General features: G+C 42.2%; 2 protein-coding genes across 4 annotated transcripts; one reads left to right on the plus strand and one right to left on the minus strand.

Annotated features, from left to right (window-relative positions):
- Positions 1 to 3,026: 3,026 nt before the first annotated feature.
- On the minus strand, positions 3,027 to 46,925 carry PIGC (phosphatidylinositol glycan anchor biosynthesis class C). Of its 2 annotated transcripts, none has more exons than XM_089668877.1 (2): positions 46,781 to 46,925; positions 3,027 to 4,146 (listed from the first exon to the last, which is right to left on the minus strand). In XM_089668877.1, the coding sequence occupies exon 2, from the start codon at positions 4,089 to 4,091 to the stop codon at positions 3,138 to 3,140; it is 954 nt and encodes a 317-aa protein (XP_089525003.1). In that variant the 5' UTR covers positions 4,092 to 4,146; positions 46,781 to 46,925; the 3' UTR covers positions 3,027 to 3,137. The 2 variants fall into 2 exon arrangements, with proteins under 2 accessions (XP_089525003.1, XP_089525002.1); XM_089668876.1 differs by having other exon boundaries at positions 46,777 to 46,893.
- A 20,803-nt stretch (positions 46,926 to 67,728) lies between these two features.
- On the plus strand, positions 67,729 to 207,632 carry SUCO (SUN domain containing ossification factor). 2 transcript variants are annotated; one of them, XM_089668878.1, is made up of 24 exons: positions 67,729 to 67,960; positions 113,432 to 113,537; positions 119,533 to 119,634; positions 124,060 to 124,205; positions 138,707 to 138,844; positions 139,735 to 139,885; positions 140,380 to 140,503; positions 146,425 to 146,546; positions 149,401 to 149,468; positions 150,691 to 150,798; positions 151,623 to 151,728; positions 156,945 to 156,965; positions 157,165 to 157,220; positions 158,266 to 158,357; positions 166,020 to 166,085; positions 168,870 to 168,950; positions 170,639 to 170,732; positions 177,304 to 178,422; positions 180,276 to 180,363; positions 188,477 to 188,581; positions 195,820 to 195,974; positions 199,370 to 199,461; positions 204,181 to 204,236; positions 206,626 to 207,632. In XM_089668878.1, the coding sequence occupies exons 1-24, from the start codon at positions 67,908 to 67,910 to the stop codon at positions 207,067 to 207,069; spliced, it is 3,693 nt and encodes a 1,230-aa protein (XP_089525004.1). In that variant the 5' UTR covers positions 67,729 to 67,907; the 3' UTR covers positions 207,070 to 207,632. The 2 variants fall into 2 exon arrangements, with proteins under 2 accessions (XP_089525004.1, XP_089525005.1); XM_089668879.1 differs by lacking the exon at positions 156,945 to 156,965.
- The last annotated feature ends 80,726 nt before the right edge of the window (positions 207,633 to 288,358 follow it).

Raw genomic sequence — 288,358 nt, forward strand, 5'->3', positions numbered from 1 at the left:
TAATAAAGTCTGCAGGACAGTGTGCCCATATTGATATGCTGCTGAAAACCCGTATGAACGTCAGCATTGGGTGGCTGCTTCAAGAAAAGGACTTATAAACGCACCCTCTGAAAACATTGAGACAGTATTTACAGGCATAGAGGCAAAGGCTTATTTACCACAAGGCACCTGCCTAGGGCGGCATTTTTCAGGGGGGCAGCACCTCCCCCACAGAAGAAGGGATGAAAGAAGAGACACACGTGCCATGGGAACTAGGTAGGATCGGAGAGAGGCTGCAGGCTGCTTGATGGTGTATGTAGAGCCTTACTCTTGTTCCAGGGGATGTCCGGAGCTGTGAAGATGAGTATCTTTTTCTCTATCGTCGGGGGAGGTGGAAGGCTCTCCCGGGTGGGGGGCAGGGGTGTTGTTGGTGAATGTCAGCAATGTCAGGTTCTCTCTGCGGGGGGGGGGGGGGTGATAATCGCTGTCTGTGGGGGCAGATGATTTTTGTGTTGCCTAGGTCAGCACAACACCTAAATACACTACTGCATACAGGTGTACTAAACCCTCTTTTTTATTTCAGAAGAGAATCATTTCAAAAAATTATTTCCTCCTGTAGCCGGGGGTCCTATGTTTTTGGTCCCTGGCTCTCCGTTTGTGCATGTCTCCTTACCTAGCCATATGCTAAGGAGACACCCATGCATGCTCCCTCTCTGTGCCGAGCTATGTGTGTCCATAAACACACACAGCGGCGGTAAGCCACGTCCATGTTCTCTGCTCTCACCAGTTTGACTGGTGGCAGCAGGGGCCAATTGTTTTGCTGCCCTCAGTGCCTGTTGAGGAACCAGGAAGTTCTGGGAATGGTGCTGATGGATCCTGGACCTGGTGGCTGTGACAAGGACAGTAGGTAGGTGTTTGAAAGTAGTGGGAGGGGGGTTAATAAAAGTAGAGGAACTTTTTTTTACCTTAATTCTGTGAATGCATTAAGGTAAAAAAGTGTATCCTTTAGAACTGCTTTGATGTCCAGCCAAAACTGCTGTCTCGAGCTTCATTAGAGAGATTTCTCCTCATTTAGTGTCCCTGGGACAACAGTTTCATCAGACAGGACGTGAGGGAAAACTGCAACAATTCCTGGGAAAACCATTGTCACCGAGACAGTAAGGCTGGCTATACACTAGTAGAATTTTGTTAAAAAAATGATTGTTTTTGAAAAATGTGTTTAATTTTTTAACAGGTAGTGGGGTCAAATCAACTTTTTTCATTTTTGAGTGTAGTGAAGAGAAAGCTTGAAATTAGTTTCTCAAAACACCAAAATTCTAACTGTGAATGTGGTTTTTGTTTGAGAAAAATTGTACATATTGTAATACACTTTATTGGCACAAAAGATACCAGTTTAATACATCTAGAATTCAGTTACCGTATTTTTCGCCGTATAAGACGCACTTTTTCTTCCCCAAAACTGGGGGGGAAATGTCAGTGCGTCTTATGGAGTGAATATGGAGCGGCCGGTCCGGTATTTCCACCGCGGCCGTGTCAGAATACCGGGCCGGCCGCTCAGCTCTGCAGCGGGACCTTACCTGTTCCTCTATCCAGCGGCGTGCTGTCTTCCCGACTTCTGTAGTGTGGGCACTGGGCATGACAGCCGGGTGCCAAGTGCGCATGCACAAGAAGCGGTGCTTTTTGTGAATGGTAAGGCGGTACCTGGGACACATGACAGATCCCAGAAGCCGCCGGACCAATCACAAAGCGCAAGTGCTTCTTGCTCATGCGCACTGGGCACCCGGCTGTCATGCCGAGCGCCATTACAGAAGCCGGGAAGACAGCGAGCGGCTGGATCGAGGAACAGGTAAGATCAAACAAAAACTCAGCGGAAGTAAGAGCGGGTACCTGTCAAATTCAGGTACCCGCTCCCCACCTCCCCAAAGGTCAGCAGTCATCTGTACTGTCCGCAGTCTCTGGTCATCCCTGTGCTGTCCGCAGTCTCTGGTCATCCCTGTGCTGTCCGCAGTCTCTGGTCATCCCTGTGCTGTCCGCAGTCTCTGGTCATCCCTGTGCTGTCCGCAGTCTCTGGTCATCTCCTGTACTGTGTCTGCAGTCCACTAGTTCAGAATTTTTTTTTCCTGTTTTCTGCCTCTAAAACCTAGGTGCGTCTTATGGTCAGGTGTGTCTTATTCGGCAAAAAATACGGTAGGTTGGCCATACAATATGCAATTTTCTTTCCTTCAACCACAGGTTGAAAATAGCTTGATTCAGTCAGTGTTGATGGGGGAATCCTTCCCGTTGTGCTATCGTATTCCGACAGTGGGAGGTTTCCCTGCTTTCAGAATACAATGGTCGCTGCTGCAGACTACAGCCAGCGGCAGCGATCGCACGAAAGAAAAAACTTTACAGGATGGTTATACTGAAGTCATTCCATAGATTAACTTCAGTACAACTAGCCTGCCCATAGATGGATCGAAATTATTTCAATCCATCTATGGCTGGCTTTAGTATCAGGTCTGATCAAAGGCTTTTGAACAAAATAAGTTGACCTGCCCCATTAGTTCGCAGCAATCTCTCCAATGGAGCCCTAAATAGCAGGGCATTAAATCCTTCCCTGCTCTTTTCAAAACTAAAACAAAAAAAAGTTTTGACTGGACATGTACTTGAAATACATTCACTTACAAATAGACTAAATTAACTTGGAGAACAAATCCTGCTGTGATTGTAATCTGGTAAGAAAATCCAATTAAATTCTCAGGAAATCAAATTGCGGCAGTTTGTCTTCTAAGGAGGCAAAATAAGTAAAACAAAAAAACTGGAAAAAAACTTAAAAAGTAGCAAAGTTTTACTTTTAAATCCCTTAATAAAAGTTAATAAGGGATGCTTTGTTCACTATAATGTATTAAAACTAAATGTGTGCACTCTGTGCAGGAAATAGTATCCAACTGACTACAAAACTTCCATTAATTTATCTTCTTCATTGGTGTGAATAAAATACAGAATGAAGTGTGGAGCTGGTTCCCTCTAGTGGGGACATTTAGGTACTGAATGTCAGCAGCAGGTAATAAAGAACAATGAGATTTTATTACTCTTCTGATATGGTACAGTCACATTTGTTGCTTTAAAACATAATTTAATATTAACATAAAAAAATAAAAGTTGCACATTAAAAGATTTTAGTCAAGGAAGCGGGAAAGGTCTTCCTTGATTTCTGCTTCATCCCAAGGTCCGTGGATGTTATCTTTGAACAGCTGTAGTCGAATGAGGATGTAGGGGCACAGAAATGTCACAAATGCAAGCAGCAGGAAGAAAAGCAGGGCTCCCACACTAGATATACTTAACATCCCTGCCAGAGAGGACAAAGCGAACAGAAATGTGACACACGTGTAAGTCCGTGGAGTGTAAGCTCTTAGCTTTCTCTGCAGGCTTGGCCAAAGGGCAAAGATCTGAATGGCAAAAGTCACCATAGTAAATGCATGCAGGGAACGAGGAAGGCGTGAGGCCAAACACACGGAAGCAAAGATGGCCATATTAATGGATAATGTGTTAGAGACAACTGCTGCATTGGCTCCATAATCAAAGAAGACAAGATGTCCTATGAGCATGAGCACAGACATGGCATAGATAGTATCTGTGCTGATGGACTCTGTCAATGTTTTCAGCACCGGAGAGAAACCATAAGTGAAAGCTACAAACACCAAGGAACTCTTTAGATCATCCCAGCGAGTCCGTCCACTGTCCTTCCGGCCAGCTCCTCTGTCTACTGCATCAAATATAAGGTAGCCAAGGAGTGTGGAGGCCAACCCAACCCCACATAGCTTCTGAGGAGACAATAAGTCCTGGTCCATATACCACCAAATCACTGAAAAAGAACAGACACTGCATAATTGATGGATTACAACTACAGATTCAAATACCACAGCCCAGTAGCTGTAGCGGCGGACATAGATATTCTTCCTTAGCTCTTCCAAGAAACTTTTATCGACGTAATTGTCAGGAAATGGCTGTCTTTCATAGAGAACCTTCCTCCAAAGAGAGTGGACATCTACCGGTTCTAGTGAAGAAGCGTCCCCTCTCCATGTTACATCTGTATAGGCACCAGAATTAGAGCTTTGCAGAACTGGGCTCATATCCTCCTACTTGCTTGTCAGATTAGATCCCAAAAGTAAATCCAAATGTCATTGCCTGTAACAAGAACACAATACAATGTAAAGAACTCAGTGTTGGTGGAAGAATTGTTACAGTTGTAAAAAAAATAACATTTGTTATTAAAAAGAACAAAATACACTGAAGGTACTTGTAGATATAGGTCACATTTTAGCCATTTACTATCCATTGTTTTCTATGCGTTAAAGTGATATTAAAGCTTCGTTTTTAGGGGTTTTTTAATTACAAACATGTCATACTTACCTGCTTTGTGTAATGGTTTTTCACAGAGCAGCCCCGATTTTTCTCTTAGTTTCCGCACTGGCACTGGCCCCTCCCCTTTGACCAGTCACTTGCTATGCGGCTACTGGTGTGTGCTAGCTCCCGAGCCCCGCTCTATGCATGCATAACCACTTCACCTCTCACACCTGTTCATCCCTTATGGACCAGAGCAATTTTTACACTTCTGATATGGACATGTTTATTTAGCGATAACATACTTTAAGGACAAACAAGGCTTTCTTTTCATGAATATTGTCTTGCAACAATGATTTTTTTTTTACTAATCCTTAGACAACAGAACTAAACAAAACTCACTTTTTCTTTTTTGCGCAGTGTTAGTTTAAAAATTGTGTAACTGCACATAAAAAGTGTGCATTTTATTGTGTATATTTGCCGTGTGGGCAGAGCCCCACACAGCCACGCTGTTTTCAAATCTGACTGATAGTACGGGGAAACGTCTCCCCATACTATCTGTCAGAGAGGGGGGGGGGGGCGCGGCAGGCGCAACTGCAGCTATGGCAACATGTTACATGTTCCGTTCTAAAAATGGGTGGAACATGTAACATGTTCCCAAAGGTGATCCTTTAAAGTAGAACTATAGGCAAAACTTTTATTTTCATTTTGGATACAGCAAGGGAGGGTTATAACCAGTCAGATTTTTTTTTCCACCATTTGAATCCCATAGCGCAGATTTCTCTTCACTTCCTGTCCCATAACCAAACAGGAAGTGAGAGAAAATTCCTGCAAATTAAGGGAATTCCTCCAGATCACCAGAACTAGTGTCCCCGTTGAAAGATTTCCCCTCCTTTACTTTTTGGGAACAACTCAAAATGTGGGATTTTCTTTAACTTTCATTTTCAATGATAACAGTAAACAGGACAAATAGAGAGGGTGACTCTCCCTACCAGGGTCCCAGACAGCAATAAAAACCGAGAGGTGTCCTAATTCTTCCATACTCTATCCAAAACTAAAAAATGTTCTGCCTTTAGTTACACTGTTTTTAAATCTGACAGATAGTACGGGGAACCTTGGGGGGGGAGGCGCAGCTGCGGCTATGGGAGCATGTTACATGTTCCACCCTAAAAACAGGTGGAACGTGTAACATGTTCCCAAAGGTTAACTTATCCTTTGAAGTAGATCTATAGGCAAAACTTTTATTTTCATTTTGGATCAAGCAATGGAGGGTTATAACCCGTCAGATTTTTTTTCACCATCTGAATCCCATAGCGCAGATTTCCCTTCACTTCCTGTTCCAAAGCCAAACAGGAAGTGAGAGAAAATCCCTGCAAATTAAGCGAATTCATTGGGGACCTCCAGGTCACCAGAACTAGTGTACCCATTGGAAGATTTCCCCTCTTTTACTTTTCTGGAAGCAACCAAAAATGTGGGATTTTCTTTTACTTTCACTTTCAATGATAACGGTAAACAGGACAAATAGAGAGAGTGAATCTCCCTAATGAGCACAGACAGCAATAAAAACAGAGGTGATCTAATCCTTCTACACTCTATCCAAAACTAAAAAAGTTCTGCCTTTAGTTACACTTTGACATCATCTACATATCAAAGTTCATCCCTTTGATATGTAGATGAATAAACAGAATAGATACAAATGTAACAATATTTTACTTTTTTATCTTTCTGTATTTGGCTGAGTAATGTTCTTAATAAACATTGTCAGACTTTTTTTTTTGTACACAGCTCCAGTTGTAAAACATAGAGAACAGATACAAAACGCCAAATGATTTAATCTCTCCGAGTCTGGGTTCACACATGCGGTGCGGTATATCACATGTGAATTGCACAGGAACCGCACCGCATTCCTGTGCAAATAACGTGAATTGTGTGCGGTGTAACTGGAGCCATACATTTTGTATGGCTCCAATTGCACTGCATCCGCACCAAAAAGTTGCAGATTTTTTTGGTCCGTACTAGAATCGGATTGCATGGGTATTCACACAAATGCAATGCGATTCTGCACATCAGCATTTTGCGGACCGATTTCGGGGTGTTGTAACATACACACCCGCAGCGATCCACATGAACGGGGTGCGATTGTGATGCGGGGCGGAATTTGCACAGAAAACACTGAAAATTCCACACCGCATCAGTGTGAATCCAGGCTAAAGATAGAGAAGAGAGGGATAGACAGAAAATGTGGAAACATCTAGCAGTGGAAACTAATGAAAAGTTGATACAGAGAAAGTCATAAAATTGGATGTTCCTATCTCAACCAAGGATCCCATATAGTACTGAAGGCTTCTAATCCGTTCTCTACCCAGGACTACAACATCTTCAATGAGCACATTGTATGCAGCTTTGAGCCAAAAAAAGATATTCTCTGGATCTTGTAATTATTTGAGGAACATCAGTTGACTATGTACAAGCATCATGTTAATGATCTAAACTTGAAATGACAAGCCAGAGAGAATGTATATAACCTATTTATCTTCCATCTAGGTATCAGTACTAAACATTGACAGGGTACCCAGAGCGGATGTGTTTTATCCGCACGCAAGATGCAACACAGTGCCCATCACTGTACAGTGCAAGAAGAGGTGAGTTTATTCAGCTCAGTGGTTCTTATTTTAAAACGGAATGTGCAGTAACCCACAGACACCAATAAAGCACATCTTTTAGGCTTCATCCACACCACACTTGAACTTTAAGAGTTCCTTTATGTTAAAAAAAGTAGTGATGCACCGATATATCAGCCGAAAATAGTGTTATCGGCATTTTGCCAATAATGATAATTGACTGCAAATTGCGTCCCACTGCCTTCAATGCAAAAATGCCCCCTATTGACGTCAATGCAAAATTGCGTAGCATTGACTTCAATGCAAAAAGACACCTATTGACTTCAATGTAAAATCGTGTTCCATTGACTTCAATTTAAAATTGTGTCCCATGGACTTCAATGCAAAACGCCCCTTACTGACTTCAATGCAAAATCGCATCCCGTTGACTTCAATGCAAAATCGCCTTTAAGTTTTTCTTATTTCATATATATTTCATTTTATCTTCTGTCCAATTTTTGTGTGTTATTTTCAATAAAAATGATTTTACATTACTGGATTGTATTGTTAATATTCATATTCATTTAAATTCATGATATTAACCCCTTCGCACCAACGTCACACAAATATATGGCCTCACAGAACTGGGCTTTTTTCCGTGGGGCCGCATATTTGCGTACCTGTCTTTGTGCTGGGTGTCACTGAGAGCCTCGGGTCCCGTTCTAACGATTGGGACCCAGGACTCCCGATTCTGGGTCACATGATCGCTGTGATAGCCTCTCATTGGCTGTCACAGTGATCAGTTACTGTACAGCCTGGCCCCCTTGTTTTCTTTTCTCTCTCTCTATGAATGGAGGAGAGAGATACATTGTATCTCTTTAACTACTGGCATAGATTGGGGGGGAGATAAATATTAAAAAATAAAATAAAATAAAGAAAAAGAACCTAGATCAAGGCTTGATCTAGTTCAGTGCCAGGTTTTTTTTTATTTAATTGGTATCAGTGTCAGTTAATGTCAGAGTGTTTTAGGTAAAAAAACAAAAAAACCCAAAATGCGCACTATTGTTTCTGGGCTGTACTACGGGTACAAACAACAAACATACACATATATGGTATTGCTGCGATCGTCAAGAGCTGGCAAATTTATTTTGGGTTGTTCTTAGGTGGTAGGTTATGGTAGCAACATGAAACACACAGCTAAATTTAAAAAAAATATTTTATTTTTACTATTTTGGGCCAGTTTTCCTTTGATTATAAAAAAAAATCAGGAGATATCCATTACCATTTACCACCAAATGAAAGCCCAATTTGTCCTGAAAAAAATGCGGTATAATTCACCTGGATGTACAAAGTAGTTGTGATGATATGTACGGTTTTACTAAGACATGTCAACGTTGCAAAATTGTGCCTAAGCTTTAAGATTTGTTTTACCCTTAGGCGTGAAGGGGTTAATTAAAAAGTCGAATATAATACAATTATTTGTAAAAAATATATATATTTTTTAAAACTGTCCATTTTGGTTTTCAGCATTGAATTTTAATTTCGGTGCACCACTAGAAAAAAAAGAAATGAGTTGAAAAAGGTCGCTGTAAAGGAATGACCTTTCTTTCTTATATATACAGGATATTGTACACGCCAAAACTGTAACACTATTATAAATACATCGCTTTATATCATAACTGGATGGATTAAATAATAAACAGCCAAGTACAGATTTTTGTATTGCAATAAAATGTTACAGTCAGAACCTGACACTTGTGTAATTGACACGAATACTAAACTAGCATTAACAATAATAATGATGTGCTTGTATATCGGAAGCGCTCCAAGATTACGCCGGCCACTCCAAGACTTGGCTCACAGTGATCAGCTCTCGGGAAGCCTGCAATCCAACTCCCAGTATGAGCTCAGTTTCTTAGTGACGTGTCCATTCAACCACAGCCAAGCAGAACAGGTATGCAGGGTAGATGCGGGGCAAGAATTCTTAATGCTACTACTACTACTACTACTACAGTTGCAAGAAAAAGTATGTGAACCCCTTGGGATTACGTGGAGTTTTGCATGAATTGGGCATAAAATGTGCTCTGAACGTCATCTAAGTCACAACAATAGAACACAGTCTGCTGAACATAATACTACACAAACATTAGATGTTGCCATGGTTTAATTGCACATAACATGTAAACATTCACAGTGCAGGGAGGAAAAAGTATGTGAAGTCCTAGCTTAATGACTTCTCCCAGAGCTAATTGGAGCCAGGAGTGAGCCAACCTTGACTCCAATCAGTGTGATGATATTGGATGTGTTGCTGACAGCTGTCCTGCCCTTAAAAAGCACACACCTATTTTGGGTTTACTGGTTTCAAGAAGCACTGTCAGATGTGAACCATGCCTCGCAGAAAAGAGCTCTCAAAAGACCTACGATCAAGAATTGTTGACTTGCATGAAGCTGGAAAGGGTTACAAAAGTATCTCCAAAAGCCTTGATGTTCGTGTGTCCACGGTAAGACAGACTGTCTACAAATGGAGAAAGTTTAGCACTGTTGCTACTCTCCCTAGGCGTGGTCATCCTGTAAAAATGACTGCAAGAGTACAGCGTAGAATGCTGCATGAGGTAAAGAAGAATCCCAGAGTGTCAGCTAAAGACCTACAGAAATCTCTGGCACATGCTAACATTTTTGTTGACACATCTACAATAAGGAAAACATTAAACAAGAATGGAGTACATGGGAGGACACCACGGAGGAAGCCATTGCTGTCCAAAAAGAATATTGCAGCACGTTTGAAGTTTGCAAAAGAGCACCTGGATGTTCCACAGCACTACTGGCAAAATATACTGTGGACAGATGAAACCAAGATTGAGTTGTTTGGGAAGAACACACAACACTATGTGTGGAGAAAAAAAGGCACAGCACACCAACATCAAAACCTCATCCCCACTGTAAAACATGGCGGAGGGAGCATCATGGTTTGGGGCTGCTTTGCTGCCTCAGGGCCTGGACGGATTGTTGTCATTGATGGGAAAATGAATTCCAGAGTTTATCAAGACATTTTGCAGGAAAACATACGACCATCTGTCCGCCAACTGAAGCTCCGCAGAGGATAGGTGATGCAACAGGACAATGACCCAAAGCATGCAAGTAATTCAACAAAACAATGGCTGCAACAGCACAGAATACGCCTTCTGGAGTGGCCCAGTCAGAGTCCTGACCTCAACCTGATTGAAATGCTGTGGCATGACCTTAAGAGAGCGATTCACACCAGACATCACAAGAATATTGCTACACTGAAACAGTTTTGTGAAGAGGAGTGGTCCACAATTACTCCAGATCGTTGTGCAGGTCTGATCTGCAACTACAGGAAACGTTTGGTTGAGGTTATTGCTGCCAAAGGAGGGTCAACCAGTTATTAAGTCCAAAGGTTCACATACTTTGTCCTCCCTGCACTGTGAATGTTTACATGTTATGTGCAATTAAACCATGGCAACATCTAATGTTTGTGTAGTATTATGTTCAGCAGACTGTGTTCTTCTATTGTTGTGACTTAGATGACGTTCAGAGCACATTTTATGCCCAATTCATGCAAAACTCCACGTAATCCCAAGGGGTTCACACTTTTTCTTGCAACTGTACATTAAAATGTGATATACTAGCGGAAACCTGGAGGAAATTGCAGAGAACAACGGAGACAAGGTAGAAATCATTGTATATTTTTAAACGCCCCTCTCCTGAATGCAGAAGAATTGTGCTCAGGAGAGGAGTGTTTTGGCTGAAAAATGCAAAACGCTGCAAAAAAAGGTGTGTAAATGCGACTAAACTCACATTAGCGCTAGGAGTGTTCAGTGCTTGGCGTATTTTCTTTTCAGTGGCAAGGATACGTTATTATTTTGGCCAATAAAACAAATAAATGCCCAAGTGATTAGTGTCCAGGGTGCATGTATCCTTAAAGTGACTTTTTACCAATTTTTGCATCCCCCCCCCATACACTTTTCACATAAGCACTGAATTTTTTTTACAGATAGTAAATACCGTATTTTCTGGTGCACCCTCCACTTCTTTATTCTACATCTAGGTCAGGATGCCATAACCCTCAGCTGTCAATGCACACTAATTACATCTGTAGACTGTTTTTAAGCCTCCTGGGATGCATAACGTGTATATCCCAGAAGGCCTCAGAATAGTCTTCTGATCTTACACATGCTCAGCTACACGTGCGCAGAAGTCTGGCTGTAAAAATCAGCAAGTTACAGCCAGCTTCCAAATCAAGATGGTGGCTTATTACCATCCTACATTGACAATATTTGGAGCAGCTGTATTTAGTTTGGATGGGTAGGTAGGTAGGTGGAAGGTCCTCTTTTAAAGGAGAAGTATAGCCAACATTATTTTGGCTATGCTCCTCCTGGGGATCACAGGAGTTCAGTTTGTTGGGCACTCCTGTGACCCGTTTTCAGTGGGCTAAAGCATATGGTTGGGATCCACCCACAAGCCTGGACCGGCACCTGGCTGAGAGTCTGAGCCAGACCCTCCTGCCCCCACCACAGTCCAGTGCTCCATGACAGAACAAAGAGCTGGGGACTGACAGTCACCACACTCTGCACACAGCGGAGGGGAGAACTCAGCAATCAGCGGTCTTTGATTGCTCAGTTCTCAGTGCAGAGCCAGCCGGGGACAAATGCAGCATCAGACTGATGGGTACCCAGATACTAAACAATTGACAGCCAGGGGCGGACTGACAACTCATGGGGCCCCTGGGCAACAGGGGATCATGGGGCCCCTGTGTCCTCGCCCACACCCAAAAAAGCCTATGAAAAAGCCAATGAAAGGTACCAGGAGCATCTCATGGGGCCCCCTACTGATCCTAGGCCCTCGGGCAGTGCCCGAGTGCTTGAATGGTCAGTCCGCCCCTGTTGATAGCTAAGCTACACAAAAAAGTCCAATGCTGCTGGGTAGCGAGAGGGCAAGCTCTGAAGCCTGCAAAGGAAAAAACAAAGAGAATGCCGCACAAAGGCGTACAGTGTAGTATAAAAGCAAGACAGGGCGTACTCTCTTCGTGCATTAACGTAGTAAACCAAGAATTTATTAAGAAGCATAAAAAGGCATACTCACAAACCAAAGGTGGATAAAAACAGACAAGAAGAGTCCATAATGACAGTCCAAAGTGACGGTAGACCCTTAGTGAGGTAGGCGTTTCAGGAGACGAACGCCCTTCATCAGAGCCTGAAGGAAGTTTTTCTCCTGAAACGCGTTAGCCTACCTCACTAAGGGTCTACCGTCACTTTGGACTGTCATTATGGACTTTACTTGTCTGTTTTTATCCCCCTTTGGTTTGTGAGTATGCCTTTTTATGCTTCTTAATAAATTCTTGGTTTACTACGGTAATGAACGAAGAGCGTGCGCCCTGTTTTGCTTTTGTTCACCGGTATCAAGATTTCTCGATCTTTAAGGGCTGCACCTCTACGAAAGACAGTTTCAGTTATCCTAGTCTGCATGAAGATTTGAGCGCTGGTTTCGTTTGTTCATTATAATAGTGTAGTATGTTTATTATAAAAAAAAATAATATGCACTCACAAATACAGTCGTGAGTCATGGCACATAACCACCTCGTGCAGCTTGACAGCCTCAGCTCTTGTAGAGTGTCCATCCTGCTCCATCCCTGGGTGGTTTCCCGATTTCCGGTATCTGTAACACATGTGTGGTCCATTCTGCCCTAGTGCTTATGTGCCCTGCCTCTTGACTGTATTTGTGAGTATTTGTGAATACATATTATTGGTTTTCTAGAATAAACACCTGATTTTTACATACTGCAATGTTAGCCTTTGCGCTGGTTTGTTTCTGTTTATCATATCTTGAAAGCTAGTGAGAAACTCTGAGGGTTCCATTATCTTGGTGCCCTAAGCACATATTTATTTTGCTTAATGGTTAGTCCAGTCCTGGTCACGCCATGTGCATTAGGCCATGTATGGACACTTTCTATACAAACATACTATGATTCACAAAGAATAAAAACAGAAATAGCTGACGCCTTCTAAGTATGTGATAAATTTAGCAGATCTGATGTTTATTTTAAAACACACTGCCTAACAATAATTATAGGATAAGACTTCTAATGAACCTGCCCTATGATTGTGCTTTCTTTTAGATACTTGTTCAGGTCTGCCAAAAGACAGAATTGCTTTGTCAGCGCAATGCACATAACCGGTCAGCAGGTGGAGACAGTGTATCTGCGCTTATACAGAATCATGCACACATGGATTTAGCAGATACACTGGAACTTTCAAATAACTTGGTTATATTTTTCATTAAATACACTCTTACTTTGCAGGAATATGTAATAAGAACTGAACAGTCTGAAGACCCCCGAGATGTGATGCATCACCGGCAGGGGCATCTGCTCAAGGCTCGGTAGGTTTAACTGCGCATTACATACGGCAGTTTTGTCATATAAAAAAAAAAGAAATAGCTCAAAACACCATCAAAGTAACTAAACTAATTTCTGAAATTAAAAAAGCCTATAATATTAGATCCTGGATTTAGCAAAAAGTTGAAGTATAAAATAACTTTCAGGTTACTTTAAATTAACTCAAAAACTAAAAACACTCCATAACTAAAAATGGAAATCAGCGAAGCAGGGTGAGTATGCCAGATCTTTTGTTTGAACCAGTCAGGAAATGTAGGTGAGCCAGTCAGGAAAGGTAGGTAAGGCAGTCAGGAAAGGTAGGTGAGGCAGTCAGGAAATGTAGGTGAGGCAGTCAGGAAATGTAGGTGAGCCAGTCAGGAAATGTAGGTGAGCCAGTCAGGAAATGTAGGTGAGCCAGTCAGGAAAGGTAGGTAAGGCAGTCAGGAAAGGTAGTTGAGCCAGTCAGGAAAGGTAGGTGAGCCAGTCAGGAAAGGTAGGTGAGCCAGTCAGGATTCAGGAGAGAGAGGAGGCGCTTCTAAGTGTAGTAAGTAAGATACTTTATTCTGACACAAGGATAAAACACACTTACAAAAGCGTGGTGGAGCCAGGGGCGTATTTACCACAAGGCAAACAAGGCATTTGCCTAGGGCGGCATTTTTCAAGGGGGCAGCACTGCATCTTGGAAGAAGGGATGGAAGAAGGGACACAAGCGGCATGGGGACCTGGTGGGTTCCGAGAGATGCTGTGGGTTTCATGACAGTGTATGCACAGCAGGACTCTCTTTCTTGAGGATGTCTGGAGCTGTGAAGGTGTCTTTCTCTCTCTTGCCATTGGGGATGGTGGACAGTGATAGTGGAAGACTCAGTTGGAGGGCAGGGGTGTTCTTGGTCAATGTCAGACTCTGTCGGCAGGGGGGGGCTCCAATTTTTGTGTTGCCCAGGGCAGCACAAAACCTAAATACACCACTGGGTAGAGCAGCATGGTGGCTACTAGGGTCGTTGGTTTGAATCCCAACCACGGCACCACCTGTCTGGAGTTTGCATGTTCTCCCTGTGCCTGCGTGGGTTTCCTCCGGGTACTCCGGTTTCCTCCCACACTCCAAAGACATGCTGGTAGGTTAATTGGATCCTGTCTAAATTGTCCCTAGTATGTGTATGTATGAATGTGAGTTAGGGACCTTAGATTGTACGCTCCTTGAGGGTTAGGGACTGGTGTGAATGTACAATATATATGTAAAGTGCTGCGTAAATTGACGGCGCTATATAAGTGCCTATAATAAATAAATAAAACGCTTTTGTAAGTGTGTTTTATCTTTGTGTCAGAATAAAGTATCTTTACTTACTGCACTTAGAAGCGCCTCCTCTCTGTCCTGTCTTCTATCACAGCTTTGGCTTCTCTCTGATGGAAAGCTGTTGTAAGCGCATAACCGACACCTTTACTTCCCTTCACATGGATGCCTAGTCATTGGTATACTACCCATTGGATGTGGATGGTTCCCTACACCAGAGCGCCCTAAACATTTTCTCCATCGAGCCAGTCAGAATTCACCTACCTTCCAGGACTCTCTACACAAGCCTACTTAATACAGAGAAGAAAGCAAATGAGTCAAGTAAGCAAAAATCTGCATGGAGGACATGCAAAAGCACACGTTATGAACAGACGTAGGAGCAATGGCTCACAGGGCTGGATTCATTCCTTCTTTTAGTCTAGGTTCACACCTATGCTTTTTCCGCTGCGATTTGCAGAAATGCACAGCAGTCCATTTAACATGATTTCCTATGGGATAGTTTCACATCTCCGCGTTTACACCCGGTGTGTTTTTTGGAAAGGGACAGGAACTATTTTAAATGCAAAACGTTGCATTTTTGGTTCTACAGACTTCAATGGAGATGCTGCAGAAAAGCATGTAGTGTGTTTTTGATGCATTTTGCATTTTATTCTGCCCAGCAACAAGTTGAAAAAAAAAGGCAAAACGTATCAAAAACGCTGCAAAAACACATGTACAAAAAGCAACGCAGAAACGGATCAAACGCAAACTGCATAGGTGTGAACCTAGCCTTAGACCCGTTCTCTGGTGCAACCACAAAACACCTACCCCAGTGTTTCTGGATCAGTGGGAGAGTGGTGGTGGTAATGTTTAAAATAAGCCCTCACCTTGTCAAACAAACCATTTAGTTTAAAATAGAAATGAAAGGTAAAAATTTGTGTACAGATATAAAAAAGCATTATAAATACCTTTTCCCCCTTTTATTTTTTTTAGAAGTGATCACATACCCTTCGTTCAGCAGGAGCAGGGGGAGGAGAAAAAGCAGCTCACGGATCTTCCCAGGGAAAGACTTTGCTGAAGGGGCATGTCAGTAGAAGTCAAATTGTTGGAAGAGAGCAGGCACAGCTAGAGAACTGACTCTTCTGTGTTTCCATGCCTAGTGTGGTCAGTTTTTAATAGGAAAGCAGACGGACTGGCAGGAACATGAGGAATGTCCATATGAGCCACACATCTCTGCTAACTCCAGGTAAGAAAATGTAACGGCTCCAACCAGGCTACAACCTCCATGATTAAACTCTGGGGGCGGGGTGAAATGAGTTGGGGGCGTGGCCTGGCTGGCGCCCGGGCTAGGGCTGTTACATTTTCTTACCTGGGGTTTGCAGAGATGTGCGGTTCATATGGCCATTTTATTTCCTGTACATCGATGTTCCAAAGGTGAACTTATCCTTTAAGCCCAGGCTGCATGTGAGGCACCAATTTACATTCAGGTTGCAATTAGCCTTTTGATTGCTGTGTGGAGCCGGGACAAGCTCTATCCTAGCCTACACTCACAGTAGTTGGTTTTATTGATTGGGATCCCTACAGTCTGAGCGCCGTCCACAATTTCGCTTTGCGGTCACCTTTGGAACATGCTACATGTTCTACCCATATTTAGGGTGAAACATGTAACATATTTCAGCTCCTGCTTCCTCTCCACCCTATCCCCCCCCCCCTGTGACAGTGGGCAGGGGATCCTCTCCCAGCATCTGCTGTCAGAATTTAAAAACAGCACAGTTGTGCATTGCTCCACCCACACAGACGCGTCATTTAATCACAGAGTTCTGTGAATGAATGAACTACAAGTACCGTCAGCCATGGCTTGTAGTTCTCTATGAACTGCAAGGTTGCTGGTGAGCGCTCTGGTAGTTCATTGATTCTTCCTGCAATTTGGGAGGTAGGGGCAGACAGCTGTACTAAATGTCTGCAGGATCCTGGCATTGCGCCTGTGATCTGCTGATTGCGGGGGCAATACTTTACAGGCTCCAGCGTAAACAAATAATACATGCATATTTTTTAATTGGAAAGGTTTTCAAAAGAAGTGAACTTAGGAGTTGATTTACTAAAGGCAAACATACTGTGCACTTTGCAAAGTGCAGTTACGTCAGAGCTTAGTAAATAAGGTAAAGCTTCACTTTGCAAAGAATACCCAATCAAGTTCAAGGAAAATTAAAAAAACAGCATGTTTGCTTGCACATGATTGGATGATGGCAGTCAGTAGAGTTTCTAATCATTTACTAAGCTCTAGAGTACCTGCACTTGCAAAGTGCATAGTCTATTTGTCTTCAGTAAATAAACCCCTAAGGGCTCATGTACACTGCAGCTGATAAACGCACGTTTAGGAGCTGTTCAGCATTTTTTCAGCAGCCCCTGAACTCACCCTAATGTTTTCCTATGTGTCCATGTACACATCTTCGTTTATAGGCATTTGAGTTTACAGTCGTTTTTTTGAACGCAGAAAACTTGTGTTGAGCGGTCGATTTTATCAGCGTTTCAAACACAAAATGCTTGTAACTGCGGCAAATCGCGTTTATAAGCGTTTGCGTCTGAAATTTTTTTAAACTCTTCCAGTTCCCGATGCTGTCTAGAGCCTTTTTTCATCATGAAAAATGCATGAAAGCGTTTTCAAGGTACTCTTATGGACAAAATTCTGAAAACAGGGTGTTCCTACCAAGCTTGTCACACATTGTAATGACCAATTCACACCTCCGACCTCTCCCATCCTTGGAAACAAAAGATATGTTACTGACCATTCACACCTCAAAATCCTCAAGAAGACCTCCTGCCAGGTGGACTTAATGACTCACTCCACCAGACACCTTCCCACCCTTGGAAACAAAAGAAATGTTAATGAGCAACTCATTTCAACACATACTGCTGTCTCTGCTTCTACTCTCTGTATTTCTCTGAAACAGTCTGAAATAGTGAATAATTTACCAATTTTCAGTGCATTCTGGGCATTTGGGAGGTTCTCCTGTGCTTATCTTTAAAAAACGCTTCTAAAATGCAAACGCACATAAACGCGCATAAACATGTTATGCAAACCCAGCTAAACGGATGTTTTTTAACCTACGTTTTCCAGCAGTCAGTTTCCATCGTTCAGAAGTGCCCCGTGTACATGGGGCCTTAGTCTTTAAGCCACAAGTATCTTGAATTTCAGCCAGTTTCTGCTGAATCAGACAAAATGCAAGCTGCGAGTGGCCTTGAAGGCACTACCTGGCTCAACAAAAGTCAATTTAAAAATTGACTGAGCAGTGTTGAAAATTATCAGCCGAACAGAGACTACACCCTATCAGATGCAGTCACAGTTTGGGAATTCAGGCTGCTGCTCTAAAACAATAGCTGGCAAGGAAGTTTTCGCCATCCATGCTGTGGATGGCTACATTTAAGATCCAATGGAGCTCCACAGGAACTGATCTGAAGACAAACATATGAACTTGTAGACACTACAGGGACTAGCAGACTGAAAATGGTGATAGGCAAACGATAGGTAGGATCAGGTCTCTGAAACATGTAGATTGGCAGGGATTGGGGATCAGAGTGATCTTTCCCTGGCAGTCAAACCTACCGCCATTCATCAAAAGTGAGGTGAACATCTACTAATAAAAGGAAACCCGTTCACAGGTACGCCCCATTTGTGCGTAGAAAATAATAGGTTGAACTTTCTATAGTTTCAGTGTACTGTTGCTGTAAGGGCGTGTGTAGATTGATCAATGGATATACATTGTCAGGCATCACACTAAATACTTTCCAACCTGACATAGGAAAATAAACTCTAATTAATGGAAAAGCAAACAAATGATTACAGTAAGCTTGACAGGCACATGAGTGGAAACAAATATACTCAATCCCCGCCACGTCATTCTTTTCTATAACCTACCGCAGCAGCAAAGCTAATGTGGGTAGAATACATTGCAAGACATGTTCCGTCTACACAAAAATCAGTTTTACTGTCTCTTACATAGTTACATAGTTAGTCTGGCTGAAAAAAGACAAAAGTCCATCCAGTTCAACCATAGGAAAAAAAAAGTTATAATCCTATACCCACAGTTGATCCAGAGGAAGGCAAAAAAACTCAGCAAAGCATGATCCAATATGCTCCTGCAGGGAAATAAAATTCCTTCCTGATCCCCCGAGAGGCAATCGGATATTCCCTGGATCAACTTTACCTACAAATGTTAGTATCCAGTTATATTCTGTGTATCTAGGAAAGAATCCAGGCCTTTTTTGAAGCAATCCACTGAGCTGGCCAGAACCAACTTTTGAGGGAGAGTATTCCACATTTTCACAGCTCTCACTGTGAAGAAACCTTTCCATGTCTGGAGATTAAATTTATTTTCCCCCAGACGTAAAGAGTGCCCCCTATATTAGCCATTTTCAAGTTGTGTTACACAAATTCACAAAAGTAATACAGCAGCTGATCAATAGGTTTACTCAATAAAGGAATACTGAGAGCACTGATGTAGAAAGTGAAGGAATCGCTCATATAACCAACTCCATCCTCGGTTCTAACCCTTCTCCCCCATTCAACTTCAACTGATGCTGGATCCGTGAAAGATGAATTCTTATATAAGGATACAGGCTACTATACTTTCATTAACCCCTTCACGCCTAAGGGTAAAACAAATCTTAACAACCAAGCACAATTTTGCAACTTTGACATGTGTTAGTAAAACCGTACATATCATCACAACTACTTTGTACATCCAGGGGAATTATACCTTGTTTTTTTCAGGACAAATTGGACTTTCATTTGGTGGTAAATGATAATGGATATCTCCTGATTTTTTTTTTATTATCAAAGGAAAACTGGCCCAAAATAGTAAAAAACAAAAATAATTTTTTTTAAATATACCATAACCTACCACCAAAGAATAACCCAAAATAAATTTTCCAGCTCTTGACGATTGCAGCAATAGCATATATGTGTATGTTATTTGTTGTTTGTACCCGTAATACAGCCCAGAAACAATAGTGCACATTTGTTTTTTGGGTTTTTTTTTGTTTACCTGACACTGACACTGATACCAATTTAAAATAAATAAATAAATAAATAAAATTCCTGACCTTGACCCAAACACTATCCCTGGCACTGAACTAGATCAAACCTTGATCTAGGTATTTTTTTCTTTATTTTTTCATTTATTTTTCAATATTTATTTATTTAATCTTTTTTTTTTACAAACAGTTGTTTTGTTTTTTTTTCTCTAGTCAAGGAGAGAGAGAGATACAATGTACCTCTCCTCCATTCAGAGAGAAAAAAACACAAGGGGAGCAGGCTTCACAGTGACTGATTACTGTGATAGCCAATTAGAGGCTATCACAGCGATCATGTGACCCGGAATTGGGAGTCCTGGGTCCAGATCTTTAGGACGGGACCCAGGTCTCTCACTGATACCCAGGTCTCTCACTGATACCCCGGTCTCAAAGACAGGTATGCAAATATGTGGCCCCGTTGGAAAAGAGCCCAGTTCTGTGAGGCCGCATATTTGTGTGACATCAGAATCAAGGAGTTAAAGTGATATTAAATCTTCTGTTCTTTCTGCAATTTCACCAGCTAATTTAATCACTTACCGAGTAAAAGCCTATGTTACAGTTTAAAGCGGAGCTCCACCCAAAAGGGGAAGTTCTGCTTTAAGGACTGGTCCCCCACTGTCCATTAAGAATTGGCACCTTTGGGGAACGGGTACCCAAAATTGACAGGTACCTGCTCTCACTTCCGCTGCGATCTTCTAGGCGATCGGAAATGGAAGTTGCCAATCACTTCTGAAAAGTGTTCTGAATACAGGTCGCATTTCAGAGGTGCAAACATTTAGTTGCGTGCCTAAACCTAGACTTAGCTCTATCCTGTGAAGACTGGAAATCCAGGGAAGCAGCACTGAGAGAGTAGGAGCAAGTAGCACTGAAAATTGTAAACTTGGCTAAGAATTTTATCAAACACTTTACAGGGGAATGTTTTTTTTTTGTGCTCCATATGTTAAACTCAAAAATGCTAAGCATTTCATACTACTTTAATGCTTTGCCTTCCACTAGAGAAGACTGACAAGCTGTAATCAATCAAATCTTGGAAACCTGAAATGGAAAAATATGGTTTATAGATTTCTGTACTCATTATGATTGCTACATAATGGTTGTACAAATTCCTGTAATAAAGTGGTAGTAAACTCTAAGTTATAACTTGTACCTACAGGCAAGCTTACCATCAGGCTTATCAAAAATCAGGGAAAAGGGAAATGTTGGGGAATCCACACACAATATCTGAGAGTGGGGTGCCACCAGGATATCTGGAAGGGTGCTACCTAATCAACTATCAAAAAAACAAAAGAAAAAAGAGAAAAAAGGCTGCACACCTAATTGGCTAACCTCATAGGAATTTTAATATGCACCATAAACAATAATTAACCATTGGAGGTGCAACAAACAATCCTACATACTAGAGGACACCACCCACCCCCAGGGAAATCAAGAGGGGGGAGCCCTCATAAAAAGACCAAGGATAGAAAAATGTCCACTGGGACTAACCTACCCCGATGAGTCCCAGTGGAGGGTTATCATCGGAGTAGGTTAGTCCCAGTGGAGGGTTATCATCGGAGTAGGTTAGTCCCAGTGGACATTTTTCTATCCTTGGTCTGTTTTTTAGGGCTTCCCCCTCTTGATTTCCCCGGAGGGGTGGTGTCCTCTGGTATGTAGGATTGTTTGTCATACCTCCGATGGTTAATTATTGTTTATGGTGCATAATAAAATTCATATGAGGTTAGCCAATTAGGTGTGCATCCTTTTTTCTCTTTTTTCTTTAGTTTTTTTACCATCAGACTTGCCTGTAGGTATGATGAGTATCTCCTAAACGTGAACCATTTAAGAGGTACTTACATAAGCAATAGGCGGAGACCTCACCCGTGAATGTGCAGTGACGCTCTGCATTCAGGACATACAGTGTGCTGTGAAATGCAGAGCGTCAAGCCGTGGCTTTCACGCGCATGCGTGGGAATGACCTTATCGCGGCCCTGGCCATTCATACAGCTGCACCCCGCGAACTCAGAACGAAGACCGGTTGAAGATGGAAGCGCTGGGGAGCCATGACAGCGCTGTGCATGTATAGATAACTATATCATAATGTGTAGTATGCGATGCATACTAGTACATTATAACTTAAACATGCAGGGGCCCGATTTTATTTTTTGGATCAGCAGAATCAGGTAGTATATCCCCCTCCATCCTCCACAGTCACAAACATGCATGCTCAACCAAACGAAACATGCGTGTTTATGGAAGGATCTACTGTACAGTACAAAAGAGTATGACAGTTAGCTTGTGCTACATTATTAATTGGAAATTACAGCACAGTATTGCATCAAGGTCTAATACAGTTTTCTCTCTTGTAAAGGATGAAGCCTCTGTGGCCAGTTCATATCAGTGGTCCCACTGCAGCAGTATGTCAGGGCATGGTACCTGGTAAGTTATAGAAGACATCCTTAATCCAAAATCCATGCAAACTGTAATTTATGGTAAGAAAAGTTGATTAAATCTGAAGATCATCTGTTCTGTATTGTACTAACGTGGAAGAAAAATATAACGCCATCTGTTCTGTTCCCCCAACTCCTACCTATCCAACCTAACCTGTATTAAAAATAGTGTATACTTACCTATTTTTAACCGCTTCATGTCCAGACACTTTCACCCCTTTCCTGCCCAGGCCAATTTTCAGCTTTCAGTGCTATCGCACTTTGAATGACAATTGCGCAGTCATGCAACACTGTACCCATATGAATTTTTTAGCATTTTTTTCAGAAAGATAAAACTTTATTTTGGTGGTATTTATTCACCACTGGGATTTGTATTTGTTTGCTATCTAAATGAAAAAGTCCAAACATTTTGAAAAAAAGTGTTTTGCAAAATTTTGGAAATAAATAATCTTTCTTCATAAATCTTGGCCAAAATGTATTCATCTATCTTTTTAGTCCAAAAAAAAAAATAACCCAAATTAGTTTATAACCAAAAATTGTAATTTAACAAAAAAAAATGTTTTACTTTTTTATTTTATATTATTATTTATGGGTTTTTTTTTTAACATATTGTCACCCTAGCAGTACAGTGTCACCATAGTGACCCTGTACTACTTGTGGGGGGTGATGAAGATTTTTTTTTTTTACACTGATTGCTTTTACACCCATAAAGGCTGTAAAAGCAATAATTTCTCCTTTCTGGCTGCCTTCTTGCAGCCATTGAGAAATACTGTGAGAGCTGTGATTGGTCACAGCTTGTCATATGGTACAAGGCTGTTGTGAATAGCCTTGTACCATGTGACCTCTGTGATCATTCACAGATTTCACTAGTAGTAAGCAATGAGGTCAGAAGTGACATCTTGCTTACTACTATTCATGTGATCACTGATTGGCCAATCAGTGATCACATGATCGGGACCTCACACAGAGGTCCTGTACAGCGATCAGTGTTCGTATCGTGGTGCCACGCGCTCCCAGGGAGCGCGCACAGGCCGCGAGCGGCCCACCGACTCCTGCAATGCTCCTGTCCAGCCATTTATACACATGGGAAGTGGTTAATCTATTCTGGTCCAGTCATGTGATCCCGTAGCTCCCCTGTGTCAGTGAGCGGCTGCTGCAGGGGAAAGGAAGGAGCACTGACGACGGCTGGGCTATGGAAGCCTATGGGTGATGTCACAACTCTCGGAATTCCAATCCATTGTCGAACACCCCCTAAGCTGTAGCTGCAGGATCATGTGACCAGACCAAATTGAAGAAAGGCAAGTATACAGATTTTTTTAAATCGGGGTATGCAATATAAGTAGGGGAGGGAACATTTTTAAGAATTTTTAGATTTTTCTTCCATATATACACACACACACACACACACCAGGAAAGCAGTGTAGTATTTCTAGAAACACACTGGGGAAATAAAATTCTTGGGATGACAACTGTCAAATTGGCTTGAGGCTAACATGAGCAGTCAATGTCAAGCTTTTTGTCATGTACGCTGGAGGATTTTACTGACACATTATAGGAGTGTCCCGAAATACTTGCAGGTCTAGATATATTTGCAGGTCTCAACTATTATATAGTTAAAAAAACTGTAATCTAAGTGGATGCAATAACTGCCCAAAAGCTGCTTAAAGTTGTTATTCACTCTGGAAAAAGAGTCAGCAGCTACAAATCTTGTAGCTGCTAACTTTTAATGAAGGAACACTTACCTGTCCAAGGATCCAGAGCCATCCTCACCCAAACTGGTTCTTTGCTGGTCTTCTTTGCTGGTGACAGCTTGCAGATTCACAGCTAGCTTCCTACTGTGCATGCAGGAGCCGCGCTGCGCTTTGTGAATGGTCCCACAGCCCTCTGCGACCCATGACGTGTCCCAGGAAGATGTGGGGGAAGGTGGGGGGCTGAATTCCACTCAGAGTGGAAGTAGATCTGGGTACCTGTGAAAACTAGGTACAAGCTCCCCCCCCCCCCCACAAAAGAAATAATATGCCAAATGTAGAGGAGGGGGGGGAGGACTTAAAGTGATTCTAAAGGAATCTAAAAAAAAGCAACCATGTCTATACTTACCTGCTGTGTGCAGTGGTTTTGCACTGCACACAGCAAACCGGATCCTCCTCTTCTTGGGTCCCCCGCCAGCACTCCTGGACCCTCCCTCCTGTCAGGTGCCCCCACAGAAAGCAGCTTGCTATGGGGCTCCGTGTGTCCATTCACGGCCCACCCCCTCGCTTCTCATTGGCTCACTCACTGTGATTGACAGCAGTGGGAGCCAATGGCGCCTGCTTCTGTCTCAGCCAATAAGAAGAGGAAGTCCCAGGATAGCCGAAACTCCAGTGCACATCGCTGGAACCAGAGGGGGCTTAGGGGAGTATTAGGGGGCTGGGGGGAATACTGCACAGAGAGGGTTTTTTAACTTTATGCATAGAATGCACTTTAATGTGGAAATCCTCCTTTTGGGTGAAGTTCCGCATTAAATATTCAGCGTATCCTTAATTAATGTTACATATGCCATAAGGCAACCTGTATTTGTATACTGTAGCATCAGGATCGATCAATATAATATTTGCAACTAGTTTAGGGCCCATTCACACTGCTGCAGTCTTGTGTACTGCATTGACGCTCATTATATTGTACGGTATTGAGCACTGCATTAAGGCAATGAGGTGAGGTGTCAGGGAAGTGTTTAGGGGGGTGGGGGGCAGAAAAAGTATTGTGAGGTTTTTTTACATTAAAGCAAGGAATTAAGGTATAAAAAAATGTTTTGTCCTTATAACCAGTTTAAAACCAGCTGTGAAAAAGTTCCCAACAAGCTCCTGTCCCCTGCTGAACCGAGAAACATCCACAATCTGTGAATGGAGGAGAGAATCCTGTGACTCATCAGACTCTCCCCCATTCACAGATCGTATTACAGACAGTGAAAGCAATGTGGAGAACTTTTCCCAATGGAGGAAGAAAGAGGAGGGGGTGGGTCCTCATCAGGAACTTTTTCACAGCAGCTTCACAGAAGACCAGAAGCTGTTAAAGTGATTGTAAAAGATTATATTTTATTTAAATAACATGGTAAACTTCCCTGCTCCGTGCAATGGTTTTGCACAAACCAGCTCTGATTCACCTCTTTTTAGGGACCCCCGCTGACACTCCTGGCTCCTCCACCTGCTGAATGCCCACTACAGCAATCTGCTTGCTATGGGTGCACTCGTGCAAGCTCACTCCTGAGCCAGCTCTGTGTTCATTGACACACAGAGCGCAGCTCGGATCCACCCCCTCCTGTGACTGACAGCAGCGGGAGCCAATGTCTCAGAGCCAATGAGGGGGGAGAGATGTCTTCTGCACAACGCTGGATCGAGATTGGGCTCAGGTAAATGTACGGGGGGGGCTTTATAACTTAATGCATAGAATAAAATATGGTATAAAAAACCCCACAAAACATTTCTGCCTTTAGAAGCCCCCCAAGGCAGGTGGTTTAGAGACAAGAAGAGGACAGGGCATCCCTGCAGTTAAGATTTCTCCAGGACCTGGTTGGGAAAATGTTCATCAGTACCTCCTATGACTTGATGAATATCATTCAAATTTGTTTTAAAAACATTTTCTTTTAACATTCAGTTTTGGAGTGAATGAACATTCCTAAACATTTTCTGTTAGAAATTCGATGTTTCAAATTTTGTAGTCACTAAGGTCGAAAACATATGTTAATTTGACCACACTGTGATTAGAAAATTGAACAATCATTTTTAAAACAAACATTTTTAAATGAAATTCTATAGTATATGGACAGGTTAACTTGTAGTGATGCACCGATATATCGTCCACTGAAATCTATCAGCCAAAAACAGGGTTATTGGCATTTTGCCTATAGAACAAAAAGGTGCTGATAATGTCATTGACTTCAATGCAAAATTGCGTCCCATTGACTCCGATGTAAAAATGCCCCCTATTGACTTCAATGCAAAATTGCGTCCCATTGACTCCAATGTAAAAATGCCCCCTATTGACTTCAGTGCAAAATCACGTCCTATTGACTCCAACGCAAAATTGTGTCTCATTGACTCCAATTAAAAAATGCCCCCGTATTGACTTCAATGCAAAATCGTATCCCATCAACTCGAAAACAAAATCGCATCCCATTGACTCCAATGAAAAATTGCCCCCTATTGACTTCAATGGAAAAAAGCCTATATTTAAGTTGTTTAATTTTATATATATATATATATATATAATTTTATTTTCTGTCCAATTTTTGTGTGTTACTTTCAATAAGTTATTTAACGTTACTGGATAGTATTTTTAAATTCACATTAATTTAAAATCAGGATATTAATTAAAAAGTTGAATATAATACAATTATATATAAAAAATATTGTTTTAAAAATTGCCCATTTTGGTTTTGGTTTTCGGCCAAGTGCATCTTGAATTTTTGGTTTCGGTCCAGAATTTTCATTTCGGTGCACCACTATTAAATATATAACTATTGTTACAAAAATGTTCAGCTATAATTGTAGGAAATGTAGTAGTATTGCAATCTTCTAAACACTACAGGCCCTCTATATCAAGATGCAGTCTTCAGCTCTATACCCTCGTTTAACCCTGACGCAGAGCATCAAGAATGTGTGTTGGGTATCCGCATTTTAACCACTTGAGCCCCAGAGGATTTACCCCCCTTAATGACCAGGCCTTTTTTTGCTGTTTGGCGCTGCACTAATTCAAATGATAATTGCGCGGTCATGCAATGCTGTACCCAAACGAAATTTACGTCCTTTTTTTCACACAAATAGAGCTTTCTTTTGGTGGTATTTTATCACCTGTGCGCTTTTTATTTTTTGCGCTATAAACAAAAAAAACACAAAACTTTTGAAAAAAAACAATATTTTCTACTTTCAGCTATAAAAAATATATCGTAAACTCAAAGTTAGTCATAAATTTAAGCCAAAATGTATTCTGCTACATGTTTTTGGTAAAAAAAATCCCGTGCATTAGCGGGCAAACTGGCGCTATCTAGGAGGGGCGCTAACACTATCGGAAGTCACCAGTGACACTAATACAGTGATCAGTAAAAATCTGTTCACTGTAATCAATGACACTGGTGACAGGGCAGTGAAGGGGTTAACTGGGGGGGGCGGCGATCAAGGGGTTAAATGGGATTTCTGGTGCACTAGCACGCAAACTGGCGCTATCTGGGAGGGGCGCTAACACTATCGGAAGTCGCCAGCGACACTGATACAGTGATCAGTAAAAATCTGTTCACTGATCAATGACACTGGTGACAGGGCAGTGAAGGGGTCAACTCGGGATGGGGGGGGGGGCGATCAAGGGGTTAGACGGGATTATTGGTGTATTAGCGGGCAATCTGGCGCTATCTGGGAGGGGCGCTAACACTATCGGAAGTCGCCAGCGACACTGATACAGTGATCAGTAAAAATCGGTTCACTGATCAGTGACACTGGTGACAGGGCAGTGAAGGGGTTAACTGGGGGGGGGGATTAAGGGGTTAAATGGGATTACTGGTGTACTAGCGGGCAATCTGGCGCTATCTGGGAGGGGCGCTAACACTATCAGAAGTCGCCAGCGACACTGATACAGTGATCAGTAAACATTGGTTCACTGATCAGTGACACTGGTGACAGGGCAGTGAAGGGGTTAACTGGGGGGGGGCGATCAAGGGGTTAAACGGGATTACTGGTGTACTGGCGGGCAATCTGGCGCTATCTGGGAGGGGCGCTAACACTATCGGAAGTCGCTAGCGACACTGATCAGTAAAAATCGCTTCACTGATCAGTGACACTGGTGACAGGGCAGTGAAGGGGTTAACTGGGAGGGGGGGGGCGATCAGGGGGTTAAATGTGTCCTAGTGTGTTCTAACTGTAGTGTAGTGCTTGTGGACTCACTTTTTGGATGTCTTCTTCTCTGTCTGGAACGGAATGTGTCCAGGCAGAGAAGAATGACATCATATCCTGCCCTGTGTAAATATCAACACAGGACAGGATAGGACAGGGACCGATCATGTGATTTCAGCCAGAAATCACTGGCTGAAATCTAATGATCGATCCCTCCTGGATCGAATCGTATCACCCGCGGGTCGGCGGGAGTGCACGCGCGCGCCCCCTACCCGCGAATGTGTCGGGAGCGCGGAACACGTTTTAAAACGTGCTTTTGCGCTCCACTGCCGCCCTGCACACGTATATACACAGTGGCAGGGCGGCAAGCGGTTAAACATTTGTGTATGGGCTCTTCCCTCCCAGAGCACAAGCGATTATAGCTGGTGTATTTCTCGCCAGCATGGAGCTCTGGTGAGTGGATTCAATCTATTTGGTGATGGATTTTCACTTGGGTTAACATCATACAAGATAAAGAATTTTGAAGATTGGAGCACCTCACCATTGTTTTACTGATTGTTTCACTATTGTCTCACCTATTGTCTCACCTTTTTATTGACCTTTTTATTTTGGACACCTTCTCACTTTCGTTTATGGTTTCATGTCAATCATTTTAAGATATGAGTATGTCATGTTTTTAAACAGTTTTCCACACATTTCAGTTTTGGACACTTTCCCACACTTTTTTATTACAAGTTTTTAATATTTGTTTTTTAGCACTTTTGCATCATTGGAGATATTTTTTGGGTAGAGTGCTATATAGTGCCTTGGTTGTTTGCCATGGTTGGGTTTAAAACATTTCTCTCCATCGGTTTTACGTTTGGTTCACGAATTGTATCACAAATGTATTGATTTATTTTTCTTTTGAACACTTTCACACAGCTTAGTTATTAATATTTTTTTGATATTTTTGTTGATGTTAATCACTTCAAGATATATTGATTATTAACCTCCCTGGCGGTATTCCCGAGTGTAGCTCGGGGTGAACTTTCAGTACCAAAATCTGTAACCCCGAGCTACACTCGGGAATACCCTGCAGCGTTGCTCTGGAATTCCCTGTTTAACTTACCTTGTCATGCGCTCCCGCGATGTCCCCCCTGCAGCGTCCCCGGCCATGTCCTCTGGCCGATGCCGGCATCCGTCTTCTGGGTTCCGGTCCCTGCGAGCGCCGGGACGCACAGGACGTACGGGGGACGAAACCGGCGGGAAATTTAAAAATGTTAAAAAGTGACATTAACTAAATACACTAAAATCACATAGTAAAACATTACTGTATCAAACATTTCACATACATTTTGTCCCGAGTGCTTTGTCCTGTGCCCTGCCTGCATTTTTACTGTTCTTTCTGCCTGGAAACTGAGAAATGTTCATGGCGTCCAAAAAGAGTCCCTTAGACCAGCTAGAAAACAGCAATAGTAAATTAGAACCACTTGCAGAATTGAGTGATAATGATTCGTGGGGAAATTCGTCATCAGACACTGAAAACGATTTTGCGACTAAGCTCAGTGATGTGCGAACTTGGTGCTCTATTTCAAATTTCAGTGTTTTTGGTTTGATTATATTATTAAAGTAAATTTATTATTCTTATTAAATTATTATTTTTTATGATTATTTATTATATTATAATTTCGGGTTTCAAATTTTATCATACCCGGGATGTTTACTAGATTCTTGTTTGGACAGATTTCAGTGAGTTATTCCTAAAAATTACAGGCCTACAATAAAAAAAAGGACATATTTATATGCAAAAAAAGGTACCGCTTTGAGCACAGACATATTGACATAATCAGACCGCTCGGGAGGTTAATATGCTATGTTTTTGAATAGTTTTCCACACTTTTTTATTATAAGTTTTTTATAGTTGTTTTTCAGCACTTTTGTATTATAAGAGATATTTTGGGAAGAGCACTGTCTTGATATGCTTTGCTTTGGTGGATATCTGAATCTAATCTTTAGTAACAAATACAGTAAGATCTGCCAGTATTGACAAATAGATAGACATGATCATAAACAAACAATTGACTGTAAAACTGGGCTTGCAATATAAGGCTTTTCTTCTCATTGAAGAATGACGACTCCCCATTGTTCCACAGAATGACAAGTAGGTGTATTCTAGATATTGAAGATCAGCTACGCCTATATTGTCCTGGGGGGGAGATAGTGAGTGAGGCTTATTTGTGGGAATTTGTGGGAATTTCAGAAAACAATGTTAATCAATTAGAATAATCTAGGAACACAAACAGGCAAACTACACTATGTACAGTATATATTTACATAAGATTAACATTGTGTACTTCTGTGCTTTGTAGAAAGGATGCAATGGAGCCCAACCCAGCCAGGTCTAATGAGATTTCAACATGAGCTATTCGGGAAGACAACTCTTCAGCTCCAAAAGTCTTCTGATTCAATTCATTACACATCCCTCGCCTCTCTGACTGGGCCAAGAGCCAAGTAAAGACATGTCACAAAAATGCTATCAGTCTGGATCCGGTTCACTAGAATGGGAGGAATCATTCCCTACAGTAAGTGTAATGACACAGCTGTGCACAACAAACACCGGCAGTCTGATGGACATAATTCAAGATCTGGATCTAGGGAACTACAAGGACCTAAATTGAACAAAAGGACACATTACTAAATCATTTTTCTTCCATTAGTAATTCAACACAAAAGGCAGGCACGTCATTAGGGCCTGTTGAAAAGAAAGAAAAAGTTCAACACTAAAAATAAAATCTATCACTATATTGCCATAAATCGATGAAAAAAGAGGAATGTAGTTTAGGGTGACATTAACAAGAGCTTAACTGCACCTGCATTTCCTTAATGTTTGGTCTGACAGCTAACGACGTGCTAATATGGGGAGTCCTACGTGACAGACTCTTCAGAGGCCCTACATAAGTGCAAAAAGCAGATACAGGCAACGTGTTCTGGATATATATTCAATGCAGCACAGTGGCTAAATGGTTAGCACCTCCGCCTGGCAGTACTAGGGTCATTGGTTCAAATCCCAACCACGGCACCACCTGCCTGGAGTTTGCATGTTCTCCCTGTGCCTGCGTGGGTTTCCTCCGGGTACTCCAGTTTCCTCCTACACTCCAAAGACATGCTGGTAGGTGAATTGGATTCTGTCTAAATTATCCCTAGTATTTGTATGTATGAATGTGAGTTAGGGACCTTAGATTGTACACCCCTTGAGGGTTAGGGACTGATGTGAATGTACAATGTATATATGTAAAGCGCTGTGTAAATTGACGGCGCTATATAAGTACCTGAAATAAATAAATAAAAATGCTTCCCAAACTCCAGGGCGGGAGGGTGTGATGAACTGCATGGATCAGGATAGTTTGCTGTGCATGCAGAGGACAAACGTTTTCAGCATCCAACTGGCAGTGACTTTTTCATTTTAAAGGCTATCATGCTACTCAGAAGTGCAGCGTCAGCTTGTCTGCCTAGGGAATGTCAAATTGATGGACAATGAGTGCACTGTAACCTAGTCCTTAACACAGATGGACACTGCATCAGGGGCGTGGAAATGTAAAAAAAGCTACTTGTCCAAGGGACTAAATCCGGGTCCTAATCTACTTGTCTCTCATGACAATCTACTTGTCCTGATAAAAAAAAAAAAATGTAACCAAAACCGTATTTAAAGCGTAGTTCCACTCAAAGGTGGAAGCTCCGCTTTCCTGCCGCCCCCCCCCCCCCTCTGCTGCCACATTTGGCCTTTTGGGGGGGGGGGGGGAGAAGCGGGTACCTGGTTGACAGCTACTCGCTCTTACTTTCGGCTCAGCTCGCCACGGTTAACTGAGCCAGAAGTTCGGCACCGCCCGCAGGGTCCCAGAGGACTATGACCCATTCACAAAGCACAGCGCGCTGCATGCATGTGCAGTAGGAAACTGGCGGTGAAGCCACATTGCTTGAATGCTGGTCAAGATGGCGGCTCGAGCACCCGACATCCGAGAGCAGTGCAGGAGCGGGTTGCCGCTCATAAATGGTGCCCGCATTTTTAAGCTGTGCTCGCTCCCTGGGAGCACGCAGCACCGCGATCAGGTGCCCACTGTGTCATCCGGACACACCGGAACACCGATCGCTGTACGGGACCATCTTGGCCAATCAGTGATCACATGAATAGTAGTAAGCAAGATGTCACTTCTGACCTCATTGCTTACTACATGTGAAATCTGTGAATGATCATAGAGGTCACATGGTACAAGGATATTCACAACAGCCTTGTACCATGTGATAAGCTGTGACCAATCACAGCTCTCACAGTATTTCTCAATGGCTGCAAGAATGCAGCCAGAGAGGAGAAATGATTGGCCCTCCTTTCCCTCTTGTATTGAACTGTATTGTTGCTGTATTGTCTCCCGTTATATTGTAAAGCGCTGAGAAAATTGTTGGCGCTATATAAATCCTTTATAATAATAATTGCCTTTATGGGTGTAAAAGCAATCAGTGTAAAAAAAAATCTTCATCACCCCACACAAGTAGTACAGTGTCACTATGGTGACACTGTACTGCTAGGGTGACAGTATGGTAAAAAAATAAAAAAAACATTAATAATAATATAAAAAATAAACAAATATTTTGAAAAATTATAATTTTTGGTTATAAACTAATTTGGGATTTTTTTTTTTAATAAAAAGATAACTGAATAAATTTTGACCAAGATTTATGAAAAAAGATTATTTATTTGCAAAATGTTATAAGAACACTTTTTTTCAAAATGTTTGAACTTTTTTATTTATATAACAAAAAAAATAAAATCCCAGTGGAGAATAAATACCACCAAAATAACGTTTTATCTGTCTCAAAAAAATGCTAAAAAATTCATATGGGTACAGTGTTGCATGACCGCGCAATGGTCATTCAGAGTGTGATAGCACTGAAAGCTGAAAATTGGCCTGGACAGGAAGGGGGTAAAAGTGTCCGAACATGAAGTGGTTAAGAGGTCAGAATTGCAATGGCAGGTGCTGGAAACTGTGCATAGTTGCATTATTATTATTATTATTATTATACAGTATTTATAAAGCGCCAATAGTTCACTCAGCGCTGTACATTACAAAGGGGGACAGAACATGTGACAGAACAATACCAATACAATGCAAAACATGAGGGGATCGAGGGCCCTGCTCTTTCGAGCTTACAATCTAGAAGGGATGGGGCAGTGGTACAGGAGGAGATAGCTGTGGGGGATGGAGTGGTAGGAAGAGTGGAGGAGGTCAGCAAGTTAGCAGGGGATGAGGTAGGCTTCCCTGAAGAGATGGGTTTTCAGGGTGCGCCTAAAGGAGAGGAGAGTAGGTGATAATCTGATGGGTTGGGGCAGGGAGTTCCAGAGGATGGGTGACACCCTGGAGAAGTCCTGGAGGCGGGCATGGGAGGAGGAGACCAGGGAACTAGAGAGAAGGAGGTCTTGTGAGGAGCGGAGTGTGCGTGTTGGGCGGTACTTGGATATTAGGTCAGTGATGTAGTTCGGGGCAGTATGGTGGACAGCTTTGTACGTCAGTGTTAGGATTTTAAATTTGATCCGTTGCGCAATCGGAAGCCAGTGGAGGGATTGGCAGAGGGGGGTGGCGGAAATGGAGCGGTTGGAAAGGTGAATGAGTCTGGCAGCCGTATTCAGGATCGACTGAAGCGGGGATAGCCAGCGGCGAGGCAGGCCAGTGAGGAGGGAGTTGCAGTAGTCGAGTCGTGATATGATGAGGGAGTGGATGAGCTGTTTAGTGGTTTCTGGGGTTAGGAACGTGCGGATTTTGGCGATGTTGCGGAGGTGGAGTCTGCACGAGTTTGTTAAAGATTGGACTTGTGGCTGGAAGGATAGGTTGGAGTCCAGAATGACACCAAGTACTCTGGCCTGCAGAGCGGGTTTGATATTGGCATTACAACACATGGTGGCGGCTACTGTGTGTTTGTAAAGGATTACACAGCAAGTGCACAAGTGACATATACTCTCAATCTGAGGCTGCTTAGATAATTGTTCCAGAGCAGGAAAATTTCTGCAGAGTGGGATCCGAGAATGCAATCATCACAGGAGGGGGTGGGGAATGCGAACAACCTTCTCCAGCAAGTACTTCGGCTGGCCATACAATATGCAATTTTCTTTATGCCTCGTATACACTATAAGAAAAGCGTACGAAAATTTTTCGGTAATCGGATCGTCAGCACACAGCTTTCGAGAGCCGATCACGACAATTCGTACGACAATATCCGAAGGGACAAGCGCAAAAATTTTTCTCAGACGACACCAGATTGCACGATTTTCATTTAATCAGTACAGTAGTCGTCTGAAAATACAATACAACGCAATACATGACATCACTTTCGAATTTCTTTTCTTTCAAAGGAGAATTTTCGTATCTTTAGTAACCTTTTCCCTTTCAATGTGAGACTAGCAGGCGAAAAAAAACGGCCGATTGTTCGTCCGATATTCTCATCGTGTGTACAGGGCACTTTAACCATGGGTTGAAGGAAAAAAAAAAATCGCTTGATACCCCCATCAACACAGTCAGTGTGGATGGCGTATTCCCTCCTGCTGCGCTATTGTATTCTGGCAGCTGGAAGTTTCCCCGCTGTCAGAATACATAGATCACTTCTGCTGGCTTTAGCCAGCGTAAATAATCATACAAAAAAACCCTGACAGGGTTTATAGATCTCTGACAGACTCTATAGATCGACTTCAGTCAAACCAGCCTGCCTATAGATTGATCGAAATTCAGCTGCTTCCTGCTGAACTATCCGAATTTTGATCCATCTTTCCAGCTTTACTCCTACTTTCTCTTTCCTGCCTAAGTGAAGATGACTTCCCCCTGAACTGCTCCCCTCCCCAACCTGCGCCTTTAACCTCCTGGGTTACACCTCAAATATCTCAGGAAGGTACAGGACCAGTCCTCCTGTAGGCCGCGTCTTATGCATACGCAGAAGAATGGCTGTGAGTCCTCAGGAAGGTGGCGGCATAGGATCCTAATGAGTTGTAAAGACTTTGAGTTCTTTGACAACAGGGCTGGACTTTTTCACCCGGTAAGTATGCTTTTTTTTTTTCTTTCTTTAACCGCTTCCCCGCACCCTACCCGCAGCGCCATTCGCGGCCGCAGATGTCAATCCCCTGGTCCCGGCCAGTGACTACCAGCCGGCACCTGTTGATTACAGACAATCACCGACGGGGAGGAAGACTGTTTTCTTTACTAACAGTCTTCCTCCCTGTCAGCTTTGGCACACTGCTTAGGATGGCTGTGCACAGCACAGCCATCCCAATCAGTGTGCTTACAGTGAAGCACACACCCCTCGCCCCCTAGAAAAACACTCCCAGCACACAGTTGATCGCCTCTCACATTAACTCTTTCCTGCCTAGTACAATTAGTACAGTGTCAGTGCTGTTTTTTAGCAATGATCACTGTATTGGTGTCACTGGGTGTGTCAGTGACACCAAGTTAGTTCCCCTCCAGTGTCAGAATGTCCATCGCAGTCCCGCTATAAGTTGCTGATCGCCACCATTACTAGTAGGGAAAAAAAAAATCCCTGTATCTATACCGCCATTTGTAAACGCTATAACTTTCACATAAACCAATTAATTTACACATATTGGTATTTTCTTTAGCAAAGACATGTAGCAGAATACATTTTGGCCTAAATTTATGACAAAATTTGATTTTTTTGATTTTTTTTACTGGACATGTTAAAAAGTCAAAAATATTGTTTTTTTCTCAAAATTGTTGGTCTTTTTTTTTATAGCGCAAAAAATAAAAAATGCACACATGCGATCAAATACCACCGAAAGAAACTCAATTCATGGGGAAAAAAAGGACGTAAATTTAATTTGGGTGCGGCATTGCATGACCGCGCAATTGTCAGTTAAAGTAACGCAGCGCCGTAACGCAAAAAATGGCCTGGTCAGGAAGGGGGGTAAATCCTCTGGAGGGCGAGTGGTTAAATCACTAGCTACAGTACTCGTAGCAGATACTTTTTTTCAAAGCAGGTGAAATTCCTTTTTAAAACCCCTGCACTATCCCTTCCCTGCTCTAGTCAGTAAAAATAAAAAAAATTGGTGGGGTTCAGCCCCGTACACAAGACAAGAATATCGGACGAATGATCGTCCTTTTTGCTGCAAAAATGAAGAGGTTACTAAAAAAACTGAAAATCCTCGTACTATAGAATAAAAATTCGGAAGTGATGCATTATATTGTATTTTCAGACGAATACGGTACTGATTAAACAAAAATCATACAATCTTTTATCGTACCAGAACATTTTTGTGCTTGTCCCTTCGAATAATTTCTGACAAATGACTAATAATCAGATTATCATACGATTGCTTCGAAAGCAGTATTTTTCATCCGATTTTCTGATCCTGTAAACTAGGCTTTAAATGTTAAAGGATAATGATTATCTGATAGCCAGGGAAGAACAAACAGCTTAGATTGGCTCCAATCTCTTCTCTACTGATAAGGAAACACTGCTTAGTATTTGTTTTTACTGAGACTTGCAAATTGTGCAGCCCCTGATTCATTTTCTTATCACAAGTGGACTTGCTCTCTACGTGGCCAGGGCATGAAACCAGACATGTTTAATATGAAGGTGCTAAATCTCTGATCAAAGGTTACTCATACAAAATGACATCATCGCCATGTCCTGGACCAAGAGCAAGTAGCAGTCAGAGTATTGGATTACATATCTTTCACTGTAAGATATAATTAGATGATTTAATAGGCTGCCACGCTGCACTGAGCCTCCAGCGTCTTAAATCTCCTTAAGTTACAGGCATTTTTGTTACCCAGGAACACACATTTGATCGTGTTACTCACACTAACACTTAGAGGTGGCTTTAATATTTATGACAGTCAAAAAATTATATATATATATATATATATATATATATATAAAAATGTTATCTATTCATTCGTTCATTCTTTTAGGTTACCCATCTGATTACTAAACTGATCTTCTACATCATGGTCAGCAAATTGATTGTGATAAATATATAAAATATATTAAGATATACAATAGTTTAAAATGCCTATTACTTTCTATATAATGTACTACTTATTAAGATTTCCAACTGTGTTAACAGCTAGCAATGTTTACCAAATCAAATATGTATATGTTACTCTGCCTGCTGGTATATTAACAGACAGCTAAGGTTGAACTCTGGGAATGTGAAAAAAATATCATGCATCCCCCAACCTCGCAATGCAAGGGTTAAACACTCATTTAGTCTAGGGGTGCACAAGTAAGGAGAAATTGCTGCTGGAGCCAGAAGGTTCCCTTGATCTGTGCAACCAGAGGACTGCAGTCTCCTCTTTAAGATGCTTTGGGTTGGGGTCGCATACTTGCCCCCTGCATTTTACATAATGATGCTGAGATTGGCCAAAGACTGGAGCTTCATGGAGAGAAGGAGAATGCCAGAGCTGTCTAGAGTGGGGGTAAGGTGAGCAACATAGCCTGTTCAGCTCCCTCTAATATAAATAAGCATGTAACCCTTGCATCATTGGGGTGGGGGTTACTGCAAAGGATGCTTTTGTCACATTCCTGGAGTTAGACTTTAAGGTGTAGGTAGATATAAAATATAATGCCCCACTTAAATCCATTCATATTAAAGTGTATGTGCAGCACAGTGGCTAAATGGTTAGCACTCCCGCCTGGCAGTACTAGGGTCGTTGGTTTGAATCCCAACCACGGCACCACCTGCCTGGAGTTTGCATGTTCTCCCTGTGCCTGTGTGGGTTTCCTCCGGGTGCTCCGGTTTCCTGCTACACTCCAAAGACATGCTGGTAGGTTAATTGGCTTCTGTCTAAATTGGCCCTAGCATGTGTATGTATACAGTTGTGTTCAAAATAATAGCAGTCAGACATCACTAACCTGATCAATCACTGTTTTTGGTAGAAATGATATTTCTACATGGCAAATAATTTACTAGCAGGTGTAGTAGAGTAATAGAAATCCAACAGACCCAACAGTCATGACATGCATGCTGCTGATTCTGTGTAATTGAATCACTGATTGAAAGGGGCATGTTCAAAATAATAGCAGTGTGGAGTTCTATTAGTGAGGTCATTCATTCTTTGAAAAACAGGTGGCAATTATTGCCCTTATTTAAGGAAGGAAGGCAGCAAATGTTGTACATGCTGGTTACAGTGCATTTCTCTCTGAAATTCTGAGGGAAATGGGTCGTTCCAGATATTGTTCAGAAGAACAGCATACCTTGATCAAAAAGTTGATTGGAGAGGGGAAAACATATAAAGAAGTGCAGAAAATGATAGGCTGCTCAGCTAAAATGATCGTAAATGCTTTAAAATGGCAACCAAAACCTGAAAGACGTGGAAGAAAGCGAAAAACTACCATTCAAATGGATAGAAGAATAGCCAAAATGGCAAGGACTCAGCCAACAATAAGCTCCAGGAAGATCAAAGAAGGTGTAAAGTTACCTGTGAATACTGTTACAATTAGAAGACGCCTATGTGAAGCCAAGCTATCTGCAAGAAGCCCCCGCAAAGTCCCACTGTTGAAAAAAAGACATGCTGAAGAGGTTACAATCTGCCAAATAGCACATTGACTGGCCTAAAGAGAAATGGCGCAACATTTTGTGGACTGATGAAAGTAAGATTGTTCTTTTTGGGTCTAGTGACCGGAGATAGTTTGTCAGACGACCCCCAAACACTGAATTCAAGCCACAGTACACTGTGAAGACAGTGAAGCATGGTCGCGCAAGCATCATGATATGGGGATGTTTCTCATACTACGGTGTTGGGCCTATTTATTGCATACCAGGGATCATGGATCAGTTTGAATACATCAGAATACTTGAAGAGATCATGCTGCCTTATGCTGAAGAGGAAATGCCCTTGAAATGGGTGTTCCAACAAGACAACGACCCCAAACACACCACTAAACGTGCAACATCTTGGTTCCAGACCAACAAGATTGACGTTATGGAGTGGCCAGCCCAATCCCCGGATCTTAATCCAATAGAAAACTTGTGGGGTGACATCAAAAATGCAGTTTCTGAGGCAAAGCCAAGAAATAGAGAAGAACAGTGGAATGTAGTCCAATCATCCTGGGCTGGAATACCTGTTCACAGGTGCCAGAAGTTGGTTGACTCCATGCAACACAGATGTACAGCAGTTCTCAGAAACAGTGCTTATACAACTAAATATTAATTAAGTGATTCAAAGGAAAGCAAATCTTTTTCAGTTTATATAGTGAATGTTTGAGTTTGTAAAGAAGAATACAAACACTGCTATTTTTTTGAACAGTCTAATATTCACTTTTCTTCAATTTTTTTAGAGGAACAACACAAATGTGATATATTTTTCTTCATGTTTTGATTTGGAATAGAATGTGTAGTGTTCCCAGTGCATTTGTGTGTATGGAAAGAAAAGCTTTTAGAAGGATTTTGAACTTTATTCACTTTTTTCAACACACTGCTATTATTTTGAACACAACTGTAAATGTGAGTTAGGGAGCTTAGACTGTACGCCCCTTGAGGGTTAGGGACTGATGTGAATGTACAATATATATGTAAAGCACTGTGTAAATTGATGGCTCTATATATATATATATATATATATATATATATACCTGAAATAAATAATGAAAAATGTAATCCCTCACCTTGTAGAACAATCCATTCAGTTTAAAATAGAAATGAAAGGCAAAACATTTTTGTAAATATGTATAAAACATATCCGATCTTATCTGTAAATATCACCCAAACTGTACTCTCCACTCCTCCTTGATGATCGTTGTCAACCATAGAGATGAGAAATATAAGGAGAAGGATGGAAAAATTGTTCTGGTTTCTTTTGTGAACAAATGAAATTTTAACTGTGAATGTGGTCCTGGGACAACACTGAGCCAATCAAGTTTTACTGCATTGTTGTGACTGAAGAAAAGAGAACAAGACGGCCCCATTAGTGGGTTGCTGTTCCTTCACTATGTGATCTCATCTTTGACCAATCTGCATAGCTTTGACTACAGTGAAGAAAAGTATTTGGTCAGGATTTTGTCTAAAATCCATCAACAGTGTCTGAACTAGAGAACTGGCCAACAAAATTCTACATGTTTCAATAGGTAAATACACATGTATTTCAGTTGTGTATTCAGCCTACACTTCCAGAGACCAGATATAGTGAATGCAAGGTCCTGGGTTTAGTAACACTTTAATCAGTTGGCCCTATGCATGAAAACTTACAATTAAGTGGGTGAGGATTGACCTGAAGTAAAAATTCATTTTTTCAGGTGGAAAGAGGACAGGCTTTCCTGAAAAGATGAGTTTTCAAGGATCACCTAAAGATGGCCAGAGTAAGAGCCAGGTAGATTGAGGTAGGGGTTTCCAGAGGATGTGAGAGGCTCTAGAGGAGTCTGCGATGGGAGTATAGGAGGACTAGACATAAGCGATAGGGAGCAGGAGATCTTGAGAAGATCAGAGAGTACATTTTGGGTGATAGTTTGAGGCAAGATTGGTGGTGTAACTTGGGGCAGAGTTGTGAATGGTTTTGTATTCTAAGAGCAAACCATCAAAGATTTTAAATAATTAGCTCTTCTCAGTTGTGTTCATACATCCTCAGTGCAATAATGTATGTTCATGAGCGTTATGCAGTATGTTAATATGTGTTGCATTATGGCAGCTCATTCATTTTTGAACAAGGGGGCCAATGCACCCAAGTGCAGAAAAAAAAAAATCACCTGAACCTTTTTTGGGAGACAGGCATGGACACAGTGAGACAGTGATCAGGACCTATCCTTTAAGCCCTTCCCACTTTAAAAGCCCAATTTGGCCACACCCACCATTCATATTAGCTTCCCTCCTTAACCTTATTTTCAGATATGCAAATATTGTGATTTAATTGGAAGGTAGTGTACACCTGCAAATATTACATTTAGATACTACATAGCCTGCATGCACATGAAGAAGTATATACCTATATCATATAACATATAAAATCAAAATATATTAATAATAATAAAAATTGTTTTAACACTTACAGGTTTTCTGGTGAAATATGGAGCAATAAAAAAATTAGCAGGCAATCTATCTAACTTGAAAGTTCATTGTACAGATCATAAAACCCAGATAAATGAACGTTTATTAATAAGCCAAAAGGAGAAAGCTCTCTCTGTATATCAAATTACTTTTACATTAATACTCTGGAAAGGGAGGGTTTGGATTTAGGGATCTGGAAAGATTCTATTTGCAGAACAGAGTGACGTGTCTTTCAATCCCTGTCCTGATAATATCAAAGCCAAGCAGTCAAGTGAGCTTATGACTATACTTGAAAGGTTGTTAGGATTTAAACGAGTCATCTCCCTTCAAACTGCCACTTCTCTATGATCCAGATGACATCTTGTAAAACAGGTGTAATTGCATGCCATTTAAAATGGAATAAACCCGCATAATCAATTATCTTCAGGGGCCTTATTATGTTATTCTGGGACATCCCAGAAAAATATTACTCTGATTAAGTCAACTAAATTTAGTGTTACAGTACATAAAATGTATACAAGATTGCATTCCTTGGTTGCTGACCCCGGAACCTGGAGAGTATGGGCAGCATTTAGTGGAACCGATCGACTGTATTTTCCTCCCTGCAGCAGCTGAATGCCTGATTCTGAGGAGGAGGGGTAGCGTTCAGCGGATACAGCTGGTCAGTTCCACTAAATGCTGCTCCCGTGGCCCCTCCTCTCCAGGTTCTTTTTTATTCTTTTGCATAGCCCAGTGTGCTCCCTTGGCACCCCTACACCCCATAATACTGCTGGCTTCCTCCCTCCTCCTTTTGGCTGCTGCGGGTGATGTGTCAGGATGAAGAGCGGGGGAAGGGGCCAGTAAATATGCCATTTACCAGCCCTAACGTATTCTGAACGGACACAGTCAGTGATCAGTACCGATCATTGACTATGTTCATTCATAAATGTAGCATACTAAACTTTGTTTACTAGCCTTTAGTTTGTGAATGAACAGGAAGCCTCAGGGCATTTCATATTCATTCTCTGTCAAGTTCAGTTGAGGCTGCAAAGAAAGGGACTGGGGAATCTCTGCCCTCAATCCCTTTCTCTGTCTCAAATGTGAGACATCGGGGGTCTGTTTAGACCCCTGACATTTCACCAAAGCCTCCAACAGGGCTCCTAAAATAGTAAAAAAAATAATTGTTAAATGTAATTAAAAAAAAAAACTGTAAAAAATAATACAAACTTAAAACAATAACAATATTGACACTAACCTCTGCCCTACTAACACCATCCACTGCTCTACTGACTGACACCGTCCACAGTCCTACTGACACCACCCACTGCTCTACTGACTGACACCGTCCACAGTCCTACTGACACCACCCACTGCTCTACTGACTGAAACCGTCCACAGTCCTACCGACACCACCCACTGCTCTACTGACTGACACCATCCACAGTCCTACCGACACCATCCACTGCTCTACTGACTGACACCGTCCACAGTCCTACTGACACTACCCACTGCTCTACTGACTGACACCGCCCACAGTCCTACCGACACCACCCACTGCTCTACTGACTGACACCGTCCACAGTCCTACCGACACCACCCACTGCTCTACTGACTGACACCATCCAAAGTCCTACCGACACCATCCACTGCTCTACTGACTGACACCGTCCACAGTCCTACTGACACCACCCACTGTTCTACTGACTGACACCGTCCACAGTCCTACTGACACCACCCACTGCTCTACTGACTGACACCATCCAAAGTCCTACCGACACCATTTACTGCTCTACTGACTGACACAGTCCGCAGTCCTTTTTTTAAATAGTGTATAACTAAAGCTAAATAGTTTTTTAGTTTTGGAAAGAGTGGAAAGAAATTAGATCATCTGTTATGTTTTTACTGCTGTCTGTGCCCCTATTTGGTAGATTCACCCTCTCTGTTTGTCCTGTTTACCATTATCACTGAAAGTAAAAGAAAATTTCAAATTTTGGGCTGTCCCCAGAAAAGCAATAGAGGGGACATCTTCTAATGAGGACACTAGTTTTAGCGATCTGGAGGACCCCAAGGAATTCCCTTAATTTGCAGGGAAATCTTCTCACTTTAAAAAAAAAAATGTAAAAATCAAATTTCTTAAAAAATTTAGGCCAAAATGTATCCAGCTACATTTTTTTGGTGGTAGAAAAAAAGTGTATATTAATTGGTATGTGTGAAAATTATAGCGCCTACAAACGATGGTATATGTACTGGAATTTTTATTTATTTATTTTTTATACTAGTAATGGTGGCAATCAGCGACTTGTAGTGGGACTGTGATAGTGCAACGGACAATCCGACACTGGGTGGGAACTAACTGCCAGTGACACTAAAACAGTGATCAGTGATGATACAGTGCCTTGAAAAAGTATTCATACCCCTTGAAATTTTCCACATTTTGTCATGTTACAACCAAAAACGTAAATGTATTTTATTGGGATTTTATGTGATAGACCAACACACAGTAGCACATAATTGCGAAGTGGAAGGAAAATTACAAATGGTTTTCAACATTTTTTACAAATAAGCATCTGGAAAGTGTGGCATACATTTGTATTCAGCTCCATTTACTTTGATACCCCTAACTAAAACCTAGTGGAACCAATTGCCTTCAGAAGTCACCTAATTAGTAAATAGAGTCCACATGTGTGTAATGTAATCTCAGTATAAATACAGCTCTTCTGTGAAGTCCTCAGAGGTTTGTTAGAGAACAAACTGCATCATGAAGGCCGGGGAACATACCAGACAGGTCTGGGATAAAGTTGTGGAGAAGTTTAAAACAAATAAGTCTATGAAAAGTGTGGGTGCATTTGTATTTGGCCCCCCTGACCACCTTTCGTTGCAATTACAGATGCAAGTCTTTTTGGGGATGTCTCTACCAGCTTTGCACATCTAGAGAGTGAAATTTTTTCCCATTCTTCTTTGCAAAATAGCTCGAACTATTCCATTGTAGCTCTGGCTGTATATTTAGGGTTGTTGTCCTGCTGGAAGGAACATCCGCCCCAGTCTCAAGTCTTTTGCAGACTCTAACAGGTTTTATTCTAAGATTGCCAGGTATTTGGCTCCATCCATTTTCATATCAACTCTGACCAGCTTTCCTGTCTCTACTGAAGAAAAGCATCTCCACAACATGATGCTGCCACCACCATGTTTCACGGTGGGGATGGTGTGTTCAGGGTGATGTGCAATTTTAGTTTTCTGCCACACATATCAATTTGCTTTTAGACCAAAAAGTTAATTTTTCGTCTCATCACCACAGCACGTTTGCTGTGTCCCCCACATGGCTTCTCACAAACGGGATTTCTTATGGCTTTTTTTCAACAATGGCTTTCTTCTTGCCACCCTTCCATAAAGGCCAGATTTGTGGAGTGCACGACTAATAGTTGTCCTGTGGACAGAATCTCCCACCTAGGCTGTGGATCTCTGCAGCTCCTCCAGAGTTACCATGGGCCTCTTGGCTGCTTCTCTGATTAATGCTCTCCTTGCCCGGCCTGTCAGTTTAGGTGGACAGCCATGTCTTGGTAGGTTTGCAGTTGTGCCATACTCTTTCCATTTTCAGATGATGGATTGAACAGTGCTCCTTGAGATGATCAAAGCTTGGGATATTTTTTATAACCTAACCCTGCTTGAAACGTCTCCACAATTTTATCCCTGACCTGTCTGGTGTGTTGGCCTTCATAATACTGTCTGTTCAATAATATTCTCTAACAAACCTCTGGGGACTTCACAGAACAGCTGAATTTTTACTGAGATTACATTACACACAGGTTTACTCTATTTACTAATCAGGTGACTTCTGAAGCCAATTGGTTCCACTAGATTTTAGTTAGGGGTATCAGAGTAAATGTAGCTGAATACAAATGCACACCACACTTTCCAGATGCTTATTTGTGAAAAATATTGAAAATCATTTATCATTTTCCTTCCACTTCGCAATTATGTGCCACTTTGTGTTAGTCTATCACATAAAATCCCAATAATACTGTCAAGAACTGCCTGGCAGTGTCTCTAGCAGCCCACAGCACGGATTTCCTCAGGGCGCGGGGTCTAAGTCCCAGCCTGCTATTCACCAGGGCCCCTGATGGTGGGGATGGACTTGGTGCAGACTGGAACCAGGTCGCGACCCCTGAGTGCATCCGGCTGTGGTAGAGAGCACCGGCAGGTCACAAGCCGGGTTTCAGTAACTAGCGGACAGCGCGGTAAAAGGGTCAGGCAGAAGGATGGTCAGGCAAGCCAAGGGTTAAGCAGGATACAATCAGAGTCAGGTACAATGCAGAGGTTGGCAACGGAGTAACACAGGATCAGGTAAAGGAACACAGGAACAAAAGACCAAACGGCAATCTGACATACCTCTATCCTTGTTTAAATAGCCCGCCCTGCGCTGTCATTGGTGCCAGGTGCGTGTCCGTGACCGCGAGTGCATATGCGCGGCCATCGTGATCGCCCGGGTCCCGCTGCCTGGAATGCATCGGTGTCCTGCTCATGCGCCGCCCAGCGTATAGCGGCAGGGACACCGATCCCTGACAAATACATTTATGTTTTTGGCTGTAACATGACAAAATGTGGAAAATATCAAGGGGTATGAATACTTTTTCAAGGCACTGTACTTACACTGTCACTGTACTAATGACACTGGCTGGGAAGGGAGTTAACTTCTACGGGCAATCAACGGTGTGCCTAACAAGTTTCAATGTGTGTTGCTTTTCACTAAACATGGATTTGTTTCTTTTCTCTGCTTAGAAGGGAAAAAACAACACAAACGTTCCCTGTGAATAGAGCCCTGTGTTGTTTATCAATACAGGGCTCTAGGCTGTGAATGGACACATCCAAGCAGCAGATCCTGATCCATGAATCATTGGCCAGGATGTGGAGAGGGGAGTAGGCAGGCAGGAGAACGTGTGTGCTTCCCCAACCCAGAAACAGGCAGCAATGTACCAGTACGTTGCAATGCCTGTAGCAGCCGCCCCACTGAAATACTGTGCTGGGTCAGCAAGTGGTTCAAATAAATTCATTTTTCTTGACTATGCTTTCATACTGTGTCTTGTGTGAAGGAGCCCTGATGGTGGCCCATACACACCTCGACTGATGATTTCATTTCCAATCTCTCTGGTAGGAATAATCCGTCAATAGTTGACCACGCATTCAATCCATGCCACGCACACGAAAGTGGATTTCAATCAATTACTTCCTTTTTCTTTTAACAAACTTTATTGAAATATCACGTCATTACTTTCAATTGGCTGCAGCATGGTCTGATGCGGTGTACTGCCTCGCACTGTACTTTTTGTTCAGCGCACACAGACCGCTGCAACGCAGTGGTGTGAAGCGGGCACATAGGAGGCGCAGCATTTTCCCTTGTCTTGCGGTGGGACTGCCCTGGAACAGACAGATGCCCCACCGCCCCAACTATGGATGGATCCGGAGACACAGACTGGAAACAGCTGGATCAGAAGCCAGCAGACATGGAGAAGGATACATGACAGCACAGTGCAAGGAAATGAGGAGGCTATGACCAGAGATGGAAGTTGCCAGGCAACCAGAAGCCCAGAGGCAGGGGGCGTGTCTATGAGGACCCCTGAAGAATGGCTAGCCATTGCCTGCAGTTCATAGCGCTCAGTGTGTCCATCTCACAATGACAGCTGTACTAATCTCTTCTTTATAACAATAAAAACGTGGCCGACCGACAAAACCACACCGGTACATACACTACACAGCACCGGCATCGGTGCAAGGCAAGCCACCCAATGCTCGGTCACCAGAGGAGGCGGCCACACTGACAGGGGTGCTGAACACTTACGGTCCAGGATTAGACTCCTTCCTCCGTCTTACCTACACTGTATGTACGAATCTCGGGCTTCCTGGATGTATTCACCTTCTTCCCGGAACACAGCCTCTGCGGAAGACTACCACTCCCAGCATACACCGCGACCACTTCCGGACTCCTGGCCTGTATCACGTGATGGGCATACAGGACAGACAAAGCCAGGAGATGTGCCAAAGTCGCTGGCTCTATGTACTGTACAACTCTGCAAGTGCTGACAGGGACTGACTGGGATAGGAGGATACAGAGGGCACGTTATAGGGGGAGTAGTGTAGGCTGGAGGGCATAGAGGTACTATAAGGAGGGTACTGGATATGGAGCACTATATGAGGGGGTAGGATATAAGGACACTATATGGGGGGGGGGGGGGTAGGATATAAGGACACTGTATGAGGGGGGTAGGATATAAGGACACTATATGGAGGGGGGTAGGAAATAAGGACACTATATGAGGGGGGTAGGATATAAGGACACTATATGGGGGGGGGGTAGGATATAAGGACACTATATGGGGGGGGGTAGGATATAAGGACACTATTTGGGGGGGGGGGTAGGATATAAGGACACTATATGTGGGGGGAGGTATGGGGCACTATATGAGGGGGGTAGGATATAAGGGCACTATATGAGGAGGGGGGTAGGATATAAGGACACTATATGAGGGGGAAGTATGGGGCACTATATGAGGGGGGTAGGATATAAGGACACTATATGGAGGGGAGTTATGAGGCACTATATGAGGGGGGTAGGATATAAGGACACTATATAGAGGGGAGGTATGGGGCACTATATGAGGGGGGTAGGATATAAGGACACTATATGGAGGGGAGTTATGGGGCACTATATGACGGGGTAGGATATAAGGACACTATATGGAGGGGAGGTATGGGGCACTATATGAGGGGGGTAGGATATAAGGACACTATATGAGGGGGGAAGGATATAAGGACACTATATGAGGGGGGTAGGATATAAGGACACTATATGGAGGGGAGGTATGGGGCACTATATGAGGGGGGAAGGATATAAGGACACTATATGGAGGGGAGTTACGGGGCACTATATGAGGGGGGGTAGGCTGTAAGGACACTATATGGAGGGGAGGTATGGGGCACTATATGAGGGGAGTAGGATATAAAGACACTATATGTGGGGGGAGGTATGGGGCACTATATGCTGTGTCCCCCACATGGCTTCTCACAAACTGCAAATGGGACTTCTTATGGCTTTCTTTCAACAATTACTTTCTTCTTGCCAGTCTTCCATAAAGGTCAGATTTCTGGCATTCACAACTAATAGTTGTCCTGTGGACAGATTCTCCCACCTGAGCTGTGGATCTCTGCAGCTCCTCCAGAGTTACCATGGACCTCTTGGCTGCTTCTCTGATTAATACTCTCCTTGCCCAGCCTGTCAGTTTAGATGGACAGCCATATCTTGGTAGGTTTGCAGTTGTGCCATACTCTTTCCATTTTCAGATGATGGATTGAACAGTGCTCTGTGAGATGTTTAAAGCTTGGGATATTTTTTTATAACCTAACCCTGCTTTAATGTTCTCCACAACTTTATCCCTGACTTGTCCGATGTGGTGTCCTTGCTCTTCATGATGCTGTTTGTTCACTAATGTTCTCTAACAAACCTCTGAGGGCTTCACAGAACAGCTGTATTTGTACTGAGATTACATTACACAGCTGGACTCTATTTACTAATTAGGTGACTTCTGAAGGCAATTGGTTCCACTAAATTTTAGTTAGGGTATCAGAGTAAAGGGGGCTGCATACAAATGCACACCACACTTTCCAGATACTTATTTGTAAAACATTTTGAAAGCCATGTATCATTTTCCTTCCACTACACAATTATGTGCCACTTTGTGTTGGTCTATCACATAAAATCCCAATAAAATATATTTACGTTTTTGGTTGTAACATGACAAATTGTGGAAAATTTCAAGGGGTATGAATACTTTTTCAAGGCGCTGTATATATGAGGGGGCAGACTAGGTGGACACTATATGGGGGGTTGGGTATGAGTACACTATATGCAGGGGGTAGGGTATGGGGACACTATAGGGGGTAGGTGTGAGGACCCTATATGAGGGGTAGGGTATGGGGACACTATAGGGGGTAGGGTGTGAGGACCCTATATGAGGGGTAGGGTATGGGGACACTATATGGGGGGTAGGGTATGGGGGCACTCTATGGAGGTAGGGTATGGGGGCATTATATGAGGGGGTAGAGTTTGGGGACACTATATGAGAGGTTGGGTACGAGGACACCTTATGGGGGGGGTATAGGGACACTATTTGGGATTTCAAAGCAATTGTCAGCTCACTACAGAAAGTAAAGAAAAGAACTAACAAGTAGGACAACAACCTGCAGTTTTTTAAAGATACAAAACATGTAGAAAAGTGCATGTATGGCAAAGATGTACTGAATATGTTGTTTCTTTATTTTAACAGCACATACAGTATAATCTAAAGCTAAAGTTGAGTCTACTTATATTCTGCCTTCCCTGGTTCCCCACCCCCCTCCCTCCATCAACATACTAATGAATTTTTTAAATAATCCATTTCTGTTTTTATTACATACCTTATTTTAAATCCTATGATGTCATCACTGGGTCTCTTTGTTTCAGTATGCAATACAGGCAAATCATGGTCAGTGGGAGGGGCTGTCAGGGTTCTGTTCCTAGCTTACTAAAAAACATCACAATACCCTGTCTCCATACTCCTCTCAAGAGCGCTCAGCCCAGATGTAAGCAGTGGGCAGGCTCTTGAAAGGAGTTAAGCAAATATCAAAATGCCCTGATGGGTGGGTGTCAGTCTGGAGAAGGGATCATTAGCATTCAGACTACTATAGGTATTCCCACTTCGATGCTGAGCCTCCACGGTAAAGAATTAAAATCCAATGAGTGAAAGGAGCGTGCCAGGGACAGTAAGGCTGCTTTTTAAGGCTTCATACACGTAGATGCTTAGCAATGCCGCATGCTGAGACATAAAATCTTTTCTGGTGCCTGGAGAGCTGCAAGTGCCACATATAGCAGCCAATGCAAGTGAATGACTGTATGCACCACATGCACATGCGGTGCTTCTCCTCAAGGCCAACGTGGCACCAGGGACATAACTTATTTGTAATGTCGTGTGCCCCATGTTCATCTGGTTGCTGCATAGTGTTGAAATCTCCCCACTGCTGCCAGGACTCCCCACACCTCTGATCATCTACGTTAAAAGAGAAGAGAGTTTTAAAAAAATAAACACACATACTCACCTAGGTGGATGCAGCATCGCTCCGATGCTGCATCTGTCTTACACTGCCTCTAAGACCGAGAACGGAGCAGTCAAAGACTGCTGATCACTCAGTTCTTTGTCTTCAGTGAGCAGAGAGCTGGTGACTGTCTGCTCTGCCATGGAGCGGTGGAGGGGGTGGGATCAGCTGGCTCAGGTTCTCAGTGGCTCACTGAGAGGCTAAGCCAGCTGCTGGTCAGGCATCTGGGAGGATCCCGACTGTAAAGTCGGGATCAATCCAGAGCCTAAACTGGCTGAGTGATGTCAGCTGACAGCAGGCTTTAGTTCACTGTCAGCTGAAAATGGGTCACAGGAGTGCAGAACAAACTGCACGCCCATGATCCATAGGATAAGTAGGGCCAAAAAAAAGCTTTGACCATACTTCTCTTTTAACTGCCGCGGTTAACATCAGTTGCTACAAATGTGAAAGTTTTGCACCAGTTGCTCACCTCTTCCATTCATAAACTTCGAAGTATTATTTACCAGAATGCAAAGTGTTCTGTCATTGGAAGAGGCAGATCATGTAATTCATATGCCCATCCTCCATTCAGAAAACACTTTGCATTCTGAGAAAGAACACTATGAAGTTCATGAATGGAAGTGACGGGTGGGCAGACAGTGCAACTTATTTACACTGGTAGTGGCTGCAGTCAACCCCTGCAGTGCCAGAAGATCAGCAGTGCAGAGGTGAACCCGCAGCAGTGGGGAAAAGATTTCTACACTTAGTCTAGGTTCACACCTATGTAGGTTGCGTTTTAGGCGTTTCTGCATTGCGTTTTTGCACTTGTAGTTTTGATGCGTTTTGTAGGGGTTTATTTCAGGTTTTTTTCCTTGTTGCTAGGCAGATTTAAAACTCAAAACACATCAAAAATGCAATACATGCTTTTCTGCAGCATTCCCATTGAAGTCTATAGAACTAAAAACACAACTTTTTGCGTTCAAAAAAGTCCCTGACCCTTTCCAAAAACTGCAGCGGGTGAAAACGTGGAGATGGGAACATGTCCCATAGGAAATCATGTTAAATGGACTATACTGCGTTTCTGCAAAACGCGGCAAAAAACACTTAGGTGTGAACCAAGGGTTAGGAGCACCCAGCCAGACAGGGGACACACTTCATTACAAGTAAGTTATGTCCCTGGTGCTGTATATTCTGCTTTAAGGCTTCGTGGTCTTTAGGAAATGTTGGTATAACATACTTTACTAATGTGAAAATACTGGAAACATTTTCTATTTTTAAATGTTTACTGTCATGCTATATGTGGTAGTTTCACATCCTTGTAAGAAGTAGTACACACAGGCATGTGAAACTTAAAGCATACACGTACAAACATGGGTGCAGTGTGACCCTCTCCCCTCCCCATGCCTGCTCCTCCAATAGGCAATATTTACATAGATTTTTCGGCAGGGCTCCATGCAGCAGAGTGCAGGTGTGACTACAGGTTCTGTAGATATGAGACACGGAGGAGCTGGTCGGTGCTAAAGCTGAGGTCTGTGCGGGGGCATTCTAGATGTAAAAATAGAAAATAACACCTGCATTATGTGAATGTAAAAAAAAAAAGTGTCTATGCTGTTTGCCACCAGATGCAGGACCATCGGTAAACGGCGGTGAGAAGTGCGTTCACGCTGCATCTGAGGTGTTAAATGCATTTTTATATGGTACAGGAAAGCAATAGAAACTTTATTAAAGTATATCTACACTGAATAAAAAGCAATTCCCCTTAGGCACATCAACAAATTGAGTCTTAACAGGTTGGACCGCTTATGAGATTATATTGTAGCCTCATAGCATCTTGGAAAGACAATTCAACTTTTTGCAAAATCTGATATCCAGGGTGGGTCAAAGGAAGGCATTTTATAGTATGTACAGTGGGGATCGAAAGTTTGGGCACCCCAGCTAAAAATTTGTCTTAATGTGCATAAAGAAGCCAAGGAAAGATGGAAAAATCTCCAAAAGGCATCAAATTACAGATTAGACATTCTTATAATATGTCAACAAAAGTTAGATTTTATTTCCATCATTTACACTTTCAAAATAACAGAAAACAAAAAAATGGCGTCTGCAAAAGTTTGGGCACCCTGCAGAGTTAATATCTTGTACTGCCCCCTTTGCCAAGCTGAGACCTGCCAGTGTCATGGATTGTTCTCAATCATCATCTGGGAAGACCAGGTGATGTCAATCTCAAAGGTTTTAAATGCCCAGACTCATCTGACCTTGCACCAACAATCAGCACCATGGGTTCTTCTAAGCAGTTGTCTAGAAAACTGAAACTGAAAATAGTTGACGCTCACAAAGCTGGAGAAGGCTATAAGAAGATAGCAAAGTGTTTTCTGATGTCAATATCCTCTGTTCGGAATGTAATTAAGAAATGGCAGTCATCAGGAACAGTGGAAGTTAAAGCAAGATCTGGAAGACCAAGAATAATATCAGACAGAACAGCTCGCAGGATTGTGAGAAAAACAATTCAAAACCCACGTTTGACTGCACGATCCCTCCAGAAAGATCTGGCAGACACTGGAGTTGTGGTACACTATTCCACTATAAAGAGATACTTGTACAAATATGGTCTTCATGGAAGAGTCATCAGAAGGAAACCTCTTCTACGTCCTCACCACAAAAATCATCGTTTGAACTTTGCAAATGAACATATAGACAAGCCTGATGCATTTTGGAAACAAGTTCTGTGGACCGATGAGGTTAAAATTGAACTTTTTGGCCGGAATGAGCAAAGGTACGTTTGGAGAAGAAGGGGCACAGAATTTAATGAAAAGAACCTCTGTCCAACTGTTAAGCATGGGGTTGGATCAATCATGCTTTGGGGTTGTGTTGCAGCCAGTGGCACAGGGAACATCTCACGAGTAGAAGGAAAAAATGGATTCAATAAAATTTCAGCAAATTTTGGATGGTAACTTGATGCCATCTGTGAAAAAGCTGAAGTTAAAGAGAGAATGGCTTCTACAAATGGATAATGATCCTAAACACACCTCGAAATCCACGGGGGATTACATCAAGAGGTGTAAACTGAAGGTTTTGCCATGGCCTTCACAATCTCCTGACCTCAACATAATTGAAAATCTATGGATAGACCTTAAAAGAGCAGTGCGTGACAGACAGCCCAGAAATCTCAAAGAACTGGAAGACTTTTGTAAGGAAGAATGCTCAAAGATACCTCAAACAAGAATTGAAAGACTCTTGGCTGGCTACAAAAAGCGTTTACAAGCTGTGATACTTGCCAAAGGGGGCAGTACAAGATATTAATTCTGCAGGGTGCCCAAACTTTTGCAGACGCCATTTTTTTGTTTTCTGTTATTTTGAAAGTGTAAATGATGGAAATAAAATCTAACTTTTGTTGACATATTATAAGAATGTCTAATCTGTAATTTGATGCCTTTTGGAGATTTTTCCATCTTTCCTTGGCTTCTTTATGCACATTAATACAAATCTTTATCTGGGGTGCCCAAACTTTCGATCCCCACTGTATATATTATTTCTTCATTATACATTAGTGAAAATTATACATTGTAATGGGGCCCCTTTTCATATTTCTTTGTCGGTACAGAGTTACCTTGACAACATCTTCCCACAGAGCTGGACTGGGGGACATGGCAGCACTGACTGTCCACCACCTTCACCCAACCTGACACCTATGGACTTTGTTTTGGAGGGGGCGTAGTAATGGAGAGTCCAATTGAAGGAGTTCATCTCACAAGCAATTCTGGATATTTTTGCTAATAGAAATTTGTGTGTTATGCAGGCCATAGACAGGTCAAAAATCGTCCGTTTTTAAAATAAAAAAAGAAAAATCGGTCCTTCGATCAGCTGACGTTACCACCAACGGTAAAAAAATCGTCTGATTTTTGTCCCGTCTATGGCCGGCATTTAACCCCATGATTACTTCTGTCCCCTGCAGAGACAGGGGAGCACACAGGAGAGCAATACATAAGAGTAATAAGAAGAAGAAAAAAAGAAGAATTCCAGTCCACTATTATATTTTATATGAAAAAGTCTTGCGGTTGCAACAATGTATCCATTTCGGATACAGGTGGTTTTATTCGGATACAAATGGATACATTGTTGCAACCGCAAGACTTTTTCATATAAAATATAATAGTGGACTGGAATTCTTCTTCTTTTTCTTCTTCTTCTTGCAGGTCACGGCTCATGCACAGATTTTTTTATTGCTAAAACAATCGGCCGATTTGCCCATCATTGCCGGGAAAATCGGCAGATCGTCAAAATTGGCCGCAAATTTTCCAACGTGCCCGATAAAAAAAAATGTGCAAAAAGCCCAAAAATTGTCCGACCAATTAACCCACTAACGGTGTGAAAATTTTTAGGCCAGAAAAAAAATCGGCCAATTTGTGACCCGTCTATGGCCGGCATTACTGTGTGTCAGTGTTGGGGACAGGATCCACGAGTGTTTCAACACCGATGGAGCACCAAAAAAGACTAAACAGTGTGACTGCGATGGGAACAGGTTCCAGGGATGTTGCACGTGAGAGACTAAACATGACCCAATCAGTACTTTATACCTACTTTTGGCCATATTGTTTCAATCAGGGCTTTTTCTCAGCAGGAACATGGGGAAATGCAGTTCTGGCACCTCCAGCACTGAATGTATAGTATGTAATTGCAAGGGGTGCTGGGGTGTGCTGGAGGGTCTTTTGATGCTGGCTGCTGGGGGATTTATTTTTGCTGGGGGTATATGGATGCTGGCTGCTGAGAGATAGATTGTTGCTGCTAAGAGTCTATTATTACTAGGAGTATTTTTTTCAGGTGGCTATTGTTGCTGGGGGATATATAATTGCTTTTAGGGTCTGTTGTTGCTGGGAGGGCCTATTGTTCCTGGCTGCAGAACATCTATATTACTGCTTTTCTTGTTATTATTAACAAATTCCATACAAATTACTTAGTAACACAAAATGATACTTGGTTCTGTATTCTCTAAAAGGGTTGGTACTAGGAGGTGGGTAGGGGGTGCAACCAAAGGATGGTGTTTAGTAATGGATAGGGTGCTGGGACAAGGGGTAACTCAGAAGAGGGGAGTATTTGCAACTATTCTTTGGAAAAAAAGCCCTGGTTTTAACAACTGTAAAGTAAAAGTAGTAATAAAAAAATGCGAAATAAAAAAAAAATGTAAATATAATGCGATGATCCGATCAGTTATGTATACCTACATTTGTCCCACCCCGTAGTAAGGCCAGGCACTGACATATTACTGTATATCCATTTTTGTTCAGCTGCTAAAAGTTTCCACTGTGCCAAGCCAGCAATGCAAAAGTATTACTTGCTGGGCAGGGGAAACAGAAAACACAAGGTCTTACTTTAACTCTGGGTAAGCTGACTATGTAAAGTTACTGCTTTTCTCTGGCACATATGACAATCCAACAAAGCAATAAGCAGCATATTTAATTACACCTGGATTCAACATATTACTCTTAGTAAGGCTTAGTATACACTTGATCCCCCTGATCTGCAAAAGCAGCTGTTTGGGGGTATACACATACGGAGGACAATGCAGCAAAACTTCTACTGTATCATTTACCACTGTCAATGCACCATTTGGGCTACAAGTGACACTTTCTGTTTGCTGCTGAGACAATATGCGGTTTATTTACTAAAGCTGGAGAGTGCAAAATCAGGCTCACTTGGTTTCTATGCAGAAGTGAGCCTGATTTTGCATGCTCCAGCTTTAGTAAATAAATCCATATGTGTTGCTATTTACACCACTGCTTTCCATCTGCAGCTAACATAGTCACTTTATTGCAGAGTAGAAGTTTTACATGTTACATTGTATCTCATATTATTCTGGCATATATGTGGTATGAAGCAACAATCTTACAGTTTGGGAAATCTGTAAAGTGCATTTGTTATTAGGGTACATGATGAAATGACCATCTACACAGGGGCGTATTTACCTCAAGGCAAACATGGCACTTGCCTAGGGCGGCAGTTTTCAGGAAGGCAGCACCTCCCCCCAGAAGAAGGGATTGAAGAAGGGACATGTGCACCATGGGAACTAGGCAAGGGAGGCTGCGGGCTGCTACTTGATTGTGTATGTAGAGCCTGACTCTTGCTCCTGGGGATGTCCAGAAGATGAGTGTCTTTTTCCCTATGGCTGGGAGGGGGAGTTGAAGGCACTCCCGGGTGGGGGACAGGGGTGTTGTTGGTCAATGTCAGCAATGTCAGGCTCTCTCCACAGCAGGGGGAAGGGGGGTGGTGTTGGTCGGTATCTGATGGAGCAGATGATTTTTGTGTTGCCTAGGGCAGCACAAAGCCTAAATACACTACTGCATCTACGTATTATCTTGGTGGCAGAAAGAAAAGCATGGAATGGTCCATAAAGCGCTTTTGATTATACACATATAGACATGTAAAGGCCAATACAGCATTAGGGCCTTATTGACACCTAACTGTTGTAGCGTGAAACACATTGCTCCAAAACTCTCAAACAAATCCCATGTATTTAAATAATGGCCATTCACATATGAACACTCCAAAACCTATAGCTTTATACCTGATGCTTCGAAGGCTACATAAACTACTTTTGAGGCTCAAGGAGCTCTCGGGAGAGGTGCCCAAGGGTGTCAGAAAAAAATACTTTGCCAGCAGCACACCATTGAGTTCTTCACTGGCACTAGGACACCTCACTTTACGTTTTCCTTGTGCACGTCTTTTGGGCTTCTCCAGGGGAAACTGCTATACTGGTCGGGAGGCCTTTTTAAAATTCTTTCACTATTTATTTATCATGGGTACCAGAACTGCATGTGTGTTGTTTGTTTATTTATGTAGAGTGGCTAAATGGTTAGCACTTCCACCTGGCAGTACTAGGGTCGTTGGTTTGAATCCCAGCCACGGCACCACCTGCCTGGAGTTTGCATGTTCTCCCTGTGCCTGTGTGGGTTTCCTCCAGGTACTCTGGTTTCCTCCCACACTCCAAAGACATGCTGGTAGATTAATTGGATCCTATCTAAATTGGCCCTAATACAGTATGTGTATGAATGTAAGTTAGGGACCTTAGATTGTACACCTCTTGAGGGTTAGGGACTGATGTGGATGTGCAATATATATGTGTAAAGCGCTGCGTAAATTGACAGCGCTATATACAGTAAGTACCTGAAATAAATAAAATAAATAAATAAAAAATAAAAATAAATGTACAGAGACTGAGGTTGCAGATTATTAGGGCCTGCCCTGATGTTGGGGGAGCATCTGTGCTCTTCCGGTCTTTCTCCTCTCCCCAACTGGGGGGGCAGGTCTCCTTTTAGACAAGCCACCCACCAATTGATTGGAGGACTGGCTTTGGCAGGTTCGTAAGGAGCAGGGTCCACCTAGCTTCTGCCTAGGTAGATCATGGAGTTCCTTGCCCCTGTCAGGAGTCTTGTGCCCTAGGGGGTTCAGGGTTTGACGCTGTTCCTCTTAGGAGGTTTGCCCATTTCTGTACACTTTTTTTTTTTATTTTACGGCTCACATTTTTGTTCACTGCGGTTTGACCACAGAGTTCCAAGGAAAAAGAATGGTTGAGGCAGATTTGACCATGTTTGGCCTCATAGACATGGGAACATCTGCAAACACTGGAATGAAGCGGTTTTTTAGCACTTTTTCAGGCTAATTTTAGGTGTTTTGTCCCCCCCATGGTTTCCACTAGCTAAAACAAAAATGCCTAAAGATCAAATACACATGCAAAATGCTTGAAACGCACTTGTAAAATACTGATATATATTACTTTCTCAAAAATGCCTGAATAAAATCACCTGAAAATTGGTCTGCTCAGGTATGAATGTAGCCTTAGAGCGCTAGCATACATCCATATCTGGTCATACAGTGTAAATTCCCGCATATCAGACGTGCAATTTTTCCATTACGAAAGTCAGACAAAATGTTTGTTATTTGGAGATTCGGATGTATTCAAATTTCCGAATCACAACAGTAATGAATTTCAATGAATCCAGAATAAATGATAATTAAACCAATTATCTGTATTCGAATTTGAAAATGAATTTGAAAATGGAAACATATTGCAATAATAACAGTAAGATATAACAGTGAAACAAGATGTTGATTCCTGCTTAGGCTGCTTTATAGAATAGAGTAAAATAAAATAGAATACAATAGAAAAGACTAGAATAAAACAGAATACAATAGAATAGAAAATAAAATAATACAATAGAATATAAAATAAAAGAATAGAATACAAAAGAATAGAATAGAAAATAATAGCATAGAAAATAAAAGAATAGAAAAAAACCAATATAGCCATCTTACGAAATTTGAATTTTGAATAGAATGAAATAGAATATAGCAGTTTTCCAAAATTCGAATAGAATAGAATATAATAGAAAGAACATAGCCGTCTATCGAATTTCGAACAGAAAATAATTAAAAATGAAAGAATAAAAAATATAGCAAAATAACAAATATATGAAACCAATACGAATATATGAAACAGAATGATACATTTTCAGAATTTAACATAACGAATATGACGAAACAAAGTTATTTACTTAACAAATGAATCTGAAACAAATTTTTCTGTTGTACACATCTCTATGGCATATTTAAAACTTGTTAAAATACAGAATTCAAACCTTGACAGTGTATGAATTCTGTATTTCTGGATGAACTTTGTCAGCGTTCATAATCTGGAGTACAAGAGAGGACTCATTAATTAGACAGCATCGGCAATGGAAAGTTGTAACGAAAAATGTTTCCTCACCACCATATTTGCAAACCTTCTTTGAATGTATTGCCTTTGACCATGCCTGCAATAAATAGGCAGGTGCCCAAACCACATAGAAATAAATCAATAAAGAAAATAGATTAATGGCACCTAACATCGCTTGTCAAAGAGTTTTTAAATTACAATTACAAAATGCAACTATAAAAATCCTGGTATTTGAAAACCTTCCCACCAACCTATAAAACCTGACACATAGGATTGGCAGTACTACCACCTACACTTTGGGCCCCATTCACTTACACCCGAGTACGTTCAACATGCAGAATCCCATTCTTTCTAATTTTCCTTGTTCTCATTTGTATGCTCAGTCTCCGTGTGTTCTGAGCCCACTCTCAAAGAAGCTTTTTTTTTTTTTTTATCATATTCAGGCTTTTTAGCCCCATAGACCCCTTGAATAGCCCAGGATACAAACACATGATACAAACACTTGTAAAATACCTAAAAAAAAGCCTGGAAAAAAATGGTTCAAAATCACCGGAAATACTTTGTGCTCAGGTGTGAATGCAGGCTAAATACAGCAATTAGGCTGAAAAGTAAAGAACAGAAAAAAGCAATGTGGCCCAAAACACTGGATATATCTGAATGAGTGATTACATTCACATGGGCAATTGTATGTGGATAGTTTGCTGTGTTCAGAGGCGACTAAGCACTGCCTCAGGACTCAGAAACATGTGTAACCGCTCAGCAGGGTGGATATGATTTAAATTAAACTGATTTAAATCATGATTTAAATCACGATTTAAATCACTAGTCAGTAAGGCTTGATTTAAATCCTAGTTTTCTACATAGACTAATTCTTGCTGGTATATCTTTAATATGCAAGTAGATGAAGATTTTTAGAATAACAACTTTTCATATTAGTTTTTTTATCCCCAGTTTAATAGGTTAATCATTCATATTTGGACAACTTTTCTGTTGTACTTAGGAAGGAGAAAAATAATCATTACCTTAATAATAACAATTTAAATAGATTTATTCAACTGAAACAATAACATTCCAGCATATGTTATTTGATTAAACAAACATCCATGTTTAACTAATTTGGCTAAACAAAATACATATATTTTAAGAAACATAGACTGTCAGCCCCTTCCTCCTCACACTTAGTTTCACTTTCTTCTTGTGCAGATCTATTCCACTCCAAACAATCAGAAAAATATTGTTTCTATTCTATTCACTGAACTTCTTGAAACTTAGCACTGAAGGGGTTGATTCTGTATTCATAGGTTTGTAGAAGTTAGGATTAAGGTCTTTTTCTTAACTCTGTTCATGTTATAACATTTTTGCTGTGAAGAAGAGGCATGTGATCTCCGCTGAGTCAAATTCAGATTTGAGAACTGCAAAAGTAAACCAAGCATCTGTGATAATATCTTGTAGGCAGAGAAAATGCCCAATAATCTTACAAAAACCTCTGGAAGAGCATGACATTGTGAATGGATTCATGGAATTTATTTACCAAAAAAATTAAACACATACAGCCTTATTCTACATAATTAAAAAACTAATCTTTTATTTCATGATGGAATAACCTTTGGATGGTAATATATTTTCCTCAAAAAGCATTTTATTTTAAAAAATCCGATTTAAATTAAAAAAATCCGATTTAAATAAAAAAAAATCAGATTTTTTTGATTTTTAAAAAAAAATCATTGATTTTTATCCACCCTGCCGCTCAGATGAGTGGTTACATGCAGCCAGCAGCAGCAGCGCAGCTGGTGATTTGAATTCTGACAGTTGTCAGTGTTTGCACACAGTGGGGTGGTTTTACTATAGGAAAATAGACTGTGCACATTGCAAGTGCAGTTGCACTCATTTTCCTTAGTAAATTCATTGTAAAGAATACCCAATCAAGGAAAATAAACAAAAAAGCATTTTTTGCTTGCAAATGATTGGATGATGGAAATCAACAGAGCTTTATCACATTTTCTAAGCTCTGAGAAAAATGAGTTGCAACTGTACTTGCAAAGTGCACAGTCTATTTGCCTTTAGTCAGTCAGTAGAAAAAATCTACTGATTCTTGCTGGCAGCTGCCCTGGCCTCTTGCACGCAGGTTGTGTTGTGTAGCATTTTTTATAAAGGATATGAATAAAGGAGCATGATTATCTATGGGGCAATGCACTCAGCTATGTAAACATCTGTAACGATGCACTCAGAGCCATAAAAAACTAAAAAATAAATTTACAGTGAGTCTTTAATGGCATTATGGTAAATAATCATTTTTTATCTAGTTAGAATTGCACAAGTGGGATGTATCTATAATAAAAAAAAAACCTTTACTACTACTTTAAAATAATAAGCCTCATTCATACAGGGCAATTACATCCACTCCCTGTGCAAGACCTTGTGTTACGGCATGGACATGCACAGGTATTTCATGCATCCCTGTCAGGGGCAGACTGACAACTCATTGGGCCCCTGGGCAATAGGGGATCATGGGGCTCCTGTGTCCTTGCCCAAACTCAAAAAAGCCTATGAAAAAGGTACCAGGGGCATCTCCCGGGGCCCCCTACTGACCCCGGGCCCTCGGGCAGTGCCCGAGTTTCCAAATGGTCAGTCCGCCCCTGGTGCCGGTAGTCCCATTGTTGTCCATTGAGCGGCTTAACAGACACAGCTGCTGCTCACAATATGACATCCACGTTGGTGTGGGTGCATGGCAGGCCTGGACTGGGACAAAAAAATAGGCCAGGGCATTTTAGACTGAGCAGTCCCGAGCCCAGGGGCCATTGCCTTGGAGCCCGGTGGTGGAGCTCCAGGGTCCAGTCGCAAGTGCAATGTTTGCAACCCTGCTAGTTCTGCCACAGGTGTAAGCAGTTTTTTATTTTATTTTTATTTATTTTTTATTCGTTTTTTTTTTTTTTTACATATTTTAGAATTTTTTTAGGAGCCCCATTGAGGGCATTGGTGAGATATCAGGGGTCTAAACAGACCCCTGACTTCTCACCTTTAAGACAAAGAAAGGAGATTGAGGACACAGCCCTCAATCTCCATAGCCTCAGCAGCACAGAATGAATGGACAGGAATAGCTTCCCATTTACAGTTTACTATGCCTCAGTTATGAATGGACAAAGTCAGTGATTGGTACTGTGATCCATTCAGACAAGGAAGGTGCCGGTAAATTACATATTTACCAGCCCCTTCCCCGTTCTCCATTCTGACAGATCCCCCACAGCAGCTGGTGGGAGAGGAGTGAAGGAGAGGGGGCCGGGAGAGAGCACAGGAGGACCAGGAGAGAGGACAGGGGCTTGGGGGCACCAGAGAGAACTTGGACAGGAGGGGCGACATATAGAGGAACTGATCCGTCCATTTCTCGCCTGCAGGAGGGAGAGTAGGAAAGAGCAGCCATTCAGCACTGGAAGTAGGGAAATAGACTGATTGGTTCCTCTATATGCCACCCCCACCCTCCCTCCTATCCAGGCAGCCCCAGCCCACCAGGCAAATGCCCTGTGTGCCATATGGCCAGTCAGGGCCTGGTGCACAGCCCCAAATGCACCCAGTGCTGGCAAAACACAGCTCTGCATGGGGCACGGATGTAATTGCCCTGTGTGAATGAGACCTGTGAATAAACTAAAGTAATAAAGGGACAATTTCAGAAAGACTTTGCCAGTGCTGCGTGTAATTCCATTTAGCAGTTTCCAAGAGTCTGGTTATGAAGGTTAGACAAATACAGGTACATTTGCCAGCTTGTGTCAATGCCTGCCAGGAACCGCTGCCAACAAATAAAACAAAGTTATCAGGTGAACACAATGAATTGATGGATGTGAGCTTAGGCAAAGGAGCAGTGTGGCAATCTGCACACACAACTGAGAGGAATTAGGATGCATTCACACGGGGGGCAGGGATGGGTAGTTCGTTGCACTAAACATTGATCCTGGATGCGGCCACATTCTGTGCCGTGGTGGCAAACAAACTGGCCATTAGCTGCAGTCAGTTTGCAACTGCAAGTTGCAGCAAAGCAATGAATTACATGGGTATAGGCTGGGCTTTTCCAGGAAAGAATGTAGCAACGTGTGTACGTCAGAGAGTGATTAGTGATGTACGCTGAGGGCTTGTTCACACTGCATACTCCCATGCAGTCCTCTGCATTCTGGTTTTGACAGCCCATTAATTTCAATGGACTGCCAAACATCCATGGTATCGCTTGAATGTAACTGTTTTGGGAAACAGTTAAGGCAGAACCAAACTTATAATTTTCAGCAGGTGAAGCTGCCATCTTAGCCTCTGCTTGATCTTCAGCTGCCATGATGCTGCACACGCACTGACAACTCATGGGGCCCCCGGGCAATAGGGGATCATGGGGCCCCTGTGTCCTTGCCCAAACTCAAAAAAGCCTATGAATAAGGTACCAGGGGCATCTCATGGGGCCCCCTACTGACCCTGGGCCCTCGGGCAGTGCCCGAGTTTCTAAATGGTTAGTCCGCCCCTGTGCACACGTGATCAGTTATGACACCAGCCACTTGATGGTTTGACATGAGTATGGATGAGAGCACAAGCAAATGTGACAGTTAATCCCGGGACAATCCAGAAAGGTAACTGTTTTTTTTTTATTGAAACTTAAATCAATGGGTTTAGTTCCGCTTTAACAAATGTAACCACTTCAATACTGGTCACTTTCCCGTCCAGGCCAATTTCCAGCTTCCAGTGCTGTCGCAGTTCATACTGATGTGATGCAGGAAACTGCGAATCCTGTGCATTTCCTGCACCGCATTGCAATCGCATGGCGTTCATGCGATCTGGTGTGGGTGTCAATGTTAAATTAATGACACCCACGGCGGTATGTCCCCACTGTGATATGGCCGAGGGCACATTTAACCACATGTTTTGGTTATGTTCGAGGCTGTGTCCCTTTTGGACTGGGGTATTGGAGACTATCAGCGCAGTTGGTAACCTGTCTGTTGCTATGGATCCGCTGATACTGCTGTTGGGACTTGCTGAGTTTGTGGAGGCTCCTAAGCATAGTAAGCTGTTTGTCTTCTTCTCTACTTGTTATGCTAGATGAGACATTTTGTTGAGATGGAAGCTGCCAACCCCACCCACGGTCTCCGGTTAGAAGGCAACAATTAATGGTGCTCTTCCTCTCTATAAGCTTACGTACATAATCCACAACTGTCCAGCAAAATTTGATAAAATCTGGGCTGGGTGGGTGGAGGCACAGGGTCTCACAGTATAGGTTTTGATGTCTCCAGCAGGGGCGGACTGACCATTTGGGAACCCAGGCACTGCCCGAGGGCCCGGGGTCAGTAGGGGGCCCCATGAGATGCCCCTGATACCTTTCATAGGCTTTTTTGGGTGTGGTTTGAGTGTGGGCGAGGACACAGGGGCCCCATGATCTCCTATTGCCCGGGGGGCCCTATGAGTTGTCAGTCCATCCCTGGTCTCCAGTTATTTATTTGAAGATTTATGTAGCATCTGAACAGTGTGTTGCTACCTGTACCGCCTAATCTCCTCCCATGCCCTCTGTCTTCCCTTTCTTCCTCCTCTCCTCTACCCCCTTCCCTGGCTGGACACCAGCCTTTGGGTCACACTAAATTCCTGTTTGACTAGCTTGCTTGGGTCGTGTCCTGGGTGGAACACAGAATTCTATCAGGATGCAATTGTAGGGCTCTTCTGTTTTAGAATATTAGTGTATTCTGTTTACCTTGTTACAGTATATATTGCCCGCTTGATTAGGTTTTATGTACCTCTGTTTGTATGTACCACTGTACATCTTCAGAAACCCATGCAATCTGATTCAGGTGCAGGTAAAAAAAGGGTCCTGCCCCTTTTTTATGGGGATACAATGTGATTTGAGCGATACAAATTGTACCGCACATCCTATCAGTGCCCATCAGTGCCAGTTAGTGCCATATATGAGTGCTGCCTTTCAGTGCCCATCAGAGATTCCTGTAAATGCCCATCAGTGCCTCCTCATCAGTGCAGTCTATCAGTGTCCATCAGTGCTGCCTCATTAGCGCACATCAGTGAAGGATAAAAATTACTTATTTACAAAATTTTATAACAGAAACTAAGAAAAAACTTTTTTTTTCAAAATTTTCTGTCTTTTTTAGTTTGTTCAGCAAAAAATAAAAAAACCCAGTGGTGATTAACTATCACAAAAAGAAAGCTCTGTCTCAAAAAATAATAAAAATGTTGTTTGGGTACAGTGTTGCATGACCGCGACAGCACTGAAGCTGAAAATTGGCCTGGTGCTCGGTAGGTAAGTGGTTAAACATTTGATATGAGTTATATTTTCTATTGTGAATAAAATATGCATTATGAGATTGGCAAATCACTGCATTCTGTTTTTATGTAGATTTTACACAGCCTCCCAACTTTTTTGGAATTGAGGTTGTAATACAACCATAATATAATATGTAATAGACCTCTGATCTCTCCATAAAGAGGACCTGTCACTGCTAGACGTGTGCGATTTATTTTGTTACGTATTGAAACTTGTCCAAATTTTTATCCGGAGATTTGGATGTATCCGAATTTCCGAATCACATTAGTAACGAAGTTACTATTAAGTAAAAACTGAATTTGAATTAGAAATAGAAACAAATTGCAATAAACACAGTAAGGTTTAAAAGCGAAATAAGATGATGATTCCTACTTAGCCTGCTTTATACAATAGAAAAGAACGGAATAGAAAATAATAGAATAGAAAAGGAATAAAATAGAAAGGAATAGAATAGAAAACATAGAATATAAAGAATAGAATAAAACATAATAGAACAGAATAGAAAGGAATAGAACATAATAGAAAGGAATAGAATAAAATAGAATATGAAAGAATAGAATAGAAAATAAAGGAATAGAATAGAACAGAATACAATAGCAAATAAAGCAATAGAATAGAATAAAACAGAAGAGAATAGAAAAAAATAGAATAAACCAGAGTAGAATAGAAAATAAAGTACTAGAATAGAATAAAACAGACTAGAATAAAACAGAAACTAACAGAATAGAAAATAAAGGAGAGGTATAGAATAAAACAGAATAAAATAGAACAGAAAATTAAAGAATAGAATAAAATAGAATAGAATTTAAAGGACTAGAATAAAACAAAATAGAATAACAAAAAATAAAAGAATAAAATACAAAATAAAGGATTATAATAGAACAAAAGAATAAAACAATAGAATCGAAAAAAATTGAATATGATGAGAATAGACTAGAAGAAATAAAGCCATCTTCTGAAATTCAAATTGATTTGAAATTAACAAATATGTGAAACAAATCAGAATATACAAAAAGAATTCTGAAAACAAATCATTGTAAGGTAATGAATATGACTACACAAAGTTAATAATTTAAGGAATGGATCTGAAATGAAACGTTTTCCGCCATACACATCTCTAGTCACTGCCCAAAGTTATCACAAGGGGTGCTGACCACATTCTTGAGAAAATGAAAAAAAATTTATACAAAAAAAAAAAAAAAAAAGGAGAGTTCCCCTCCCCCCCATGCTCATGTGCAAATGTAAATGTGCACATAGGTCTGGCATGCATGTGTAAATGATGATCACACCACACATGTGAGGTATTGCTGAAAATATCGAAGTGACAGCAATCATTCCAGCACCAGAGCTCACATTGAACTTTAAACTGGTAACCTTTAAAGCACCGCCTTTCCAGCTGAAACAAAATAGAAAATAAAAGTCAGCAGCTACAAAAACTGTATCTGCTGACTCTTAAAACACAGCCACTTACCTGTCCCTCGGTCCAGCGGTGTCCTCACCACGGCTGGTTTCACCGGCCATCTTCTCTCCCCGGCGCCGGCATCTTTAGTGTGGGCACCCGGCTGTGACAGCTTGCGGCTTCATAGCAAGAAGCGGTGCACTTTGTGAATGGCCCGTAGTCTTCTGGGACCTGTCACATGTCCCAGAAGACTACGGGGAGGGAGGGGGGAGGACAACTTCCACTTGCGATCGTAGCAGAAGTCGGGGGTATCTGTCAAATTCGGGTACCTGCTCCCCCCTGCTCCCCAAAGGTACCAATCCTTAATGGGGAGCGGGGGACAAAGGCTTAAAGCAGAACTTCCCCTTTTGGGTGGAGCTCTGCTTTCAGTACCATAGCCTGTCGCCATTTGAGACACAATTTTAATTCTTGACGTTTGGTATCCGTTTTAACATAAATGGGTATTATATTGTGTTTGTGTGCATTAAATTCACTTGTGTATTTTTTTCCTGAAAATTTGAATTTGAGAAGCGGCTTTGCAAATATCATGTGACATAAATCATTGCAACAACTGCCATTCTATTCTCCAGGGCCTCTGCTTTCAGAAAATATATGTTTAGGGTTTTAAGTCATTTTCTTGCAAACAAAAAATTGCTGATTATCACATGTATGTGAGAAATGTGGAAAGTGCCCTGGGCTGCAAGGGTTTTTTTTTTCAACAGATGGCCTGTCTAAATGCAGATATAATCCCATGGGAAGACTTGTGTGGCACAGGGCAATCAGGTGACAGGGCCTCTTTATTGATGTACAGATTTCTGTTCCAATCAGAGAAAACTTTCTGTAATGTTGCTCATAGTCCTTCCCCTGTAATACATGGCTGGATTGTAGTTCCAGAAGGAAAACAGACAGATCACTTCCTCTGTGTTGGAAGGAAGCTTATCAGCGCTGCACACGGGACATGACGTCATGGTGCTGTAATCCTGGGCTGCCCCTGTGTCATTCAAAGGTTGCCCTGAACTGTCACTGAGTGAACTATTTCACAACGTGACCCCCCCGGATCCGTCCCGGTGGTTTGTTCCTGGACAGTGCCTCCTGATGACAGCAGTCACAGCTTAGCGGCCCTCACTCGGCTTCCTGCTGCCAGCAGCACACAAGCTCTGTTGTCGCGAAGGTCTTAGTGGTCCCGCCCACGTTAGACATACCAAACCAATAGGCTGCGAGGAGGTGGGGGGAGGACGTATACACTAGTTCCTGGTTGGCCAGCTCACAGCCGAATGACGCGTCTCCTTCCACCTCAGCTGGACGTGTAGTTTGAGGCTTTGGCAGGGTAACGGCCGCGCTGGAGGAGTGTTCGCCCGCCGGAGGGCTGAGAGGGGGATCCTTCCGCTGCACGGCGGCCTGAACTCGCCTTTCCTCACAGCCCCGGAGATGCCGGCGAGAATGCCAGGAGGTGCCGGGAAAAGATGACGAAGCGGCTGGTTCTGATAGGCTGCCTCCTCCTGGTCTGCTTCTTATGGTGAGAGCTGTACACGGGGGAGGGAGACATACCCTATACATCCCTGTATACAGCACATGGCCTGCACGTGTCCTGTATACCCTCCACTCCTCCTCCCCCCCTCACTGTCCGGGGCAACTTACTTCAGGTTTAGGTTACATCACCTGTCAGGTGTCCCCATTGGGGATATATCCTTTCACTTCCGGTCTTGGGGACACAACAGGATGTTACAGGAAATCTCCCAGTGAGTGAGGGGACAGGCCTATTCATAGACTGGAAGAGAGACTACCACCATACTCTGCTGTTCACCATGAGGGGCCCTGGATGAAGACAGTTTGCTGATTTTCTTGGGTTCAGGCTGTGTTCTCATTACAACCAGGAGCTCAGGAAAGGCTGTGGACGTGCTTTAGGTGTTATTATTATACAGGATTTATATAGCGCCAACAGATTGCTCAGCACTTTACAATCTACAGGGACTCAATACAAGAGGGCTAGGAGGGCCTGATCCTGGGAGCTTACAATCTAATAGATTAGAGTTCATCATTACAGAAAAAATGTAAAGGTGAACTCCGGACACCCTCCCCACCCTGTCATCAGCGTTGTACTTGCCCCTGGGGTTGGCAACCTGTCAGTGCCCATGCTGCTGCTCCGGGGATTTGAAATCTTCACTCCTCCATCAGTGCTTCCAGGACAGGCCAGATATATTCTGATTGGTCAGCGCTGTGATGGTGCTGACTAATTACAATCCATCTGGTCTGTCCTGGAAGAGCAGAGGAAGAAGGGATTTTAATGAACTAAAGTGGCTGTTGGTGTGCTTGACAGCTTGGCAACCCTCAGCAGGGACCATGGGGGGGGGGGGTGTCACCTTTACATATTTCTGTAGTAGTGAACTAAGACTTTAAGGACATCCTTATTGTCCAGAAAATACCATCCGAGTCTACTACTTGGGCTCCATGTACATAGAACGCTGCTTCTAAGAGCACGATAAAAATGCTGATAACGGCTTCTAGGACAGTGGTGGTGAGCCTATGGCATGCAGAGTCCTCTCTGTCGGTACGCCAGCTGAATCGCCCCAGCAGCCAGGCATTGGATTGGTGCACATAGGGCCAGTGTGTATGCTCGGGAAGGAGTAGTGGCACCAGGTATCACGAGCTGCGACTCATTGTCCGGAACTTTAAAGCCCCCCCCCCCCCGTGCTGGTGGGCAGTGGAACTTTTCCTCTCCTGTGCTGGTGGTCATTGAAACGCCCCCCGCGCTGGTGGTCAGTGGAGCGTTTTCCTCGCCCGTGCTGGTGGTCAGTGGAGCGTTTTCCTCGCCCATGCTGGTGGTCTGTGGAGCGGTGCTGGTGGTCAGTGGAACATTGTGGAACAAAGCTCTATTATTGTTTTTTTATTTTAGGACACGATGTTAATGTATGGGTTGTTTTTTTCTAAACTAAAACCTCAGTATTCAGGTTTAATTGCAGTCCTGGCACTTTGTGATAGGTGGGTTTTGGGTTGCAGTTTGGGCACTCGGTCTCTGAAAGGTTCACCACCATTGTAAACATTAGTGTGCATGGAGCCTTTAAGTGATTTGTAAAGTTTTATATTATTTTGTATTAAAATAACAAATATGGTATGCTTGGCTGTTCTGATGAATGGTATTGCACAGAGAAGCCCTGATCCTCCTCTTCTGGGGACCCCTGCCAGCGTTCTTAGCTTCTCCTCCCATCTGAGTGTCCCCCATAGCAAGCCACTTATTATAGGGGCACTCATGCAGGCTTTTTGTGCTGTGTGCTCCATAGCCACACAGTACAGCTTAGCCCCTTGTTCTTTAGTGTGGTGTCCTGCCTGTGTAATGCCCTCTGTGAGCTCCCGAACACCTCCTTTTCCCACTCACTATTGTTTGAAGTGAGCAGTGCATGTTAGTTGCATGTGTACTGCTGTATGCACCCTACAAATCCCATAATCCGGGGGCTATCATGGGAGCGAGCAAGAGAGGGTGGCTATGTTCCTACATACAGTGGGACCCATCGCAGCCACCCTCTAACAGGAAGTCTAATCACTGAAGAAAAAAGGGAGATTTGGTGGAGACTGAGAGCAACAGAAGGGACTTTTGTGAGTGGAGTACGTACTGGATTATATATACGATGTGCAACAATTTAATTCCTGGAGTGGATTGTTAATAAATAATCAAACACCTCTACATTCTTCAAAAGATCATTGAAATTTGAAGAGGATGTTCTTTCTGATCTATCAAAATTCCCGGCACCATCTTTGTGGAAATCTTTTACATTCCAAATCCTCTGTTACCCCAGGCTCACACCTATGCGTTTTACAGAAACGCAGTACAGTCCATTTAACATCATTTCCTATGGGACAGGTTCACATCTCCGCGTTTTCACCTGGTGCGATTTTTGGAAAGGGTCCAGGACTTTTTTTTTTTAAACGCAAAACGTTGCGATTTTGGTTCTTTAGACTTCAATGGGAACGCTGCAGAAAATCATGTAGTATTTTTTTTGCCGCGTTTTATGGTGCGTTTGGTGTTCAAAATGTGTCTAGCAACAAGGAAAATGCAAGAACGCGGCCAAAACGCAATGCAGAAACGCCTCAAATGCAACCTGCATAGGTGTGAACCTAGGGTTAGAATCTGCCGCACTGTTTCCCTGTTCCTGTTCAATTCTTCTGCCATCATTCGCACATTCTTCGATCTGAGTGTATGAGGGTTCACATTTGCATCCGTTCTTTGAGTTTTTGGCTGCCTTCTTCTTGCGTCATCGTGAACATCTTCCCACCCGCTCCTTAGACCACCTACGCCATTCAAAAACACTTGATTTCTTAATGGAATGTTCACCATAAGCCTGTTATAACTTTTCACTAACACTTCTGCCAATTTTCATGCAACATTTGATGATCATCTGCTGCTCCAGATTCCTTTCATGCGCTTCCACCAACAGTGCAACGCACACACGTGTTATGTCTTCTACTACTCTGTAAAGATTGAGTCAACTGGTCTGTGGGCCAGGCGAGTGCAAGTTAGAACATGTCAGTACTTGCTGTAGTGCGAATGGTTGTGTGAATCACCAGCATAGTGCTACACTGCGGGCATTCGGGGAATTAAATTGTAACGCCTCGTGTGCGTGTGTGTGTGCGTGCGTGTGTGTGTGTGTGTGTGTGTATGTGTATATATATGTGCGTGTGCGTGTGCGTGTGCGTGTGTGTGTGTGTGTGTGTGTGTGTATGTATATATATATATGTGTGTGTGTGTGTGTGTATATAATGTATGTCATCAGGGGTGTGGACGTTTTTAAAAAACTACTTGTACAGGGGCTAAATTGGTGCCCCAATCTACTTTTCCCTAATGACAATCTACTTGTCCAGATAAAAAAAAAATTATATACTGTACATTTTTAACCAAAACTGTATTTAAATCTGAGGTGATATTAGGAATGTCTTTTAAAAACAAAAGGGGCTTTATGGCGACTTAAAAGTTTAATATTTTTAACATTGTGCTGCAAGAGACCTTGCAGTGTGGTGAGCGCCGATTGGCTTCTCAGGAAAGGGTGGGTCAGGGCTTATACTTTATCCCTTTTGCTGGCAGAGTAATTTTTGCGGTTTAAAAATTTTAGGCCTGAAAATTACATAAAACCCCCTAACTTTATATATTTTCTGAAAGCAGAGACCCTAGAGAATAAAATAGAAGTAGATCCAATTTTTTATATCATGTGATTTTACTGCAAAATTGCAGTAAAAAATACAAGTTAGTTTTAGGGCACAAAAAAGCAATAAGATACTCCTTTTTTTTTTCCTTTGTAAAAACTAAAAGATGAGATTGCAGCGAGTAAATGGATATCCAACTTGTCAAACCTTAAATTTGTGCATGCTCGTAAAGTGGTGACAAACTTCCGTACCCTATATTTTCTATACGCCGACACTTTTAAAGCTCTTATAGGTCATCAGTTTAGCGTTACGGAGGAGGTCTGGTGCTAGAATTATTGCTCTCATTCTGGCGTGCACGATATGTGACATGTGTCTCGCAATCAACGTTTACATGCGTAGGCGCCCTAGCGTGGGCTTTTACTCTTGTACGTGCTTGTGTGGGGGGCCTCAAATTGTTTTTGCGTGGGAATGGTACGTGCTTGGGTGTAACTTTTCATTTTTTACAATTAAAAAAAAAAAAAAAAAAAAAAAAAGATTTTTTTACTTTTTTTTTTTTTTTTTTTTCCGTCACATAGGGAACAAAGTCCCCTATGTGACGTATTTGTGGTGACAAGGTTCTCTTTATTGAGGCTTCCAGGGTCTAAAAGACCCTGTCTCCCCTGTGCTCCACTGAATGTAATGCGGTGCACCTCTTAGATTGTAAGCTGCAAGGCCCTCCTAACCCTCTTGTATTGAACGGTATTGTTGCTGTATTTATTTTGTAAAGCGCTGAGCAAACTGTTGGCGCTATATAAATCCTATACTATTATAATAATAATGTAAAACCGCATTACATTCTTTCCCGGCTTCCATGGCTGGGATCTTTCACCGGGGACCCGGAAGTGACATCATTCTGCTCTCCTCCCTTCCCTCCAACAGATGGCAGTGAGCCTGTCCTGGGCCCACAGATGGGCAAGCGGAGCCCAGGAGACCTCATGGGGGAGGCAGGCACTGTGTGGAAGCAATGCTTCCACCTGACAGGTGAGCCCGCTGCTCGCCCGCAGCACGGCTAAAGGTAAAAAAAAAAATTACCCCACGCCTGGAACTACATGTCTCTGGTGATAGGAATCGAACATCCCTGTATGTGTATATATTATTAAAAAAAAAAAGTCTAATTTTTTTTTTTTAATTTCTATATATGAGTTTAGTGTCACTTTAACTGCTAGGGGTTGATTTTCTAAAATTAGAGATCTGGTGCAGTTGTGCATCGTAGCCAATCAGCTTCTAACTTCAGCTTGTTTGATTAAGCTCTGGCAGTAAAATCTGAAAACTGGCTTCCATGCAGAGCTGCACAGATTTTGCATGTTCTGGTTTTAGTAATTAAACCTAGTGTGTTGGCCATTTTTTGCTTTTTTTTTTCTGTTTCTCATGACATCACCGTTGGCCATGCAGTGTCCTCAGGGTGTTATAGGTGAAGGTGCAGGGTTGATTTTTTTTTTATTCAGTTTCATAGCTAATCGTCCAGTTTGTGTGCAGCCATAGCACAAAATGCTTCTGTGTCCAGATGCTGTGTTTTAGCCACAGCTGAATACAGCAGCCTATTCACCCTATCTTGCCCATTTTAATGAGGCCTTATAGTGCAACTGCATCTGAGCACCACAAACCAAAAATGCTACTTATTTGTTAATAAAGAAAACTTCCCCCAACCATCTATGCCTCTATGCTTTATTTTGCTGAGAATTCATTTTGAAAACCACCACCTGGTCCTTCTGGCAGTGGCCATCTTGAGTAAGGGCAGGTGATTTATGTAGCATTTACTTCCTGGAACCCAGCTGCCCTTAGCTCAGGCATTGGCTGAGCTTTAAACACTCCCTCCCTTCCTGACGACTCCTGGGATGTATGACATCATTTTCCTAGGCATGGGAACCAGGAAGTAGTTTAAACAAGTCTAAAGTTTAAAACAAGTAAATATGATATACTTTCCTATCTATTCACTAATTCTAGCAGCATAAGGATTAAAAATAGTCCATGTTGATTGAGAGAGAAGTTCTGCTATAAGCTCATCACACAGGTTGTCTGACTGTACTATCTTCTTTAGATCTACCAACCATTACATAGTGCAAGTGCCTGCCTGATTGGATACAGATTGTTTGGATATGTTAGGTAGGGCCTCATATTTCATAGTCTTGCGTTAATAACACAACGATTGCACTGTAAGATTGTAATGTGTATGGTGACCCTTTAGGCTCATTAATGCCCCGTACACTCGATGAGAATATTGGACGAACGATCGGCTGTTTTTTTTTTTCGCCTGCTAGTCTCACATTGAAAGTGAAAAAGTTACTAAAGATATGAAAATTCTCCTATGATAGAAAAGAATTTCAAAAGTGATGTCATGTATTGTGTTGTATTTGTATTTTCAGAGGACCACTGTACTGATTAAACGAAAAGCGTACGATCTGGTATCGTACGAGAAATTTTTGCGCTTGTCCCTTCGGATATTGTCATACAAATTGTCGTTATCGGCTCTCGAAAGCTGTGTACTAACGATTCGATTATCGGACGATCGGTCCTCGTATGAACATTTTTGTACGATTTTCTTATAGTGTGTACGAGGCATAACACTAGCGGGGGGTGTAAACCCCCAGGGTTGAGGTGTGCTCATACCATGCGGTCGTGGTGCTCTAAGGGGTTAAAGCAAGTAGTGAGGAGGTTAAAATGCAGATGTGTAATATTGTACCACAGTGCACAGGAAGGCAGCGCATGTCACTGCAGAGACATAAATTAATGTCACTTTGTCAAATAAAGTTAAACAAAAAGGAAAAAAAAAGTAAAGCGTGCGGTGTGCTGAAATGTGCATTGCACTACAGCCTACGTCCCCTGGACAGGCAGCTAGTGTTTGATATGAGCTGCTGAGTGAACATAGTCTTCTGCAAGCCTGACTCTGTCCAAAACCAGAACGGTGTTTATCCTACAGATACCCTTTAAATACCAGTCTCCTCTCACTGTCTCACGCTACAGAAGTCTTTTCTTAGTGTATGTGTGTGTGTGTGTGTGTGTGTGTGTGTGTGTACACTGAGCCTGTGTAATACATTATGCTGTATTAGTATATGATATACTGTGTGCATCCACATTGCGCTGTATCTGACACATTCCATTGTTTTCTGGAAAGTTCATATTTACTACTCATCTGGGCATAGAATTACCAATAATAGTCTGTTAGGCGAAGTTCACACAGGCAGCCAGGGTGCTGTAAAGACGACAAATATTTATAATATGAGAGTAAGTTTTTTCTGAGTATCTGCAGTTGAACTGTCTTTTTTTGATGACGGGCTGCACACTTGCAGGCTTGGGTCCTTTTTACATGGCCACAATACTTTCGGAGTGGCAGTTTAACTTGGTATGTTGAGTTTGGTGGTACCGCATGTTAACCACTTCCAGTCCGGACACTTTTACCCCCTTCCTGACCAGGGCAATTTTCAGCTTTCAGCGCTCTCACACTTTGAATGACAATTGCGCGGTCATGCAACACTGTACCCATATGAATTTTTTACCATTTTTTTGAGACAGATAAAGCTTTATTTTGGTGGTATTTATTCACCCCTGGGATATTTATTTTTTTTGCTATGTAAATGAAAAAGTCTAAACATTTTGAAAGTGTTTTTCTTATAAAATTTTGCAAATTAATATTTCATCATAAATCTTGGCTAAAATTTATTCCATTATCTTTTTAGTAAAAAAAGAATAAGCCAAATTAGTTTATAACTAAAAATTATAATTTTTAAACCTTTTTTTTTTTTACTTTAATTTATTTATTTTACATACTGTCACCCTAGCAGTAGAGTGTCACCATGGTGACACTGTACTACTTTTGGGGGGTGATTGATATATATATATATATATATATATATATATATATATATATATATATATAAATAATATTTTTTTTATTTATTTTTTTTTACACCCATATAGGATGTAAAAGCAATCATTTCTCTTTCTCTCTGTCTGCATTTTTGCAGCCATTGAGAACTACTGAATGAGCTGTGATTGGTCACAGCTTGTCACATGGTACAAGGCTGTTGTGAATAGCCTTGTACCATGTGACCACTGTGATCATTCACAGATTTCACATGTAGTAAGCAATGATGTCAGAAGTGACATCTTACTTACTATTTTGCATGTTATCACATGATCAGGACCTCGTACAGAGGTCCCGTCTGACGATCGGTGTTTCACTGTGTCCGGAGGACACAGCGGGCACCGGATCGCGGTGCTGCGTGCTCCTGGGGAGCACACACAAGCAGGGTGCGGGGAGGCCGTTTATTAACGGCCACCTGACCCTGCAGTGCCACCGCCCGGCTGTTTATATACAACGGCTGTTTAGGAGGTGGTTAAACTTGCCTATTAAAGTTAATGCGACCATTCTGAAACTCCATGCCAAACACAGCTCTGGCGGTAGTGGCGTGGTAGTTCAATATAAAATCCCCATTTTGAAAGATTAAATAAAAAACTAGTAGTATCACCTCCTGAATGCCTGAGTACTGGTTCGCAACTGCCTCTGAAAAAGCAACCCGTTGCTGGTTGCTTTTCCGAGAGTGGTAGAGCCTGCTGCCTGTGTGAATGAGTCCTTACTGTGCAGTCTCGACATTCAAACATATTCATGTTAACATGGGATCTTAGAAAATGTCTTTTTTTTTTTTTTTTTCTTTTGTTCTCATGTTCAACATTCTAATGTTATCCGCTCTTTCTATATTTATCTGTCCAATATATACTGTACAGCTCATGCTTTCCTATAGGTCTGATTTTTACTGAACCATTTATGGCACGCATGTTACAACAGGTCCGTCTATGGTTAAACCCCATAGGGTCAGTTCACAAGCCACTGTGCTAGTTTACACATTCGCTTTTTTCCTACCCTCTTGAAACTGTTCACCTCAAGATTCAGTTCACATTTTATTTTTCTCTTTGCCCCTTTCTTTATGGCTCATTCACACATACTGTGGTGACCTGCATTTTTCTGCACTGGATCAATGCAGTTCACCGCTAGGGCACATAGAAAACAACATTTTCTATGTTCCTTTAATGAAGGTTGGATGTGCGGTGTAAAAAAAATTCAGACATGCATTGCTCCAATGTGCTTTGAAAGACACCACAGCATAGTGCCGCCGTGCAGAGACCTGAATGGAGTGTAAAAAAAACAAACACCGTACATGGTGAACAATAGGCATCCCTTATCACTGCTGCTACACAGTGGATACCAGCCACATGCTAAAACAGATTGTTGTAGTGTGTGGCCAGTGTGAAGGTAAAGTGGTGCAAGTGTAGTATTCTAATCTATGAGGGGTGTTCAAGTCAAACCGCGACTTTTAATTTTACAGTTATAAAAATGGATGCTAGCGTGGCGGTACTACACGTAATAGTAAGTGGTAAATGTGTCTTATTCCAGATAGGCAGCGCACAGGCCAGTCCAGAGATCGTTAATCAAGCTGGCAGACAACCGTGTTAGTGCGTGTATGGAACAGCGTGTGGTGATTTAAGTTTTTTTTTCTTGTGAATGAAGGCGTAAACCCTGTGGATATCTACAGAGACTTCAAGCACAGTACGGTGATGAGACACTCCGTCTCAGTAAGACATTTGAATGGTGCAAACGTTTCAAAGATGGATATACGTCCGTCAGTGACTGTTTCGGCTCTGGTTCCTGTGAACATTCAGCGTGTTGAAAGTCTGACACTGGATAATCGACATATAGTCTGTCATGAAATCACACAAGAGACGAATCGTTTTGTGGTAACAGTGAACACAGTGATGATGAAGTGAAGCAAGCATACTGGCAAATCTTTCTATGCCAACGCTTTCCGGGCATTGAACGCAGGGATAAGTGTATAAATGTAGCAGGGGAGTATGGTGAAAAATAAATGCAGTTTCCATTCCTTGAAATTTTGTTGTTTTAGTATATAAACTCAAAGTCCCAGTTTGACTTGAATGTCCCAAAGTGGGGCCGTCTGGAATATGTGAAGTACAGCACATTGTACAATCTGTGGCATTTGTAACTTACCATGATGCTTATGTAGTGTGTGTGTGTTCCAGAGCATTCTGTGTTGTTTCTGGAGTGTGGTGGTGTATAATGTACAGTGCATTGTATGTTGTATAATAGTCTATAATATATACGGAGTGTGGTAGTCAGGACCATGGTATGTTCAGCACAGTGTGTAAAGCTGGATTTCTCAACCATTTTACCCCAGATGAACAGCTAAATTATTTATTAGGTCTTCTGAAACTATTATAAAACAAATTCATCAGGTGTCTGGGGCAAATACAGAGTATCCCCCACATTGATGGTTACTGGGAAGAATGTTCCCCCTTTACATGCAGCTAAAAAGATCATTGATGTCACGCCGCTGACTTTGCCAAATGGCTCTTGGGACTTTTCAGGTCTAGGCACCAACTCGAGGAACCTTCTGAGGAATCATTGGGTACCACAGAATTCTGGTTGAGAATGTCTGTTATAAAGTGTGGTAGTCTGGAGTATGTAATATACCATTGCAGCACATGGAGTGTGGTGGTCATTGTACACACAGTGCAGAGTGTGGAATATGGTGTGAGTTTAGGGGCTTCCAGCTTGGAATGTGACTGTCCATTGAACGCAGTATACCATACAGTATGTGCAGTGCACAGTATGTAATATAATGGCATGTAGTAGGTCACAATGTGCCATGTGGAGTCAGGCCATTCAGGCCTTAGCACTGCATCATGGGACAAGGTCACATGCTCCCCCATAGCAGGAAGCATCGTGCCCTACAATGGTGAAAGGAGTGGCAGGGGAGCAGTTCAAAGTGGTTCTGAGGTTAAAACTGAAGTCGACTTTGCAACTAAAAAACAAGTGCGGTTGTTTACATTTGCTCCCCTTCCTCCTTTTGCTTAAATGTAAAAAAAGAAGTGTTCAAATCACCTGTAAGAGAAAAAGTTGGGTATTTTATACCAGGGATCAACAAATCTCATTCATTAGGTTGCTATGGCGACTAGAAATTGCATCCTGGGTTCACACATGTGTGCTGAAATTGCAATGTCGTTCCGGTTTCTGTGCCATTTTTGCCAGCTCTCTCTCCACAACTGCCTTGCATTGACTTCAGTGAAAAATGGCCTCCTATTGACTTTGATGCAAAAACTCCTGTCAATAGTAATTCTATGTGAACATTTCTTTTGGCATATCACTCTACTCTACCACTTGCGAGTCTGGAACGCACCGCTACAAACTTGTACAGGACCCGTTTCATAATGGCTCTTAAAATGCAATGTTTGTGGATCGAATCTGTGTGATCCATTTCCATAGGAATATGTAATATCTAGTCTGTCATGTGAATCTGTGAGATTGAAATCATATTCAGAATCGCATATATGTGAACCAGGGTTTGGTATTCAAAATGTGGTGCAGTTTTTGCTGTGATTGTCACACGGCAAATCACATTGCATGAAGCTTGTTGCCCCAAAAGTTGCCTTGCCGCAGGTTCTGACAATTCGCACTATGCTAAGAAACGAATGGCTCCTAACTTTTTTAGCTGGCTCTTAGATTCAGAGCAAATTTGTCAAGCCCTGTGTGTTTTTTTTTTTTTTTTTTTTTTTCTTTAGTTTTTTTGTTTTTGTACTCCCTTTTCTCCTGGCTTTTAGCACCTAGGCTATTGCCATTCTTCTCTACAGTAATGTAGAGTGGTCTAAATCTCGCTGAGAAATTTCTTCAAGCACTGTGCCAAAAGGGTCTTCTCGTGAGATTTGGGATACTAATTATTCCCCGGCGATCTTGTTGGCGATGATGATGACACCTCCTTTACCACCAAAGCTGTACAAAGAGTAAAAAATTTCCTCTTCCCCCTTCCTTTTTTTGTTGTCTATAATTGTTTTGGAGACTTTGCATTGAATGGACAGAGTGATGATTAAAATTTAGTGTGTGTGTGTGTGTGTGTGTGTGTGTGTGTGTGTGTGTGTGTGTGTGTGTGTGTGTGTGTGTGTGTGTGTGTGTGTGTGTGGTCAAACCTGTTTTTAGTTTTGGATAGAAAAGGGAAGGGTTGGAACCCCTGTCAGGTTTTTGTCTGTGTCTTTGCTAGGGAGAATTTAATTTGCACACATGGAGTAATTTTTTTTTTACACCAGTTCTGCTTTTGTAGTTGATTTAATTGATAAGTCTGCTTACTGTTTACAGGTTTTCATGTTTTAATTCATTAATTTTGCATTTTTTCATTACCGCAATGCATTCCATGCATTAGGAATTAGTATCACCCCTCTAACAACCCAACCCCCCCCCCCCCCTTTTCTAACCTGAGCCCTCACTCAATCCAGCGCTGAGCACGTCTGTAGTGGCTATTCCCGCTTTCACTGGCTTTATAGCCATTGGCTCCTGCTGCTGTCAGTCAAATCCTGTGGTGGGGTTTGGGGCTGAGCCATGCTGTCTGTGCCTATGGACACTGGCAGTGCAGCTCAGAATCAAGTTTGCAGGTGTGCCACCATGAGAAGCTGTCCTGTGGTGGCACACAAAGAAATGGACAAGCCAGGAGCGCCAGCATGGATCCCCAGAAGAGGTTTGGGGCTGCTCTGTGCATATCAATTGAGCAGGTAAATATAACATGTTTTATTGCTTTTTTTTTTTTTTTTTTTTTAAATAAATACTTTACAACCACTTTAATGCTTAGTGATGTAATAAGGCTTGTGTGTGATTTATTTGTATTACACACTCCAAAGATGTGCTGTCGGGATAATTGGCTGCTGTCTATGGTACCTAGTATGTGTATGCATGTATGTATGTGAGGTAGGGTACCTTGGACTGTAAACTCTTTGAGGGCAGAGACTGCTGTGACTATACAGTATATAAAGTGCGGTGTGATTTGTCAATGCTATATAAATACCTGTAGTAAAAAGTCAATATGCTGCTCGATCCTCTTGTTTTTCTGTGGCTGGCACTGGTGTATGCAGTAGGTTTAGGAGCAGAGTATAAAGACTTGTCGTTGTGGAGTCGAGGCACTTGCTGATTTGTGTATGGGGGATATTTCAGGCAGGCCTTCACATGCTGAACCGTTCCCCAAAGCATGAGCAACTGAAATGATATTCAAGCAATGCATTCTGTGAATACGGTGTGAGTAGTCACGGGATGAGGCTGTGTGAAATAGTCATTGGCTCATCAATGATGTGTCATTTTTGTTAATTTGTATGCGATTTGTGAGTTTACTAACCTAGCTGACTAAACGTGTATCTTCACTGCCAAAATACTTTTGATGTTTTAACATGAATTCAGAGCAAGTTTCCGCATTCGCCCCTGGGAGCGTGCTGCCCTAAACGTTCGTAGCACTTGGTGCACTGTTCAGCCATGTTTAGCTATTGCAGCCTCTCATAGACTTTTACAGATTGCCGACACCAGGGCTGGATGGTGCGTCTTTGCATTCTACATATACCTCAACCCCGCAGTCTAATGCACTGGGACTGAACGCCCAGTATGTATGACGCCTAAGACTTTGCTGCCTGTAACATTCAGAAGGCATGATCCTGCAGCAAGGAGAGTGAAGTCGCACAGTGAAGGCTTCTGGAAGTACATTCCCACTACTCTCCTGCAGTGTGAGAAACACAAAACTGGATTAAAACTGTTGTGTTGTGGTAACGTGTGGCTACATGTGTCTTCCATGTTGGTTTGCTATGGTGCTATTTGTTCTGAATAATTTCACAATGCACTCTGTATTGCAGCACATTGAAATACATGTACAGTCCTGTGTTGGGGTGTGCTTTGTTGCAAAAAATTGTGCATGCATCTTTTGTGTGTTGGGTAACCCAATCAAAGCCATTTTTGAAGCCATTACAGCCAGGCCGTTAGCATTTTTAGAAGGTTGGTCAGCACTGGCAGCCTACACATTTCTCTAAACAAAGGCTTTCTTTAAGAGACTGAAAAGCCATGGTAATCTAGAATAGCAACATCAGCATAGTATGGAGATGTGTAGAGAAGGCATTTCCTTTGTTCGTTGTATTTTGTAGTTTAAAAAGAATATTGTATTGTGAGAGTCTTAATTTATGTACAGAATGTGCTAATTCATAACTTTGTCCTTGTATTTTATAATGGAGCAGGATCAATATTCCAGTAAACCAGAGAAAAAATGCTGTTTAATTGTAAGTAAACCCTACAAAGTATTTCCTTTTTGGACTGTTAATGCGTTTGTAAAGGCTGAAAGCTTTTTACCTTCATGCATTCTATGCATGAAAGTAAAAACCTTTCAGTGTGCAGCTCCCCCCACAGCCCACTAATTCTTACCTGAGCCAGATTACAATCCAGGATCTCTCTCCTCATTGGCTCCCACTGCTGTCAGTCACAACCAGTGAGGAGGGATCGGGGGGCTGGGCTGGGCTGAGCTGTGCTGCGCTCTCGTGTCTCATAGACAGACGGATCGTGAGCGAGCTTGCATAAGTGCCCCCATAACAATCTGCATGCTCTAGGGGCATTCAGTAGGGAGGAGGCGCCAGGAGCTCCAGTGGGGGCCCCAAGAAGAGGAGCATCAGGGCTGTTCTGTGCAAAGCCATTACACAGAGCAGGTAAGTATGACATGGTTTTTATTTAACCCCTGATGCCGACCATGTGCAGATTAGTGGCCTCACAGAACTTGGCCGTGGGGCCGCTAATTTGCATACTGGCCTTTGTGCTGGGAGTGCGCCGCATGGCGTACCCCCAGCACAAAGACCGGGATGTCACTGAGAGCCTCGGGTGCCATTCTAATGATTGGGACCTAGAACTCCTGATTCCCGGTCATCTGATCACTGTGATAGCCTCTGATTAGCTATCACAGTGATCAGTCACTCCTCGCTGAATGGAGGAGAGAGATGCATTGTATCTCTCTCTCTGTCCTTTCACACCCCGGTTAAATCAGGTGCGACTTGGCATGTGATTTGCATGCCATGCAACTTTCAACTCGTATGCCAAGTCGCACCCTATTGTCCACTATTAGAGCGGCCATATAGGTGCAGTTCAGACTTGGTCGGAGCCACACCGATTTCTAAAGTAGTGCATGCACATCTTTTGGTATGATTTGCATAGACATCTGTGTCAGATGTCTTGCAAATCGCACCTCAAAATCAGCTTTGATGTCACTGGAGTTTTAGAGAGAAAAAGTATGTGTAATAAAACGAAAAAAATAAAACTAGATCAGGGTTTAATCTAGGTCTGTGCCAGGGTTAGTGTTTGGGTCAAGGTCATGGTCAATTTTTCTTTTTTTTTTTTTGTTAGGATTTTTTTTTAAATTGGTATCCGTGTCTGTATGGGAAGAAAAAAAAAAGAAGCAAATTGCGCACTATTGTTTCCGGGTTGTACTACGGGTACAAACTAACCTACACACGTGGTATCGCTGCGATCATCAGGAGGAGGAGGAGAAATTATTTTGGGCTGTTCTATGGTGGTTGGTTATGGTAGTAGCAAGAAATGTACAGCTAAATTAAAAAAAAATTATATATATTTATATTTTATTTTTTTTACTATTTTGGGCCAGTTTTCCTGTGGTAAAAAAAAAAATCTGGAGATATACATTATGGTGGCAGAGGTCCCCCTGCGCTAATATGGAACCTAATTTCTATATGCTGTTAACACCCTATCCTCTACCTATAAGTGGACAAATATAAGTGATAAAATATAATAGTGGTGTAGTGCTGATAACTAAATGTGCAAACTCCACAATAATAATATAAAAAACATAAATCACATAAATGAATATAAATATATAAGTGATAGATCTTTCAAGATCTAGAAAAACATTGTCTCAAACTGTGATATTAACAGTACACAAAGTGCATATGATGAAGCTGGTCCTATGCCTGGACCCTCATACAGTGACAATACCCAGTCCCACTAGGGACCAAACTTCGAAAGACTAGGTGCTATATACAGTGGATCCCAAAATAAGGGATATGATCACAAATAAAGTGATATATAAAGTGTATCCCAAAATTGGGATATATATACCAAATAAAGTGACTAGTGAATAATGTTAAACACAATATATAAACATAAACTTCATAAACACATAAAACGATAAAAAGTGTCCAACAAAATGCCAAGAATAGCAAAGATGTTAATGACTGCCAAAATGTGCCTATATCTTTAAACCACATGCTATAGTGCTGGTGCAAATGGTGAGCATATTACCTTAGATGGCAGGCATGCCCCCTCACGTCCTTGCTGCTACCCAAAAGGGTCAACACGCCTCTTGGATCACTCTGGATCCTACAGGTACCAACTCTCCAGGTCACTTTGATTCCACTGAACCTCACTGGTAACTTCCTTCCAATATAAATCACTCTTCCATTCAGCGATAAACGCAGTGCAGGCCAATAAATGAGTAGGACAATAAGACAAGTCTCCCATAGTGCAACACTATTTAATATGTTAAAAGCATGTTAAATCACCAAATATTGCACTCGCATTAACGCAGATCAAACAAGGCTGGTCACACCACTCAGTATGGAAGTACGGTGTAAACCTGGTATAGCAAGATGGCGCTCCGCTGGAAGTGCGTCACCAAGTCGCATCTCTGCGTTGTGTCACGTACACCGGATAGACTTTCTCAGGATAGACTCAGGATGGTGCACTACAGAACACCACCTCCATGTTGGACATGAAAGGTGCTGTGGTGTTGCTGGTAAGCTGTAGTACACTGTATTACATTTTTGTTCCTGGGTTTAGATGGGCTTTAACCTTTTCGGGTAGTCAACTGCTAACTCCAGTTTTAAAGTATATTTAAGGTAAAATTTTAAAATGATAAATTAATTTCCTCTTTGCGTTTCAATTATTTCTAACCTACTGTTATTAATCTGAACGATCTCTTCATATTTGTAAACTTTGTGAAGCACCCTTCATCCTTGGAAGAAAAGCTGTTCTAGATTCTCATTGGTGCTGATCATTGAAAATTGACCTTCAGTGTTGTTAACTTTTAACTATAGGTCTATTTTAAGTCTATTGAGCCAAGACTTTCCCTTGCAAAGCAAAGGTTAAAATGTAATGTGTGCCCACTAGCTTTACATGTCTTTCATTTCCTCTCCCTGCTGCTCTGCCTGGCAGCAGGAAAGGAGGTGAAGAAGTCCACACTGTCAGCTTACACAGGGCTGGGGGCTCTCTACCCACCTCTATTTTATCTCCATGCCTGAGCAGCTAAGCACACACGCTATCACATGGGAGGAAAAGGTGTGAGCTGCATGTGGGACTATTTATATTCTTTAAAAGCCTATACCCATCCCAAGTTTAAACTTGTCATAGCACCAAGGTGATCTTCACTGTGTAGCCCATTGTCTTGCAGATTATTCTTCAGCACATGCATACCACAATCTCCAATAATTCATAGAAAGGCCATCCACTGTCCCAACAATCTGAATCTGAGAAGTTGGATCATAGGGGTGTATCACTGAGATTCTATTAAAGCAGATTTAATATTTGCTAATCTCCAGCAACTCCCTACCAGATAATGGTTCTTTGTGAAATGTTCCATTCTAAACACAGGAATATATTGAACCAGGGCTCTGCGGATAATCTGCCATATGAATGGTCACCCTTTATGGTGATTATAGAATGGACTTGTATATGAAGCCTGTACTATTACCACATGTGCATGTGTTCTTCCTCCAAGGGATCCTGTTGGCCAAACTTGACAGGGCTGTGTAACCTCCTGCTAACACTACCTTTTAAAAGGAATGTATATGGTGAGATTTTTTGCTGACTTTTATGTGCTGGAGATTTTCTATATGTGGCTATTTTGCCTACTGCTTGATGGTGGAGACAGATAAATGAAGACCTTGAATGCAACTTATTCTCCCTTGTTTAATTGAGACCACGTGTGTGTGTGTGTGTGTGTATATACAGTGGGGCAAAAAAAGTGTTTAGCCAGCCACCAATTGTGCAAGTTCTCCCACTTAAAAAGATGAGAGAGGCCTGTAATTGGCATCATAGGTAGACCTCAACTATAAGAGACAAAATGAGAAAAATCCAGACAATCACGTTGGATGATTCGGAAAGAATTTATTTGCAAATTATGGTGGAAAATAAGTATTTGGTCAATATCAAAAGTTCATCTCAATACTTTGTTATATATCCTTTGTTGGCAATGACAGAGGTCAAACGTTTCCTGTAAGTCTTCACAAGGTTGGCACACACTGTTGCTGGTATGTTGGCCCATTCCTCCATGCAGATCTCCTCTAGAGCAGTGATGTTTTGGAGCTGTCGCTGGACAACATGGACTTTCAACTCCCTCCAAAGGTTTTCTATGGGGTTGAGATCTGGAGACTGGCTAGGCCACTCCAGGACCTTGAAATGCTTCTTACAAAGCCACTCCTTCGTTGCCTGGGCGGTATGTTTGGGATCATTGTCGTGTTGGAAGACCCAGCCACGTTTCATCTTTAATGCCCTTGCTGATGGAAGGAGGTTTGCACTCAAAATCTCACGATACATGGCCCCATTCATTCTGTCCTGTACATGGATCAGTCGTCCTGGTCCCTTTGCGGAGAAACAGCCCAAAAGCATGATGTTGCCACCCCCATGCTTCACAGTAGGTATGGTGTTCTTTGGATGCAACTCAGCATTCTCTCTCCTCCAAACACGACGAGTTGTGTTTCTACCAAACAGTTCTATTTTGGTTTCATCTGACCATATGACATTCTCCCAATCCTCTTCTGGATCATCCAAATGCTCTCTAGCAAACTTCAGACGGGCCCGGACATGTACTGGCTAAAGCAGGGGGACACGTCTGGCACTGCAGGATCTGAGTCCCTGGCGGCGTAGTGTGTTACTGATGGTAGCCTTTGTTACGTTGGTCCCAGCTCTCTGCAGGTCATTCACTAGGTCCCCCCGTGTGGTCCTGGGATTTTTGCTCACCGTTCTTGTGATCATTTTGACCCCACGGGGTGAGATCTTGCGTGGAGCCCCAGATCGAGGGAGATTATCAGTGGTCTTGTATGTCTTACATTCTCTAATTATTGCTCCCGCAGTTGATTTGTTCACACCAAGCTGCTTGCCTATTGCAGATTCTGTCTTCCCGGCCTGGTGCAGGTCTACAATTTTGTTTCTGGTGTCCTTCGACAGCTGTTTGGTCTTCACCATAGTGGAGTTTGGAGTGTGACTGTTTGAGGTTGTGGACAGGTGTCTTTTATACTGATAACAAGTTCAAACAGGTGCCATTGATACAGGTAATGAGTGCAGGACAGAGGGGCCTCTTAAAGAAGAAGGTAGAGGTCTGTGAGAGCCAGAAATCTTGCTTGTTTGTAGGTGACCAAATACTTATTTTCCACCATAATTTGCAAATAAATTCTTTCCAAATCAGCCAATGTGATTGTCTGGATTTATTTTTTCATTTTGTCTCTCATAGTTGAGGTCTACCTATGATGCCAATTACAGGCCTCTCTCATCTTTTTAAGTGGGAGAACTTGCACAATTGGTGGCTGACTAAATACTTTTTCGCCCCACTGTGTGTGTTTGTTTTTATATATATATATATATATATATATATATATATATATAATATATATATATATTACACACAGAATATGTATCTATCCAGTGATTTCTTCTTTTCTTCCATTCACTCATGTAAACATTTATTTTGTATGGCATGTTCTTCACCAGCTGGTGTAATATGCAGCACAGGCTGCTTCTGTGTTCCTTGGATTTGAACATTGTCTCATTGTGTTTACATGGTGGTAAGGATGTGTGCTGCCCAAGTTCACATTGGTAAGAACTGTTTGGCCTATAGCCTTATTATCAGTGTGATGCCTATCAATCTGTTTTATAGATCATTGCCATTAAAACTACGTATCGCTATTATTGTGACGTTCACTTGTTGGCTGTTACCTCTTTAAGAACATATTGTACGGACTGTCCAGTTGCAATGCAGACCTTCTGTGAAAAACATAAATGTGGATGCCTTTTGATTCTTATACAAACCATTAGCACCATTATGGACACCTTTTCCTTACACATGTAGAAATTGGTGCATATTTGCTGAGAGATGTATGAGAATTCTTGGGGGGTCATATAGAAGTGTTATATGTATTCTGTAGTTTGTGACACATTTCTGACACCTTTTGTGGTTTGGCTATATGTATTTTTGGATTTTAGTCAGCTTGTCTAATAAAGTATATAGCTATACCTTTTTTTTTTTCCCCACATTGTATCCTAGAGCTCAATTTTGTGGCATCTTTATGGGGTCTATTTATTTAGAAAAAATAGATTTAAAAAATTTCTTAGCCATTTGCCCAGTGAGCCCACATGTATATTTGATTTGTGCGAACTGGGTGAAAACAAATGTTTAGGTTATTTTTTCTTCTGAACGAATGTTTTTATTTGCAGTAGTAAAATACTGCATTACGGTCACTAGATGGAGCTGAGCAGCACAGGCAATACATAGTGGGGAAAATTAATTATTTGATCCCCTGCAGATTTTTTAAGTTTTCCCACTAATTTTATTTCTATAATTATTATCATAGGTGTATTTTAAATGATCGAGACTGAATATCAACTAAAAATACAGAAAAAAAACGTGATTAAAAATGTTATAAATTGAGTTGCAGCTCAGTGAATAAAAATGGCTTGCCTTTCAGGGGCGTTCACCATGTGATTACATTTACATATTTATTGTAAGAACAAGAAATACACCGCAGAGGCAACAATAAACACAAGAGTACACTGTTAATATTATTCTGTACAAGCATGATATTCCAGATCTTATAAAATGTTTCTCCACCACGTGTGTCATACAAAAACAATGCCCTTGTAAAACATAGGCTGTGCTTGTGGTTAAGGCCACAGACTCCGAACCTCAGGCTGTGCATTGTTGAATTCTGGAAATGCTGAATGAAGGTTCAGTGTTCACAAATGCAGTTATCTACATCTTTGCTTGGCTTAATGTATGTGGTATTCTTACACTATTCAGCAAGTTCCTGGAAGGGGCTTATGAAATTTAATTGAGAATCACAAGTCCTGTATTCGCAGCTGCACCCAACTGAATCTTGTCACTTTCTGATAAAAACTGCACAGTCAGCAGTATTTTCCTGAAAAACACTCTAGGCTGCAGTGAGTAAAAGGAGACTCCGTACTCATTACGGCTTGTATTCTGCTGGATGTGCTGCATGCCACAACGGGTTTTGTTTAGGTCTGAGTTCATTCCCACTTTTTTATATTCATCATATTCCTCCTCTACCAGAGGAATCTAAAATGACCACACTAATAAAGAGAAAGTAATGTAACTAATCTAAGTTGGTTTTAAAGGCTAACTAAACCCAAGGACAGAAATGCACTATATTGCAGCATGCGGTCCTTAGATGTGATGGCTGTATTAGATTTTTTTTTTTTTTTTTTTTTTTCTCCCCAAGAACATTTTCAGCAAATATCTGTTGACTTGCTTGGAACACAATGTCCTTGTCACTTTCTGTGAGTATCTTTTTCTTAGCTATCTTCTGTAAACTACCGATTGCCCTGCCCCCCATGTAATGGAGATGAAGTAATATGGAAATGTTTGTAGTCCATATCTGGAGAGCAGCCTGGGGTGACAGCCGTGGTTTCCTCCATAGATAGATACAGTTGAACAGTAAGGAAGCCACTCATGGGCAGGATGTGACATTTTTAGGATAACCAGGGTAAAGTAAAGCAAAAAAGAAAGTAAATGCAGTTAAAGACCAGTAAGCTGCAATATACACTATATTGCCAAAAGTATTGGGCCAGCCCTCCAAATCATTATATCCAGGTGTTCCAATCACCTCCATGGCCGCAGGTGTATAACCTCACCTAGGCATGCAGACTGCTTCTACAAACATTTGTAAAAGAATGGGTAACTCAGGAGCTCAGTGAATTCAAGCGTGGTACCGTGATAGGTTGCCACCTGTGCAATAAGTCCATCCATGAAATTTCCTTGCTACTAAATATTCCACAGTCAACTGTTGGTGGTATTATAACACAATGGAAGCAACTGGGAGCAACAGCAACTCCGCCACAAAGCGGTAGGCCAGGTAAAATGACAGAGCAGGGTCAGCACATGCTGAAGCACAGAAGTTGCCAACTGTTTACAGATTCAATAGCTAAAGACCTCCAAACTTCGTGTGGCCTTCAGATTGGCACAACAGTGCATAGAGAGCTTCATGGAATGGGTTTCCATGGCTGAGCAGCTGCATCCAAGCCTTCTATCACTTAGCGCAATGCAAAGCGTCGGATGCAGTGGTGTAAAGCATGCCACCACTGGACTATAGAGCAGTGGAGATATTCTCTGGAGTGATGAATCATGCTCTCCGTCTGGTAATCTAATGGATGTGTCTGGGTTTGGTGGTTGCCTGGAGAACTACACTTGGCACAATGCAGTCAGGCAAGTACAAAGTTTGGTGGAGGGGGCGCTATGGTATAAGGCTGTTTTTCAAGGGTTGGGCTTGATCCCTTCGATCCAGTGAAGGGAACTCTTAAGGCGTCTACATACCAAGACATTTTGGTCAATTTCATGCTCTCAACTTTGTGGTAACAGTTTTGGAGATGGCCTCTTCCTATTCCAACATGACTGCACACCAGTACACAAAGCAAGGTTCATAAAGACATGGTTGAGCGAGTTTGGAGTGGAGGAACTTGACTGGCCTGCGCAGAGTCCTAACCTCAACTTGATAGAACACTTTTCGGATGAATTAGTGCGGAGACTGAGCCAGGCCATATAGTGTATTACGTGGTGAGTTTTGGGTTTAGATACATTTTAGGTTGATAATAAAGCAACATCATATTTTTTTTAAATTTGTTTTAACTTTGAATATTTGAGTGAACAGTACTCTGGTATCTCATAAGATATGTGCAAATAGAAGCTTGCACAGCAACATCCACACACGTAGGACACCCAACATCACATGTTACATCAGTGATGACAAAGAGGGGCAAACAAAAATGCTGTGCAGGTGCCCAACGTCCTCCTCAACTGATGAGATCATTGGTTGTTAGGATGCCGTTGGCTAGAAGGGTTCTTTGAGTAATTTTTAGGTACCCCTGAAGGCACCCTGGTTGAAAGGCTGTGCTAGAGGACAGAACACCACAGGTCCACAAGCCTAAATGAGGTGTGATGTTTCCTGCTTCATAGATTTTTCAAGAATCTGCTCAGTGGGTCTAATCCTGTATTTGAAGTAGCTTCCCACATCCTCTGTCTAATATAGTATAAACTTTTACAATGCAGGTTTAAGGCTGGGCAGAGGTTACTGTAGACAGTAGTGATCCATGAAGATCTAGTCTGCATTTGCACAGGTGTTGAGCCACTCTGTGAACCCCTCTGTGTGCATCTAGCCACTATCACAGCAGGTAGTTGCTGGCTGTGTAAACAGTCACGAATCTATGTGGACGCCTAAAGCCTGTCAATGTACTGTACAGGCTTGGTGACCACTGCTTTCAGTACACCACTTGCAATTCCGGGTGCAGCAACTAATAACTGTTAGTGGTGATATAACAAAGTGCAAACAAACTGGGAACAACAGGAACTCAGTCATGACGTGGTACGTCACCAAAAATGACAGAGCAGGGTCAGCGCATTCTGAAGCGCACAGTGTGCAGAGGTCGGCACTGCGCATTTTGCATATTTATTCCAGGCCATTTACTTTAAGTGTGGAAGCCAGTTGCTTAGTTTAGTAACCAGAGAAACCTTTTTTTTTTTTTTTTCCTTTTTATTGTACATCATGGGACACAGAGTAGGTATTCGGCTTATATGCCACCTATAGGTGAATGCACACCAGCCGACCAATCGGAGAGGATGTCCTCCCCTATATAACTCCTCCTACACAGGAAGTACTTCAGTTTTTTTTGCCAGTGTCTGTAAGGGGTATCCTTCAATTTGCCTCTGTATGAGGTTGCTAGGAAAGATGGTGTCCTCCTTTTTGAGCTATTTCCTATGCCCATTTCCACTCCAGACCTCTGCAAAGGAACATTCTGACTGTTTGGAACAAGAAGGTTCTGGCCCTGGATTACTGTATGTCCCTGTCTCCAGAAGTACTGCGATACCTGAATTGGTGATTTGAGGAGGCCACAGTTCAGGGAACGTGGCTTTCACAGAAAAGGGTTCTACCCATCAATGTCCAGGAACTTCGGGCAATGAGGCTGACTCGGAGGTATTGGACATCCAGGCTTCAGGGTTGACTTGTAAGGATTCAGTCCGACAATGCCACGGCAATGGCATACATAAACCACAAGGGCGGTACCAGGAGTCAAGGGGCTCGAGAGGAGGTGAATTACATTCTGACCTGGGCAGAGAGATATGTTCCAAGTTTGTGAGCTGTGTTCATTCTGAGGGTGGAAAATTGGCAGGCGGATTATCTCAGTCGCAACTGATTGCAGGGGAATGGGCTTTGCATCCCGAAGTTTCTAAGGTAATCTGTCAGCAATGGGGTTGCCCAGACATAGATCTTTTGGCTTCCAGGTTCAACATCAAGTTTGGACTTTTTGTGTCTAGGGTAAGGGACCCTCTTGTGATGGGTAGATGCCGTCGTGATTCCTTGGAGCCAGTTTTCACTGATTTATGCCTTTTCTCCAATTGAGCTGCTGCCATGTCTGTTATGCAGGATTTGGGAGGAGTCTGTTCCGATGATACTGATTGCCCGGGCCTGGTACGCAGACATAGTGAAGATGGCAGTAGACAGACCGTGGTTCTTGCCGTGTCGGCCAGACTTGCTGTCTCAAAGTCCTATATTGCACCCAGCTTTGCGGTCGCTAAATTTGACGGCATGGCTATTTGAAACCCAGATCCTAAAGGATAAGGAAGTATCCGATTCTGTCATCCCCCTCATGTTTGGGGGTTAGAAAGGTAGTCTCTAGGAACATTTAGTACAGAACTTGGAAGGCTTACATTTCCTGGTATGAGGTCCAGGGATTTAGAAACTTTTTAAAAAACTGCTTTCCCAGGGACTAAATCGGTGTCCCAATCTACTTGTCCGTCATGACAATCTACCATATTTCTCACTCCATAAGACACACTTTTTTTTTCTCCCCCAAAAATGGGGAAAATGTCTGTGTCATATGGAGCGTCCAGCCCGGTATTCTCCAACCCCCCCCCCCCCCAATACACCCCCCACCCCCATCGCCGTGTTAGAGTACCAGGCCGGCCACTTGGCTCTTCTGTGCAGCAGAACCTGCTTCTTGGTCCTACTTGTTCCTCGTTCCAGCGGTGTCCTCATCACTGCTGATTTCACCGGTCATCTTCTCTCCCTGACGCTGACATCTTCAGTGTGGGCACCCGGCTGTGAGCCAGGGAGACAGCAGGTGGGGGGGGTGGAGGCTCGCACCATAATGGGCTGTGTGGAAGCAATCCGGGCCTCTCACTCAGCCACCGATGTCGTCCTCACAATGGGCAGGGTGTGAGGAGCTGCAGATCGGAACTGAGGGGTGGGAGCTGGTGATTACCCAGCATGTTAATATGTAAAGACTTCCACTCTCTGCAGTTAGAGAAAGAAAGTGGGAGTCTTTTCATATTGGCAAGCCAGGCAATCACCCACTTGTTAACATAATAACTTGGGCAGCTCCAGCCCCTCAGTCCCTAACTGCAGTTCTTCCCAGCCCCATCTGCTATAAGGATGACATCGGTGGCAGGCTGGAGGCCCAGGAGAGGACATCCCAGGATGATTGGTGCCTATGCTTTGCCTAAAGTACCATAGGACTCTGCAGGGGATGGATTGCAATAAAAGGTGCGCTGTGTTTTGTTAGGGGGTGCTGCGATGTAAAGGGGGCAGTGATTTGAAGGGGAACTGAGGACACTGTGGGACGTCTTTAAAAAGGGGACTACAGTGTACTCTAAAGATGATAATGTACTGGGGGACTGTGATGTGTTATATCGCTAACGTGATTCGGACCTCTGCAGGAAGGAAATTTTGCTGACCGGACCTTCCGTAAATTTTATTTCAAGACCCCTGCTATAGAGTTACTTGAGTGGCAGCTGTGGGATTGGTGATAAAATTTCCAAGATAGCAGTGCCCAAAAGCAGTATTGGGCCTTTTTAAAGGAGAAGCTCACCTTTTTGTAACATGTTACACCAATATTTGGGGTGTAACATGTTACAATTGTTTTGGTCCCTGCAACCTGCCCCGCAATCCCCCCCCCCCCCGTTGTGCCAGCTAATGGGGGAATCTTCTCTCTTCCCCCCCCCCCCCCCCCACTGGCTGTCACAATTTAAAAAAAATACAGCTGGAGACCTGCATGGCATCAGTGATCTGCTGATCGCTGGTTCAATGCTTTCCAGGCTCCTAAACAAAAAAAATAGTAAATACACTTTTTTTACCTACAACAAAGTGTGCATTTATTTATTGTTAAAAGGTGAACTTATCCTTTTTTAATGTCTACACAATGTAGGTTTTTACTGGTAAATGCACAAAATACATTTAAATGCACATATAGCCTTATGGGAAGATTTTTGTTGCTAAATGGCCTGACAACAGGAACTCTTGAATGTTGTCTTTTTTTTTTTTGTTGTTTTTTTCCATTTGTGGACAGCAGACCTATTGACAGCATATCTGTCACAGCACATTAATGCCAAAGCAGCAACACAGTCATTCTATGCTTTACTCAGGCATCAAAAGTCGTCATGAAATATATATTCACATTACAAAATTGAGCTTCTAAGCACACTATATTATTGCTGTGATTTTAGGATTAATTTTGTTTGCATAGACCTCGGTAAAGTGTAATTGTGCTGAGCTCATCTTTTTCTCCATTTAATATGGTTACTGGCCACCAATCTGTGGAAGGTTGCCAGAAAGACAAAAGCATTTTTTTATAATGATGCTGGGAAAACATTGGGCTGTGAACTGATTTAAAAGATTACTCTACTTTATTATTCTGTGCTTGTCATTTACACTTCGTTAATTTTAAAGCTCATCTGCTGCCAGCAAATGATGGAGGCAGCCTCTTGCATTGTACTATATATTAATCCAACTATAGAAGGTGTCTGGAAGATCATTTTAATCAATGAGAGTGATATTCTGTCCTCAGTTGGTGATAAGTGAAGATCCTGTGCTCAGGTGAAAATACATTCCATGTGATACTTATTCCATTCAGTGAAGTGCAAGGAATATGGTAAAAATGCACACTTACCAGATGCGCATTTTAAGTATGCAGTATTGTGTAAATTATGCAATCTGCCAGAGGTCCCCTTTAAGGTGCAATGGGTATACAGCCTGGAAAGGATCTCCCTCCGGAGAAGGGCCCGGAGCTGTTCTGCAGCTGTGTTTCACATGGAACTCTGTAAATTAGCAGCTCAGTGTAGAGCCAAGAAAGAGGGTGCCCATAGTGTAGTAATTAAAGGAATTTATTGCAGAAAAAACATGTCATCCATGTGGAGAAATATGCATAAAAGCAGAGCTGTGGAGTAATCACAATGACCAGGCATATTCAGAGATGGCCGCTGGACCTTCTTGAGGCTCTGGCGGCATGACACTTTTTTTATGTCAGAAATGTTTATTTGTAAATTTTTGAGGAGTTATTCTTACTTTTAACAGATGAAAGTAAACAAGTGACGTGACAGTTTTTGTGTTTTTTTTTTCATTTAGTTGCATAATAATTCTGCACACTAATAGTTGCCAAATAATTGTGCACATATAGATACTCTCCTAAGAAAGCCATGAACAGCAAGGAAGGTGCTTCTAAGTGCAGTATGCAACAATTTAATAAATCATAAAAGGATTATGAGTGAGTGTGGTGGAATGCACAGGCAAGATGGCCGCCATACTTCCGGGAGAGGCGTGGAATGCACAAGCCGAACGTGACATCAAGGGGCGGTATCGCATTTCGCAGCATGCGTGGATGCTCCTTCAGACTGTAAGTGTGCTTCCACGCCTCTCCCAGAAGTACAGCGGCCATCTTGCCTGTGCGCTCCACCACCTTCAGTGTGCTCTGTGTGCTCCTTTTGGCATTCTACTTGATGAACTTTCACCTTATTGCTATCTCGTAAGTGCTTTTAATCCTTTTATGATTTATTAAATTGTTGCATTCTGCACTTATAAGCACCGTCCTTGCTGTTCATTGTTACCAGAGTCTGCTTCCACTCTTGAAGAGGTGCTCCAGTGCTGTGTGATCCCATGTCGCCTGGTCATCCTTCACTTTTCTCCTGCAGGTTATACCTATGCAGAGCGCCTTATCACTGCTATCTCTCCTAACAAAGCCAAAACCTCACTTTTACTTTCCTAAATATTCAGGTTTGAGGTTTACTAACATTTTGGATTGACCAAGAGCACTGTAGTTGATCAATAATGAAATTTAATCCTCAAAAATACAACTTGCCTACAAAATTGTGCAGTGTTTTAGGGTTTGAGCAAAGAAAGTTTTAGAAGTTTGCCTTTTAGAACAATACATGTTACACCCATATTTAGAGTGTATCATGTTCTAGTTCCCCCTGCCCTCTCCTTATGCCCCCTCCCCCAACCTTAGTGTGACAGTGGGTGGGGGATCCTCTCCCCTGTCACATTTTGAAAACGGTGCTGCTGTGCAGGGCTCCACCTACACAGCTGTATCATTCATTCACTGCGAATGAATCTGAATGAAGAAACAAGTCCTGTTTTCCACCACTGCAGATGAACTTGTAAGTTAATTGAATTGTAAGTTAATTGAACTGTGAGCGCACCGATCGGCATGCTCAAAGTTCATTTACTGTCTACAGCTCTGAAAATGAGGCCAGTACAAGCACAGAGCTGTAGGCAGCTTGACATTACACCCACGATCTACTGATTTTGGGTGCAATACTTTGCAGGCTCATGTTTTAAAAATAAAAAAAATGTGCAGTTGTTTTTTAATTAACTACTTGCCGACCGCAGATAGCCGAATGACGGCTACACTGCAGCCAGCCAGTTCTGGGTGGGCGTCATAGGACGTCCTTCCAGAACGCGTTCTCCTACGCGCCCCCGGCGATCTCCGTGATAGCTGTGTCCTACGGACACAGCTGATCACGTGATGTGGTAAAAGGCCAATTACAGCGGCCTTTTACCACGTGATCAGCTGTGTCCAATGACACGCTGATCTCCGGGAAATGCAATTGCCGGTTCTCAGCTGCACTTTCCTCACGTTGTCAGATCATGAGGAAAGTACTGCCGAGAACCGGCAGTTGTTAGAGCAGGGATCGGCACCAATCATCAGGGCACTGATGATCAGTGCCCTGATTGGTGCCCAGCAGTGCCACCCACAAGTTCCGCCCAGCAGTGCGCCCACTAGCTGCACCCACCTGTGCCCAGCAGTGCACCCACCTGTGCCACCCAGCAGTCACCCACCTGTGCCCACCCACCAGTGCCCATCAGTGCAGCCCAGCGGTTGTGCCAGTCAGTGCCCAGCGGTTGTGCCAGTCAGTGCCCAGCGGTTGTGCCAGTCAGTGCCACCTATCAGTGCTGCCTATCAGTGCCCATTAGTGCTGCCTATCAGTGCCCATTAGTGCCGCCTATCAGTGCCCATTAGTGCCGCCTATCAGTGCCCATTAGTGCCGCCTATCAGTGCCCATTAGTGCCGCCTATCAGTGCCCATCAGTGCTGCCTCATCAACGCACATCAGTGATGGTGAAAAATTACCTGTTTGAAAAATTTTATAATAGAAACAAACTTTTTTTTTTTTTTTTTAATTTTTGGCATTTTTTTTGTTTATAGCGCAAAAAGTAAAGTGCCCAGTGGCGATTAAATACCACCAAAAGAAAGCTCTATTTGTGAAAAAAGAATTATAAAAATTTCATATGGGTACAATCTTTCATGACCGCGCAATTGTCAATCAAAATGCGCCAGCGCTGAAAGCTGAAAATTGGCCTGGTAAAGAAGGGGGTATAAGTGCCCGGCAGGCAAGTGGTTAAAGGTAAACTTACCCTTTAAAGTATAACTAAAGAAAACCTTTTTTGCTTTGGACAGAGTGGAGAAGAACACCTTGTATCTGTGCTTCCATTAGAGAGCTCAAATTCTATCTGTCCTCTTTACCATTATTATCAAAAGTGAGTGAAAGAAATAGCAAGTGTTGGGTTGTCCCCAGAACAGTAATAGAGGGGAAAACATTAGTTCTGGTGACAACCAGGAATTCCCTCACTTTTGAAGGAATTTCCTATAACTTTGTGTTTTGGCTATGGGATGGAAAGTGAAGGGAAATCTCCCCACCGATTTGCAAAAAAAAAAAAGTTATTTCCCTCCTTCTACTCTATTCAAAAATGGGGAAAACCGTTTTCCCTTTAGTTTTACTTTAAGAAAATAGATGGGTCCATTTTAAAGGTGTTGGACAACTTGTGTCACACACTAGGACATTAGTATTGGATTTCTTTTCTGCTTGTTTTATAGCCTTTCTTGCTTCTACTATGATTGCACTATACAGTTGTCCAGCATGAATCTGTGTCCTGGATTGGAAATTGTGCCCACTGCATGTACATCACTCCTATCCTAAGGCTGGAATTCTACTCTGTAGAAGACTATCCCAGAATACGGATAAGCTTTGGTTTACCCTGAGTGGCCAGTAAAGTATACTATGTTTTATGTATTGTGTGCAAACCCTAATAGCCCTAAGCACAATGATGTTTCAGCATTTCTTTTCCTCTTTTTAACAGGAAAATGTAATGCATCAATATAGAGGCTAATGCCAGCTGAAACATTTTGCTGCTTTGTATAGCAACAGGCTTCCTCTTGTGAAACACTGTAGTTAAAACTTCACGTCAGGCTTTTTGATCTGAGTTGATCAACACTGCTCAATGCAAAAAAATGACTATGTGCCATGCTCACACCAAACTTTGTGCATTGGCATACCTTGAGGAAAACTAGGAATGTTGCTTTTTTATACAGTGCCATCTGTCATCACATTACAGCACAGTGTTTTAAATTAAGTGTTCAAGTTAAAAGAAAAAAGTGTGTTATAACCATTCTTTGCAGCATTTGTGCACAGTACACACCAACGTGCATATGTTATGTGTGCCTGCTAGGGTGAACGGGTGCGGTGGGCATTATCGTGCAATTTTCCGCAACACACTGGAAGCCATGGTACATGTGCAAAGCAGCGTCATTCGTTCTGAATGGCGCCCCAGTATACTTTGCAAATGGATGTGTGGCGCGGTGCAGTGCTGAACAACGGTGTATGAACCTTTTTTTTTTTTTTTTTTTTTTTTTTTCCGTTTTGAGGGTGGGGGGGTTTGTTTTTTTGGAGGGGAAGTGTAACACACTCTAGTGCAGTGGTTCTCAACCTGTGGGTCGAACAACCCTTTCACAGGGGTCGCCTAAGACCATCGGAAAACACATATTTCCGATGTGTAAAGAGCAGCTGCTGTGTAGAAAGCAGCTGCTGTGTTGAAAGCAGCTACTCTGTTAAAAGCAGCTACTGTGTTGAAAGCAGCAGTATTGGAGGTAAAACGACACTTCATGAATTATAATTACTAGATAAATAATTTTATGGTTGGGGTCACCACAACATGAGGAACTGTATTAAAGGGTCGCGACATTAGGAAGGTTGAGTACCACTGCTCTAGTGCGTTGTCTGAGCTGCAACACATAGCTATTGGCAAGGTGCTTTAGAGTGCCTTTCAGAATGAGTAGCGCCATATCACACCAACGCATTGCATTAAATGTGTATGGGCAACTGTTGAGAACAAGCACTTAATAAAACCATATCCACCAATTTGACATCCAATAATTGGTGGCCCTACAAAATATCTTCCTTTTTCCTCTGTTATGATGTTGAACAGAAAAACTCAAGCATGGCCAGGTATTGGAAGGCTCAAGGCTGTAAAGAAATCCTAGTCTGCTGTAGCATGGTAGTTTTCATACTTCTGGTAGTGTTGGGAGCTGCCCCTCCTCTGTACATTTCTGTTATCCTTAAAGTCCAGTTGCTGTATAGTGATGGGACAATGAAGGGGCAGGCCACCTCTCAACACTACAAAGTGGTGGCAACTTACAGTGGCTTAGGATGCAGGACCCCTCTGATGCCAGAGGGTAATGTGTTTTGGACAGTGTTGGGTAGGCAACACTGCCAAGTACAGACTTGTACTTCTGTAAACTGTTCAGTACCTTTTATGCTACCAAGTTGCTTTGTTTTTATAGATTTTTTTTTTTTTTTTTTTAAAGATGGGGGGCCTAAATTGTTAGCAGTTTTATTTAGCAAGGTTTTATTGAGCAACCCATGATAGGGTCCTCAAACATCAGCATGCTGAGAATTGGGGCAAAAATTAACTGCAAACAAAAATTGGGCATTCCTGCTAACTTCTTTTCCTTGATTAAAAGAAGATACTTTGGGCAAAGTACATCTTTTGAAACTATGTTCACTCCTAAACAATGGCATATTTCAGAACTAAAATTTCACTATTGCTGGTGCTGACTAATTAAATCAGCAAAGTGTTGTGGCAGGAATCTGGGCCTGGCATTTTTGTCCTGGTTGGAATGTGTCAACACTCTGGCCCACTCGTAATTGGATTCTGTCTGGTTGATTCAGTCATTTTTGTCTGAAGTTGATCACAGCAAAATTCTTTTTTTTTTTTTTTCCCCCTCTAATTTTGTTACCTAGCAATTAGAAAGCTTTGACACTGCAGGATGTGAAGTGACGGTACAGTATGACCATGCTCTACAGCACACGTAAATACTTACAAATGTAGTTTTTGTCTTGCAAACAAGGCCTGTAGACATCTGCCTGTAGCAAACACAAGGATTTAAAAATTGTACTTGCCTGTACAGCAGTTCTCTTTTGACTTGATGTGGCTCAATGATGACCTTATTAGTGTTCCCTCTAAAGCAAAGGTGAAATTCCTATTAACCTCCCTGGCGGTATTCCCGAGTGTAGCTCGGGGTAAAATGTCAGTGCCAAAAGCGGTAACCCTGAGCTACACTCGGGCTTACCATGCGGCGCTGCATAGGGAGTCCCTGCAGCACTTACCTTGTCCTTCGCTCCCGCGATGTGTCCCCTGCAGCATCCCCGGCCATCTCCTCCAGCCAATGCCGGCTTCTGTGTTCCGGTCCCTGTGACGTCGGGACGTACGGGCGGCGGCGGGAAATTTGAAAATTTTTAAAAATTTCATTTTTTTCAGCGACAGCGTGAAGAAAGTGCAGCTGATAACTGGCAACTGTATTTACCCTGTGATCTGCTGTGCCATTGGGTACAGCAATCACCGGCGGCGCCGGGTGTGGTTTTTTTTTTTTGAGTGGGTATAAAAATAATAAAATCCCATTTTGTTGCTTTGCAGCCTGAAATGAAGACACTGTTTTTTTTTTTTTTTTTTTTTTTTTTTTTTATTTTCCAGCTGTATTTGTAACTTTTATATCCAAGTGAAAAATACAACACCAACATGTCAGAAAAAAATTAAAGAAAAAATTTCAAAGACAGAATCAGTGAGTTTGAAAATGGACTTGTAAACGTAATCAGGTGTAGCTAATCTTCTCAATGGCACACAAAGCCATTTGACTTTCAACTGTGATCAGTTGTGGTCATTTTGATTAGTTCAGCATAAAAAGAGCTTTCCTGGAGCATTTCAGTCCCTGGGATAAATAATTTGACAGAGTGATCATTATATGCATGTGACCACAATATCACAAACTCGCCACAAATGTGAGGGTGATTCTTTTTAATACCCACCGTAAGTGATCGCATACCCTCTGTTCTCCGCTGCATAAGAGGTGGGGAGGAGAAACAGCAGGACACTAAACTTAGCAGTGAGAGGTTGTGGGGGGGTCATGTTGGGGCAAGTCTGATCATTGGTGAGCAGGCTGAGTTACCAGTACAGCTAGAGAGCTGACCACACTGTGCTCTCATGCTTATTGTGGTCAGTTTTTAATAGGAAAGCAGAGGGACTGACAGGAACATCAGGGATTTCATACAAAGAGAGCAATACAAAGAGGACAGGATACTTTGTCATACAAGTTCACGGCACAGCACTCGCCTATCAGGAATATGAAATGCCGGGTTTACATATGCTTTAAAGCATAACATCTTTTGGCATACAGCCATTTTCTGCTTTTCTTCCTGTATTCTTGATAGACATGTTCTAGGTAGATGAGTGCAGGGGTATAAAGGGCTAATTTCATGCATTGATTAAGAAACTTTGCACCAAGATCATTCTCCCCGCAGAATTTTAAAATTAATGAAATGCAACAGGGCACATTTTGGAGGCAAATTCGCATGAAAAGGCAGTTTTATTCAAACTGCTTAATATGCATTTGATGTAAACAGCTATGCAGCTGTATTTGATGCTGTTATGTACTGCCAGGAGCTTGGAAGGAGCACCTGTTGGTATTGGGGCAATTGATAGTATAGCAGCTGAAAGGGCTATTATCTGCTTTAGTCACTTTCTGCCAAGGTAAGTAAAGCTAATTACGGGACAAATCCTAAGTCCTGCTTAAGAATGTTGCCACCGTTTTATATAATGTCTAAACTGGGATTTACAGTTGATTAGAAATGTTCTGCACAATTTGCCTCATGTATTTGTGGTTAGCAGGTCTGTACATTATTTCCAATACTTCATCCTGCTCTGGCATACCACGTGTTGTAGGAGATTTCATCTGTTGCCATATTCATTATGTTACAGGGAGAGATTTAGAGGATAGGACACATTGATAAGCCTGAAAATGTAGTGTTGGCCAACAGATCTGTACATGGAGGTTTGCTGCTTTTCAAACACTGCAGTCATCAGCAGCAGATCATTTTTATTTTTGTCAGTTTTATTGAATACGTTTGTACTGTACAGGATTTGCAGGAATAGGCAGTTTTAAACTCATGCATGGGCTGATAGAAGACGTTTGTGATTAGGGACAGAGAAAAACAAAGCATGCAAGGGATTTCTTCTCCATCTCTGCATGTTGTCTGCAAGCAATGCAATAGTGTTTCTCTTGCAAGGATAGCGAATACAAATGTTTCAGTATGGTAGTTGACATCTTGGAAGAGGACTGTAAAATGATTGTCGTGTATATTGATTGTGTATTTACATTATATTGCTGAACGTTTTGGGCCAGCCCTCCAAATCATTGGATTCAGGTGTTCCAATCACCTCCATGGCCACAGGTGTATAAATCAAGCACCTAGGCATGCAGACTGCTTCTACAAACATTTGTGAAAGAATAAGTTGCTCTTAGGAGCTCAGTGAATTCAAGCATGGTACCGCGATAGGTTGCCACCTGTGCAATAAGTCCATCCGTGACATTTCCTTGCTACTAAATATTCCACGATCAGCTGTTAGTGGTATTATAATAAAGTGGAAGCAACTGGGAGCAACAGCAACTCAGCCACGAAGTGGTAGGCCACGTAAAATGACAGAGCGGGGTTAGTGTATGCTGAAGCGCACAGTGCGCAGAATTTGCCACGTAAATTGACAGAGCGGGGTCAGCGCATGCTGAAGTGCACGGTGCGCAGAGGTGGTCAACTGTCTGCAGAGTCAATAGCTAAAGACTTCCAAACTTGGTGTGGCCTTCAGATTAGCACAACAGTGTGTAGAGAGCTTTGTGGAATTGTTTTCCATGGCTGAGAAGCTGCACCCAAGCATTACATCACCAAGTGCAGTAATAAGTGATGATCAACTGTTAGTCTTGGTTCACACTAATGTGATTTGCACTGCGACTTTGCCAGGCGACTTGAGTACTACTCTGAAGAAACTTTAAGGGAATGCCTGTGTAATCTTTCTGTAATATCGAATCCAAATCACATCAATATAGATGAGGATTCAACTTGGAGGTGATTTCAGTTAAAATCTACGGGCACAAGATGGATAGAAGTCGCCTTGAAGTAGTACAGGAACTTTTTCTAAAGTCGGAGTGACTTCAGTAGTACTAATTAAGACAGTTCTCATTGACTAACAGGGGATTTCACGTCATGCGACTTGTGGTCTCACAAGTCAGATCCCAAGTCACGGCAGTGTGAACTGAGCCTTAGTGGTATTATAACAAAGTGGAAGAAACTGAGAACAGCAACTCAGCCATGAAGTGGTAGGCCATGTAAAATGACAGAGTGGGGTCAGTGCACGCTGAAACATACAGTGCTCTGAATTCGCCAACTGTCTGCAGAGTCAATAGCTAAAGACCTCCAAACTTTGTGTGGTCTTCAGATTAGCACAACAACAGTGTGTAGAGAGTTTTATGGAATGGGTTTCCATAGCCGAGCAGCTGCATCCAAATCTTACATCACCAAGTGCAATGCAAAGCGTCAGTTGCAGTGGTGTAAACTACCCCGCCACTGGACTCTAGAGCAGTGGAGACATTTTTCTCTGGAGTGACGAATCACGCTTCACTGTCTGGTAATCCGATGGACGTGTCGGGGTTTGGCGGTTGCCAGGAGAATGGTGCTTGCGTGACTGCGTTGTGCCAAGTGCAATGTTTGGTGTAGGGAGAATTATGGTGTGGGGTGGTTTTTTTATGGGTTGGGCTTGACCCCCTTAGTTGCAGTGAAGGGATCTCCTAAGGGAACGCCTAAGGCTCCAAAGGCATACCAAGACATTTTGGACAATTTTATGCTCCCAACTTTGGGGATGGCCCCTTCCTGTTCCAACACGACTTGTGCACCAGTGCACAAAGCAAGGTTCATAAAGACATGGATGAGCAAGGTTAGGGTAGAGGAACTTGACTGGCCTGCAGAGAGTCCTGATCTCAACCCGATAGAACACCTTTTGGGATGAATTAGAACAGAGACTTTGAGCCAGGCCTTCTCGTCGGACATCAGTTCCTGACCTCACAAATGCTGTTATAGCTGCAAAGGGTGGGCCAACTCAATATTGAACCCTACGGACTAAGACTGGAGTGCCAATAAAGTTCATGTTTGTGGAAAGGCAGGCATCCCAATACTTTTGGCAATATAGTGTGTTTATCTCTACAGGGAGAAAATTGTGTGCTCCTCTTGTTTGTGATGCTCGCTAGGTGCTGCTGGCAAAACTTTTAACTTAAAAATAATTTTTTTGTTGTCGGTTTCATGCTGCTTCCTCTGTCTGTTCCAAATGTGGGCCTTCTACTTCTGTCTATTCCCAATGTTGGCCTTCGATCTCCAAACTATGAAATCCCCCTGGAAAAATGTTCTCCTCATATATTTTTATCTGTTACTTTTTAAAGTTTTTATTGCTGTCTGTGTCCCTGTTGGGGTGATTCACTGTCTCTAATTGTCCGATCACCATTGTCACTAGGAATAAAAGTAATTGTAAATTCAAACACTTTAGTTGCCGCCAGAACTGAAATAGAGGAAATTTTCCAATAGGGACACCTACTATGACAACTGTCTCCTAAGAGGGGATATCTGCCATCCTCGAAAGATAGCCTCTTTCCTGTTGAGTCTACAGGACAAGGACAAGTGAAATCTCCCTAATGAGACAGATGGCAAAAAAACTGACAGAGGTTTTAACCCTCCCCTACTAGATCCAAAAAAAAATGGTTGTGACTTTAGATATGCCTTACGTTTTTATTGTCTATGTCCCTGCTTGGGAGTTTCTCCCCAATATTTGTTCCGCTGACCAAGGTCTCAGGAGTCGAGGATAAATCATCAGATGGGGTTGAAAGTTCTGGAGATAACCGTGTAAGCACACCATCCTGCCTGCATGCCTGAGCTTGAGCGCAAATGGATTTCAGGAAGTAAATGCTACAATAATCAGCTGCTTAGTCAAGATTGCCACAGCCAGAATCACTAGGGGGTGTTTTTACAGCAAAATAGAGCATGGATACATGGATGGAACGATTGGGGTGTTTTGCTTTTGAATATTAAAAACTAATTAAATAGCGTTTTTGGCTTGTGGTGCTCAGTTGGAGCGTAGTTCCACTTTAAGCAGTTCCTATCACCCCCCCCCCCACACACACACTCACAAAATGGTCATATAGCATAAAGCCTAGTTTTAGCAAAATCCAGTTTTTACTATTAATGCGGATCAGAAGTGCATTGTTTATTACTTTTAATAGTGGATTCAACTTCCAGTTGTCCAATCATAACCATATTCTGCTTTCCTCACTCTTCAATTTTCAGCAATGATACTTGCAGCACTTGTACCAAACCAAAATTATGTGCTGACCTTTACTGCTCAGCTCTCTCTAATAATTTCAAATGTCATTTCATGCTGATCCAATTAACCTCTAAAGCCTCAGGTAAAATAACCTCATGGTTTTGAAGAATTTTCACCTTGACCTTTTCCAGTCTGATTACATTTCCAAAAAAAAAAAGAGAGAGAAATGTTGTGGCCTCAAAATAAAAGAAGTGCAATTAAACAACTGTTTTGGGCAAGTGGTTAAAGTGGAACTCTAGTCAGAAAATTAAGTCCTGCTAGATCACTTCAGGCTGTCCCCTTTTGCATGTAAAACCTTAAAAGTGCCTATGTTTAAAATCCAGTAATACACTGTCTCACCCTGCTCTGCACATGCTCAGTTGATCTCTGTTAGGCACTGTGCTTAAAATGTAGAGGCTGATCTGCTGACAGCCTAAAGATTTATGTTGCTCAGGGTGTCTGGGCAAAATGTCAGCTTCCAGCAAGAAGACACAGGAACAACGCTGGAGGCAATTTAGCATGGTTATTAACCACTTACCCTCCTGAGGATTTACCCCCCCCCCCCCCTTCCTGAACAGGCCATTTTTTGCGTTATGGCGCTGCGTTACTTTAACTGACAATTGTGCGGTCATGCAATGCTGCACCCAAGTGAAATTTATGTCCTTTTATTTCCCCACAAATTGAGCTGTCTTTCGTATTTGATTGCCTGTGCGGTTTTAATTTTTTGCGCTATAGTAATAAAAAAAATAAATGTAAGTAATAAAAAAATAAAAAAAACCCGACCATTTTAAGAATTTTTTTTTTTTTACTTTTTGCCATTAAACATGCCCAGTAAAAAAATTTAAAAACTAATTTCTTCATAAATTTAGCCAAAATGTATTCCGCAACATGTCATAGCTAAAAAAAAAAAAATCCCAGTATGTGTAAATCAATTGGTTTACATGAACGTTATAGCATTTACAAATGACGTTATACATATCGGGATTTTTTTTTCTACTAGTAATGGCGGCGATCAGCGACTTTTAGCGGGACTGCTGCGAATATTCTGATACTGGGGGGAACTGACTTGGTATCACTGACATCCCCAGAGACACCAATACTGTGATCAAGGCTAAAAAAAGCACTGACACTGTACTAATGGCACTGGGCAGGAAGAGATTAATATGAGGGGCGATCAAAGTGTTAACTGTGTAGGGAATGTTTTACTAGGAGGCGGGGTGTGTGTGCTTCACTGTAAGCACACTGCTCTGGATGGCTGTGATAGCCAGCAGGAAGGAAGACTGTAATCAAAACAGTCTTCCTCCCCTACCATACACCTCCACAACTTGATGGTCCTGTAGTTTTTTTTTTTCATTAAAGTGCCAAAGACAGAAGGTGTGTGTTGTTTTTTTTTTCTTCCCTTAATGCATTCTGTGCATTAAGGAAAAGAAGGAAAAAAAACACCTGGGTGCAGTTACCCCCTCAGCCCCCTAATACCTGACCCCCATTTTGATCCAGCGTTGTACATGAGAGCAGGGGCTCTCCTGGGTCGATCTCTCCTCATTGGCTTTCATAATGGCTCCCTCTGCTGCCAATCACAGCCAGTAAGCAAATGAGGAGAGAGTGGGGGTGTGTGGCCGAGCCAGTGTGCGTGTGGACAATGTCTTGCTATTGCGGACACTCGGCAGGGGGGAGGAGCCAGGGCCACGAGCAGGGATCCCAAAAAAAGAAGAGGATCGGGACTGCTCTGTCCAGAACCATTGCACAGAGCTGGTAAGTATACCATGTTTGCTATAAAAACAAAACATTTAGAATCACTTTAACGTTTTACTGTGTTTTTCTATCTCCTTGCTGTGTCTTCAGTGAGCTGCTGAACAACTTCTGTTTTCTTCCTTGCTTTTGTTTGTTTGGGATGCACAGCGCATGTTAGTTGCTGCCATGGGCATTGCTCTATGCACAATAAAATTCTATAGTCCTTTGCCCACAGTCCTTTGCCCACCGTCCTTAGTCCATTTCAGAAGCAAGCAACGGTGGCTATTTTATTACATATGGTGGGACCCCATGAAAACTTATGTAGCTGCTCTATAACTGGAAGAAAAAAAAATTCATACATACTTGAATAAAAAAACTTTCAGTGTCTAACTTGGGGGGATGGAGGAAGAGGCTGTATTACCTAGGCTAAATTTGCACTGGAATGCACAGCTGCTGGAGAGCTTTACTTCTCAGCACATTTTTCACTGCAAAATTGCACCATATTTGGGATGCCATTAAGAATGAATAGTACTCAAGCCCATGTTGCATGTTTTTTGCTGCAATTCCAAGTTGCTTAGGTGTAAATGGGGCCTTCGTGCCGGTTCACATCAGGAATTGCACTGGAATGTGCTCCGCTGAATGATTCCTAGATAGATTCCTAACAACACCCCAAATGCAGATAAAAAACACAGTGCAGGCGAATGCACTTCATTTGCAATCTGCCTTTGGCGTGTCATTACATTGTAATGTACATCCAGTGTGTTTTGAACACATTGCGGGAAATGCACATGGTACAACGGTTTCTTGCAATGCATTCCGGTGTGGACAAGCACTTAGAAAGGAGGCTGCTGGGGATGGATGGTGAAAGTCTGCTGGAGCAAGGAATAGGGAAAGTATTAGCCCATTCCTCTGCCCATAGATTTAACGACCATGTAGCCCTTGCAGTGTGATGGGGCACCACTGAAAGGTTATCTTCCTTTTTTTTTTTTCTTTTTTTTTTTTGTGCCCCACGTTAGGCATTGAATTCTGATTTCAGAAACCTTTTGTTTTTCTTCTCCTTTTGCCTGGTGCCTAAATTTAGATGTGAAGTATCGGGGTGTGTTGTGATGTTTCACAGCAAGCAGCAGTTGCGCTTTCATATTTTCACGCACTACTTGCATCTGTTGAGCCAGCTGGCTTTTTTAGAAGGCTTTTACATACTGCTTGCTGAAAGCATTTTTTTCAATGCAGATTCAGGATGCTTGTGACTTCATATAGTGATGCTTTAAACAATGCGTTATTTTTAATTTCTAGACAAAGATCATATTTCTTCGGGAATTATGTGCTCTGGCAATACTGGCATTTCTGTTTTTTACTTTGCGTCCACCAGTTATGGTTTGGTAATGGTGTAAAAATGCTCATTGAACATAGTTCATGGCGATCTGTAGGAGTTTGGTTTGACCTTGTAGAGTGGAAAGCATTGCAGTTTGTGAAGTTAGAAAAACAATCTTTGGTTAATGGAGCATCTCTAAAGTACCTCTAACATTCTGTGGATATCTTTTGTCTACCCTGAAAAGAGGCAGCTGTACGCTCTGTTTGGGGTGTAGTTTCTCAACAGATTCCATGTGCTTTGCTATCAGTCAGCGGTGTCTTCCCTGCACCAAAGTCATTGGGGGAATTAATAATGGGAAATATTGTGGTTTGAAGTATTGTGCAAAGGAACATTTTTTGGAAAGTTTTTTTTTTTTTTTTTTTTTTTTTTTGTGACCCGTACCCTAAATTAATGATGTTATAATACAAGTCTTATGCGGTGTTGTACAGCCATGCCAAATCTTCATAAATATGCAATACAACAGTTTCTATAAGTGTCCAATTGCCTGTGCCAAATAATATGAGGCAGTTTTACTAATGTGCCAATTTAAAAACCATTGTAAAATATTCACCATTGTACCATTTCCACAGTGCTGTAAGGGCCAGAACGCAGTGTGGGTAAGCCATGTTTTGTGCACTTTTCCCGCACCACATTTAAAGTAACCTGCATTTGCAACCTGCAGTGGGTGTCAATGTTACAGACATCCTTCTGTACCATGTGATTGGTTGTATGTGCATGCTCTACATATGCTGTGGTGCAGTACGATTCAGCCCATTGGGCTCAAATTGCACTGCATGCAAATAGCACAGGATTGCTATAGTGAGGAGGTATGGACAGAGATGATTAGCACTGCAGCAGGAAAAGGAGATGCATATGGACAGCCAGCCAAGGTGAAAAAGTGTGTGTGTGTGTCATTCAGCTGACAGGCTGAATGTAAAAAAAAGAACAGATTCCCACTGTCCACACAATCAAGGTGGATGGAGGAATCCCCCCTGCTGGGGCATTGCATTCTGACAGTGAGTCTATCCACTGTTAGAATACACTGGTTAGTGTTCAGCTTTTGCTGAAGGATCAAGTTGGAAAACGATTGACATCTGTCAAACAGGGAGGGCCACACACAGATCAAAATTTGGCCATCTCCTGCTGAACTGGATGAATTTAAATCCGCTTGTACCTAGCTTTAGGATGAATCCTGCAGAAGATTTTTTTTGGATTTGCGGCAAAATTTTGGCACATACCAGAATAGGCACGCTTGAATCCGAAGCACCACCACCAGTCTGTCAGTCTTTGTTAATCTCACTTACAGTGCCTTGAAAAGTATTCATACACCTTGAAATTTTCCACATTTTTGTCATTTTACAACCAAAAACGTAAATGTATTTTATTGGGATTTTATGTGTTACACCAACACAATGTGCCACATAATTGTGAAGTGGAAGGAAAATGAGAAACGTTTTTACATTTTATTTTTTTTTTTTTACAAATATCTGAAAAAGTGTGGTGTGCATTTGTATTCAGCCCCCTTTACTGATATACCTAACTAAAATCTAGTGGAACCAATTGCCTTCAGAAGTCACCTAATTAGCAAATAGAGTCCACCTGTGTGTAATGTAATCTCAGTATAAATACAGCTCTTCTGTGAAGCCCTCGGAGGTTTGTTAGTGAACAAACCGCATCATGAAGGCCAAGGAACACACCGGACAGGTCAGGGATAAAGTTACCATGGGCCTCTTGGCTGTTTCTCTGATTAATGCTCTCCTTGCCCGGCCTGTCAGGTTTAGGTGGACGGCCATGTCTTGGTAACCCTGCTTTAAACGTATCCACAACTTTATCTCTGACCTGTATGATCACGTGGTAAAAGGCCGCTGTGATTGGCCTTTTACCTCATCACGTGATCAGCTGTCCCTCCCCGAACTGGACAAACGCGCTGTAGCCGTCATTCGGTTGTAACACGGTTGGCAAGTGGTTAAATTAGTTGCTTTGATTTTATTGGAAATCTTATCAAGAAGGAATGCATTAGTGGAAATGAGCTCCACCCAAAAAGGGAAGTTCCGCTTTAAGGACTAGTCCTCTGCTCCCCATTGAGGAATCCACCACTTAGGTGATTGGAAGCAGAAGTTCTCACCATCCCAGACCACCCCCCCAGCCTTCTATGACACGTGACCCATTCACAGGACCATTCACAATGTGCAGCACCACTCTCGGATGTGCAGTAAAGCCGCAAGCTGTCACAGCTGGGTACCCACGCTTTAGATGCCAGCGTCGGGCACCGAGGACGGTCGGTGAACTCGGCTGTGGTGAGCACATCGCTGGATCGAGGGACATGTAAGTGGCTGTTTTTTTTTTTTTTTTTTTAAGCTGCCAGTTATAGTTTTTAGCTGTTGATTTAAATTTTTTTCACTGGAGACTGAAGCTCCGCTTTAGGGACCCATATACACAGGCTTTTAAGGCTGTTATTTGTGTCAGTAGTGTTTAGCTCTCTCCGTACATATCAATGAGAATGCCAGAGTAGTCTGATCCAGCCTAGGAGTTCAACTGCAGGTCAGATCAGACTCCAAAGCATCTTATACACATCTGAAATCCTGTAGTCGGTGCCCATATACACAAGCCCTAAGGCTAGGTTCACACCTATGCAGGTTGCTTTGAGCCGTTTCTTCATTGCGTTTTGCATTTTTGCACCTGCGTTTTTTTATGCGTTTTTGCAGGAGGGTTTTCTTTTTTTTTTTCTTTTTGCTAAGCAGATTTAAAAACATGGCAAAAACTCACTACAATATTTTCTGCAGCGTTTCCAGTGAAACCTATAGAACCAAAAACTCATCTTTTTGCATTTAAAAAAAGTCCCTGACCATTTCCAAGAAATGCACCGGGTGAAAACACGGAGATGTGAATGTGTCCCATAAGAAATCATGTTAAATGGACTGTAGTGCGCATAGGTGTGAACCTAGGGTAAGAATGTTTTGCACACTGTCAGGTGCCTGTGGATGTGATCACAGTACTCAACTGGAGGGGGGGAGGGGCCTCAGACATCTGCCACTCCCAGAAGTACTACAGAGTCACTTTGAACATTAATAGATAAATTCTGATATACTTTAAGGCTCCATGCACAGTAGCTCAAAAAATGCTGGACAAAAAACATTGGTAAATTTCAAGTTTTTTTTTAGGAGCGTTAGTGTTTTTACAGTACATGTAGGGAAAAAAAGAAATTCTAGAAAAAAAGCTCTTATGAGCATTTTAGTAGCATTTAGAAGCTTTTAGTGTTGTTTTTTTTTTTTTGGCACTGATCAGTGTGCCCTGATGATCAGTGTAGCCCCAGCAGTGCCACCTGTAAGTGTCCATCAATGCCAGCTGTTAGTGCTCTTCAGTGCCACCTGCCAGTTCCCATCAGTGCCTACCAGTGCACATCAATGCCACATATAAGTGCCCATCTGAGCTGCATTTCAGTGTCTCCTATCGGTGCCAGTCAGTGCTGCCTATCAGTGCCGTATGAGTGATGCCTGTCATTGCCCATCAGTGCCACCTGTCAGTGCAGCCTATCAGTGCCCATCACTGCAGCCTCATTAGCGCACATCAGTGAAGGAGAAAAATCACTTATTTACAAAATTTTATAACAAAAACTAAAATTTGTTTTTTTTACAAAATTCAGTTTTTGGTTTGTTTAGCAAAAAATAAAAAACCCAGAGGTGATTAAATACCACCAAAAGAAAGCTCTATTGGTCTAAAAAAAAATAATAAAAATTTCATATGGGTACAGTGTTGCATGACTGCACAATTGTCATTCAAATTGTGACAGCGCTGGAAATTGGCCTGGGCAGGAAGGGGGTATAAGTGCCCTGTAAGCAAGTGGTTAAAGAGGTGCACCCATAAAAAGAACACTTAAAAATACCTGTCCATGTTTAAACAAAAATTCCCCTAGCTCCTCACATACCTGTACTTACCTCATCATCCAACAGCTGCAGTCCTGTACTCTCTATAGCTTGGCTAGTAAAACTAGTGTGAGGCTGCTGACTACTACGCACAAATGTCCTATAGATTTGCAGGAGGGCCCTTTCACACTGATCAGTTTTTCAGTAAAAATAAAAGCAGAAGAAAAATACGTAAAAATGCATCACTTTAAATCCTTTTGAACTCTTCACGCCGGTCAGCTCCGTTTTCAGTTGCATTTTTGGCTGCTTTCACACTGCTCCATTGTAGAAACTCAGCTGAAATGTAAATGACTGGTGTTAAGAGGTTTTACCATTCCATGTTTTTTTTTTTTTTTTTTTTTTTTTTTCAAAATGAAAAAAAAAAATTGGCCTTAGATATGCTTTGTGATTGTTAGAATATGACTGACTAAAACAATCACAAAGTCTGTCAGTGAGCTAAGAAATTCAAAGTTGGGCGCAATGGGGTTGATTTGCTAAAACGGGAGAGTGCAATATCTGGTGCAGCTCTGCATAGAAACCAATCAGCTTCCAGGCTTTTATGTCTAAGCTTAATTGAACAAGCTGATTGGCTACCATGCACAACTGCACCAGATTTTTGGCTTCCTAGTTTCAGTAAATCAACCCCAAGCTCTATGTAATTAACATGGTTGTCTCCACACACACACATAATTGGAAATTATTCATGAAAGCAGTGTTTTTATAGCTTTAGCACGCTTGATCTCATGATTTCCATTTTGCCATTCTTTTTCTCACATGTACATCTGAAAACCTTTTATTATTCCTCTTTAATCCTTTGGGTAGAGTTGACCTTTATTTTAATAAACTGGGTTTATTTTTATAAAATACATTTAAGTATTTATATATTATACTGATATTTTAAAACCTACAATTCAACGAAGCAGGTATTTCATTCAAAGTTAACTTTTTTTCTTTTCTAATCCTTTCCATTGTAGGTTACCACCTGGCCATGTGTTCTGCAATGAAGACACTATCCTTCCTTCAACCGAATCTGCACATAATGAGCATTCTGTAAACGAAGAGGAGTATGCAAACAAAGAGGTGTGTATTTGAATTTACTGAAAACGTAAGCACAGGCCCACACTAATGTTCCAAAAGACTTGGAGCCAGCTCCAAAAAGTAAGGAGCCAGCACCAATGGGCTTTAGATTTTACATCTTGTGTAGGTAGAAGGGACTATTTTGCTCATTACATTTAGGGCCTGTGTTAATGGGTTTACTTTCTGCAGGCAACTTTTTCATTCCTATAGACTTGTGTAAAACCTGCTTTAGATTAGTTCACTAACAGTGACTACAAGTAGGACATTTTCAACACACTTGTCCCAGTGCTGAGAGTTGCAGCTCCACAGGTCTAGCCTGGAGTGGTTCTAGAGCATTCTCTGCAAATGGGAGAGAACAGAGATTACAACATGGACTTTAGGGAATTGGGTACATCCAGGTGACAGGTGGAAATACATTGCCAGGAGCAGAGGTCATATTCCTAGCCCTTGCACAGTGCATCATAATTACCAGGGGGCTTTCAGTTGCCATGACAGTGACTCAAATTTGCCCAGCCTTGTGGTAAGTCTTACGAGCCTCAAAAAGTTAATCGCCAAAAAAAAACAAAAAGCCATGAATGCAGCTTTTTAACCACTTGAGCTCCAGAATGTTTTACCCCTTTCATGGTCAGACCATTTTTGTTATTCAGCACTGTGCTACTTTAACTGGCAATTGCTCGGTCATGCAATGCTGAACCCAAATTATATGTATATCATTAGTTTCAAATAAATAGTGCTTTATTTCGGTGGCATTTGATCACCACTTGGTTTATTAAGTTTTTTTTATTATATAAATGAAAAATTTTCCAATCTAATCTAATCAAAAAATCAAGTTTCTGCATTAATTTGGGCCAGAATGTATTCTGCTACATGGCTTTTAGTATATATGAATTGGTTTGTGCGAAAGTTGTAGCATCTACAAACTATGGTATATATACTGGAATTTTACGTAGCTATGATGCTATACAGTGATCAGCGACAGCTAGCGCCAGATTGCCTGTCACACTATCACAGTCGCTGGTTGGGAGGTACACTAGCTGACACTGACATCAATAGTGACACTAATACAGTAATCGGCGTCAATACTGTATACTGTCACTGTATTAAAGACACTGGATGAGAAGGGTTAACTGCCTAACAAGTGTAATGTGTGTGTCATAGGTGCTGCTTTTGCTAAGATTTGGCTGGTTTGCATCCTGCTCTGCAAGGAGAAGAAACTGCTGAATTGCTACTCTGTGTACAGAGCCCTGTGTTTGTAAACACAGGTCTCTGGGCTGTGATTGGACACAGCAGATCATAACTCATTGGCTGGGACCTGCTGACAAAATTCCACTGTATCCAACTGCAGCATGGGACAACAGGGAGCACGTGCATGCACGCCCCAACCCAGAAACAGGCTCGCAACGTTTAGGTCGCTGAGCCTGCAGCTGCTGCCCTGTCACAAATTTACTGTGACTAGGCGTCAAGTGTTAAAAAGTGATTAAATGTATTTTTAAAATACAGCTAGTGTAAGTTCCTGAACTTGTTTAACAGTGGCGTTCTATAATCTCCTGGGCAGTAGCACTCAAACTTAGGAGAGGGAAAGACTAGCGTTAGATCCAGTTAGACTCTACTTGATGCGTTTGTGCTGAGAGGAGAAGAAAACAAATGAGTAGAGGAGCAATAAGGTGTTGCTTTCTTGTTCAGTCAGCGGGCTGTATTTATTGTCCTTGACCCTACTGTTGCTGCTAATGCAGTAGAGAATAAAACTTTTTGGTATGTTTTCTGGCAGGGTTGCCTGGATCACAAAACTAGTTACAGAGAATTGCAGGTATTTTGGCCGGAAAACATTTCCTATATGTGTATTTTTGTTGTGTATTTATCTAATGTCTTGATAGTTTTTTTAGTATACTGTTGCAGTTACTGTAATTCACATTCTTAAAATGCTTGGGATATGGTTCACCCTTTCACGTTGACATTGCACAGTCCATGAACTTTAAACACTTCCCTTTTTTTCTTTGAATTTCCGGTTACACTGTGTACAGTGGGATTGGACACTGCATTCGCAAACTGTAGGCCAGCCCTGGTTAACCCTCCTCCTTCCAGTGTCCCAGGCTGATGTATGTCTTCCCTTCAGCTCTGTTGTGTGACTGACAAATTTATTTTTGCTAGCACCTTTTTGTTTTTCACAGGAATTGTAGAAATTCTTAAGTAGTTAGGTTATACTGGTTGGGATACCGGCAAATAAAAAAACACTTTAAAGGAGAAATATGGCCAAAGTATCACACTCCTTTGACCTGCTTTTAGCTGACAGTGGTGTAAAACCCACTGAGGTCACTCAGACAGCCCAGGCTTTTGATCAATTCTGACTTTACAGTCTGGATCTACTCAGTTGCCTGGACTGGCAACTGGCTGTCCTAGGTGGTTGGTGTGTTTTTACTTCTTGTTGCTGAGAAAATCTTCCTATATTTTTGACTACTTTCCCTTTCGGCAGACTGAGAAATCTACTCCCTATGCTGGACTGCGATATTCCCTTCGTGACCACACTGTCTTCCTTAGAATCATGATGTTGACTTTTGGATCCCCTCTTTTGATGATCCTTCCTTTCTACAGTGAGGTTTCTGCACTTGTGTGCCTCTTTTTCTTGCAAAGAAGTATACATTGCTTGAGGGCCAGACTCTTATCCCTGTTCTGTGACTGAGCTGTCATTTTCTGTGGAAGTCTCCTTTCGATTCCTTCATCCTTTCCATTGTCTAGAAAGTTGTGAATATTTCTAGTACTAGGATTCCTAACTCTCACACCTCAACAAAGGATAATGCACTTTACAGGGGTAGGTTGGAGGATTCCTAGAAATCATATATTTAATTCTGGTGCGGCAGGTTACAGTGTGGCTGAAACACCTCTGGGTGTTGGTTGGAAAGACTTCTCATCCTTCTGGTTCTGGTGATCTTCTATTCCACTTTGATTTATGATTATCCTCATCCCCATCTACTTTTTTCAGGTGGTGTTGCTCATCCCACCCTCAATGTTAGTACCCCTCATTCCTTTCCAGATATTAAGGGTTTTATTTTCCTTCTTCATTTGAAATTTTAGGTTGTGAGAACTCTCATATATAATATAATCTTCTTAAGAGATTAGTTATCTGTTGGGTAACATCATGGACCTTTCTCTCCCTGAAGCCAAGGGTTAGAGGTGTTCAGCTTAAGTATCTAGCGGTTGACTGGTCTTTTTTATATGGGTTTGTCTTGTCTTTCCAAACTTTCTTTTCTTGAAATAAAGGGTGAGGTGTGCTACTCCTTTAGCTTTTCCATCAGTTTGCTATTGGTGTTAGTATGTCCATTTGATTTTTTCCCTTTGGGATAGTTGTTTTTTTTTCTATGGAACTTGACACAGTAAACATTTTTTTCCCCTGGTTGGCCATTTTTTCATCCAGCCTTTGTTCAGGTATTGATTCTTTCAGTTACTTTTGTAGTATGTCCACCTCTGTTGCTTCTCTTAGTGGGTATTGCCCACCCCTCAGTTGGATTCCTTTTTGGGTGTTTCGACTGTATTAAAAATGTTTGCCATTCCTGTGTCTTGTCAATGGACAATCCAAAAAGATTTCACTGCTAGTACAAAAAAAATCTTAGTCTTTAACTCGATTGAGGGACATGTGTAAAGTAATGGTCAGAGGCAAGGTTTTATGGGGGCTGCCTTAGTGTTTTTTGTTTTCCACTCTCTTAACCTCCTGTAGGTGATAGTACAACTGTCCTAGGAATTGCTGCGTCTGTCAATTAACTTAAAGCATTATCTGGGATCATTTAAAATCCTATTTTCATTTCACCATTGTATTTGTTATTTCTAGCCTACTCCTATTAATCTGAATGATTTGTAAGTTTATAAACTTACTTTGATGATTCTTGCACATTTACTTCCTGGAATTCTTTGACATGTATTCACTATGCCCTGTGAGTAGGGACTGCTGTATCACACATTTCACAGAGCCTGCCTACTGAACTCTAGAGGTGCTGAGAGGAGGAGTTTCAGGATGCGGAGTCAGTCCAGGAATCGCAGTTTGTAGACAGCAAGGTAGTATGAGCTATGTAGTCCTTAGAAATTGAACATAAACAGCAGAGCAGAATTTGCAAAGCATGCAGGGAATCCAGGAAGTTATGGAATCATCACTCATAACTTGAAAGGAATTTTTTCAATAAGCTTGTATTGGATTGTCATTTAATAATGTCCAGCAATGAAAAGCATTGGATGAATGAAAGATGTGCCTCCTCTGTGCATACAGTGCTTTTCATTGCAGGAAGTTATAGTACCGCTTTTATGAATGGAAGAAGGGGGCAAGAAGGGTGAGCATAGTTGGCACTATTGCTTAAGTGTCTCTGGCAGGTCCATTAGCTCGTGTTAACCCCACAGCATTGGATGATTGCTGCTGCAAGGGTATGGAGGAGGCAGAGGAATAAAGATTTATATGAAGAGAGCAGCCATCGGTGCAAAGGACACTTCTCATGAAATGAAAGTACTATCCTTTTGTGCTGAGTTAAAAAGAAAAAAGACCAAACAAGAAAACCAAACTTAAGCTTTAAAGAAAAAGCATTTATTGCAAGTACAAAAATCATTTATTTTCTCCTTTTAATTGAAAGACACAGCTGCATGTTAAGATCTTGAATAATGGGTTATTATGCCACCTGCAGTGTAGGACACTAGGTACAACAAAAAAAACACCTAAGGCATGCTTAGGTAGGAGGGAATATCCTTGGCTGGTGTACATTTTTTTTTAATACAAATTCTTCTGTAGCTGGCTGTATTATCTGAAGGCTAAAGACTCTGTCCCTCAATGGACTCCCAAGAACAGGATTTTGTAAATGTCACTGTGACCAGTATTGGCAGGGCTGACTGTGCGAGTTGACCTATATGCAAACATTAAACTGATGTGTGCTTGAAATGTTGTTTTACAGGATTTTGAAATTCTGTGTAAACATTTTAGACATCGTTCCCTGTAGCTAGCAAAACACTTACTTTGATCATGGGCTGCCTGAGGCTGTTCTCATGAATTTAGATGATACAAAGATGAAGAGCGAATTTGTTCTTTGTCACTTCCCCTTAGAATATGCTTTGCAGCAGCATCTTTTTGTTCCGCCTTTGCAGATGACCTCCAGTGTGCAAGCAAATGACCCCCTGGGCTCAGTCATAACTGAATTAAATGTGTAGGAATGTAGACATCTTGCTTAAACAGTGTTTGTTTTTTTTGTTTACCATTGTGGCGTAAAGCATAAACTGTTACTGTTGAGGCTTTTTAAAGTAGCAATCCAGTCATAATTATTAAAAAAAAAAACAATGGCGATAATTTGACAGGTGTGCAGTGGCAAATACTAGGCCCCGAAGGCATACTAACAAGGTGGAATTTGTGACATCGCCTACCTTGGCCAACCCAAGGAAGCCTTATATTCATTGAAAAAAGATACAGGAAGCTTGTACCGCTACCTCTTAAGCCCCGTACACTGCTAGTCTCACATCGAAAGTGAAAAGGATACTAAAGATACAAAAATTCTCCTATGAAAGAATAGAATTTCGAAAGTGATGTCATGTATTGTATTTGTATTGTTTTTTCAGACTACTGTACTGATTAAACGAAAATCGTACGATCTGGTATTGTACCAGAAAAATGTTTGCGCTTGTCCCTTCGGATACTATCGGATAATTGTCGTGAATGGCTCTCGAAAGCTGTGTACTAACAATCCAATTATTGGATGATTGGTCCTCGTACAAAAAATTTTCGTACAATTTTCTTAGTGTGTACGGGGCATTACTGTATGTAGCTATTGCTACTACAGGATGTTACAGAACACCCAGCAGCCTCGTCGTTCTGTGGTAATAGCTTGGCCCAAACAAGCTATTTTAAAGTGAAATTAAAGCTACAATTTCACTTTCATTGTATAGAGAGAGGGAGGTCTGCCTCAGTATATTGTTTTATGAGCAATTTAAAAATGTATGAGCTGTTAACGCAGATTATTTTTGTGTTCAAACTGTGTAGGAGGTTACGGAACAGCCAAAGACTTCAGAAATAGTAGATTCTCTATCATCGGGGCAAGTGGGAGAAGATCTGCTATTGGAAGACTGCACAAAAGATGAAAAGGTCTTTTTTCTTTGATTTCCCTAGTAATGAAAAAGCAATGTTGTATTCTGTTTTTATGTTTTCTCTTTTTAAGGCTACTTTCACATTTATCTGCGAGAACCCTAGTGGGGGTTCCCAATGATTAGCTGCAGAAAGCAACCCTATTGAAAACAATGGGTGGCTGCTGGCTCCCTCAGCTAATTGTGGTCGCTTGCATGTAATTGCTATGCGATGATCAGCCCTGGATGCAGACAGTCTGTGTTCAGGGCTGATCACTCATAGGTGATTGCTACATAGTGATAACATGATGCTTCGCTTGACAGGAACCTTGCATTGTAATATGGGGGAGAGCAGTGAGTTATATGTAGTCCTTAAATTGTTTCTCAGGGGCCACAAAAAGCATCAGGAAAGCGAAATGAGGGAATCTTTATACATCTCTTCATTATGGGTACTGCCACTGGCACAGTCTTTATTCATGTTCATGCAAAGCTCCCCCATTGGTTCCCAAGCCTACTTTCGAATACAGTCTTGGGTTACTTGAATCCAGAGGGAAGCTTGGGGCTCTAGTTTTTGTCAAGTCAGTTTTTACACTTTTTGGGTCAGCCCCCAATCTGCCCTCCTAATTGCCAAGTATACTTCTGGAGCAGGCCTAAATCTTAGTGATAATAAACCCAAAAGCAAACATTTTATTATATTGCAGCTTACCAATTTTTAGATGTGATGGTTAAATTCGTTTTCTTTTTTTAGGCTTTCTTTCGTCTATTTTCGTCTGGTGATCCAGCCAGTAACTTTTTCAAAAGAACAAAGCTCTCTTACAGATTTATTATTTACAGGGATGAGACAAACCATTTACCACTGAAAGTGTTGCTTGCAATGGTCCGCTATTTTTAAAATATATGTAAATCCCAAAAGGAGAAAAACTGTAACTGCTTGTGTAACTGCATTGTGAGCTGGAGTTAGGCTTCAGTTTGTTAGTGTTTTTAAATCTGCTAGCACATCTAACACTCCCCTCAGACTCCCTTCAGAAAACAATCCAAAGAAAACGGGTGTAGGCATCACATCAAATGATTGGTAAGCTGAAATATATTTTTAGTTTTGGATTTAAAGGAGAAGCTTGGCCAAAGTTCTGCACTCCTGTGACCCAGATTCAGCCGTCAGTGGGTTGAGGTCCACTCTCAGCTGACATAGAGCCTGTCCAGGGTCTGCAGGGAACCCAAAGGCAATGTCTGGATATGCCCCGATGCCTGAGCCAGCCGCTGCTGCCCCCTCCACAGTCTGGTGCTCCAGTGAGCACTGGAGGGGCAGAGCACATAGCATTGACTGACAGTCCCCACTCCCAAGCTCAGAGCGGACCTGGGAACTAAGCGACCAGTGATTTTCTCAGTTTCTGTGTAGAGCCAGTGCGAGACAGATGCAGCATTGGATTGATGATTGATTTGACCTAGATAAGCAGCATTTTGTTTTTTTTTGGGTGGGGGGTGGGGGGGGGGGTTGTGCACTTCTCTTTTAATATCGCTTTAATGCATCCACCGCATCTAAGGATTGGTAAGCTACAATATATTACAATTTCAGTTTGCTGTTTATTACTGCTCTAAGTTTAAGGTGTGCCCGTAGACATAAGATGACTCTTAAATAAAATATAGTGCTTAGGAATAAATATTCATGCAACTTTGATAAGTATACGCTGCAGTCCTAATTTGTGAACCAATAACACAAAAACAAACAATACCATGTGGACCGCGCATAAATTAAGTGTATTAAATTTGACAATACATGAGTAATAATGCTTCAGAAAAAATGACAGGTGCTCAATCTGTGCCCCACATGGATGTGCACTCAGCGTTAGCTGTGGACCACCTATCTCTATGTTGGTCTTAAGCGCTTTGTTTAGGACTAGCCCAGTGCATGATGGCAAGAATGGCACCAATATTCATTCCTGGGAATCATGCGATCTGGCTGATAGTAACCAATAGAATGATGACCAGCCTGGATATAAATGACAGTGTAGTTTCAAAAGAGCCTTTTTAAACTTTCTTCTCTCCTCCCAGGCAGTATATCAAGTTTCGGCATGTGAACAGAAACCAAAGCAAAAATCCCATAGTGTAAAACCATAAAAAAAACTTTAATGATGGGAAGAAATTATAAGAATAAAATTCACAAGCAAAGTGGCCATAACCTTGCACTCAGTGTATTCAACCTTGCTGCCTGTGAATAGGAACCAAGATGGCCGCAGTGTTCCAGCATGCGTACCAAAAGGCGGAAATGACGTCAGCAGAAATTGCGTCTTCAACCCTCGACCCGTTTCGATCAATGGATCGTCATCAGGAAGTGCTTCCTGATGACGATCCATTGATCGAAACCGGTTGAGGTGGTCCACGGCTAACGGTGAGTGCACATCCATGTGGGGCACTGATTGAGCACAGAAGAGCACCTGTAATTTTTTGCACGAAGTTCACCAATTAGTATTCAACACTTGGGCACTTTATTTTTCTGAATTTGGACTGAATGTTACAATTATTCACTTTGTATATGTGAAGCATTATTACTCATGTATTGTCAAATTTAATGCGCTTTAATTTATACGTGGTCCACATGGTATTATAAGATGACTATTTTGTGTGCCCTTAGCAATTTCCTAACATTGGGGAGTTATCTCCTCCCCACCCCTCTACCAATTTCAAGAAATAATGCTGTTGTACTGACTGGAAGTCTTAAACTAGCTTTTTCTTCTGCTGCTATGGAAGAGCAGTGTCTGAATGTCTGCCACTTGTAGAAACAATGCTTGTCAGATGACTGAAAGATATTTCAGCAGTTAAGTTGTTTCCTCTCTTTGAACGACCTTGTAGGATTTTGGACAGCTTAGATTTTTTTTTTCCTCCTCCAGTAGCTATCTCATGTTCAGGCTGCTGCTTGAAAATTTTAGGAGGATTATTATAATGTATAGAGAAAATAAGGTGTTTAATATTAAACCACTTTTTGTTGAGGAAAAGAACTGCCTTTTTTTTTTTTTTTAATTTCCCGCGCTCTGCATTTACCATCTATCTAAAGGTGTTTATGGTCCTCTACTATCTGGGAGACAAGTGTTCTTCATTCATGTTTTGTTGTCTCTCATTTGATAATTGCATCAGTGTTTTTACATTTGCTTTATATGTTCAGTATGTTTCTTTTCCCTTGCGCACACAAAGTTTTTCAATAAATGCCTCAATTTTAATTTATTCCTGTTATACATGTTTGATGTCATTGGGGGTGATTTACTAAGACTGGTGCACACAAAATCTGGTGCAGCTGTACATAGTGACCAATTAGCTTCTGATGTCAGCTTGTTCAATTGAGCTTTGACAATAAAAAGTAGAAGCTGATTGGTTAGTATGCACAGCTGCACCAAATTGTGTGCCGCAGTTTCAGTTAAAGCGATACTAAAGGTCTAATTTTTTTTTGTTCCTTGTAAGATAACAAACTTTTCTATACTTACAGTGGTTTTGCACAGAGCAGCCTGGAGCTTTCTCTTCTCAAGTCCCCCGCTGGCTCCCCTGGCTTCTCCCTCCTGTCGGGTGGCCCCAAAGCAAGAAACTTGCTATGGGAGCACCTACTGCTCAGTTTGTCCATTCACACACAGAGCTGTGACTTGGCCCCACCCCATCTCTCTCCTCATTGGCTGACTGGCTGTGATTTGACAGCAGTGGGAGCCAATGGCTCCCTCTTGCTGTCTCAGCCAATGGGGAGGCAGAGACTGGGACAGCCGAGGATGTCGTGCACATTGCTGGATCGCGATCGGGCTCAGGTAATTATTGAAACACTGCTGCACACATAAGGTTTTTTTACCTTCATGCATAGAATGCATGAAGGTTAAAAATCCTTGAGCCTTTACAACCACTCTAATCTCCCCCATTGTCTCCTTCTGTAAAGGGTACTGTGCCTGGGCACTGAGGAGTGGATTTAGGTAGGCTGTGCACATGTTTCCTATGGGGAAATGACAACTACATTTCCAATGATTCGATGGAAAAGCATGGACGCGGTGGACGGCTGGTCAACAGTGCTGTGCTACATAGAGGTGCAGTAAAATTAGGGTTTGTAAAGCTGCCAATCAGAGATTGTGATTGGGTGCTGCGCAGTCATAGCCGTCCGCAGCAAGCATGTCATTGCTCTTCTGCGCACTAAACAGCGGAGGAAACGTGCCTGGAAGTAATTTCTTCATAGGGAAAATAATGGTGCCTGGAAGCACGAAATGGAAATGCCCCTAATGAGGGTGGTTGGGGGCTCAGAATGATTTAAAAAATGAACTTTAAACAGAAATGAGGATGTTTTAAGGAAGAGGTAAGCAAGCAGATTTCTGATATAATGTGCTGCCTGTATGGAGTTCAACTTGAATTGACTGCTGACTTCCTGAAGGTATTGGCCAATTTTTTGTTTAGAATTGATTTATATTGACGTTTTGTGTTTGCACAGGACAAAAAAACAGAACCGGGATTATATGTACCTCTGGACGATATTGACATTAAAGATGTGGAAAAAGCAGCTGTGAACCTGACTACCAGTGTTGAAAATATTTCCAGTTCATCTACCTCAGAGATTCCTCCAGTTCCACTGCCTGAGTAAGACTTTTTTTATTTCGTTTTTTTAGTAAAGTAAACCTAAACTTTTCATGTTGTCCTATTTGATGTGTAGTGTATAAATCTGCCAAGTCTTTACAATACTGCATACGCAGCAAAATCTGAAAGCTAAATTACTTTTGCTTTCCCTCGGGCCTTTGCAGTCCACTTGTGCATGTTTTTATGTATGGCTTTAAAAAAAAAAAATCTACCAAAGGCACTAGATCTTCTAGCATTAATGGAATGGGATATTAAAGTAGAGCTATTGGCAAAACTCTTGATAATGCTAACAAATTAACAAATAGATTGAATCTTGGGGACACAGACTGCAATAATAACCTGATAGGTGTTCTAAACCATCTCCACACTGTCAAAAACGAAATCAAAATGTTGCCTTTTAGTTATACTTTAACCACTTGCCTACCAGGCACTTATACCCCCTTCCTTACCAGGCCAATTTTCAGCTTTCAGCGCTGCCGCACTTTGATTGACAATTGCGCCGTCATGCAACATTGTACCCATATGAAATTTTGATCATTTTTTTCTCACAAATAGAGCTTTCTTTTGGTGGTATTTAATCGCCACTGGGCGCTTTACTTTTTGCGCTATAAATTAAAAAAAGTGCAAAAAATTTGAAAAAAAAAAAAAAGTTTATTTGTTTCTTTTATAAAATTTTTCAAACAGGTATTTTTTCTTCTTCACTGATTTGCGTTGATGAGGCGGCACTGATGGGCACTGATAGGCGGCACTGATGGGCACTGATAGGCAGCACTAAAGGGCACTGATAGGCAGTACTAATGAGGTGGCACGGATAGGCGGCACTGATAGACAGCACTAATTAGGGGTCACGGATAGGCGGCACTGATATGCAGCACTGATAGGCGGCACTGATAGGTGACACTGATTATGGGTACTGATAGAGGGCACTGACTGGCATCACTTCTGGGCACTGACTGGCGGCACTGACTGGTGGCACTGACTGGCAGCACTGCTGGGCTGCACTGGTGGGCGGCACTGCTGGGCACCACTGGTGGGTGGGCACAGGTAGGTGGCACTGGTGGGCACAGGTGGGTGGCACTGGTGGGCACAGGTGGGTGGCACTGCTGGCACATGTAGGTGGCACTTCTGGGCACAGGTAGGTGGCACTGCAGAGTGGCACAGGTGGGGGCACTGCTGGGCACAGGTGGGGGCACTGCTGGGCATGGGTGGGCGGGGCTAGTGGGCGCACTGCTGGGAGGAACTTGCGGGGGTCACTGCTGGGCACCGATCATCAGGGCACTGATCATCAGTGCCCTGATGATCGGTGCCGATCCCCGCTCTGACAACTGCCGGTTCTCGGCAGTACTTTCCTCACGATCTGACAGCGTGAGGAAAGTGCAGCCGAGAACCGGCACTTGCATTTCCCTGTGATCAGCGTGTCATTGGACACCGCTGATCACGTGGTAAAAGGCCGGTGGGATCGGCCTTTCACCACATCTCGTGATCAGCTGTGTCCGTAGGACACAGCGATCACGGAGATCGCCGGGTGCGCGCCCCCTGGGGCGCGCAGGAGAGCGCGTTCTGGGAGGACGTCATATGACGTCCACCCAGAACTAGCCGGCCGCGGTGCAGCCGTCATTCGGCTATGCGCGGTCGGCAAGTGGTTAAAGAACTCTTCTATAAACAAACATTTATGGCCTTTCTAAAGTCAGAACTGTTTAGGGCTGTAAATATAATGTAGTACAATTTGGTCTCTGAAACTTGGGGTGCAGCTAATATGTAAACAAGCTGATCTAAGCTAAACTCTTATCACTGCCTGCCCTACTTTAAACTGATGAGGATAATGGGAGCTGCCATTGCTAGTATTTTTACAATCTACCATCTCCCTATCATCATATATTATTCTGTGGTTTCATTGCTCAATCACTGTTCTGCAACAAACTTGCAGGTCAGCAGTTGACAAGCTGCATGCCAGTTCCAAAAGGTACTTGCTATATGGTGAAGTCATAAAATGAGCACAACAAATAGGAAGCTAGCAGCTTCCAAACAAAGTCAGCGCTGGTGGCTTCCTTACTTGTATCATGACAGCTTGAAAGAACATGAACAGCAAGGTGTCAGGGAAAGGTGTGGTGTTTTTTCTTTGTTACTTCTATACTGAGGTTCTGTAACATTGAGGTTGGGTAGTTATGCAGTCCTTAGTTTAGTAGTTATTTAACCACTTTAGCTCCTGAAGATGTTATCCCCTTCATGACCAGGCCGTTTTTCGCTATACTGCACTGCGCTACTTTAACTGGCACTTACACGATCATGCAGTGCTATAACCGAAGGAAATTTATATAATGTTTTTTTCACACATCACCACTGGGTGTTTTTTTTTTGCTGAAATAAATGTATATTGAGTTGTTTGTGTGAAAATTATAGAGCCTACAAACTATGGTATATATGCTGGAATTTTTTTGTATACTACTAATGGTGCCGATCAGTGACTTATAATGGAACAGCGGGAGTGCGGCGGGCAATCTAACACTAACTGCCAATGACAATCCAGGGATCAGTAATCATACTATACACTGTCATTATACTAATGACACTGGCTGGGAAGAGGCTGAACATTTTAGGGTGATCATGGGGTTAAAGTGATCCTAACTACAGTCAAGTCCATAAATATTGGGACATCGACACAATTCTAACATTTTTGGCTCTATACACCACCACAATGGATTTGAAATGGAACAAACAAGATGTGCTTTAACTGCAGACTGTCAGCTTTAATTTGAGGGTATTTACATCCAAATCAGGTGAACGGTGTAGGAATTACAACAGTTTGCATATGTGCCTCCCACTTGTTAAGGGACCAAAAGTAATGAGACAGAATAATAATCATAAATCAAACTTTCACTTTTTAATACTTGGTTGCAAATTCTTTGCAGTCAATTACAGCCTGAAGTCTGGAACGCATAGACATCACCAGACGCTGGGTTTCATCCCTGGTGATGCTCTGCCAGGTCTCTACTGCAACTGTCTTCAGTTCCTGCTTGTTCTTGGGGCATTTTCCCTTCAGTTTTGTCTTCAGCAAGTGAAATGCATGCTCAATCGGATTCAGGTCAGGTGATTGACTTGGCCATTGCATAACATTCCACTTCTTTCCCTTAAACTCTTTGGTTGCTTTTGCAGTATGCTTGGGTCATTGTCCATCTGCACTGTGAAGCGGCGTCCAATGAGTTCTGAAGCATTTGGCTGAATATGAGCAGATAATATTGCCCGAAACACTTCAGAATTCATCCTGCTGCTTTTGTCAGCAGTCACATCATCAATAAATACAAGAGAACCAGTTCCATTGGCTGCCATACCTGCCCACGCCATGACACTACCACCACCATGCTTCACTGATGAGGTGGTATGCTTAGGATCATGAGCAGTTCCTTTCCTTCTCCATACTCTTCTCTTCCCATCACTCTGGTACAAGTTGATCTTGGTCTCATCTGTCCATAGGATGTTGTTCCAGAACTGTGAAGGCTTTTTTAGATGTCGTTTGGCAAACTCTAATCTGGCCTTCCTGTTTTTGAGGCTCACCAATGGTTTACATCTTGTGGTGAACCCTCTGTATTCACTCTGGTGAAGTCTTCTCTTGATTGTTGACTTTGACACACATACACCTACCTCCTGGAGAGTGTTCTTGATCTGGCCAACTGTTGTGAAGGGTGTTTTCTTCACCAGGGAAAGAATTCTTCGGTCATCCACCACAGTTGTTTTCCGTGGTCTTCCGAGCCTTTTGGTGTTGAGCTCACCGGTGCGTTTCTTCTTTTTAAGAATGTTCCAAACAGTTGTTTTGGCCACGCCTAATGTTTTGCTATCTCTCTGATGGGTTTGTTTTGTTTTTTCAGCCTAATGATGGCTTGCTTCACTGATAGTGACAGCTCTTTGGATCTCATCTTGAGAGTTGACAGCAACAGATTCCAAATGCAAATAGCACACTTGAAATGAACTCTGAACCTTTTATCTGCTCATTGTAATTGGGATAATGAGGGAATAACACACACCTGGCCATGGAACAGCTGAGAAGCCAATTGTCCCATTACTTTTGGTCCCTTAACAAGTGGGAGGCACATATGCAAACTGTTGTAATTCCTACATCGTTCACTTGATTTGGATGTAAATACCCTCAAATTAAAGCTGACAGTCTGCAGTTAAAGCACATCTTGTTCGTTTGATTTCAAATCCATTGTGGTGGTATATAGAGCCAAAAATGTTAGAATTGTCGATTGTCCCAATATTATGGACCTGACTGTATGTGTAATGTGTGCTGCTTCTAAACCATCTCCTTGCTTTGCAGGGATAAGAAACTTACAGATCACTTCCTTTGTACAGAGCTCTGTGTTTACCAACACAGAGCTCTGGGCTGTGATCGTACACAAAAATCATTGGCCAGGACTTGCTGACAGGCTCCAGCTGTGCATAATCCTTTAAAAAATAAGTTCACCTTTAAAAATAACTAAATGCACATTTTTCTTTTTTTTTTTTTTTTTTTGCATGAAAAAATGTGCATTTGTTTTTTTTCCTTTAGCAGCCTGGAAAGCATTGCACCCATGATCAGTAGATCACTGGTGCAATGTCAGGTTCCTGCAGACTGTTCTCCTCATACCTCCGATATGGGCAGGCAGTTTCTTCAGTCCAGGAAATATCAATAAGCTATAGGGATGCTCACCAGTGCCATTGTAGAACTACAAACCATCAGCCACAAAGGCTATTAGTACTTATAGTCTCTGTGAATGAAAGATGTGGCCCATGAGCAGAGTCCCACGCTGCTGGGAAACAACTGAGAAATGGAGGAAGCAAATATTGGACTGAACCTCGACTGCAGCTAATTAGCTGCAGACACTGTTTGGTTATTCTGCAGGTGCTGGCTGTCAGAACAGGAGATTCCTCCTTCAATGCTGTTTAGCTCCAATGGGGGAATTCTATGTATTTCTCTTGTGTGTGGAGCCTGATCTCACCTGAAGCAGCATGGGGACTTTTTTTTTTTTTTTTTAAACAGAGATTTGTAGTAGATGGGCCACTAGAAGAAACTCCTTAAGCATGTTATGCATTGTTTGAATTGTGGCCCTGCTGAATCTATGCAGCTCAATAAACTCTGATTTAGAAATCAAAGAAAGAGGGTAGAAATTAGTTGGACCAACAGTGACTGCAGCCATAGTATTTGAGTATTCTGACAGCCGTGGGTGCTGGTTGTCAGAATACAGGAGATTCACTCATCCACTGTGTAGCCTGGATGGGAAAGTTCTATGGTTTCTCTTGTTCAATCCGCTGAACTGAATGAGAGAAATCTTTACCCATATGGCCCGCTTTAGTGGCTCATTGCAATCAGGTTAGCTTCCTAAAAATCTATTGGTAAAATGATCACATAGGGGAATCATTGTTTTCAGTGAATGACTTGCATGATACAAGCAGCATGTATGTATATATATACTGTGTGTATGTGTGTGTGTGTGTGTGTGTGTGTGTGTGTGTGTGTATATGTATGTATATATATATATATATATATATATATATATATATATAGTAAATTTACATTTTTAGTGTATATACGGTATACACACAAATGGGCACACACTTCCTTTAAAGTTGGAAATTGCTTCTTATATTGTAGTTCAGAAATGGTTCAATAATTTTTTTCTTTTTTCTTAAACTTTCTTTTAGTGTTAAAGTGTTACTAAACCCAGGAACCTGCATCCACTATGGCTGGTCTCTCACAGTACACCCAACAGGGAAAATCAATTATTTTAGTAAATATAAACTGCTAAATACATTTTCTCATCAGAAGTTAGAGCAGTCTTGTGGCTTCTATCAGTGTTCAGCCAAGCACTAGCTAAAGCTTGTAGGAGGCGTTTTCATTCTGCTCTAGGAGGATACAAATCCCCTGACCTCTCTCTGACCAGTGCTGATTGGCCCTGTGCTGATCACATGCACTCTTCCAGGAAAAAAAAAAAACTAGCAATACACACCAAACTGAGCTTGTGCAAAATGCCTATGGTTCAGTCTGTCTTATCAGGAGATAAGAGGTGGTCGCTTGAAAAAGGGGAGCAACAGAGCAGACAGGATTAAACAGCCTTTTTGCACAATGCAGAGGATTATCCCTTAGGTTCCACAGTGAGTATACCAAGCATGCTTTACTGCATTTACTGACAGAGTTTACTGTTGTGGGTTTAGTAACACTTTAAATATGGTTTTTAATGTTTTATGGCTAGCTTTACTCTTGATTAAAGTGTTTCTAAAGTCAATTTCTCTTACGTCCATTGAGGGACACAGCTCTTTTTTTTTTTTTTTTTTTTCTTGGCCATATGGTTATATCGCCACATACAGGAGTAGAACACTAGGCAGAAAAAAAACACAGCACCACCTATGGGCATTCATAGCTGGTATAAACCCCCTCTATATAGGCAATCCAGTTCTTTCTTCCTAGTGTATGAGTAAGACCTAGTTCCCTGTTGGGAACTGTGGTTCCATGTGTTTTTTTTTTTTTGTTTTTTTTTTTGTTTTTCTGAGTTTTTTTTCTGCGGAGATCTTCAGTCAACAGCCAGGCTTTGTTACAGGCTGGATATTCTAGATACAGTAGTCACCTCAGTCTAGCCAATGAGTCTGTGCAGACCTTTAGCCGAGTGCTGGGTCGGCCACGACGAAGCCCAATCCTGGATTGGGGCAGCCAGCAAGTTAAACGCTCCATGGAGAGACATATGACCAGGTGCCTGTAGTCCATGTCACAATGTTACCCAGGCTCCACTTCGGTGGAGAGGAGGATCTGTCATGGGAGCATTACCCACTCAATTCGCTGGATTGGTAAGTAGATGCCCCCTCCCTTCCCTCCCCAGATGCGATGTGGGGTAGGGGTACTACTTGCGGTGGGCAGTCCATGCGGGTTTCTTCTCAGTCTGTACAGACTTGGGCTCCTGTGTCTTACCCCCCATGCCAGTTGTATGGTGATTGGGGGGGGGGTTGTTTCTCTGGGGCCATGGTGCCTGCAGGTGTCGTGCTGCCCTTCTTCCTGTGTTCCTGGGCAGCCGAGTGCCCCCTGATCTCGGCCGGAAGTTGTCCACCAGTGTCTTGGTGACCCTGTGACATGGGGGGGGGGGGGACACGCACCCTCCCTCCCTCCCTCCCTCGATGTGTGGTGCAGGAGCTGTGTGGCACATGAGGTGCTGGGCCTCAGCTCTAGGTTTTTAAGGGATATTTTATTTACTTTTGCCTGCTTACTGCTACGGTGAGGGAATTCCAGCCCTCCTTAGCCAGTGAGTGTGCCTGGGGGGGGGTTTTGGGGTGTGGAAGAGGGGTGTTTTGGTGGGTGGTTGGCATTTTTGCCTGGTTTTGCTAGTTCTTGAAATTGCTACCGCTCTGAGGCACTGCTGTGGGACATCCCTATGGTCAAGGAATAGAAAAGCTGTGTGCGTCTCAGTGAACATAAGAGAAAACAGGGTTTTTTTGTTTCTCACCGTAAAATCCCTTTCTCTGTGTTCATTGACGGACACAGCACCCTCCCCTCTGTAGGCATTATACTACTTCTTTGTTATGAACTCATTTGCCAATAGCAGAGAGGGTATTTTATGCCAGCTAGAACTGTCCATAGGCAGTGCTGTGTTTTTCTTCTGCCTAGTGTCCTACTCCTGTAGGTGGCGGTATAACCCTGTGGTCAAGAATAGAAGAGCTGTGTCCGTCAATGTACTCAGAGAAAAGGATCCCTTATTATTATTATTATTATTATTATTATTATTTTTTTTTTTTTTTAATTAAGGTATTGAACATGTTCTGCTTACCTGCTTTGTGCAATGGTATTGCAAAGAGCATCCCAGAACCTTCTCTTCTGTCAGCAAAAAAAAAAAATTATATATCAAATGCGCTGACAGGTAGGATGAATGGATCCCATTTAACTTCAACTGTGTAAGCTGCACACACCAACAGGTGTTCCTACACCCAATTGAAATATATAAAAATATAACACATAACAAATTCAACACCTAATAAAAATAGATAAATCCTAAAGTGAATACCCGGCTGAGCCCTGCATGATACAACCCAGGTAATGATAAATGACTCGGCAAAACATTAATAACCTCAAAGTTTAAGCCGATAAATAACTAAAGGAATAAAATAAAAAACCTCGGAATAAACACCCAGCTGCCCTGCTAGGTGAAAGTAAACCAACGTGCAGGAACATGTGAAACCATAGTAAATTAATACAAAATAAATCGTGACCTTCCAAAAAAAGTGCAAAAAGGGAGGGTAATTAATTAAACACCAATCCCCCTAAGCAATAACATATAACAAATACAAATGTATTGACATAAATAGGATGAGCAACTAAATATGATAATCAACATATATCAAGTGCCAGTGCACAGCAAAAAATTAGAGTCCCAAAAACATATTCTTCAATCCATGATATGTGAAAACACACTTCGAAATGTTCACTTCCAACACCACTGTGTCCGCCTCCACCAGGGGTGTGTTCTTACCTCCCAATTCTGACCTGAATAGGTCACTTTGCACCCAATTGAAATCTTCCTTCACATGGATATCACAGAGGTCGGGGTTCTGCTTTAGATACCAGCAAAAACAGAAAAAAGAAAATAGGCTACACACCTAGAAGGCTAACCTCAAAAATTGTTAATTAATGTAACCATGCACAGTGTACATAACATCGGCGATCCGGCATCATCCCAATCACAGAAGCCCCTAACCCCTGGAATAAAGGACCTCCCATGTCAGACACAGTCGATGGTATATGTGTCTGCCTCCCCGATGGAATATGAAACCCCCCCCCCCCCACACACACACATGCCAATCCACCCCCCACTCTCCCAACCACCTAAACCCAACAACTCCTCTAATCCCTCAAAACTCCCACAATGACCCCCCTGGAAACAAGCCCACCCACTCGACCACCCCCCTCCCTGTGGGGAAGAGAAGGGAGCTGAGGAAAACCCACTGGCCCACTGACACCCCCAGACCCTGTAGATGTAATGACTGACCAACACACTGAGCAACACACCGAAGGCACCAATTAGAAAAAACATATAAGGCAGGCTAAACCTATACCGTATACAAATGACAGGTGGTGAACCAGATAGTAGAGTGTATTTAAGTAAGGGGCCAAAGCCTCAAAGTCCGATCCAATGTGTGGTAATGTAAAGTCTAATATATCCAGGCCAGACGAAGACTGCAGATATATGTAATGTAATCCTAAAGAAAAGGCCCACTGTAGTCATAGATGTAGGAAATATATGGCATGGGCAGCCTGCTGAGATGGACCGGCTGGTGGCCAGGCAATGCAGTCAGCTTTTGTGATTGAGATGATGCCGGATCTCCGATGTTATGTACACTGTGCATGGTTGCATTAATTAACAATTTTTGAGGTTGGCCTTCTAGGTGTGTAGCCTATTTTTTCTTTTTTCTTTGTTTTTGCTATATGGTTTAGGTAGCACCCTTCCAGATATTCTGGTGGCACCTCTTCTATATTTCTTGTGAAATATTGTTGATTCCCCAGCTTTTTCAATTCTCCCTTTCTAGCTTTTGCCATCTGCTTAGGTACACCATAGTTGGACAAAAAGCTAAAGTAGAAACACAGAGGCTCCTGATAATGTAGTAGATATTGGCATTTATTTATAGGTATGAATTATATACACTCACATGGAGCTGGGGACTAATAGCCCATTCAAGCATAAAGGTAATCAGAGATGGTGGCTAGATTTGCCGCACCGGAAATTACGTTGCCATGCTTCCGTCCGCTCCCCCTCTACTTTGTCTGCCCCCATTGCAAACTGCATGCTATGGGGTCAGATGTGCAAGGTTAATCTGGAGCCAGGCAGTGTGTCCACAGGCATACACCACACAGTGTGGCTTGTCCCTGTCACCCCCAACCCGAGGTTTTGTATGCTCATGCATACATGCTGTGGCTCCTTGTGGCTGTGTGCATGAGCCATTAAGCAGTTATAGCTTGGTCTGTTATGGCCTGAATATACCCTTCAGAGCATGATTCAGCCGGCTGCTGCTCTTTGGAATATCTCCAAAGCGGTGTAAGTTTTGGGAGATATTCATTGTATCTACAAGTAAGCTTTACTATAAGCATAACTGTAGGTAAAAGTTGCAAAGCAGACATTACTACAGCTTTAACCTCTGCAATATGGGCACAGCCGCACTGCAAGGGAGAATATTTAGTTTTACTGAAGTTCGACTTTAACAGAAGTTAAAGAAAAAAACAAAAACAGACTGGCTGGATCAACAAGTAATAAAACCTTTTATTGGGGGGCTCAGAAAATCAAACTGCTGTGTTAATGCTTTTGACAGACTGCATCATCTGCGTAAATCATGATTTTGTCCAGATTTTCACTTTAAACTCAACATACACATTACAGATGTTACCAAACTATGCAATCTGAGGACCTGAACTATTCCTTTAAAGTGGTATAAAAGCCTCTTCATGCACAGAATGCTTTTAATACTGCTTTAAATGTGGGTTTAGTCATATAGGCCCCTGCTTCATATAGATGTTGGTAGCTCTACAAATTGTACCTTCAGTTTGTAAGGTGTGGTGAGCTTCAGAAACAGTCCTTAGATGTCAGTTTATATTTGCTTTCTTCTTTTTCCCTGTTCATTGCTGGATTAGCAGAATACAGTGAGTTTGCGTGTCCCCATATCTTATGTAATAAACAGCCGTGAGAGCAAAACCACACTTTGGCAGTTGTGATAAAACAAAATATATTTGGAAATATGCTGATACGTTTTTTTTTTTTCTTTTCTAATTATAACTTATCTGAAAACATTCAGTATTGCAGATAATGTTAAAATCTTGCAAAGTTGTATTCTATCTACACTTGAAGGTTGGACTGTTATTCTTTGCCGAAAGCATACAAACAGATTATCGCTTCATTTTTTAAGCATGATATGTAAGAACTGAAAAAAGCCGCATGTTGGTGACTACCAGCACTTAGAGTGTTTATTGCAAAAAAAGTTTAGGAATCCAACTTGAGTGCTTCTTGGGCCTCAATGCCCATCACTATAAATTGTGTCTGGGTAAGCTATAGAGGGGAACACCCTTTACATCATATGATGCAGGAAGCAAGATAGAACACTCAGGCCATACTTTGTGCAAGGCTCACCAAACCTTTTTTACTTAAAGGATAAGTTCACTTTTTGGCACGTTACATGTTCCACCCGTTTTTAGGGTGGAACATGGTCCCATTGCTGCAGCCACTGCCCAATTCCTTGTACTAGCTGTCACTTTTTGAAAACTGCACAGCTGTGCGGTACTAAGCCCACACGGCCATGTCATTCATTCACAGAGTTCTGTGAATGAATGAGCTACAGCCTTTGCGGCTGTCGGCGTGTAGTTGTCAATGAACTACAGCAGCGCTGTTGAGAGCCGTGGTAGTTCATTGAGTCTTCCTGTCAGACTGTATCTGCTTGCTCGTATGAAATGTCCTGCATGGCACTAGCAATGATGATCACTGGTGCAATGCTTTCCAGGCTTCAAAAAAAAAAATTAAATTCACTTTTTTTTTTTAACCTGAAAGAAAAATGGGCGTTTATTTATTTTACAGCGATCCTGTCCTTTAAAATGTGCTTTCTCAAACTAATAAGATGAATCCATAATCCTTATCTTGGAGATGTTAGCTTGATTTTTTTGCTTCCTCATACTGACCCATTGTCATTATAAATAAATTCAGACCTCATTTTTTTTCCAGGAGGTTATGTTGTGACGATTTTACTGGAAAGGTCTGATAGCTATTGATTCCAGGATGCAAAAAAAAAAAAACTTGTCTGTAGAAGATTAGGAAAATCCTGAAAGTACAGGAACTATCTTATTTATTTATTAACTCCAGTTGATTGTTTTCAAATCATGCTTGTTCTTTGTCTTGTACTCTTGTTAGACTTGGTTATATGTTCAAATACATCATTACTTTTCCCAAGATTCTTAAGCAAACATTTGCTGTTGATATTGTAATAGCTGAAATGGCTCTGTAGAACTTTTTTTTTTTTTTTCTTAAAGAAAGCATTCATTGACTTAAAAAAAAAAAAAAATACCGGAGACTTGTGCTTTTGCATGTTTATATTGTAGCATGTCATGATGCCCTTACAAGAAATTGGGAGTGTAGTTGCCACTGGGACAGGAAGTAATTTCTCAAAGATCACAACAAACACTATTAGGTCCATTTCTTCTGCTTATAAACACCTTTGGTTGTTGACATTAGCAGGCCACACAAACTGAGATTTCTGTGGTTCTGTTTTGAACTTTTAAATTGCCCCACATTACCTATAGCTACAGAGGTGAGTGGGATTTGTTTAAAGGGTTTCACATCTTGTTCAAAATATGTAAATATTTTAGTTTGCCTAGTCTGGGCACCGGTTCACTTTAACACTCTCAGTGAAAGGGGGTAAACTTTGACGTTTTCCACTAGCTGAAGAGAGTAAACCATTTGTTTTTATGTAAATGTTGGCATGAACAGTGAGAATTTGAGAGAAATACATATAAATCTTTACTTATTTGGTTAAAATTTTATTTTGAAAATTAGAAGCAAGAAAAATGTTGACACTGTTGGACACATATTCTTTAACTGGAACATATTGCATGCGTGTCTCCTTGTAAATATTAGACTGTTCTGCTTTTATTTACATATTATTCTGTGCAATTTTATTTTGTGCCTTTTCTATGCACAGTTGAGCAATTTTTATAGCATTTGTACAGCCTGAAATCTGGGCAACTTCTGCACACTGCATAGTTTCTAACTGTGCATCGTATTCAGCCAAAATTATGTTTTTTCTTAATAGTTTGTGGGGTATTGATACAGTTTTTTTTTTTGTTTGTTTTGTTTTTTGTAATGTGCAGTTGGTGTCTACATTCTAGAATGTGCAGTCGTATAAATATAAATGTCTTGCTGTAATAACATTTGTTTGAAAACTGTTTATTCGAAGGACTGACCTATATTTTAGCAGCTGGCTTTTAGCAAATCTATGAAAGTTTGGCACACAACTGTCAGCTTCCTGGTTCCTCAGTTATAAAAATGAGCAATAGTGGGAATTAGTAAACATTTTCTAGCTGCAGTCAACACCACCACTGTGCTATTTCTCCATTTATATTACATAAGGCTCAGAGTATGTAACAAACATGTTTTGCTGATCTATAACACTTTTACTTCATTTACTGGTAAAATTTTGTGTATAGTGCAGTAAAGTCTTTTCAGAACAGAAAGTTTTCACATTTCTCATTTCATCACATAACCCAAAAATAGGAGGATTAAAAATTATTCCTCAAACGTGGACAGTGGGTGGACCCATGCAAATCCATTCCTTTTTATGTCCCATCAGCCAGATGTACCTCCAGATCCACTGCTGTATAATAAGCATGTAGCCATACGAATATAGACTAATATTCTGGAGGTGCATCTGGCTGATGAGGCGTAAAGGAATGGCTCTGCCCACTTTCCTGAAATGAGACGGAGAAGCCTTTACTGTGCTATTCACTGATTAGGTTGGAGGACTTTTTTGATACTTTTTTTCCCCTGTATGGTTATACTGCCTTTCCCTTATGAGATTTTGAAATGCTGATGCTCTGTTGTCAGTAGGATCAGAGCATCTACATGCTTGTAACAGTCTAAACGTACCAGTAGACATAAGATAGCACTAACCACTGAACTTTTATTGCACAACTAATGGAGTTTTTCATGCTTCTAAACCATACAAACATTCCTGGCGCTCGTTTTAAAGGCCCCCATAGCTCAAATTTTGTCCAATTTACCTCTGAATTGGTCAAAATTCAAGCAGTGGGTGGTCCTGCTACCACTATCCAGCTTAACAAAAGTCAATTATAAAATCGACTGAGCTGGGAGAAAGATAATCAGGTGAACAGTGACTGCATCCTATTAGATGCAGTCACTGTTCAGCAGTGCCACTCTATTCAGGCAGCTGGCAGTGGAGATTCTGTCATCCATGCCATTAGGCCAAATGGGGAAATCAAGCTTTGTATAGCGGCCCTAATTTTGTTTCTCTCGTGAAATTGATGGGGTGGACAGATTCCATAGTGCTAACCTGATGTGTGCTCAAGTCCTGATCTGACCACAATTGATCAGGTTTTCTGCAGTCATCTTGTGTCTGTTGGCATGGACATCGTGGTCTTCTTAGTCAATAGACTGTGTAATCTGCAGGAAACCTCTTTACTTTCAGGTTTAATGCAGATATTAGATAAGATGCGGCCATGTGAGTGGTCATTGCTGAAATTTCCCATTAACATCAATCAATCTTAACCACATCCGTATTAGATTACAAACCACAGGTTTCTGTCAGGCTCTTAATAGCTTTGCATCCAGTAAAAACTTGATATACTAATTCCTGTGTGTTTAGTAATTTATGGCTAGTCCCTGCCTGATTTTGTAAGAGAATGCAGAGAATGTCCCCTATCCCTTGTGTGTCCATAATAGTTTGGTGCAAATTTTTCTGAAACTCCCCCAGTGTAAAAAGACTTGTTATTTCTCTCCCTTCAGTGCAATAGAAGCGTCCAGTGCCGCTCTCCCTGTAGTCAGCTCTAGTGAACCTGAGCAGTCAGAACCTGACTGTGACACTGGGGGGGCCGTAGAGGTTGAGCCTCAGAGTGAGCCCTCCTTTATCAATCCATCAGCAAGGTGAGTATTGAAGTAGGTTGTGCTTGTTAAAGCAAAACCATTCCAAAAGTAAGAAGCTGAAAAAAGGTAACTCTTCATCCGCTGCTAAGGCCATGCTGCATTCCATCGCTCGCCTGCTCTGCTTGCATTTCTTGATCTAAGCATCTACCTACTAAATATGCATGGAATATATAAAAACGTGAGTGAAACTGAAAGGCTTTGAGGATATGGTTTTCATTTTGTGAAATTAAGAATTTCCCAATTTTAAGGGGTGCTCAATATTGTTCTGGGTCTGTGCCATTTAAAAAAAAATGAGAATTAGACTGGCTTTTTGCAGACCAGCTTCCACTTGACTATCCCATCTAAAAGGCATAATGAATAATATGGATGAAGACCGTTTACAATTATAAAAATAAAGTAATTCACTGACTGCTCATTTTGACAAGTGCAGATCTGGCAGTTTGCTGTTCGGTGCTTCTCAAATATTGAAACGCCTTATTTTAATCTTTTAAATGGTTGCTGCCATGTTAAAATAAGCCTTGCAGTTTTGTTTCCGGCAGAATTGCCCTCAAAATGTAATGCTGGCAGTTTGCCAGTTCTTTTCGCTTTTGCAGCTATATACAGGTTTAGTTTCAAATAATTATTGGAAACCTCAATATAAAATATTAGTCAACGCATGTTCAGATAACTGTTTTGGGAGGGAATGGACAAATGCTTTTGTGTTTAGATCTGTGTGATGTTATTGTGTCGTTTATTTATTACATTTGTATGAACAATGCATCTTCAAGTGCTTGCTTTCAAAGATGTACATGCTTCACCATTGACTACTAAATCTGTAATGTGTGTGTGTGTGTGTGTGTATGTATGTGTATATACATATATATTTTTTTCCTTTTAACCATTCTCTGTAGTTTTGTGAATGAACATGTTGAGAACATCTCAGTTTCACACAACAAACGAAAGGTGACATCTTCAGACACTGAAGCCAAAGTGTCAGCTCCTGAACCTGAAGCAGAAAAACAGAAAGTGCACCTTAATTCCTCTGAAGAGTTGGAGAAAGAGGTCAGTATGCTCATGGCTGGAATTGTGGCATAATATTGAAATATGTAAACCAATAGTGTGTTTTCATTTTCTGTACAGCATTGTATTACACTAGGGCCTAGCTTTATAAAAAGCTGTCCTGTACTGGGCATTGCCATGTATTTGTAGGACTAGTGCGTTACATGGAAACACAAGTTTCCAGATGAGTCAAATATTCTCTTGTTCCCCAGAGAGCAGCAGTTATTGTATAAGGCAAAAAGCTCTGGTTTTCAGTAATTCAGAGGAAAAGAAAGTAGGCAATATTTAAAAACCTTCTTTATATTCACACTTTTTCCATAGTAGTACCTGGGGCTAAAAATATTTTTTTGGTATTGACTGGAAATGAGAAACTAGTTTTTTTTTTATAAAATGAATGTTGAATTTGAATATCTTTTCGTTGAAAGTTTCAAGGCCAGCTTAGTAATAGCATAAATTTAGTGTGTGTTTTTTTAAAACATATTTTTTGGAATGCACAGCTGACTGATGACAGAGAGGTGGCTAAAGGTGACCCAGTTGTTCCAGGGAACACAAAGGACCCCGCTGACATTCCAACTTTTGATGAGTGGAAGAAACAAGTCATGGAAGTGGAGAAAGAAAAAAGTAAGTTCCACCAGTCACATGGCAAATATCAAAATGCAAAGAGCCTTATTGAGCGATATCCACACATTTTACATGTTCAGATTTAAGTCCGACTCCAGATTTTTATTTTCTGTTGGATATAGTAGAGCTATCCGTTATTATGTTTCCCAGTGACACCAATTCACTTGCAGTTGGGATTTAACTGTGGATCTGTTTACAGATGGATGTAGTAAGATGTAGTAGAGAAGAACTATTTTTTTCAGTGTCTTCCCCTGCTTCATTCTTTAGGTTAAAGTTCATTCCAGGCAAAATATGAACCCACTTCCCTCTGACAAATCCTGCAGTTTTTTGTTTTTTTTTTGTCTTGTAAAGCAAGATATACACTTCTAAGTCTGCTGTCTTTGTGACTAGCTGCCTTTGCTTCCAAGTTCAGGGGGCTGCTAATCCAGCGCTGCAGATATGCCCAAATGGGCCGGACCCTGACGGTCCCCTCATGCTGGCATCACCGCTGCACACTCCTGTTTCTTGAGAGGACCCTATCGCTGGACAGCCAATAGGAATTGCCCACTTATGCAGTCAGTGATGTAGACCTAGACTCCTGTAAAGAGAAGACCTTTAGTGAATAAAAAAGGCATTTAGATGCTTTTTTTTTTTTTCTTTTTCTCTCCAAAGCCAGCTATCGGAGGAGAGCTCCGAAATGGGCTTTAAAGAAGGTAACATTCTCTTTTAAATATCCATCTGTTCCTTTCCAAAACTTAAAAGTATGGTCAGTTTTTTTTTTTTTATTTTTTTTATTACTCCTCTTCTGGGTTCAAAGGCTTAGCGGCAGCAGAGGACAGCTGCAGCATCACACCGATGCTGCAGCTTGGAAGTGGCTATTTTTTGGGGTGGTCACCCAAAACTTCTCCTTTTAAGCAAAAAATCCATTGTTACTAATCTCAAGTGTTGGGAAAAGGTAATGTAATAGTTTACATTCTGTTTGTATGAAGAATATATAACCCATGGCTAGAGAGCAGACTGTTTTTTTTTTTTTTTTTAGGTCTGACTTTTTTCACAATAGAGTTGATCCATGTGAAAGAATAAAATGGCCACAGGCTAAGAGCTAGACTGGGCTTGCTGTCTGTGCCCAGTCTTGTCTTTTTAGTTTAATCTCTGGAAAGCTTTCGTATGGAAAGCAAATGCGTGATTGTGTAATGGCAAAGCTTACAGGCTGTCAAAAGCTATACTCTGAGATAGTTAAAACATGAGTTTGTTTACAATGCATTGTTTTGGTAAAGTACATTTTGCAAATTTACCAAAGACATTTACAATACTTAGAAAAAAATGTATCCTGCACTCATTGTGGGAACAGTAGATACGCTTTGTGGCATCATTAAACTTTATGCCATATTTAATGGAAATCTTTGTAGTTTTAGCATTTTTCACTTGAGCTGTTGTAAATGCTTTGTGCTAAGTTACTATGGAAAGTACTTCTTCACATATTAAAGTATGTATAATATATTTATTTTTCATGTTCCAAAATGTTTTCTATGGACCTTTGCCCTTGTTTACTTACTGGGAAGTTTTATATATCGCCCATAAAACTTGTAAAAATTCACTCTGGCACCATAGACTTTGCTCATGTGTAATGTCTACGTAATTTGATCTTCATTTTCAAAGCATATGAAATCATATTTTTTGTTTCCTCATAATAGACAGACTGTTTTGAGTTTATAGTCCGTGCAAGGAGGAAACTGAATATTTAGGATGTTGTAATATAACATTTGTATTCACATTTTGAGAAATAAAGCACTCTGACTTTAGTTACATTAAGTTTTATAGAAAATTTTACAGAAGAAAACCAAAACAAACCAAGTCACGGTGACAATTACAGTATAGCATTTATGAGATTGTGGATCATTGTAAAAAAATACAAACCATATATGGTAAACAGCATGTCTAAGCTTCCCCTAGACAGAATATACAGTATTTTTAAAGCAATGGTTTTCAACTACCTGACCCCATCCTTCCTCCTGCTGTGTCCTGTTTTCCAGTCTGCTATGAGAGTTGTTGGAGCAGATGGGGGTCCCGGCTTGGCAGGAGTGCATTGTGTTGCACTCCCACTGGCTCTTGGAAGTGGGGGTGGAGATTCGGGGGTCCAGCTTTGTATTTCCTGGGCCCCTGACAGTCCCAGCAGAGTGATGTACAGCAGCACCCAGCTTCCCTACGGGTGCAGAGCAGCAGCCAGAACTGGCTTATAGGAGTCTTGCAACTTTGCCCTTGATGCAGGGGCCAGCGGGCATGAAGGACAGCAACAATCTCATTGTTGTGCAGAATTCAGCATGTATGCTGCTAGTGCCGGGCTGTACAAGTCCAATCCTGCAATACTGCAGAAGAGCCATATTTGCAGACAGGAGTGCCGTCTAGAACTGGGGGGGACATCAGCAAAGAGCTGTGTCTAAAATATGCAGAAGACTGTTGTGGCCTCAAAATTCGGCTGAACTGCAGCTCATGTGTTAGGTTGTCAAGAAAGCCTGCAATCTACTGTTGTGAGCGACAGTTGGGATTTAAATATGGATCTGTTGTTTACAGTTCCATGAATTGCTGAAGATTCCAAAATATGTGGTGTACTGTATATGCAGGTGATGAAAAAATCTGTTTTTTTCCCCCCCTAGCAAATAAAGCATTTAACCGCCTCCCGCCCGCCATATAGTAATATGACGGGCGCAAGGTGGTTCTCTCCTTCTGGGAGGACGTCATATGACATCCTCCCATTCTCACTGCGCATGCGCGGCTCAGGGAGCACGCAGCACGGCAAGCGGTGGTGCATGGTGTCCCTCGGACACAGCGGATCACCGATCACGGAAAGAGCCGAAGATGTCGGCTCGGTCATGTGATCAGCTGTGTCCAATCACAGCTGATCACATATAAACAGGGAAATGCCGGTTATCGGCATTTCTCTCCTCCCGAGCTGCCACGCTGACAGCTCAAGAGGAGAGCCGGTAATCAGCTTTCCGCGGAGGGGACATGTACACTGATCATCAGGGCACTGATAATCGGTGTGCCCTGATGATCAGTGTAGCCCCAGCAGTGCCACCTGTCAGTGTCCATCAGTGCCTTATGTCAGTGCTCATCATATCTGCCTACCAGTGCATATCAATGCCACATATCAGTGCCCATCTGAGCTGACTTTCAGTGTCACCCATCAGTGCCACCTATCAATGCCAGTCAATGCCGCCTATCAGTGTCATGTATCAGTGCTGCCTTTCAGTGCCCATCAGTGATGCCTGTCCATGCCCATCAGTGCCACCTACTAGTGCCTTCTCATCAGTGCCCATCAGTGCAGCCCGTCAGTGCCCATCAGTGCAGCCTCATTAGCGCACATCAGTGAAGGAGAAAAATCACTTATTTACAAAATTTTATAACAAAAACTAAGAAAAAACATTTTTTCCCACAATTTTCAGTGGTTTTTGGTTTGTTTAAGAAAAAATAAAAAACCCAGAGGTGATTAAATACCACCAAAATAAAGCTCTATCTGTCACAAAAAAATAAAAATTTCATATGGGTACAGTGTTGCATGACCGCACAATTGTCATTCAAAGTGCGACAGTGCTGAAAGCTGGAAATTGGCCTGGGCAGGAAGGGGGTATAAGTGCCCTGTAGGCTAGTGGTTAAAGCTCTTGGCACTGAACAGTGTTGATGCCATCTAGGTGTATGATATGGTTCAGCTGCCTTCCTTGTTGTTCTTCGTCCTGGTCTACACATACAGTACGTACTGCAAACAAGCTGAATGTAAACAGTGCACTTGTACACTTTGATGGCTGTCCAGGCACAGGTGCAGTCAAATCCCAATGAATATGACATTTTACTGTCAGTGTTGTACTACTGAATGTGGTGGCTCCACAGATACTTTTTTAATATGAGAAGAAAAGGGGTATGGTGCTTTTTGCAACTGCGGTATGTTTAACTTTTAAGAATATTTATAGCTATTCTAAGATCATTATATTAAGTTGCAATAGATCAATTGGTTCCTCTGAGCTGAATATTCTTATTAATAGTTAAAGATAAAGAATAAAAAAATCAATTTGGTCTGGCGTGCTGTGGCAAGTTGAGATTGGCAGTTTATTGAAGTCTCCAGTTATAAAGTGATGTCTCCATATATTCCATTAACAACTGCTCTGGGAAGGGGTGAGCGATCGTGTTTGTGAACAGGCCATCTTAATTCTTCTAAAAGAAACGTGCATAGACTAAAGATGGAACTCCGTATTCTGCTTTTTCTAAAAACTGACTTGGAAAAATTTAAAGCCAGTACATTATAATGACATTTGGGTATCTAGTATTTTCAGATGGAGAAATCATCAAAGGCAGCCCCATACCTTCCTCAGAGCAAATTTACTTTAAAGCTGATGTCTGTGTTTTTAGTACCGTTTAACCATTTGCCAACTGAGCAGTTATACCCCCTTCCTGCCCAGGCCAATTTTCAGCTTTCAGCGCTTTCGCACTTCGACAATTGTGCGGTCATGCAACACTGTACCCATATGAAATTTTTTTTTTTTTCACACAAATAGAGCTTTCTTTTGGTGGTATTTAATGCCACTGGGTGTTTTATTTTTTGCACTATAGAAACGTTTTTTCTTTGTTTCTATTATAAAATTTAGCAAACAAGTAATTTTTCTCCTTCACTGATGTGCGTTGATAAGGCTGCACTGATAGGCAGCACTGATGAGGTGGCATGGATAGGCAGCACTGATGGGTACTGATGAGGTGGCACGGATAGGCAGCACTGATGCTGCACTGATATGCAGCAATGATGAACAGCACTGGTTTGCGGCACTGGTGGGCACTTATAATCAGTGCCGATCTGTTCTCTGACAGCTGCTGGTTATTGACAGTACTTTCCTCACACTGTGACAGTGTCATTGGACACAGCTGATCACGTGGTAAAAGGCCGCTGTGATTGGCCTTTTACCACATCACGTGATCAGCTGTGTCCGTGGTTGTAAAGTGGTTAAAAAGTTTGTTTGGACTAAGCTGATCCAAACAATTTCCTTCACAAACTATGTAGCCTCAGTCATATTCAGTACATAGTGCTGTGTTCTGGCAGCCCATCCTGCTCCCGGAACAAACTCAGATCCAGCTGATTGCTGCTCAGCCATTCACAGCAAGCTTCGTATTATCTCAATGAATACAAGGCTTTCTCTGATTGTCCGAGTTGGAGATTGTGACTTCATTCATCCACCTTTTTGCCTCAGCCAATCCGGAGGAAGCTTTCTATTCATTTTTTTTTTTATTATTATTATTAGTCAGAGAATACAAAGCTTCCTGTGAATGGCTGAGCAACTTTCATCCCGACTCCATTTTGTTCCAAGAGCAGGACAGGAATGCCTGATAGCGCTACTCAAACACAGCACTGTATACTGTATGTGCCTGAGAATACAGCACTGACAAGCCGTTGCATGTGTTGGTAAAGTGAATAGTTCGTTTGGACCAGCTTTGTCCAAATGAATTATTTAAACTTCTCTAAAACATCTTTAAAACATTTTTTTATAATTGTAACGCATAGCATTGCATATTTTTTCTGTTTAAGATGTGGGATACAATTCCAAATGAACAGGCAACTATATACACTGCCTTCTTTGGTTTAGGAAATTGTTTCACGTTTTCCACTCTACATTAGCGGCATGCTACTTGACCTTGTTTTTTAGAACTACCTTTCTGTAGATATTAATAACAAAAGGCATTTCTGGAATTGGATGACAGTCAGCTGAGCAGACTGTATGGCCCCTGAAGGGAATAATCTGTCCTTTAGAAAATGGAGTGTCATCACAGCCTGGAATTTCACATTAGAGGTTATTGTGTATCACATGAACAGGGCAAAGTTTTCCACTCACAGTATTGCAGAAGGACTTGCTATCAAAAAGCAACTGGCAAAGTCAGTCACTATTTTAATGTTTTTTCCCCAGGCCAGTCTTCGCATGCCTCAGTCAATGGGGGGCAGCATACAGTAAAGGTCCAAAAGAATAGGAACAATTATGCGTCTGTGGAGTGTGGTGCAAAGATACTATCTGCCAACCCTGAGGCCAAGGTAAGATTAATGTGCCGTGTTTTTAAACTTGTTGGAATCCACACTAAACCTGTTTTATTTTTGGATCAGAAGATGTACGGTACATGCACACTTGCTGGTTTGATCAGACTTAGCTGCATATTGAGGCCCCTTGAAAACCATCTTAAAGTGTTTCTAAACCCAGGACCCTGCATTCACTATGTCTGGTCTCACACAGTACACAGAATATGGAAATGCAATTATTTTAGTAAATATAAACTGCTAAATAATTGTTCTCATTAGCAGTATATAGCAGTCTTGGGACTTCTATCAGTGTCCAGCCGGGCACATGTTAAAGCTTGTAGGAGGAATTTTCAGTCTGCACTAGGAGGATGCAGAACCCCTCACCTCTGTCTGGACAGTGTTGATTGGCCCTGTACTGATCACATGCACTCTCCCAAGATTTAATAAAAAAAACAAAAAACCCTCTCTAGCAATACACACCAAACTGAGCATGTGCAGAGTGTCTCCACACGATATGTCTTATCAGGAGATAAGAGGGGAACACTAAAAGAAGGGGAGAATCAGAGAAGTCAGGATCAAACAGCATTTTTACACAATGCAGAGGATTAACCCTTTTAGGTTCCACAGTGAGTATAACAAGCATTATTTACTGCATATACAGACTGATTTTTACTGTTGAGAGTTTAGTAACATTTTAATTGACATTAAAGCCCAATTTCAGGCTTGGAAACTGAGTCATTGGAGATCTCAGAACTTTGTAGTCTTCCACTCTTTCCCTGTTTTCAGATTCACATCACTTTCTGCCCCGAGGGCCATTGTTATAGGGACAGGAAGTGAGAAGAAATCTCCCCAATAAGGATCACAGACCATAATAAAAACAAGCCAGATGTTCTATAATTTTTTTGGCCTTACCTGACAAGTATGATTCTTACTGTTGCATGTGTCCACATTGAAGGAATTTCCAAAATAGGGGACACATGCAACCAATACAGCAACCCCTGCCCTGGAGGTCTACTGAACTACAATCTCCAATCAGGTGCAGTCACTGTTTAGATATTCTTCTACAGATGGTGTCTGTCAGAATACAATAGCTGGCAAGAGAGATTGCCCATTCGAGGTTGTTTATTGTGTATGGGGGAATCAATAGATTTCTCTAGTTCAGCCCTTACAGTTTATGGCCAGCTTAAGAAAGCAATACACAGACTCCTTTTAACTGGTCCTTGGTTTAAAAGGGGTTATAAAGGCAATTTATTTTGTCCTAAAATAATAAACACGTTATACCTATTTTCTCTGTGCATTGGTGTTGCGCAGAGCTGTTCCTTACCACCTCTTTTAGGGTCCCCTGTTGGCACTCTCTGCACCTCCTTTTTTGCGAGTGCCCCCCATAGCATATTAACTATATTCTCCAGCACACCATGGACCTTTGACAATTGTGCAGTCAAGCAGCGCTGCACGCAAATGAAATGTACGTCCTTTTTTTTCCCCACAAATAGAGCTTTCTTTTGGTAGTATTTGATCACCTGTGCAGTTTTTATTTTTTGCGCTATAAACAAAGGCCAATAATTGTGGAAAAAAAAATATATATTTTTGACTTTTTACTATTTTTAAACATGTCTAGCAAAAAAAAAAAATCTAATTTCGTCATAAATTTAGGCCAAAATGTATTCTGCTACATGTCTTTGCTAAAAAAAAAAAAATCCCAATACGTGAAAGCATTTACAAACGGCGGTATATATACTGGAATTTTTTTTTTTACATTTACTAGTAATGGCAGCGATCAGCGACTTATAGTGGGACTGCGGCGGGCATTCTGACACTAGGGGGAACTGACTTGGTGTCACTGACATCCCCAGTGACACCAATACAGTGATAAGTGCTAATAAAAATCACTGACACGATACTAATGACGTTGGGCAGGGAGGGATTAACATGTGGGGTGATCAAAGGGTTAACTGTGTACTATGCGGGCTGTATGCAGAGCCAAACAAAGCAGTGTGCAGGAGCCGACAGGGGAGAGACCTGTGTTGTTTTACATACAGGTCTCTCCCCCGTCAGAGATACTAGGAGATTGCCGGGTGCCAGCAGGGAATCACTGGCCGGGACCGACTGATTGGCAGCCGAGGCAACGAATGTCGTGCCACCCTGTAGCAGTATTTCTGCTCTGGGGTGGCGCGGAAGCGGTTTAAGAATGATCACATCACAAGGGACAATGTTTTGAAGGCAAGTAGGACCCCTTTCTCATGGGATGTGATCACATGCCTGATGAATGGGTCCTGTGTGGCTCCAAAAAATTGCACTATGTCCCTTGTGATGTGATCGTCCAATAAAGATTTCGGACTGTATTCCATGATCCGTGGTGTGCTGGCGAATATGTGCATTTGATCTGTAATATCTCCAGTTCCAGCTGGTTGTTGCTTCAGCATCCACCACTCCTAAGCCTTTTTCAGGAACGTATATGATTGTAATATGGACATTGACCCCATAACAAAATGGCTGCTATGGGGGCACTCGCGGGAGGGAACATACGGCACTGCCCACTGCTCGGTTTTGAGCAGCATCTGTCATTCTGCATCCTGTGAGAGCAGAGAGAGGGATGAGCACCCCTACAGACTGGGACAGTGCTGGATTGAGAGAGGACTTGTGTAAGTATTTATTAGAGGAAAAGGGGGGATGCATTAAGGTAAAAAAAATAAAAATTGCTTTTAGAACCACTGTAAAGACAAGCTAGTACAGTACTGTATCTCAACCGGTAATACTGCCCCCCTTATCAACAACCCTATGTTCATACTGTAGCTTAATGTAGCCTATATACAAGATGAAACAAAATTAAATATATTTTAAAGCGTAATATGTTAATATAATTTTCTTCTAGAGCACATCAGCAATACTTATAGAAAACATGGACCTGTACATGTTAAACCCATGTAGCACAAAAATTTGGTGAGTAACTATATTGTCATGTTAAATATGTACTTTTTTTTATATTTTATATGTTCATCTGTTTATCCATTTATGTAAGTCCAAGGGGTGTATTTCATTTTCAAGAAGTCATTTATTTGGTTCTTTAAACCAGTGTTTCAACTTTTTTTTTTTTTTTTTTTTCCAATCAAGGCACCCTTTAAAATTAGGCACAATCTTGAGGCACCCCATTCTAAAATGTAAAAAACTAAACTGATAGGTGCCACACATGTAGGATGTGTGCACGCTTCACAATGGAACCTGTGGCTTTGTGTAGCAAAAAAAGCAGGCTTTATCCACCTGCTGGCTTGTACATAATTTTCTGGTAATTTGGGGAATTTTTTAGGCATTTGTTTAGGCACCCCTGACGAACCCAGAAAGCACCTTAGGGTGCCTAGGCACCTTGGTTGAAAAGGGCTGCTTTAAACCTTTCACTTTTTTGCACACATTTTAAAATAATAATCATTTTAGTCCTGAAGATTACTAAAACAAAAACCCCAAACATTAAATATTTTGTAAAAGCAGAGAACTTGTAGAATAAAATGTTGGTAGTTAAAATTTGTTATGCCACACAATACTTGCATTTGTGGCTGATCAAATGCAGAATTTCATTAAAAACTACACTAAAGTTAAATTTAGGGCACACAAGTGCAATATAGTATGCAATTTTTGGTGAACTATAATGTTGCGCCAAGGAAAAACCTGTTGTGGTTTTTTGGGCCTGTTGGCTTTTTGTCGTGTTTCCCCATTCCTCATCCCTCCATATTCAGTCATTTGGGGCATCCCTATCATATATGAAGATTCTGTGTGTCCTGTGATGTATAATGGAGAAAATGTGATTTCTTGTTTACTTGTAAAATCCTTTTCTTGAAGTACATCACAGGACACTGGGATCCCACCCCCCTTCCTATGTTCATGGCTTGCTACTAAACCTAAGCTATGCCTAGTCTGGAGGGGAATACTGTCTTTTTTTTGCCAGTGTCCAAGATCCTGAAAGTGGCAACATATTGTTATGGATATGAAGATGTTCTGTGTACTCCAAGAAAAGAATTTTCCAGGCATACCAAAAATTCCATTATTCAACTAGAGTCTTTTAATCTAGTATTTATAGTTTTTGACAGACTGGTAGCGTACCTTTTTTATACATTTGCATTGTCATACATAGAAGTAACATTTTAAATTCAATAGTTTTAATTATTTTCAGGTTTGTGATTGAACTTTGTGAACCAATCCAAGTGAAGCAGCTAGACATTGCGAACTATGAGCTCTTCTCTTCCACACCAAGAGATTTTCTGGTTTCCATTAGTGACAGGTACTAAGTTGTGTATATTGGCATATCTTGAAATGTATGGTCAAATTACTGCTGTCAGAATAGATTTGCCTCTGAAAATAAAAATCATTTTAAACATGTCAATTCTTTTATTTTTTTTTCCTTGCAAGTGATTGGGAATTTCACCACATTCACTAAGCTATTGGAAAATACCCTTGTAAAGTGAACAGTTTATTTGCCTTTAATCAACCCTATAGACTCTGTTGCCCCTTTTGTAGTTGTAGGATGGAGAAACAGATTATCCCAGGGACAGAGAAAGTTTACAACTTTACTGGTAACTTCTAAACAATGGTCTCTAAAGACTTTACCTTTGTTGTAACTGATGTCTGGCACTTTACAAGTGTCTAAGAAATAAATGAACATTTGCCTGACCTGGCCAGTCTTCCCACCACTTTTTTAGACCTCTTGTTCACTGAGCATGTTCACAAGGAAACGTAAGCAGCCATGTTGGAGGTATCTTGAGTTATTGGTCCTGAGATAAGGGGGTTGACTTACTAAATCTTGACAGTGCAAAATCTGGTGCAGCTCTGCATAGAAACCAATCAGCTTCCAGTTTTTTGTCATAATTAGTTGAACAAGCTGAAGGTAGCTCATTGGCTACCATGCTCAGCTGCACCAGATTTTGCATTCTCCGTTTTTGTAAATCCGCTCCAAGGTATAGCTTGCTGTCTTCTCCATAGTCTAAATAGCATTGTGAATAAAATTTGTCAGCTAGATTGTGCATGCTGGGCACCATCTAAATTGTTTTTGGAGGGATGCAGACATAGTCTTTGGGTTTGAAAAATGTTAAACTTTCTACTTCGCAGGTATCCCACCAATAAGTGGGTAAAACTGGGCACTTTCCATGCGCGAGATGAAAGGACAGTACAGAGTTTTCCACTGGATGAGCAGATGTATGCTAAATATGTTAAGGTAATACTGGCTTGTCCTAATTCATTTAATTTCATAAGCACTGTGATATAAATCCAGGCTTTATGTTGGTTACAAAAGGTAATCTTGCAATTGTTTTTTTGGTGGGTACATATTGTGTATTGGTCATAGGAAAAAAATGTAAACGCTGAACTTAGAGTGAACTGATCATGTTTAAATATATTCCATTTCACATTTACCTATTGCTTTTATTGTTAGAATAAATTTTACTGTTGGTAAAGTTTGTATCACTTTCCAGAACTACCATGTTTGAGGTGTGAGCTGGGGGATTGTTACAGAGACCAGTCATTTTATTACCCAGCAGCCACTTATTTTTATGGTGGCTTCGGTAATGAGATATCTGCAAAGATTCCCACCACCTGCCATAGTATAGCCATTATAAGGGGGTCCACACTTCCTTTTATTTCATTGTGAAGCATTTAGGAAGAGTATTGAGGTTTGGTGGGGTTGAATCATTTGGGGTAGGTTGGATGGCAGTCCTGGGACTTTTCTTCTCTGCAAAATAGGTTATGTTAGGGACCCTATATGATAGCTGTTGTGTTCCTGTTTTTGGCTTGAGTTCCTTCCAAGTGTGTTGTTCTACAACATTAGGGAACATTACCTATGCCCCGCCATTGGTAGGCAATCTCCACTTCTGTTTAGCCATAGTGTAGTCTGGTTGTTTAGCCAGATAGGGGGAGCCCTGAGATCAGCTTTAAAACCTCTCCTTAGATTTTTTTTTTTTTTTTTTTGTCTCTTGGAGAGGTTTCCTTTTTAATCTTTGACTCGAGACTTCATGAGATCTCTGCTAAGGGAGAAAAATCTTCATTTGGACATGGAACTGAATGGAACAATGCTCCCCTTTTCAAAGATGTCCCCTTCTATTTCTCTAGTGACAATGTGAGTTGTGTTTTCCCCTTCCTTTCGGTCTTAGTCCATCAAATCTAAAACTAATTTGGACCGAAAATGCACTTTAAGATATCACAGACTGCGGTATAAAACAGTGGAAAAGAGAATAGTAGAATGTAATATTTCATGTTGCCTCCAAGCTGTTATACTGCTGGTTAGAATGTTTGTTATTCATCTGTGTAATGATGGTCATTGAAGCCCTCGTTTTCCCACACATGACCATGTTTATTCAATGTGACCAGTTCACTTTAGGTGTTTAAAGAATATTTCTACAAAATTACATTTAGTAGCTCAATCACAAATGCCTTATAAAGGGAAGAAGTAAACAAAAGCAATCTCCATAATGTAAACTGTATAAAGTGCTTTATAATTGGCATTGTTATGTATGAATTCTCCAGGGAATAACTATCTGCTTCTTTCTGGCTGTCTTTGCTCTTCAGGGAGAGGCTGCAACTGCTACTTGTACCTTTCTGCCTTGTTCTAGGGAATTGGCCTTCATTTCTGCAGCCCCATTACCATATAATTAGTCATTTAAAAACACTTTGAATATTCTTGTCAGCAGTAAGCCATGTGTTTAGATCATAGCTGCCATGGCCTTTTTTTAGTGGTATTTAAAAAACCTATTTTAAACCTACAACTGTGTGTTCATTCCAGCATGGTACTTTGTCAGTATAGTAAAGTTGTATAGCTGACAAATCTTGTATAAGACCCACTGTTTTATATGCATACAACACATACATCTTTGGTCGTTTACATTCCTTTGTTTACAATCTGCAGCGTGACTGCTTTTTGCTAAGGGGAAAAAAGTGCACATAAAATCTTGTCAGTGAAATATGTGATACATATTTCTGTGATGTCTCCTTTATATGTTCCAGCAGCTATTTTGGTATTTTAATATGCACTTTGAACTTCACTTATGTGCCTGGCTTCTATTAGATGTGAACATATTAGCTTGAATGTGTTAAGGCTAATTCCCTACAATTTTCTTTTTCCTTTCTTTGTGCTGGTAAAAATCTAAAACGTTATGTAGGCGTATTTTCTTCAGAACTGGTTAATTGCTTTCTAATTTATAAAACTGATCTGTTGCCCTCCTGGTAAAGTTGTAGAATTTTGCAATTTATTTATTTATTTTTTCAAGAGTGTATATCTTTATCGGGTATAGGAAGGAAAATACCAAAACATCACACAGCTTTGCATTGTCATTGATTTACACAATGTAAGAATAAGCCTGTAAGTGTTTCTGATAAAACTCTTACGGCATCTCATAATATACAAATTATTTTTAGACTCCCTCTCTTTTTAACTTTTAGTAAAATACTTACAATGTGTTGTAAAAAAAAAAAGCGTGTGCAAAAGCGACTTCTCAAGAAAAATTGATAACTTAAATTATGGCCAAAGCTTTTTTGGGCCATACTTCTCTTGTGGGTCACCTGCTGTCTGACAATCACTGCTCTCCGCTCTGAGCAAACAGTCTGTCTTAGAGGCTGACATGGGACAGTGCATCACAGTATGAGGGCGTATGTGGTGTTGTGTGTGTTTTTTTTTATTCAATGAAAATAATACATTGCAGTCAAGAGAGCTCATATTAGCTGACATAATTTCTGACAAAATCAGTAATTTAAAGTAGTTCTAAAAGGTTTTTTCCCTAAAATAAATACGCTGTACTTACCTGTGGAAGTGGAAAGAAGTGGTCTCTTACATCCACTTCTCTGGTCCCCTGCCCATGCTCTCCACTGCTCCTCTTCTGCGAGTGCCCCCATAGCAAGCTGACTGCTAATGGGGCATTTGTGCAGGTATGCTCCCAGGATGGGCTGTGTGCATCCATAGACACACACAATGCGACTTGGCCTTGACAAGCTAATGTCTCCCGCTGCTGCCTCTGTGTTCCAAGTTTAGAACACCTCTGCAGACAGGCACAGTGCTGATCAAGAAGAACTCAGGTCAGCGTTCAGAGAGGTGGGGGTTCGATACAATGGGACGTTTTTTACCTTCATGCAGGGCATGCATTAAGGTAAAAAAAAAATCTCAACTTTAAAGCCACTTTAAGGCTGTTCTCAAACAGATGTAAAAAAAAAAATGCTCAGTTGTATATTTTTCAGACCAAAAGGGACCAAGTAAGAGAAGTTTACTGTTGGGGTTTACATACATTTTAGACATAGATGTGTTGGATGGGGAAAACGGAAACCGCTACGAAGGTCAATAGTGGTATAGTCTTTGACGTTCTTTTCCCTTCTAAATCTAAAGGACAGAATCGGGTCCATGTGGTAGCTTGGAGAAAGTAATTACAGCCTCCTAATGTCCCTTCACTAAGAAGGGTGGCATGTTTAATAGAGGGATTATTTCCCCCAAGGGTATGGTAGTCTCAGATGCATCTGTGTTCTCAGTAGGGTAATGCTTGCTATAACTTCCGTAAGCCTGTTGCAGACACTTCCCCTCAACTTCTTGTCTGTCTTAACGGATTTAGGTCCTGTTAAATATGGTGCACTATGTACAGTAAATACAGATGGGTAAGATCAATGCACTACAAATGTTAGAAGCAATGCTTTAAAACTGGCCATACAGTAATAGTTTCTTTTCGCTCAGCCAATGACTGCTATACAGCATGGGCAAATGAATCTCCCGCTACAGCTATTGTATTTTCACAGCCTGTCCTGCCTGCTGTCAAAAATACCCAAACAGTGGTTGCATCTGATTGAATGCAGTTGTTGTTTTGTTAAAAGGAGCCCGCTGGAAAATTTTTGGACAAAGTCGATTTGAACAATAAATTTTGACAAACTGAGTGGGGCCGCCAGGGCCGCCCAATGAACAAAATTTGCACAGTATATTGCCAGCTTAACTCTTGCAGCTTTTTGTGCAATGTATGTAGTTAAAAATGTATTTGATGTGCATCAGTTTGACAATGCAAAGGTGTGCTTTAGTAATCAGTATTCAACTTGAAATTACAGAAAATTTTAGATAGTTGTCCTGGTTATTTGCTCAAAAGTAGTGTCAGCGGGATATGAATCTTATTACTGCTGTTTGCTTTTATATGTACACACACACTTTTTTTTTTTGTGATGTTTGAAAAGTGAAATGTGATAAATGGACTATTTTGCAAGTATCTATACTTATTGTAACCTTACTACCAGGGTGGATTTGATTTAAATCAAACTGATTTAAATCACGATTTAAATCACAATTTAAATCCCTAGTCAGTAAGGCTTGATTTAAATCATAGTTTTCTACATAGACTAATTCTTGCTGGTATAACTTTAATATGCAAGTAGATGAAGATTTTTAGAATAACTTTTCATATTAGTTTTTTTATCCCCAGTTTAATAGGTTCATCATTCATATTTGGACAACTTGTCTGTTGTACTTAGGAAGGAGAAAAATAATCATTACCTTAATAATAATTTAAATAGATTTATTCAACTGAAACAATAACATTCCAGCATATGTTATTTGCTTAAACAAACATCCATGTTTGGTAACTAATTTGGCTAAACAAAATATATATATTTTAAGAAACTTAGACTGTCAGCCCCTTCCTCCTCACACTTGGTTTCATTTTCTTCTTGTGCAGATCTATTCCACTCCAAACAATCAGAAAAATATTGTTTCTATTCTATTCACTGAACTTCTTGAAACTTAGCACTGAAGGGGTTGATTCTGTATTCATAGGTTTGCAGAAGTTAGGATTAAGGTCTTTTTCTTAACTCTGTTCATGTTCTAACATTTTTGCTGTGAAGAAGAGGCATGTGATCTCCGCTGAGTCAAATTCAGTTTTGAGAACTGCAAAAGTAAACCAAGCATCTGTGAGAATATCTTGTAGGCAGAGAAACTGCCCAATAATCTTACAAAAACCTCTGGAAGAGCATGACATTGTGAATGGATTAATGGAATTTATTTACCAAAAAAATTAAACATATACAGCCTTATTCTACATAATTAAAAAACTAATCTTTATTTCATGATGGAATAACCTTTGGATGGTAATATATTTTCCTCAAAAAGCATTTTATACAAAAAAATCCGATTTAAAATAAAAAAAATCTGATTAAAATAAAAAAAATCTGATTTTTTTTAAAAAAAAATTTAATTTTTTTTAATTTTTTTAAAAAAATCATTGATTTTTATCCACTCTGCTTACTACTGATTCTAGAAAAATTAGAATAACAAAGCAAAATACTACAACTTTATATATCCTCTTTGCTTGATGTTCAATAACCTTTTTAGATGCTGATTCTTTTTATATGGCTTGTGGCATGTATCTTGTTTCTGTACTGACACTTGTTTTCTTTCTCTTTCCTTGTTCCTTGTTGCTTCAGATGTTCATCAAATACATAAAGGTTAGCAACCTTCACTGAATGTTGTGTATATATAGCTGATTAATGCATGGCAAAAGTTGCTTTCAGATCTTATCACTAGAGCAAATTCATACTTGCTTGTAGATGTGAATAATTATGCCTAATGCTTATGTGCTGCCAGTAAATTGCAGTTCAAGCTGGTTCTTATTCCCATTTTTTTTTTTTTTTTTTTTTTTTTAAGGTGGAACTGATATCACATTTCGGATCTGAACACTTTTGTCCATTAAGTCTCATAAGGTAAGAGTGAAACCATGCAGTGCAATGGAGATCTTCATTGAGAAGTTCACTATATGGATGCACTAATTATCTAACATTTCCAGTTCCATTTACAAATGAGTGCTTAAAATTAAACCTAAAGTATAATTACATCACTTGTCTTTCTGTCTGCCCTAAAGCCTTAAATCAAAACTTCACATTCCCAATCAACACTGAATTGTTTCAATCCTCTAACATTAGTAAATAGATAGGAAAGTATATCCTATTTACTTGTGTTTTTAAACTTTTTTTTTTTTTTTTTTTACATTTCTTCAGTTACTTAAGGGTTTCCATGCCTAGACAAATGATGTCATACATATCAGGAGTTTTCAGGTAGAAAGGAGGGGTTTTCTAAGCTAAGCAAACCCTCCTGTGTTTTTATAGTGTTTTTTTTTCTTTTTTTCAGTTTGTGGTGCTCAGATGCAGTGTAGTTCTGCTTTAACATCAAGTTTTGAACTGAACATAATCTGCTCATGACCCTATAGAGTTTATTAGGTGACCAAATCTCTTGGCATGTGATCTATGTTAAACGGGAATATCAGTTTTATATTGGCTAATGATTACTAGCGATTAATTGCAACCTACCTGGGTTAGGTTTGAGCAGGGATGGTGAACAATACTAATGTCGTATGGTGCATCAGAACCCCTTTGAAGTCCATGGTTGCCAAGTATTAAAAAAATTAGGTCTCGCCACATTGTAGCTAATAAGCAAGAAAACTATCCCGGGGCCAGGTGACATCACAGGTTGCCCAGGATGCTGTGGAGCTGGCACCTCCAGATTCCATATGAACCATTGACTGGAAGAAGGAAGCTGTCCTATATAGTAGCTGGAGAAGCTGGGAGCTCATCCCTAATCATTCTCTTAGGCAGAGATCACATACCAGACGCCAAGTGATAGGCCACCTAAATGTTAAGGAAGTCTTTTAGCATGTTTTATTTTAAGATAATACTTTTAAATTACATCTGCTTTATTTCATTTAAAATAAAATGCACACAACAGGTTTCCTTTTTATTAAAACATTCTTAGGGTTTTCGGTACCAGCATGGTGGAGGAGTATGAAGAAATTGTGGACCCACAGTACCATTCAGAGCGTCCAGAAATCTATGATGAAGATGAAGGTAGTAAATCTTATGTTAATCAGTAAAACACAACCTAAAAACATACAAATTTTAACTAATGGTAGTTATGTGCATTAAAATATAGTAAAGGGAATGAGTGGTGTTCATAGTCATATCCTATCTTTGGCATCTGTTCCCTGGGTTCTTCTGTATTAACTGTTTGGCACAAGGGCATTGAGGTAGATCATTGCGAGGAGGCCAAGCTCTTTCTCCACTTGCATACTACTTTCCTTCTCCAGTAATTTATGCCCAGTGCTTGTTGACTACCTGGCCAGCAAAGTTATGGAATACCAGCTACTACTCCAAGTTAAAACCACTTTCTTGGAATAGGGTTTGGGTAAGTGATCATCGGCCATTGTATCAGAAACTGGTGGATTTTACTATTTACTAATGGGTGACTTTTAATAAGAACAAGAATTTTTATTTTCCCCAATCATCCTCCATTAAGGTCACATGAGATGGATTCTGCCCACCTACAAGAAACACAAGTATAGAGAGTTTAAAGCTCCTCAGCAACTCCAGCCCCTCAGTTCTTGTGTTTCCTGCTCCACCTGCAGATATGCTTGTGCAGCTCACTCATTTAAGCCCTTTTTGTGATTCCCAGGAGCTGGGATATCGAACCTTTTAGAGACTGAGTGCCCAAACTGCAACCCAAACCCACTTATTTATCGCAGCGTGCCAACACTGGAATTAAACCTGAATACTGAGGTTTTAGTTTAGAAAAATCAACCCATCCATTAACATCTTTTGTCTTTAAAGAAAAACACAATAATAGAGCTTTGTTCCACTGACTACCAGCACTAAGGGGCAAAGTTCCACTGACCACCAGTACAAGCTAAAATCTTGTGTTAATAAAAACAAATGTATTAAAACTCACAGCCAGTCCAAAATATATATATTAGTGTTGTGTTCAAAATATTAGCAGTCAGACATCACTAACCTGATCAATCACTGTTTTTGGTAGAAATGATATTTCTACATGGCAGATAATTTACTAGCAGGTGTAGTAGAGTAATAGAAATCCAACAGACCCAACAGTCATGACATGCATGCTGCTGATTCTGTGTAATTGAATCACTAATTGAAAGGGGCATGTTCAAAATAATAGCAGTGTGGAGTTCTATTAGTGAGGTCATTCATTCTTTGAAAAACAGGTGGCAATTATTGCCTTTATTTAAGGAAGGAAGGCAGCAAACGTTGTACATGCTGGTTACAGTGCATTTCTCTCTGAAATTCTGAGGAAAATGGGTCGTTCCAGACATTGTTCAGAAGAACAGCGTACCTTGATTAAAAAGTTGATTGGAGAGGGGAAAACATATAAAGAAGTGTAGAAAATGATAGGCTGCTCAGCTAAAATGATCGCAAATGCTTTAAAATGGCAACCAAAACCTAAAAGACGTGGAAGAAAGCGAAAAACTACCATTCTAATGGATAGAATAGCCAAAATGGCCGGACTCAGCCAACAATCAGCTCCAGGAAAATCAAAGAAGATCTAAAGTTACTTGTGAGTACTGTTACAATTAGAAGACGCCTATGTGAAGCCAAGCTATCTGCAAGAAGCCCCCGCAAAGTCCCACCGTTGAAAAAAAGACGTGCTGAAGAGGTTACAATTTGCCAAAGAGCACATTGACTGGCTTAAAGAGAAATGGAGCAACATTTTGTGAACTGATGAAAGTATGATTGTTCTTTTTGGGTCTAGTGGCCGGAGACAGTTTGTCAGACGACCCCCAAACACTGAATTCAAGCCACAGTACACTGTGAAGACAGTGAAGCATGGTTGCACAAGCATCATGATATGGGGATGTTTCTCATACTACGGTGTTGGGCCTATTTATCGCATACCAGGGATCATGGATCAGTTTGAATACATCAGAATACTTGAAGAGGTCATGCTGCCTTATGCCGAAGAGGAAATGCCCTTGAAATGGGTGTTCCAACAAAACAACGACCCCAAACACACCAGTAAATGTGCAACATCTTGGTTCCAGACTAACAAGATTGACGTTATGGAGTGGCCAGCCCAATCCCCGGATCTTAATCCAATAGAAAACTTGTGGGTTGACATCAAAAATGTCGTTTCTGAGGCAAAACCATGAAATAGAGAAGAACTGTGGAATGTAGTCCAATCATCCTGGGCTGGAATACCTGTTCACAGGTGCCAGAAGTTGGTTGACTCCATGCAACACAGATGTACAGCAGTTCTCAGAAACAGTGCTTATACAACTAAATATTAAGTGATTCAAAGGAAAGCAAAATCTTCAAACTTTTTTCAGTTTATATAGTGAATGTTTGAGTTTGTAAAGAAGAATACAAACACTATTTTTTAAAAAATATTCACTTTTCTTCAATTTTTTTTAGAGTAACAACACAAATATGATATATTTTTCTTCGTTTTGATTTAGAATAGAATGTGTAGTGTTCCCAATACATTTGTGTGTATGGAAATAAAAGCTTATTAGAAGGATTTTGAGCTTTATTCATTTTTTCAACACACTGCTATTATTTTGAACACAACTGTGTGTGTGTGTGTGTGTGTGTGTGTATGAAAATATAAATATATAAAATCTTCTTGGCCGTGCACTGATCGGCCATGCGAAAGCTTGGACGAGTAGCTGCTAACGAGTCACGGCTCGTGACATCGCCTGGTGCCGCTACTCCTTTCCGAGCATGCGCATAACCCCGATGCCTGGCTGCTGGGGTGATTTGGCTTGCGTGCCCACTGCGGCATGCATGCCATAGGTTCACCACCACTGGTCTAGGGGGTTTGTGTGGCTGTGGTCTCCCCAGGCTGCAACCTTCCCTTTATATGCAACTATTGACGCCAGGTTTCTGCAGAGCAGGTACTCGCTCTGGTTACAGGATCTGGTAGGCAGCCAGGAAGTTCTTGGCTACACATCATGGCAGACCAAGTTCTGTTTTGTTGCACCTGCTGGATGTTCCCTTGACTTGCGAGGGGGAGGCGCTTTATGACTGTCCAAACACCACTTGTGGGAGCTTTATTTTCCTTCCTCCATCAATAGCATCCATGGTGCACCCATAAGGAACAGTGGTGCTTCAGAGGGACTACTTATTTCAGCATTTTCTCAGCTTTTCTACACCACTTACTTTCAATTTGGCATAGAAGTACAAAATAGATCAACACACAAGAAAGATGTGTTTTAACATTCTCTTTCATCATAGTGAAACGTCTAAAAAAAAAAAAATTAACCCGTACTATTACGGCTAAACAAGCATTTGTACTTGTTTCAGCCATTCACTTTGTTCAATTTTGCACAGTAATACAGGGCAATTATACAACTTCAGTATGTTTTATTCGGTGTACAACAACATGGAAGGGACTACCTAGCTTCATTGACAATGGACTTCAGCAGCCGTGTTGATGTGTGACTGTAACTTATGAATCGGCTTTGTTTTATATAGGCATCCTAAAGGTCTTGACTCCAAAGTGTATTTCCACTTTTCCAGCCAAATTGGAAGAACACCGACATTATATTTGTTACATGTTCCTATTCACATAGCATAACTTGCATTTATTAAAAAGTTTCTGCTTACCCTTTCACTTGGGTGGTACATTGTATATTAGAACACGTAAAAAACTGTTTCTCAATCTGTCCTCTAATTGCACATTGCAGGCTGTTTATAAACAAAAGTGGACTGTAGATTCCTATATATAAGCCTGCTCCATAGAATCACCTTGAAAGGTAAGAAATATTGTTTAAAAAAATATTTGTGGGTATGCTGTGCGAGTGGAAAACATTACCTACATAAAGTGGGGGTTTATCACATTTGACTGACTGCAAAAATGGAAATACACTTTAAGTCCTCAGGATGTTTATATACATATGCTCACTCTCCTTTGCAACAAAACATGTCAACCTGACAAATTAAGTCCTGGCATACGGGTAGAGCAGCTCCTTTAATTTGTCGTATCAGCAAGCTGCAGTTCTCGTTTATTGTAACTGTAAAACTAAAAAAGTTACACTATTACAGCCTTGTTATTGCAGACGTTTACAATGTCATCCTAACAGAAGCTGTGGAAGGTTGTAATCCCATATGTTGGAAAATATTTTTTTTTTCTATTTCAATATTTTGATTAAATAAGTTTTTGTTTTTATATTACAAGAAGCTCATGATACGCCCACGCAGGGGCAGAGCAGAACAATAGCATACATAAGCAGATACAAATCAGCAGGGTGTATTATCCCAGTAATGGAATGTCCAATGACACCAAGGAGGGATGGCAAAAAGCCGATCCAAATAGCAGCAGCAAACCATCATATTACCAAAAAAAAAAAAACAGAGGAAAAACCCCTACCGAGAAGTATCAGCTCAGAACATGGGGGGGGGGGACCCCAAACTGATAAAAAATAAAAACATAGAAAGAAATAAAGAAGGAAGAAAGATTTAGGGAAAAAACATGGAAGAAAGGAAGACTAGAAGAGTCACGGATCCAGGGCTAGCACAGGCAATGACTATAAGAGGCCATAGCTAGTAGGAGGCAGGGACGGCAGGGAATAATGTATCCAAGGTTCCCAAACCTTAAGGAATCTTGGATGAGAATCTTGAAGAATGCTAGACATCTGTTCATTGATCAGAATAGCATTCATCCGGGTCTTCACCCCCTGTAAGATGACCGAAGGGGTTCTCCAAACTTGAGCTATAGCATGTTTGGCCGAAATGAATAGGTAGGATGCCAGTTTCTGCTGAGACCTAGTCAGACCCAAAATTGGGCAATGCAGGAGGGCCACCCTTGCATCCTTATGAACTGTAATCTGAAATGTTTGTGGAATATATATATATATTTTTTTTTCTTTTAAATAGATATTCCTTTTTTTAAACACTGATTATTAGTCCATAGTTAGCCCCATTCAGCCTGTATTCCCTTGGCCATTTTTTTTTTTTTTGTTTTATTTACCTCTGCATTGCATTTGCGTTGTAAAAAAAAAAAGTAAAATAAAAACCCTATTATTTGTAAATAACTTTTCATGTCTTGTACCTGCAACATTGTTTAGTGTTTTATATGTAGGACAAATTAGAAAGCCTTGTTCTCACCAATGCAGTTTGTGTTTTGGTAGTTTTGCAGTGCATTTGCATTTTTGCGCCTGCCTTTTTGATATGCTTTGTGGTTTTTGTTTTTTGTTTTTGGCTCAACTTGTTGCTGGGCAGATTAAAAACGTGTCAAAATTGCACTACATGCATTTTTAGCAGCGTCTCCTTTGAAGTCTATTGAACAAAAAATGCAGTGTTTTGTATTTAAAAAAGGTCCATGACCCTTTCCAAAAATGCATGATGTGAATGTGTCCCATAGAAAACCACGTTGAACTGTAGTGAGTTTTTGCAAAAAGCAATAAACGTGTTGGTGTAAACCAGGGCTAAGGAAAAACTCCCGCTCCCGGCATGCCTGAATTTTTTGCTAGCGTCTTCAGGAGAATGGACATATTCTGAGAGGAGAAGCAAAACGTTTTATCAACATCACATCTAGATACCTAAATGCATTGAGTTGCTGCCATGTGATTGGCTGATTAGCAATTTGTGTTACCAAGCAATTGAACAGGTGTACCTAATAAAGTGGCCGGTGAGTCTATAATTGGAACAAATGTCTTGGTTGGAAGATTTCCCCTCTTTCCCTGTTCTGGAGGCAACTTACAGTCATGGCCGAAATTGTTGGCACCCTTGATATTTCTCCAGGAAATCATGTATTTCTCACGAAACGTATTGCATTAACACATGTTTTGCTATACACATGTTTATTCCCTTTGTGTGTATTGGGACAAAACAAAAAAAGGGAGGAAAGAAAGCAAATTCGACATAATGTCACACAAACCTCCAAAAATGGGCTGGACAAAAGTATTGGCACCCTTTCACAACTGCGGATAAATAAGAATGTTACAAGCATGTGATGCTCCTGTAAACTCACCTGGGGCAAGTAACAGGTGTGGGCAATATAGAAATCACACCTGAAAGCAGATAAAAAGGAGAGACGTTCACTTAACCTTTGCATTGTGTGTCTGTCTGTGCCACACTAAGCATGGACAACAGAAAGAGGAGACGAGAACTGTCTGAGGACCTGAGAACCAAAATTGTGGCAAAATATCAACAATCTCAAGGTTACAAGTCCATCTCCAGAGAACTAGATTTGCCTTTGTCCACAGTGCGCAACATTATCAAGAAGTTTGCAACCCATGGCACTGTAGCTAATCTCCCTGGTCGTGGACGGATGAGGAAAATTGATGAAAGATTGCAACGCAGAATAGTCCGGATGGTGGATAAGCAGCCCCAAACATGTTCCAAAGACATTCAAGCTGTCCTGCAGGCTCAGGGAGCATCAGTGTCAGCGCGAACTATCCGTCGACATTTAAATGAAATGAAACGCTATGGCAGGAGACCCAGGAGGACCCCACTGCTGACACAGAGACATAAAAAAGCAAGACTACAGTTTGCCAAAATGTACTTGAGTAAGCCAAAAGCCTTCTGGGAAAACGTCTTGTGGACAGATGAGACCAAGATAGAGCTTTTCGGTAAAGCACATCATTCTACTGTTTACCGAAAACGGAATGAGGCCTACAAAGAACAAAACACAGTACCTACGGTAAAATATGGTGGAGGTTCAATGATGTTTTGGGGTTGTTTTGCTGCCTCTGGCACTGGGTGCCTTGACTGTGTGCAAGGCATCATGAAATCTGAGGATTACCAAAGGATTTTGGGTCGCACTGTAGGGCCCAGTGTCAGAAAGCTGGGTTTGCGTCCAAGATCCTGGGTCTTCCAGCAGGACAATGACCCCAAACATACGTCAAAAAGCACTCAGAAATGGATGGCAAAGAAGCGCTGGAGAGTTCTGAAGTGGCCAGCAATGAGCCCAGATCTAAATCCCATTGAACACCTGTGGAGAGATCTTAAAATTGCTGTTGGGAAAAGGTGTCCTTCCAATAAGAGAGACCTGGAGCTGTTTGCAAAGGAAGAGTGGTCCAAAATTCCGGGTGAGAGGTGTCAGAAGCTTATTGATGGTTATAGGAAGCGACTGATTTCAGTTATGTTTTCCAAAGGGTGTGCAACCAAATATTAAGTTAAGGGTGCCAATACTTTTGTCCAGCCCATTTTTGGGGTTTTGTGTGACATTATGTCATATTTGCTTTTCTGCCTCTGTTTTATATTTGTTCCAATACATACAAAGGGAATAAACATGTGTATAGCAAAACATGTGTTAATGCAATACCTTTTTTGTGTGAAATACTTGATTTTCAGGAAAAATATCAAGGGTGCCAACAATTTCGGCCATGACTGTATATTATTATGGAGTTTCCATCACTACAGAACTGTGACAGTGGTCACCAGGACAAAAAGAGGGCAAATTTCATGAATGATGGCAAACAATAATACAAACCTGACTGGTTCTAACTTGTCATTCTATCCAAATTTAAAATAAATAGCAATAATAATAAAGGGTTTAGATGCACTTTACATTTTTAAAGGGAGGGAGGCTATAGTTTTTCTGCAAAAACATATTGAGTTATAATTAGAATTTCTTCCATACAGACAGTATTTTTTTTTTTTTTTTTTAATCACTCAAACTTGAATTGCACGGAAAAGTATATTTCCACTTGTAACATGCTATGTATTTGTATGTTTAGAAAAAAAGTACCAATCCTTTTTTGCTCTTCTTAGATTATCCAATGGATTACACCACAAGAGATGACAAATCTTCAAAAAACCTGCTTGGTTCTGCTACAAGTAAGTGATGCATCTATTTGATTAGCAATGGTAAAAAAGCTGAATATGCTTTTCAAAGTTAACTCTTTGCAACAATATCCCTTGGACTGCTACGGTAAATCCTTCCACCCTGGAAGTTACAGATCCAATATAGACAATATCCATCATCATGAATGATGTGTTCAAAATACCCCAATGTGTATGTATGTATGTGTGTGTATATGTATATGTGTATATATATATATATATATATATATATATATATATATATATATATATATAGTGTGTATGTATATAATATATGTGTGTATATATATATATATATATATATATATATATATATATAATCTTTCAGAATAAGGCCATACACCCTAATAAAGTCTTATAGTCCCCCAGTCTTAGTGTTCCATCAATTCTCAGTGTTCCTCATACCAATACATCCTCTCCACCTCTTATTACCTCAAAACAAATAAGCTAAACATAGTGCATTATCCTTTAACGCAGATGATATTAGTGCGTGTACATCAAAATAAGTGTCCCAGTGATCACATGTACATCCGGTGACTAGAGTTCCTACCCTTACCCAAAATAGGTAAAAACTTGCTTGTGTGTTCCACACTCCTCTGTTAATATGTGCCACGGCACACATCCGCTAACGATCATACAATCAATCGTGTAACATCTGTCAGTCTATCTACCTTACCAAATAGACAGGTAGTGCAGGCTAAATAAAACCAACAAAATCTCGTGCTCCAGGATCCTGCTGCCACTTCGAGGTCAGCCATCCTTCATATACTATGAATCCATGCCACGCCAAACATAAATAAGTGGTCAAACATCAATGTGAGGTCTGAATAGTATAACACATGAAAGGTAAACCTGCTCAAAAGCGATATTGGCTCTGCCTGGATGCCGGAGGTTTTATTTACCTGATGGCTTTTTGATAGTTAATTTCTCCACAATGCCTGTATCTAAAAAGGCTAATGAGAGCTCATTTTGGTGTGCTTTTTCCTGCTTGCTTAGAATATGTAAGTACTTTAAGTGTGCACATTCTGGACACAAGTTGACTTTGAATCTAACAATATAGGGTAGAAAAAAGTATTTAAAGTTAACCCTAAAGTGTGAATACAGCTCCATGAGCATAATAGGAAAGGGGTCTCTTCTGCCTTGTGTTAAAATTATCTGTGACAAGAATTGAAACCTGTATAACTGGTTTTTGGGGACAGACCCTGAATGTTCATTTAGTGTGTAGATTTAGCTTTTTTATTCTTTATTTTTTTCCCCCTGAAAAGCAAATGAAGGCCATTTTAAATTTTTAAGCACCATTTTATTGTTACTAGAAAATAAAACAATTGGTGCTATAGCATATGAAAAGAAAACATTTAAGTAGGTTAAAACATTTTGTAGTTTCGTCTTCAAAATGGATGACCACAAACACATTTAAATAGTATTTAGCAGGAACTGCCTGAGAGATGCAGCTGTCACAACTCCTCCTGCTCATACACATATAGCATAACGTATAGTATGTATCATTTTCATAGTTTCTCTATTGCTGCGTGTATGTGACAAAACAGGAGTTCTCCTTGGGGTCAACAGTCATTCTGACAGCTGCAGTTCCCTGGCCATTTTGCAGCAGATATCATCTATTAATAGTACCTTTTGTAGCCTTCTGTGTTTTGAGCTACAAGACTACCATAGGAGCCTCATGGCATTTCTTTGAAGGCTGGTTTGAGAGGGCTACATTCATTACTGTAGAAAGTGCTTTGATGCTTTTGACCATTGCTGCTATGTTTGTTCTGTTTTGGGCTAATTTATTGTTGCTACAAGCTTAACTGCTGAATGTCATCTGACCAGCTGGAGTATTGACCATTGTTAGTGTCATGACGTAATATCAGTCTAATCTGTTCTGTACATAAAAAAGCTTGTGATTTTTGGTAAAAAATTTCTTTCAGTTGTTCCAATTATACCTCTCCTTAATATATATAAATATAGTTTCCACAGTGAAGTGGTAACACTATTTTGAATCCAGAATTCTGTATGGGTGTCCATACCAGCCTTTCTCTACCTTCATACAAGAAAACCCTTGGAAAAAAAAAAAGTTACATTTAATAATTACTGAATTGTTACATATCTACAGCTAACAGTAGTAAAACAGTTGCACTTACCATAATAAGTAAAAAAAATAATGAATGCTGCATTTTTGTCACCCAGGGCTGTTCTATACATATTTTTAGGAATACTACTCGAATGAAATGAATAACAGCCAGAAAATAATTGTAGACAGTGAAAATTGTAGTGTTCCCTTAAATTGAGGGTCAGTGGAGAAATCCCTGCTTACTATAATACATAATGTAAATGTGCCCCCATATTTTTGTGGTCCATAAAGTAATCTTACAGTAACTGTTTAGTACCACCTTGCTTTGGATGCAAATAAAATGCCCCCTGACATTGGAGGCCAGTGAAGCCTTTCTTAGACTCATGAAAAGTGGGAGAAGGAACCCCTTACATTGGTGGTCATTGGGAAGAATGCCCTCTTACAGATGGCTAAAAAAGATCACCGTATCAGTCATTGGTTATCTAAAAGTCAGAAATTGCTCAAGGAACTTCTAGCAACTCCAGGAGGATCCCTGGTTGAGAAAGGCTGGTCTATACTGTGAACCTTGGTTAACTGAGACATAACAGTCAAGCACAAAGTGCATAACTTGGTCTACTGTACTGACTTATAGTGTACACTTTCCCTTGGTGACAGTATTGATATGACTGCAGACCAGTAACATTTGCTTGTGTTCCTTGCATTCTCTTCAGATGCCATTCTTAGCATGGTGAATAATCTTGCTGCTAACATGCTGGGTGCCAATACTGAGGAAGCGATCTCTGAAGGGAAAGGTAGCTGCTTTATATTTGTACTTAAATTGAAACACTGGTTCAAAGTAAGGAATATATGAAAGCATATTGATCCTCTTCTACAGTGAGCTCTTTGAGTAATGTTTTTTAAGACTTTTCGTAGTATATAACAAAGGTATTGGGAAACCTCTCCGTAGAAAGTATCTTAACAGAATGATGAGTACATGGTGACCAATGGATCTCTGACGGCGCTTACCCATCTGGTAATGTAATAGAAAAGGTAGTGGGGCTTTTTAGCTGAGTGATTTGCAAAGAAGCTTTTTTGCTGCATTGCCAAATACGTCATGTCTGCCAGCACTGTGTACCATGTGCATTGTATGTATAGCTGCCACAAGTCAAATGGTGTTTGTCAGCAACTTGACCGATGAAGGCGGTGGGTAGCAAATATATTGGTTATAAATGAACACATACATTTTTAGCTAACACTACTTTACTTTATCGGTTTAGTCCTACAAGCATGTATGTAATTAGGGTGCCAATTTGGCATTGCATTGCCTCAACTCTTTGACTTATATTAATAACTATGAGTTCTGTGTCCTCTAGTCCTGCTCAGAAGCCAGTCATGCTGCCTTGGGCTGTGTTTTCGGGAGGGTTCTGTGACCCTGAACTCTGTGGGTATTAGTGTTGCAGAATCTTCCCTTTTATACTTTTTACTGAGCTGGTCCTGATATCATGCAGAAACCAGATCTTGCTGTACTGAAGAGCAACCCCAGTGTGATAAGATAAAGTAATAATTCACTGGCGTGGAGCACCTTACTTCTTCTAAGCAGCCTTCATGAGCAGATGAATCTGATATGATAATTCTGGCTTCATGCTGGTTTCATAATCAGATTGCCTGTACCCTGCACCAGACAGGTTTGCTGGCAATCCTGTAAAGACGACGGGTCAGTACGAAAAGATAATACGGGTCCAAATAAATAGGAGCACTTGATAAAATGTTTGAAAATGAGCAATGTCTTTTATTAATTAAAGCCTTTATTTACTTAAAGCCTGGGTAGACAATGGTGAAACTATATTTATGGATTATGTACACAGTTGCTGAAGTAGTGGTTAGCCCTATCTGCTTCTAAATGCATTCAGCACATCTAATGTCCTACTGTACTTGTACAGTTCTGTGAACCTTGTGGATGGAACTCCTGTAACGTATGCCATGCATTGCAAATTATAAAGACTTGTAATATCCATTACAGATTTTTAGACTGACTTCAAAAACCCAACTTAACTGTCCCTGGGATTGGGGAAATGCAGATCACAAACTGAGCTGTCGCTCAAAGTTTGCTATATATTATATGTTATAATTTTCTTGTACTTTTCCACTTCTTCGTTGTGAAAGATAAGCAATTCACCACCTCCCACAATGTAGAGCCCAGGGTCAAAAGGTCTAAATAGCATTGCAGTGTGGGAACTTTAGAAATATAATTTATGGCATTGCAAGGGCACATCATTGTGGACAAGCTAAGAGTTTAGGCTGTCAGCTACCAGCTGCAGCTCCTAGTTTATGGGATCTCAGGTTTTCCACAGATTTATTTTAATATGGTAATATGTTTGGTATTTTTGCTTTTTATATTTCTGGTAAAACAGGTTACACAGAAGAAGCATGTTTGGTCACTTGCTATATTAGGAGAGTGAAGTAAATACTAATTAATATACTCATATTGTTTCTTTTTAAGTCTTGAATGGAAGCACACCTAAAAATATGACTGCGGAGACTGTGGAAGCCAGTACAGAAAAGACCACTGAACAAGCGCCACCTACACCAGCTACGTGAGTGTGCTGTTAACGTGTGTGTGTGTCACCTACCATGGACAATGGTCTTTATTTCATCATCCACTTCAATTAGGTTATATGCTCATATACAAGCTAATGGTGTTGCCTGTTCTGTTGTATGTCCTTATTTATCACCAAAATCTGTATTAGAAATAACGTTCTCTTAAACAGAGGTTACCAGTAACAGATTTGACTTTAAGAAACAATACTTCAATATTTCCCACAACCATTAGCAACTACAGTGGCATTTTGTTAGAGTAAGGTTTACTTTAATAGCTTAGTTAAATCAGTCAGATTAAATGTCATTACAAGAGAAGATGAGGAGGCGGCATTCAATGAAGAACTCTACCTAAACTGTTTAGTAAATCTCTTTTGCATTCTCTAGGAAATAATTAACCTTTTTGTGTGTGAAAACACCTATTATTTATAAAAGTCACTGAGCTATTCAGGAATGTAAATCAATCATTCATTTGTCTCTACTCCCCCTATCTGTCATTAAAGCAGAACTTTACCCATACCAGTTTGATACCAAATAATGTTCTTTATCAAAGGAACACACATTCCACATTAATAATTATGCTACCAAAATTAGTATGTGCTGCAATTTGCCTCCAGAAATTCTCCTGTTTCTTCTTGCTAGTGGCTGCCATTTTGCTGAAGCCCAGAGCTCCTGTGCAGTGGTAAATCATTATTCTGTTAGCAGATCGGCCTCTAGTGCCTCTGATTTTTAGCACAGTGCAAAAAATAGAATAATTGAGCATGTGTAGAGCAGGATGAGACCGCATATTGCTGGATTTTAAACAGTGTAGGCATTTTTTTTTTTCTGTTTTACATCGCTATACCTGCAAAAGGCCTGAAGCGATCTAACAGGAGTTAATTTTCTGACTAAAGTTCCACTTAAGGCCTGGTTTACACTAATGTGTTTTTTTTAATTGCTTTTTGCAGAAACACACTACAGTCCATTTAACATGGTTTCCAATGGGACATCTATGCTTTTCAGCTGCTGTGTTTTTGGAAAGGGGCAGGGACTTTTTTTTTAAATGCAGAAAGCAGCATTTTGGCTACAGTGCAGCTCAATGGAGATGCTGCTGAAACACATGTAGTGCACTTTTGCCTCATTTTGCATTTTTATTCTGCCCAGGAACAAAAACATTTCTCCCTTAACAAAAAACCAAATGCTGAAAAAAAACACAAAATGTGAGTGTAAAAATGCAAAGCAAAACGCCAAAAAAAATTGCAAAAACGGTTCAAAAGTAAACTGCATTGGTGCGAGCCGGGCCTTAATGTCATGCTTGAGCTGTACAGAAAAATGGCACCTGCCCTCTCTTTATCTCTTCCAACATGAGTGGGTTGCATTGTCTTATTGAGGCACTAGATGGTGCTGTTTTCATAACAAGAATAAGGTCTGAAATAAGTGGGAGTTACCAGCTGATGCTGGTAAAGAGATGCTGGTCCTTCCCATGTCAGGGGGTCGCTTGAGACTTACGGACTGACAGCTAGTTGTGTTTTTAGGTTTGGTAGGTAAAGTTGTTGCATAGCTAGGATTTGGGGATACCTCATTTATACAGCATAGTCATACAGATATAGAGTGCACTTTTTGCTAAGGTTTGAGTTTGCTTTTGTTTCTTTTTTTAAATGCCAGTTTGGTTAGGTAAAATAGTGTGCATGTGTGTGTACGTACAGTTGTGCTCAAACGTTTGCATACCCTGACAGGAATTGTGAAAATATGACTGATCATGCAAAAAAAAAAAAAAAACAACTTTTATTTAACCACTTGCTCTCCAGAGCATATACCCTCCTTCTTGACCAGGCCATTTTTTTTTTTGCGATATGGCGCTGTGTTCCTTTAACTGACAATTGCGAGGTCATGCAACGTTGTACATAAATGAGATTTATGTTCTTCAAACCCCCCCCCCCCCTCAATAGAGCTCTCTTTCGGTGGTATTTGACCGACAATTTTGAGCAAAAAACAATATTTTTGACTTTTACTGTTAAGCATGCCCAGTAAAAAAATTTTTTAAATCTAATTTCGTCATAAATTTAGGCCAAAATGTATTCTGCTACATGTCTTTGCTAAAAGATAAAACAAAAATCCCAATACATGTAAATTAATTGGTTTATGTGAAAGTTGTAGTGTCTTCAAATGGCGATGTGTATATATACTGGAATTTATTTTTTTTGTAATGGCGGCGATCAGTGACTTATAGCGGGCCTGCGGCGGGCATTCTGACACTGGGGGGGAACTGGCTTGGTGTCACTGACATCCCTAGAGACACCAATACAGTGATCAGCGCTAATAAAAAGCACTGACACTGTACTAATGGCACTGGGCAGGAAGGGGATAACATCTGGGGCGATCAAAGGGTTACCTGTGTGCTGCTTTCCACTGTAAGCACATAGCATACAAAGTAGTGTGCAGGAGCAGACAAGGGAGAGATCTGTATTGTTTATACACAGATCTCTCCCCCATCGGAGATGCTTTCGGCGGTCACCGGGTGCTGGTGAGAAATCGCCGGCCAGGACCCGGTGATTGACAGCCAAGGCAGCAAATGATGGCACGGGTATTTCTGCTATAGGGCAGCACAGAAGCGGTTAAATAACTAACATGTCTATACTTACCTGCTGTGTGCAGTAGTCTTGCACAGAGCAGCCCGGTTCCCCTGCCAGCTCTCCTGGCCCCTCCCTCCTGTTGGATGCCCCCACAGCAAGCAGCTTGCTATGGGGGTACTCACACACAAAGCCGTGGCTTGACCCCACCCCCTCTCTTCTCTCTTGTGATTGACAGCAGTGGGAGGCAATGGCTCCCGCTTTTGTCTCAACCAATGAGGAGAGGGAGTCCCGGGATAGCCAAGACTCTAGTGCACATCGCTGGATCGAGCTGGGGCTTAGGTGAATATTAGGGGGGCTGGGGGAGCTGCTGCACAGAAAAGGTTTTTCACCTGCATGCATAGAATGCATGAATGTAAAAAACCTTGAGCCTTTACAACCACTTTAATAATTAATGAGTTTGTTAGCTCTTGCGTAGATACTGAGCCATGGGGAGCATAAAAGAACTGTCAAAAGACCTGCGTTACGAGAAAATGGAACTTTGTAAAGATGGAAAAGGTTATAAAAAATATCCAAAGCCTTGAATATGGCAGTCAGTACTGTTCAATCACTTATTAAGAGGTGAAAAATTCAAGGGTTCTCTTGATACCAAGCCAAGGTCAGGTATTCCAAGAAAGATTGCAGTCACAACTACCCGAGGAATTGTTCAGGATACAAAGAAAAACCCACAGGTAACCTCAGAAGAAATACAGGCTGCTCTTGAAAAAGACAGAGCGTAATATGACGATACTCGAAAATAAATGAGCTGCATGGTCGAATGCCAGAAAAAAGCCTTTACTGCGCTGGTGCCACAAAAAAAAAAAAGAAGCCCATTTACAATATGCCCGACAACACCTTGACCTGTCTCACAGCTTCTTGCACACTGTAATCTGAAGTGACAAGACCAAAATAGAGCTTTTGGACACAACCTTAAGTGCTATTTTTGTAGAGGGGTCAACAAGGCCTATAGCAACAAGAATACATCCTCACTGTGAAGCGTGGTGGCTCACTGATGTTTTTTGGGTGTGAGCTATAAAGGTATGGGAAATCTTGTGAAAATTGATGGCAAGATGAAAATACTGGCAATTTGCGTTCTTCTGCAGGAAAGCTGCGCATTGGACGCGCTTTGACTTTCTAGCACGACAGTGACCCTCAAGTAGTTACAGCAGAAAAAGGTGAAGGTTCCTAATTGGCCATTACAGTCACCTAACCTTAATATCATTGAACAACTCCGGGGAGATCTCAAATGTGCGGTTCATGCAAGACAACCAAAGACTTTACATGACCTGGAGGCATTTTGCCAAGACCAATGGGCAGCTATTCCACCTGCAAGAATTCAGGGCCCCATAGATAAATATTACAGAACTGTACATTGATATTGATGCTAAAGGGGCAATGCACAGTACTAAGCTAAGTTTATTCAGACTTATGAACAGGGGTCATTTCGTTTTTGTTACTATGTTTTCTTTTATGATTTTGCCATTCTGTTATGACCTACAGTTAAATATAAATCCTATAAGAAATAAAGGAAATGTGTTTTGCCTGCTCACTCATGTTGTCTTTAAAAATGGTACTTATATTTCCAATTCTCAAGTGTATGCAAACGTTTGAGCACAATTGTATGTGAGTGTACAGTTTATATAATATATACTATATACAGTTTATATAATATTGGTTTTACCAATGTATATTATATGGAAGACTCTTAATTTTCTGTGTTGTGAAAATATGATTTGCCTTGCCAATGATAGGTGCAGGCAGGGGCGTTTCTACCATGAGGCAAACAAGGCATTTGCCTTGGGCGGCATTTTGCAGGGAGGTGGCACCGCCCCCAGGCAGAAGGGACACACAGGTGTGAGCGGTTGTCAGAGCAGGGCAGCTCAGTGGTTCCCGAGAACCAAAATATACTACTGGGTGCAGGCTGTATGCCCCTTCAATTGTGACTTATCATGGAAAGTATTTTAAAAATCAAACTACTGTTAAATTCCTTTCATTTCACTTCAAGCTCTGTGCTGATTTCTGGGGAAAGTAGTGAGCCAAACACAAAGAAACCATTTGCTTCCCACATTTGTATAAAAGCAGTGTTTAAATGTTTTGGCAGTTATATACAATTTTAGCAGATTAGGATAGAAAGGCAATGTTTTTAATTAGATTGGATTGCCAAAGATGCTTTTGTAGTAAATATACAGTATATACAGTGGGGATCGAAAGTTTGGGCACCCCAGCTAAAAATTTGTATTAATGTGCATAAAGAAGCCAAGGAAAGATGGAAAAATCTCCAAAAGGCATCAAATTACAGATTAGACATTCTTATAATATGTCAACAAAAGTTAGATTTTATTTCCATCATTTACACTTTCAAAATAACAGAAAACAAAAAAATGGCGTCTGCAAAAGTTTGGGCACCCTGCAGAATTTATAGCATGCACTGCCCCCTTTGCCAAGCTGAGACCTGCCAGTGTCATGGATTGTTCTCAATCATCGTCTGGGAAGCCCAGGTGATGTCAATCTCAAAGGTTTTAAATGCCCAGACTCATCTGACCTTGCCCCAACAATCAGCACCATGGGTTCTTCTAAGCAGTTGTCTAGAAAACTGAAACTAAAAATAGTTGACGCTCACAAAGCTGGAGAAGGCTATAAGAAGATAGCAAAGCAATTTCAGATGTCAGTATCCTCTGTTCGGAATGTAATTAAGAAATGGCAGTCATCAGGAACAGTGGAAGTTAAAGCAAGATCTGGAAGACCAACAAAAATATCAGACAGAACAGCTCGCAGGATTGTGAGAAAAACAATTCAAAACCCACGTTTGACTGCACGATCCCTCCAGAAAGATCTGGCAGACACTGGAGTTGTGGTACACTATTCCACTATAAAGAGATACTTGTACAAATATGGTCTTCATGGAAGAGTCATCAGAAGAAAACCTCTTCTACATCCTCACCACAAAAATCATTGTTTGAACTTTGCAAATGAACATATAGACAAGCCTGATGCATTTTGGAAACAAGTTCTGTGGACCGATGAGGTTAAAATTGAACTTTTTGGCCGGAATGAGCAAAGGTACGTTTGGAGAAGAAGGGGCACAGAATTGAATGAAAAGAACCTCTGTCCAACTGTTAAGCATGGGGTTGGATCAATCATGCTTTGGGGTTGTGTTGCAGCCAGTGGCACAGGGAACATCTCATGAGTAGAAGGAAAAATGGATTCAATAAAATTTCAGCAAATTTTGGATGGTAACTTGATGCCATCTGTGAAAAAGCTGAAGTTAAAGAGAGGATGGCTTCTACAAATGGATAATGATCCTATACACACCTCGAAATCCACAGGGATTACATCAAGAGGCGTAAACTGAAGGTTTTGCCATGGCCTTCACAATCTCCTGACCTCAACATAATTGAAAATCTATGGATAGACATTAAAAGAGCAGTGCGTGACAGACAGCCCAGAAATCTCAAAGAACTGGAAGACTTTTGTAAGGAAGAATGGGCAAAGATACCTCAAACAAGAACTGAAAGACTCTTGGCTGGCTACAAAAAGCGTTTACAAGCTGTGATACTTGCCAAAGGGGGCAGTACAAGATATTAACTCTGCAGGGTGCCTAAACTTTTGCAGACGCCATTTTTTTGTTTTCTGTTATTTTGAAAGTGTAAATGATGGAAATAAAATCCAACTTTTGTTGACATATTATAAGAATGTTTAAAATGTAATTTGATGCCTTTTGGAGATTTTTCCATCTTTCCTTGGCTTCTTTATGCACATTAATACAAATTTTTAGCTGGGGTGCCCAAACTTTCGATCCCCACTGTAGTTATATTCAGTATAATAGTATTATAATTTTATTGTGAAAAGAGTTTTCTTTTTAAAACGCTATTGACTGGTTATTTTATATTGCTGATTGTGTTTTAGAATAGTGCATACTTTTTTAATTTACATTTAATCTGAAAACTATATTGCGTTATTCATTTACATTGTACTTTTACAGGATGGAAACAGAAAGCGTTGCACTACCTACGGAATCTGTATCTGAACCAGAAATGCAGAAAGAAAATCCCATTGTCCAGCTAGTACAAGAAGAAGAAGAGGAACAGCCTAGTCAGTCAACTGTTACTCTCTTGGGTACTGATGATCAGGAAGAAGAAAAAGAGTCCTGGTTTGAGTTTGAGACACAGATTTATTGTGGTGAACTAGCAACTATCTGCTGTATCTCCAGTTTTTCTGAATATATTTATAAGTGGTGTTCAGCTATTGTGGCCATTCACAGGCAACGTAGTAAAACACATGAATATAAGCGCAAGGAGGAGAATGAATCTCAGTCGACGCAGCAAACTTTGGAAAGTCCAACTGCTACAATGGTCCCAGCCGAACCATCTGAGACCAAAAAAATTGAAGAGGCCACAACAGACTTTATTTTGGTGAATCCAGGAGATGTTTTACAAACTGATAATTTAAACTCTGTCACCTTAGAACCTAGTCACACTCAGGCCATATCTCAGTCGGTTGCTGAACACATGACCGCAGATGTTAAACTATCATCAGTTGCATCCATTTCAGAGGCAACTAAAACCATACAGAGCCCAAATCTTAGTTCTCTTTCACCAGAGGTTGTACCAGAACAAACAAACGAGGTGAAAATCAGCGAGACTTTGATTTATGCAGAGAAACAAACTGTAAACCCAGAGTCCAGTACTTTACCAGATGTCAATGACCGCTTGGTCAAAGAAGCTGCCGATTACCCCAACATTATTAAACCAACGGAAAGCCTGCCAGTTCAGGAAGCTACTCTAACTGTAGAGAGTGATTTGGAAATAAAAGAAACCCCAAAACTTGCAGTGAGTCAGCCTGTTGAGAATCCACCTTCTGTAGACAAAAAAGAGGATGAACAAGTTACAGAGGATGTCTCTATTAGTGGGAACTTGCACAGAATTACTACTGATTTCTATGCTGAATTACAGAACGCTACAGATCTGGGCTATACAAATGGAAATCAGGTTCATGGTTCTAACCAGAAGGAATCTGTCTTTATGCGTCTCAATAATCGCATTAAAGCTCTTGAAGTTAACATGTCTCTAAGCAGCCGCTATCTGGAAGAGCTTAGTCAGAGGTAAGCCATGCCCCTGCCTAATGAATGAGGGACCGTTATTTTCTATTCTGCTTTATTCATTGGGACAAAGATTGCTTTTTGTCAACTTGTACACCTTTAAAGTCCAGTTTTCCTCAGTGTTTTACAGCAAGTAGAACCCAAGGATGGTTTTAGAAGTCCAACATAGGAAAATTCTCGAACGACTAATCATTTTTTTTTTTTTTTTTTTGACATTGAAACATAGCATAGATTGTTTATGACCATGTGCAGTCTTTTGTATCTGATTTTTCTCGTACGAAAATGGTACACATTAAACCATAATCGTTCTGTTCACGTACAAGAAATTTTGGAGTTTGTGCCTTCTGAAATTTTTGTTTGGAAAGTCTGAATTGGATGTCGAAAGTTGTGTACACACTCTGAAAATTGAAAGGTCATTCCTCGTACACAATTTTTCTTAAGATTTTCTCATGGTGTGTACCCCACTTTAGACTCTTTCTTGATAAGTAGAGTAATTTATTACATTTCATCTGAAAGACTTAAAGCCCAACTCCAAGCACCATAAACTCACCATTCTTATATAATTGGTTTCCTCAAAAGTATCCCTCTACTATGCTGGCTTTCCTTTACAGTAGTGGAATTAACTTGTTTACACACCGTAGGGAAATGCACCTTCTGCTGTTTTTGTGGGCCACTCTGATGTAAGCAGTGTATGACTTATGGGCCCCATTAATACAGTTATATGTCCCTCTCCCCCAGGTCGTTTACAAAGCACACAGCCCCAGGCGTTGTTTTGTGACTGGCCAAGAAGAAAACATCCCAAGGTGCTAAGGGGGTAAAAGGAAAATTACGCTGGGGAGAGGTTGGGACCACAGCAAACCTGTTGTTGTTTGCCACGAATGGGAAGAACTGGAGTTTAAATTAAAGTTCTGATAATATAAGTAACAGCATTCAATGCCAAGCTGCAGTTTCTAAAGTGAGAAAAATCCTCTCTTGTATTAGAGGTATAGATGAGAGAGAGAGAGAGAGAGATCATTCTACTCCTGTTCAAATCATTAGTTATACCTCATCTGAAATATTCAGTTCAATTTTTGGCACCAATTCACAAAAAGAACATTGGGGAACTGGAGAAAGTACAAAGAAGGGCAACCAAACTGATAAAAGGCATGGAGGAGATCAACTATGAGGAAAGATTAGAGGAACTGAATTAATTCTCTCTTGAGAAGGAGATTAAGGGGGATATGATCAACGTGTATAAATACATCAGTGGTTCATATAGTGAACTCGGTGTAGAGTTATTCACCCTGAGGTCATCAGAGGACAAGGGGGCACTCTTTACACCTGGAGGAAAAGAAATGTAATCTCCAAACAGGTTTCTTCACAGAGCTGTGAAATGTGGAATAGACTCCGTCAAGAGTTGGTTCTGGCCAGCTCAGTGAATTGCTTTAAAAAGGCCTGGATTCTTTCTTAGATACACAGAAAATAACTGGTTACTATTTATAGGTAAAGTTGATCCAGGGAATATCCAATTGCCTCTCGGGGGATCAAGAAGGAGTTTTTTCCCTTGCAGGAGCAAATTGGATAATGATTTGCTGTTTTTTTTGCCTGCCTCTGGATCAGCTGTGGGTGTAGAATTATAACCTTTTTTTTTATTTTTTTATTTTATGGTTGAACTGGATGGACTTTTATTCTTTTTTCAGCCAGACTGACTATGTAACTATAGCATTCAGTGGGAAAAATGATGCAGGCATTACGGGACAAATGAAAGTAATTCACATAAACTGGCATGTAACTCACTGTTCTTCAATGCATTTGTAAAATTTTCTTTCTGTCAGAGCTAGCTTTAAAATGTTTTTAACAAATTACTTATTATAAAGGTACCGGAAACAAATGGAAGAAATGCAGAGAGCTTTTAACAAGACTATACTAAAGCTTCAGAATACTTCAAGAATAGCAGAAGAACAGGTAAGTTCGATAAAATGTTAGTATTTGATAACCACAAACCTGTTAAAGTGTACATTTAATTAAAAATTAAAAAAAAAACCCACAAGGGACTTTAGCCTGTTGTGCTCTTCAAATATTCCTCCATCACACCCTACTCCTGCCATTTTCTGGTGTGCTGGTTCTTGATGAGGTCCATTGGCTGCAATAACCACTGCTGCATTGGAAGACTGGCAGCAGGGGTAGGGAAGGAAGGGAGATGTTGATGGAGGAAGATTTCAATTAATTCAGGAGCTAGAAGAACAAGAGATATTACTATTAAAGTGGTAGCAAATGGCGTTAAAAAACCACAACATTTCCCCCGTCTGCAGGCTCATGTCATAATGTGCTAGTATGTGCCACATACCAGCACATTATGACAGACATGCCTAAAAAAAAGTAAACCCCCAGCAGTGTGCTTTGGCCGCTGACAGGGATTCCATCTTCACCTAGTCTTCCAGGTTTGTGGGTTCCAGATGTTTGAATGGCCAAGCCATGATGAAGTCACTTGCACGCAGGAGTCATGGTTGCGGCACAGCTCTCTTAATAGACACTGGCTGCTACACAAGTAAATATCTCCTAAATGGTGCACGTTTAGGAAATATTCGCTGTATCTACAGGTAAGCCATAATATAGGTTTACCTGTAGGTATGAGATAAAAAGTGGAGTTTACTATCGCATTAAATCCAATTTAACTTTTTTTTTTCTCCCTTTATTGTACACGGGACACAGAGCAGGCTATTTATGACTATTTGGGTTATATGCCACCTTAGGTGAATAGTGCCTCATCATTGGTGTCAGCTGGAGAATTAATTCCCTGTCTCTGGTGTCGGCGGGTGGAATAGTGCCCCATTGTTGGCGGGTGGAATAGTGCCCCATCATTGGTGTTGGCGGGGGGAATAGTGCCCCGTGTCAGCGGGAGAACTAATTCTGTCTTTGGTGTCAGTGGGAGGAATAGTACCCCATTGTTGGTGTCAGCGGGAGGAATAATGACCCAAGGGCCAGATAAAGGCAAGCAAATGGCCACATCCGGGCCTTGGGCTGCAGTTTGGAGACCCCTGCATTCGAAAATCACTTTAATCGGATCCATTCAGAAAGCTGTTAGTCAATATGGATGGTACCCGAGCCTCACTGGAAAAGGAGAAGAATCCTATGGGTTTTGCCTGTACTGCAGCCTTACGGCACTGGCCCATGCATAACGGAACCCAGTGCAGTATAATCTGACCAAGGGGCTTTCTGGCGGGGTGCTGTATAGGACCGAGGCAGTGGCCCCACATTATGGGGACCAAGTCCTTGAAGGTCTGCATGACAAAGCCCGCCATGATGGGTGAAGGTTAGACTCCTATTATGATTCAGGGTCCTGCGACGGGAATGGTAAGTTTTTTTTTTTTTTCTTTTTTTAATTATTTATTTGAAAAATCTGATTGTTTTTGTCATTCTCCGGTGGCCACTGGGGGCAATCTGCTGTTCGTCTGGCCAGGCCATGCTGTATGTGTCTCTAAAGGAGTTTTGTGCTGCAGTTCTCTCCTCCAGCCATGTGTGTGTGTGTGTGTGTGTGTGTGTGTGTGTGTGTGTGTATAGATAGCTATGGCCATATATCTCTGCGGGACTGCATAGTTAGGTGACAAAATTGTTGCTGCCTTTTCTTTACTTAAAGGGTTCCAAAAAAGGTAGCCAGCAGAGAGGTAGGTACACTGCCCTCGGGTCCAGTGGACTGGGGGGGGGGGGGGGGGGTTTGGGGGGTAAATCTGGCAGTGTTCACATTTCATGATAACCCATGGGCATCTGGGCCACTGTTTGCCTGGCATTGCAGCTATTTCTGGTGGTGCAGCTGCAATGGACTGTGGCCGCCTTACCTTGTACGTGCCTGATCTCGTCTGATCTTTGAATATAATCGGGGTCAAGCCATGGTTACTACTTGGAGGAGAGACTGTCTGGGTATACCAGGTGTTGTAAGCTTTTGAAGACTTCAATTTTATTGCTACCTGGAGGGCTCTAATCTAAGACAAGTGAGTAATTTCCACGATTTCTCTGTGGTACAGGCTAGAATTTCAGGTTTGTCCTGGAGGAGGCCACAGTTTAGAGAACATGGCTTCCATGGGAAAGGGTTCTACCCATCAGTGTCCAGGAACTTTGGGCAGTGAGGCTGACTGAGGTATTGGACATCCAGGCTTCAGGGTTGGTCTGTAAGGATTCTGTCCCAACAATGCCACAGCAGTGTCATACATCAACCACCAGGGCGGTACCAGGATTTTAGGGGCTTAGGAGAAGGTGAATTACATTCTGACCTGGACAGAGATATGCCCCAAGTAGATCTGTTTGCATCAAGATTCAATGGCAAGGTCGGTCTTTTTGTGACAAGTGTAAGGCACCGTCGCGCAGCAGGTGTAGATGCCTCAGTACTTCTTTGGAACCAGTTTTCACTGATTTATGCCTTTTCTCCTATTCAGCTGCTGTCACGTCTTTTACGCAGGATTCGGCAGGAGTCTATTCCAGTGATACTGATTGCCCCGGCCTGGCCCAAGAGGGCCTAGTACGCTGACATAGTAAAGATGGCACTAGATGGGCTGTGGTCCTTGCCGTGTCGGCCAGACTTGCTCTCTCAAGGTCCTATATTGCACCCAGCTTTACAGTTGCTAAATTTGAAGGCATGACTATTGAAACCCAGATCCTGAAGGATAAGGGAGTATTGGATTCTGTCACCACCATCATGTTGGGGGCTAGAAAGGTAGTCTGTAGGAACATTGATTACAGAACTTGGAAGGCTTACATTTCCTGGTTTGAGGTCCAGAAATGGCACCCACGAAAGTATGTGATTGGTAGGATTCTGATGTTTGTTCAGACAAGGTTGGAGAAGGTATTGGCTGTTGGTACCATTAAGGATCAGGTTTCAGCATTAGCTGTTTTTTCCCAGAGGCCCATTGTGTCTCAGTAATGCTTATTACTCCTCCTATCAGGTTACCTTTGTGTCCTTGAGACCTGAACTTGATTTTGGAAGTTTTGCAAAAACCACCATTTGAACCTATTGGAGAGATTCCACTGGTCCTGTTGACTCATTAGGTTTTTTTTTCTAGTGGCAATCGCTTCTGCAAGAAGGGTGTCTGAGCTGGCAGCTCTTTCTTGCAGAGAATCATTTCTGGTTTTGTATGATACGGTGGTGTTGCTACCTCAACCGACTTTTTTTTTTTTTTTTTTTCTTTTCTTTTCATATATATATCAAAGGTGGTTTCTAGTTTTCATTTCAATTAGGACATCATTCTGCCTTCATTCTTTCCAAGGCCTCAGTCAGCAAGAGAAAGATCTCTGCATACCTTGGATGTAGTACGTGCTGTAAGGTCAGGCGGTCAGATGCTCTGTTCGTCCTGCCAGAGGGGCCTAGGAAGCAGCAGGCGGCATCTAAGTTGACTATTTCACATTGGATCCGCAAATTGATCATTCAGACCTATGGTTTAAAAGATACGGTCCCACCCTTTCGGGTGAAGACACACTCTACCAGGAGTGTGGGGGGCATCTAGGACAATCCGCCATCAGGCTTTAGTGGCTCGGGTTTGCAAGGCTGCTACATGGTCTTCGGTTCACACATTCACAAGGTTCTACCAGGTGGATAGCAGAGCCGCAGAGGATTTGGCCTTTGGTCGCAGTGTTTTACAGACAGCTGAGTAGGTCCTGAGGGATTGAAGGTGCCCATCATGGTGTCACCCTATCCTCTAAATTTTTTTTATTGCTTTGGGACATCCCACATAGTTATGAATAGCCTGTTCTGTGTCTTGTGATGTACGATAAAGAAAACTGGGTTTTGTTTCTACATACTTGCCTGTAAAATCCATTTCTTGGAGTACATCACAGGACACAGAAGTCCCTCCCCTTTGTGGAATTTCATTGCTTGCTACAAAAACTGAAGTTCTTCTTGTGTAGGGGGAGATATATAGGGGAGGACTTCCTCTCTGATTGGTCATCCAGTGTCCATTCACCAATAGGTGGCATATAACACACCTAGTCATAAATAGCCTGCTCTGTGTCCTGTGATGTACTCCAAGAAATGGATTTTACAGGTAAGTATGTAGAAAAAATCCCCCCCCCCCCCATTTTCTGTAAACCTAAGATTTCATTTTATTTCTGTGTCCTGCATAAATAAAAGTATGATTCAGACATTATTCTAGAGATTTCTTCTCCCATACTGTGTCTCTTGCCTAGTAAATCTGTATCACTTAACAATTCCTTTTCTGTTAAGGTAAATAGGTCAAGTCTAACCTAGGTCAAAATCAATATTAAAGTTCTTTCTCCTGACGGAGATGATCACCAGGGGCAGTGTTTAAAAACTGTCAAATGGTCAAAATGTTATATTCTCCCTAGAAATTACAAGCAAAGATTAATGTAGCAAATCCTGTGTAGTCAAAGTGAATTATAATATTTTTGTCCCCTTAACTTTTGCTTACTCTCCCTTAAAGTGGACCTTCTCTCTCCTTGTCTGCTTTGTCTAATATTGTACTTTCCCCCATCACGTTACACAATCGCAAATAGCTGCACACAGACTCCTCAGACGCTTAGGTAAACCTGCCACAGGAGGGTTCAGGGCAATCTACAACAGATGTGCATGTGCTGCACTTCATCATCAGAGGGTTAGCTGCAAGAACCTGGGAGAGACAGCTGGCCCCTGATGTACAAGAGGAAGTTGGCGGTGCGGGAACTGTAGGATGAAAATAGTGTGGGAGAAGAGGTTAGCCAGGGTCTGCTTGTAACTGTTTGCAGCATAGAAAGAAGACATAGATACTTTTTAAAAGGTGCCTTAAAGGATAGGTTCACCTTTAAAAAAATAAATAAATGCACCTCCTTTTGCAGGTTAAAAAATGTCTGTTTATTATTTTATTAGGAGCCTGTAAAGCATTGCACCCATGATCAGCAGTTCGCGGGTGCTGCCTCAGGCTCCTACAGACTGTCAGTGTAGCTGTCTGCCCATACCTCATACAGACAGGCAGTTGGTGAATGACGGGAAAAATCCATCAACTACCTAGAGTGCTCATCAGCACCATGATAGTTTGAGAACTACAAGCTGTCAGATGCAATGGTTGACAGTAGTTGTTCTCCCATTTACAGAACTCTCTGGATCATGCGGCTGGGTGGGTGGAGCCTCGTATGGCTGCAGGTTTTAAAATTTTGACAGTGGGTGCAGGTTAGAAGATCCCTGTCACAATGGGGACTTGGGGCTGCTCAGTCAGTAACGTTGCCTTTTACACCTTAAATATAGATGTAGCATGTTACGAACAGTGAGCTTATCCTTTAATTTCATTTTTAAAGCCGGGAGAAGTTCCTCTTTCATTATGGTTAATGGAACTTATGGGAATTCACCATACTTCATTATTTAAAAAAAACATTGGCCTAAGATAAAACTGAATCATGGAATAAGAACTTAATGGTCTTTGGATTTTCCCTTTCCTGCACTACACTCTGTTATGTGTATCCAAAAAGTCAGGCTGCACAGATCTCATGGCACACATCACTATAATATGGCAGGAGTCCAGGCAAACCATTAGCCAGTTGGGGAGCCACAGCTTTATAGACATCTAGCCCTCGTATATGTTTATGGGTCCACCGGTAATATGGCTTCTCCTGCTTGTTTCAAGGTTGTCTGGTGATGTGCCACAGCCATGACCATTTTCTTTACTCTCAGGCATATGTACAGCTTTGGTTCTGCTGCATCATGTAAGAAATCATGTTGCTATGTAGCTTATTTCTTAGGTCACCAACATAACTGTTAAGTAATGTGCACATTCCCAGATATTTGGCCCAAAATGAAATTGAGAGTGTCTTCTAATAAAAGAATTTTGCATACGTGCTATATTTATGTAACTTAGAATAATGAGAAAGTTTGCACTTTAATTTTGGAGATCTTTTTTTTTTTTTTTCCCCCCGCTTTCAAATCTATATTGTAACGCACACAGAAAATAATGTGACCACCATTGCATGGGAAGGAAAAGCTGGATGCCATCTGTTGTAGTCTCTATAAAAGACAAAGTGTGTCACTTGTGACATCACTTTCTCTGTGTACACAATGTATTTTGGCACAGGATCACTAGCCCAGGTGCTGACAAATTTACTTCCTGGGCTTGAAACTGCAAACTGCCAGCAAGAATCGTGGTCCAGCACTCGCATGGATTGCAGGCTTAGCCGCAGAGTTTGGGTGTCCTTTTTAAAACCCTGTTTAGTCAAAAAGTGGTTATCCCAGCACGGTTTATAAAATGTCACTTGGGGCATACTGTGAGTGGTTTAGTAAACAATTAGTTCATGTGCCATTGCCTGTCATGCTGCTTTACTTCTAGTTTTATTACTTTGAGTAACCACCAGAACGAGTTCTGACTTTACTCAAGCTTTGTTGCTTACGTATTCTGGATCAAAGACTAAATACTGAACGCATTGGCTCAATATGACAACCAAGCAACTAGTCTTTTCAGAAGTAGGTCAGTGATGACAGCCTGCATTCTCTTCTTTATAGAAAATCTATGGATACTTGCATTGAACACCACAAAATTACTTTTTTTTTTCTGCCAATCCTGGTGTTGCTGGAGAGAGGTCTAAAAAAAAAGCTAACCTGTTGCATTATCCAAAGCAGATTTGATTCATTTTACTTTTTGGTACTTCTTCTGTCCTTAATTGTGTTCTGTCATCTCAGTGGTATAACCTCCTCCTACCTCTTGCTCCTATTTCGACAGTCTAGTTTCTGTTGTAAACTGAGCATCCTGATTTACTTTTGTTGAGTGTATTGTCTGTGTATTCCTATGGCAAATCCACTGGGGTCAATGACAATGATTTAAAGCGGAGTTCCACTCACTCTGTTAAAAAAATAAGTCAGCAGCTACAAATACTGTAGCTGCGGACTTTTAAAAAACAGCCACTTACCTGTCCCACGATCCCGCGCAGCTCATTTCACCGGCCGTCCTGTATTTTAGGTGCCGGCATCTTCAGTGTGGGCACCCGGCTGTGACAGCTTGCTTCACACCCGGGTGCCCGCTGCACATGCGCAAGCAGCGCTGCGCTTCTGGAATGCCTTTTTCTTTTGGGACCTGTCACGTGTCCCACAAGACTTCGGGGAGGAAGGGTAGGAGGACAACTTCCGTTTCCGATTGCCCCAGACGATTGCAGTAGAAGCAGGTACCCCCCCCCCGCTCCCCAAAGGTGCCATTCCTTAATGGGGAGCAAGGGACCAGTCTTTAAAGTGGAACTTCCCCTTTTGGTGGAACGCCTCTTTATGCTGGCCATATATTATACAATTTCATATAATATGAGCTCATACCTGAACACTTCTAATTTGTATGCCATAAGGCAGGCCCTTGCACCACATAGTTGAAGGTAAATCTAACAAAATGTATAATATATGGCCAGCTTTAGGCTGCATTCAGAATTGAGAAATTTGTAGCTCGAAAACTCCAGAATGCTCAAATTTGAAAAAAAAATCAATCTTTCTCTAGGGTGCCTGTTCACACCTGACAGCGTGAACAGACACCATAGAGAACAATTGATTTTTTAAGTTTGAGAGTTTTTGGAGCTTCAAGATACAAATCGCTCAAGTGAGAATGCATCCTAAGTGTGAATGCATCCTAAGTGTCACCAGTCTATTTTTGTGAATTATCTATAGTAATAACAATCAAATGCTTTCCAAGGAAGGAAACTGTGAAATTCAGCTCACGGCAGAAACAAAGGGGAATTTACCTGTAGATAGCAGTAAAGACCTGCGTGTATATTAAATCCATTTTCACTTTGCCCAAAAAAGGTTTTGGGGGATTTCAACCACAGTATTTACTTGCAGTATTTGTGGTTAGGTAAACAGTCTCTGCTGGTTGGGAAGCAGTCTCTGCAATTGAACTTTACATTGATTGCCCTGGATGTGTCCTACATGTCATTGCTAAAAGAAACTCATATTGTAGACATATTGTAGAAGTGATCTGCGTGTCCACATGTTTAACAAACTTCTGTGATCATAATGTGTGCTCACTGCCTGTGCTTATTTTAATCCTGAATACTGAACATTATATCCTGTATGCACCATATAAATGAGCATGCAAGATATGTTCTGAAATAACCTTTGATTTTTATCTGTTGTCAGGATCAAAGGCAGACTGAGTCTATACAACTTCTGCAAGCTCAGCTCCTCAACGTGACCCTATTAGTCTCTAATCTGTCTGTTACAGTCTCTGAACTAAGACAGGAGGTGAGTCACTATTGGCGTGGATTATTTAATATGGTCTTTCAGTTGTACTATGTACCAAAAGGTATTCCAACTAGCAGTTAGTAGGCATGCCATTTGTAGCTTTGTGTTTCATAGGGCTTTATTTACTAAAGCTGGTTCATTCAGAGTCTCCTGCACCTGTGCATGGTAGCCAATGAGTTTCTAACCTCACTTTGCATGAGACTCTGAATGGAACCATCTTTAGTAAATAAACCCCATAGTGTCCTGCTCCCACTCTAAGGGCCTCTTTACACTGCCTACACACTAATCACTGCCGTACACATTTTTTTTTTTTTTACGCACTTTATTAATAGTGCCCAAAGCGACAATTTGCAATGCAGTGCAATGATGTGTATCACAGTAGTGTTGTGGGGTGAATGGGGTACACAAAAACCATTGTTTCACTGCTGTGAATAGGTCAGTGTGGCTGCTGTCAGTGCTTTGTGTTTTGATAATTAACTAGAAGCTGATGTGGTATCTTCTTCAGTGACATATATTGGCAACAGTAATGGAAATGGCTATTCCTTTTCCCCCAGGGAAACACCAGAAGCCATGGAATAGGTCACTGGACATATGTTATAAAACTTTAAAATGTGTATCTCTATTTAGGTATTGCATGAACGTTTATACAATCTCTATAAGCAGTGTAAGTTACACTGTCTTATTATTGCTTTAAAGGTAAACTCCAGGCAAAACTGAAAATTAAATAATGAGATCCATACAAGCAACACAAACTTCCTGCTGAATAATGTTTTTCCTGCTACTTACACAATATGCTTGCTATAAAAATAATTACCAAGTTTCTGACAGCTACCAATTAGCATACCTTCGATGTTTGAATGTTGAAGGGGGGGGGGGGGGGAGTGAAGATGCCCAACATGGGCATTATCTGCTAGGAAATTTGCAGAGCATATATCAGAGTAAACTAAGCAGGCTTTAGCACACTTGCAGTTTAATTGTATAGCATTAGTAACTCCCTAAAAGATTTTCTTTCCCGACCATTGTGGGATGCATGACGTCTTTAACCTTTGGGTTATACTGCCACCTGTAGGAGGATTGGATGCTGGCAAACAAAAGATACTGCATGTCAGCCCAAGCTAAGTCCCTCTCACTGCCTGCATGCCTCATTTTTTTGCTAGCGTTCTAAGAGGATGGCCTTTTTTCTTTTTCACCAGTCGCTGCTGGTGGTCTCTCTCAGAATGCAGCTATCTGGCATGCTTCTCCTCAGCTTGGCTTTCAGAGTACTGTGGCCAGACCTTACTGAACTTTTGAGTTCTGCAATGAACTCCCTTCCAGGCTCCACTCTAGTAAAAATTAGTTGTAAAGTGCTTTCCAGATCTGCTGGCATTGTCTCAGTGCTGACCCTGTCTTCCCCCGAGCTTGGCTTAAGTACTTCTCATTCCCACTGATTTTGATGTGGAGTGGGTTAATGCTGTGGGCTGAGTGCTGGCATTATTCACTGGGTGTTGTAGGCATTATTCACTGGGTGTTGTAGGCATGTACTCCTTGCTTTCCCGTGATACAGTGTCATGGAAGCTCTTCCCCATCTCTGCTCCTGCTTGCAAGAGCCACATTGAGCTTTGATCCATTCCTGCTGCCTGCAGTGACTTTAGCCACCTCTGGCCATTCTACCTTCATTTGCGAATGGTTATCTGGGTTTCATGTCAATGTGCACCACCAGCTCACAATTCATTGACTGCAGTCTGTAGTCCTGTATCCCTCTGCTTTTGAGCCTATCCAGTCTCCTTTTACAGTTTTGCTCCATCTGGTGTGGCTGGATCCTCTTCTTCTTTTTTTTTTTTTTTTTCTTTTTTTTTTTATTACTGACTGCCTGCAAAGGTCACAGGCATGCTCCAGCTCCCTCTCCTGCAGATTGTATATCAGATCTGTCCACAGCTCCAACAGCTTCCGAGCCATCGAGACTCTGATTCTAAATTGCTCCAGTCCTTGAATGATGAGCTTACCCTTGAGAAATCAGTCTAATGATATTACTCCCAAATTAAAGGACACTGTTTCTGCTCTTATTATGCAGTGCACACGGCTCTAAAACTAAAGGATGAACATGTTTTTCTGCATCATAAAAGTGGTCTATTCCCACTGTAGATGCATCTGGCAGTCTCCCTTCTTATAAGGTGCTTGCTATTCTGGTAGGGTATGTGCCTTTCCAGTGAATTAGCGATTCCTTCACTTTTCTGTGTGGTTCTGCACTACCAGTTTGTGACCCTGTCCTTCAGCCTCTCGTCTGCACCTCAAATATTTACCATGGTGCTGTCCCTGTTGTGCTCGCCTGGCATCCCCATTGTGGATTACTTAAAGTGGTATTAAAGACAATTTAAAAAAAATAAAATGAGAAACATGTTACTTATCTGCACTGTGCAGTGGTTTTGCACAGAGCGGCCCTGATCTTCCTCTTCTCTGGTCCTCTGCTGCCACTTTTTGGCTCCTGCTTAGTGCCCCCAGAGCAATGAGCTTGCTATTGGGGGACCCAAGCAGGCGCACTCCCAAGCTGCTGCTCTGCATGTCCATTCATACATAGAGCTGTGGCTCAGCCCCGTTCCCTCTCTCTCTTCATTGACTCGTTGGCTGTGATTTGACAGCAGCGGAAGCCAATGGCTCAGCCAATTAGGAGGGAGATATATAAAGTGCAGCTCTAAATGATCAAAATAGAAATAAAAAATACAAATTGTAAATTCATATATAAAAAGTATAACAAGTGAAATAAATAGCTGCATATAAATTCATATAAAGAAAAATTAAATGCATAAATGAGCAAAACTGCAAATTGAAATAAGGGAGAAAGCCTCCAAACAATTCAGTGTGTCCAAAAAATATGAATAAAAAAGTCCACAAAGATGGTATAGTGAATACAAAATGAAAGGGAATCTTCATAGGCTGAGCTAGAGATCACCATGTGTTAGAAAGGAACCCAATAAGATGCTGTTCCAAATCCAAAGGAAAGTGTTCCCGAGCCAGTGGAAAAGGTCAGACATTTGTACAGGGTTTCTCCCATGTGGCTTCCCTTGTCTGTTCACCTGTGATTCCATTGGTCCGAAAATCTGGTTCTTTCTGTGCATTGGAAACAGCCATTTGAACCCATTACAGATATTCCTCTTTCTTATTTCCCCCAAAATTTGGTGTTTCTTGCAGCTATCCTCTCCATGAGGTGAGTTTCTGAAGTGATTTTTTTTTTTTTTTTTTTATCCTGCAAAGAATTATTTCTGGTTTTGCATAAGGACAAGGTGAGATTGAGATCAGACTTGCTTCATGCCTAAGGTAGTTTTTGCCTATCACCTCAAACCAACATTGTTCTTCTGTCCCTCTGCCTGGTTCCAATTCACCAAAATGAAATTTCCCTCCATTGACTGATGGTTTGGGCTTTGCAAATCTATCTTTCAGTCAATGATTCGTTCAAAAACACTGATACCTTTGTCATTCCAGAGGGACCCCAGAAGAATGCACAGGCTTCTAATTTCACCATTTCTAGATCGCACAGACACACCAACATCCACGTTTATGCTGTTGGCACTACTTTTTTTTTTTTTTTTTTACTAAACTGAAGTATGCTGGTGATGGCAGGGTTTATAAAGGCCTGGCCTGTTATTTATGTATTTTTCCCCAGTGTCCAGTCCTCCAGTAGGTGGCAGTGTAACCCAAGGGTTCAAGACTTCCTTCTTCCCTCAATGGACTTGTATACAAAAATACTATTTTTTACTGTAATGTGAAATAGCTCAGTCGAATGCAAGCAATATTAATATTGTTATTCTGTAAGTTAACATTGTGTTAATGTTTAAAGTGTCAGTAAAGGCAAAACTTTTTTTTTAATTTTAGATGCAGTACGGTTATAATCCATGTCAGCTTTTTTGTCATCTGTATCCCATTGGGGAGATTTCCCCTAGTTTCCTGTCCCATAATCAAACCGGAAGTGAGGCGAAATCCCTCCAAAATGAAAGAATTCTAGGGTTTTACCAAGATTACCAGAACTAGTGTCCCCATTGGAAGACTGACTTCTTCTCTATTCCTGATCTGGTGTCAGCTCAAAATTTGTGATTTTTCTATCACTTTCGATAATGGTAAAAAGGACAAATAGGGTGAATCTATCTGAGTGGGGCACAGACAGCAATAGAAACTGACAGGTGTTCTAATCCCTCTGCGGTCTATCCAAAACCAAAAAAATGCCTTTCGTGACACATTAAATGAAAACTACCTAACTGGGTGTTTTTGGGCAGTTATAATAGTTTCCTGAGGACTACTAATTATTCCTTACACAGTGCACCACAGTACAAACCATGTACTTCATATACAATGCTTTGCGGTGCGCAGCACTTTGAAACCATGTTATGTACAGTTGGTATAGAAAAGAATCACCCCCTTTAAAATCACATTTTGTTGCTTTGCAGTCTGAAATGAAGCTGCATTTACTCCATATTAGTCAAGCTGTATTTATTAAGTGCAATTTATTGCATTCGTGTCAGTATTTTGTTGAACCACCTTTTGCTTTAATTTCAGCCTTTAGTCTGCTGGAATATGTCTGTACTAACTTTGCACATCTAGACCTTGCAATATTTGCCTGTTCTTCTTTGCAGAACTGCTCAAGATCAGTTAAATTTTATGGTGACCATTTGTGGACTGCAGTCTTTAAGTCATTTCACAGATTTTCAATGTGGTTTAAATCTGGGACCTGACTTGGCCATGCAAGAACATTCACCTTTTTTGGCGGTATTTTGCCCCATCCATTTTTCTTTCTAGCCTGACAAGTGCTCCAGTCCCTACTGCAGAGAACCCAGACCCCTTCCCCATAACAGGATATTACCACCTTCTTTTTCCATGTGGCCTCAACTTTTCAAGGTGCATTTTGACAGCTCAGTGGTGACTGCATGTGACTTTTCTTGAGGAGTGGCTGTTTTCCTGCAACCCTCCCATACAAGCCACATTTATGGAGTATTTGTGATATTGTCACATTCAAACAATGACCACTCTGTCATAAATTCCTACAACTGCTTCAGAGTTGCTGTAGGCCTCTTGGTAGCCTCCCTGACCATGTTCCTCCTGGCTCTTCCAGTTTGGAGCGATGTCCTGATCCAGGGAGGTTGTGTTGTACCAAATATCTTCCACTTCTTACTAATAGACTTCACTGTGCTTCTAGGCATTGATAAATCCTTTGAAATTTTTCGCCTGACTTGTGTCTGTTCACAACTTTATCCTTGAGATCTTTTGACAGTGCCTTGCCACCCTTAGTTGATTTCTTCAGTTGCACTAAAAGGGACTGAAAAGAAAGCTCTTTTCATGCTGAGCTAATCAAAATGACCGCCGCTCATCACAGTTGAACGTCAAATGGATTTGTGTGCCAGTGATTTGTTTTTTCTTTTTAGAAAAATTTCTGACACGTTGGTGTTCAGTCTTTCACTTGGGTGTTATACGTTGCACTGAGTAAATATAGCTGGATTAAAATGGAGTAAATCTAATTTAATTTCAGGCTGCAAAGCAAAAAAAATTATTATTTTTTTTTTTTTTAAAGGTGGCGATTCTGTTCTATACCCACTGTATATTTTTCATCTATTGTGGTGTGTTTCCAGTCCATTCATAATGAATGGGATGCCATAATACTAGGGATGCACAGAAATTTTGGCCACCAAAACATATCGTCCAAAAACAGCCCTATCGGCATTATGCCGGTAGAAAAAATTTAGCCGATTCAGGGGACTGTGTGTACTGCAGATGTGAGGGTGGGGAGAGGGGTGGTGAAGAAAGGCAGGAGAGTAGCAGTGTATACAGTGACTGGCTGTCACTATATGTCAGTGCCGGTTTTTAAATGTAATTACCGGCTTTTTTTTTCTCTTCACAATAGCTCAGAGAATCGGCTGTCACTTCCCCCCCAGCTAAAAGAAACCGTTTCTTTTTAGTTTATTTTTTGGAGTTAAAAGAAACAATGTTTTCTTTTTAGTTCCTTTCCCAAGATAAAAGAAACAAAGTTTCCTTTAGCTCCTGGGAAAGTGACAGCTACTTCTATGAGCTATAGTGAAGATAAAAAAAGCCGGCAATTGCATTTAAAAATCGGCACCTATAGAGACAGTCAGTGAGGGAGCCTCTATGTATACACTGCTACCTCACTGTATCTACTGCTCCTCTCCTGCCCCTCCATTGCTCCCCTCCCCACCCCTACAAAGAGGACCTGTCACTCATATGGTATCACATAGGGGACTATTGGTCCCTTTATGTGATGGCAATAAAATCATAAGTTTAAAAAAAAGAAATTCATAAAAGTAGAAAAAAAAGTACAAAAAAAAATTGCACCCTCCCTACTCGCACATAAGCAGGCATTTCGGTTTTGGTTCGGTGTTCAGCCACATGCATTCTGAATTTTTTGTGTCAGTTTCGGCAACAGAATTTTCATTTCAGTGCACCGCTACATAATACATAATATAATATTTGCATTAATGCATTGGAACTGAGTACTTTAACCACTTGCCCTCCTGAGGTTTTACCCCCCCCCCCCCTTCTTGACCAGGTAATTTTTTGCGTTTGGGTGCTGAGTTACCTTAACTGACGATTGCGTGGTCATGCAACACTGCACCCATATGAAATTTACATCCTTTTTTCCCCATGAATTGCACTTTCTTTTGGTGGTGGTTGATCGTCTGTGCATTTTTTTTTTTTTGCGCTAGAAGTAAAAAAAAGACAAATTTTTTTCTACTAGTAATGGTGGCGATCAGCGACTTTTAGTGGGACTGCGGCGGGCATTCTGACACCGGGGGGAACTGACTTGGTGTCACTGACATTCCCAGTGACACCAATACAGTGATCAGTGCTAAAAAAATGCATGGACACTGTACTAATGGCACTGGCCAGGAAGGAGTTAACATGAGGGGCTATCAAAGGGTGAAGTGTGTGTGTGTTTGCGCACACACCTGCGGTCTTGTGTCAGTATTTCTGCTATAGGGCGGTTGGGATGTGGTTTAATGTGAATAGGCCTTCATACACAATTTTCATAACCTAAATTCTTAGGTGTATGGATATTTGATACATGGTGTTAACATAAGTGACTCAAGATGATTGTCTGACATTCCGTAATGACAAATCTGCCAAAGGACTTTTCCTTCTCTAATGGTAATACACATATGGGCCTGTCTTCCTAAAAGCACTCATAGTGCCATTGTTTAATTCTGTGGTTTTCTGTATCTTACCTGTGAATGATCTTTGACTTTTTTTTTTTGTCATTGCAGGTGTTTGATCGACAGACCTATTTAATAATCTCTCTAGTGCTGTGCGTTGTTTTGATAGCACTGCTTTGTTTACAACGTTGTCGAAACACATCACAGTTCAGCGATGATTACCTATCGAAAATACCCAAAAGCAATAACTACCCAAGTCCCAAACGGTAAGTAAAGTGTTGCCATCTTTCAGGAGTCTATCATAATATAGTATTTGGAGCTTAGAGTCCTAGGATTTTGGGTATATAGAAGTCTGCATAAACAAGGAGTCTTGTAATGTTTAGTATGTATTTATAAATTGAGTTACCGGTTTTGCTGCTGTTATGATAGCAGTACTTTTTTCTCCCTTCTAAACGTACTTACATGATGATACGTGGCAGATACAAAGCCTGTTTTGCAAAGAGAATATATATTCCTTAGCTATCTGAGACCAGTTTAACAATCTGTCACCTCTGTGATGTAGTGATGGTCTTCTCTGCGCATTGGACCTTTTAATGAGTAATGATCTCTTTTGCATGAGGACATTTGCATTGCGTCTACATTTCTGGCTGCTCTCTTATGCCTGTGAGCAGTGTTAGGCTACATTTAGACTGCCGAATACCAGGAACCAAGGGCAGCTGCTAACAAGAATCAGATTGCTAGTGGTTGTAGGCGTTGTGGCTTGGGGCAGCACAGTGGCTAAATGGTTAGCACTTCCGCCTGGCAGTACTAGGGTTGTTGGTTCGAATCCCAGCCACGGCACCACCTGCCTGGAGTTTGCATGTTCTCCCTGTGCCTGTGTGGGTTTGCTCCGGGTACTCCGGTGGGGTACTCCGGTGTCCTCCCACACTCCAAAGACATGCTGGTAGGTGAATTGGATCCTGTCTAAATTGGCCCTAGTATGTGTGTGTATGAATGTAAGTTAGGGACCATAGATTGTACGCCCCTTGAGGGTTAGGGACTGATGTGAATGTACAATATATATGTAAAAGCGCTGCGCAAATTGACGGCGCTATATAAGTACCTGAAATAAATAAACAAGCGTTGCCTGCGCACACTGTGCGAACAGCTGTAACTTTCAGTGTCGGCTGTCAGTTTTGTACTCTGTACAAATCCACATCTGGCGCTGCCTCTGTTCACATGTATTTACACAACTGAGCCATTACATGCAAATAGAGCCTCCATCCAACTCTAGAAATAGCCAGTTGGTGACAAAACTCGATTAGCAAGCCAAAGGAGATGGATGTAATATTGTCGGCCAAACAGTGACAGCACCCAGTCAGGTGCAGTGACTCCTCAGGAATTCAGACAGCTGCAAGTGCCATGGCTCTATGAATGCAGCGGGAAGTGCAGATTCCTACAAGCTGTTTATCGTGGCTGAAGAAATTGAGTGTTTTCTCTTCACTCCCAGTTTACAAATATATTTTTCCATGTTGGGGCAGACTGAGGAGGAGTGCCTCCTCGAAATGTGTGCCTGTGCATGTTTTAGGAGTGACATCCTGGTGAAAGAGTTCACTGTTGATGGAGTGGCACCCAGACTTCCTAGTTTGTGGTCTTCCCCATTTGGCTCCCACAGTGGTGGTGGTGATTCCGGACTGCGTACATCCAGGGCCTGGGAATAGCCACCCAGACAGCAACCACTGGACCTGCCTTAACAAAGAAGTTGTCACAGCAGACTTTCTCACCACCTGAGTGATCCTCCGTCTCTTTGTGAGTGCCTTTTATTTGAAAGCCTTGTATTCATTGATTTAACAAAAAATGCAAGACTTTTCCTGAATGGCGGATGATAGGATCAGCTCCTGTCTGTAGCTCAAAATGTCCTCCCTCCCAATATTTTCCCACCAGGCCTGGGAGAAATAAAGCTCTGGACACCGAAGTGTGCAAGCTATCTCTGAAAGTTTAATGCATGGCAAGAACTGTTATACAGAACTCAGTGGGTGTTGCTTAATCTTAGGATGACCAATGAAACGTTCCACTCTTATCAATATAGTTACGTGAAGAACAGAAACTGCAAATAGCTGAGAGATACAATATAAGGTTGTTCCGTTTACAATGAAATGAAATTATTCTCAGAAAACGAGAGAGAAGTTACAAAAAAAACTCAAAATTGAAACTAACTGTTCACACATCTAAAATGGAGGTATTACACAAAATAAAACCTATTTTCCTTATAGCGGAAATGTACTTAACCCATCTTTTTTTAATACTAGCAACAAAGTATTGTTGCACAGAACACAAGTCTGCTTACTGTATCTTTCTGATGCTGCATAGTATATTACAGTACAAACAGCATTTTATTATTAGAAATAGTTTGTTTGGGCTGACTTGGCCCAATTGAACACGTTAATGTGCGTTGAAACTTTGAATTCTACTTTACATCTAAACTGCTGTTTTTGTTTTGTTTTTGATCTTGCTTGAAACCTCATTATCCATAAGTGATATTTTACTTATGGATGGATGCTGGTTGTCTAAATTGTCCAGTAACTTAGAGACCCTATTACCTGACTATTCATTTCAACAGTCTTCCCATAAGAATAGGCGTGTATCTAACTTTTTAGGCATGTTATTTTTCTGTAAAGGCCTCTCTCATGTAGACATGACGTGATCTGGAATGAGATATTGGTGCAAGTATGTATACTGAAGGAATGGAGACAGTCACCATCTTTTCTTTATAACCATATGGAAATTGGTCTCCATATGTGGTAAGGTCTCTACTCTATATATACCTATGAGTTGCACATGGTGGTATCCACATGGATATATTAAGCACCCACAAGGGGTGTAATTTTTTTTTTTTTCTCATCCTGCAGGAATTCACATTTATGGCTATAAACCTACTTTTATATGATTGAAAAAAAGGTTACATTTTATTCTGGTGGCTTTGTGGTGCGGAAGAATACACACAGCCTTGTCCAGTTGGAATTTGAAATAGCCACATAGGATTGCTGTTCAGAATATTTTAGGCTTTGTCAAATGTTTTTAAGCACTTAGGCTTGGTTCACACTAGTGCAGGGGAAGCCGCTGCTGGACCCGTGCTTCGTCTAGCTGCTGTAACCACCCGTAGACAAAACTCAGGATGTGTGTCCTAATGGCACCCTGCCCACACTTGGAACCGCACTATGGTGGGGTTCCCACTGCAGGCTGCTATTTCCATAAAGGTGCAGGGATTTTTTTTCCAGCATATTTCTGGGCACAGTAGCCCATTCAAATGACTGGGCTGCCATGCTGCTGCCTGCAAAGCAGCACTAGTGTGAACTGAGCCTTAAGATACTTGACTTTTCTATGCTTGTTACCTGCATTTGTTTTAAAGCTGGTGACATGCTCTCTTTAAATTGTTTGAGGGCTTTCTGCAGACTGCCTGTGGTCTCACTTTTAATCTGAAAATGTCCAAAACAATTTACTGATTTTATGTTAGCAGACTGTCTAAAGTATTCCAAATTGAATAATGAAATTTAACCTGTAGTTGTGTAATATATACACATGCTTTATCACTGTGGTGTTTATGGTTGTATCTCTGTCATCCGGAAACATGCATGCAAAAATTTTGTTTGCTAACTTTTTTGTATCTTTTTTTATTTGTTAGTTGTTTTTCTTCATATGATGATATGAATCTTAAGCGAAGAACCACATTACCGTTGATTCGTTCCCAGTCATTTCAGCTGTCAAGTAAAGAAGGTAGGTAATATTCTGTTTGCTTAAAGTGTATTTCATCTTTTGCTGTCAAATTTGAGAAAACCCTGCTATGCATTTCTGTTCCCATTCACGCAGCATACTTGTACATATATAAATATATATACAGTGCTCAGCATAAATGAGTACACCCCTTTTGAAAAGTAAGATTTTAATCAATAGCTCAATGAACACAAGAACAATTTCCAAAATTTTGACAAAACTGAGTTTTATAGAACATTTGTTAAGCTCATTACATGAAAGTAAGGTTGATATAACTTGGATTACAAAATCTTTGGTTTTTCTCAAATTAGTTGATGCAAAAATGAATACAACCCACAACAAAAACTACTGCATCTAGTATTTTGTATGACCTCCATGATTTGTAAGGACAGCACCAAGTCTTCTAGGCATGGAATGAACAAGTTGGCGACATATTGCAACATCTATCTTTTTCCATTCTTCAAGAATGACTTCTTTTAGAGCTTGGAAGATGGATGGAGAGTGATGCTCAACTTGTCTCTTCAGAATTCCCTATAGGTTTTTGATCGGGTTCAGATCAGCAGACATACTTGGCCACTGAATCACTTTCACCCTGTTCCTCAGAAATGCACCAGTGTCTTTAGATGTGTGTTTAGGATCATTCTCATGTTGTAAAAGTGCACGATGACCTAGGGCACGGAGTGATGGTAGCATCTTCTCTCTCTTTCAATATAGAGCAGTACATATGTGAATTCATGATACCATCAATGAAATGCAGTTCCCCGACACCAGCAGCACTCATGCCCCACAGAAGGACCGTGCCACCACCATGTTTCACTGTAGGCACCATGCATTTTTCTCTGTACTCCTCACCTTTGCGATTCCATACAGTTTTGAAGCCATCAGTTCCAAAAACATTCATCTTGGTCTCATTCCAGAGTACAGAGTTCCAATAGTCATCTCTATTTTCAGCATGGGCCCTGGCAAATTCTAGGCGAGCTTTTGTGCATTGGCTTTAGGAGAGGTTTCTTTTGAGAATGACAGCCATGCATGCCATTCATCTGCAGTGTACGCTGTATTGTGTCACGGGAAACAGTCACCCCAGTTTGACTTTCTACAACTTTAACTAACTTCAGTGAACTTTAATGGTGATTTTCTTCAACCCTTCTCCTCATCAGACACTCCAGGTGAGGTGTTAACTTCCGTGGATGGCATGGACGTCTCTGTGAGATGGTTGCAGTTTCACTAAATTTTTGTATCACTTTTGCCACAGTATTCTGACTGATAAGTAAAACGTTGCTGATCTTCTTGAAGCCTTCACCTTTCTTGTGTAAAGCAATAATTTTCTTTCTCAAGCCTTGTGACATTTCTCTTCCATGTGGTGCCATTGCTGACAGCATAAAAAATGGGAAGGGGTTTTCGTTTATAATTAACTGTCTGCTGGACACCTGTGTAATGAATAATTAGAATCACCTGCTGTTGAATTTCTTGTTAATTAGTATTTTGTCGTCTAAAATTTAGCTTTGCTCCTAAGACTTTCATTGGAGTATGTTCATTTTTGCAACATGGTCTTGAATTTGTTAGGAAAAATACTTTTTTGTGTGTGCAAATAAACCAATCTTGTCTGGAGTCAATGGTCTGCATTTGTGGGAGTATTTTGTAGTATAGTGTCCCATATAAAATGTAGATTCTGAAAGGAAACAAAATCCTTTGTTGGTAATGACAGCTTCAAGACACCTCCTGTATGGAGAAACTAGTCGCATGCATTGCTCAGGTGTGGTTTTGGCCCATTCTTCCACACAGTCTTCAAAGCTTGAAGGTTCCTTGGGCCTCTGATGAACTCTGATCTTTAGTTCTTTCCATAGATTTTCTATTGGATTCAGGTCAGGTGATTGGCTGGGCCATTCTAGCAGCTTTATTTTCCTTCTTTGAAACCAATTGAGAGTATACCTTGGCTGTGTGTTTGGGATCACTGTCTTGCTGAAATATCCACCCTCGTTTCATCTTCATAAATCTGGTAGATGGTAGCAGATTTTTATCAAGAATGTCTTGGTACATTTTTCCATTCATCCTTCCTTCAGTGATATAAAGTTTGCCAGTACTGTATGCTGAAAAAACAGCCTCACACCATGATGTTCCCACCTCCTAACGTCACTGTTGGTATGGTGTTTTTGGGATGATGTGCAGTGCCATTTGACCTCCAAACATGGTGTGTATTATGGCATCCAAAGCGTTTCATTTTGGCCTCATCTGACCAGACTATATTCTCCCAATATTTCACAGGCTTGTCTAAATGTTGTGCAGCAAACTTTAAATGAGCTTCAACATGCTTTTTCTTCAGCAATGGAGTCTTGCATGGTGAGCGTGCATACAGGCCATGGCGGTTGAGTGCATTACTTACTGTTTTCTTTGAAACAATTGTACCTGCTAAATCCAGGTCTTTCTGAAGCTCTCCACAAGTGGTCCTTGGCTCTTGGAAAACTCTTCTGAGATTTGTTTTCACTCCTCTGTAAGAAATCTTGAGAGGAACACCTGGTCATGGCCCATTTATGGTAAAATTATGTTCTTTCCACTTCTGGATTATGGCCCCAACAGTGCTCACTGGAACATTTAGAAGTTTAGGAATCCTTCTGTAACCAATGCCATCAGTATGTTTTGCAACTGTAAGGTTGCGAAGGTCTCAACAGCTCTTTGCTTTTACCCATCATGAGATGTTTCTTGTGATACTCTTTGGTAATGAGACACCTTTTTATAGGCCATCAATCGATACTGAACCAGCTGATATTAATTTGCACTGACAACGGGCAGGGTTGCTTTCTAATTACTGATAGATTTCAGCTGGTGTCTTGGCTTTCCATGCCTTTTTGCACTTGCACCTCCCTTTCTTTGTGCATTCAGTACTTTTTCCCTGTCATTCCATTTTATTACACATAACTTAAGTGGGTGTGTAAAATAAATATAAATATATATATATATATATATAATGTGTATGTATTTAATATGTCTTACATTCTGGTCACAACAATGCAGAAACTTTGCAGTCTTCATGGTTTTAGATTACTTCCGAGGCAAAGCAAAAATTTAGCCATGCACGTCATATGATCTCTATAAAATCCTTTAATGATTAAGGCATCATGGACATTTACATGCTGAAAAAGTCTTCTAACATCAAATTTCCAGAAATTTTTCATGCCTGGGTGCTGCATACACCTGTCTTTACAAGTGAATGGCTCTATGTGGCTATATGATTGTAAGCATAAATGGCACCTGCGCTTTTCCTGTGCATGTGTGAAGTGCATGATTTCCCAAAAGCAAATCGGGTCATTCAGCGAAAGTATGCTGTATGCACATGTGCAGGTAAATGCCAATGCAAAAACCACCTGTATTAACAAACATATGACCATGTACAGCTATCAATGTTGCCTACTGTCCATATTTTCAGTCAGTTTGTAAAAAAAATCACCCTGATTTTTCCTATCTGTGAAAGCCCTTAGAAGGGAGAAACTGTAAAAATACATTAGCTTGCAGTGTGGGATGACAGGGTATTGGAAATGTGGGGAGTGGGCACGATCAAGTAGAAGGGCACGATCAAGTAGAAGGGCACTATGAACTATAAGAGGCTGTCCCCTTGGAGAATACAGATAAGTGCCTTTGGCTGGTGACCCACTGTAGGAGGACACACTGGCTGTAACTGCTGGTGGTATGGACTGAGAGATCCAGGTGCTCTACAGCTGTGCATTACAAAAGGAACCATGGCTTGAAAGGGGCACTCTGCCTTTCCAGTTATGTCACTACATGTCCCAAAGGTTTCCTGTACCTTGACACCTGGGAAACCCAAATGTTTGTGGACAAGATGTAGAGTTGTGTGGGCATGAGGGCAGGAGATATAAAATAGAACATGGAGCTCTAGATCCTGGCTGCTTGTTGCATGGACTCCCAGCATAGGTTTAATCCTCTCCAATGCGGACTACATATCCCATGGTACTTTGACGTCTGCTAGCAGTGGATCCTATGTCTTCTCTCCGCACCTCTTTAGTTCAGAAGGCAGGCTCTCTGAATTTTGTGACACAGCAATGCCTACTTTCAGGGCATAGTGAATACGTGTCACAGAATTCAAAGAAGTAAATGAGTGAGAATCTTCACAATGTAAGTCTACAAACTTCAAGATTTATAGTCTTAGGCTAGAAATAATTGAAACACAATGCGGAGATATGTGATTTAAATTTTGACCAAACGATATCCTTATTTTCTCAAAGTAATCCATACAAAATTACTGCTTAAAGACCCTCTAATCTTTTTCATGAAATTGTTTGATGATTTGTACCTATTTGAAATGTCCCCCCCCCTTCTATCTTGTTTGGAATGAGCAATGCATGGCTGTCATCCGCAAAGCATGTTAGTTGTGGTCGTGTGCCCTGCTCTATGTACACTACACATTCCATAGTGCTTAGTTCATCGTCTCTAGTGCATCTTGGGAGTTAACAAGAAATGGTGGCTACCTTTTTTCATAAGGAACATAGCCACCCTCCAATAGGAAATCAGGTCAAAGAAGTTTTAAAAAAAAAAAAAAAAAAAAAAAGGAATTTGCAGAGGCTGAGACCAATAGAAGGTATTTTGGGGTTAAGATTACAGGCTTTTTTTTTTTTTTTTTAATGAACCAGAGATTAGTGTCACTTTAAGGAACCAAATACAACTGTCATGCTTTTGCAATCTTTTGAGTATCTTTTACGTTTACTTTTTTAGTTGATCCTGACGATTTATATATAGTGGAACCGCTGAAGTTTTCTCCAGAGAAAAAGGTAATTTATTTGTTTTTATACATACAGTATATGTGTTTAGACCGTGTGAATAAAGCAACTTCCAAATTATGCATGCCAGTATTTAATGTTTTGATTCTTTGCAGTTTGTGCCTTGTTGACACTGAGGTCCTGAGAGGTCTTTATATTACAACCTCCTCTTTATTGCAGTTGTCTTTTACTCTCTTAATGGTTGTACTTTAAGCTGCCATTTTGTCATATTTGGAGAGCGATACAAAAATACCACGCACACTCATAAATACAAACACGCAGGCACACATACATAAACACACACGTTGTTTTATAAATGCTATTTTCCAAACCTCTTTCCAAGTGTATTCTCAATTAATTTTTGCGCTTGTTATTGAGCAGGCTGCAATAAATAAGACCGTTAATCTGTGTCAAATTTTAACAATCTTATTATGAGCCACAGATTATTTTCCTTCAACTTTAGCTTCGACTTTTAGCCTGTTTTCACGTAAAATTCGTACCCAAGAGCTTCTCTTTCCTATGGTTTAGTCAGAGAATACAGTTCTAGCTTTTTTTTAGTGTGAAATATATAATTTTAATAGATTTTGATTAAAGCTAACCACTCAAGGTTCAGTCTGGCATATTATAACCTTCAGGTCTTCCTACAACTATTTTGTACAGGGGCCTGCCCAAATGGCTACTAATCAAATGGATATTTTTTAGTTGGGCCCTTCAGATTACATTGATCTGGGAAGTCTAGTGGAGGATACAGATTGTGAAGTGTCTAGTGAGTTTAAAGAATTTGTAATCCCTCACCTTGTAAAACAACCCATTCAGTTTAAAGAAAAAAAATAAATAGAAATGAAAGGCAAATTGTTTGTGTATAGATCTATAAAAGGGGAAAAAAGGCATTCGTTTTTTTTTTTTTCGTTTTAAGTGATCACATACCCTCTGTTCTCAGCTGCTCCGGGAGGAGAGACAGCTGGACACTGATCTTCTTGGCGATTGTGAGCAGAAGTTTGATCATTGAAGAAGAGCAGGCTGAGTTCACAGCATACGCTAGAAAACTGACGACAATGTGCTTTCATGCCTAGTGTGGTCAGTTTTAATAGGAAAGCAGAGGGTCTGGAGGGAATACCAGAGACTTCACACAAAGGAAGCTATACAAAGAGAATCGGGACAAGTTTTCATACAAGTACATGGTACAGCAGGCACATATCAGGAATATGAAATGCTGGGTTTACATATATTCTTTAGAGTAACTGTCATTACACCCAAAAGACTGCCAAAAGCAGTTTATGGCAAAAAGAAAAAAAACTCTCGCTTTACTCTGGGGCCATGTTTCCTACCTTCTCTCTGTTTAAGCACTAGAGCCTCCATCAGACTCTTCAGCATTTGACCCTTTAGGAGTGTTGGATGCATGTGTCCCCTACTGTTCACTGGTTCCATCTGGAAGATCATACTGCATTGTGCCGTGTGGTAACATGCATCCAACACTCCCACAGGTTTTAAATGCCTAAGAATCCTATGAAGGTTGCCGTGCTAGAACAGAGGGATGGTGGGTGATAGTGGGGTACCAGAAAGTTGAGGATAATAACAGTTTTTTGGCATGAAGAACACTCCCCCTAAGAGGAATGTTTAAAGGGTTTATATATGTAATTCATCTCCCACAATCCGGTGCCAAATAGTGATAATGGTGAAAAAAACGGTGAAAATAGTGAAATAATCAGTGAAAACACTGTGTGTGTGAATCACCCTTCAATCCCACACACAGAAAGATATAATTGCAAACTGGTGTGCACTTCTATTCATAGTAAGGGTACCCTTACCAACATTTCAGAAAACACATGCTTATATCAATCCAACAGCTTTCTCAGGATGAATGATCTCCACAATCCTCCCTGGATTGCTGATCCCACTGTTTCCAGGCACTTTACTCCATCCATTGGATTGATATAAGCATGTGTTTTCTGTTTTCTGTGTTTTCACTGATTATTTTCACCGTTTTTTTCACCATTATCACTGTTTGTCACCGGATTGTGGGAGATGACTTAAGTTTATATTATACAAAGGATAATGCACTATATGTTATTTCCTTATTTTTTGAGGTACATGCACATGGGAGATCGTTAGAAGAATTTCTGAACATCTTGAACTTTGATATTATAGGATAGTGAGAGTTAATAACTGTTTGATGGACTGATTGATGGACTTCACAGTTTATTTAAAGTTTGTTTATAACACTTTTACATATATAAATCTGTTACACCTTCAGGGGAAGGTGTTGTTTGTGTTAAGGGTTATTGTTTATCACATTTATTTAGGAGGTGGTTTTTTGTTAAAATAATGTTTAAAGAGTGCTGTAGTAAATTTGCAACTTTTTTGTATTTTTTGTTTTTTAACCCTTTGATATTACTTGCAGAAAAAGCGCTGCAAATATAAAACTGAAAAGATTGAGACGTTAAAGCCATTGGATCCATTAAAAGCACTTCCCAATGGGGACATCAAGACAAGGAAACAATTCACAAACCAGAGAGACTTCTCAAATATGGGGGAAGTGTATCACTCTTCTTATAAAGGGCCACCTTCTGAAGGCAGCTCAGAGACTTCTTCCCAGTCTGAAGAGTCATATTTCTGCGGCATCACAGCCTGCTCTGCCCTTTGTAATGGACAGCCTCAAAAGACTAAAACTGAAAAAAGAGCCATCAAGCGCAGGCGCTCAAAACTTCAGGACCAAGGAAAGTTCATTAAAACGTTAATAAACACGAAGTCCGGGTCCATGCCTAGTCTACATGACATCATCAAAACCAACAAAGACTTGACTGTGGGAACATTTGGTGTTACGGCAGTTTCTGGCAATCTATAATCATAGTAGGGATTTGTTTTGTTTTTTTTACTTCTGACTTTGGTCCTACATAGAAGATCTATTTTTCGGAGCATATGCACAACTTGACAAGATTGGGCTGGACTAAAAACGTGGTTCATCTTCAGCTCCTGGACGTTTTGCACAAGGAAACAATTTTGTTTCTCCTTGAGATCATTAAGTAGGATTAGTTTTTGTTTGTTTTTTGTTATTTTGGTTTTTTTTTTGCCGTTTAATTAGTAGGGGAAAGAACATTGATACCCAATTTTGATGGGTGAAACTAAAGTTAACTTAAGCTCAGTTTTTCAAGCCCTTCCCTAATTTTGTTCCCGTACTTGCACCTTTCCATATTTATGTGCCTTCTGTCTATTTATAATGCCACTGGAGGTAAAAGCAACAAGTGTGAATGCAAGAGTTAGTTTTTAAGTATCTGTATATGTATTTTTTTTATTTTAATTTTGCTGTTTCAGAGTTTATCACTACAATGTGTAAGGCAGTTTTCCTGGAGGAAAAATAGGTGCGAGATTTCGGGTGTGTCTTTTTATAAATGGTCTGTGTGTTCTTGATCAGTTGACATTGAGTTTCTTCTGCTTGATTCCATAAACAATGTATCGACTAAGTCAGTCATCCTTGGGCAAAATATTGCATCTAAGTGGTTTGACTGTGTCTAAACTAGGAAAGGTAGTGACCACACACCGTGATGTTGTGGCAAGTTCTTTAGTGTTGTCAAGGGTGCCTCAAAACTGACTTAATAGTTATGATTTGAAGGTGTTCTAGTTGAATATACAGCCCTGACCAGTGTTAAACTTAAGGGCAGTGCCACCTGTTGAGCATACGATTTCACTACCTAATTAAGTTTAATTACAAATGTGGTGGCAATAAAAAAAAAAAAATATTGTATGAGCTTAATGAATGAACCAGTGGGAGTGCAATGACAGTAGCCAGTTAAATCTGTTTACTTTACTCATATTTGTGAAAGATTCCATTTAATTGGTCACTGTGACACAGCAAATCGTGTCCATTGTCATTATGCCAATTGCATTGTTAGCCCCTTTCTTCATAAACAAGTTCCTTAGTAGATTGCCAAGCTGTACCATTCTGAATAGTCTACATGTGGATTGGTACTGGCATTTTGTGTGTAGTTTGCCAAACTGCAATAGAGAATGCAAGACTGTAACATTAAAGTGACACTAAACCCTTTTTTTTTTTTTTTTTTTTTTTTTACATTAGTAATTTTAAACATTAAGTATACCATGGCTGTTTTTTTTTTTTTTTTTTTTTTTTTTTTTTTGCTTTACCATTGTTTTCAGGCTTCTATTTTTTTGTCCTATTCATGCTCCCTATTCTCCACAGATACACCTCACTGCTTCTGGTATAGAGCGAGCAATTCTGTCATTTTTGGCCACATGCCCCGCTCTGTGTATTACAGTTCCCATAATGCTGATGTGTCTGCACAAAGAGGTGTAGCCCATCTTGAGGACGAGCAGGAAAGGTTGGTTATGTTTAGATACAACATGGGGACATGGAGAACAAACGCAGCCACCCTAGAACAGGAAGCTTGATAATAACTTGCCTTTGAGAGAGAAAATGAAGAGAGAGAAGTTACATTATTAAATATATGTATTTGGACATATTACATTTGCTTTATTTTCTAAAAAAAAAAAGAGCTTAGTGTCACTTGTTTGTGCAAGGTAAAAAGCTCCTGGTCAGGTATGGTCTTTCTTTTGAAAAGCTGGATAATGTCTGACTGGGAGGTGTATGCACAGTGTTCCTACATTTCAGTAAATGCTTAGTGTAATCATTTTTTTTTTAATATTTGTTTTATACTGCCAAAAATAAATGCAAAGACTTTGCACCATGTGAAAAACCATGCAGAGTTCCCGCTGAATAAGCTGAATTCAAGCTGCGTGTGGCCCTGTTAGGACCTGATTCAGCAAACATCAATAGAAAATTTGAAAGCAGGGTGGAAAATTGTTGCCCGAACAGTTACTGCATTCAGTCAGTTGCAGTCACTGGGTATTCTGACAGCCACAGATGCCTGTTGTCTGACTACAATAACCAGCAGGGGGAAGGTTCCTCCATTCACACTGTTTAGCGGGATGATCGAGGGAAGTCTATGTGTTTGGCTAGCCTTAGTTATGTTCTTCAAAGTTTTTTTTTTTTACTATAGTTGACCAATGTGTTGAGTTTTATAAATATTTTTTATGGGGTCAGATTAAGTAGTTCACTAACGCAATTTTTTTTTATTGCTAGGCTTAGATAAACTAAAAATGCAATTTTCTCTTTTTAATAGTCGTGAGAACTCATTAGGTATGTGTACAATGGAATCTATACTGATGATGTGAAGCGACTTGACAATTGAAGGCTATTTCTAGTTCAGGCAGCCAGTAATATCACAGATTCTTTATTTAATAATTGAGCAAACCGCATTGGTGTGCAGTAATATATGACATCTAAAGTGGGATCAGCTTTTATTGGCGGCACTGATTGGTTGCTGTGGGTTAGTGCACACTGTCTTTGTACTGTGGATCTCAAGTACTGCATTGTGTGAAAATGTCATTTTATGTCTTCTCTACATCCGGAAGTCACAACTGGTACTTCTCTTGGCACATTAAAATGTGTAAGGAAGAATCTGGACACTTCCACTTTAATGTCTAAAACCAGACATTACAAAACAGCAAAGACAAATCCTAACTAACTCTAAATCTACTCTCAGCCGCATTCTAATCTTTCTAGCCCTGTAAATAAAAAAAATCACTATACTTGTCTGTTCTGCAGTTGCTCCAGCTTGGCACTCTCTGAGAGCTTTAGACAGCCGACAATGGCTGCGATATAGCTGGGAAGTGATGTCACCCATAGATTGCCGGCTGCCCCTCCTGCACGCTCCTACACGCTGTAGCTGCTGCTGACAGCTTATCATGGGACCAGATCAGAACCGATAAGTATAGTGTTTTTTTTGTTTTATGGGCTAGACAAATTCATCTTAGAATGTGACTAGAGAAGGTTTTACAGTTAGTTAGAATTTGCCTTTACTTCCACTTTAAAAAAAACTTTTGTGCAAGGAGCATTTGATATTAAATGATGCCCTGTAGTAATCCTATACATGTGTGTAACCGCTAAATCAGGCTTTTTAAATTATTGACCTTTCTAGAGGTAATTTGAGATAGATATTCTATTAGAGAGTGTATTTGTAAAGCAGTGAATGTGATTTTCACAAGACATTCACTGCAGACGAATCAATCACTAATCTAAGAAGCATGCAACAGAAAGAACAGCAGTGGATAATTGGTAAATGAGACATTTTCTGCTTTTAAATGTACACTTGGGCTTTTGAAGGGAATGTAATGATTCCGGAGACTTTCAATATTGCTGCTTTGCGTCTGCTACTGTGAACACAGGTACTACAATGGCTCTGTGGAGTTGCCTTCAAGCTTCGTCAGAGTTGCGAGTTTATTTTGGATAGATATTGTGATATTTTGGGACCTGCCCTTATTTATGGCACTGAATGGTCTGCATGCTGGTCGTTCATGTGTTTTAGTTTCTGTGATACAGAGGAGCAAAGAAGTGTAGAAACTCTGTATTGGGTTAGTATTTAGTAAAATGTATACCTTTTGACATGCTGCACAATGCGCCTGTCCCTTCACTGGTCATATGGCAGATTTTTTCCGATGTTGTTCTAAGGGTTGCTATTTGGTGGTTTTTCCATTGGGGGGGGCATGACTAAATGCTCTGTTTTTACAACTTTTCACAGTTTGTGGGGCCAGATGTCATACATGAGTTGTTACACAATTAGAGATGTACTGTAGTGCTTATGGTAATCCAGAGGTTTTACATACTTTACCTGCTGAGAATATTCAGTGAGTGTTGATATGTGAGCTGAAATCCGCTTGATGCAGACGTGTGAGTCTCTTGCAAAAACGCAGCATTAAATAGAAAAAATATATATATCTCCAATATGCTACCCTTAACATAAAATTCCCAAATGTGAAAAATAATCAAAAATATCACAAAATGTCCAAAGTAAAGCAATGTCCAAAATAAAGTCAATTCTAAAAATAGACAGAAATACGCATTCGTGTCCCCCAAAAAATTAAAGTCCTATAAATGGTGATTCCAAAATAAATCCTGGTGTATGGGCCTTGGCCTTGGCTCATACACCAGGATTTATTTTGGAATCACCATTTATAGGACTTTAATTTTTTGGGGACACGAATGCGTATTTCTGAGGGTGATATAACTAGGCCTACCAGCGACTGTCTAGGAAACTGAGGATATCAAATCTCTTGAGCATTGTGCTTTCAAGTGTTTTTCTACTTTTGCTGTTAAATTTATAAAACACCCATTACTTTTGTTCCCATTCACATAATGTACGAAAAAAAAAACTTTTTTTTAAATTTTTTTTTTTTTTTTGGAGCTAGTTTATACATAAGACTCCATAAGTCGCTTCCATTGCTTAGAACAGCTTGCAGTGTGCAAATCGAGTTATTTAGTGCAATATCATGCAAATTACCATCCAATCCTTGCAATCTCGAGGACAGACAGTGTACATATCTAGTTTTACAACTGATTATGAGATCTGCCAGCTCAGTACAGACATGGGTATTTAGGATAAACATAACTCCCCAGCTCCATACAAATTTTACAAAGGAGAAATCTAGGTACTATTCTTAAGCAGGTAAAAAGGTAAGCTGCAACTTTAATAATTTTTAACTTTGTGCTATTTTAATGAGAATATATAACCATTATAAAGTAGGTGTTATCCCAATGTGGCTGCAAATGTGGAAATGCACTTGAAAGTGCTATTAAAGGAAAAATTACAAACAAATAAGCATGTTATGCTTACCTGCTCTGTGCAATTGTTTTGCACAGAGCAGCCTGATCCTCATCTTCTCGGGTCCCCTGCTGGTACTGTGGGCTCCTCCCCCTGCCCGTAATGGTTATGCATTACATTCCACCTACTACTTTTGTTATGGATTTGAAAAAAAAAAACGCACTACTCTTCCTACCCTTTAAAATTACCATGCATTTTTGTTAAATTAGCTCTGCAGAATTAACGTAAATGGAAGTTGGGAATTCTACACGTAAATGTGTACATGCTACTACTGTGCTTCTCTTTTTATCTATACAGTCAGATCCATAAATATTGGGACATCAACACAATTCTAACATTTTTGGCTCTATACACCACCACAATGGATTTGAAATCAAAGGAACAAGATGTGCTTTAACTGCAGACTGTCAGCTTTAATTTGAGGGTATTTACATCCAAATCAGGTGAACGGTGTAGGAATTACAACAATTTGCATATGTGCCTCCCACTTGTTAAGGGACCAAATGTAATGGGACAGAATAATCATAAATCAAACTTTCTCTTTTTAATACTTGGTTGCAAATCCTTTGCAGTCAATTACAGCCTGAAGTCTGGAACGCATAGACATCACCAGACGCTGGGTTTCATCCCTGGTGATGCTCTGCCAGGCCTCTACTGCAACTGTCTTCAGTTCCTGCTTGTTCTTGGGGCATTCTCCCTTCAGTTTTGTCTTCAGCAAGTGAAATGCATGCTCAATCGGATTCAGGTCAGGTGATTGACTTGGCCATTGCATAACATTCCACTTCTTTCCCTTAAACTCTTTGGTTGCTTTTGCAGTATGCTTTGGGTCATTGTCCATATGCACTGTGAAGCGGCGTCCAATGAGTTCTGAAGCATTTGGCTGAATATGAGCAGATAATATTGCCCGAAACACTTCAGAATTCATCCTGCTGCTTTTGTCAGCAGTCACATCATCAATAAATACAAGAGAACCGGTTCCATTGGCAGCCATACATGCCCACGCCATGACACTACCACCACCATGCTTCACTGATGAGGTGGTGTGCTTAGGATCATGAGCAGTTCCTTTCCTTCTCCATACTCTTCTCTTCCCATCACTCTGGTACAAGTTGATCTTGGTCTCACCTGTCCATAGGATGTTGTTCCAGAACTGTGAAGGCTTTTTTAGATGTCGTTTGGCAAACTCTAATCTGGCCTTCCTGTTTTTGAGGCTCACCAATGGTTTACATCTTGTGGTGAACCCTCTGTATTCACTCTGGTGAAGTCTTCTCTTGATTGTTGACTATGACACACATACACCTACCTCCTGGAGAGTGTTCTTGATCTGGCCAACTGTTGTGAAGGGTGTTTTCTTCACCAGGGAAAGAATTCTTCGGTCATCCACCACAGTTGTTTTCCGTGGTCTTCCAGGCCTTTTGGTGTTGAGCTCACCGGTGCATTTCTTCTTTTTAAGAATGTTCCAAACAGTTGTTTTGGCCACGCCTAATGTTTTTGCTATCTCTCTGATGGGTTTGTTTTGTTTTTTCAGTCTAATGATGGCTCGCTTCACTGATGGTGACAGCTCTTTGGATCTCATCTTGAGAGTTGACAGCAACAGATTCCAAATGCAAATAGCACACTTGAAATGAACTCTGGACCTTTTATCTGCTCATTGTAATTAGGATAAAGAGGGAATAACACACACTTGGCCATGGAACAGCTGAGAAGCCAATTGTCCCATCACTTTTGGTCCCTTAACAAGTGTGAGGCACATATGCAAACTGTTGTAATTCCTACACCGTTCACTTGATTTGGATGTAAATACCCTCAAATTAAAGCTGACAGTCTGCAGTTAAAGCACATCTTGTTCGTTCCATTTCAAATCCATTGTGGTGGTGTATAGAGCCAAAAATGTTAGAATTGTGTCGATGTCCCAATATTTATGGACCTGACTGTACTTGTTAAATAACCCCCCCCATCCACTACTTCCAGTTGTCTGGATGAACACAACCTTTCCTGAAACTAAATTAAGGTAAAATACTGGAAGGCTGAGATCATTGGCAAGTGTACATAAACTGGTTGTCGTGTGTGGTGGTTTTTTTTGTAATTTATATTGTAATACTGTTTCATATTATAAGAGATCCCCACACTCTATACACAATCCTAAACTAGATTCCCATTGAAGTATTCCTCCTTCTCCATAATGCCTGCACCCAATTGAAGCTAGATTTCACACCAGAGCATCCGCTTTCCCAGTTCACACTATATAGTCATGTTGCACCGTGTGTCGTATCTTTGGGGATGCTTTTCACAGTGCCCTGAATGTTGATTTTTATGGGTAAATGTATGCTTGTGTATATAGTTTAGCTCTTTAGTTATAAATGAATAATCCCCTGACCTGTCTATTTTGCTCTCAGGCATGACAGAAGTGAAAATGCAGGCTGAATAAAGTGGAATTAAGCTTCAAAGGGCCACATTTTAAATAATGGGGGCCACACCTGCTTTATTTGCACTAACAATCACAACTCCAATGTTTTTTCCTATAAGAGTATTAAAGTGGAAATTCAACAATAACTACACTTTAAATCTAGTCCCACCCCCGTTCTAAGCCAGTTCTATCTACACTGTAAAGGAAAGATTTGTATACTTCCCTATGCTGAGGGCGCTCTGGTCTGGTCACATAATCAGGTTCCAGCCTTTGCTTCAGTGAAGAGGAGAGATTGCTGGCAAAAGCTGCAGAGCCAATGCATTATTTCACCCAGTTTACTATTGGACTTTGGCTCCTATAGTCCGCTGTCCTTCCTCTACACTGAAGTAGGTGTAGGACCTGATCATGTGACCAGACCAGAGTGCCCTCGAAATAGGTACGTATACAGATCTTTCCTTTCACAAGGTAGATGTAATAGGCTTAGTAGTGGAAGTAGATTTAAGTGTACTTGGTGTTTGACTGAACTTCCACTTTAAGCATTTGTATAATGGGCCTCATTCAATGACCTGTATTCATTCAATGTAACATTCTGTGGGTTACATTTGAAATGCAGCCCATAAATTCCAGCTTGCCATGCCTGTTTTATGTTTTGTGCTGTGTGCACTGACCAATTCTATTTATGTCCTATGGATATTGATTTCTCCCTTTTTATGACTGAAGGTTTTATAAGGTGAATAACACCTGTTTGTAGTATGTTTGTCATTCTGTTTTATTCTTGCTTAGAACCGTGTTTAATATTTCAAGTATATTGTGTTTTTTTTTTTTGTTTTTTTTCAACAACATTTTTAATATACTTTTAGAAGAGTTTTCTACTTGAAAAATACAAAATTAGCAGAGCAAATGGCTGACTGATTTCTTGTTTTTTTACCTCTGCTGTCCACACCGTTATCTTGAGAAAACCTTGCATTGGTTCCAAGAGAGAGTCCAAATTGTGACCAGCAAATCTAGACCATCCACAGCCATGCATTTATTTTAGAATATAAAAATTAAAATGGTTGGAAATCTCCTTTCAAAGTTCAGAATAATAAATTCCAAATAAACCAACAACCTGCTTTTGGGATTCTTGTATCAAAGTTTCTCAAAAGTTGTAATTTCATTTTAGGACCTCTTCACACTATTGCATTTAAAAATGCCTTTATTTTTTATGTGCGGTTTGGAATCCCAACTCCAGGCCATATTTTCATAATGTTCTCTTGCAATAGTGAGAATTTTGCTGCACCTTTGGGACTCTGCTTCAGGCCCAAACTGTCCCCTGCGGTAATTCCCTTTTGGCCACTAAGAATTTAAAGTGAATAAAGGGCATCATGGACCTTCCATGGCACCCTGAACACAAAGTGTAATGTAGAGAGCTACACTTACTGCAACATTGGGGATCACTTACTGCCTTTGAAGTAGCAAAGAATCTGCCATGCATCACATGACTGCCCTGAAGACATCTAGAAAAATGTAATTTGAAAAAAAAATTGTTTTTGTGGTTGTTTTTTTTGTTTTTTTTTTCTCTTGCATTGTACTGCAGTACTGTTTTACTGTAGTTTAATAATGAAATAACTATAATCAGATGTGCCTGCAGAGTGAAACATGGTAGATGCATGTAATAAGCATTTTATTATATGGGTTTTACATTCAAATGCGGCAACAGGCTTCAGCTGCGCAATACTTCTGGAATTTGCCAGCATTCACTTTTGGGTGCGGTAGATGTGTGACCACCTTGTAGCATCATCTAAATACTATTAAAAAAATTGCCAAATTTAGATGATATTGAGGCCGTGTGTCCTGCTGATAGCTGATGTGTTTGGGGGAAATTTTTAAGGTACCCAAAATCTGCACTTTTGTTTTTGATTTATCTAATTCTTTTAAATGTGGTCATAGTTTAGTATGTGCCAGCTTATTGCACTCTAAAAGAGAAAAAGTACCATGACGCTTAAACGCTGGAATAGTTTAGGTTACCCTTCCTCTGGGTTGTGTTTTGTGGCTTGCATTAGACATTTTTAAAATTGAAATACCTTACAGCTTCTTTGGTAAAGGAAATGAATTGTGTAATCAGAGTATCTCAAGTGTCACTTCACAGATGAATGTTGTGGCAATAGAGGCTGTCACATTCAAGTAATGTTCAAAATCTTACCACCTTTACATAGTTCATCAGTTTCTAGTTCTATTTTCCATTTTCTTTTAAATGAAACTATAACCACCACATAAAAGCATTTATTATATTTGTAGTCCATCTCTTAACCTTCACAGCCTTTATGAAGGTGGTGAATAAAATGTAATGGCTTCTATAATAAAAGGAGCAATCTCCCAACATGTAGTCAAAGGCAACTAGCTGAGGACTGGACCAGACTTGGGAGGGGGGGGGGGGGGATAGGCCCTGTGTTGAGTGGTATAATGTATGAGCCATATTTTAGCCCATCTAACCATTAACAAGAATGTCAGGGACCATAAGTTTCCTTCAATGACCATTTGCTGGGCAAAAATGCCTGTTCTGTATGCAATTATCTTGATTTCCCTTCATATAACCTTGCTTGTAGGCTTATTCTGTGTCTGCTGAAGCATAGGCCCATCCATTTGTTGTCTCCTGGCTAGTAACAGAACCATTGTTGGCCACAGAGGCTTTTTCATTGGATAGAGAATGGTGGGTGTGGCATAGCTGTGGATGGGCTCAAGCTTAATCCAGAAGTTCGCAAAAGGTTGATCCCTGAAGCTGGCCATAGACTGTTTGAAACTTGTACGATTCAGCAGGGACCAGCTGAGATTTGAACCATGTATGTGAATGTACCCAAGTTGATCGGTCGATTGGTACAAGAACCACCCATTTGGATTTTACATAGCCGCTAGCAGTAATCACTGTGTTCTCCTGGTGGGGACAGGCCCCCCTTGCAGGAGAGCACAAATAGCTCCAAGGGAGGTATCCCCCCCCCCCCCCACCAGCACTGTGTTGATGGGGTAATAAAGCGATTTTCTTTCCTGCCATCCATCATTGCAGGAAAGAAAATCGCTCCATCTATGGTCGGCTTTAGTAACAAAGTAAGCCAGGGTCAGGAGGTCAGAGAACAGACTTTTCTTGCGAACAGAAGTAATAGAAATCTTGTGGTCCCGTGTTGCTTTTAAAAGTTAAATATGGTTGACGACAGGTTTGCTGTAGTTCTTGTTCAACTTTCTAAATTTAAGTTCTGTAATTTAAAAGTTTAAACATTTTTGGGTATAGGAATTGCAGGATATTTACCCTGGGTACGTGATTCAAAGAGTACCTTCAAAAATGGTTTGAACTCTTTCCATTTACAGTAACTTTTTTTCTTTGATAAAGGTGAGTCACACAAGCTTTAGCTCTTCTATGGAAATGAACATTTCAAACACCTTGCAAATTTAGAGTTCCTGTAGAGATCAGGAAAACGTTAAAAAGTTGTTAGGGGTTGTGCTGCCATAGATACTTATTGCGTTCTGTGGAAGCCTGTTACAGAACACCACCCTTAAACAACAAATCCAGCTATTCGTGATGATTCCAGTAAGGGAGCAGACTTCACACAGTCCTCGACTTTCCTGTGTCAGTTGACAAGCTGATGGATATAAATCACATTATGGCTCACTTGTTATGCACACCATGTATGTGTAAAGCTTAATGGTGCCACTCGGAAGCCAGATAAGCAGAAAGGATCACCCCACCGGCATGGGAATGATTCCAGATTGGATCAACCCTTATATACATCTATATATTTAGGGTCATAATACTGTTGTTGGCAGTGAGTGATTATTATAAGGCTTCTTTCACACATCTGTGAAGGTATCCCCTGCTGATCAGGATGGAGTTTGCTCCGTGTAAATGGAGCCTTAAGGTAGGCTAGGTTCATTTTCATCACAAATTTACTGCCAAGTGTTTTTTTCTTTTTTTTGTTTTTGTTTAAATCTTTAAAAAAGTTCTTCAGGAAAAAGTTAAAACGAAAAGTACTAACAAATAAGCCATTGTCTGGGCAGAGATAACGGGGAGCGGATGGCACTCAAGGCTAGCCCTGGGAGTCCAGTGTGTGACGTGTGGAGTGGCTTCAGTACCGCACTAGCCACGCCCCCTGATACCTTTTGCCCCACCCATCTGGGCTTGGTCACATAGTCACCTCAGTGCGGTGCTGAGGCCACTCCACACATACGCCACACGACTGCCGGGGCTGGTCTTGAGTGCCATCCGCTCCCCCTTATCTCTTCCCAGACAACAGCTAGATGAGCTTGGTTTGCTAGGTTGGAGGTACAGACATTCTCCATCACCCACTCTCCCCATGCATATGTGTACTTAACTGATGAATTATTAAACAAAGAGGTGCATTATCGGCATTTTCTTTTAATACTGCAAACTATACAGGAGCGATCTACCGATGCCTGGATGCACAAGTGTGAATGCTGAACAATAGCTATGGAGTCAGCTTTTTATTAAAGTTCAGAGAATAATCTCAAGAAAGTATAGTGCTTTTTAAAGATTGGATCAACACTTATATACATCTTTATATTTAGGATAATTTTACATAATACTGTTCTTGGTAGTGAGTGTTTATTATAAGAACATTTGGGCATACTCATGGATCGTACAGCCAGTCTGCACAACTCAATGAAAGGCTGGCTGAAGCTGCGGCTGTAAAGGATATATACACAAATCCCATTGTTCACCAGGCTTGCACACTGCCCCAAATGCAGACACTCCCTCTGCAAGAGGCCTGTTTTTACTACAGCAATTGTATTGTGGACCAAATTTAGACTTTATGATGAAGATGTTTTAACATGCCTTGATACCCTGAATAAAATATAGCGGGGCAAACAGTGTATATGTACTTCTTTCACTTTCACGCTGATTCATAGTTACTGAAATGTGCAATAAGTGTGGAGATGTGGTGGCTTTAGGTTACAATGCAGTTCTTGCATGAAGAATACAGCTGTGTGCTACATCAACCCACGCTCACCTTTTATGAGCCATGTGTCTTTATACAAGGCTGTCACAAAAGTTTCTTTTTAAATAAACTAGTATGGAAGGAATGTTGTGGCACATTGCAACTAATCGCATTTAGTATAGTCAGTTTATTTAGAAGAAAAACGAAATTTCTTTGAAAATAATTACCTTGCAACTGCCCATAATCATAACACCTCAGGTCAAGAGTTTGTGGTGTTCCGACATATTCCTACATTGATGATATGGTTTGTTAGTATCATTTATTCACAACTTGAAAAACTCCAGGTACAAGTGCATTTTCTTGTCTAGTGTGCTTTTGTATGTGTGAAAATTTCCTACCTAATGAAGTAGCTAGAACAAATTATTCTTATGGCAAAGTAAGATCTGCCATCCCAAGTAACATCAATATTGTCTTGCTTTACTGATATACAGTATTACATTGAGTGAAGTAGAGGCAAATAATGTAAATGCTCAGAATAAAGTTGCCCTACAATCATGAAGGATGTCTCCCCAATAGGGCCCTGAAGTAGCCTTTCAGCATCAAGCCCTGCCTTACTCCAATAAAAATGAGCTGTCACTTTTTTGATGTTTCTTTTGTACTTGGTAGAAGTAGCAGAGATTGATATTGCAACCACATTTTCTAAAGAGAAATTAGAGAACGATGGAATTTCTTGTTTAGCACTTATGATAGAACACATCGCTTTTTCATCCTTTTTCATTTTATAATGTCTTCTAAAGGGTCCAATTTCTCAGAACAGGGTATAACTGATCTGCAACAGCTCTAAAACATATCACATTGCATAGGCTATATATATATATATGTATATTATTTATTTTTGGGTTTCAGAATCCTTGTCTTTTGTGCATTTGTATGTTATATATGATGTGTGTCATAATATTATTTGGTTTTTGCGAAGTGTTAACATTTGTTTTACCTCTTGTTGCTGAACCTTTTTTTTTTTTTCTTCCCCCAGCAGCTTCTGTACTCCATTGCTGCTTACATGTAGTTTTCCATACACATGATATTTGTTTCTTTTCAGGGCATAAATTTGAAGACAGTCTGAGCACTCTGACCTTAATTTTTAGACTGGTCTAGATGAAAATGTGCAGGAAAAAAGGAATAAATTTTCATTTTTATTGCTTAAAATATATGGTGAATAAAAGTGCAAATCCGGAGCCTTAGTGCGATTTAGAAACTGTGAATTTCCAAATAAATATGAACACTTGTCTTTACTATCTCTTTTGGATTGTCTATTGTTTTCAAACATCACAAACTCATTTATCATTCCACATAAATGTCGATATGGAAGAGATAATCAAGCAAGTTATCTACAGAACAAAAATTAATTGATGCTAGTCTGCTTCTCATTTAATGAAGGGTTTCTTAGTTGCAGAATAGAGGACACAGTATTCATTAACTTTGGGTTATATGTTAGCACTTTTAGGTAATTGGACACTGCCAAAAAGGAAAGCTGCAGAGACATCCCCATATAACGCCTTCCACTTCCAACTACCCTCAGTTTTTGTTGGTGTCCTTATGTAATTGACCTCTTCTGTCTACTGAGAGAAGCTTGCTTCTTTATACGGCTTTCAAATACTCTTCTGTCAAGTTCCTAGTTGCACCATAGCCACTGTGAGTGCTTTCTGCAGATTTTGAATCGGTTGACTCCTCAAATGAACCTTGGTGGACTTTACCCCTTCTGGTTGAAAGTGCAGGGCTGGTCTATAATGCCACTTCAGGCACTATATCCTGTGTGGACACTCGCCTTGGTAGGTATGCATCACCACAGGGTGCTATACAGGTCAAGGGACTTTTGTCCATCAGCTAATTGAGGCCTGCTCCTGAAGACCACTTTGGGGGCATACCCATTGAGCAGGGCGACGCCAAGATGTGGCTTGTCCCAAACATTCTGCTCCTGAAAGGTGATCAGCAGCTAACAGCCTTTCCCTGGGCCCTATGTTCTATTTTTTTTCTGTGTTTCCCTGGGGTCTAATGGAACTCTGGCTGCAACACATTAAACTCTGTGTCACACAGCCATTGGCAGGAGCTATGATTTTGTGTGTGTTTTTTGTTATTTAAATTTTGCAACATACTATGTTGAAACTCTGCATTTCCCCCTGGTGCTGCAAGGGGCTGCCATAGCACTATGTAGGTCTTGCTTTTCTAAGCCTACTCCCAGGCATGTTCCATCCTGGCACACAGAGGACTGGCACAGTAACCGTTCAGGCCAGTACATGGTGAACAATTCCAAGAAGCTACCTGAGCTCCAGCTGCTATGAGTGTTTGGTACAGATGAGCTGTTGTGATTATCCCTCTGGGGCATTGTAGTGCCTCACATGGCAGATCTAGAGGTGCACTTTATGGGCTCAGGGGGCCTAACCAGCATTCATTCAGTTCTCACTTTGGTTGGTAATGTCCCTCTATGTACATAAAGTACAGAGGCCTTTGGTGACCTGCTCATAGATGGCCAATAAGCCTGTAGTAATCTATGAATGTCTTTGTGGTTATCTTACTGTATTCTTATTGTGCAGAAGCCAGTAGTGCCCAAGCAATGCACAACCATGGGCCCCTCCTGCAATGTTGGAGTCTTTGAGACAAGTAATATCTCCCTATGTAATGTTGTACAGTGACCTTGTCATTCTCCTGTGCGATGGTTATGTGACCCTTGCAAGCTAGCTTACTAAATACTGGCGGTATAGTGGCCTATGGGGATTTTGACGTCCTTGGCCATGGTTTGGGAGTTTACCATGTTATTCTCACTATATAAAGTTTGCACAGTGACTCACTGTAACCTAGTCATGCACGGCCATTAACCCCGACTGTTCTGCAGTAGGTCTGTGAGCAGGCCTAGTTGATATTTTTTCATGGTATATTACAAGACTACTCCAGTACCTCCCTTGGGACTTTTCTACAGCGACCAATATTTTGGCAACAATATCGATCACAACACCAAGTACTTAAAAATCAGTTTTTATTCTGTTTGCATATAAGAACAAAAAGCTTCACAATTACACAGTATTAATAGCATCAAAGATGGCATGTACATTACAAGGCTTGTAGTTTACTTTAATGCATTCATTATACAGTAGCATGTAGATTGCAGTGCCATAGGTTGAGCTCCAATATATTCTCAACGTGTTTCAACCATACAGGTCTTCATCCAGGCAAACTGGAGAAATGCCTACCTACGCATATAGGCAAATAAATATACAAGTGCTAATAATGTAAACTACATAGCAATATAAAAACAATGGTTCATACACAGAACTGACTGTGAAGGTGTTCAAATAACTTACAATTAGCATTGGAGTGTAGCCACCATATCCTTTTTCTACAGACATTGCCCTGGGGAATCCAGGTCTCCACCTGGACAGCCTAAACCCCCAGAACGCACACATGGCCAGACGTAACCGGCCGCACCTATCTACAGCATACCCTAAGAGATTTTAAACAGTAAGTAAAAGTGGCCCAGCAAATGGTGTCCTCAAGATTTCATAACAGTATCAAAGATTAGGACACAAAAAAGATTAGATATTAATTACCTCTGTTGATGTTCGTTCAAGGGGTCTCACACCAGAGAAGGGAACTATATAAAGGAGATAGTGTGCCCATACATATGTGAGATCTCATAACTAAAGTTGATACAAAAGACAAAAATAAAGAAAATGCCCAAAATGTTTTACAAACTTATACCTGTATAGGAGTCCCAAAGATATTATAACAAGAATTTTCGCTTACCATAGGCCACCCTGGAAGCCACACAGCAAGTTCTCAAAGTAAAATTGTGCTGTTCATAAGACTTTAAGTAAGCCCAATAAATTGGTACAGCTGTGGACAAGACGGCTAGTCAATCCTACCCCCATGTCAATATGGCTCCCTCAGCGTCCTTGTGGATGACACCACGCATGCATGACGTCATGCACCTAGACTGCACAGGTCACACCCATGGAGGAGAACCAGCGTCAGATAGTGATGCCATTGCGCAGTGGACTGTCACTAGAGGACACACACTGTGCAGACGTGTGCCCCGCCCAGCACACTATAGTGTGGCAGGGGCAATTGGGGCAACCTCTGAGGAGTCGGAAGTTCCCCCACATCCGCACTGAGGAGCACCAGACCTCCCAGGGGTCAGTCATAGAACCCACAGGCCACCTTCACAAAACCAGAGAATCAATCACATCATACAATTACAGCAAAACAAACCATATTCTCCAGAAATTTTGAGTACTATTGAAGTATATTTATTCTTTATCTTTCTTAATATATATTAAAAGAACAGCGAAGACTAAACACAAAATAAAGAAAATTCACTATTGATATAATAAATAGCATTCTTCTAAATATTAGTCCGTCTTTCCCTGATGCAAACCCATCCAAGAAGGGTTTAAAGGTAATGGTATCATTTAACCCTGGACGGCATGTAACTTTCAATTTAAATATCCATTTCTGTAGAACCTTGTTCCAATCACCCTTTCTCTGTGGTATATGTACTCAGTCAATGGCTGTAAATTTGATTTTGGGGGGTTTGTGTTCATGTAGGAGAGCTGCATGTCCCCCCACAGGAAAGTCTGGATTACAAATTTTCGTACTGTGTATATGTCTATACATGTGGCGCCAAAATTCTTGTCTCATTTTTCCTATGTAAAAGTTCACACACACATTCACAGTTGAGCATATAGACCACACCCTTTGTCTAGCAGTTTGTAAAATGTAATTGAACATGTTCTCCATTAGGTAACACTGTTCAACAAATTTTTATTTTTTGCCAGTTTTGGAAACAAAAGGATCCATTTCTTAATGAATTTCACATTCTGAGTTCAATTATAACAATGAAATTTGTCAATTGGCTCTAGTTTTTCTGTAAACGGAAAGTTTTCTACTATAGGCGTAATGACTACATAATGCACAATAATTATATAGATAGATGTCTTTCCACAAATATAAAGCAAGTGATATTGACTACATAACAAAGCCTAAATGGCATAATATATTGCATAGGATTACCAAGAAAAATTATAGCCATAAGCTAAGTTGAATCATTTTAATACTTAGGATTCTCACTAGTTTTGTCTTCAGTTTGTGTCGGTTTTGCTTCTCTTGGCTTTTCTCTTGTATTCGAGGAAAGGGCTATCTCTTACAACTGCACGTGACTACACGCTTCAGGTTCTTCCTCACTTGACTCAACCACGAAGGATTCTGGTGCTTTAGGAATTGGTAGCCCCTCTCCATGAGGAACTGGACGTATTGCCGATGGAATATTTGGATAGTGCACAGATAACTTTTTCTTCTTATTTAGCCCTTTTGTTGGAGGCACCATACAAAAGTAACAATTACTAACATGATCTGTTGGCTCTCTCCAAATCATTGGCACAGCGAAAGGCATAGATGCCTTTTTTCCATTCAAATATTGCTCCAGTGCCGTCCCACAAGAATTGCAGCATATATGTGGTGCCCAGCTCTTGTCCTGGTCTCCTATCTTGCAGCCAAAATACAAGTTGTAGGCTTTCTTAATCATTCCTGTTATCCTCCTTTTTTGTGAGATAAAAGTTATTTCACCGCAGATATAGCAGAAATTATCTGCTTTATTCACACAAGTTCGAGGCATTACTGAGTAGCCTATATAAGCATAAAACGAAATGTAAAGACGCTGTCGAACTACAATCAGCTACAGATACTGCAGCTTTTATGCAGTGAAGTGATGCAATTAAAGGCTAATATTGCATCATCTCAGTATACATGCAATTTTCTATTGGTCACCAGTATCAATTGCGCAATATGCAGCTGAAGTTGCATCATAATTTTGAATGGCTTACGTCAGATGGGTGAATATATCATGGAAACTAGAGCCAATCAACATTTTTTAGGGTCATTTTCGTTTTCATCACCCCAAAATTATGTAAGATTAGCTAATTTTATGCCCAAAACTTTTTACCTGTTGAACAGTGTAACCTAAGATTATTTTGACCCAACATATATGGACAATAGAAACATCCACCACAAGCGAAGGTCCCAGGGTAACGACAGGGGTCATTAGGATTGTCCCCCTTAAATTCACTTTTCATCAATCTGTCTCTTAGGGATGTGGCCCTTTTTAAATATAGCTGGTGTTTTACTAATAAATTGTTTGAATAATTGAATTGTGTTAAAAGGGACCAATGTTTCTTTAAAATTTGCTTAATTTTTGGTTAGTATAGCGTAGAATAATCTGCGTGGGCCCTTCTTTTTTTGATTTATTTTTAGACTTAAACAGTAATTGGTCTCTAGGTAGTTTGATAGCGCTATTATAAGCTTTTTGAAGGCATGTTTTACTATAGCCTCTTTCTAGTCTAGTCCTAGTTATTGCATCAATGGTTTGACATGCCTAACAATAACTATCTCAATCTAAAGTTCAGGATGTCTCACAATCCGAAGGCAGTTAATTTCTTGGATACCATTATATCCAAGGAATCTGGTGGAATTTTGACAAGCCGTCTATAATCAGAATAGTACGACTGGCAATACGATTCTCCATGTCGACAGTTTCCATCTTCAGCCACTTCAATTAAATACAGTAAGTATCTCCAGACTACGACATAATTGCTCTCAGGAATCTACTTTTAAAATAGAGGCTGACAATTTGAGAAATAGACTACTAGAAAGAGGCTATAGTAAAGCATGCCTTCGAAAAGCTTATAATAGAGCTATCAAACTACCTAGAAACAAATTACTGTGTAAGCCTAAAAATGGAAAAAAGAAGGGCCCACGTGGATTATTCTATCCTATACTTACCAACAGTCAAAAATCAAGCACATTTTAAAGAAACATTGGTCCCTTTTAACACATGATCCAATTATTCAACAATTTAGTAGTAAAACACCAGCTATAACATTTAGAAAGGCCCACATCCCGAAGGAACAGATGGGTGTAAAGTGAAATTAAGGGGGACAATCCTAATGTTCCCTGTTGTTACCTTGGAATCTTCGCTTGTGGTGGATGTTCCTATTGTCCATATGTGTTGGGTCAAAATAATCTCAGATTACCTAATGGAGAACATCTTCAATCACAACATTTTGCAAACTGCCAGACAAAGGGTGTGGTCTATATGCTCAACTGTGAATGGTGAAGCCTTTTACATAGGAAAAACAAAACAAGAATTTTGGTGCCACATGTGTAGATGTATACACAGTATGAAAATCTGTAATCCGGACCTTCCTGTGGGGAGACATGCAGCTCTCTTACATGAACACAAACCCCCTAAAATCAAACTTATAGCCATTTTTTTGAGTACACATACCACAGAGGGAGGGTGATTGAAACAAGGTTCTCTTGTAGTTAGGACAGAAATGGATATTTAAATTGAAAGCTACATGCCCTCTAGGGATACCATTACCTTTAAACCCCTCTTTGATGGGTTTGCATCAGGGAAGACGGACTAACTAAATATTTAGAAGTATTCTATTTATTATATCAAGTGATTTTTTTTTTTTTTTGTGTTTAGTCCTCGCTGTTGTTTTAATATACATTAAGACAGATAAAAGATATATGTAATTCAATAGTAGTTCTCAAAATTTCTCTTTGGAGAATATGGTTTGTTTTTCTGCAACTGTATGATGTGATTGATTTTCTGGTTTTGTGAAGGTGGCCTGGGGGGGATCTATGTCTGGCCCTTGGGTGGTCTGGTGCTCCCTTGGTGCGGATATGGGGGAACTTCCGGGCCCTCGAATGTTTGGCCGATTTGTCCCTGCCTCACTTCAGTGTGCTGGGCGGGGCACACGTCCCCACCGTCAGTGTCCTCTAGAGACAGTGCCGGTGCATGTGGCTTTTCTGCGCATGGCGTCACAATCCAACACTGGTTCCCCTCCATGGGTGATTGTGACCTGCGCCATCTAGGTGCGTGCCGTCATTGTCGCACATGCGCGGTGTCATCCATGAGGATGCTGAGGGAGCCATATTGACATGGGCTTAGGACTGACTAGTGGTCTTGTCCATAGCTGCACCAATTAGGCTTACTTAAAGCCTTATGAACAGCACAATTTTCCTTGTTTTGGAAACCTTTGAGACAACTTCCTGTGTGGCTTCCAGGGTGGCCTATGGTAAGTGAAAATTCTTGTTAAAATATCTGTGGGACTCCTATACAGGTATAAGTTTGTAAAAAAATTTTGGGCATTTTCTTTATTTTTGTCTCTTGTATCAACTTTAGTTATGAGATCTCACATATAACTTGCGGGCACACTATCTCCTTTATAAGGTCCCCTTCTCTGGTGTGAGACCCCTTCAACTAACATCAACGGAGGTAATTAATATCTAATCTTTGTTGTGTCCCAATCTTTGATACTGTTATGAAAGAACACCATTTTCTGGGCCACCTTACTGTTTAAAATCTCTTAGGGTGTGCTGTGGATGGGCTCTCTGGGGGTTTGGGCTGTCCAGGTGGAGACCTGGATTCCCCAGGGTAACATCTGTAGACAAAGGATATGTTTGCTACACTCCAATGCTAATTGTAAGTTATTTGAACACCTACACGGTCAGTTCTGTGTATGAACCACTGTTTTTGTAATGCTATGTAGTTTACATTATTAGCATTTGTATATTTGCCTATATATGTAGGTATTTCTCCAGTTTTTTTTCCTGATGAAGACCTGTATGGTTGAAATGCATTAGATATGATATATTAGAGATCAATTTATATCATCGCAATCTACAGTTGTGTTCACAATAATAGCAGTGTGTTGCAAAAAAGTGAATAAAGCTCAAAATCCTTCTAATAGCTTTTATTTCCATACACACAAATGCATTGGGAACACTACACATTCTATTCCAAATCAAAACATGAAGACAAATATATCAAATTTGTGTTGTTCCTCTAAAAAAAAATTGAAGAAAAGTGAGTATTAGACTGTTCAAAAAAACAGCAGTGTTTGTATTCTTCTTTACAAACTCAAACATTCACTATATAACTGAAAAATGTTTGAAGATTTTGCTTTCCTTTGAATCACTTAATGAATATTTAGTTGTATAAGCACTGTTTCTGAGAACTGCTGTACATCTGTGTTGCATGGAGTCAACCAACTTCTGGCACCTGTGAACAGGTATTCCAGCCCAGGATGATTGGACTACATTCCACAGTTCTTCTCTATTTCTTGGTTTTGCCTCAAACTGCATTTTTGATGTCACCCCACAAGTTTTCTATTGGATTAAGATTCGGGGATTGGGCTGGCCACTCCATAACGTCAATCTTGTTGGTCTGGAAGCAAGATGTTGCACGTTTACTGGTGTGTTTGGGGTTGTTTTGTTGGAACACCCATTTCAAGGGCATTTCCTCTTCAGCATAAGGCAGCATGACCTCTTCAAGTATTCTGATGTATTCAAACTGATCCATGATCCCTGGTATGCGATAAATAGGCCCAACACCGTAGTATGAGAAACATCCCCATATCATGATGCTTGCGCAACCATGCTTCACTGTCTTCACAGTGTACTGGGGCTTGAATTCAGTGTTTGGGGGTCGTCTGACAAACTGTCTCCGGCCACTAGACCCAAAAAGAACAATCTTACTTTCATCAGTCCACAAAATGTTGCGCCATTTCTCTTTAGGCCAGTCAATGTACTCTTTGGCAAATTGTAACCTCTTCAGCACGTCTTTTTTTCAACAGTGGGACTTTGCGGGGGCTTCTTGCAGATAGCTTGGCTTCACATAGGCGTCTTCTAATTATAACAGTACTCACAGGTAACTTTAGACCTTCTTTGATCTTCCTGGAGCTGATTGTTGGCTGAGTCCTTGCCATTTTGGCTATTCTTCTATCCATTCGAATGGTAGTTTTTCGCTTTCTTCTACGTCTTTCAGGTTTTGGTTGCCATTTTAAAGCATTTGCGATCATTTTAGCTGAGCAGCCTATCATTTTCTGCACTTCTTTATATGTTTTCCCCTCTCCAATCAACTTTTTAATCAAGGTACACTGTTCTTCTGAACAATGTCTGGAACGACCCATTTTCCTCAGAATTTCAGAGAGAAATGCACTGTAACCAGCATGTACAACATTTGCTGCCTTCCTCCCTAAATAAGGGTAATAATTGCCACCTGTTTTTCAAAGAATGAATGACCTCACTAATAGAACTCCACACTGCTATTATTTTGAACATGCCCCTTTCAATTAGTGATTCAATTACACAGAATCAGCAGCATGCATGTCATGACTGTTGGGTCTGTTGGATTTCTATTACTCTACTACACCTGCTAGTAAATTATTTGCCATGTAGAAATATCATTTCTACCAAAAACAGTGATTGATCAGGTGAGTGATGTCTGACTGCTATTGTTTTGAACACAACTGTGTGTGTATGTATGTGTGTGTGTATATATATATATATATATATGTCCCCCTACACTTTGCACAGCCAGGCAACATGCATTTTGCCATGAGGACTTCACTACAGGAGTGTCTACACCTGGATTGCTGCATACTCCTTTATGGACATGCTTACGCCATGTCTGTGCCCCACTCCATAGAGGAATATCCTCACTAATGGCAATGGAAGAAACCAGGAGCAATGAACTGTGGCAAAAGTTCAGGCGAGCATTCACTGTTGAAGGCCTGCAAAACACCTAAACTGCTCGGTGACAAAGCACCAGAGCAGGACCCTATTTTAGCATTGGTCTCTGCATCAGACTCTATCCCAAGCCTGCAACAAGCTGCCTACCTGACCAAGGCAGATTTTTCTACACAATCATGTCTGACTTTCTGCAGAATATTTTATTTTTTTTTCCCCCCAGCTTTTCATACAACTGATGTAATTACTTCACGCAATATGTTCACCAATGTCGATATGCTGACTTCTGCTATGGGCGTTGGCATTGTCGGACTTCATTCTCTTCTGTCTCACTTTGCCCCCTTGGGTCCTGAGAGACCTCCTAAGTCTAATTGTTCATGAATGGATAGTGTTTTTTTTTTTCAAGTGGGCAATTTATGATGGATTAACCTTGAAAAAATTAACTCCAAAAATCATTTCTGAACTCTAGTGGAAAAAGAGTTCACTAAAAAGTGGCCTGTTCTGGTAGTTGAAAAAGGCATATTCAAAATAATAGCAGGGTGGAGTTCAATTAGTGAGGTCATTTATCTCTGAAAATCTGAGTAAAATGGGTCATTCCAGACATTGTTCAGAACAGCGTACTTTGATTGAAAAGTTGATTGGAGAAGGGAAAACATATAAAGAAGTGTAGAAACTGATAGGCTGCTTAGCTAATGACTGGCATAGTACCACTGGATTGGCGTAAGGCCAAAGTGGTGCCAATATTTAAAAAGGGGTTAAAATCTTTACCAAGTAATTATAGACCTGTTAGTTTAACTTCTATAGTTGGGAAGATACTGGAGAGTTTAATAAAAGACCACCTAGAGGAGTTCTTGCTGGAAAAAAATATTTTAAGCAACAGACAGCATGGATTCATGAAAGACAGAAGATGTCAAATAAATCTGATTTCTTTTTATGAGGAGGTGAGCAAAACCTTGGACAGAGGGGTGGCAGTGAACGTGGTATACTTGGATTTTGCAAAAGCGTTTGGCACAGTTCCCCACACACGGCTAATGTGTAAGGTAAAGTCTACGGGCTTGGAAAAATCTGTATGTAAATGGATAGAAAACTGGCTAAAAGATCGTATTCAGGGAGTAGTGGTTAATGATTCATACTCTGAATGGTGTTGTCAGTGGTGTACCCCAAGGTTCAGTGTTGGGACCCTTTCTTTTTAATATATTTATAAACAATATAGGGTCTGGGATTTAAAAATATAATTTCAGTCTTTGCAGATGACACCAAGCTGTGCAGTGGATTAACGTCCTTACAGGATGTCTTCAATTTACAAGCTGACCTCAATGCACTGTTTAATTGGGCAACTATGTGGCAAATGAGGTTTATTGTTGATAAATGTAAGGTTATGCACTTGGGGGCTAAGAATATGTATGCATCATACATACTAGGGGGGTATAATTGGGGGAATCATTGGTGGAGAAGGATCTGGGAGTTCTGGTAGATCACAAGCTTAATAATGGCATGCAATGCCAAGCTGCGGTTTCTAAAGCGAGCAAAATCCTCTCTTGTATTAAAAGAGGTATAGACTCCAGAGAGAGAGATATCATATTACCCCGGTACAAATCATTAGTAACACCTCATCTGGAATATGCAGTTCAATTTTGGGCACCAATTCACAGAAAGACCATTGGGGAAATGGAGAAAATACAAAGAAGGGCAACCAAACTGATAAGAGCCATGGAGGAGCTCAGCTATGAGGAAAGATTAGAGGGACTGAATTTATTCTCTCTTGAGAAGAGGAGATTAAGGGACGATATGATCAACATGTATAAATACATCAGTGGTTCATATAGTGAACTCAGTGTAGAGCTAATCACCCTGAGGTCATCACAGAGGACAAGGGAGCAATCTTTACGTCTGGAGGAAGAGAAATTTAATCTCCATACATGGAAAGGTTTCTTCACAGTGAGAGCTGTGCAAATGTGGAATAGACTCCCTCAAGAGTTGGTTCTGGCCAGCTCAGTGGATTGCTTTAAAAAAAGTCCTGGATTCTTTCCTGGATACACAGAATATAACTGGATACTAACATTTATAGGCAAAGTTGCTCCAGGGAATATCAGATTGCCTCTCAGGGGAGAAGGAAGGAATTTTTTTCCCTGCAGGAGCAAATTGGATCATGCTTTGCTGGGGGGGTTTTTTTGCCTTCCTCTGGATCAACTGTGGGTATAGGATTATAACTTTTTTTTTTTTTTTTTTTTTTAATGGTTGAACTGGATGGACTTTTGTCTTTTTCCAGCCAGACTAACTATGTAACTATCTCAAATACTTTAAATTGGCAACGAAAACCAGAAAGACATGGAAGAAAATGGGAAAACCATTTAAATGGATCAAAGAATAACCAAAATGGCAAAAACTCAACCAATTACACAGGTCTGCGACTAAAAAGCTGTTAGATTATTTTCATCTAATTTCCATGTATTTTCGTGTGCTGAAAACAAATATTGAAAAAACTCCTAGACATCATGATTTGCCACAAAATGCAAAATTGTCTTCAAATTTATCACATTTTTTAAATTTTTGGTATTTTTTTTTTAATATTATGGGTTTTTAACCAAATTTAAAGTCCAATTACTATTAATTCACATAAGTGCATTTAAGATATAAAATGCCAAAAAAAACCTTAAAGGGGTTGTCTGAATTATGTAAAAAAAAATATAGCACTGTAAATCTGATGGTCAGCAATATATACATAAGCTAAGCAAGTTTTAGGGGAAAAAAATCAATTTCCTCATTTCCCTAGTTCTCTTCTGGCCCTTTGTTGTTATTTGCAGGTAAACAATCTCTGCCCCCCCCCCCCCTGCAAAGGGGGTGAATACAAGTGCTGCTCTGAGTGACATGTCTGACTACTGGGATACTCAGCATCATGCTGTATGTGTAAGCCTCAGCCCTGAGTCTGTGCTTCTAATGGTAGAAGGGGTTAATCTTTCCTGAAGAATCCAGTGGGAGGGAGACACAGGGCAGATAGCAGCAGCTCTGGTCAGTGCAGGGGGGCGTGGCCAGCACTGTGACGTCTCGTGTACAGACACAGAGCTGCTCTCTCCTGCAGTCCACACTTGTGCACGAATCATCATTCTTGGTTCTAAGCTGTTCACACTTTTTCATCGCAGTTCGTGTTAGCTCGTCATTCTTCAACCGTTATGTTATGGCTCTGCCAAAGTGTATTAATTCACCAGGCAGTTTCTGTTTCATCAGTGGTGAATATACAGTGTTGAAGCAACAGCAGAATATTACAGACTTTGTGAAAAAAAGTATACTTGGCATACTTTGGACTAAAAATTGGAGATCAAGATAAAGTTTGGGCGCCTCATAAAGTGTGCAAACGGTGTGTTGAGGACCTCCGAAACTGGTTCAAGGGTAAGAAAAAATCTTTCCGTTATGGGATTCCTATGGTATGGCGAGCGCAAAAGAACCATAGTGACGACTGTTACTTTTGTTCATGCGATGTGAAAGGGTTTAATTCCAAATGGAAGCATTCCATTTCATACCCCAATCTTTACTCAGCAATTCGTCCCATCCCCCATGGCACAGATATACCAGTACCCAAGCCCCCTGCTACCTTGAAAGAAATACCTAGCTCCGATGAAGGTGAAGTCATACCTGAACCAGATGACAAAGCAAGTTCTGACTTTGAAGATGATACAAGACCAAAATTGTTTTCTCAGGAGGAGATGAATGATTTGGTAAGAGACTTGAATCTTCCCAAAGATGCCGCTGAGCTACTCGGATCAAAGCTGAAAAGCAGGAATTTATTGTTGCCAGGAGTGTTATCTTCATGGTTCAGACATCATGAAAAGGAGTTCGTTCCTTACTTCGCCCAGGAAGACAAGTTGCTTTCTTGCATCGATGTCGAAGGTCTGATGGGTCAATTTAAAATCCAATATGATTCAGAGCAATGGCGTCCTTTTTATAGATTCTTCAAAAAGAAGTCTCAAAGCAGTTTTACTCCACAATGGTGGTTTTACGCTTCCATACCTGTAGGTCATTCCGTACACTTGAAGGAAACCTACGAGAACTTGGAATTGGTTCTTCATAAACTTAAATATGAAGACCATGGTTGGCAAGTGTGTGGGGACTTGAAGGTCTTGTGCATGCTGCTCGGGCAACAAGCTGGGTATACCAAATACCCTTGTTTTCTGTGTCTATGGGACAGTCGAGACCGACAAAATCACTGGACCAAGAAGAGTTGGCAGCCGAGGGTGCTAACAGTCGGTGAAAAAAAATGTCCTCCAAGAAACTTTGGTACCTTCCCATAAAGTTCTTCTACCACCTCTCCACATAAAATTGGGATTGATGAAGCAATTCATAAAATCACTTCCAAGAGATGGAGAATGCTTCAAATACTTGGTCACCAAGTTTCCAGGCCTGTCAGAGGCAAAATTAAAGGAAGGTGTGTTCGTCGGACCAGACATTAGAAGGCTTATAGTTGATCAAGAGTTTGTCAATACCACGACGGATCCTCAAAAAGAAGGGTGGATTGCATTTAAAGAAGTCGTACAGAAATTTTTAGGCAATAACAAAGATCCTCACTACAAAAAGATCGTCGGACGAATGCTGAAAGCATTTCAAGCTTTAGGTTGCCTGATGAGTTTCAAAGTGCATTTCCTCCAGTCCCACCTTGACTACTTTCCTGAAAATTTGGGAGCTATGAGTGAGGAACAAGGTGAACTATTCCACCACGACATCAAAGAGATGGAAAGGAGATACCAGGGAAAATGGAGCATTACAATGATGGCAGACTACTGTTGGATGCTTCAGAGAGACATTCCAGATGCTACTCACAAGCGTAAATGCACCAAGAGGAGCCTCACAGGGAAGAAGAACCGAGTTTAGTGTGTGTAGGTGAGCTCATTTCAGTTCAAAAAAGGATTTTCATGAAAAAATTGTAATAAAACTTTAATTTTATAAGTCTATTTCCATTTATTTTGAGGTATTGCCTTATTTAACATAGTTACCTAAATTGTCAGAAACGTGATGTCCTATGACAAAATGGAGGTAATTTTCGGATCAGCACACCAAAAAAACATAAAGATTATGTGGAATAACCACAACAGCTCTTGAAAAAAATTTTTTTGCAGACCTGTGTTATCAGATCCAGGGTGATGAAAGAAGATCTAAAGTTACATGTGAGTACTGTAACAATTAGAAGATGCCTATGTGAAGCTAAGCTATTGGCAAGAAGCCCCCGCAAAGTCCCATTGTTGAAAAAACGACGTGCTAAAGAGGTTAAAATTTGCGAAAGAGCACATTGATTGACCTAAAGAGAAATGTTGCAACATTTTGTGGACTGATGAAAGGAAGATTGTTCTCTTTGGGTCTAGAGGCTGCAGACAATTTGTTAGACGACCCCCAAACACTGAATTCAAGCCACAGTACACTGTGAAGCAGGACCGGGACAAGGAGTGGGCATAAGGGGTGGCTGTCCTGTGTGCAATGGTTTGCTGTAGGGATGGGGGGGCCTTCCTTCTGTTACAAGGGACAGGAGTAGTGACAGTGGTAGTGATTTTAACAAGCAAGTGACTGCTGGGCGTAGGATCCCCTAAGCTTGCACATCATGAACTAGAGGAGGGGAGGGTGCCGCTTGGCATCTTTGATCTGGACCTTGTCCTGGCACTGCTGTGAAGCATGGTGGAGCAAGCATCATGATATGGGGATGTGTCTCATACTATGGTGTTGGGCCTATTTATCATATACCAGGGATCAATCATCAGTGTGAATACACTGCTCAAAAAAATTAAAGGAACACTTTGAAAACACATCAGATCTCAACGGGGAAAGATATGCTCAATATATATACTGATATGGACTGGGCAATGTGTTAGGAACGTAAGGATGCTCCATTGTTTGATGGAAATGAAAATTATCATCCCACAGAGGACTGAATTCAAAGACACCCTGAAAATCAAAGTGAAAAATGATGCAGCATGCTAATCCATTTTGCTGAAATTATATTGCAGCAAATTAAAATGGTACTCAGTAGTTTGTATGGCCTCCACATGCTTGTATGCATGCCTGACAATGAATGGGCATGCTCCTAATGAGATCACGGATGGTGTCCTGGGGTATTTCCTCCCAGATCTGGACCAGGGCATCACTGAGCTTTTGGACAGTCTGAGGTGCAACCTGGTGGGGTTAGATGGACCTAAACATGATATCCCAGAGGTGTTCTATTGGATTTAGGTCAGGGGAGCATGGGGGCCATTCAATGGTATTGATTTCTTCATCCTCCAGAAACTGCCTGCATACACTTGCCACAGGAGGCCGGGCATTGTCATGCACCAGGAGGAACCCAGGACTCACACCAGCGTAGGTCTTACAGTGGGTCCAAGGATTTCATCCCCATACCTAATGGCAGTCAGGGTGCCATTGTCTAGCCTGTAGAGGTCTGTGTGTCTCTAAATGAATATGCATCCCCAGACCATCACTGACCCCCCCACCAAAACAGTCATGCCGAACGATGTTACAGACAGCATAACGTTCTCTACAGCTTCTCCAGACACTTTCATGTCTGTCACGTGCTCAGGGTGAACCTGCTCTCATCTGTGAAAAGCACATGGCGCCAGTGGCGTCCTGCCAGTTCTGGTGTTCAATGGCAAATGCCAATCAAACTCTATGGTGCCCAGCAGTGAGCACCGGGCCCACTAGAGGATGTTGGGCCCTCAGGCCACCCTTATGAAGTCTGTTTCTGATTGTTTGGTCACCAGTGGCCTGCTGGAGGTCATTTTGTAGGGCTATGGCAGTGCTCACCCTGTTCCTCTTTGCACAAAGGAGCAGATACCAGTCCTGCTGCTGGGTTAAGGACCTTCTATGGCCCTGTCCAGCTCTCCCAGAGTACCTGCCTGTCTCCTGGAATCTCCTCCATGCTCTTGAGACTGCTGAGAGACACAGCAATCCTTCTGGCAATGGCATGTATTGATGTACCATCATGGAGGAGTTGGACTGATTGTACAACCTCTGTAGGGTCCAGGTATCGCCTCATGCTACCAGTAGTGACAGTGACCCTAGCCAAATGCAAAACTAGTGAAAAACAGTCCAAAAAGATGAGTAGGGGAAAAATTGTCAGTGACCTCCACCTGTAAAACCAACTCTGTTTTGGGGGTCGTCTCATTGTTGCTCATATAGTGCACCTGTTGTTAATTTCATTACCATCAAAGCAGCTGAAATTGATTAACAACCCCCTCTGCTACTTACCTGACCAGATCAATATCCCAGGAGTTTAATTGACTTGATGCTATACTCTGATTAAAAAGCGTTCCTTTAAATTTTTTGAGCAGTGTACATCAGAATACTTGAAGAGGTCATGTTGCCTTATGCCGAAGAGGGAATGCCTTTGAAATGGGTGTTTGAACAAGACAATGACCCCAAACACACCAGTAAGCGAGCAGCATCTTGGTTCCAGACCAACAAGATTAAGATTATGCACTGGCCAGCCCAATCCCCAGACCTTAATCCAATAGAAAACTTGTGGGATGACATCAAAAATGCTGTTTCTGAGGTAAAACCAAGAAATGCAGAGGAATTATAGAATGTAGTGCAATCATCCTGGGCTGGAATACCTGTTCACAGGTGCCAGAAGTTGGTTGACTCCATGCAACACAGTGAAGCAGTTCTCAGAAACAGTGCTTATACAATTAAATATTAGTTTGATTCACAGGAAAGCTAAATCTTCAAACGATTTTCAGTTAATACAGTCAATGTTTGAGTTTGTAAAGAAAAATTCAGACACATTTTCTTCACTTTCTTTTAAGAAATTACACACTTCAAACAACTTCGTGTTTTGATTTGGAATAGACTGTGCAGTGTTCCCAATGCATTTGCGTATATGGAAATAAAAGCTATTATAAGGATTTTCAGCTTTACTCACTTTTTTAAACACACTATTATTTTGAACACAACTGTACCTGAAGGCACTCTGGTTGAAAAAGGCTGCCCTAAGTCATGACACCAATCTTCAGAATGGCTGTTATTTCCATCCATATGTGCAAAATATTATGACCAAAAGCCTGGAAGCTGAAGCTGCATGCAAACCTCTCTTCAGACACCATCTTTAAAGTACTTGTAGTTCCAAGGTGTCAATTCCTCAGGATACGAACCCTCTTACATTAAGCAACAATCTGGCTCTCTGAACATTCCAAAGGTAAGAGCGACACGAGAAAAAAGGAGGGCATAAAAATGACGTCACCATCAGTTTCCAAAGGACATCCATGCATATCCAAGAGCTGTTGTATCTATGATTTGCTTATGTAAATATCCCACAATATTCCTAGGAGACAAAGATCAACAAGTCTAAAGGGCATTAAATAGGTCTTCCCATACTTTTAAATCTTCAATAATAAGTATCCTTCTCTTGGATTGAACCTCACTTACCTACACACTACCACAAACAGATCATTTTACTGATGAGCCACCTATTTATTCGTTTGCAGGATACATATTATTGAAGATTTAAAAGCATGGGAGACATATTTCATATCCCTATAATTGGTGAATGTCTGATGGTATTGAACCACTATTCCTTTTTGTTTCTGGGAAATATTTATTCAATGGTTACAATTAGTCAGAATATTGTGGGATATTTACAATCCTCAGGAACATCATAGTTATAACATCTCTTGGGTATGACTATCGACTGTATAGATATTTAAGGGTCTTGGTGGACATTATATATTTGATTTGTACTGTTTATGGCCATTTACTCTTTAGATGTGCGTTTATTATTTTTGGAAGCTGATGGTGACATTTTGTTCCCCCCTTGTTTCTCTTGTGTGGACCTTACTTTTGGAAAGTTCTGAGAGCCAGATTGTTGCTTAATTTAAGGGTGTGGATCCTGAGGAAGTGAGACCTTAACAAAATGCATAGGTCTGCCCCAAACCTCTCTTAATAATGAAGGTGCACCCTCACGCCTAAGAGTGGGGTCATCTGTTACAGTTTGCTTCTCTCTGGTTCATAGACATCCCAGAACTGTGGGTTCAATTGATGGTTTCAAAGGAGTACAAATTAGAGTTCAAAACTCTACCCCTATCTGTTTTTTCTTTCAAACCAAGTTTCTCAAGGACAGTCAGATCTGCAGACCGCCCTGAACCATCTTTTGTCCCAGGGTATGGTAGTACCTGTTCCTCTAGAGGACAGCTTCAATGGATTCTGTTCAAACCTGTTCACACTGCCAAAACGCAGTGGGGGGTATTTGTCCTATCCTCAACCTAAAAGCCTTAAGCAAGTACCTTCATGTTCCAAAGTTTTTTGCTTCTCTTGACACAAGAAGAATACTTGGCATCCATACATATGCAAGATTCTTATGTACACATTCCCATTTACTCATATCACCAGCACGTTCTACTCTTCACAAAAGGAGAAAAACACCTCCAAGTTGTCGCACTGGCTTTTGGCCTATCCTCTGAACCCAGAGTATTCACAAAGGTACTTGCACCTCTTCTTTCCATCTTCAGAGCCCAGATAGCCGGGTACCTAGACAACCTTCTTCTGAAGGACTCCTCTTCCCTTCAACTCTCTGTAAACATACAAAGGGATATTCAGATGCTTCAGGCTTTTGGTTGGGTGGAGAAATGCCCTCTCAGCTATCACCACCTAGACCAAAGGTGATAGGCCCTTCATCCTGACATCTTCAATCCTCTATGCCCCCCGAAATGGGAAAATCCAAATGTGGACATTCTGGCCTTCAGGTACAACAAGAGGTTACCCTAGTTTGTAGCCAGGACCAAGGATCCTTTTGCACTGGGATTGGATGCTCTGATAATCCACTGAACCCCATTCTGGTTCATATATGTCTTTCCTTCAGTGTGAATTCTGCCTTAGCTGCTTCACAAAATAAAGCAAGAGAAGAGACTGCTGATGTTCATTGCACCACACTGGCCCAGGATAGCCTGGTACATAAACATACCCAAACTTCTAATAGACGATCTCTTCCAGACAGGTCAGACTTTCTATCTCAGGCCTCTGTTCCATTCTGACTTTACCAGTATAGTTGTTGAAACCCAGGTCTTAGGGGACAGGGGTGTGTCTGATTTTGTCCTTACTTCCCATGTTGCTTCAAGCCAGAAAAGCCACTTTCAGAAAAAATGTATATCCCACATGGAAATCCTTCTATGCCTGGTGTGAGCACAGACATTTAAATTCCAGAGAGTTATCTGTGCCTCACATTCTGGCCTTCCTGGCTCTCTTTGCCCTGCAGTTATCACCCATTGAACCCATCAACAGAACTCTCTTTGGATGATCTTTCCTCCAAAGTGGCCTAAAGGATAAGGCACCTCCAGCATTCTCACACACTCACTCCACCAGATTGGTTGGGATTTCCTGTGCCCTCCAACATCAAGTCTCTGTTGCCCAGTTTGCCAGGCCATCACCTGTTTTCAAGTCCCCAAGCTCTACCAGGTGGACTAGCACGTTTCTGTAAATGCAGCTTTTGGCTGCACACCTCTTGCAACATCACTCTGATTTGGATCTGTTTGACCATTGTTATTGTTGAGTCTGTTGGCACAGTTCTGTTTGCCTTGTTATTACCCACCCTACTTATTTGTTGCTTTGGGATGTACCTTAGTATGAATATCCAGCTTGTGTCCTGTACTGTGAGATTAAGATAAGGGAGATTTTGACGTCTCTATAAATTCCATATCTTGGAGTATTGTACAGGATCCAGGCTACCCTTCCCTGTTTGTGCATTACTCTGCTTTGCTTGCTAAAAAAAACTGAGCTCTCACAGAGTGAGGGTAGGGTTATAGGGTTATGCTGGAGGAGGGGGTGCCCAGCAAAGCTTTGCCAGTGTCCAATCACCTTTCATAGGGGCACAAGAGTAAGTGAAAAAAAAACTTCTGAATTTAGAAAAAATTCTACCTCACAGTGAACAGGTTCCTTGGGAAGTTCCCCTTACCTATTCTGGTGATAACTGTACCGGTTTGTATTTGCATCATTCCTGTTCTAGTAGTCACTGGAATCAAGCGAAGGTGAATCACTCCAGCAGGTAGACAGACAGCAATAAAAATATACAGGAACAGGGGTTCTAAACCTTAACCTTCTCTGCACACTTTAAAATTAAGGGCCAACATTAATGGGCATTTGTTTCGTCCAATGCCTTTTACATTGCCATACAATGATTTCTGGGATTCAAAACCCGCTTGAAGCAGGCCAAAAGGAGGTCAACTACACCTGTCAATGAATTTTAAATGATCTCAGTGTCTAAATGCTGCCATTAACCAACCCTAGAAAGTGCAAAAGTATTGTTGCATTTGTACCCTGGAAATGATGAGCAACAGGATGAACAAGACAAAAGGCGGGTCAGTAGGACCTTAAAGAGCAAGGTCATTTGGATTACCATTTACTTTTACCGATTACCAAGTAATCACCTGCAAAGCCACCCAATGTTAGAAACTGGTCACTAAATCCCTAATAATGTACCTAACTGTCAGGAATGGGCTCAGCACAAGTGGTGCTGGGGCTCACCTGCCTTGTGGGCTGCAGTACCAGTGCTGGCCAGCGGGTGCTCTCAGCAGCCAGAATCTCACTCCTGCAATCAAGCCATCAACTGAGGCTGATTGCAGGAGGTGTATTTAGGCAATGGCCAGACCTGCAGTTAGAGCTTTGGTGTTTGTTTCCCAAGAGCCCATTTACCTGGTCCTGTCGTCTGCCTGCCTGTTTCCCCTGCTTGACTCTGACACTGATCGAACTCCGCCTGCACTGACCTCGGCTATTCCTGACCTTTCTCCTGCCTGCTCCGTTTGTACCGGTCTGCCCGATTGTTCCTGACCCGGCCTGCCTGACCACTCTACCTCTCCAGCCTGACTACGCCTGTCTGTGTTCCTGAACATACTGACATTAGTTGGAGGTTTGGTTTTGTTTGTACTGTGCGTTGTATACTTGTGTAGTTCCTAATAAATTATATTCTTATACATCACTCCTGAAGCCTGCGTTTCCCTGTGTCAGTCCCCACACCTCTGGTCATACCTGGAGCATTTAAAAATACATTTTATTCTTTCCAAATACTAGCTGAGCGCTTCTGCTGTACATGTATGCCATGTATGCATAGCTGTGGCATGAAACTTGCAATTATGTTTTAATTATACATGTTTTGGCTTAAATCATATATTTTTGATAATTGTGATAGAAAATACAAGCAAATAATTAAAGTTCTATATTTAGATCTTAATATAATGAAGAACAGATTTATTCCCATGAAAAACTATGTGACGTGGAAATATTTTATGTTCCACAATGGAACATGTATGTGTACTGCTGAGCATCTGAAGCTTATGTGGTAAAGCATTGTGCTAAGTCTTTCATGTCTGGAAACCTTGATCATCGAAGACTGTAAACCACAACAGAAACACAAAAAGTCTAGACTAATTTTCCTTGGTATATATGCATATACACTATATTGCCAAAAGTAATGGGACGCCTGCCTTTACACGCACATGAACTTTAATGGCATCCCAGTCTTAGTCCGTAGGGTTCAATATTGAGTTGGACCACCCTTTGCAGCTATAACAGCTTCAACTCTTCTGGGAAGGCTGTCCACAAAGTTTAGGAGTGTGTCTATGGGAATGTTTGACCATTCTTCCAGAAGCACATTTGTGAGGTCAGGCACTGATGTGGGACAAGAAGGCCTGGCTCGTCGTCTCCACTCTAATTCATCTCAAATCGGGTTGAGGACAGTACTGTGCACTGGTGCTCAGTCATGTTGGAACAGTAAGGGGCCATCCCCAAGCTGTTCCCACAATGCATGAAATTGTCAAATTTATTGGTATGCTGATGCCCTTAGAGTTCCTTTCACTGGGACTAGGGGCCCAAGCCCAACCCAGAAAAACAACCCCATACCATAATCGCCCCTCCACCAGACTCTGGCAATAGCCTGCTTGTGTAGTTTCTTATCAGTGACCAGAATGCAGGGATATGCGATTCCTATCGCCTGGGACATGTAGTTCCAGGCACAGGGCAGGTTTTTTTTTTTCTACCTTTAGCCCTGCTGCAGGCAAGCAGCAGGCTCACTTGTCAGGTGAAAGCATTCGGGCAATGCTGCCGCCCAATGGCTTCCACAAAGTGCCAGCCTCTCCCAACCCCCCCCCCCCGTGAGGTCTCCTGGGTTCAGCTTGCCCATCTGCGGGCCCAGGACCGGCTCACCACCATTGGTCTTGTCCTAACCCGAAAATGAAGTGGATGCCTCCATAATGAGAACCTGTCATCAAAAAATCATCACATAGGGGACTTTGTCCCCTATGTGATGAAAAAAAAAAAACCAAAGTTTTTTTTTTATTGTAAAAAATGAACGTTACACCCAAGCACATACCATCCCCACCCCCTGAAAAAATGTTGATTGCAATACACGTCACATATCGCCACGCACACCAGAATGACAGCAATAATTCTAGCACCAGACCTCCTCCGTAACGCTAAATTTATGACCTATAAGGAGCTTTAAAAGTGTCTGGCTGCTGCCCTGTACTAATAGGGAAGCCAGGAGCCTGTTTGCATCACTTTTCTGGGACTGGCAGGCACCCAGGGCAGCTAGAGCTGGCCAGAAGGACCCCTGCATCTCTAGCCCACCTCCAGGAGCGGGAGTGCAAGACAGAGCACTCCTGCTGAACTACGGCCCTCCTCTGCTCCAACAGCTAAAGTCTAGACAAGAAAACTAGGGCCCCACATAAGCAGGGCTGTGGCTCAGTGATTGAGAACCACTGCCTTAGATGATCTCATGCTGCAGATATACATTTGATTGATTTGAACAGCACTCCGCTCACCCTAACATGTCACCTGCAGTCCTCCTCCTCGTATTCCTTTCCTCCATTCCCAAAATCGCCTCCCTCTACCCCCCTACTCCCCCAAAACAGCTATACACTGCTCCTTCACTTCTTCCTTCTCCCCACTACGACTCTCACCACCTCCTCCTGATAGTCCACTCTCCCGCCGACCCACATGCCACCACTAATAGATCCACACACTCCTGCACATCCCGTTCCCATGCCACCTTCCTCACCCTTCTCCTAACCGCCGGGGACATCTCCCTGAACCCTGGCCCCCCCACCTCCCCACTCCCCCTCTAGGCACCCTCCTGCTCCTGCCAGCCGCCGCAACCCCCTCAACCTTAGGGGTTGCCTTAGGGGACATGCCGCCCTTTCGCAGACTACAGCTCCTCACCATCTGCTGTAGAACCTTCTGGGTTGGCCGGTGTGTGGTGGCCCGTTGCCAATACCTCGGCCCTTCTTTGGCATAAAGTTGGTGGTCTAGGTCCCTCAGCACATTCATACCTAGTGTCACGTCCATCCCTCTCCGGGACAAATGATACACCAGCATGACCCTCTTCTTGCCGACGTCTTGCCCACACAGCCGAACCCGCATCCAACCTATTCCTCGGACATCCATCTCTCTGTTATTGGTAGCCGTCAGCTTGATGACGCTCCAGTCTTCCGGCTCCATCATATGTCCAAAGTGTCTTTCGAAGAACTCCAGAGGCATAAGGGTGCACTCTGACCCTGTATCAACTAGGCAGTGTACCTTCTGGCCTTGCAACTTGGCTTGCATAACGGGGCTGCTGGCATACAGGTCGTGTTCCTCATGCTTAGGGCTTAGCTTCTGGTGTACTGCCGCAGTACACACAGCTACTGTGGCGGTCGGAAGTTTAACGTCGACTCGGACTTCATCTGTTCTGGGCACTCTCTGGCCATATGGCCATACTGTCGACAAGCCCAACAGAGGGGTCCCCTTTCGATGTGCCCCCGCAGCTGAGTTATCCTGAGTGGAGTGGCGCGAGATGCTGAGGTCATTTCCGGAGACCAGGGAGATTCTGCCTTCATCTGGGACACTTCCAGCCGAAGTTCTCTTAGTTCTGTCCGCAAGGCTTGGACCACATCCTTTAAGGATTCTGAGTCTTCAGATGCAGACTGACCTCTTGTAGCATGGGTACTACTCACTATTCTCGCTGCCACAAGTATGCACTCTTCCTCTCTCTCCACAGTGGCTAAGTAGATGCTGTAGAATGTCATGTTGGGCGCCATCCGGGTGATCTCTTGCAATTTGTCCTGTAAGAACTTGTTGGAGAGCCCCACTATGAACTGGTCTCGTAGTAGCCGGTCCACCTCCCGGAAAGCTCCCATGGTCTCTGGATCTTGCCGCTGTATTTCATTTAGCGTCTCCTGTATGGCATTGGAGTACTGCATCAAGGTCTCGCCCTCTTGCTGTGGTCGGTTGAAGAAATGGCTGCGCAGCTGCACTACTTTAGCACGCCCCCCTTGGGCTCTCTCCAGCAGGGAGAAGATTTTCTCTAGGGTGTCTCTCTCAGATTCGGGCCTTACCATTACTGTCCGTCTGACGTCACCCTCTAGAGCCCCCAATGCAACCTCTGCCCGCAGCTCGGACGTCAGGTTACACATTCTAACTACACTTCGCACTCTTTCAGTCCAGCAACGTCATATTTTTACCATCAAATTTTGGCAGGTGACTCAACAGCGCCCCCACGGGAATGTACCCTACTGGTATGGGCAGGGCGGGGGCAAGCTGTATCAGTGGTGTTGGGGAAACTTGGTCTTGCACCGGCGCACCCTGAGCTGGGTCCTGGACCGGTGCCATTGGCGCCGGGGGAAGATCTCCCGCCGCATTCCCGTCCATAACGGTCGCTGTATCCTGCTGACAACACCAAGTTGTAAGCCGTGTACCAGGGTGGGCTCCCCAGGATACAGTGAAGTCACGAACGAGGAAAGCAACCCCAACCCCAGTTTTTGCCACAACAGAATTTTACTTAGATGTGGCAAATACACAACCACAAATGCTGGAAACATACAATAAATTTACATACACCCAGCCCAAAGGCTGAGACCCTTGTGCTGCACAGCAGGGCGCCTTCTGATGGATGAAGGTAGAAAGTGAAGTAATTTACCTACTGGCGGGCACAACTAAGCTGCCACACCTTACCTGTTATTACCCTAAGAGAGAAGGAATCAGTGTATGGGTGTACGGTATGGGCTAGCCTGCGGTGCAGCACAACAGCTTACAATCTTACACAACTCTACAGTATTCGCTCTCACATAACTGGTCCTGTAGCATGTACCTGAGTATTCCTTCTGAGCAAAACGCCAGTCTGGCTTGAGTTTGTGGGATTTTATCACACAGTGATCACATGCAAAGTAGTAAGCAAGATGTCACTTGTGAATGATCACAGAGGTCACATGGTACAAGGCTATTCACAACAGCCTTGTACCATGTGACAAGCTGTGACACTGTACTGCTAGGGTGACAGTATGTAAAAAAAAAATACAAATAAAAAACAATAATATAAAAAAAAAATTAAAATTAAAAAGAAATGTTTAAAATTTATAATTTTTGGTTATAAACTAATTTGGATTTCTTTTTTTTACTAAAAAGATAATGGAATACATTTTGGCCAAGATTGATGATGAAATATTATTTATTTGCAAAATGTTATAAAAAAAACACTGTTTTTCAAAATTTGTGGACTTTTTCATTTACATAGCAAAAAAAATAAAAATCCCAGCGGTGATTAAATACCACCAAAATAAAGCTATATCTGTCTCAAAAAAATGGTAAAAAATTCATATGGGTACAGTGTTGCATGACCGCGCAATTGTCATTCAAAGTGTGATAGCACTGAAAGCTGAAAATTGCCCTGCTCAGGAAGGGGGTAAAAGTGTCCAGTTTGGAAGTGGTTAAACCAGGTATCTGCCACTTGTAAACCAACTGTCGCTAGTACTTACCAGAAGGTTCCATTACTGACATTCATACCAAAAAGACTTATGCTGAACAAAATCTGTTCAAAAACCACATCAAATAACTACTGTTTGAACGGCTCTAACTGCCTTATAGGACAGGACTTTGGTTCTTAGATGGCAGGTTTAAAATCAAGCCTGGGGCTTTGGAACTGCTTTACACACAAATACCAGTTAAGAGAGGAAGACACTGTTCTAAAGGCTCGAACATTCACACATTCAGTGGGAGACGAACATCATGTATAAGTGTGGTACTAATACCAGTAACATCACTGGCCCCATTCACTTACATGGCCAGAAATCCATGGCCATGTAAACAGATAAGCTTGGAATGTGTGGATCTCCCATAATTCATTGCAGGCCCTTCAGGTCACCATTGGTCCCCTGAAGACATCAGTATCTGCCGAAATGCGTAAGGGCATGGCATAATGTGGTGACATCATCATGTACAGCGGAATGTACCAATACTGTTGGATGCAGACTGGGATGGTTGTAAAGTGCTTTGAACCTTTTAAAGCAGAGTTCCACTCACACTGTCATAAAATAAAAGTCAGCAGCTACAAAAACTGCAGCTGCTGACTTTTATAAAACAGCCACTTACCTGTCCCTCAGTCCCAGGGTGTGTCCCCTTCAGCCCGTTTCACCAGCCGTCCTGTATTCCAGGAGGACGGCATCTTCAGTGTGGGCACCCGGCTGTGATAGCTTGCGGCTTCACAGCCGGGTATCCACTGCGCATGCGTGAGTAGCGCTCCGCTTCATAAATGGTCCTGTAGTCTTCTGGGACCTGTCACATGTCCCAAAAGACTACAGGGAGAGAGGGAGGGAGGGAGGACACCCCCCCTAAAAGGTGCCAATCCTTTATGGGGAGCAGTCCTTAAAGCGGCACTTCCCCTTTTGGGTGGAGCTCTGCTTTAATATGAGAGTGAAATTACAAGTTTAATAAATACTAAATGATTTTACAATATGCATCCTGCAAACACTTTGGCACGGAAGTGCTTGACACTTTGGGTACAGTGGAGAAGCAGTGCAGGCTTGGGGTGTATACGCATGCTAACCATGACCACTCACTTGCAGAGGGTCGTGGTGTTTTGGTCAGCTTTTTTTTTGTTTTTAAAGTACAGTGGAGAGGCGGGAGATTCAATGATGGAAGAGTATGTACATTGATGAGGGGTTTCCACAATGTGGAATGTTGCACAGTCTTTCTTCGTGTTGTAGTCTTGGGATCATTTGTATTTTCTTTGCACTGGATATATGAGCTGCGTTGTAATAAAAGGTTTATACCGTTATTGCACAATATTCTTTTTCAATTTGTTGGGACTTACTTTTTGCACCTAATGTTTTAATATGTGAATTTTTTGACACATGCACTTTATTTTTATGTTTTTTGCTATATTATTTGAGATATTGGATGCACAGAATATGAATTTTCATTTTCACAGTAGGTGGGATTTAGCGCTGCCTGTAGTAGAATGTTTTTGAATTTTATATTTTCCTAAAACACTAGCCTGGCAGCCCTGTCCCTTATACATTATAAGTGCTAAAAGTTTGGTATATGTATATATATATATATATATATATATACACACACATATCTGAACTTATGATGTTTTCAGAAAGCTATTTACAGCCCCCAGAGGTCTCTTCTATTTGCCTGCATTGCATAGAGAAGCACAGAGACCCTGTGATGATATCACTGGGTACAAAATAAGGTATGTCATGGAAACAGTAAGGTTTTACTTAAAAATGTCTTTAGCATGTTGAGGGTGGGGGAAGAAGGAACCAAGGAAGGCAAAATATCAGAATTTTAAACTTCAGCTTAACACAATGTAGAAATATTGTTTGGTGGCCAGGTCATGCCTGCAGCAACCACCTAAAGTAGTGTTCGTGGGCAACTTAAAACTCACAAATATAAAAGAATGTGATAAAACTGCAGATTCTTTATACATGAATTAAAATAACTAATGCTCACTGTATTCTAACAACATTTGAATACAGACTAATCTCTCACCATTCCAGGTTTGTCAAGCAATCTAATAATGTGACCATTTTGTAAATGCATCATAGGAAGTAGTGGGTGATTCTTAGAACTCGTACTGCCCTTTGCAGACAGCCTGAACGAGCTGGGACCACCGCAAGCAGCTAATGGTTTTCCATCACATACAGATCTGCAGTTATGTGACCTGCTTTGCACTTAGTAATGTAGACTCAGAAAGCTAATTGTGTTCTCATATTTTAGCGTCTGAAGCATCCAATGAACCATGATATTGTGGTGTTCCACAGTTTGCGTAATGTAAGCTCGTTATTAGATTTGCACACTATCAAATATGACAGTATAATATTGGTAGCTTTGCAAGAAGCTTGCACAGGTATCAGACTGTAACCACATTCTTTGCACAAGGCTGTAACCGTGTGCCCTTATTTATCATGTTTATGTCTTTTTGCCGTTGATTACCAAGGAGAAATATGTACTTGTTCTAAAGTTCCAAGGCAGACCTTAGTAAACTGCAGGCTGAAATTATACCTCCAAAGTGTTCTTGAGAGGTTTACCAAATTATTCCATGATTGATGGGGAGGATAAATATCTTCTTATGTATTTTAGGACCCTTTGTTCAGGTTAGTTTAGGAAGACAAATGTCACACAGAACATGAAATCAGTAATTAGGAATCCTATTTTATTTCCGAATAGTAACCTCTGGACAGCTAAGAAACCTTAATTGCCTGCTGATCTTTTTAAACAGTTTTTTTTAAATTCAGCATCTAAAGCAAATTAGCATTTATTTGTTTCTTTAATTGCTGAAGTAAATCTATTACAAACTTAGGGAATTATCAAAACTGTGCATAAAAAAATAAAATATATAGGCCAAGATCATTTTCAGTGATACCATCAGGTCAGTATTATCAGTAGTTCCAGATAGGGACATCAGACTTTCAATGCAAATCTCAACTTTTTCTTTAAGCAGTAGTAAATTCTTGCTGATTATATTAATGAATAGGGTTTAAGTCATAATATATTAATATGCACTACATGCTAGGACATTATGATAGACTCACCTACAAACTGAGCAATGCTGTCACGGCTCCCCCGTCGCTTCCACCTTCGCCTTGTCTTCATTCCGGGTTTTGTATCTTCAGCTGCTTGAATGGCTGGGCCAAGATGACATCACTCCCAAGCAGGCACAAGGGTCTCACATCACTGCGGCACACAGAGCAGGCATAACTGTAGTTTGAGCTGCATGTAGGTAGGTTGCCTATTACAGTTTAGTTAGGTGCTCTCTTGATCAGAAAGGTTAAGGTTTACTAAGCGTCCCGGGTTTTTTATGGCAGGCTTCTTGAGTTCAACCCACTGGTCCTGTGGCATTATAAAAGGGGCAGGAGTCTGGGTCTTGGGGCTGGCTGTTGTCATCGCTGTTGATGCCATTGCTGGAGTCTGTCCTGCCAGTCTGATGTGCCATGTTGAGTCTGGAATTCCTGATAAAGATCGCCTGGAGTTGGAAGTCTGCCATCATGTAGGGGGATTGCAGGACCTGCAGTCCACCCTGAAAAACACCAGTTTGCTGGATACTCCCAAGATTGACTCTCATCCTGTCCAGGTATGTTAGGGCAGCCATAAATCTGAGTTAGGGATTAGGGAAGTTAGGAAAAGATTGTAAATTTTGTTGTAATCTTCTAAATCTTTTTAAAGCTTTTATTAAAGCTTTCAAAACTTTGCCTTTGCCTGGTCTGAAGTTACTAAAGAGGTGTAATGCAAGTAACGGGCACATAGTCTATAGCATGGCTCAGTAAAGCACTTTAGGGTAAGAAAACAAAAGTGGTTCCCAAGGGTAATGGAGGTTTAACAAGCAGCCTGTCCTGAAGCATGTGCTTATGACACGTGGGACAGCCTCCTGCAGTGAGGGAGTAGTTGTCTGTAAGTGGTCCTTCATCCAAAGCCAACAGAAGCAGATCGGCACTGCCAAGGTTCCTGACTTGTGCACAGGTATGGAAGAATTTTCACAGAACATGTATGGAGCCCACGCTAGGTGCTCAGCGGAGCCCCATTCCATTACTGACAGTGAGGTAGCAGAGATACTCTGGACAGGTGTAGTAGGCATAGGCTCAGCATTGATATGGGGAGTTAACTGGAGAACAGTTTATTGTTCAAGTGTACATGGTGTATGGCCATCTCTAAAGTTGGAGGTCCACCTTAAGGTTGAGTTATAGCTTAAAACAACCCCTGTCTTGTTCCATGGCATTAGTGAACACAACACAAATTAAATGTGCCCCACGTGTAAGGCAAGAAACGCTGTTCAAGGTCCCAGCACACTTGCCAGACTGACAGGCAGGGGGGACATTTATGACGGAAGAAACCTCTAGGGTCTCTTCTGTTTTGAAAACCCTGCCTATCAGCGATTTTTGTGAATCTCAATTTGCTACCACTTTAAAGAGGAACTTCAGTCCCATTTATCATGGCTGTGTTCCCCCTTGAGTGGCACTGCCATTGTCCAACACATGCACAGATACACCAAATGGATAGGCCAAGCCTTTGAGACCTGGCAAAATCCTGTGGCACATTTGCACACATGCTGAACTGTGGTCACGGATGAGCAGGAAAAGAATTCCCAGACCTCCTGCACTGTGCACTTGGGCATGGAAACCAGCAAAAGTTTTCCCAGCACACTTACCAGGCAGCTTGTAAAAAAAAAACACAAAATGGCACTGTTAAAATTTGTGTTAAATTTTTAATTGCACACATTTGTACATATATACAAACCAGGCGTAACATTATGACCACTGACAAGTAAAATGAATAACATTGATTATCTTTTTTACAATGCCAGCCTAAAGTGGTAGGAAATATTAAGTAGCAAGTGAACATGTTGTCCCTGAAGTTGGTGTGTTGAAAGTAGAAAAAATGGGGAAGCGTAGGAGTTTGAGCGACTAATTGAGGGACAAATTGTTATGGCTAGACAACTGGGTCTGAGCAACTCCAAAACTGCAGCTCATGTAGGATGTTCCTGGTCTGCAGTGGTCAAGACCTACCAAAAGTGGCCCAAGGAATGAAAATCGATGAACCGGCGACAGGGTCTTGGGAAGCCAAGGCTCAATGAAGCATGTGGGGAGAGAAGGCTGGCTTGTTTCGGCAGATCCAGTAAAAGAGCTACTGCACCTCAAATTGCTGAAAAAGTTCATACTGGTTCTGACAGAAAGGTGTCAGAACACAGTGCATTGCAGTGTGTTGCATTTGGGTTTTTTTAGACGCAGAATGGTCAAGGTGCCCATGCTGACCTGTGTCCATAGATTCAGAATTGTACCACGGAGAGATGGAAAAAGGTGACGTGGTCTCAAGAATTCTTTTACATCATATGGGTGGCACGGTGCGTGTGTTACTTACCTGGGGAAGAGATGGCACCAGTATGCACTATGTGAAGACGGCAAGCTGGTGGAGTCAGAAATCCGTTACTGATGGCTGGAAGTTAGATACCCACAGCATACCTACAGAGGTCCATTCCTCAATGAGTCAGGGCTGTTTTGGTGGCTAAAGAGGGACCCACTCAATATTAGGTGGGTGGTCATATTGTGTTCGGTGGTCATAATGTAATAGCTGACTGGTGTTTCTGGAAGCTGCTCTGCCTCGTCAAGGCACCTCTGTAAAGTGTGGTCCTAACTAATATTATAAAGTCTCCATATTGAAGCATATATAGCAGTGGATAAATTAAGTGCTGGTATACCTGGAGGCAGGCCATTCCTCCTAAAAGGCACAGGGACACATTAGAAACCCAACAAGAGCACAATAGCAGTTGAAGGCGTCCAGTGTGTCCCCATACTAATTCAAGTGAGCAAGCTATACAAATAATGGCAACTATGCCAATTTATAACTAGCTTTTGAAGTAAGGTGCACATGGAAGGGCTTTGCACAGCAGAAACAAAATTTTCCCACACACCTACCAGTCAGCCTACAAAAAAAACAAAATGGCACCGTCTAACAATTTGCGATACAAACTGAGGTTGTATTTGTGCACATTTTCAATTATATGTGAAAGCTGCATTGCCTCATCAAGGCCCCTCTGTAAAGTGTGGCCCTAACTCTTTTATTTGTGAGTCTCCCTCAGGAGCATATATAGCATGCTATTAAAATCCCAGCAAAAGCTCAATGGCAGCTGAAGGCATGCAATGGGGGGAATTTACTAAAACAGGAGCACTCAGAATCTGGTGCATCTGTGCATGGTAGCCACTCAGCTTCTAACTTCAGCTTGTTCAGTTAAGCTTTGGTAGTAAAACCTGGAAGCTGATTGGTTTCTATGCTGAGCTGCATCAGATTTTGCACCATGCTGTTTTAGTAAATAACCCCCAATGTGTCCACACACCAAACCCAGCGAGCAAGCTATACAAAAATGGAAACCTGCACATATGCAGATGTGCCAAAGGTATCTACAGGATCCTGGCAGAGCCATTAAGCATACCTGTGCATGCGTGTCATGTCATTCTTGCCTAAGCACAAAAGAATACAAAAAGCACTTAAAAAATATCTAGTTGTGGTAGAGGGAGGGGACTGGAGCCAGGTACACCCATATTTTCAGGTTTTAGTCCTGCCAGCACTGGCTCAAGCTTCTTTGTTGGTTTTTTAATCTGAAGCATGACTCATAATAACCAAAAAAGAGGACCCAGAAAGCAGGGAAGAAAGGCCAAACTCAAATTGCATAGTAAAATTCAGTTTTTGTTGCTCTCATCTCTGGGTTCATTGATGGATTTGATATATGGTTTCACTGCCCAGTCACAGGCTGGGGGAGGTTCAAGACCTGTCAGTGTTACTAAACTGCAGCAGGGAAAGACAAAGTTTTGTATAAATCTCAGAACTGTTGCGACAACGCTGAAAATCTGTTGGCCAGTAATAAAACCCCCAAATTTGTATTCATCTGTGTATTTAGCCATTTTGTAGGCTAGGGGTAGGCGGGTAATGGTGGCCCTTCCTCCTTGTTTCCCAAACTAACTTGCCCTGGGATAAGGCCAGGGGCGGACTGACAACTCATGGGGTACCCGGGCAATAGGGGATCATGGGGCCCATGTGTCCTTGCCCAAACTGAAAAAAGCCTATGAAAAAGGTACCAGGGGCATCTCATGGGCCCCCTACTGACCCGGACCCTCGGGCGGTGCCCAAGTTTCCAAATGGTCAGTCCGCCCCTGGATAAGGCTCAGGTTGTCGTCAGGGAATACTTGACCTTAAGGCGGTCCTTTACTGTTAGGGATTAACATACACTTGCACAATTGTCCTCCAGCTAACTCTTGGGTCCCCGTGTAATTGTACATTTTCCCACTTGCAATTAGACGGGCTGTGTTGAACACTGACCACATCCACCTGTCCAGAGGTCCCAGTAGCAGCATTGAACCCCCTCATACACATAGCACTGGACCCAACGTGTACTTGACTGTAACTCTTGAACTTCCGTACCTCTGTACTAGATGGGACCTCTGCAGTGCACTACCACTCCAGTTGCTATGGGAGATGGGATGCAGTGTAGGGAGTGCCGACAACATCTCTAGTGCTAGTGACCCAAACCTTAGACCATAGCTGCCAGTTATTTTTACCCCTTTTATTAACTTCAGACCAGCCGGGATCAAAGTTTTAAAGCTTTACTTGGAAAAGCACAGAATGACCATCTCAAAGTCTAACATGCAAAACAGGATTATTCCTAGGTCCCTACTCCTAACTCAGGCTATGTGCTGCCCTGGCATACCTGCATACCTGCAAAAGGTAGAGTCCATGTGCTAAACGGTCCATCAGTGACATTTCCTAACAGCGGGTGTCTTTGGGTTCAACTTGGGTTTGTCTTTTGTGCCACTCCCTTTACCTGCTCCTTTGTTGTATTTGAGATCCTATGACTATTCTATGTGATTTCTGCTGTTTTTCTCAAAGCTACATCTTGTGACCTGATGGTCATCAGGTGGTTTGCTTACACACATTGAACCTAAGTTGTTTCCTGCTTTATGCTAAAAGTACATCACAGTTCCAGGAGCTAGATCTGCTTGTGAACTATAGATTGCTAACCCTAAGGGCACATTCACACTGGAATGCAGTGTAAGAAACTCTGTTCTGTTCACGTTTCTGAAAACGTACTGGGTGTACAATCTGCTGGGGGTGTCAATATAATCCTAAAGACACCAAAAATGCAGATCGCAAGTGCACTTCATTTTTGAAAAGTAGTGCATGTACTACTTTTAATGAGTTCAGTGTGATTTCAGCCCATTCAAACGAATGGGATAAAAACTGCACCACACTAAGTTGCACAGAACGAGGACCAGGTGTGAGGGAGTATAATGTAAGCAGGAAGAGTTTAGGAAATGGGGTTTGAAATGCAGTATGTGTAATAACGGTGCACTATTATTCATTTTCCAAATTTTTTCTAAGTAATTGGATTAGATATATGCAGATGTAATCTGGACATGACCTGCCTTCTTTACTAGTTTTTACTTTTTGTGCAATACAATATACAATATTTTTCTTTCATTCTTTTTCTTCTGTCATTACCTTCTGAAGCTCGATATTAAGGATTGCAGAGTGTACTTGTGTAGTTTAAGTGGTTGTAAACCCTTACATGTACCCAGTGAGGTTACTGGCCTCAGGTGATAAACAGAGATGAAACAAAAAATCATACATAGGTTGTACCTGTTTATCCAGAGCCATCTTTTCTCTACACCCATTCAAAGTGCAGAATTTACACAGGATCTCTCAGTTCTGAAAAGCAGGGGGAGGAGGGAGCTGAAGTTACAACAGCAAGGAGACCTCTGAGAGCAATTACAAACTATAGAAGGATTTGCTTTGTTCATATTTCATGTCTGAGGTTTACAGCCACTTTAAAGTGAGCCTGGATACAATTACATTGTTCTTCCTTTCACAAATGGTTGTAATATTTTTTTTCTATTGAATATCAGTATTGTCAGGTTATTGTCAGATAATTATTATAGCGTTGTGATATACAGTATAAGTGCCTTTAAAGTCGCTAGCTCTGAAGCTGCACAGGGAAGCTCAGGGAAAGAGACAGCTCCTGTTCAACTTCTGCTTACACAGATCCCAGTGGGGGAAGACACTGTCATACAATGTCCATACCTTTTAAATTAACTCAGGCAAACAACTAAAGCAAACTTATATCATGATTTACCCAAAACTAACTATTTCACACTAGGAGTTTGACAAGACCGCTAAGTCACTGATATTGAGATGGCCTGGCTAGGTGTGCCAAGAGGTGAGTTTGAGTCTCCTTCCACTAAATCTTTAGTGGGAAAGGTTGGTGCTTTGTGAGTCATTTGAGTGGAGACAATGGCTTCTTCAGAACTCTCACCTATAGTGTTGTGGGTCAGTTCTGAAGGTTCTTACCCAACTGGCTCTTCCTCTGGTTTCCATAGGCAGTTGAGAAGTCCCTGTGTCCTTTGCAAGCGGAGAAGTTGGAGTGTTTTACTGACATTCCAAGGATTGGCGCTGTTGTAGAAATTCTGGAGCCTGAGGGTTCCAGTATGTTTCTCCCTGGGAAGAGTGACAGTCTCTGACAGTGTAGGTGGCCACAACTAGTCCATGCAGACCTCCTTACTGATTTCCTATTCCTTTGCATCCAGTGGTAAAGATTTAGTTCTGGTCAATGGCAGTAGTGTTTGAGTGACAGACTGAGTAGGCTGTGGATCTGATTATTAAGGCACATGAACCGTCATCGAACATTAGTCTAAGGGTGTGCTGAATGGTTAGTCAACTTTCAGTCGAGCCTTCCTCCTGAACATATATAGGAAGAACCCTGTTCTCTGTACTTCTATAAGCATGTACAACTGCTGAAATATACCAGCTCCAGTGCTGTTTCTTTTCTTCAGGGAGTGTCTCAAGCAGATCTAACAAAGTGGGTTTGAATTGCTCTGGCTGTGGGTTTCCTTGCAGATGGTATGGAGTTGTTTTGGACTTCTGAATGCCTAATAGATCTAGAAGTCTCTTAATGAGTCTACTCTCAAAATCTCTCCCTTTGTCAGAATGAATATTTGAGGCAGGCCATAGTGGACGAAGGACTTCTCTATCAGAACTTTGCCCACAGCAGAAGCTTGCTGTTCTTTATTTGGGAATGCCTGTGCATATCAGGTGAAGTGATCAGTCATCACCAGGACCTTTCCTTGTTCACTGGAATCAGGTTCCAGGCACAAAAAGTGAGTCTATACCAATTCCATTAGTCTTTGATTTGGAGATGGTCCATTGGGGTGGCTCTGCTGGGTAAAGTCTTTCTTTGTATACATCATATGCAAGAGTAACAGTCTCCTTTGATTTTAGGCCACATGCAAAGCCAAGAGAAGCAGTCTCCCACTAGCTTGAAAGGTCATTTAAGGGCCTTAAGTGACCATGATTATCATGCAGGGCAGTCAACAAAGTCTCTCTATACTTTTCTGGCAAGAACAGTTGCCACTTATTTTCGGGATCATCTGAGGACCCCTTTGGTAGACCACCCCATTGCGTAACTGCAGAACCCCGATAGGACAGCCAACCACCTATACCCAGTGTCATCCAACTTGGCTGTGACAAGCAGATATGTGAGCGAGTTAGTGTTAGTTTTGACCACAAAGTTTGAACCATACAAGTAATCTTTCATTTTATCCACCACTGCCCTTTCCAGGGCAAGAAACTCCAGCATGTGGGTGGGATATTTCTCAGTGGGGCAAGGCTTCCACTCACATAGGCAACAGGTGTCCACCATGCTCTTGGTACAACACTCTGCCTAGCTCATCTCAACTGGCATCGAAGAGTCTGGAGAAGCCGTGGAGAACGTTATGCTGCCTGTAACATTGTTCAGCATGACCGTTTTGGTGGTGGGTCAGTGATGGTCTGGGGAGGCATATTAATGGAGGGATGCACAGACCATTAGGCCATTAGGTATCAAGATAAAATCCTTGAACCCATTGTCAGACACTATGCTGGTGCAGTGGGTCCTGGGTTCCTCCTGGTGCATGACAATGCCAGCCTCATGTGGCGAGAGTATGCAGGCCCCCTCACTTGCCTGACCTAAATCCAATAAAACACCTCTGTAATATCATGTTTCGGTCCATCTGACACCACCAGGTTGTACCTCAGACTGTCCAAGAGCTCAGTGATGCCCTGGTCCAGATCTATGAGCAAATACCCCAGGACACCACCCGTCATCTCATTAGGAGTATGCTCCGAGGTTTTCAGGCATTCATACAAGCACGTGGGGGCCATACAAACTACTGAGTACCATTTTGAGTTGCTGCAATGAAATGGACTAGCCTGCTGCATCATTTTTTCACTTTGATTTTTTTTAATTCAGTCCTCTGTAGGTTGATCATTTTCATTTCCATCAAACGATGGGGCATCCTTACATTCCTAACACATTACCCAGTCAATTTCAGTATAGATATCCAGCATGATATTGTTCCCCATTAAGAGCTGATGTGTCTTCAAAGTGTTTCTTTATTTTTTTGAGCAGTGTAGTTTGCTAGTTGTTAAATCAAAACCTGTATATGGATACCATCAAATTTGAAACTGGCCATATACAGTATTCTACGTATGGGTTTTATTATCCACAACATTGCACAGTCTCTATTTTACTTGACATGTAAAAATTAGAGATGAGCGAATCGAACTCGGCGAAGTGGAATTCGTTTCGAATATTAGAAAAATTTCGATTCGCGCCGAATCCGAAAATTAGCAGACTTCGGATGTGCAAATCAAAATTTTTCCAAAAATGGCGGCGACATGTGCGGCGACGGAGCAGGGATCTCTGGGAAGGCGCGCAGACAAGGCGCGCTGACCCATAATGCATTCATTCATGACATGTGATCGCATTAGCCAATCAGCAGCCAGCCAGCACTGTGTAATGGTGGAGCTATAAATTGTGGCCATCTTACAATTCTCCATTTGCCTCTGGTCATTCAAGAGAGACAGATCTCTCTGTATTAGGGACACAGAATCGTTACTTAGGGACACAGAACCGTTACTTAGGGACACAGAACCGTTACTTAGGGACACAGAATCGTTACTTAGGGACACAGAACCGTTACTTAGGGACACAGAATTGTTACTCAGGGACAGACACAGAATTGTTACTCAGGGACAGACACAGAATTGTTACTCAGGGAAAGACACAGAATTGTTACTGAGGGACAGACACAGAATTGTTACTGAGGGACACAGAATTGTTACTGAGGGACACAGAATTGTTACTCAGGGACAGACACAGAATTGTTACTCAGGGACAGACACAGAATTGTTACTCAGGGACAGACACAGAATTGTTACTCAGGGACAGACACAGAATTGTTACTGAGGGACACAGAATTGTTACTGAGGGACACAGAATTGTTACTCAGGGACACAGAATTGTTACTGAGGGACACAGAATTGTTACTCAGGGACAGACACAGAATTGTTACTGAGGGACACAGAATTGTTACTGAGGGACACAGAATTGTTACTGAGGGACACAGAATTGTTACTCAGGGACAGACACAGAACTGTTACTCAGGGACAGACACAGAATTGTTACTCAGGGACAGACACAGAATTGTTACTGAGGGACACAGAATTGTTACTGAGGGACACAGAATTGTTACTCAGGGACACAGAATTGTTACTGAGGGACACAGAATTGTTACTCAGGGACAGACACAGAATTGTTACTGAGGGACACAGAATTGTTACTGAGGGACACAGAATTGTTACTGAGGGACACAGAATTGTTACTCAGGGACAGACACAGAACTGTTACTCAGGGACAGACACAGAATTGTTACTCAGGGACAGACACAGAATTGTTACTCAGGGACAGACACAGAATTGTTACTGAGGGACACAGAATTGTTACTGAGGGACACAGAATTGTTACTCAGGGACACAGAATTGTTACTCAGGGACACATAATTGTTACTCAGGGACACAGAATTGTTACTGAGGGACACAGAATTGTTACTCAGGGACAGACACAGAATTGTTACTGAGGGACACAGAATTGTTACTGAGGGACACAGAATTGTTACTGAGGGACACAGAATTGTTACTCAGGGACAGACACAGAATTGTTACTGAGGGACACAGAATCGTTACTCAGGGACACAGAATTGTTACTCAGGGACACAGAATTGTTACTCAGGGACAGACACAGAATTGTTACTGAGGGACACAGAATTGTTACTGAGGGACACAGAATTGTTACTCAGGGACAGACACAGAATTGTTACTCAGGGACACAGAATTGTTACTGAGGGACACAGAATTGTTACTGAGGGACACAGAATTGTTACTGAGGGACACAGAATTGTTACTTAGGGACAGACACAGAATTGTTACTGAGGGACACAGAATTGTTACTGAGGGACACAGAAACGTTACTCAGGGACACAGAATCGTTACTCAGGGACACAGAATTGTTACTCAGGGACACAGAATTGTTACTCAGGGACAGACACAGAATTGTTACTGAAGGACACAGAATTGTTACTCAGGGACAGACACAGAATTGTTACTGAGGGACACAGAATTGTTACTGAGGGACACAGAATTGTTACTCAGGGACACAGAATTGTTACTCAGGGACAGACACAGAATTGTTACTGAGGGACACAGAATTGTTACTGAGGGACACAGAATTGTTACTCAGGGAGACATAATTGTTACTCAGGGACACAGAATTGTTACTCAGGGACAGACACAGAATTGTTACTGAGGGACACAGAATTGTTACTGAGGGACACAGAATTGTTACTCAGGGACAGACACAGAATTGTTACTGAGGGACACAGAATTGTTACTGAGGGACACAGAATTGTTACTCAGGGACAGACACAGAATTGTTACTGAGGGACACAGAATTGTTACTCAGGGACAGACACAGAATTGTTACTGAGGGAGACAGAATTGTTACTGAGGGACACAGAATTGTTACTGAGGGACACAGAATTGTTACTGAGGGACAGACACAGAATTGTTACTGAGGGACACAGAATTGTTACTGAGGGACACAGAATTGTTACTCAGGGACAGACACAGAATTGTTACTGAGGGACACAGAATCGTTACTCAGGGACACAGAATCGTTACTCAGGGACACAGAATTGTTACTCAGGGACACAGAATTGTTACTCAGGGACAGACACAGAATTGTTACTGAGGGACACAGAATTGTTACTCAGGGACAGACACAGAATTGTTACTGAGGGACACAGAATTGTTACTGAGGGACACAGAATTGTTACTCAGGGACAGACACAGAATTGTTACTGAGGGACACAGAATTGTTACTGAGGGACACAGAATTGTTACTGAGGGACACAGAAACGTTACTCAGGGACACAGAATCGTTACTCAGGGACACAGAATTGTTACTCAGGGACAGACACAGAATTGTTACTGAGGGACACAGAATTGTTACTCAGGGACAGACACAGAATTGTTACTGAGGGACACAGAATTGTTACTGAGGGACACAGAATTGTTACTCAGGGACACAGAATTGTTACTCAGGGACACAGAATTGTTACTCAGGGACAGACACAGAATTGTTACTGAGGGACACAGAATTGTTACTGAGGGACACAGAATTGTTACTCAGGGAGACATAATTGTTACTCAGGGACACAGAATTGTTACTCAGGGACAGACACAGAATTGTTACTGAGGGACACAGAATTGTTACTGAGGGACACAGAATTGTTACTCAGGGACAGACACAGAATTGTTACTGAGGGACACAGAATTGTTACTGAGGGACACAGAATTGTTACTCAGGGACAGACACAGAATTGTTACTGAGGGACACAGAATTGTTACTCAGGGACAGACACAGAATTGTTACTGAGGGACACAGAATTGTTACTGAGGGACACAGAATTGTTACTCAGGGACACAGAATTGTTACTGAGGGACACAGAATTGTTACTCAGGGACACAGAATTGTTACTCAGGGACACAGAATTGTTACTGAGGGACAGACAGAGAATTGTTACTGAGGGACACAGAATTGTTACTGAGGGACACAGAATTGTTACTCAGGGACAGACACAGAATTGTTACTGAGGGACACAGAATTGTTACTGAGGGACACAGAATTGTTACTCAGGGACACAGAATTGTTACTCAGGGACACAGAATTGTTACTCAGGGACAGACACAGAATTGTTACTGAGGGACACAGAATTGTTACTGAGGGACACAGAATCGTTACTCAGGCACACAGAATTGTTACTTAGGGACACAGAATTGTTACTGAGGGACACAGAATTGTTACTCAGGGACACAGAATTGTTACTCAGGGACAGACACAGAATTGTTACTGAGGGACACAGAATTGTTACTGAGGGACACAGAATTGTTACTCAGGGACAGACACAGAATTGTTACTGAGGGACACAGAATTGTTACTGAGGGACAGACACAGAATTGTTACTGAGGGACACAGAATTGTTACTGAGGGACACAGAATTGTTACTGAGGGACACAGAATTGTTACTCAGGGACAGACACAGAATTGTTACTGAGGCACATAGAATTGTTACTGAGGGACACAGAATCGTTACTCAGGGACACAGAATCGTTACTCAGGGACACAGAATTGTTACTCAGGGACAGACACAGAATTGTTACTGAGGGACACAAATTGTTACTGAGGGACACAGAATTAATACTCAGGGACACAGAATTGTTACTGAGGGACACAGAATTGTTACTGAGGGACACAGAATTGTTACTCAGGGACACAGAATTGTTACTCAGGGACACAGAATTGTTACTGAGGGACAGACACAGAATTGTTACTGAGGGACACAGAATTGTTACTGAGGGACACAGAATTGTTACTCAGGGACAGACACAGAATTGTTACTCAGGGACACAGAATTGTTACTGAGGGACACAGAATTGTTACTGAGGGACACAGAATTGTTACTGGGGGACACAGAATTGTTACTGAGGGACACAGAATTGTTTCTCAGGGACACAGAATTGTTACTCAGGGAAAGACACAGAATTGTTACTGAGGGACACAGAATTGTTACTGAGGGACACAGAATTGTTACTGAGGGACACAGAATTGTTACTCAGGGACAGACACAGAATTGTTACTGAGGGACACAGAATTGTTACTGAGGGACACAGAATCGTTACTCAGGCACACAGAATTGTTACTTAGGGACACAGAATTGTTACTGAGGGACACAGAATTGTTACTCAGGGACACAGAATTGTTACTCAGGGACAGACACAGAATTGTTACTGAGGGACACAGAATTGTTACTGAGGGACACAGAATTGTTACTCAGGGACAGACACAGAATTGTTACTGAGGGACACAGAATTGTTACTCAGGGACAGACACAGAATTGTTACTGAGGGACACAGAATTGTTACTGAGGGACAGACACAGAATTGTTACTGAGGGACACAGAATTGTTACTGAGGGACACAGAATTGTTACTGAGGGACACAGAATTGTTACTCAGGGACAGACACAGAATTGTTACTGAGGGACACAGAATTGTTACTGAGGGACACAGAATCGTTACTCAGGGACACAGAATTGTTACTCAGGGACACAGAATTGTTACTCAGGGACACAGAATTGTTACTCAGGGACACAGAATCGTTACTCAGGGACACAGAATTGTTACTCAGGGACAGACACCGAATTGTTACTGAGGGACACAAATTGTTACTGAGGGACACAGAATTAATACTCAGGGACACAGAATTGTTACTGAGGGACACAGAATTGTTACTGAGGGACACAGAATTGTTACTCAGGGACACAGAATTGTTACTCAGGGACACAGAATTGTTACTGAGGGACAGACACAGAATTGTTACTGAGGGACACAGAATTGTTACTGAGGGACACAGAATTGTTACTCAGGGACAGACACAGAATTGTTACTGTGGGACAAAGAATTGTTACTGAGAGACACAGAATTGTTACTCAGGGACACAGAATTGTTACTCAGGGACAGACACAGAATTGTTACTGAGGGACACATAATTGTTACTGAGGGACACAGAATTGTTACTCAGGGACAGACACAGAATTGTTACTGAGGGACACAGAATTGTTACTGAGGGACACAGAATCGTTACTCAGGCACACAGAATTGTTACTTAGGGACACAGAATTGTTACTGAGGGACACAGAATTGTTACTGAGGGACACAGAATTGTTACTCAGGGACACAGAATTGTTACTCAGGGACAGACACAGAATTGTTACTGAGGGACACAGAATTGTTACTGAGGGACACAGAATTGTTACTCAGGGACAGACACAGAATTGTTACTGAGGGACACAGAATTGTTACTCAGGGATAGACACAGAATTGTTACTGAGGGACACAGAATTGTTACTGAGGGACAGACACAGAATTGTTACTGAGGGACACAGAATTGTTACTGAGGGACACAGAATTGTTACTGAGGGACACAGTATTGTTACTCAGGGACAGACACAGAATTGTTACTGAGGGACACAGAATTGTTACTGAGGGACACAGAATCGTTACTCAGGGACACAGAATCGTTACTCAGGGACACAGAATTGTTACTCAGGGACACAGAATTGTTACTCAGGGACAGACACAGAATTGTTACTGAGGGACACAGAATTGTTACTGAGGGACACAGAATTGTTCCTCAGGGACAGACACAGAATTGTTACTGAGGGACACAGAATTGTTACTGAGGGACACAGAATTGTTACTGAGGGACACAGAATTGTTACTCAGGGACACAGAATTGTTACTCAGGGACAGACACAGAATTGTTACTGAGGGACACAGAATTGTTACTGAGGGACACAGAATTGTTACTCAGGGAGACATAATTGTTACTCAGGGACACAGAATTGTTACTCAGGGACAGACACAGAATTGTTACTGAGGGACACAGAATTGTTACTGAGGGACACAGAATTGTTACTCAGGGACAGACATAGAATTGTTACTGAGGGACACAGAATTGTTACTGAGGGACACAGAATTGTTACTGAGGGACACAGAATTGTTACTCAGGGACAGACACAGAATTGTTACTGAGGGACACAGAATTGTTACTCAGGGACACAGAATCGTTACTCAGGCACACAGAATTGTTACTTAGGGACACAGAATTGTTACTGAGGGACACAGAATTGTTACTGATTGACACAGAATTGTTACTCAGGGACACAGAATTGTTACTCAGGGACAGACACAGAATTGTTACTGAGGGACACAGAATTGTTACTCAGGGACACAGAATCGTTACTCAGGCACACAGAATTGTTACTTAGGGACACAGAATTGTTACTGAGGGACACAGAATTGTTACTGAGGGACACAGAATTGTTACTCAGGGACACAGAATTGTTACTCAGGGACAGACACAGAATTGTTACTGAGGGACACAGAATTGTTACTGAGGGACACAGAATTGTTACTCAGGGACAGACACAGAATTGTTACTCAGGGACACAGAATTGTTACTGAGGGACACAGAATTGTTACTCAGGGAGACAGAATTGTTACTCAGGGACACAGAATTGTTACTCAGGGACACAGAATTGTTACTCAGGGACACAGAATTGTTACTCAGGGACAGACACAGAATTGTTACTGAGGGACACAGAATTGTTACTCAGGGACACAGAATCGTTACTCAGGCACACAGAATTGTTACTTAGGGACACAGAATTGTTACTGAGGGACACAGAATTGTTACTCAGGGACACAGAATTGTTACTCAGGGACACAGAATTGTTACTCAGGGACAGACACAGAATTGTTACTGAGGGACACAGAATTGTTACTCAGGGACACAGAATCGTTACTCAGGCACACAGAATTGTTACTTAGGGACACAGAATTGTTACTGAGGGACACAGAATTGTTACTCAGGGACACAGAATTGTTACTCAGGGACACAGAATTGTTACTCAGGGACAGACACAGAATTGTTACTGAGGGACACAGAATTGTTACTGAGGGACACAGAATTTTTACTCAGGGACAGACACAGAATTGTTACTGAGGGACACAGAATTGTTACTGAGGGACACAGAATTGTTACTGAGGGACACAGAATTGTTACTCAGGGACACAGAATTGTTACTGAGGGACACAGAATTGTTACTCAGGGACACAGAATTGTTACTCAAGGACACATAATTGTTACTCAGGGACAGACACAGAATTGTTACTGAGGGACACAGAATTGTTACTTAGGGACACAGAATTGTTACTCAGGGACAGACACAGAATTGTTACTGAGGGACACAGAATTGTTACTGAGGGACACAGAATTGTTACTGAGGGACACAGAAATGTTACTCAGGGACACAGAATTGTTACTCAGGGACAGACACAGAATTGTTACTGAGGGACACAGAATTGTTACTGAGGGACACAGAATTGTTACTCAGGGACACAGAATTGTTACTCAGGACAGACACAGAATTGTTACTGAGGGACACAGAATTGTTACTCAGGGACAGACACAGAATTGTTACTGAGGGACACAGAATTGTTACTGAGGGACACAGAATTGTTACTGAGGGACACAGAATTGTTACTCAGGGACACAGAATTGTTACTCAGGGACAGACACAGAATTGTTACTGAGGGACACAGAATTGTTACTCAGGGACAGACACAGAATTGTTACTGAGGGACACACAATTGTTACTCAGGGACACAGAATTGTTACTCAGGGACACAGAATTGTTACTGAGGGACAGAATTGTTACTCAGGGACACAGAATTGTTACTCAAGGACAGACACAGAATTGTTACTGAGGGACACAGAATTGTTACTCGGGGACACAGAATCGTTGAATTAAAGAGTATGTCAGACAACATGCAGAGGAGTGGCAGAGGAGGCAATGTTTTAGGAGCGAGCAGACGTGGCAGCAGAGGAAGGGGTCGAGGCAGCACTAGTCGCAGCCAGAGGCCAGTGCTCCCGGTGTCATCCAGCGGTCGTGTCTCCACCGACAACCCTGCCGTCATCGATTGGTTGGCTCGGTCGTCTTCCTCTTCCCAGGTCACCTCTGACACCTACAGCCAACGGTCGGTGGGTACGTCAGACACAACCGTTAGTTGGCATGGCCCGGGAGCAAGCCCACTGAAATCACGTGTCCTCTACCTGCCCCTGTGCTTTGGTGTTCCCTCACCAAGCGAAGTATCACATGCTATGGGCTCAGCCCCACTGTACAGTGAGGAAGAGCTAACAGAGGGCGGTCAGGAACGGGGGGAGACATCCGCCTCTTCAGCAGCCAGGCGAAGAAGTACTGGCGAGGAGAGTGGCTCGGTAGCCGGTCTAGAGACAGGTCTGTCTCCTGACCCACACGCAGCCGAGGGGGCTAGTAGTGAGGCGGAGACCCTAATTGATGATGATGAGGCTGATCGCACTTGGCAGCCTCGTCGTCATCAGGCTATTGCTTCCGCATCATCAGGAGAAGAGGGTGCCAGCTTGGCAGCGAGCAAAACAGTCGGTGGGTTGCCCAGGAGGCAGCAGGGTCGCAGCAGTGTCAGTGGAGGCAAACGGCCACGGAGTAGAGCACCAGCTCCACTGCAGCCTACCACCACGGCCAGTAGTGGTGCCGGTGTGCACGGAGGAAGTAGCAGTCAGCCAGTGAGGAGTAGCGGGGGCAAAGTTTCCTACTCGGCGGTGTGGCAATTTTTCGTCAAGCCGCCCGAGGAAGTAAACGTAGCCGTATGTCGACTATGTGGCCAGAAAGTCAAGCGTGGCCAGGGGGCCCATGTTGGGACTACAGCGTTGCGGCAGCATATGCAGCGTCGCCATTTGGTGGCCTGGGAAAACCGTGATAAAGATACGGCGGTTCTGCCTGCCCCAGCCCCCGCTCCATCACCCGCTCCGTTACTTGCTCCGTCACCCGACGTCAATCGCCCTCTATCAGCCAGTCAAGGCTCCAACACCTCTGCTGAGGGGAGTTGTCGCTCGTTGGCATCTTCTGCTCGTTCAGATGCTCCTTCTCCTGCTACTCCTCTTCACGGATTCCGTCAGCAGTCTTTCTTGGAATCCGTTTCCAAGAGACAACAGTTTGCGAGCACGCACCCGACGGTGCAGAAGCTGAACGTCCTCCTGTCCAAGTTGCTGGTGCTGCAGTCCCTCCCTTTCCAAGTGGTGGACTCAGCACCTTTCCGAGAAATGATGGCTTGTGCCGCGCCGCGGTGGAGAGTGCCAAGCCGGCATTTCTTCTCCAAAAAGGCAGTGCCAGCCCTGCATTCACATGTAGAAGAGATGGTGGGCCAGTCTTTGAGCATGTCGGTCTCTGCCAAAGTGCACGGCAGCGCCGACGTGTGGAGCTGTACCTACGGTCAGGGACAGTACATGTCATTTACGGCCCACTGGGTGAACGTGGTGCCGGCACAGCCGCACCAGCAACTTGGACAGGTCACGCCGCTTTTGCCTCCACGTTTGCACGTTCTTGGTCCGGCAAAGATGTCCGCCTCTACCACCTCTTCTTCCGCCGTGTCCTCAGCCGCCACCCCCGTGCCAAGTCCCATTACCCGACCGGCATATCACATGTGCAGGGCGCAACGGTGTCACGCTGTGCTGCACCTGGTATGCCTTGGTGAACGTAGTCACACAGGGGAGGAACTTCTGAGTGTAATGAACAGAGAAATGGACAGATGGCTGTCTCCGCGCAAACTGAAAATCGGAACCATGTTGACCGACAACGGAAAGAACATGGTGTCTGCTCTGCGTCAAGGAAGGTTGTGCCATGCGCCATGCTCACGTGTTTAATCTGGTTGTCAAGCGGTTCCTAAAATCCACCATCCCACTGCAAGACATCCTTAAAATGTCACGTAAACTTTGCATGCATTTCAGCCATTCCTACACCGCAAAGCACACCCTCCTTGAGCTGCAGCGGCAGAACGGAATTCCACAGCATCGCCTGATCTGCGACGTTGCAACAAGGTGGAATTCAACCCTACACATGTTAGACCGCCTTTACGAACAGCGAAAGGCCATCACCGATTTCCTGATGTTACAAGTGGATAAAGGTACTCCCCTGTGTAACTTCGATGTCAGCCATTGGCAGCTCATGCGTGACACCTGCCGCTTGCTCAGGCCCTTTGAGGAGGCCACGCTATTCGTGAGTCGGCAGGACTATGGGATGAACGACGTCATTCCTCTGTTGCACGTCCTGGAACAAATGCTGTTAACAATGGCTGGTCAGGGTGCGGTAGACGTGGCGCACAGATCTCAACGCCACATGACCCCTGTGGGGGCAGGACAGGAAGAAGAGGAGGAGGTAGAGGAGGACATTGGTGCTCAGGAATTATTGAGTGAAATGGGTGGTTTTTCCACTCAACGGACAGGAGTGGAGGAGCAGGAGCATCTGGTAGAGGAGGAGGAGGAGGAGACAGAGGACCCAGACGCACCGTGGCAGTATGCTGTGGAGATGGAGGCAGGGAGTCCCTCGCATTCCTTGGCACAAATGGCCCATAGCATGCACGGTTGCTTGCGTAGCGACAGCTGAATAATAACCATCAGACAGAGGGATGACTTTTGGCTATCCACCTTGTTGGACCCTCGCTACCGTTCAAAAATGGTGGCCTTTTTCACACCTGCTGAGAGGGAGGCCAAAATAACGTACTATAAAAACCACCTATGTAGTCAGTTGGTCTCTGCCTTTCTGCTCCAACGTCCATCCTCAGACACTGTGGGCCCTGTGCGCTCGCGTTCCGCTGCCATGGCAGCAGGGGAGGGGTGGGGTGGTAGGAGCAGTGGCAGCTCCACCAGCAGCGGCTGCCACAGTCTGCAGTCGATGATGAGTAGCTTTCTTCACCAGCGCAGTGAGGAAACTACTAACCAGCCGCAGCAGCAGCAGCATCAGGTGGACCTGGAGCAGGACCTCAAACAACAGGCTTGGGCCTACTTGGACAGCACCCTGCCAACCGAGGTAGACAATCCCCTTGACTACTGGGCAAAAAAACTTGACCTTTGGCCCCAACTAGCTGAATTTGCCCTTGAAAGGCTGTCATGCCCGGCCAGTAGCGTGGCATCGGAGCGCGTGTTTAGTGCGGCAGGAGGTATTGTAACTCCGCGGAGGACACGACTGTCCACCCAAAGTGTGGAGAGACTCACGTTTGTGAAAATGAATCAGGCGTGGATTAGTCTGGATTTCAAACCACCAGTTCCTGACACAACTGACTAAATCCGCCATGAATCATGCCCCAAACATGTGCCACTTTCAGGTCTCCTCACACTGCTGGTGTGTTCCATTTTGTCATAGGGTGCTGGCAGATTACGGGCCTCCCATTGCTGCTGCCAGGCCCGTAATCTGCCATGGGCCCCTGTACCGCCTCCTCATGCTGCTGCCAGGTCCACAGTGTCTCATGGGTCCCTGTACGGCCTCCCATTGCTGCTGTCTCCATCGCCACACTCTGCCATGTGCCACTTTCAGGTCTCCTCACACTGCTGGTGTGTTCCATTTTGTCATAGGGTGCTGGCAGATTACGGGCCTCCCATTGCTGCTGCCAGGCCTGTAATCTGCCATGGGACCCTGTACCGCCTCCTCATGCTGCTGCCAGGTCCAGAATCTCTCATGGGTCCCTGTACGGCCTCCCATTGCTGCTGTCTCCATCGCCACACTCTGCCATGTGCCACTTTCAGGTCTCCTCACACTGCTGGTGTGTTCCATTTTGTCTTAGGGTGCTGGCAGATTACGGGCCTCCCATTGCTGCTGCCAGGCCCGTAATCTGCCATGGGCCCCTGTACCGCCTCCTCATGCTGCTGCCAGGTCCAGAATCTCTCATGGGTCCCTGTACGGCCTCCCATTGCTGCTGTCTCCATCGCCACACTCTGCCATGTGCCACTTTCAGGTATCCTCACACTGCTGGTGTGTTCCATTTTGTCATAGGGTGCTGGCAGATTACGGGCCTCCCATTGCTGCTGCCAGGCCCATAATCTGCCATGGGCCCCTGTACCGCCTCCTCATGCTGCTGCCAGGTCCAGAATCTCTCATGGGTCCCTGTACGGCCTCCCATTGCTGCTGTCTCCATCGCCACACTCTGCCATGTGCCACTTTCAGGTATCCTCACACTGCTGGTGTGTTCCATTTTGTCATAGGGTGCTGGCAGATTACGGGCTTTCCATTGCTGCTGCCAGGCCCGTAATCTGCCAAGGGCCCCTGTACCGCCTCCTCATGCTGCTGCCAGGTCCAGAATCTCTCATGGGTCCCTGTACGGCCTCCCATTGCTGCTGTATCCATCGCCACACTCTGCCATGTGCCACTTTCAGGTCTCCTCACACTGCTGGTGCTGTCCATTTTGTCATAGGGTGCTGGCAGATTACGGGCCTCCCATTGCTGCTGCCAGGCCCGTAATCTGCCATGGGCCCCTGTACCGCCTCCTCATGCTGCTGCCAGGTCCAGAGTCTCTCATGGGTCCCTGTACGGCCTCCCATTGCTGCTGTCTCCTTCGCCACACTCTGCCATGTGCCACTTTCAGGTCTCCTCACACTGCTGGTGTGTTCCATTTTGTCATAGGGTGCTGGCAGATTACGGGCTTCCCATTGCTGCTGCCAGGCCCGTAATCTGCCATGGGCCCCTGTACCGCCTCCTCATGCTGCTGCCAGGTCCAGAATCTCTCATGGGTCCCTGTACGGCCTCCCATTGCTGCTGTCTCCATCGCCACACTCTGCCATGTGCCACTTTCAGGTCTCCTCACACTGCTGGTGTGTTCCATTTTGTCATAGGGGGCTGGCAGATTACGGGCCTCCCATTGCTGCTGCCAGGCCCGTAATCTGCCATGGGCCCCTGTACCGCCTCCTCATGCTGCTGCCAGGTCCAGAATCTCTCATGGGTCCCTGTACGGCCTCCCATTGCTGCTGTCTCCATCGCCACACTCTGCCATGTGCCACTTTCAGGTCTCCTCACACTGCTGGTGTGTTCCATTTTGTCATAGGGTGCTGGCAGATTACGGGCCTCCCATTGCTGCTGCCAGGCCCGTAATCTGCCATGGGCCCCTGTTCCGCCTCCTCATGCTGCTGCCAGGTCCACAGTGTCTCATGGGTCCCTGTACGGCCTCCCATTGCTGCTGTCTCCATCGCCACACTCTGCCATGTGCCACTTTCAGGTCTCCTCACACTGCTGGTGTGTTCCATTTTGTCATAGGGTGCTGGCAGATTACGGGCCTCCCATTGCTGCTGCCAGGCCTGTAATCTGCCATGGGCCCCTGTACCGCCTCCTCATGCTGCTGCCAGGTCCAGAGTGTCTCATGGGTCCCTGTACGGCCTCCCATTGCTGCTGTCTCCATCGCCACACTCTGCCATGTGCCACTTTCAGGTCTCCTCACACTGCGGGTGCTGTCCATTTTGTCATAGGGTGCTGGCAGATTACGGGCCTCCCATTGCTGCTGCCAGGCCCGTAATCTGCCATGGGCCCCTGTACCGCCTCCTCATGCTGCTGCCAGGTCCAGAGTCTCTCATGGGTCCCTGTACGGCCTCCCATTGCTGCTGTCTCCATCGCCACACTCTGCCATGTGCCACTTTCAGGTCTCCTCACACTGCTGGTGTGTTCCATTTTGTCATAGGGTGCTGGCAGATTACGGGCCTCCCATTGCTGCTGCCAGGCCCGCAATCTGCCATGGGCCCCTGTACCGCCTCCTCATGCTGGTGCCAGGTACAGAATCTCTCATGGGTCCCTGTACGGCCTCCCATTGCTGCTGTCTCCATCGCCACACTCTGCCATGTGCCACTTTCAGGTCTCCTCACACTGCTGGTGCTGTCCATTTTGTTATAGGGTGCTGGCAGATTACGGGCCTCCCATTGCTGCTGCCAGGCCCGTAATCTGCCATGGGCCCCTGTACCGCCTCCTCATGCTGCTGCCAGGTCCAGAGTCTCTCATGGGTCCCTGTACGGCCTCCCATTGCTGCTGTCTCCATCGCCACACTCTGCCATGTGCCACTTTCAGGTCTCCTCACACTGCTGGTGTGTTCCATTTTGTCATAGGGTGCTGGCAGATTACGAGCTTCCCATTGCTGCTGCCAGGCCTGTAATCTGCCATGGGCCCCTGTACCGCCTCCTCATGCTGGTGCCAGGTCCAGAATCTCTCATGGGTCCCTGTACGGCCTCCCATTGCTGCTGTCTCCATCGCCACACTCTGCCATGTGCCACTTTCAGGTCTCCTCACACTGCTGGTGCTGTCCATTTTGTCATAGGGTGCTGGCAGATTACGGGCCTCCCATTGCTGCTGCCAGGCCCGTAATCTGCCATGGGCCCCTTTACCGCCTCCTCATGCTACTGCCAGGTCCAGAGTCTCTCATGGGTCCCTGTACGGCCTCCCATTGCTGCTGTCTCCATCGCCACACTCTGCCATGTGCCACTTTCAGGTCTGCTCACACTGCTGGTGTGTTCCATTTTGTCATAGGGTGCTGGCAGATTACGGGCTTCCCATTGCTGCTGCCAGGCCCGTAATCTGCCATGGGCCCCTGTACCGCCTCCTCATGCTGCTGCCAGGTCCAGAATCTCTCATGGGTCCCTGTACGGCCTCCCATTGCTGCTGTCTCCATCGCCACACTCTGCCATGTGCCACTTTCAGGTCTCCTCACACTGCTGGTGTGTTCCATTTTGTCATAGGGTGCTGGCAGATTACGGGCCTCCCATTGCTGCTGCCAGACCCGTAATCTGCCATGGGCCCCTGTTCCGCCTCCTCATGCTGCTGCCAGGTCCACAGTGTCTCATGGGTCCCTGTACGGCCTCCCATTGCTGCTGTCTCCATCGCCACACTCTGCCATGTGCCACTTTCAGGTATCCTCACACTGCTGGTGTGTTCCATTTTGTCATAGGGTGCTGGCAGATTACGGGCCTCCCATTGCTGCTGCCAGGCCTGTAATCTGCCATGGGCCCCTGTACCGCCTCCTCATGCTGCTGCCAGGTCCAGAGTGTCTCATGGGTCCCTGTACGGCCTCCCATTGCTGCTGTCTCCATCGCCACACTCTGCCATGTGCCACTTTCAGGTCTCCTCACACTGCTGGTGCTGTCCATTTTGTCATAGGGTGCTGGCAGATTACGGGCCTCCCATTGCTGCTGCCAGGCCCGTAATCTGCCATGGGCCCCTGTACCGCCTCCTCATGCTGCTGCCAGGTCCAGAGTCTCTCATGGGTCCCTGTACGGCCTCCCATTGCTGCTGTCTCCATCGCCACACTCTGCCATGTGCCACTTTCAGGTCTCCTCACACTGCTGGTGTGTTCCATTTTGTCATAGGGTGCTGGCAGATTACGGGCCTCCCATTGCTGCTGCCAGGCCCGCAATCTGCCATGGGCCCCTGTACCGCCTCCTCATGCTGGTGCCAGGTACAGAATCTCTCATGGGTCCCTGTACGGCCTCCCATTGCTGCTGTCTCCATCGCCACACTCTGCCATGTGCCACTTTCAGGTCTCCTCACACTGCTGGTGCTGTCCATTTTGTTATAGGGTGCTGGCAGATTACGGGCCTCCCATTGCTGCTGCCAGGCCCGTAATCTGCCATGGGCCCCTGTACCGCCTCCTCATGCTGCTGCCAGGTCCAGAGTCTCTCATGGGTCCCAGTACGGCCTCCCATTGCTGCTGTCTCCATCGCCACACTCTGCCATGTGCCACTTTCAGGTCTCCTCACACTGCTGGTGTGTTCCATTTTGTCATAGGGTGCTGGCAGATTACGAGCTTCCCATTGCTGCTGCCAGGCCTGTAATCTGCCATGGGCCCCTGTACCACCTCCTCATGCTGCTGCCAGGTCCAGAATCTCTCATGGGTCCCTGTACGGCCTCCCATTGCTGCTGTCTCCATCGCCACACTCTGCCATGTGCCACTTTCAGGTCTCCTCACACTGCTGGTGCTGTCCATTTTGTCATAGGGTGCTGGCAGATTACGGGCCTCCCATTGCTGCTGCCAGGCCCGTAATCTGCCATGGGCCCCTTTACCGCCTCCTCATGCTACTGCCAGGTCCAGAGTCTCTCATGGGTCCCTGTACGGCCTCCCATTGCTGCTGTCTCCATCGCCACACTCTGCCATGTGCCACTTTCAGGTCTCCTCACACTGCTGGTGTGTTCCATTTTGTCATAGGGTGCTGGCAGATTACGGGCTTCCCATTGCTGCTGCCAGGCCCGTAATCTGCCATGGGCCCCTGTACCGCCTCCTCATGCTGCTGCCAGGTCCAGAATCTCTCATGGGTCCCTGTACGGCCTCCCATTGCTGCTGTCTCCATCGCCACACTCTGCCATGTGCCACTTTCAGGTCTCCTCACACTGCTGGTGTGTTCCATTTTGTCATAGGGTGCTGGCAGATTACGGGCCTCCCATTGCTGCTGCCAGGCCCGTAATCTGCCATGGGCCCCTTTACCGCCTCCTCATGCTGCTGCCAGGTCCAGAATCTCTCATGGGTCCCAGTACGGCCTCCCATTGCTGCTGTCTCCATCGCCACACTCTGCCATGTGCCACTTTCAGGTATCCTCACACTGCTGGTGTGTTCCATTTTGTCATAGGGTGCTGGCAGATTACGGGCCTCCCATTGCTGCTGCCAGGCCCATAATCTGCAATGGGCCCCTGTACCGCCTCCTCATGCTGCTGCCAGGTCCAGAGTCTCTCATGGGTCCCTGTACGGCCTCCCATTGCTGCTGTCTCCATCGCCACACTCTGCCATGTGCCAGTTTCAGGTCTCCTCACACTGCTGGTGTGTTCCATTTTGTCATAGGGTGCTGGCAGATTACGGGCTTTCCATTGCTGCTGCCAGGCCCGTAATCTGCCATGGGCCCCTGTACCGCCTCCTCATGCTGCTGCCAGGTCCAGAATCTCTCATGGGTCCCTGTACGGCCTCCCATTGCTGCTGTCTCCATCGCCACACTCTGCCATGTGCCACTTTCAGGTCTCCTCACACTGCTGGTGCTGTCCATTTTGTCATAGGGTGCTGGCAGATTACGGGCCTCCCATTGCTGCTGCCAGGCCCGTAATCTGCCATGGGCCCCTGTACCGCCTCCTCATGCTGCTGCCAGGTCCAGAGTCTCTCATGGGTCCCTGTACGGCCTCCCATTGCTGCTGTCTCCATCGCCACACTCTGCCATGTGCCAGTTTCAGGTCTGCTCACACTGCTGGTGTGTTCCATTTTGTCATAGGGTGCTGGTAGATTACGGGCTTCCCATTGCTGCTGCCAGGCCCGTAATCTGCCATGGGCCCCTGTACCGCCTCCTCATGCTGCTGCCAGGTCCAGAATCTCTCATGGGTCCCTGTACGGCCTCCCATTGCTGCTGTCTTCATCGCCACACTCTGCCATGTGCCACTTTCAGGTCTCCTCACACTGCTGGTGTGTTCCATTTTGTCATAGGGTGCTGGCAGATTACGGGCCTCCCATTGCTGCTGCCAGGCCCGTAATCTGCCATGGGCCCCTGTACCGCCTCCTCATGCTGCTGCCAGGTCCAGAATCTCTCATGGGTCCCTGTACGGCCTCCCATTGCTGCTGTCTCCATCGCCACACTCTGCCATGTGCCACTTTCAGGTCTCCTCACACTGCTGGTGTGTTCCATTTTGTCATAGGGTGCTGGCAGATTACGGGCCTCCCATTGCTGATGCCAGGCCCGTAATCTGCCATGGGCCCCTGTACCGCCTCCTCATGCTGCTGCCAGGTCCAGAATCTCTCATGGGTCCCTGTACGGCCTCCCATTGCTGCTGTCTCCATCGCCACACTCTGCCATGTGCCACTTTCAGGTCTCCTCACACTGCTGGTGTGTTCCATTTTGTCATAGGGTGCTGGCAGATTACGGGCCTCCCATTGCTGCTGCCAGGCCTGTAATCTGCCATGGGCCCCTGTTCCGCCTCCTCATGCTGCTGCCAGGTCCACAGTGTCTCATGGGTCCCTGTACGGCCTCCCATTGCTGCTGTCTCCATCGCCACACTCTGCCATGTGCCACTTTCAGGTCTCCTCACACTGCTGGTGTGTTCCATTTTGTCATAGGGTGCTGGCAGATTACGGGCCTCCCATTGCTGCTGCCAGGCCTGTAATCTGCCATGGGCCCCTGTACCGCCTCCTCATGCTGCTGCCAGGTCCAGAGTGTCTCATGGGTCCCTGTATGGCCTCCCATTGCTGCTGTCTCCATCGCCACACTCTGCCATGTGCCACTTTCAGGTCTCCTCACACTGCTGGTGTGTTCCATTTTGTCATAGGGTGCTGGCAGATTACGGGCCTCCCATTGCTGCTGCCAGGCCCGTAATCTGCCATGGGCCCCTGTACCGCCTCCTCATGCTGGTGCCAGGTCCAGAATCTCTTATGGGTCCCTGTACGGCCTCCCATTGCTGCTGTCTCCATCGCCACACTCTGCCATGTGCCACTTTCAGGTCTCCTCACACTGCTGGTGCTGTCCATTTTGTTATAGGGTGCTGGCAGATTACGGGCCTCCCATTGCTGCTGCCAGGCCCGTAATCTGCCATGGGCCCCTGTACCGCCTCCTCATGCTGCTGCCAGGTCCAGAGTCTCTCATGGGTCCCTGTACGGCCTCCCATTGCTGCTGTCTCCATCGCCACACTCTGCCATGTGCCACTTTCAGGTCTCCTCACACTGCTGGTGTGTTCCATTTTGTCATAGGGTGCTGGCAGATTACGGGCCTCCCATTGCTGCTGCCAGGCCTGTAATCTGCCATGGGCCCCTGTACCGCCTTCTCATGCTGCTGCCAGGTCCAGAGTGTCTCATGGGTCCCTGTACGGCCTCCCATTGCTGCTGTCTCCATCGCCACACTCTGCCATGTGCCACTTTCAGGTCTCCTCACACTGCTGGTGCTGTCCATTTTGTCATAGGGTGCTGGCAGATTACGGGCCTCCCATTGCTGCTGCCAGGCCCGTAATCTGCCATGGGCCCCTGTACCGCCTCCTCATGCTGGTGCCAGGTCCAGAATCTCTCATGGGTCCCTGTACGGCCTCCCATTGCTGCTGTCTCCATCGCCACACTCTGCCATGTGCCACTTTCAGGTCTCCTCACACTGCTGGTGCTGTCCATTTTGTTATAGGGTGCTGGCAGATTACGGGCCTCCCATTGCTGCTGCCAGGCCCGTAATCTGCCATGGGCCCCTGTACCGCCTCCTCATGCTGCTGCCAGGTCCAGAGTCTCTCATGGGTCCCTGTACGGCCTCCCATTGCTGCTGTCTCCATCGCCACACTCTGCCATGTGCCACTTTCAGGTCTCCTCACACTGCTGGTGTGTTCCATTTTGTCATAGGGTGCTGGCAGATTACGAGCTTCCCATTGCTGCTGCCAGGCCTGTAATCTGCCATGGGCCCCTGTACCGCCTCCTCATGCTGCTGCCAGGTCCAGAATCTCTCATGGGTCCCTGTACGGCCTCCCATTGCTGCTGTCTCCATCGCCACACTCTGCCATGTGCCACTTTCAGGTCTCCTCACACTGCTGGTGCTGTCCATTTTGTCATAGGGTGCTGGCAGATTACGGGCCTCCCATTGCTGCTGCCAGGCCCGTAATCTGCCATGGGCCCCTGTACCACCTCCTCATGCTGCTGCCAGGTCCAGAGTCTCTCATGGGTCCCTGTACGGCCTCCCATTGCTGCTGTCTCCATCGCCACACTCTGCCATGTGCCACTTTCAGGTCTCCTCACACTGCTGGTGTGTTCCATTTTGTCATAGGGTGCTGGCAGATTACGGGCCTCCCATTGCTGCTGCCAGGCCCGTAATCTGCCATGGGCCCCCGTACCGACTCCTCATGCTGTGACGTTGCAACAAGGTGGAATTCAACCCTACATATGTTAACCACCTTTACGAACAGCGAAAGGCCATCACCGATTACCTGATGTTACAAGCGGATAAAGGTACACCCCTGTGTAACTTAGATGTCAGCCATTGGCAGCTCATGCGTGACACCTGCCGCTTGCTCAGGCCCTTTGAGGAGGCCACGCTATTCGTGAGTCGGCAGGACTATGGGATGAACGACGTCATTCCTCTGTTGCACGTCCTGGAACAAATGCTGTTAACAATGGCTGGTCAGGGTGCGGTAGACGTGGTGCACAGATCTCAACGCCACATGACCCCTGTGGGGGCAGGACAGGAAGAAGAGGAGGAGGTAGAGGAGGACATTGGTGCTCAGGAATTATTGAGTGAAATGGGTGGTTTTTCCACTCAGCGGACAGGAGTGGAGGAGCAGGAGCATCTGGTAGAGGAGGAGGAGGAGGAGACAGAGGACCCAGATGCACCGTGGCAGTATGCTGTGGAGATGGAGGCAGGGAGTCCCTCGCATTCCTTGGCACAAATGGCCCATAGCATGCTCGGTTGCTTGCGTAGCGACAGCCGAATAATAACCATCAGACAGAGGGATGACTTTTGGCTGTCCACCTTGTTGGACCCTCGTACCGTTCAAACATGGTGGCCTTTTTCACACCTGCTGAGAGGGAGCCCAAAATAACGTACTATAAAAACCACCTATGTAGTCAGCTGGTCTCTGCCTTTCTGCGCCAACGTCCATCCTCAGACACTGTGGGCCCTGTGCGCTCGCGTTCCGCTGCCATGGCAGCAGGGGAGGGGTGGGGTGGTAGGAGCAGTGGCAGCTCCACCAGCAGCAGCTGCCTCAGTCTGCAGTCGATGATGAGTAGCTTTCTTCACCAGCGCAGTGAGGAAACTACTAACCAGCCGCAGCAGCAGCAGCAGCAGCATCAGGTGGACCTGGAGCAGGACCTCAAACAACAGGCTCGGGCCTACTTGGACAGCACCCTGCCAACCGAGGTAGACAATCCCCTTGACTACTGGGCAACGAAACTTGACCTTTGGCCCCAACTAGCTGAATTTGCCCTTGAAAGGCTGTCATGCCCGGCCAGTAGCGTGGCATCGGAGCACGTGTTTAGTGCGGCAGGAGGTATTGTAACTCCGCGGAGGACACGACTGTCCACCCAAAGTGTGGAGAGACTCACGTTTGTGAAAATGAATCAGGCGTGGATTAGTCTGGATTTCAAACCACCAGTTCCTGACACAACTGACTAAATCCGCCATGAATCATGCCCCAAACATGTTATTATTTTTAACATAGGCCTCTGTATGGCCTTCAATTTATGCTGCTTACGCTTCGCCACTCTGCCATGGGCCCCTGTACCGCCTCCTCTTGCTGCTGCCAGGTCCAGAGTGTGTCATGGGTCCCTGTACGGCCTCCCATTGCTGCTGACTTCATCGCCAGACTCTGCCATGTGCCACTTTCAGGTCTCCTTACACTGTTGGTGGGTTCCATTTTGTCATAGGGTGCTGGCAGATTACGGGCCTCCCATTGCTGCTGCCAGGCCCGTAATCTGCCATGGGCCCCCGTACCGCCTCCTCATGCTGCTGCCAGGTCCAGAGTGTGTCATGGGTCCCTGTACGGCCTCCCATTGCTGCTGTCTCCATCGCCACACTCTGCCATGTGCCACTTTCAGGTCTCCTCACACTGCTGGTGGGTTCCATTTTGTCATAGGGTGCTGGCAGATTATGGGCCTCCCATTGCTGCTGCCAGGCCCGTAATCTGCCATGGGCCCCCGTACCGCCTCCTCATGCTGCTGCCAGGTCCAGAGTGTCTCATGGGTCCCTGTACGGCCTCCCATTGCTGCTGTCTCCATCGCCACACTCTGCCATGTGCCACTTTCAGGTCTCCTCACACTGCTGGTGGGTTCCATTTTTGTCATAGGGTGCTGTATGGCCTCCCATTGCTGCTGCCTCCACCGCCACACTGTGGCTCCACACTCTGGTTTTGGCCCCGTGACTGCCCAAATGAGTGAAGTGTGCGGTGATTCTAAGATCGACGGCACTCATCTGCATGTCATACTGACTGACAGTATTATTTCTCTTCCCCAGCAGACTCCAAGGGCATTTAAATTAAAGGTACAGTGTTCTGCACTAATATAAAGGTTCTCTGAAGCCTAGAAACCCTTTTTATAAGTTAAATTCGCAGCGAATATATTCGCATCGAATCGAATTTATTCCTCGAATTCGCCGAATCAGCTGAATCGAATTTTTTAATACTTCGCTCATCTCTAGTAAAAATGTATTAGAGCTGCGTGGACTTTATAGGCACTTAAACATAATTTTTGTATAAAATCTCCATACTCTTTATTGACAAGTCACATAGTCACAACAATTAACAATAATTTCTAAAATATGATACTAAATAAGTACCACAATTAACAACAAATTGCACCTCAAAGTTGAGATCCTACTGCTCCCAAATGACCATATAACCTAATTGGTACCAAACGTGGATCACCGATGGTAAAGATGATCATGTAATTGAAAGAACGCGGTGTATTGTCATAGTACGGAGCTAATACAACCTCAGCTAAACATGGGCTCTACATGTTTCCTGACTCTCAGTCGCTTCTTCAGGAGCAATGAAAAGGTGCATCTATAGTAAAGCAAAATTTGGTTGTTAATATAAACAATCCACAGTGCAAAAACAATATGTAAATGTGTAAAAAGTCCAAAAAAAAGTTCCAAAAGTGCTCCAATCCCAAAAATAGTGCTCAACAAAATCTTCAACCACAATGTGCTCACACCATCCGTGATTAATGATCCAATCCCCACTCAACGGATGGAATGAACTAAGAGGGGGAACCAAGCACGCTAAAAAGAAAACGTTCATGTACACCCGTCGGCTATGCACTGCGGCCCCCATGGCTGCATGTCTAGACATAGGACCCACCTCCAGCTCATTCGTTCTCCCCAATCGATAATCCAATGAAACCTTGGGAGTAGTTTGTTGTCTATATAAACTGCATGCGATTTTATCTCCTATAGAAGGAGTTTTTCTGAAGACTATCTCTGGTTGATTTTTAGATTATTTGGTCAATACTGGGTCCTCAAGAAGTAGATGCCAGTGTTGCTGGAGGAGTGAACATAAGTGTAGATGCTGAGCTGAATATTTAGTGATAAATGTTACTGTCGGGGAAAGAGATTGGAGGGGTCAAGACTGAAAAAGTAAAGAAGTGCGTGTTTTGCCCAGGGCTGGATTATAGGCCCTGCGCAGAATTGATTTACTGTAACCACGCATAAGAATCCAGGCAAATTTTATAAGAAGACGCTTCCACAGTTGCTTTACCTGCCATTTGAAATCCTCCAACTGTGTGCAGTTTTGTCTTAGCTGGATATACTGTGGATATGGTATACTCCAAACAAGAGTTGAAGGATGAGCACTTGCGGCATGTAAAATTATGTTTCCGGCCGTGGCCATCCGATAGAGTTTGGTACCCAAGTTTCTACTGGCATTCTTGGATATAGCCACATCCAAAAATGAAATAGAATCCATATGGTAATTAATGGTAAAATGGAGATTATAATTGTTACAGTTCAATTTAGCCATGCATTCATGAAGCAACTGGACTGACCCAGTCCAAATCATCAGAATGTTGTCAATGTATCTTAGCCAGCATAATGCATGGCCAAGATACATGACGAATGACTCATCTGAAAAAAATTCATGTTCCCCTAGGTCAGCGGTTCTCAACCTGGGGGTCGCGACCCCTTTGGGGGTCGAACGACCATTTCCCAGGGGTCGCCTAAAACCATCGGAAAACACATATTTCCGATGGTCTTAGGAACCGAGACACCGCTGCTCTGTCTCGCGATCTGTGGGCGGGATGATATGCTGCCCCTGTAACCTGGCCACACCTCCGGGATCACTCAACAGCTCCGCCTCCTCGCCGCTGATTGGCCACCGGAACTGTAGCTCAGGAGAGGCACACAGGCGGCCAATCACCGGCGAGGAGGTGGAGCTTGGAGAGGAGGAGCCGAGCGGCAGAGCGCGCAGATCGAAGAAGATCGAGGGAGCTGCAGGACCGAGTGAAGAGGAGAGAGGCCAGAGAAGGAAGACAGCTGACAGGTAAGTGCAAATTTTGCTTCTGCAGGCTGTAGATGGGAGAGGGAGAGAGCGAGCCCAGAGAGGTAAGTGGGAGGAATAGTGCCCCATCATTTGTGTCACTAATACCAACGATGGGGCACTATTCCTCCCCCCACTGACACCAACGATGGGGCACTATTCCTCCCCCCACTGACACCAATGATAGGCACTATTCCTCCCCCCACTGACACCAACGATGGGGCACTATTCCTCCCACTGACACCAACGATGGGGCACTATTCCTCCCACTGACACCAACGATGGGGCACTATTCCTCCCACTGACACCAACGATGGGGCACTATTCCTCCCACTGACACCAATGATGGGGCATTATTCCTCCCCCCACTGACACCAACGATGGGGCACTATTCCTCCCCCCACTGACACCAACGATGGGGCACTATTCCTCCCCCCACTGACACCAACGATGGGGCACTATTCCTCCCCCCACTGACACCAACGATGGGGCACTATTCCTCCCCCCACTGACACCAACGATGGGGCACTATTCCTCCCCCCACTGACACCAACAATGGGGCACTATTCCTCCCCCCACTGACACCAATGATAGGCACTATTCCTCCCCCCACTGACACCAACGATGCGGCACTATTCCTCCCACTGACACCAACGATGGGGCACTATTCCTCCCACTGGCACCAACGATGGAGCACTATTCCTCCCCCCACTGACACCAATGATAGGCACTATTCCTCCCCCCACTGACACCAACGATAGGCACTATTCTTCCCCCCACTGACACCAACGATGGGGCACTATTCCTCCCCCCACTGACACCAACGATGGGGCACTATTCCTCCCACTGACACCAATGATGGGGCACTATTCCTCCCACTGACACCAATGATGGGGCACTATTCCTCCCACTGACACCAATGATGGGACACTATTCCTCCCACTGATACCAATGATGGGGCACTATTCCTCCCACTGACACCAATGATGGGACACTATTCCTCCCACTGACACCAATGATGGAGCACTATTCCCCCCACTGACACCAATGATGGGGCACTATTCCTCCCACTGACACCAATGATGGGGCACTATTCCTCCCACTGATACCAATGATGGGGCACTATTCCTCCCACTGACACCAAGGATGGGGCACTATTCCTCCCACTGATACCAACGATGGGACACTATTCCTCCCACTGACATCAGTGATGGGGCGCTAGTCCTCCCACTGATACCAATGATGGGGCACTATTCCTCCCACTGATACCAATGATGGGGCACTATTCCTCCCACTGACACCAATGGCGGGACACTATTCCTCCCACTGATACCAACGATGGGACACTATTCCTCCCACTGACATCAGTGATGGGGCACTATTCCTCCCACTGATACCAACGATGGGACACTATTCCTCCCACTGATACCAATGATGGGGCACTATTCCTCCCACTGCAAAATTACAGTTCTGAAGTAGCAACGAAAATAATTTTATGGTTGGGGGTCACCACAACATGAGGAACTGTATTAAGGGGTCGCGGCGTTAGAAAGGTTGAGAACCACTGCCCTAGGTACAGATTAGCGTAGGATGGGGCACAATACGTTCCCATGGCCATGCCCTGCACCTTGCGGTAGTGGGAACCCAAAAACATAAGCCAATTGTGCGTAAGAATAAAGTGTAAAAGTTGCAAAATGAACTCATTAAATGGCCAATGTGTTCTATGCTGTTCCATAAAAAATGTACATACCACCCTGACACCTTGCTCTTGAGGAATGCTAGATTCATAACAATGGTATCTAGCAGTCCGTCTGGGGGAATGGTAACATCCTCTATTTCTCTGAGTAGGTCCATAGTGTTACGAACATAAGAAAGGAGTCTGGTAACATGAGGCATTAGAAAAAAATTGACTATCCTGCTGGCATTCTCCGTAATAGATCCTATCTTAGATACAATAGGTTGACCTGGTGGTCAACCTATTGTATCTATTGTAGGCTTTTATGTATTTTGGGAATAGAATAAAATATAGGTTCCTGAGGGTGTTTAATGTTTAAATAGTCGTATGTTTCTTGATCTATTATGCCTTCCATAAAGGCTAAGGCAATGAGTTGTTTAAATTCATTGTTGAACCTGGTTGCTACATTAGGGGATATAGGCCTATACCATTGTTGGTTCTTAAGAATGTCGTAGCACATTGTTTCATACTGTGTATTAGTCATTGGAACTATATTTCCACCCTGATCAGCTGGCTTAATAATTGTATTGGGACGATTTTGAAGTCGAACAAACACCTGTCTCAGTGTGGGACTCATATTAGACTCAAAATTGATTATCTTCATACGTTTGACCTCACTTACTACTGTTGTAAGGAAGGCCCACACATTGGGATTACTTGTTAAGTCAAGACATTTTTTGGACTTGTTGTTAAACAATTTCATCGAAGGTATATTACCTATGTGATCCTGTGCCCTTCTGGGTGAGGGGTCCACTTGGTGTTCCCCACTTTCCTCCAAAAGTAGCATGAGGTCCTGTAAGGCTCTAAAATCTTGCATTGTAAAATGCTTCATTTAGTCAGCTAGTTCCCTTTCTTCCCTTATACGAACTCTATCAGGGTCAAACATATATTTGTAGGTAAGATTCCTTGCAAACAGATATAAGTCCTTGATGGTATCATATATATCAATACTTGCAGTAGGGCAGAAACTTGTCCCCAATTTGAGGAATGATAATTCATTAGATGTTAGTGGATCTGGAGTCAATTTGATCACACTCAGTTCGTGATCTGAACTGGATTGGGAGTTACTGCTGGTGTCATTGGGTGTAGATTTTGTTGAGTTACATAGGCATCCAATGTCTCTTGTCTGTTTGGTTCCGAGTGTTGGGTAATTGGTACAAAAAATATTATTATTGGGCAAATTCTGAGATGTCTGTGAGTGAATTAAATGTCTATAAGGTAAAGGCCCTAATTGAGAAGATTGAGATGTGTTGGAAATAGAAGATTGGGACGAATTAGGAATTTGTTGAGTGTTTAAAAATTGGAATGCTTGTGCGGCTGTAGGTCCTCCATAATTGCAGGGAGTGTTGCCAGGTGCACTGAAGTTGCTTTCACATGATCTGGTACCAGCACCAGCTTGTTGTAATACCAAGGGAGTGAAATTGGTAAAGTGCTCCAGACGCCTTTTAGGAATATTGGGGGTTTGTATAGTCCCACCACTATAACCCCGTTTACGTGGTCCAACATAGGTAAACATGTTGGATGCATTTCAATTTCCTCGAGGGGCCTGTACCGAGATGGATGAAGTTAAAGAATCAGACTCTGATTCTTCCTCAGATACAGCATTAGATTGGAAATTGGAATTTGGCCTATTTTTGATCGTAAATCCTTTCCCTAAAGGTGGATTTTGCCACCAATATGCATATCCCCTCTGAAAATGCTAAGCTATCCTTAGTAAGTTTGTCTTCTTTCTTGCCAATGATGTCTTTATTTAACCTGGCTATATATTCTTTAAATTTCTGCCATCTACTGTTATAGTGGGAATTAGTCTTGACCTTCGTATTGTGTATTAAGAGCAATCAATTCTTTGTCTAACTGGTTAATGTCTGTTTGGTAATGAGAAACCAGCAAATTTATCAATTCCATGCTACATTTCATAAGCACTTGTTTCCAAGCATTCTTAAACTCTTGAGAAATATTTTTGATGGTGGGGTATATTTGTACCCGTAGTCCTAACGGGCTAATGTTTTCCTGAATATACTGCTGAAAAATTTTTATGTGCCAGTATAAATTCAACTTTTGTTTGAGTAGACGTTTCAGTTTCACAAAATATTGATTTAAGAAGTCATCATCTTTGTTGGCACCAGTACATGCGGTATGTATATCTGTCAGAAAACCTGTCCATGCCCTACCTATGAAGTCCATGGTTCACTATAAAAATTGCCTGGATTGGTTGAAAAATAATGATATATAGTGATGAAAATTCAAAATAATCTATTCACCACCAACTAGAGTTACCAAAGAGGTGCTTCCACCTATTTTAGTGGTTATAGATTAGAGGTATATCTATAGGGTGGTACTATGGATAAAAACTCATGCATTCTGCCACATCCTGGAAAAACTATCAAAAATGTATTCGAGCTGAATGGACTTTATAAGCACTTAAACATAATTTTTTTTAATAAAATCTCCATACTCGTTATTGACAAATCACATAGTTACAACAATTAATAATGATTTCTAAAATATGATACAAAATAAGTACCACAATTAACAACAACAACAAATTGCATCTCAAAGTTGAGATCCTACCGCTCCTAAATGACCAAATGATCTTTTGACACTTTTACAAACTGCAAATGTCAATTAACCGCTTGCCTACTGGGCACTTGTACCCCCTTCCTGCCCAGGTCAATTTTCAGCTTTCAGCACTGTCGCATTTTGAATAACAATTGCGCGGTCATGCAACACTGTACCCATATGAAATTTTGATCATTTTTTCAAACAAAGAGAGCTTTCTTTTGGTGGTATTTAATCACCACTGGGTGTTTTATTTTTTGCACTATAAACAAAAAAAGAGCAAAAAATTTGAAAACAAAAAGTTTTTCTTTGTTTCTATTATAAAATTTAACAAACAGGTAATTTTTCTCCTTCACTGATGTGCATTGATGAGGCTGCACTGATGAGCACTGATAGGTGGCACGGATAGGCAGCACTGATAGGTAGCACTGATGAGCTGGCACTGATGTTACTGTTCTGATATGCAGCAATGATGGGCACTGATAGGCGGCACTGATGAGCAGCACTGATGGGCACTGATGGGTGGCACTGACTGGCGGGAATAATGGGCACTGACAGGAAGCACTGCTGGGCACAGGTGGGTGGCACTGCTTGGCACTTGTAGGGTGGCACTGCTGGGCACAGGTGGGTGGCACTGATCATTGATTTATGTGACTTAGTAAGTATATATACATTTTTTGGTTTTTTTCTTCCTTTTTTCCCTTTAGGATGTTTGATTCAGATCCCACATTGCGAATGCTTGGTATACATAGTAGACCAATGCCCATAGATTATTGGCATGGTAGACATTCAGCCAATTAACATAATTTTGGTTCATAATATTAGCTTATAAACCTGCTCTGTTTTCAACAGACTGTAATGTCATTACATGATGTTGTCCCTGCTTCCCTGATGTGCCTCCATGTCTGAATACCCATTCTGACACAATTTGTTTCCTCCAATGACTAACTACAAAAAACATACATTTTCATGGCAATAATTGTAAGTGGATATTTGTCCAATTTACGTTTTTGGATGTAGAGAAATTTTAAATTTGTTTTCTTTTTGATTTTGTTGTTTTGGATTATCTACAGGTCAACAACCAAATTTTGCTTTATTATAGATGCACCTTTTCAAAGCTCCTGAAAAAGCGACTGAGAGTCGGGAAACATGTAGAGACCATGTTCAGCTAAGGTTGTACTAGCTCCGTACTATGACAATACACCCACGTTCTTTCAATTACATGATCATCTTTACCATCGGTGATCCACATTTGGTACCAATTAGGTTATATGGTCATTTAGGAGCAGTATAATCTCAACTTCGAGGTGCAATTTGTTGTTATTTAGTATCATATTTTAGAAATCATTGTTAATTGTTGTAACTATGTGATTTGTCAATAAAAAGTATTGAGATTTTATACAAAAATGATGTTTAAGTGCCTATAAAGTCCATTCAACTAATACATTTTTGATAGTCTTACCAGGATGTGGCACAATGCATGGGTTTTTATCCATAGTGCCACCCTATGGATATACCTCTAATCTAAAACCATTACTTGACATGTGCATCCACTATTAAGTGTATGTTATCAGTCTTCTCATTGCTGATCATGAATCAGCAGTGTTTAATGCAGCATTTTTATATATCTCTGCTATATCAGCAAAAATTAAGTGGAAATACCTAAAACTTTCAGGATATGATCATGACCAACATAAGGTCTCAT

Source organism: Staurois parvus, unplaced genomic scaffold, assembly GCF_062004578.1.
Source record: "Staurois parvus isolate SC_StPar_1 unplaced genomic scaffold, SC_StPar_1.0 ptg000066l, whole genome shotgun sequence".
NCBI classification, from domain to species: domain Eukaryota; kingdom Metazoa; phylum Chordata; class Amphibia; order Anura; family Ranidae; genus Staurois; species Staurois parvus.

Bases quoted from the DNA above. Each gene is read 5' to 3' on its own strand.
- PIGC (XM_089668877.1), bottom strand. From the start codon at position 4,091: ATGAGCCCAGTTCTGCAAAGCTCTAATTCTGGTGCCTATACAGATGTA.
- SUCO (XM_089668878.1), top strand. From the start codon at position 67,908: ATGACGAAGCGGCTGGTTCTGATAGGCTGCCTCCTCCTGGTCTGCTTC. The intron at 140,504-146,424 runs GTAAGTTCCACC...TTTTTTCCCCAG, and splicing joins GGAAGTGGAGAAAGAAAAAA to GCCAGTCTTCGCATGCCTCA. The intron at 178,423-180,275 runs GTAAGCCATGCC...CTTATTATAAAG, and splicing joins CTGGAAGAGCTTAGTCAGAG to GTACCGGAAACAAATGGAAG.